This window comes from Anticarsia gemmatalis, chromosome 3, assembly GCF_050436995.1.
Source record: "Anticarsia gemmatalis isolate Benzon Research Colony breed Stoneville strain chromosome 3, ilAntGemm2 primary, whole genome shotgun sequence".
NCBI lineage: Eukaryota > Metazoa > Arthropoda > Insecta > Lepidoptera > Erebidae > Anticarsia > Anticarsia gemmatalis.
In genome coordinates, this window is record NC_134747.1 from 9036363 (window position 1) to 9304761 (window position 268399).

Below are 268399 nucleotides of genomic sequence, written 5' to 3' on the forward strand. Positions count from 1 at the left end.
TTTGAAGTTTAATCCTAATGGACTGCCTCCGTAGCGCAGTGGTTAAGGTCACCACGCCGCTACTATAGCGTCTGGAGGTCGTGGGTTCGATTCCCACACGGAACAATTATTATTTATGCGTTCAACAAATAATTGTTTCGGGTCTGGTTGTGCTTTGTGTTCGTTGTTTGTAGAAATAAAAAAATGTATAATGACACAAGGCCAATTCTTAGTGCAGAAGCTGTCTCTCACAAGAAAAGAAGAAAGAAGAAAAAAATCTGGATTAAGGGCTAAAAGCTGTCTTGCACTTTTTTGAATCTAGAAAAGCTATTGTCTACATATATTATATTTTTTAAAATACTCGTGACTTGTATGCCAAGCTTAATTAGTAGTTCAATGTACTCAAACTTTACCTTCAGTAGGTCCAACTGCATATCAACTTATATTCTATGCGTTTTTAAAGGTAGGTAGGTTAAGAATAAAAGTCAATATAAACACTTTCCCGTTTATTTAGAATATTCAATAATATTTATCACATGTCGGTAAGAGTTAGACAATAAGCACGCCAAGCATTCTTGTTTCTTACCACGAACATCGGTTAACGATCTACACTGCTAGACCAACACCAGTGGGAAACAATATTGAACAAAATAACTAAAGACAAAGTTTATTATTTTGCGTTAACATCTCAAGTAAATACACCCTCCTTTTGCTTTCGCGTAATCAGGACAAAATATGAACTAAAAAAGCTCGCTCCAATCAGCGGTAAACATATTCCCTGTAATTGATAAATTATAACGAAGATCGAAGACAATTTATATTTATTTCATAATCAGTGTTGCCTGGTCAAAATTTTGGAAACAGTCCCACTCTGTCTGATTTATATATATTTATGTCTGATATTAATTCGAAATATTTTAATAATTATCATTTTGTAACTGTATCACTATAATTAAATGACAAAGTATAGTGAGTCAATTAAACATTTTATTAGCGGTTTTTAAAAAGATTTTTTACCGCAGTTGCATACATTAGTCGTTGGTATAATTGCACCGGTGATAAAGGAGCTGGTATTCTCGGTGCTTCAACGAATTTTTCAATTATATTTTACGGTTATTTAACGTCCGCTTTTAACACACTTGTAATGAGTTATAAAATTGTCATAATGCCAGCTTTTAGCAGATTATCAGAATAACATTTGCCAACAGGATGAACACATTGTATAAATGTTGTTGAATGAATAAAAGCAGCTGTATTGAGGTCGTAAAATACTGAGCCTAGGCCTAGTTATTAAGTTCACTGTTTTTTCTACAGCTTTAAGTATTATACTAATGGCCGGGTTCATCACTTCAGAATAAGTATTGACTAACTTATCAGGAGGAATATTAGTATTTTTCATACATTTTATTAATGTTACTGTTATTGTACTTTGTGTTGACAGAAATAATATTGAAAACAGTACTAAAATGTTTAAAGATCGAGAGTGAGAACAGTTTCCATAGATTTTGACCATTCTCCTTTGACGTGCTTCAACATAGGTGATATAAAAATATTTTGCAATAGACATATAGATTACAAGTTGTATAGTGTTCAATAGCTTAACATACGGAATGAAAAATATCCTGTAATTGAGTGCGGCTGGCGCAAAAATCCAACATTTCATAATTGATAGAATAATATCTTCACATGTAAATGTACATTAACCTAGTGAATAATATCAAATAAACAAATGCGTAATTATGTTTTTAGTTACACCATATCGAATTTATAAAAGGAAGGTACATAGTTAACACATAAATGTCTTAGGGCTACACATAATCATACTATCATCTGCATGGGATCTCCACAATGATTAGCATATTTAAAGTTTAATACATCGATTGAAAATACTAGTTTCCGATGAGAATGGTAGCATGAGTGTGCCCGTATGCATGCAAAATATAGGCCTGGTCAGACATATTCGATATCTGCTACCGGTATCGCGACATGTAAGGAAAAACACCGACGGGTATTCCGTTGTTATTCATACTAACTGACTTACCAGTTATGAATACCGGTAAGGGTAGCAAATATCATATTTGTCTGAACTTGCCTTAACTTAGAAATAATCACAAAGTAATATAAAGCTAATAATAATGGTAACTAAATCTAGCACAGCGAAATCCTTGGGCACTGTACGCAATACAGATTCACACCTGGTTGAAAACTTTCTATAATATCAGAGTTAATACAGTGCTCAAGTATATAAAAAAGTAAGAAAAGATACTTAATAGAATAGGTACACAATACTAGGAATAAAACTCGAGATCTCAAGCAGTAAACAATCGAAAAGAGGAATCAAAAACCTATGCGATGAGCTAAATTACGACAAAACAACTTAGTTTATGAAACACGTTTAATTTAGAGGCCTATAATAATATATAATTATAAAAACTGATAACATTGGTGTCTCCCCAGTCAGTACCTATAGTAGTACCATCTTAGCACTGAGTATTTTACTTTTAATATCAAATTTTGGTAATAAATATCATAATTTCTTAAGTTTAATAGACGAGATAACGAAGGAGATCAATAAAAGTGTTTAATAAATCAATCAAAGAAATTAATATCATGGCGTCTGTACTTTGCCAGGGAACATTAATTTGGTTTTCTTTTGGAAAAAATAATAGCAGCCTAAAGTTTGGTTTTGTGCCCGGCAAATAACAATATAGACAGGTAATTTCGTTATTAGACGCACACTGACAGCATCTCGGGAGACAGTACTTTGGTTTTAATTTTTTCAGAACGAAATAAAGTCCGAGATACTTGCCTACGAGCCTTGTAAGTCTATTCTCTCTGTCACCATGCTGCTGACGGTAAAAGAACTGACGCTCGTTAACAAGTGAACGCAAAGGCACACAAACCCAATTTTGAAACACAAAAACATGTTACACGATTTAAGAAAGTCAAAAGTACCTACATTTGGTAAGTTCGAGCAATAGACGAAGGGCGATATAATTACTATGAACCATAATCAGGTTAACGTAGAGTAAGCAGAATACTCAGTACCATGACGGTCGGATTACATAACTAATTAACATTGTAATATGTACGAAGTATAATAATATGTATGTATGTATCACCGACCATTGCTTAGAGCTTAGCGAGATTAAATTATTTGGATAAGGCAAGAAAGAAGACGATCCTTTTATTTATTTACTGATTGCTGGAACTATGTTATATTGATAGATATTACACAACAATTTACCAGTCAACGAACTATATATTTAGTGGAATGCAAACGTGCATAAAGTACTACCTAACAAAATTACATTATATACACATAAACAGGTAACACGATGACTTATTTAAATCTTACTGTTTAATTATTTATACATCGAGACGTGAAAGTCATTCAAAGATTGTTTAAGTTATAAGAAAACGGTTCCGACACAATACTATGAGGTTACAACATCGCTTTTTAGAACATCTTTAATATTGGGACGTCGTTTTACTCTACACTGTGCAGTCATGAGTCGGTACCTCTTACCTAGGTATCGAGAATGATAGATACTCGGACCTTTACTGTAGCAATTACTCGTTTCAAACCACTCCAAGTTGTAAATAGGTTTAAAGATACCTACTGATTTCATATCCTAAGACCGTAGTCAAAGTTATACTGTACTTATCAAGGACGAGTGCGAATAGATACTTGAATAAGGAAATCGATCATAAGACCTAATTTTTTTTACGCGGAAGATATCCTCGAATGAATTTAACATTACAATAATCTGAAATATTAATTATGAACACATCCAAAATGTTTACATCCAAAATACATTTAATAAACCTGTTCCAAACACTATTTAAAATTCAACATCCAAAAATTTCAAAGTATCAATCTGATAAAGTACTTACTAATTAGTACTTATTTATTTAATATTTACAGTAGCACGATTCTCTACAGTCGGTACTACCGAGTATCGAGAGTTTGACATTTTAAATGTACTGCGAAAATAGTTCTTACGACGTCCATTAGAGGCGCTGATCCGATTTTCATGCAAAATTTCTCGATAGCTAGTCGGTTGTCGATACTGGTAGAGAATCGCGCTACAGAAAATCATCTGACAAGTGAGAAAGATTGAATTTGAATGAACATACGAAGTTGTTAGGTAGTAAATTACAAAGCTTGTGATGACATGATCACGGCTAATGCGCAATTTGCATTCCTTTAGTATTTAGTATGTAAACTACGTTGATTACGACAAGCGTCCGATAAGATCGCGCAGATCACCGATCGACGGCATGTGCACTCTACATGCCTACCTGTATAGTGTATATACTGTGAGTATACTAGTTTATAAAAACTGTCTATGCCTTCGATATGAAGCGATTATGTTCATTAAGTACCGATTCAATATTTGAATTACACATTTAATATCTTCGTATAGCCGTAGGAAAACTTTATTAGCAATCCACAGCCTTTAAAACGATGAAATAACTTACTTGTGTTATTCTACACGTTATCGTTTTAATGATATTTGATATAATATAGAAATACTGCATAATAAATAAATCTCTCGACTTATATATAGAACTTTGGAAAACATTTCTACAGGAACAAAAACTGAATAATACTGAACTTATTCTCAATTATAATTTAAATATAATCATAGTTGAATTGAAAATCTTTATAATTTCATGTTGACCATCCTCTTGTTATAAATTAATTTATGCCGATGGAAAACACACGTCCATGTCGTTTCTTCAAACTCACCTCGAAGGCATACACGCATATAATATATTTATCGATAGATAACAATGAGCACTATTATGAAAAAATATTTTTTCTAATCTGCGAATAATTGTAAAATATAATATTTAGGTGGGCTAATATGTATCTATTTAAAGCGGACATGTATAATCTGAATATACAGCGGATCCGATATACACATTTTGATATAAATAATGGGAAGTGTGACGGAGTTACTTCACTAATGAGAGAACCGTATATACAAATATAATGCAACAACACCTGTTGCGGAATACCATGCATTGTAAATAATGGGGCCGAGGCGACGACGACGACGTAGCGACGCGGCGATGTGGCTAATCGTATGCAAACTCTTTATCTCTCACTTTTCCGTTGAATATTCTATTTTACTTCAGCTTTCACTTTCTACGAATATGAGATGGTCAAAGTAAGGACGGATTATACCTCCCGGATATTATGAATTACGTTAATCTTAGTAGCCGAAGTAAATTGTACCAACAACAGTAAGAGCTCAATCTTTTTATTTAATTAGGAAATGTATGAATAAAATTGCATTAACGTTCAACAACTTGTTTCAAGTGTACCATACAATAGCTGCATTGATCAAATAATCGATATTTCCATACGCTGCCACTTCACTCGCCGGGAAGGTCGCGGCCCTGAACATTTAGACTAACACTGCCGTCACATAATGACATTACTGGGTATATGTTTAGGAATATCATTTCCAGTGCGAAGATAGATGTACAATTGTGAACTAATAACTAAAATATCATTTGTCGCCTCAGTATACAATTTAGTCACTGGAACATTACATATTTACTACACAAATTAGACTGCCTTTAACTTTAGATATTAAGTGCTATATGGCCATTCAATCATAGTATTCTATCGAGGCTACACAATTCGTGAGTCTCGAATATTACTAGAATCTTCTAAACAAGAATTAACACAATAAATACCATGATCGGCACACACGCATATTCGCAAAATAATTCGATACACACGACCTTTTTACATTTAAAAATTATATTTGAATTATAATGACACTCAATTAGTTGCACTTATAAAAAGTCACGTGCATATCGAATTGTTGTTTTGCACACTTTCATGTGAACATCAAAGCTTTAAAAGGCGACTCTGTACAGCTTGTCCTTGCTTGTTCCATCTATCTATCGCACTGTTCAATGTCTTAAAGTGACCACCATTGCATGTTACTAATAAGATAAATCGCAGTTTATAAATAAGCCTAATATTAAAATATTGTGTACTTATTTGTGCACTAAAGATGTGAGCCTCTTCATTCCCGTTTTGTTAGTAGTGCCTTTGGTTTTCTTAGTCTGCTCTTTCACGCCCCTGAAATATGAAAGACATAATCAAATAAATATGCGAGAATTATCACAGTTATCTTACTTATCGACAAAGAACAATAATGATAAAAGATCGTGTTAATCACAAATGAATGATGCAATTAATAATCGTGACAATACGAATACAATGCGTCTTAATCTCTATAATATAGTTGGGTATGGTTTAAGTAAGTGTATAACATACATAGTATATTTTAATGCACGATTACTCTAGTAGTGATTTATGATAAAGTAACGTAAGCTATCGAAAATAACAATAATAAAATTGTAATGAACATAATTTATAAAAAAATAATCAAAATGAAGTATACGATTATATCAATATACTATTACTATTATTATACTGATCATAGCTATTATAATTGTATTTTTATACCGGTATAATAAAATTAAATATGAAATTTTATTACGTTTCCTTCTAGATCAGTGTCCGATATTTCGTAATCTTCCTCCCACGGGTGACACAACTTCCAATTCGCTTTTCTATTGCAAAATAACATTAGGGCCACTTACGCACTAGCGATTAATCGTTGCCGCGGTAACAGTTTCATATGCAACCGTCTGAGAACCGTTTCTTAACCGCCATGGCAGTTGCAAACTAAACTGTAACCGCGCGGCCAGGCGCGGTTAACCACTAGTGCGTAAGGGAGCTAAACAAAAATGAATCAAATCTTTCTTACTTTGTTAAGGTATGGTTAGTGGGCAACCTAGTGACAAAGTTGTACAAGCCGCCACAAGGCTTTACGCGGCTTAACGATTGTCGTCTTAATTGACAACATCCGCGATTTACTACGTGCCCTCTGAAGCACGGAGACGCTTAGTTCATATACCACTTTGCGGCCACCCATCTATGTAATGACGCGCCAAAGGTTGCTTAACTCACAGATAATTTACCCAACGGTGAGCGCAATTGGCTATCGGCGCCTCAATAAACCAAATAAGTACAAAGTGTATAAAAACAAAACGGTCTAGTTTCAAGTCCCTGACATTTTGCTAAAACTGTTATAATATGTAAATTGTGATGTCATTGTCTGCGGTTATTTCGCATGACCATTATTTGTGTTTATAAAACTGAGTGAATGTAGAAGGGAAACTACGTGTTTTCGTAACTTCACAAAATGTGTGACGCATATTAAATAACGAACAAAGGATAGCATAATTATGGAAAAGTTTGGAGAATCAAAAACATACTTGTAACAAAACGCAGACTTAACAAGATGATTTCAATGCCAACATGTGCAATCTTAGATATTAACGTTAATTTTTAGAATAAAACACTTTTTAACGCCCAATACCTTATAGTATATATGGTTCAGTGTTTAAAAAGAAGAAATTTATACACAGATGCATAATTAAACATAAGAAAAACGCGCCCTCCCCACGTTCCTACTTCCTTAGCCAGTCATTAAAACACAAGGCTGTTATCTAACTACAGTCACAGATAAGTAACAACTCACAGATAGCGCGTAAGGTCTTCAATGTCAACCAGCATGGAGTCTTGTCCCATGTGGAGCTCGTCGCGCGCCATCAGCAGCTTCACCAACGTGTCGTTCAGAGACTCGATTTGAGAGTGCAACTCGTTCACTATCACCTGGAATCATAAAAAAATTATATATACTACAAACTCTTCAGCTTTATAATATATAAAGCTGAAGAGTTTGTTTGTTTGTTTGTCGCGCTAATCTCAGGAGCTACTGGTCCGATTTGAAAAATTCTTTCAGTGTTAGATAGCCCATTTATCGAGGAAGGCTATAGGCTATATATCATCACGCTACGACCGAGCAGAGTACCAGTAAGAAATGATACAAAAACGGGGAAATTTTTGACCCATTCTCTCTTATGTGACGCAAGCGAAGTTGCGCGGGTCAGCTAGTTGTAATATAAATCACAATTTGCCTTTCGAGGCCTTTGTTCAGCAGTGGGGTTCTCAAACAGGGTATGAAAAAGAAACCAGATTAAAATATAGCTAATTTTTTAATTTCTGAAGCACTGAGTAGTGTGAGAATCGATGTATTTTCTATTGTGTAAGAGGTTAAAAGCCGAAAACCTGGTTCTTGAAATGTGTATTTAAAAACGATTTTTAGGCAGACAACAGAAGTAATGACTCTGTGCCTAACTGGCGACTTTATTGTACGTAGACTTACGCATACAAAGTTTGGAATATTTTGTTTTCCTTACTGTTTGTAAAATGTAACGTAATTCATCTTTCGAAAGTCACAGTTTTATTGCTAAAATCTAATAATAAAGCCGCTGAAAACGCAAATCTTAAGACGTTTATTAGATTTCATTCTACGTCGTTTAACCTTGATTTATCTGTAAATAGTTTTTTTTTATAACCGTTGAGAATGCAGCATTTAATTAGCAGGTAGTTTATTACTAAAAAATCTTAATTATTTCGATATCTCTGACGCGAAACTGGAAGCTGTCTTATTTTAAAACTTGGTTTTGAAGTAAACGCTGTACATTGTCTGATAATTATTTCAAAACAACACTTTTTGTTAGACGTCGAAAACTAATCGAGGCGTTAAGAAAATGACTACCAGTTATTTTGTCTTTCGGTTGTTTTTGCCGTACATATTCATGGTTTCGTTCCGCACAACGTAAAATTCACCTTATAATTAAGAAGTTAAAGTCTATAATGCAGTAACTAGAGTAAACATTTTACGATTTCTTAGTGTCAATTAGTTTAAAGTAATTACGCAACAGCCGTAACAGCGGCGTATACATAAAATATGCAGAGAGAAAAAACTAACAAAAAACTCTTGCACAATAGTCATTGTGGTGGAATAAATTCATTGTATGAATGGTCTTTGTGCATGACTCAATTGAACGCAGAACTGATCTTGCATACAAGGTCACGAGGCGTGGTAAAAAGGAGCAATATTATACTGCATGTTTACTTATAAATATTCGAATTATACTGCGCCGCTGGACACGAAACCTTGGCCATTCCAGGTTTTTGTATTCTAGGACCTGATACGAATAAAAGAGAGCACGTTTCTTCAAATATATCACCTTAAATTCCAGATCCCCGGTGTGAAATACCAAATAAGTACGTGGTGAATTCAATATACGGTTGCACAGCACTTTTTACTGCGTTTTTGGCTTTAGCGCAGTTATTTGGTGCCAAGAAGTAAACAACTATCAATTCAAATGTCAGAGGTAAACAGACCGTATGAATCATTCCTGCAATAAGGCAATGCGCTCAAAATATTAGGTGTGGGAGCTAAGCCATTGTTATTGATCGCGGAATGTAATTTCATAACTTAGATGAACTCGGGTATTGCCACATTATCAAGTCAAGGCGACTTAAAAAAACTGTTTACTTCAATTCTTTACACTAATTATTGTACCTAAAATTTTACAGTTATGCGAGGAACGCATGTTTTCTACTGAACATAGATTCCTTAGAGTCTATTTGTTATACAAAATTTTTGAATCATGTGTCGTAACGAGTAATCTCTGGGTATTCCAGTCCAGTCGGATTTCACCGTCTCGGAGAATCCCGATTTTGCAATCAAGGCGGAATGGTACTAAAACATTATTTTTAATCCAGGTTCCGGTTAGTGTTAGATGTTAGGGTTACCAATATAACAGAGAGGCATCCACAGCCAATTTACACCTAATGCTATAACACCTATGTCTATATTAAAATCAGCCTCCTTTCGGCTATGCCACGCGACCTCTTTCTATATCATTGTCCGCAAGCCTATCTTTAATTGAATGAAGCTATTACTCGTATATGAAAGTGTCGTAACTGTTAGACTACTCTAACTGGTGCAATACTAAGGTGTAAGGTGATATGTACCTGCAACTGTGCAATGTTCATGTCGGTGAGCAGTTGACGCGACACGCGGCGGCGGTCGGGCGCGAGGGGCGCGTTGGCTTTCTCCATGCTGCGCTGCAGCATCTCCGTCACTGGCGACACCGCCCTACTGCGGCGCTCGCGCTAGTATACAAACGTAATGTTATTATCACACATACGTACATACTATGACAAAAGTCATTGGACATAATAATACTTAGTAAGAATTTTAATATACTGTATAAAAAATGAGTATAAAAAGTATAAAGGTTGATTAAGATTGCAATTCACTATCACAACAACACAACTATCGCTGATTTTTTAAATAAAATTCAGGGATCACATTAATAGAAGAGTTTTTATTTGTGCCATCACCTCTGTCGCCGACTGTACATTCTACTTCGCATTGTTTACAAAACTATGATTCGTAAACCATGCAAATTAAATCGGAATTACAAAAATGTAATTGCATTATAACATTGGTATCTAATCAGCGCAACTCAACACATCATGTTTTATACGCAAAAAGTAAAAAATGTAACCAGATTGATTTGATGCAATCCATACACATACGAGATAAAAAAAACATAAAGTGAAAACAGTAAATGGCCTGGCTGTAGAGAATTGAAAAAATAATCTATACTAATATTTAAAAGCTTAAGGGTTTGTTTGTTTGTTTGAACGCGCTAATTTCAGGAACTACTGGTGCGAATTGAAGAATTACTTTACTGTTGGATAGCTTATTAATTGAGGAAGGCTAGGCTTGTCATCACGCTACGACCAATAGGTGCAGAGTACCAGGGAAAAATGTTACAAAAACTGGGAAAATTATGAACTATTCTCTCTTATGTGAGGCAAGCGAAATTGCGCGGATCATATAATAGTCAATAAATACTATAAAAATAAACACTTAAGTTATCCGTGTTACTCACCTCCATTTGTATACGAGCCATTTCCTTAGCCTGTGCCAGTGCAATCCTGGCCTCAGTCTGTAAGGTGGCTTGTAGAACATAGAAGTCAGATTCCTTTATTTCAATGTGTCCCAAAGAATGTGACGATCTTGATTTTGTCGTCTTTAACGTTAACGAAGACGGACGCAGTTTTGCCCCTAAAAAGTATAGATAATAAACTACTGTTTACATCCTTTAAATGGTAGTTTCATACTTTTTTGTAATAATACTACCAAAAACTCTGACGTTAACAAAGAAGGATGCAATTTTGCAACAAAATGCATAGCTAATAAATAAATAAGTGGTTCACAAACTTTTCGTAATTGCTTCCTTCAATTTTTTTTTGCAATATTTCTAGACATTTTGACTTAAACATTTTGGAAACAGGTAACATAAGGAATTGAGGAAGATGGACCCTTTTTAAGAAACTAGATCCTCTATATTTTCCCCATTGTATTATAGTCAACAACATTTTTGGAAAATGCAATATGTTTGTACTATTATATCTTATGTAGCAAGGAAAATTCAGTTTAATTTTCAATACCATCTGTTCTGTTGCTTGCTTAATGTCAATACAAAAAATATATTGCACAAGGTCATGAAAAAAGTCAGACACTAAAAACTATTAGGAAGCCATTAATTATGTACTTAACAGGGTGTTATAAAAAGTACTTTGTTTCTTCAGTCAGTTTAGTTTTTACAAAACTTTTTAATGTTAGGTGTTTGTTTCAAAAGGAGAATACTATACATAAGTTGCACTAAATGTGTTACGAAAGTACACTTATTACTTCCTGAAATGTTCAATTAATAAAGGGCATTACAATAAATAATTAGTTAACCCATTACCCAACATAATGATACCAACACCACACACTACTATACATTAACGCGAAATACAAACAACAATGAATTTTGGAACCGCAAAAGAGAAACCCTTTAGTACCATTAATCAATTTCCCACACCAAATGACAGTAAACAATAGACAGGATGTACTTACCACTCTGTACGGTGCTTATTTTGTCATGTTTTGTGATGTTTACTGATAGAGGCCTCGTCTGATACGGGTGATTGTAGTTAGACTTGCTAAAAATGCTTGAACGTGATAAACTTTTTGCGTTATTGTAATTTTTTTCTAATTCTGATGCTTGAGATTCATTGTCAGAGGCTGTTTCGTTCATGAAACATATTTGTAGGTTCATCCCTGTACCGCACACCACAACACATTTAATATGAGAACATCACAAAATGGTTATGAGACACAGTACATTGATACAATCTGTATTAAGAAGCTCCTTTATTTAGTAAACAAAAATATCTTCTTTAGAGTAAAATACAGATTGTACCATTGTCATAAATGTAATGTACTTATATTAAATCCCAAAGCTTTACAAAAGAAAATGTACAACTCAACAGTTAGTCACATACCCAATAGCCCAAATTATATATATTTACACAAAATAGTAAGTCTTTAATCTATATACCTAGCTATAATGTATCTATCTCTACGATAGAATCGATTTATAATCCATATCAAAGGCTTTCAAACACATTTTAAATTCCTCATCACTTAGGAAAACCCAAGCTAAGAATAAAATACCTCAGAAATACATTGAAACAAAGTAGTAACCCATTAAGTAATAGCACTGATAGCTAATTAGTGTTGTATAAACATAACACAAATAGCTGTAATGATTGTTTACATGACTTAATCTATGTTAGCTATTTCATAACCATCCCACATAATATAGGTAATGAGCATCTACTAATACATACCACTTTGTAGTCTTGAATGTAGACTAGGTTTCTTTCCCGGTCTGTCTGTGTGCCCCATACTATAGTATTCTTCTGCGTCAGCACCCATTGCCAGACGTCTCCTGATTTCTTCCCTGTCATTGCGTTTCTGCAGATATAAACAAAGTTTTATATAATAACAGTTGTGTTATTTTACAGAACTAAATAATAAGATATTTAAAGTTCTACCTTCAAGGATTGATCCTTGAAGATTGAACTTACACATATCTTTTGTTTTGATGAAGTAAATAATTCACAGTCTTACGTTCTTGTCATACGGCTCGGTAACGCTAACAATTCGTGTGAATTTTTCTAAAATGTTAGGGTTATTATCAGCTAGATTTGGCCATGCAATTTCTGTCAAAGCGCATTCAGCTGAACCAATAGCTCGAGGACTTAAAACACTATCGTCACAATTCTCTGGAGCAATATTGATATTATTAACACTATCACTTTTAAGAAACTTCGCCTTGAGCAGATGCAAACTTCTTTTGAATCCAGATTTTTCTATTGTTACAACATCTGGGTTCACGCTATCGCGAATTTCGTCTGAAGGTTTGCTAAATTTCCTTCGAATATTCGTAACTATATTTTCAAACATATTTAAAACTAATCAGTCTTCTTTAATTTGGCAATAATATGGCACGGTTGGTTTTTTGTACAAAGTTAACTGTAAAACGTATGAAGTAAACAAAAAATATGGATGGATGTCCTGTCATTTTGACATTTAGGGCAAGGTCAAGATGTGTTCCATTTAATTCTTACCCTAAATATTATGCGTTCGTAGATAAATGAAAAAAAAACTTACGAGGCAACAAACGTTGTCCACAGATTCGTGGTTATCATATGTAATTGTGTATAAATCCAACAAAAAACGTGTATCCTTTTTATAATGTCTTTGTTCTGTATTGACAAAATATGGCATTGACGCCATCACTTCGGTAGATGATTGAATTTAAATGATTAAAACACTTGCAGCGTAAGCACTACCCGCACAACAAACGATTGAGCCGATATTTAGCACGACACTGGCAGCTTGCTGCGCCGCTGAATCACCTTAGAAAGCTGAACGTACTACCTATTGATAATTAACTGTTACACATGGCTGCGGCAGACGTGGATCAAACGTGAATGTGCGGTTACCGTTAACTTCACAGCGCGGAATTCAAATGAATGGTTATGTTCATCGGTTATAATAATGTACAGACCTACGTTGAGATTGTCTATCAAATAAATATTAATTGTATATTTATATCTATTGTCTGGCGCAAGGTACTCTATGACGCTGCCTGACGTTGGTGTTTGAGACTTTGGAGAATTGCTAATTGTTTTAACATTCGATAGTTTATCTGATAGAATATTGACAGATATTTCACAGGTTTACTGTCACTTTATCTATTAGATAGGTTATCTTACACTTATCCATAAAATGTGAAACTGTTCCCCTGAATGGCAAGTGTGAGGTAATCAATTCGTCGTTGAAGCAAAAAACGGGTAAATTATTAGTTACTGACTGTTACCATAACAATCGAACTATATGATACTATGATATCGATTATCGGAAGAATGGACGTCCATAAATAATATTAATATAGGTACTAACGTGTAGATCAATGGCCACATTAATCGTCCATATATCTACTACCTACTTTCGCTTATAATTGGCTTTTCTAATATAATTTAACTCGCATACTTAATTTTGTTAGTAAGTACTCGTCAAATTTAGTTGTTCGACCGTGGTATTTGATTTGTCTCGTATAGTAACGACAATAATTATAGTAGGTAGTTACTAACTTAGTATCAAAATGTATGCACTAACTAACTGGCTGCGGTAGAGGCTTTTTATCTTATACATTTCTTTGTAAACGGCCCCTTATACAGTTTGTGAAAATGCGTCAGATAACCAATCTGTAAGATAAAGTGACAGTAAACATGAAATCCGCTGCCAAATTTCATGTGACTTAGCTATCTAATATTGATCCAAAAGTGGTGAAACGGGGCCTTAATATTGTTTTTTTTAAAAAACGCTCTGTAATAATGGTGTTACATTCAACTTACCCGCCTCTCAGCTTCTTTTGCTGCTTTCAAATGATTTTCAATTGCATCCAAGTCTAATTTAGGTAGAGCTGTTTCTATGTTGTAAACATCGAAACTCCCTGAAAAATGCAAAAATATACATCACGTTAATTTGTATGCCATCAAAAACATTCTATAAAAACCTCAAGTCTCGCCGTAAAAAGTGGTGAGATCTATATAATACCAAGTCGATTAATCTATTTAGTCTCTACTTAAAGGACCTTCTGTCTTAAGTTATTACGTATGTTATTATCATGCCAATTTTTAAAAAAATACCTTTAAAACAAATAGACCGACCTGGCCATCGCATGATTTAATTATTAGTATGTATCACACTACACAACACTACGAGAAGTTAATGCTCCTGAAATGTTAATGGCGAATTTGTGTTTTCTTGCGATGACCAAGTCGATCTATTTGTTTTAAAGGTATTTTTTTTTAAATTGGCGTGATAATAACATACGTAATAACTTAAGACAGAAGGTCCTTTAAGTAGAGACTAAATAGATTAATCGACTTGGTATTATATAGATCTCACCACTTTTTACGGCGAGACTTGAGGTTTTTATAGAATGTTTTTGATGGCATCTCACTTCTTTTTGTAGAGCGAACATAAGTCCAATTTGTATGGAAAGACGTTTTTTTTTCATAATTCAACATATTTTCCTATGGGAATGTTGTTCAGTTTCATGGGCTACACACCCTTACCCACCCTATACCCCCTCCCGTTACGCCTCATATAGTAGGTACCTATTTACACCTATTTATTTTATTTTCTACAGTAATAATAATTCATTAACTGCAAATGTAACCTTGTAATCTTATACATTTATATGGGATTACAAAGTTATTGTTGCAGTTGGTGTATTTAGAAAACTGGACCGAAATTAGAAAATATTAAATTTTTCCCATGATTAAGACACTAAACCCTATTTGTATCCTAAATTTTAAGCTTCTAAGTCTGCTAGAAGTACCTTAGACTTTTGATGATCGGTGAGTCAGTGAGTCAGTGAATCAGTGAGTGACAAAATTCAAAATTTTAACAAGTTGTCATTCTTAAACTACTGGTTCAAATTGACTGAAATTTTAAATATACCGTGTTTATACAATTACTAATTAGTTGCTGAAAATCCAGGCTTCTTGTTTTATTCACAACGAAATTATAGGGGTGTCAAAAATAGCCCGAATTGCTTCGAGAAAAGGATGTTACGGCCGTGCCGCTTTTTTTTGCTCGACTTGCGGGGGCACTTCCGTGCCCCCAGATAACTCTAGAAACGTAACTCTATAAAGACAATCATTGATATATTATACAAGCAATTAAAATAACTACTTAGTAATCTTTTTGTGACTTTGTCGTCGAAATCTGAAGTTCGAATTGACTATTTGGATTACGCATCATTTGAGTATTGTACCAAGGCTCAGAGTTGTATGTTACTCAATAGTATGATGTGTAGAAAACGTGTCCTACTTTGCGTTTATAGAGATGGGTGAGAGTTGCTTAGATATAAAGGCAAAGCAACTAACAATCAAAATTAAGTTATGAACTGTAATACGTTTCAGAATGCTTTTAGATCGGTGGTAGGTACTTACTACCTACATTACCCTATATCAATACATATATAGGCTTTAATAAGAAGACTAGTAGCTCTCACACATACATACACCAATCTAATAAGCTCTAGTACGTAGGTAACTACCATTCACTCCTATTTACTCTAGTAATCAACAACAAAATTAAGAAGATCAAAATCTTTATTTTATTCAGTTTGATTTATAAGACACCATAAAAATACGGTGTCGAGGGAAACGTTTATCTAAACGACCATCATCTTATCTAAGAAACAAGTAAAAGTAAAAACAAATTAAGTAAAATAATTAACTTACCCAAATCCAAATCTTTTGCGTTATCATTTTTACGGACGGATGTTTTATTTTGAGCACTGCGGTAAGAGTTTTTACTTGGAGATATTTCTTTTTGTTTGTTTCTTGTTGTCTTGGAATCACTGAAGTATGAAAACATTTCTATTAAGTAATCGTAGATTACCTATGTATACAAGCAATTGGATAATTGCAATTTATAATACTATTATGTACCACGCCTCATTTGCGTATGAGTTCACTTACAACACATACTAACAAAATGAAGTGAACATAAGGAAGTTTGGATATCTTACGCGTTCAGTCCCTACATAATTTGCCTGCGTAATACAAAATGCGTCAAGTCTATTTTAAACATTATTACCTATCCGGCGTACCTATACGTATGCGTTAACGAATTTCTAGTTGTAAAGTAAATTATAATTATTTGAATAACCGTGTACCTAAGTGTGCCAAGTTAGATAATTAGGTATCCAAAAAACAAAGCAACTTACTTTTGAGGATTCGCGGAATAATTTTTACCACTAATATAATTATCATTACGTTTGCTGGTTTTAACAGCATCAGGCTTATCTTGACTGTGACTGTTACTTAAACTATAAACTTTAGAAGCATTTGCTATTTCATTTGAATTTCCATCTATTATAATCGAATCTCGTTTGCATTCCGCCCACAGCCTATCACGTTCTCGCATTTCGTCTAATTTTGGAATAATTTTTCGCAATTCAGTGCTCAGCTGTTTAATCGTGTTCTCGACATTGAGACTCAACTTTTCCGTGTCGTATTCATTAATATTTATCTCGTCCTTCCCGTCTGAAAGGAAAGCATCTGTTATCTTACCATCGGTGTTATTGTCTATTAGTAAAAACGTAGGCCTACTTAGACTCATTTCTGTTCGAGTATTTTTCTCATTTTCTTTATTTATTTTATTAATTTCTTGATCCACTTGCTGTTCTTCCGTCAGATTTTCTTTCAGTTCCTCGTTTTCATCAGCACCATCACTTTGCGTTTCCACTAATTTCTTAATAACATGATTCACAACGTCACTTATATTATTTATTGTATTCTCAATAGGTTTCGCGAACGTGTCTTTTATATCTTTGCGTAATTCTTCTAAATCGTCTTGAATATTGATATTGTAATTCAATAACTGTTTAATTTCGTCTTCAATTTCTTTATTAAAGTCACCAATGATATCCTTAGTGTGAAAGTTATTTTCTATATCGGCGTCTGTACAGTTGATGTCATAGTGGAACGAGTCTTCATTGTTATTATTATTTTTAGACACGGTTTTTATAAGATCCGGTATATCATTTTGTATTTGACTATCTACAATTTTTGTTTGAGAGTACGATTTGTTTCGCGGCGACAACAGTGATGATTTTATTAATTCCTTTTTTACCGTGTTATTGTTATTGATATTCTTATATTCAGTTCCATTCTGATTAGGTTCAGGTTCGTAAGCTAAATCTGTAATTTCTACATCCACGTCATCATCAGTCATTTCATTTTCTGAATGATAGAAATTTTCAATATTTGATGAATAATCCTGAAAACAGAAAACATACCAATATGCTTAATTTTAAACACTTACTGACACCGAGCCTGTAAATAAAAATAACCGGCTCGTTTCCTAACCCAGTACTGTTTTGTAACAAGTGGGGCTTCTTTTGTGTCACTGTAATGAGGAAAGTTTAAACACTTCCAAGGTTTCTTTTTGTAAGTGAAACTTTACCTGTAATGTGTGCGCTAAATGCTGGAAGCCGGGATAATTTGGATTTACAATTCCCCTCGGCACAGGATGAATGCCGTTTTCAGACATTTCATCTGTATCAGAATGCTCAAATGCTCTTTCCTCGTCGATAGGTGTCGTGTCGGCATATACATTAGTAGTACCTGAAATCAAGAGTTATTGTGTCTGAACGAGTTGTAGGTCCAGTTATTTTAACTGGGCAGCCGTTGGATAGAATAGAACTGACTGGTATAAACGAAACGAGGATTTAACCCTGTGCTAAAGAAAATCTGAGGATAATGGTAATAAATGTCTTAACCTAAGTGATAGGAAGGTATGTGAATCCGTGAACGTTGTAAATAATATATTTTACTGCCATTGGATACTAGAAACTTCGCTTACATAATCGTATAACACAAATAAACAAGGTGCATAATGAAACAGGAAAACTTGGGTAGCTCAAAACAACTGCTTAACGCAAACTGGCACTGATAAGACTTATACGTCAATTAATTATCCTTGAATAATATTTATGGTACGCTTATGAACCACGCGTACATGCGTGGTTAATTAACAGTGTATTAAAAATGTAGAGACAAATATGAAGTTACCTATAAAGTTCTCACACGAAGCATGGACAGTTTCAGTGGTTCCCTCCAGATTGTCTTTCTCAGGGTTATCGCACGATCGTACGGTATTTACGTTCCTAGAGTTGATCCGGTATTGTCTGTTGCATACCAGCTCTGTGCCCAATATTGACGGATCAGTCTCACCGACAATTTCTGTCCCCGTCGTGTAATTCTCCAACGTCCCGGAATTCCTTCTAGAGTTATAAATAGTGTTACAATTCGTCACTTGCGTGTAATCAGTTGTGTTATCAGCTATATTAGACTCCGTATTGTTAGAATTTAGCCAGCTCCTGTTATCAGGATTTCTGCGCGATATTACGTCCTGTCGGTTGTACACGGCGACGTTACCGTTCTCTGTTTTGATCCTCATGATTACCTGTGAAAAACAATGTTCATTATCTAACAGCTTTTTTATAGTTAAAAGAAAGGTCTTTATTCTGAGCCTCATGAATATTAATTTTATTTTACGGTAAATAAATTCACAAAATAATTATCGCTGTACAAAGTTAGCTACAAATAAACCATACATAACAACGTAAATACCCATTAGCGGTGGGACACGCATAATAAACTTTGTTCGCCTAACTACATTTACTTAGAAATAGGTTTACCATTTTCCTACAAAACACCTGAGGCAATGTACCTACATCTATTTGAAGCTTTCACGCGAAATAAAATATGATTGGCTGTTTTTTTTTTGTAAAACATATCACGGAGGGGTGTCTAGATAAAGCCTTTAAGGTTATATTATAATCATTGAATTTTATGTCCTAAATCCATATAAGGCGATATTGCGGATCAGTACCGGATATTGTAAGCGGGTGCCTTCTCGTCCTTCCGGCAAGGATGCGAGGGCGAGAGGGGGGGAGGCAGAGCACGGCGTGTCTCGAAGTTCGACCCCATCCCCGCACGCACCCACTTAATAAACCGACCGACCTCACCCGTATTTACTAAAGATAACATTACTAAAAAAGCCACAGAGCACACAGTTTTCTTACATTTCCCACGCGCTTTTAAATAACAAGAAAACAGTCGAGTCCTTTACGCAACCCGTCGAGGAAAAACTACATATAAAATTCATGGATATGCTAATTTTGCAATATTAAAGGAAGTAGGTATATCGAATAAGTATAGGGTTGCCCAATGATGTAGCTACAATATTATGTATATAGATAAAGGATACGATTCTTGACGCGATAAACAATAAAATCACTTTTATGTTCACTCATGCTTTATTAAATCAATAAGTCTTAGTCCTATTCAAACCCTCCTAGGTTTAAAATGCTAGTTTATCGAAGATAATCCTTACGAATGCTTTTTAATTTTGTGATGCTGTACGATTTGAGTAACTACTTTTTAATCGTGGATATATTTTTAAGATATAGCTAGATATGGTGTTAACTTACATTTACACACTTGGAAAGTATGTATCAATACATATATTCTTATTAATAGGACGTAAATAATTGATTAAGTACGATTTATTAATTGGCGGAGATTTAGTATAATTAGGGAAAAATTGTTTATTATTAAGTTTACCTATCTCACCTTTAATAAATACCTACTGAAATTTAAACCAATAAATGTACCTAAGCTTGAATAACTTATAATTCAGAGCTTTCATATTTACGCAGAACCTAATCCGATATCAAATAAATTATAATTTTAATATAACCGAACTTCATTGCAAATTTATTTAAATTTAATTTACGAAACCTTCAAAGTATGCATTAAATAAAATTTATCGAGACACTATCGTGCTGCTCATTGGTTCTGAAAGAAAACTTGGAATTTTAGTGCCTCTTTCAACGAACTCCATAGATAAGTAAGAGATTTAATTAAATTTAACTTCGCCACCAACTCGTGGTATCTAATGGCACTTACGAATTTCACAGAGAGATATAAACACGATCTTATTTTCCTTAACGGCCTCCTAATCTCGCCTTCCCATTCCATTCCGACTAAAAACAATGAAATCGAATGTTCAGATTAGTTTTACAAGGAACATATTACATTTAATGACAGACATAGACGATACAATGTGTGTTAACATAGTTTATTAATTCGTTACAATTACGTATATAGTTATAGCGTACATTACGATAGCATTGTTTGAATATAGTCGTGAAATTCAGTTGTAGCGACCATTCAATCATTTATCGACAATAGACTATAGTCGATTGACGACGAGGATTGTAAACTATTATAGAATATTGTGCCGAGTAGCTCAGACGTACAGGCGATGGCTGGATGCCAGGAAATTGATTTCCTGCGTACTACCGGAAACTAATCTCATTAAGGAGAAAACTTCAGGCCCTTCGAACTAATTGTTTACACTTCAAATTACGTGGATAAAAGACGAAATGAAGCGCATTTTTGTCGCTCGAACGGGAGTAGAATGGCTTTTGTGTTCCCTAACAATCTCGTTAAGATGCCTAAATAAAGCGATTCAGCTTTATAATTGTTAATTTCTGTGCTGTTACGATCTTTGTTTAGGATAATTCAGCGCAGACGGAGCCGCTTGTCCCGCATCTCCCGGTACAATGTATATTTACAATTAACTAAGTAGCCACATTCACTCATGTTATTAGGGTAAAGTGCCGCAACTGTGTTGTTTTAAATCTACTTAACCAGCGTCGAATGATAAATAAAATACAAGCTATTTTGATCTGATTATGTACACGCTACAATAACTTGGTCTTGCCATAAAGTTAGTAATACTTAGCTTATATAAGAGATTATAGTTAATTAAATACAAGTATTGCTTTGCACGAAAGCTTAATGTTTAATAATAAATTTTATCACAATTATTATAATCAAATTAATACCACAACAAAAGTGATTACAATTACAAATAATACCGACTGCCAAATCAGCGCTTATTATAGTAGGTACTGTTGCTGAAAATCTATCCATATTTACAATTAAATAGTTCGTTGTGCCTCGCTTTTGCTAACGGAATTCGTTTAACTAAAATCACAGCACCTTGAAGCTTTAACTGCTTTAGCAAGGAAGGTGAAAACTTCTGTTCACTCCACTGCCACAAACTTATACAAAAAGGGCCCAGACGTTAAGATAACGCTGACTGCTGAGAAGCAGGAAACTTTGTCAAGAATCATTTACATTTCTATACAAAGGTTGAGAGTTTACCTCCTAAGGTAAGGGACTCCTTGTTATGTCCAAGTTTCCTTAGAATAAATGACATACGCCTAAACGGAAACAAAAAGCAAAACACAAGGCCGACGTAAACCCAATGGGTCGAATCGCTTGCTATCTACAAAAATAATCTATTATTCAAACGACCTTTCTCACGAGCAGTCTTTAAATTGAAGGTAATTCATTTACCTAATCTGTAAAGCTATTAGACTAGAAAGTGTTTACTCATTTCGTTTCGTTATCAAATAGGCGGTTCGAGGTATTTAATGAAACATCAACATGATTTTATTAAAACACCGTGATTCAGCGCTTTTAATATCAAGCAATTTCGTGTTTACTTCAATTATTCAGGATTTTAAGAACATTCACACACAGAAAACGCTTATTTTACTATTTTTAACGCTAGAACAAGTAACGGGGATCACAGTTTCTAATGACACATAATTAGTCCTTTCACTACAGCCCACGACTGCATGACTACGCATTCGACACACAATAACAGAGTTTTTATAGACCCAACAACAAGCAGATAACAATCCATTGAAAAAGCCTTCTTCAATACTGAAATACCGTATGATTTTGTATGGAGCTGGAAGGGGAATGAAGGTATTTCATTTTGTTTATTATTGACGCGTAAACTGTGCGTTTAGACCCTAATACACTCTCGGGGATGCGAATACCTCAGAGCGTGAACATTATTTGGTGTTATTAGAATGTATGGGACGAGATAGTGACACATATGCGTTGTGGACTATCGATTCTCACGGTTTCGCCTCGCACTGGCGTGAGGAGGCAACGCCGCATCTAATATTTATAGCGCGGCGTTACAACGTGCGAGCGGTCGCAGTCCCGCTGCCTGAACCCGACCGTCATCAATTGCTGCGAGCATCAAGGACCAAAATAAATAAAATTACATAGCCATATTTTCGACTCCGGACTTCATACATCACGGAACGGGGCAAGTTTATTTCACAAAAGGTCCCTTTCGCCTATTCTAGACGAGTTACGCCTCGAATTCAAACTTCAAACCTAATAACGCTTATTGTAGCTATTATAGCCTTAAACTTAAGTCTCCATTCAGAATTCGGGAGTGAGCCAATTGCCACGAGAAACAGTCCCTCGAGGATGGTAACGAAAATTATTTTCTGCTCAATGGGCCATTTTAAAAAAATATTCAATATAAAAGTCCATGTCGAATGAAAGATAAATATGGGTGTAAAATGTCAGTTGCGGTTTTCCCAGAATAAATTGGCTCAAATGTTTGGGTTATAGGTAGGCAGTTAACCCTCGGGGATTGTTCATATCTAATGTGAAATCAAGGCGCCAAAATTTAATTACTTTTCACCTCTCCACATATTTTAAAATGTGGCAGGCCGAGGCTTAATGTATTTCAGTGTAACCGTTTGTGGAGGAAATATTGTTGGCTAAATGTAAACAGTCCCTGGTGATAATTTGTGACCGCACCCTAGCACCCAACAAGCTGTGGCCGTTTTAAACTATGTAAGTAATGTATTACATTCATAGAGCAGTTCAAATAGATTAAACTATTTGTTTCTAATTTTGTCACCATATCGTTGCATAAATAGCACTGGATTAAACAGCATTGGTGGATGGATTATGGTTGACTAAAGGGAAAAAGTTTCGGAATCAACTATAAGAAACAAAAAAATGTGGCATAAAGCAAGTGTGGCACATGGAAAGCTTTCATTGTATGTGAGTCTATTCTGCCGCCTGAATTCTGTATATTAAGTTAAGTAAGCTACGTTTTGTGTGAGTCGTATCGGCTGAACTCTGGTACGTGGCGTGACCCGGCGCGCCCTCAGCCTTCGCCCTACGCGCTAATGGGCCACGAAATGATGGATAGCACAAGTACCGCACGACACAATCGCGGTCTGACACCCAAGGGCCCTTATTTATGGACTGGACGGCTAAATAAATATTAATTATTATTTAAATTGAATGCGACACTACGTTTTCCGGAAGGGTTGTACAAAATATTACTGCGGAATCCTAAACGCTTATTAATATAAAAAGTGGTTCAGTGACGTCACCGACTGGCAACAGTTAAGTAAATTATATTATCCTACAGAGTTTAGGATTTTCAGAGAAAAAAGATTGCGGGGAAATGAAGATGATAATCAATCAAATTACTACCACTTTTTGCTATCGACAATAATTTGTTGTTTATAGATTTTCTAAACGGCATGTTCATTTTATCGTTGACAATGCCTAAACTTTCAGTTGGCCTGAAACGACCCTCGGGACGTAATCGAAGTTGACCGAAATTAGTTTAACATCTTCATTGGTATCAAGTATCAATTGATATTACCGTTCAACCAATATTGATAATGCCTTCTTTGGTCAATATTTCGTTGAAACGAATTCTTTGGTACAATAATTCTAACCAAAAAACCGAATTTAACGCAAAATCGTAAACATCATACGAAGCTACGTAATTTTTAGGATTTGACAAAAACTACTCGTGATTTTTTTTCCATAAAAGGAGGGAACAGGTTTTAAATACAAAAGATCATTAAAATCGGTTCACCCCGCAAAAATTTATGAGGCAACACATATTAAAAAAAATACAGACGCCTTGAGAACCTCCTCCTTTGAAGTCGGTTAAAAAGAAACATCGATACATTTTAAAGGTCAGTGACAGTTTATAGAGTTTTGTTTTCAGACTTGAAATCTAATGAAGCGTAGAGAAATCGTTACAGTTGAATGCGGATTGACACGATCTATCCATTAGGCATGTAAATGTTCGACAAACAGGTGCTATTGAACTGATTGTATGTGTACTTTGTGTGGGCTTATTTAGTTAAGACACATCTCGGATCACAAGTCATGGAAGTGTAAAGCCTAATCTATTAAGTACAAAATAGTATCTTTACTTTTCATCTTCCACGAAACCAGTAGCGCAATTCTTTACCACTATCAAAATCGAAAAAACAAAATGAAAATCAGATTAGCGCCTCTAGCGAAAGCCGTAGTAACTATTTTTGCTGTAAGTACATTTTAAGTGTCAAAAACTCGATATTTGAAAGTACCAACTGCGGAGAATTGCAGCCCAATATACAGATATCATAATGGATAACAAAGTTAAAACTTTTAACTTAAAAAATCTGATATTTTTCGCCATTCATCTGCAAAAGAAGTGACGTAAGTGGCGACAAGAAAGATTGATGCGAGGCGACGAAAGCTTAATCGGAAACTCTGCCAACATGTCATACGTTCACTCATGCTCCAGTTGTTGCTTTATGTCCTACAACATGTTATTATAAACTTTGAACGTGCGCTTCCAGGAATAATCGAACGGTAAAGCCATTAGCTCACTCTGTCAATAGAGTAGCTGAGCTAAATTGTCCGGTTTATTGACTATCTATAGTGTTCCCTTGTCGTAACTAGTGACTGTGTGTATACGAAGATATGACCTTTTGACAGCTTACACTATACGTGTGAGTTTCTAACTAAAGTACCTACCTAAAATCAAGAAATATTTTGTGTGAACTGTAGCTCAATTCTCTATTACTATCGACTACCGACAACCGGCTAGCTATCGAAATTTGACATTTAGAATGTACTGCCAAAACGTTTCCTAGGACACCCGTCAGAGCCGCTGATTAGATTTTCATACAAAATTTCTCGATGACAGTTCGGTTTTCGGTAGTCGATAGTAGTAGAGAATCGAGCTACTGAGTGTAGTCTTTATAAAATAGCAACACAAAATAACAAATTCTGTGATGATATTTGAAATGCAGAGAACCGCAAAACAAAGGAACTACTGAGATCTTAATAACATAACCCTCGTCAGCATTTGCAATTCCAGTCTTGTTTATTTCTAGGAAGATGATTAGTAATAAAGAATTCAACCTTGCTCGGCAATGAAAATAAGGGGCGGAACTTACAATGGAATAAAATATTTTCTTTTCAAAATTAGGTAGTATAAAAGAATTTATGAGTTGTTTCTTATCTAATCATGCTCAACTGAGGGAGACGGCTATGATTGTCATGATATTGTTGGGTGATGAGATTACAATCTTTCCCGCGTACACACAAAGAGAGCTTGAGGTAATTCCCTTAATAGGTACCGCTCGGGAATCAGTGATTGTGAGTATCTAAGTGAAATTAAAAATGTAGATATCGTAAAAAAGATTTCCTGTATATACTTGTACGTTCTTTAATGTGAAAGGCAGGAAAGTGTTCTTAAGCGTACTTACATGTCGTAGTTGAGAGTAGAAAAAGTAAAAGTAGCTTGATGTGGTTTTGCCTTGTACTTTCGGATGTTTTAAAAATATTCTAGAGTTAATTTAATGTTGTGCTTTACACAGATTAACGCAGATATGACATATAATTTAGGGATACTAAGTTATTCGTGCATAAAAACCCGCACTGATATATGCACCAGAGAATGTCAATACTGAATGTTAAGTAAATTAAAATTAAAAATAAATATTCTCTGGTGCATGAAAATAAAAACTACAGAATATCCTCTCCAGCCTTTGAAATTCCAAGTGTCTCATAACAATTTAATATGAGTGTGTGCTTAATTGAAAGTAACGACAAATAAAACTGGTACTGTGAAACGCTGAACCGAGCATTGCACAATGGTTAGGATAAAAGCATTTACAACTCATTGTTTCTCACTTCATCCACTGTACTAATAACAAAGTTACTACGTACCCGTTTTCACATAGAACTTGTTATTTATAAACTTTTTGAACGTTAAAAAAAACATTGTCGCGCAGTTTGGAAAAGCAAGCGTCGCTTCTGTAACGAAACACAATATTTGCACAATGTACGGTGTTGTTGGCGTGGAGTCAACCTCTGTCTACTCTGTAAAGCTTCAGAGCTGTCTAGGCTAAAATCACGGCTACCTACAATATTCAGTGTTTATCATAGCGAATTTATCTGTCTAGAAAGTTCATTAGATTCTTATTACGATAGGTTTAATTTAACATTCAGTAAGTAGCGACGAATAATTCGTTGTAAATAAGGTAACTCAGTTGTGATTAAGATTTACATTTTAAAAGCGTGTTTATAATGCTAGCAATATTTTTATGAACAGTAATGGTTTATTTTCCAAAAGTCAACTAAGTGTTAAAGGGTCATGTAGCATGAGAGTCACTTCATATTAAAATTTTCATCTAATTAGGATAAACAAAATCGTAAACTAATGTGTCTAAATATCAGTGCTTTATTTATTTAGCCTCTTAATGTCCTAAATACAGGGCAAAGACCTCTAATATTTTTACACATTTCGACCCCGTCTGCCAGAAACTACGCCATTTTTTAAAAATAAAAATCGTCCAACTGAGGCTACAGCTAAGTTTCACTATCATTTTAATCCTTGGTGTCACGCTGTTCTAAAAATAATCTGTAAGTTGTCGTGTAAAAGTGTCTACTAGTGTCTAGTGTCGCGACTCTGAGCCAGACGCTTTCAAAGCCCGTCTACGAGACGCCAAGCACAGTTGCGTCTCGCCATACTCTCTATATAATATACCTATGTGATAAATGCACAGACGATAATAGGTAGACTCAGTGACAGCATAAAATTTGTTGTCTGTTTTATTTTGTTCGGAAGATTTATAGGATCTTTCCTTGCCTTTAGGTTTGTATGTAGTTTTTTATGTACTCGTTCACCCTTTAACAACTTTTGATAAAAAAGGAATCGAAATGGGATAATAGACTATCTTTTTTTGTAAAGTCCACTTATTAGGGCATCGTCTGATATACAAAGGATAAGAATGATTGAATTTCAAATATAAAAGCTCTGATAAAACCGAATGAATTTTTCGAAAACATTGAATGTAACCTTGATTAAAAAAATAAATAAAAATGATAGCGTCGCCTCAGTTCATTTTAATACGTAATGGCAAATTAAATTAATTCTACGTACAACAAATAGGGGCTTGCACGTTGCGATATCAAAGATAATTACAAAAATAAAGCCTGTAAAGGCTCATCTCATTTTAAGTTAATTGTCTCATAAATTGTCGTAGTACGACACCGTGTATAGACTGTATAGTGCGAATAATCTACTGCGAACACGCCGCCATTATATGCCGTAACTACTGCCTTTACAGTTACAAACTATTATTATTTTAATTAACGTTTTTTTAAACTATCGACCTATTACATTTTGACGGTGGGCGTGCGTCTCCTTTTAGAATAAAGGAGGATTGAGGTTGATGGTTGCTACGCTGAATAAAATGTAGCCACTCTACGGCTCAGAAAACTTTTGATAATCTTGAGATATAACTATCCTATAAATATTTAAAAAGATGTTTAATAAATGTATGGGTAGTTTGCGTTCATGTTTCCATAGTTATTGTCCCTACTAACCCATATCCTAGATTTCGTTAGATTACTAGCAAAAGGGTTAATCTATGTAGAGATATATAATTGTGACTTAAACCCTACGCGGTAACACTCTACTCTACTCTACTTTTATTCCACACACATCGTACATATCTTTATGAACATACACTTCTAAATCTGACCTAAGAAATCAATAAACCCATTATCTAGTAACTATCTGCGTCACGACTGTTAAAGTTATGACGCACTTAGTTTAAGCCTCCCATTATAAAATAAGCCTGTATAAATTATATTGTGGCCACGTTTTAACTTGTAACTATAAGTTTGCTCTGAAACGTGAAAATGGAACACGAAAGCAAAAGAGCAATGGTTCGTAAGCTATGTGAATACACAAATAATAGCTCTCCGTGCTAGTGCCAAGAGGATTACATGTGACAGCATCTGCTGAAATTCCGTAGATAAGTGCAAATCTCTGTGAGGGTAAATCCACACATGTACAAACATTTGCATATTTATTTGATAATCGGAGCAGGTCAAAACGATAACTCGATAATAGTACAGCAAAAAAGACTTAGCATAAATTGACATAACCTTTTTAGGCACAAAAGAATATCAAAATCTTCCAAAGTTATTATATTTTCTTTTGGCACCGATGCTGGAAAACATTGTGTTAATATTCCGAAAGAAGAGAATTCATTTTTTCTACAAAAGAATTAACGATTCTTTTTAAAATTAACCGCGTTTGCTAATTAAATAAAAAATATAGTTTGCGGAACTACGATTTCATTATGTGCTTTCCAAGTTTCTCTATATGAACGTTAGTAGTAGTATTTTCCTTTTCAAAGTTCTTGGTAGTGACATTTTAAGTTATCTTCAAGGATGCATATTTTTTTATGTTATGTTACGAATAAATAAATATCAATTGTAATTAGAATGAATGTAATTGATATTTTTCTGAAGTATTACTCTGTTTTCGAGGGATAAAGCAAAGACATGAATATTTATTTTCAAAGAGCATGGCCTTCCCCGTGTAAAGTTTGAGTTATTATGAAATTGTTTTACAGAAAAGTTTTTTAACGTTCGCCCATTCTTGGCATTGGACTTGAAACTCGTGATTTTACCTAAACCTGGGACCACCAAGGCTGGCAATGTTGCCAATTGTAGCATATTTACACCGACCTTGTGTGCAAGCACTTATATAGCGTATACAAGCAAAAATATGTTTACAGTGCCACATATTTCATTGTACTTATGTATTGAAATATCAATTGTGTTTGTATTTCATCCACAATTAATACAGGTGTTTGTAAAAAAAGTTTGAAGCTACAAAATAGTTGTGAATATAAAATTTTCAATGATAAAAATGCTATCGTAAATGTGACATTGTATAGAGGTATATAGTTTTTTTTCATAGCTTTTCACTATACGTGATATAAAAGTCACTATGGTACGTTAAGGCCAGAAGTTAATTTATCATAGCGGCCAAATGGCGCTGGGTGTAAAAACGAGGAAATACAAACAAAAATATTTATGTTATTTGTTTCTTGTGAAACGAAACCAGTGACCGACTTCTGAGAACAAAAGCAACCACAGTCCTCTTTATTGTCGTTTCAGCCAAAAGCAAGCTTTTGTTCAAAAGACACATAAAACTATTCTTGAACAAAAGCTTAATCAACAACTTCGAAGTTTTACTAGTTTAATCTCGAAATTAGGTACCATATATTTACAACTATAATAGTAATAAATGGTATTCGCAGCCTTAAGGCGATCTGCCCCCTTGCTCTGGTAAAATATTGGTTAGTTCCGCGATGTAAAAATACATACATATCCGCCAACTTTATGAACGCAGTGAAATAAATCACTTTGTAAATCTTTATTTTAATAGAATAATCTCACATTTAATAAATACAGCCCGCGGAGGCGTCAGGACGCTGCATTACCAAGTGAAATTCAAATTGAAATTCCGCAACTGTAGATGACACATAGCTTTAGAACACTTCGTAAATAATTGCTACATAGTATATACCTACGTAAGCACAATACATTCGCGTATGTACGAATTGTGCTTTTCCGTGTCGTACAAAGCGAGAATAGGTTTCGTGCCAAAAAGGGAGATGCACAACACAGCTATCTATTGAAAACGATTTTGCTGACAGACAAATTGCTCTGTTTTACGTTATGGATTTTTATTGTAACAAAAAATGTGTTATGTCGATGTAACTTTAGTACATAAAAATGCTTTTAAGGTTTAATCCAAAACACAGACAATTTACTATCTATTCTCGTTTTTACGTTACGTATTTAAAAATATAGTTATCCTGAACTTTATACAACGGTTTATAATATATAAATACAGATTCGACCATTCAATAGTCGGAACACAACCGAGTAACAGACATACATACATACATAAATACATACAGGTCAAACACAAGCCCTCGGGATTCGCCGCAGTCAGGTATAAAGTCTGTGCATTGTATAAAAGGTATTAGCTACCCGCGCTGCCATAAAAATATCTATGAATACGCGACGAACAGTACGAAGTCTGAAAAAGTGTAATAACTGGGGTAACCTGAGATTACCGATTTTCCGTATATAGGGTTGTGAAGGTCAGACAAAAGTATCTTCGTGAGATTCCGAAAGTATGTGGGAAAATAGTTTCTATACGATTGGATATTCTTCTATCCGTGTGATTAAATATTTTTATATGTGCTAAGGTTTCTATTCTAGGTCGAAAAAATATCTTTAGTAAGAACAAATAAGATCAGCACTTTACTTTTGGTTACTTCCATACTAATATTATAAATGCGAAAGTAGCTCTGTCTGTCTGTCTGTCTGTCTGTCTGTCTGTCTGTCTGTCTGCTACTCAATCACGCCTAAACTACTGAACCAATTTGCATGAAATTTGGTATGGAGATATTTTAATGCCCGAGAAAGGACATAGGCTACTTTTTACCCCGGGAAAATGACACATTTCCCGGGAAAATTCGAAGTCGCGAGTAATCAATATTATAATGACAATTGAATTAACAAAATTCCGTTGTCATGGCAACTGTTTAAATGGCGGTTATGCCCTAGCGCTTCGTTATATTAAGAGATATAAATAATTTTGAGAATATTTTTCGCGAAAAAAAATCATATTTTATATCATCACGCTACGACCAATAGGAGCAGAGTAACAGTAAAAAGTGTTACAAAAACGTGGAAAATTCTGACCCGTTCTCTCTTATGTGACGCAAGCGAAGTTGCGCGGGTCAGCTAGTTCTTAATAAATGTAATAAGTGACCGAAGTCGTGACAGGAAATGTGTTATTTGTTCTTTGTATCCTTCTCAACGTCATTATTTATTATGGTATCCAAGTATTCTTTTTGCGGGGCAATAAAAATGTCTCATTCAGTATAATATAATAACACCAACATAAATTGCACGCTTAAATGTGATCTTGCAACGCAAATCATATTTGAAGCTACACGTTTGCTGCTAAATTAAAACGTGCCGCTGGGAATTATACATTTCTGATTAGTTTGCATTCTCAATACAGCTCTGAAAGTCATGTAATATGCATGTTTGCGATATAATTTACCGAATATCGATATTGGCAGTCTCTAGGGTAACTGCGAATTGATCTAGTATGCGAATTTATTTTGGAGACGCTTTTTACGTCCTCTTTTGAGTATAAAAATGGACGAGGGTTAACCAAATATAGCCTAACTTTGAAAATATATTTTAAATTTTGTTTAAAATGAATGATTTTGGTCACATGATGCACTCATGAATTATTTAGGTCTCAACACTTGACCTGTGTTCTAGAGATAAGTAAGACGCCTGCTGCGACAAATGTAGGCCGTCCACAATTTCCAACGAAATAAAAATGCAAATGTGTTTATCATTTTCTTTGTGTGAAGAAACATTTTGTTTTTCTTCTACAAACTAGTTGAAACAGTCGTTAGCTTCGTGGTAATGTATATTTGTGGATATTATGAACTTTTTATTTGTTTCATTTAAGCTTTGTGATGTCAAAACACTATAATGTACTCTGCAACATTCACAGAAGACTTGTAATTTAGGTTAAAGTTTGTATAATATAATTATAAATTAATTTCATTTTAATAATCAAGATCACTAAGAATATAAATACAATATTGAAATAGGTTTTGTAACAAAGGCAATATCTTGCAATTTTCATAAAAGTAATATTTTTAGAATCATCGAGCAGCAAGTAATTGACGTATAACAAGCAATATATTTTTTTCAATAACCGTGAATAAGCTTGACTCCATTTTTTATCGAACAAAGCTCTTAACACCATCACTCCAAACACGATAATAGGTGTTAAGCCTCAAGCTCTTGCCCTAGTTTAATACCTTCGAAGGCTTTATTGTGGCTTACGAACTCACACCTTGCGATTATTGGGACCTACTTTTCAACTCTCTTTACGTATACAAAGTATTACAAGTATGGAATTGTGGATATTAATCATTTCAGTATTCGTTTGAAACCAAAGTTTCTTCACCGCCTAAAACGCGAGTTCTAGCGATTCAATCGCGACGACCCCGCTAATATCATAACTGTAAGTCAAAAATAATATCAGTCTATACTGTAGTTGTGAAAACTTTTAGCTTCGAAGAATAGAAGCTCCATCGACTATCTAAGTTTGTTAAGACTTATAATTGGATACAAAGAGAATGTATTGTGAGGCTGAATTACTATCGATTTTGTGTTATAAGCCAACGCTGCAACAGCACAATGGTATTGTGTATGACATTGTCGACGTAGCAACGTTTCGACTCCGTGACCTTAAAGAAAGGCTTATTTATTTCAACAGACACAGAAAGCACGCTATTCTGAGGCTTTTTCTTTTGGTAAAAAATGTCATTTTAAATATAAACTGGCTAGTTTACCACAGATAGCTAACGATTAGGTTAACGAATGATAATGGCTGCTTTTCTATAGGTTCAAACTAAATAGGTTAGTGATATCTATAGGCCCTTTGAAAGAATTAAGAGCTAGTAAATTATTGGATATTATTGGTTTAAGTTTTGTGGATTGTCAAATCAATAACTGTAAAGTTTTAAAGCATATGAGCCTGTAACCACTTTGCTTATTCGTCATTAAAATGTAGCCGGAGCCGTCTACTTAATTCCACAGTAATGTATTTCTATGTAAAGTAGTTAGATCGTGACGTGACTCATTACTATTAATTCGGAGAAGTAAATCTAGTGACACAAATCATACAGCCAGGTATAATCATGTGTACTTAATTCGGAGAAGTAAATCTAGTGACACAAATCATACAGCCAGGTATAATCATGTGTACTAATGAAATATGTATGTGGCGCAACGAGGTCACATAGGTCTACTGTAAACAGCGGATTGGAACTGTAATAACGTTAGCTAAGTATATTAATTAAATCGATGGGGTATATAGAATTGATTGCTGTTACTGGTGTAGGTATTCATATTACATGGGAATTTACATGATTACACATTTACCTTGGACTGCTTTACATTTTAGCGCAGGTTATTCTGGCCATGACTGGGATTGATTGACAAAATTATTATACAAAAGTTTAACATTAGTTAGGCATAGTTATAACATATATTCCGAGAAAAATATGATACTCGTCTGATAAAATGTTACAGGGATCCCCCGGCCAAATGTTGACTAAGTATCAAGTACTTAATCTGTTTGGACTATCACAAACATATGACACTGAACAAAATACACAACGGTAAAGCAGATTATTCTCGAAGCTAAACTAACTAGTCAGTGGTGTTCTCTATCTGGAATCCAGTTACTTCGCAGAACACAGACGTAATGTAATCTGCCACATCAGCTTACACTAAAAGCTATCTTCAAGATTTCTAGGAAAACACTGATATTGTTTATAAAACAGTAAACACTACACTAAGCTTGTAAAAAGACACAAATGTCTAAACAATGTTCTAAAGTTAAGACGTAACATAAGCCTACGAAACCTTATCGCCATCTACACAGTTGGCACTTTGTTGGGTTTATTTTCGAATATACTTTACAAGCAGCAAAATATACGTAATGCAGTTATAAACCTTTCTTTGTTCGTCAAAAAGGAACACCTTGTACTTGGAACATAAAATAACTTTATGTGACGTCAATACTTCATGTAATCACGAAGCTAATACGAATAAGTATGTAAACAGCGCTCGGGTAAGGCTTTTATTTTTTCCAGTCAGGCTATACAATGTTCGCTTCTAACGAAAGAAATATCGAGTGGCGTAATGTAAATAACGTTTCTCTATTACATTTGGAGCCGATGCCATTAATCGTTTGGCACGACTAGCAGCAAACTGCTAACCGAGATCTATAAATTGTTCTAAAAGGAATAACAAACACTAGGACAATATTTACATAATACAAATAAATGGTTACACTTTTATGTGACTATTAAAATCGTCTGCGATGTCTGTGTTGGGAGTCTGATGGAAATCGCCGACGTCGCGGCGCGCCGGACGTCGCGTCGGCTTAAAACGATGCCATGTGAGTAATTATGAAGTATCCGAATGCATAATATTTTACTGTATGATATAAAGTTATGGAGGTAAACATAATGTTTGAAACATAATATTATACTTGTTCTATCACATTATAAATTCTAAGAAAAGACGGTTGACATTCTGGGGTGGATACACACGAGTGTGACCGATTCTTCTCGTTGACTGGTCACCTGGCCTACTGGTCTTAGTATAGGTATGTTGAGCGCATCATTCACGTAAATGTCATCAGATAATAGGTATATTTGGTGGTTGTATTTTTAACCAACATTTCTTCGTAAGAGAGTAAGTGAGGGGTCGAACTTTTTTCTTGTTATTAGACATTGTTCACTTCAATAAAATTGTCTTCGTACATAAATACAGTACAATTATAGCCAAGTGAAATAAATACTCGTTTCCTTTCACTAAATGGCCCCAATTCCATCGGCCCATAAATAATAAAAGCAATCAATACATCATCAATGAACCATGAATGTATTTAATGCAGTGTTAAGCAGCAACCTCAACCTTTCGTTTCCATTAAATCATGTCATATCGGGTTTAATATCAGCCGTTATTGTTGCGGGCCACGTCTCGATGTGCATTAAGTAAAGTTCACGCCAGCAATAAAGTGACCGACGGTAAATGAACCGTTCGCGCCGTAAATAGCGCTTACGACCGCCACTGGCCCTTTCCACACTACTCGCTGTTCCACCAATCGTTTTAGTACTTCACTACTAGAACTACTGTGTACTGCTGTTACGGGAATTGGGATATTGGTTATGTCTTTTCACTGCTCTACGGCTTGAAGGACATTCACCTAATCAAATCTTCATTCCTAATAACTTTCGAAGCTACTTGTGTCAAAGAAATATACTCGATTTGATTTTTAGAACGGCAAATATTTTCACAAATACCAGCGGAAAAAATATAACATACAAAACAAGAAAATCAAGATAGAGTTAACCTCGTTTTGAAAGCGCTTCAGTTTTCAGTTCATTTCACCAATTGCGCTAGTATTTCCACATAAAGCAAACGCCGCGTTTCAAAGCACGCCAGGAATAAAAATAGCCGAAAAGAAGTGCGCACGTCGGAAAATGCAGTCAGGTACAGACTGCGATTCATTCACAGTGATACCGCATTTTGACCCTTAAGCGCTAATCTGTTTTGACTACGTAAATAAACGATTAATATTTAATTAAGTACTTAAAGAAGACAATAGCGCGTGCCGATTTCTGTACAAGTTTGACAATTGTGCACTTGAAATAATAAACATTTTTTGTTTGGGAAAAACTAATACCCCATAGAAAAAACATACCTGAATAGGGCGCCATCCTGGCTATGTGTTTCAGCGCAGCCACTGAATAATAAATGCAGCGAACAAGGTTATCTTTTATTTGTCCGTACACTACAATCCAATGCAACGATACCACGCTGTCCTCAATACAGTACGTACTCATTCACTGCGCGTCTATATGAAGGCTTTACGTCACTTAGACTAACGAGGTTGTAGTATAAGAAACGGTATGAGGGTGGCGCGGGCGGACGTTTTTCTTCGACGTGCACCCCGCCCGCCTCTCGGTGCAAAATGATCGCGTGGCGAACTGAGGGCGGCCGTACGCACCCCCGCGCCGGCTGCCTCCGCGCCCGCCGGTTGCAGGCTCGGCCGGCTCGTGCATAGTAAATACTATGATTTCAGATAAAATGACCATTATTGTTTTTATTAGCAACTTCATGCCATATATATGGAGCATATGCTATCCAGAAAATACTGCAAAAATTCAAATTTTTTGATTGAAATATCCCTATTACTGGAAACTAAAGTCAGTCATACATACGTGATGTTTGTACCTATTTTGCGCCTTTTTGCCATTCATATTCTTTAAATATTCTAGAGCTTTCTGTAATTTTGTCTAGTTCTATAAATAAAACGTGGTCTATTTTAGTATTGCATTCGCGGCCTAGGTCACAGCGCGCAGGTCTTTGTAGAGCCCGCAAAGAATTTTAAGGAACTCTTTATCTAGTGTTCTTAAAAATACGTTTAATTACGGTTGGAAAAGATTTTATCGTTTTTCATAAAGTTATTCTCATTTTCTTGCGCTATTTGGTTTCAGCAACATACTTTGTTGATAAAGATATAAACTTAGTGACATAACAACGGAAACAAAACTTGTAAGAAATAGACAGGTACCAGTTTTTCGTATTGTTTTATTAAAAGTTCGCATCGTATTTTATTTACAATATGACCTTGCCGTTGGACGAAACGTTTAAAGGGCTTTATGGCTGTGTAAGTATATTCACTCATAGGAAATAACCATAGCAACCCTTAAAATGATCGTAAAATTGATTTGATGACGGTGTTTTCTACACAAAGTAGTAAAATTTTTATACGTTCCACAATGCGAACGGAATTCGTACCGGTCGTTACATTTGCGGTTCATTCATAGCAAGTGCTTACATAGATAAGAAGTGGTGGAAAAGCCCTCTGGCCTCCTTTGTGAACCCTATCGTACGACACGTACTTTTCATAGACGGCTTTCAAAGGAACGCATGAATGAAGTGACTATGAAAACAGCACAGATGGCGCTCTGTTCGATTTTCAGGTAGTTTGTTTTGAAACCGAAACTAGGTGGCCGACGGTAGCAAGGTTACGAGATGTCACACGCAACCCCCCAATAGATGGCGCTAGTCACAATCTGTTCCTATTTTAGTACAAAGCGCGGATTTGTAACTTCACCCGCCCTTCAACAGATGGCGTGAATACCAGCTGCAAAGCCTCATAATTGACTAGAGGGTGCAGTTTTCCCTTGTGCTTATTTACACCTCATAAATATGCAAATCTCACCTTTTAAATTACGTTAAATTTATGAAAATAGCATCAACATTGAGTACGGCAATCGATAACGACACTTTGTTACGTTGCTACTTAGGAAAGGTCCAATGTTTTTGAAAGTAATATTTATTTGTTTGTGTTCATCCATCATTTGACAATAAAATAAAAGATTTTTTCCATTGTACTTTTATCAATTCAGTAGTAAAGTAAGTATGAATGAAATTGTAAATCAGAAATAGAGCACTAGGTCAACATTGAATAATATTTACACATAAAGCAAAAATAGTTTATCTCATAAAAACATCGCTATAAAGCTGCAATCGTCCATGCTGTCAGGTTATAAAAACGAGAATCAATGGTTCCGTGGGGACATTTCGCGAGTTGTAACCGTTCGACACATTGCCACCGCGAACGTTGAGGTATGAAACGGTGTGTAAAATATGAGCAAGTAACTTATCAAAAATAAAATATGTAATTCTACACATCAGAGGAGCGATCTCCTTCTACTATTGACGACATTTACTGTCTATAAATAAATTGTTTGAAAATTGAATCAGCGCCTGTATGAAGCACTATATGAACTATTTTTGCAAGTACATTTTAATTCTTAAATCTCTCAGATATTCGAAAGTACCCATTGTAGAAATTCGGCCTATATACTGGACAAAGTAACTGTAGAAGTGGTAAGGTTTAGTGACTTCATAAAAAGTCACTGTATACAAGAAAACTACTCAGAATTATTCTTACGTCATAGGACTTTCACAAAGAAAAAAGGCACTGAATGATGACAATAAAAAACGTAGATACGGAGCAGACACTAAGAACACATCGTACGTGCTCTTCATATAATCAGCGTTTAACACGAAAAGTAATCGTGTTTTATAAGACAACAAGTTAAAACGTGTACCTAATTGAAACCAAGCAATCTCACGGGTTACCCTCATATTTAACATTAGAGAGTTTACACTGAAGCACGTTTACATAATAACAACGATCTCTACACAACTTTATTTGCAAGAATAAAGTGGCCTTTTCACAGTTTCATCCAGGGAATTTCTTTATTCCTAATACCATCTCCAAGGTTGACACTTTCAACGAGACAGTTATTACAGTTGGCAATTTTGCCGAGGAAACATTCCAGCTTTAAAACACAAACGATTTACATGCAAATGAATTGGACTTACGTGTGTGTCAATAGCCTCGTATAATGTTAAAACGTACAGGTTCAAGGAAATGCTTTGTGTACATGTTCGCTCTTACTGATAACTGTGTTTCATTGCAGTAGGGCAAGCTCTTGGCAATATCTTAAAGAGTTTGGTCACAACTTTAGTATTTGAGGAGAATAAATTGCCGTGAAGAAAACGTGCTAGTGATTTTAAACTCTCTATCTATATACTCTGAACACTGAGAATTTTCCTCATATGCTACCTAGAAAGAACTAGGTGTGTGTACAGCTGTGACAAAGTGTTCTGGAGAGGCCACGACCCCCGTCCTTGGGGAGAAAGTCTCGAGATAGAGGTGGTTGATTTCTATCTAGATAAACCCAATTCCAAAGCTTTCGAAATATTCCATCAGAAAATTCTACTTTATTCGCCCCAAACCGTTTACAATCCAAAACTTTTATCAAGAATTGTAAAATCACCATTGAAATGGATTTTCAAGTTTGCCGCAAACATACAAAAGTTTTGCATTAATAGGTTAGTACCCTCGATTCAATCTTGAATCGATTTTATTCAATTGTGGCCATCTGAATTGTAAAACGACATTCAAATAATCATCAACTGCCGTTAGTAAGGTTGAGTGGTCCCAGTTAATTGAGTTGAGTATGCCAGAGAAAAGGGCATTGGGAGCTGACTGTACATTTTATAACTACGAGTAAAATAAATTGAATCTGAAAGGCAATTGGGCAATTTGTCTACCCAAATCAAGTGCCTTATTGTAAACATTGATCAATTGTAACCAATAATAAGAAGTGATGCGACGATTAATATCCGTGTACCACTGTGACACAAACCGAGTATCCTTATTTGAGAAAGTGTTGGGAAAATCGAAGCTATTTAGAAACGTTATTGATGACATTATTAATTGTCTTAAAGAAAAATAATAATAAGATTTAAACTATTGTTGAACTAAAGGGTTGAAGAGGTCGTGCAGCAAGAATGTCACGAGGATTTTCAAGATTCCTCTTAAGTGTTTAGTTGTGACTGCAGCGACCAAACTCGTTGTAGTTCGCAAACAAGCAAACTATAACATCGCGTCTCAGAGGAAACTTTACAATTCGTAAATAAAGTGTGCTCTGCTATGGCTCTACTCTAGGACAATGTTGCCAGATGTTTGTTCCCGGTGACACTAAAAGTTCGTGTGTTGTTTCTACTCCAGGGAAAAATTAAACAAATAGAAAACCAACATAATACCTATTATACTTTTTAACGGGCGATAACAAAAGTCCATGACAAAACCTTGGAGTATAAAGTATACCAATATTTCAGTAGTGGCCAATTAAACTTCTTTTGTTTGTTCTTAGTTCAAAACTCAATACGAAAACAAAGTAAGCACGCCTGGCTTGTTTTGTAAAATAACATAGCAACAGTTATCACAGTATAAACAAGTCATAATAGTTATTATAGTCAAGTATAAATAAATAAGATGAAAGTTAATGAATAATTTATAAGGTGACTTGAGATTGCCGCCCCAGCACAATAAATGAACACTGTTTTCTTTTACTTCTAAGAAGTACTGAAGATTGAAGTATTGTGGATCTGAAAATCTACTGTGAACTTTCCTAAAATAGTGACCTAACTAAAAGAGGCCAGACAAGGGCCAGTTTACAAATCAATGCCCGCTCGATTTAATTTTATACAATATTTTGCTTCACCTTTGAGTCTCGTAGCTAACCGCCTACGGCGTAGACCGTGCTACAACGTAGGCGTCATATTTTATAATGATGTTAGTTTTCCACGTGGATATTGTTAGGTTGGATAATTATATTTCTTTGTTAACCTTCAGTAAGGTAAGTAAAATAATCTAAAGAATAAAAATTCCCAAACTAAGTATGTTCAATTTATTTATTCGATATCTTGAGCACCATTTTGGGAGTCAATATTACTCAATTTGTCAACGTCGATAAAATGTTAATCAATAAGACAAGGTAGAAACTAAAAATAGAATATTAGAGTAGCCGATAGTATTGCGAAAATAGATCAATATTCATCTACACCAAGAAGTGCTATAAAAAGAACATCTATTTTTAATACAATGCAGGAACGTGGAATGGTGGTCTCTTGGTGGTTTCAGCGTTAATAGAAGATATTTCTAGCCTCAAACATCTTGCCGTTACTAAATGAGGATATCCTTTTAGTTTAAGGACTAACTCATTAATTAGTTTGTTACTTACAAAGGATTAGTATCGAACAAAACGTTGAATCCTATTTACATTTCTGGAGTTTTGATGGGCAGAATTTTGCATGTGGTACATTAACAGCCTAGAGCATTATGTCAAGTACAATGATTGAGTTATAACCTAATAAATTGTCCCTATCAGTCTCAATAGACTAAGATATAAGATATAATATACTAGTTAGTGTACACAATTTCATAATTTTAATTCTCGTATAGCATCGCATAGCGTAGAATCTCGTAGTGTAGCAAACGAGAATAATACAATAAATTATTATATTATTTTGGTATATCCTTGATATAACGTAATACATTTTTGATCCATGACAATATGTATTATATCTTTAACTGCTCGTTTAGCGCAGTGGTTGAAGTAGTTACCTCTAGTAATAACCGTAGCGATGCATGTTCAAATCCCACTCGGAACAAATCTTTGTGTGATGAGCACGATTATTTGTGCCTGAGTCTGGTTGTAAATTTGTCTATATAAGTATGTATTTAAAAGTATATAAATATGTTTATCAGTTGTTTGGTTACCATAGTACAAGCTCTGCTTAGTTTGGAACCAAATACACGTGTGTGAATTGTCCAATGATATTTATGTATACAGTCCATTTATTTTACATTAATTAAAAACGTGAAATAACAAACCCTGGACATAGGATCACAATGATTGCGTTCGATGGTGCGCGTATAGTTATGTTGTGGCGCATAGGGGCGGAACACAGCAATAAAAGGCAATGCGGGCAACAACTTGTATTATAGTTAGTTTCTGCCCGCGGCTTTGTCCGTGATGAAAGATTTTTCACGAAGTAAATATCCTATGTGGTAGTCCAGGTTATAAAATATCTGTACATCAAATTTTATGAAAATATTTTCAATAAGATTTTGGTGATAGAGTAACAAGCATATATGCATACATACATTTACGAATAATGGTGTTTAAATGTTAAATATATCCTTTGTGTTTATCAAATTTTTAATTTCTGTTGTAACAAGTTATCTTCAAATCTGGTCATTAGTTTTTGCGTGAGAGAGGAATAATACATTAGGTTAATTTGCATGAAATAATTACTAATATACAATTTCCCCCACAAAACATATTAGTACGATAGATTGCAAACGAACAAATACATATTCCTATAACTACATATAAATACATACTGGCGCACTCATTATCTTTGTAGAGATTTAATTAATGAAGCCAGGCTGCAGTAGTTCACTGTACTAGTGCACTATTTAGATTATTTTGCAGCGTGTACCGCTGAACAGTATAAAGTATACTTTGTGTTGCTTATCTTCTGAATAGAAAAGTTCTTTCTCGATCTACTTTAGAACTGGGATTAACTTTTTATTTAAATAGGTTATTCAGGATGCTTGCATCGCAACTTTGTCAGTGTAATGTAAAAGTTATGTTGATTTTCCTCCTATTGCCCGGCTAAGAGCAATCGGCGTAGAGTTGATTTTAAAGTTTAGTTTAGTTGAAATAGTAAATCTAAAACATATTTATACTCTAGGTCGACAACCTAGTAGAGAGTCTTAGCGTGTAGAATTTATCTAGATTATAACACACGTTTCTGCTTCGAATTTTATTGTAACAACATGCTATGGTAGCACCTTAACCATTGTGATCATGGAAACAATATTATTAACAAAATCGCGACTTGCTGGTAAAAACACAAATTTTATGTATAATCAGGTCATACAGCTACGCTTTAGTGATTCTCGATAATCGTTCAAATGAACTAAAATCGAGTGTTAACAATAAAGTCCAATTAGTTTAATTAAACATTAAACAGAAGTAAACTTCGCATTGTTAGTAACAGACTGGCTCTCTGCCTACAGGCCTAGTCCCCGGGCAGTGCTTACAACTTGTACTATAACGAAACAAATTAATTTATCCACCATGTCAAACCTTCTAAGTGGTCCAGGAGTTTACAATACAAACATTTGACAGTTCGGTAGGTCACTCAGTGACTACTGCAGTTTCAATGTCCAAATTATAAAAAAAATGTCATTAATTTTTTCTCGGACTGTAGTAGTGTAGTATGAGTTATGACAGTGTATATGAAACAGAACAAATAAATAATTATTCTATTCTTTTCTAATTATGAAGCAATGCGCAAACTGGTGCATAATAGCTTATGCGGCTACTTCAAACAATTACCTGACAGAAGTCCACTACATTACATTACATAGGTACATATTATTATATACATACACATATTCTTTTCATATAGAATAATTGTTTACCGAAAAATCTTATCTCCTGTTTTATAAAGACCTCTGAAGTTGAGTTAAGAGTTATACCTACTCTTCAAAATGAAGGGACTATTAAAAAGAATATTATTAAATCAATTTTTTCCCATCATTTATTACAAAATATTATTTCAGAAACAGAACAATATTCTAGAAACAGTTTCTAGAATCCAACAATTACCTAGAATGTTCAATTTGAAATTCAATTAACCAACAAATTGTACAGAAGTCACGAATAAATTAAAGCATTAAAACAAATATTTGCTCTGAAATTACATTTGTAATTTGGCTAGTAACAAATTGGACTGCTCTAAAGCTAAAGATATTACAGCTGGTTCCTTTCGGCATATTTCAGTACACACCCTATCTCCCGTACGTGAAGGTATAATAATACTTCAACGTTTCCCCATAGGTACCTCTGAGTCTATTTGTCATCAACTTATAGCTCCCAAGATATAAGTAGGGCCTATCAACGTAAAAAATGTTCAAGCAATGCAAAATAATAACACAACAGAGATAATAAAGTTTACGAATAAAATGTTTTCAAAGGGAGCGTATAAAGCCGAGTTTTGTTTCTTATGTAATACTTGGGTTTCAGGGCGTACTTGAAGTCTAGAAACATGAATATTTGCGATTATTGTTTACTCACCACACAGAATACCGCAAGCCATTACTGGGTTTACATACAAAATACGATCAAAATACTTTCCTTCTTAATTTGTCGTGGGGTATACAAATCGTATTCTCATATTATTATGTTGCTATGTTGTTTGATATATAACACAGAGAAAAATTCAATATGAATAAACAATAAAATAGAAATAAAAACAACGCCGCCGACTCTAGGTTTAACCTAGAAACAAAACAGCAAAAAAGCGAATTACTGAAGGAAGCGAACATAAACATGAGTGTCGTGAGGCCACGATGTAAGTTCAAACAAACGCTATAACCATGAACAACGCTTAAATCTTTTATCACGACTGACAAACAGTACAAAGAGTATAGGTTCCTTTGCGAAAAATCGTGAGGAAACTCATGTGGTTAATAATAAATTCTGTGAGCGTCGCGGTATGAACGCGGCGATAGGAAGCGCCACTTGTCGACCGCCATGAAATAACGTGCTACAAGAATACACGGGTGCATTTACGCGACGCGAACTGTTACCTAATGAGGCTAATATTACAGCACATTCTGATGTTCAACTAAATATACATAACAACCTTTGCTCTCGGTTCCATTTACTCGGCTCTTCTTCTGAAAATCGTAGCTCATATTATTTTGCAAGGTTGTATCGAGTTAGATTATTTGGATATCGAAAGGTACATGTATAAGCCATCACCTCGGAGGAGGAGGAGGAGGAGCAGTAAAACTGTAAAAATAAAACAGCAGACTATTTGCCACATTCTTTGTAATAATAATGTAATATAACACTTACTTGTAACATTAATAAAACCACATTTAGAAAAGAATAAACCTTTATTTCTATCAATTCATAATTTCATTTTGTAAAAATAGCTCGTTCATTTTATTCTAATCCCGCTAAATTAATTACTCGCTGTCATCGATAACATTTAGCATTTTGAAGTCCAGTGGAAAATTGTCACGAAAGAGACACAGAGATCACGACAAAGACAAATAGGACAATGAACAGCTGCCATTAGCTATAATAGCCGTACTCAACCTACGCTCCGTCAAGCTTTTGTTAGTATCTTGATGGCATTATAAGCGATACTATGAACCGCATAAAAAGATAACTATATCAAAGGCTCATTACACTTCTTATGTCTTATCGTAATTTATAAAAAAAGATTATGTTGAAAAATGTTATGAGTAAGATTATGTTTAAATAATTACTGTACTGTGCCTGAAATAAACTCTCGCACAGGTGAAACGCGAAGGAAAACTGACAAAGACACCCCTAACTCTTCGGTTAATTGTTAGAGCCTAATATCATTCACACCGTACCTAATGAGTCTGGATAATCATATTTAACATGAGCCGTAAAGTAGCACGGTGTGCGATTCTCTATACTATTGACAACCTATCTATCGAAAAAATCCTGCTTAGCGCCTCTAGCGATCGCCGTAGAATTTTGTTTTTTGAGGCATGTTTTAAATGTCAAACTTCCGAAACTCGATGGTACCGATTCTGCAGAATCGCACTACAATATCTCACCGCAAGCCAATGAAAAAAATGTTTGATATTCCTCGTAAGTGGCAATAAACTTGCCACTTACCCCCTAATTTGTGGCAAGATAAGGTTTGCTCCCCCTCTATAAGGACCGGTGAAAAATATAAAATTAAAATTGCCGTATAATTATTGGGGTTAAAGTACGATTATATAAAGTGTTCGATTTCAGTGTTATTACCCGTCCACTAGTGAAGCCTTACGTAGCAACATATTGTATCAACATCGATTTTGTAATTTGAACTCTCCCCCTCTGAACTGAACGTAACGGGACGTGTGTTATACACTTTATTTTTACACCGAATGTTCAACATACCTGTGCCATACCTTCGTAGTACTTCCATAAATTCATAAGATAATATACTTTAAAGCTAGATTTATTTTACGTACACCTTTGACACCGATTCGTATATTTTTATAATATCGCCTTTTTCCCCAAAGGGGTGAGTCGAGGTGTATTTCTTTACAAACATTTCACCGTGCTTTTTCAGTTTCCATCCACTTTCCTTAACCAATCCATATTTTTATAAAACTCCAAGAACAACGCAAATTGACAGAAAATGGTCTGAGCCATGAAACATGCTGCAACTTTATGTAGAAAACTTGATATAAATTAGTTGTGTTTACTAGATTGGCCTAAAAAGGAGTTCTATTTAAGTATTATAAACAGTTCCTAAAGTAACAAATGAGAGGACTACGAAATAAAGCGTGTTGATAAATTCGTAGCACGTCTACGAAACCGTAGCCAGCCGTAGCCGTTGATTTTTGCAGGATGGTATTTTTAATTAGGGCTTAAGTCTTATGTTTATTTGTGTGATGATGACAATGAATCCCACGATCTTAACAATTAAAACTTCTTTATAGTCCAAAGAAATAAGGTCTAATTACCAGCATCTTACTTATTGTTTAATTCATTTAGACAAGTTTTTAAAAGAAATAAAGTTTTGTAACAATTTAAACACTGGAAAATGTTCAATGTCAAAGATTTTAAGGACTCGAACCTATTACCATTGTATAAAATACAATTATGTATAAAATAGGCTCATTTACCTTCTTTTAAACAAATAAATTGTCCTTTATTATTCAAAAGACTCAGTAAAGCGTGCCCAACACAAACGGCTTTGGGAGTTACAAAAGAGTTTCTCAAACCGACGAAATGAACGAAAGTGGAGGGAAACGCTACTTTATAATAATTTCTCGGTACATTTGAGATACTGAACGTATTCAGTGTTGTTGAAGAGCTCTCGAGTTAGCAGTAAACGGGGACAATTCTTCGGAAAACGTAAAGGCTTTTCTGCTAGTTTCGTTCGCTTTCTATAGTGTCCTACTGCTGAGTAAAGGCGTCCTCTTTATTCTCTTAAACTTCTGTCTGTATCTATACTAAGCGGCCTATTTCTATCAAGGCCCAACGAAAAGGGCTGGGTCGTCATGCCATCTGTGTTGTGGTTGCCCTCGATTTCGCTGTCCGTCTTTCGACGTTCAATCCGTCACTCGTTTTGCCCATCCATCGTTTTGAGTAAGGCCACAATTCACATCTGTACGAACTACGTAGACTTTCTTGTAACACTGTTTATTACAACAATTTTGCCCTTTGTTATCATTCTGTTCTGAAAAGGGATTACAAACGAAATTCGCCCTCAAGAATTATACTCCGGACAGCGGAATAATAAATTTACCAAAAATGAAACCGTATTCTTTACGAGTTTCTGATATTACGAACTGAATATCTGGAGAAAAAATCTTGTCGTGGGACCAACCGCTGCCCGAATATAGGACCTCGTTATCTTTTAAAAATATTGTTTTTTTTTTTACATTGAACAGACTATGTGGTCCGAGCGGTAGTGAATACGACTACCAATCAAACAGATCCCAGGTTTTGATGTCCGATTAAAAGTAATTAGTTTGGTTTTATTTATTCTCAATTTCAGCCCGGAGTTATGTAATGTTCGTTTTATGCAGCAATAGATAAGCCATCCTGAATAATGGAACAGAAATTTAAACGGTGAAAAATATCGTATTTAATATTTCTGGAAACAAATTCGGAGAATATGTGCGAAATGACGTCAATAAAATTATTAATTGAATAACATTTTAAATATTTTCTATGTTTAAATATACAATTAATAACTCAACTATGTGTAACGAATTGATCAAAGCAGCCATTCCCGCCGTGTTTAATGAACTACGTACAGCAATTAGCTTTATGTATATGTACTTGTAATGCTGTTAACACAACATCAATCCTATGTTATTTCACATGAGAATTAACAGAGAGCAATATTTGAATACTAAACATATATTTAAAGTTGTATTAAATATATATTAACTGCCTCTGTGGCGCGGTCGGTAGTATATGAGGCTGCCGTGCGAGAGGTCTCGGGTTCGAATCCTGGGTCGGGCCAAAAAGTCTTTTCTGAGATTTTCTGTTAAGAATTTCTTATAGATTGCCCGGAGTTGGGAAGTTGAGGTCGAAGACCTCCGTGCCTCGGAGAACACGTAAAGCCGTCGGTCCTGCGCCTGACCTCTCACTGGTCGTGTCGGTTATCCGTCCCACCAAACTATGAGAGTGATGGAATAGAGAGTGTACATGTGTATTGTGCACACACTTGGACACTACAAACAAAGTCCTGCACAGATGGCCAGTTTCAATGAAACTGACCGCCGTAGCCGTATCGGCTAGGAGGACATTATTATATAAGCACCTTTTGTTTGTCATTTCTTATATACATACACATATGTATATGTTATAGAGCCTGCTCCTGAACATACTTTCGGGTCATAGGAAATACAATTTATGTTCAACCGACACAAAGTACCACAGAATTCAAAACAAGTATTAATCGAATTAAATAGTTTATAACTGGAATCGGACCTACCACAGTCTTCTACTTAGTCTACGTCTTATAGATTACATTCTGAATCTATAACACGGAGACTTCTTATAATGTCAATGATACAGTAAAGCAAGGTTTTTTGAATGCTTATATTAGTAATTCTCTATAGTAGCCCAGAATTACAAATAGTCACCATTTACCGACTCGCTCTCTATTTCGTGAGTCCGAAAACGTACGTAATTAGCTAAATGTGGGTGCTAATATACCGCTATCTTACCATCTAACCTTTTCAGGAAAACCCAAAAAACATTATTTTTCCAAACCAAGAAACCTCTGATAACAAACAATCAGAATTATAATTAGGTTTAATTTTATACAGATTAATGAAAATTATATTTTTTCTATTTTTCGCTACTTATTAGTTCACATTAAACATTATGAAATATTATGAACACTTCAAGGGGTGTCCTTACAAGTAACCAGTTTGATAGACGCTAAGCCCTAACCCTCTTCATTCTATAAGGAGCCCGTTTCCCCATCAATATACAAGGTTTACAGCCTGTCTAAGACGATAGGCCCCTTTATAAGTCCTAACATAATATGTTTATTACTTTTTTACGGTCATATTAATACGTAAATACGAACAACGTTACAATTTTACTTCTACATAAGTCTGTTTAATTAATTAAAGGCTCCAAAAAGCTCACCTACTTTTATTTAATACCAAAATGTAAATAAATCGAGGCCTGTTTTCGTCGTTTCGGCTGGCTTTATAAGCAGTTGTTGTTTTTGTTAAAAAGTTTTCTTTGTTCTTCGGAATGATCTGTCATTTCCATATTTTTGCGACGATACGTCCTGTGTGAAAACAGTTTTGTTTTGTTTGTCTTGTGATACCGACTGAGTACACTGACTATCTAGTGAATGTGTAACCTTCCCAGAATGATATCATTTGTATGTCCGACCCATTCATAGCGCTGTAGAGGGACGTGCAGTGTGATTTGTATGAGGGTAGCTGAGCTTTGACCGTGCATATTTACCCTAACGTATTCCGTAAGTTTGAGACCTTACGGAATACGCTTTGCTGAAAGATTTACACTGTGTATTTCTGTGTAAAAACCAAAATGTGGTTCCACGCTCCAATGATAAAGATCTCAATCCGCCCAAATAGCGTTCGTAACATTGAGCCAGTTGAATCATAGTTTACGCTGGAAGAAAAGAAAGTATAAATCACAAAAGAAAAACAGATTCATTGTGTGTACAACTCATTCATCGTTATAAGGCTGTATTTGTCAATCGATAAGGACTCTTGGAGTAAATGACGTGGTCGGGGCAGACTGAGCGGCGCGCCGGCGACGCTACCTAGCCGCAAGACCGCAGGCCTAACGATGAGCTGTACGTATGTATTACACCACCCGAGAAAACGAGCGACATCGTAATCTACGGCAATGTCTGCAGATGTGATACCGATAACGATAATATTCTGGCATGCATTAACTAATATATTAGCTTTACACCGCCTGAAGCTATGTATTTAAACGTCGTTGGCAATAACTCTAATGTCCTCTGTAACCCGCTGATATAATTTTTATCTGTCGAAAATTATAACTATAAAAATAAAATTATAACTAAAATAAAGATATGGCAACATGATATTTAGAAACAAATAAGCTTGGTTAAAATATTATCTTTGAGAGCACGTTATTTCCGCAACGTTCGGTTTTAACTACAGCTTCGGACTAATTGAATAATATTTCATACGAAATTGTCGAAACAAGACATCTGTTTTGTCTTAAGAGTTACTGCCCTGTAGTATTCCAAACTTCGAAAATAAAGATGAAAGTTAGTATAATCACAGAGAATATTTCAATTTCTAACGATGATACTAAATTGCCAGCAAGGCACACTCGTGTTAGACATTCCCTAAATCCAGCCCTAAAATAATATTGATGAAAAACGTGTATTCCGTGTAATTTTATGGTAATATCTTACAATATACTGTTGTTTCTAAGTAAAATATTCGTGTAGGTAAATACCACATCGCGAGATTACTCACGGGGAAACATCTAACGTTATTGATGTTGATCCATTACGTGCGTGAAATTGAATCACAAGTTAGCGTGTCAAAATTTATGAAGATATATCTTTTTACTCGGGAGTACACGTTACAGCTATTCTTCTTTGTGAACCCTCGCACCTACGTAATCCTAACGAATCCCGACTCTGAAACATGTTATGTTCTCTACAGCGACACGACCCACTGAATTTTATCAGCTGCTAATCAAAATTCGAAACTTTCTTCAGAAAATTGTAGATATCATCAAAGATAATAAAATGTTATTTGAACATGAAACCGTGGGTTGACATTTGAGAAGTTTGTAAGATCCATCTAGCCGTCAGCGAAATCAGCAAAGGTAAGGGATCGTTTTCCTTAGGAGGCAGGTATTACCCAATCTGCCTTCAGGCTGAACGAAACGACCGTTCCGACAAGGTCGTGAGCGGGCTATAACTTTAAAATATGATCTATAAATGCGGGATTCTACAACCACGAAATCAGTACTAAAAGCTCGCTTAAGCCAACCATTACAAACAAAATAATATTAAATGCAGAACATTTATTTTATAGACCGCACTCGTTTCGTTTAATGTCAATATTTGTTAACGTTATGATACTTCAAAGGTACGTTATGTATGTTCAGTAAGTATGAGTTTGATTATTTGAAATATCATTTAAACAGGCATTACTTTGACCGATCACTCAGTTGTGTTATTATATCAAAGTGTATTGTAGTCGTTTCTTTGACCTAGTTATTGGCTGTAGATTTTTTTTCAATTATAGCTCAGAGCTGAAGTTGTCTCTAGATAATTGTGATAAGCTAGCTCTCATTGGATAAAATACCGTTATCGTTGAATCATAACTGCAAGATATCGTTGCCCTAATTTAATCTTCAATGGAATGATTAGGAAAATTACTGCTATTATTCGCTTGTAATATGATTAGCTTGAAAAAGACTTGTTCAAATGTGTATTTAACATTTACGTTATGATATTTATTAAGTTATACATGATTAAGTACATACTCTAATTTATCAATGGGTATTAAGACATTGAATTCCTTTTTTTTAAATAACTCTACGATGTTTTTTAATTCTTTATAATCAAAAACATGTAATATCAAATGATAATAAACCAAAAAACCGTAACTGCAATTAACGGAGAAATCAATGAAGCAAGATATATATACGTAAATATTTGTTTAAACCCCAAGATTATGTGAATAAAATTCTTCCCTATACCGTGCAGGATACAAGTTATTCAATACTAAACGTTTTATAAATATAAAAAGGCGCTATTTTTTCAAGACATAAAGGAACAGAACTTTTCCCTTTGTTACATTAGCATAACTTTTGTATTTTTCACGGTAAATAGGTACAAGTAGGTCTAGGAAACGGAACCTTACGTCACTAGCTCTTAGAGAATTCCTTAGAGGCTCGGCTCGTGGGGTTCTAAACATATTACCTGGGTATTTGACACTACTAGGTTTCTGAAACCAACCTCAGGGTAAAAACATTGTTTATGTTTCTTTCAAACTACACCGGACATGTCGTCACGATCTCAAAGGACATAAATAAGGTCATTACTGACGACTAGTTTACTTTTTGTGTTGTATAAAATAAAACGTGCTTTTTTAAATCGTAATTCGTGAGGTCTCTATTTAAAATAAAACCGAATTTATGTCTTTTCACATCAAAAACCTAACAATTATACGTGTATGTGTTTAAATAGTAATGCATAAATGACATTTCATCTACAAGCATTTATTAATAAAACATACATATATCACGTGTATAAGAATATATTTGTAGTATATATGGCTTGATATTTACACGTCATAACTACTATTAACACCGAAGTGGGTGTTAATGTCAGAGGTCTGTATATTCACCGCCCACGAGGTTCACTCCTAGCGTTCAGAAAGTTAGATATCGAAAAAGAAAACAAGAATAATATATTCTCTTTTACATGGAGGAACATTCGTTTCATGTAGAGCAGGTAGTATTTTAAAATAGATGGAGCGGAAGCGCACGTCACTGGCTTCCATTCATATTACGTAACAGAGGCTGAGGCAGTGTGACACTGTGACTATTGTGTGTCGCCCGCCGAGTGCGCAGTCACAGTCGCAACTGCCACTGTGGAAACTGACATCGCGACTAATTGGGCCAAGGTCCCATCTCCACTAACGGTAAACAAATAAAGCCTGTCTAGAGACTGTATAATGACTCGGTTTGAAACTTCGTATAACTTATTAAAGTTATTATTCTCGTAATTATGGGGTAACCTCCCCCTGGACGCTCATTCCGACAGGCCATGACGTAATAAAACGGCAGTTTGGACTTTATCACTTCGAAATTTGTATAATAACCAGATATGTAATTATAGAAATGAATTTCATAGTTTTATCGGTAAAAGTAAATGACCGTTGTGTATTCGATAGAAACTCGAATAGTTGTAAATGATAGCCAAATTAAATTGTACATACAATGCTGTTCGAACGTTAACAGAGACTAGCTATAAATCAAGATATAATTTTTTATTCAAGGAATGTAGTACAATGATTTTAATATCTACATCCTATTCATCGGTGGGCTTTTAAGGGCTGGTCGTCAACATCAAACTGGTTTACATCTACTTGTCCTAAGGACTGGTCATAAAAATATTTTGAGGGGGCACTGAATGTGGACAATACCTAAGCGTGTTGGCAAGAGCGCGTTTACTAGGCAATCACACTGGAGGCGTTTTCATAACAAACAATGGGCTCTTAGCGTCGGTCTCCAATACAGACGGGAGTGGATTGCTCTCCACAACGTCAAGTTTGGAAACAAATACTACGAATATAGAACGCTTATTGCGGCGAAATGAGATAAAATATCTAAATGAGTTTTCACCGCAAACCAGGAGCTTGCGGGCTGCAATTAAAATTATTGCTGGTCTAAACTATGACGTAGTTGAAAATGTATGTAGCTCTTTGCTATGTTTTTTAAATTAGATTTTTTATAAGTATCGTGTATCCGAGCTACGACCAGTCAAACCAGTCAAGATTTAAACTCATTAGTTGAAAATGTCATCTTGTTTTCAACTTAAACATTTCTTTTACAGTTTCTCCGATAAAAGGAGTTTCAGTTTCTATTAAACCTGTAAATATCATTAAGTTCGACTTTCTATGAATACACATGTCTAATAATAATCAATAAAATGTTGATATGTATACAAGTTGTTTACTCAAACAAAACCAAATAGCAGAAGTTGTGATGCAGTTCAATGCCACGAACAATATTAAATGTTCTCCATATCCACTTGAACAGGCAAAGTTTTCCTATATGCGCGTTATCTGCGAATTGAACTGAGAAAAGTTTCAATATAGCATTGGAAAATATATAAAATGAGGTAGAATATTGAGTTTTAGACAATGTAGAGCCAAAAAAATACCAATAAATAAAGAAAACTGACCATTATGTTCCTAAAATATTGTAATTTTTTAATAAAATAACAATATATGTTTGATATTTTTTTAAACTTGGCCTCGATGCTTAACATGGCTCTGATTTGACTGCTTAAACTTATTCAACAACGTTACCATTTTACCATTTGGAGTTAAGTTAAATGTCGCATTACTGAACTATCTGCTCTATGGAGAACATTAAACCCGGACTATCAAATTGTTGGATCCTCCAAAATACTAAATTAGGTACCCAGTGAGCGCCATCAAACTAAAACTCATTAGAGAAATACAGTGACCTAAAAACCTCTACCAAACAATCATTAGAAAAAATACAGATCTCTGAAAATACAAGTAATCAGTCGGTCCAGGTACGGTTGGGACCAATCCCGAACGCCAGTGATTAACTATGTAGGTCGACCAAAAATGTCTACATTAAACTTGTACGTATTTCCAACGAACAATTGCTTCCCGACAAATTTCCCTCTCGCAGACTGACGGGTACTTCACCTGTTAAGATACTGCAAACGATTTAATGTTAAGCCATTTTCTTTTACTCCCTCTTAACTTTTAACTCAGATAAAAACGTTGTAAAAGTTCATTGTCTGAGAGATATGAGGATTATGAGGGAAGAGAGGTAATTATTCTGGCTAAATACAGAAAAGTGGCGTATTACTGGATAGGCATAAAAAGTCTTGTAAAACTAGGGCATATCATTTCGTAAAATGAGAAAATAACTGACTTAAGACTGATTCGAAATATCATAAATAAATATCATTGGACAACTCATACACGGTCATTTGCAATTTCAAACTAAGCAGAGATTGTACTATGCTAACCAAATAACTGATAAACATAAATACATACTTATATAATTTGTGATAAAACTCATCATTACAAAAGATTTAGAGCCGTAAAAACCTTGGTATCTATTTACACTTGGCACCTACGCATGTATCGATAAATAAGTAATCTGAGTAATACCACCTTACTATTCCAGTAACCGCCTGTAATAGCATTTCCGAAAACACGTTTCGTCGTGTTGTTCTTGTCGCTTTATCGCGGAAAATCTCTAACTGCGGGATTTTCATTTGTGTAAAAACAGCTCGCTTGTTTTGTTATTATAAAACCGCGATTATTTTCACAGCGGACATAAAACTGCCCGTAGCTGTGAAGTAAACTACTATAATAGCATGGTGACGATTTCTGTACTCATTTAGTATCTACCTATTGTAATACCTACTTCACAGAGATATGAGAATTCGTGACGGTATAATCTGGTGACGTCATGGCCATATACTCAACTTTATTTATATCATAATTATGAAGGCTTAACAGGCTCACACATTCCGTAACGACAAACTTCAGTTAGGTCGAACAACTTAACGGACCAAGTTGCACTTCGAGCACGAAGAAAGTTGATTACGTAAGTTGGCACCCCTCCAGCTATTGTTCATATCACTTCAAGTAATACTTGTTCCCATCGATTATATGAAACATTATGTGAATTTAAACATACTCTATATGAATTACATTATAGTATATCTTATCTCTCATTGTTTTAGTATACTTTTACCGTTTTGAAACAGAATATTTAAATAAAAAACTTTGAATTCTCTGCGTAGCTTTTACACATTTCGTGGAAAACCAAAATTTTCCGTATTTACAGTCCCAAAATAACTTGACGTCATTTAATAATCATAACGAAAAATATGTTTACTCAGCGACTGTATTTGATGAATTATTTCTTACTAAGAAGTACAAGCAATGTTTTACTTTAACAAACATAATTTTGTGGTTCTGCGTCAATCATGTAAAATTTACATTTAGTTTGAAATAGAGAATTACTAAGCAAGTAACGAACTAACTATCCCTGTTATCTGTACAGAGTAATTATATTATTATTAGATTGCGACATCGTCGAGAAAATTACAGATATCCTTGACTATGTTCCCGGTGACATTTCAGGGTTAGTGGTGAACATAGTTGCGAGAATACTTAATGAATCTTTAGCTAACCTTGTAGCGAGAATAAACCTGTATATGAACCTGTATGAATTTATCTATTCCTGGAACATGAAACTGTTTATATTAGAAACGTTTAAACTAAATACTAAATCTTTAGATTCCTTGATATTCACTAGGTAGTAGTAGTTTTATTTTTAAAGGATAACTACCTACGTGTTAAAATATAACCTCTCACTTATTGATATTTTCCTATTTGAAATATTCGAATACGAAAAGTAGTAACACTGAATTTAAGAAGATTTTACATAATCTCTTTATTCCATTTTTCAGAATAAACTAACGAATGAATTAAATCAGCTTTCGACAAAAACACTAAAAGCAACAAGTTTTTATATTGCACTACTAGAGAGCGTTGATTACCAATATTGTTTGAATGAATACAGTTATTGGTTTCAATACATTTATTCATACACATATAATAGCTGTACATGTATTATAGTTCATATTCTCTGTTCGATTTTATCCTTAACCCCGATCCAGTGCTCATGCACTCGGACGGTGCAAGGACTCGCATGCAATATTATATAAATAGAAAAAGAATTATTTATTGATGGTAATGTACAGAAATTTATTACAATAAAACTTAACTATAAGTAACTTTTAAAAACTAAACTAAACTAGAAATAATTTAAAAAAAACAAAATATTTACATACTTACAATTATACAATATATTTACAATATAAAATATGGATACAAAAGGAGTGCGTCACGCGTCGTAGAATTTCTCCTCACCATCGTCGACTGGTAACGTACCCAGAATGCTGGCAGCATTGCCACGTTGGATGGCAATGCTAATTCTTTGACCAAAGTAAAGGCCAGCATTCTGGTCACGCGTAGCATCGACGAGACGCTTCGCAATCTCTCGGTAGAGACTACGAGCACTCGGGCCCCACGGTCCCAAGGTTTCAACCCCAAACGGCACAAATACGTAATTACCAATAATGTTACTATATTTGCGCCGCTTGAGGTTTTCTGCTGATGCGGCAGCAGCGCCCGCAACGCCCACCGTACCTGGAATATGGGAAGGCGCCAAGGTGTCGACACAGGTTGCATCCCAAACCAAGGGCCTGCCCATACTCCAAGGCAACAACGACATACCGTCCGGCCTCTTCCCATCGTCGCGCGCCAGCCCATTGGGTTCTAATAGAGCTGGAACACCCGCGGTGGCAAGAGACCGGCGAATTATGTCGTTTAGGTGGGCGTGACGCGGGAAACGACCCGCACTCTTATTACATGATAGACCATGGTGCCCGAGCTCGCCGACAGCTTCCCCGCAGTGACAACGATGCGGAGAAACACACGAGGCTCCTAAACGAAGACATGTGGCGATGCGGAACGTGGTATCATCGAGCATGGTACCTACGTTAAATGAAGGGAGAGCCTGAAGCCAAAGCCCCGATTCCCATTCTCCCACAGCCAGAAGGCGAGCACGCTCAGCAGAAGTGGAAGATGTTAATAAAATATTTTCCTTAATCAAACTGCTGAGCGGCGCGTCCCACTGTCTCTGAGAGAACAAGTTTCGAGGTAAATCCGTGTTTGGAGCGGCCATTTTCCAGGCGTTCATGGCATCGGTCTTACACGACACTTCAGAATTAACCAGTGTAGGAGCTAAAATTTTCCTGGTCAATTCTTCAATATTATTATATTAAACTTCGCAATAACAATTTCATTTGTATATTATTTCAGCGAAGGTACATAGACTAGCTTATATGATAGTAATAAATATAATCTTATTAAATCTAACGTTCCCTATATTTCCCTAAAGGTTTGGACTGAAGATTTGTACACCTACGTTTCGCTAATTACGTTTGCTTGCAAGTAGGAGGTAGTAAGAAGTAGTGCGTATATATAATGTTTATTCTAAGTATGTATATCACTTATTCTGGGATACATAATATTTTACGTAGGCACATGGGTATCAGCGCGACTTTATCAGAACTGTGTTGAACTAAAATACTGAAAACTACTAATAAAATAAAGAATATTATGAACAAAATTCTAAAAGTTTTCTACATTTAAAACGCCTTTGATGTCATAGTTTATCTTTTGACCAGCTTTATTTACTAGCTTGTTTTATCTGTATAGTGCTTTTTACGTGTAACATTTTGTAGTAAAAAAAAAAATATTTTACTAATATTCACATTTATTTATGTTAATTTAGTCTTTATCTTTGTAATTTTATGTGTCCAACTGTTTGAAATAGATTTTATGGACCTACAATCATATTTTTGTCAACTTGTTCTACTGCCACATAAATAAGAACTCGGCGTAGTGTTACTTCACTTTATTCTCAGTGAGGACTCTTAAGTTGATAGGCATGACCGACCGCACATTTGTCTGAAACCACAAGTGGTTTTCAATGGCTCCTTCAGGCGTAAGCAACTTGCGATATTGAAAAGCTCACGACCACTGGTGCGGAAAAGATGAGTGAGTTTCATGAATACCGCCTTAAACTTCAAACCAAAATCTTTGTGGCGTAAACAACGATGTAATAACATACCACCGTTGACGAAAGAAGCTATAACTTTGAAGGCCCGTTTCACGGATAACCTTTCTGATAGATAAAGTGACCGTTAATGTATTAAAACAATAGTCAAAATTTCACCTGATGTCCTCACCATAATTAAGTGGCGAAATCGGGGCATGGTACAAAATGGTTTCGTGTATATAATGGTATAAAACGTGTCGGTAATTTTCTTTCTTTCTTCAAATTTAACTTGACCTAATCTCAAATATCCAATAATTGGAATAGATCTATACGTTATTCGCTATAATATTTCATAAAAGTTCAGAAAATGTAATTTCGTGTTCCAGATTTTTATTAAACTTTTTCTGCGAAAACTAAAGTAACTGCTCTTTTAAATTGAATTATAGCCTGCTCTGAGAACGTTTCTTACCGTATAGTTTCTTATTTAATGTATCAGTAGCTTTTTTTTCTAAATAAATGCCTGAAAATAATATTAAAGATTAATAACAATTTACTCAACTACAAATCTGTTCAAAACAATCATTCAGAATTTAAAAAATAACCAAATACAATTTGATTACCAGTAACAATGTACTTAGTAAAACGACCTTTAGAAAGTTTCTCTCCATCATGAAATCCTTTCGACATTGTAGTAACGTATTTGAATTAGAAATTACATATTCCCGGCGTTCGTTCAAGTACCTAGTAGTTAACATCGCAACGCAAACTAATCTGAACATGACATCAAGGAAAACATGTTTAATTAAGTTGTTAACATACAACAAGCACTACAACCTTCGTTTTACCTAAGTTTAACAAGGAGGTGATATACACACACATATCTTACTTAGAACATGTAATGTAAAATAAACATAGTTATAATCAGCGCATTTCTATACTAATATTATAAAGCTGAAGAGTTTGTTTGTTTGTTTGTTTATTTGTTTGTTTGTTTGTTTGAACGCGCTTATCTCAGGAACTACTGGTCCGATTTGAAAAAGTTAGATAGCCCATTTATTGAGGCAGGTTATATGCTATATATCATCACGCTACGACCAATAGGAGCAGAGTACCAGTAAAAAATGTTACAAAAACAGGGAAAATTTTGACCCATTCGCTCTTATGTGACGCAAGCGAAGTTGCGCGGGTCAGCTATCATAAATATGTTGCAATTTAGTTATTTGCTATATGTTTTATTTCGGTTTTTTAATTGAATGAAACGAAATTATTTTACTAAATACTTATCGAGCCCTGAAACTAAAAAAATATTGCTATTGAAAACTTGTTTGGTTTGAAAACCTAACAAACACAGAATAGCGTACAAAGCTGTTTTAGAATTATATCTGTACAATATTTTAAATAAAGTGGGTAAATAACAAGGCACTTTTATCCCATCTGTTTCAATTTTCCGGACCAGACAATTGTACTTATGTACTTCGTACCTCATCATTGGCTATTCGTACGGGCGGAGAGAATATTTGCTCCGGCCCCAATAAACGAAAACTCGTATTGGAATTTTGAAGTACGCCAATGCGAAAAATATCCAGATATTGTTCCAAGCCTGACTCAGTTAGACAAATATTTTTGTTTGTGTAATAGTAGTTCACATAAAAAGGTTATAGTACAGACGATAAGGTGCGTCACCGTACCACATTTACATGAATTGTCTTTTGGAATCTTGCCCCTTCAGTGGATCGATGGCGTAGGGCGCGCGGCGGTCGCCCATTCATCATCCAACCCGAACCAAACACCTTTTATTCACATTAATTTGAAACATCACCCGAACCTTACCATAACTTTTTAGTTTTCACCATATACTTGATAGTCACAACTATGATATGATCTATAGAAAAAGCTATATGAAGGTGTCACGATTTATTGTAAGGGACTTCACGTAACTTTGTTTTCTTTGTAAGCAACGTGTAAAAATGGGGAAACTTTTCCTATAACTATCTACAAGGTCTTAGCTCTACGCAGGTGCCCAGAAAGGAATTTCTCAGTCCAGTAAGTTTCGCAATATCCATTTTACAGTAGAGATATGGGCACTTATGTAATTAAACATTCCTAGTTAGTACAGAGAGAAATTTAAACACGAACCTAATTAACAATGGACATTTTGAGGTCCCAAAAAGTTCTAAATATTAAAAAATAAGGTGTTGTTACATTCAGCGATATGTTTTAAAGTGTTACTCTATAGAGATCGCTTTCTGTATTCATTTAAATAAGTATAAATTTCTTTTAGACTGCTTGTTTAACTTTTTGTTCTGAGTTGGTACCCACTCAATTATGGTTAATACAGATTTAATTTAATATTCCTTGTTCAGTGTCGTTTTCAATAATTATTTCCAATAGAGATAGAGTACAAAAAGTAACAATATCGGGAAAATAGTTTTTTACCGTCGAAGCCAACCAATGTGTTTGACAAAATATAGATAATTTCCAAAGCCAAGGGGGCTCAAAGCAAGTCCATACAGATGAATGTCTACTAATCCTACCGTCCCCAATAACGATATTAGAGCCCAATGTGCGGGGGCAATTCTACCGGATAGGGTGCAAGGGGTGTTCTGTTTCCGAGCAATAGAGCCGTCCGATTTATCTAACAGGCTCTCATCCGACGCGTATATATAAAACTAAAGTTACGCATAAAATCCTAAGTACTTGTATTTTCACAGTTTCCCCGCAGCGCTATAAAGCCGCTACTATCGCAACTATAATAACTTAACTTAAGAGGTAATTACCCAACCTATTAAAGAGGTATATTACCGTTGAATCTGGAAATCAGCTTGAAAGAGAGTGGAGTGTAATAGCTACTAAGATTACTTACTACTCAGTGCACGTATAAAGTGCCAATAGAGGTAACGGATAACCGCGTTGTTCAGAGTCAACGATTTTGTTACGAACTTGCCTAAAATGGTGTGATTTTACTAAACAAGGCTTCTTGAAACATTCTCAGTGCCAGTGCCTACAAACAAATGTAATAATGTCACTTCGAGTTAGAATCACCCCTTAAGTGAAAAGGATTTGTAAGTATGTGTGTGTACGTGCAGTTGTTACGAGTATGTAAGTATGTGTGCGTTCGTCTTAGCCGTGGGTGTTAGGAGCGTGCAAAGTTGGCACTTAGGGACGTCAATTACTATCTCTTTCTTCTTTCTTATAATGCGGAAATGCACTCTCTCATCTTTCTAGTATGGTGACAAATAAAGAATAGTAATAGATTCTTTGAACAATACCTAGTTGAGCGCTGTATTGATTCATATAAACTTCAAAATCAAGACTTGGTTTGAAACACTAACAGAGTTCAACATTGATTCAGTTTTAAAATAGAAACACTTTGTAATATAAACAATGGGTAATATACGAAGTGCTTTTTATGGTTTCCCAAATTACTTCTCCCGGCTATGGTAGAAATATGAATATAAGTCGTTGCGTGACAGAACTGTATCAATAAAGTGGGGTGATATAGGCTGCGTGTGGACGAATACACAAAATATAACCAACTTTGTGGTATACCACTGTGCTCCTCTAATTTAGGAGTTCGAGAACGATCGGCTTTAATGGCCTTTACGATGTATAAAGCGCCAAAAGCGGAAATAGGAACATATCATTACGATTATTCACACGTTTGATCTAAATGCGCATATCGAAGGTTTTATGATTTTTTAGTTTAATATCTAAACTAATATTGTAAAGCTGAATAATTTGTATGTTTGTTTGTTTGAACGCGCTAATCTCAGGAATAGACCATTTATCGAGTAAGGCTTTAGGCTATATAACATCACGCTACGGCCATTAGGAGTGGAGTAGCAACGAAAAATGTTATAAAAACGGGAAAAAATTATGACCTGTTCTCTTTTATGTGACGCAAGCGAAGTTGCGCGGGTCGGCTAGTCTCTTATAAAACTTCTGATCGAGTGTTCAATTTCTATTCGTGAATAGAATGAGTTGCCGTAGTACGTGCACATTGATTTCAGTTAGTTCGTTATCACTAATGAGACACGTAGAGGCGCAAACAACGAAGGACAAGTTCGTTTATTAGTCCGTGAGATTTACCAAGGCCTTGTTGCGCTCCTGGTAGTACGACTGTTATACAAATAATCCTCTATACATATTTTACTTAAAACTTGTTTTAAAGATTTGTTTTTCTTTATAACTTTTTGAAAAACTACTTAGACGACAATAACTAATGTATTTAAAGAGTTAATCCCTGTGGGCTAAAGTTAATTTACTTGTTGTTTCTTAAACTCTTATACGTCTCATATAATTTAACTTGTACAAATTACTTATAATCTTACATTACTTTTATAAAATTATCTTCAACCAGTTGAGTACTACCTACACAAAATGTTATTCCCGAAAATATTCTGAAAGGATGGCAAAAAGAGGGTAGGGAATGAAAAGATCTCAATCATGTGAATGTATGAAGAATAATGCAGTAAGAAAGCTACGCACTTTTGTTAGATTGTAAATTATACGTACACGATGGAGATTCTTATGAGCTTTAACTTTGTATCTTTGCTTGGCCGGTAATAACAGCTAGACATGTAGGTAGCTAACAAGGATCATGGAAAGACGATATTATTGTTATTGAAAAATAAATGTAAGTCTGCACAAGAAATAATTAACAAGATTGATCTCAATCTACAAACTAAAACCAAGAATACCTCAATCTACAATAATAAAATGCCCTATAAAAATAAACAAAAACGGACTTTTCCAGATTGAGTACAAAATATAGACAGCGACTAAAGCGAATATATCAAATAGAAATTAAAGTTTAAAAGCGGTTTAAGCCAAAAATGTTGAAAATCGTCTGTCATGCTGACGAGAAAAGCTTAAACTTTTTAACTAGCCATATAGATGGCAAAGCGTTTCCACGCGGTGCTACTAATTGTGAATGCTGCGTTGTCCGGGACGACGAGGTCAAACCAAAGTGAAATACGGGTCGCCATCATTAATCTTATCTCTATACACTTATACAGATTTATAAAACTGCTTTTTACCACAAAAGGACGGTGTTGTTTCAAATTATTAAAGGCAAAGAAAATAAATACTTGCATTCAGTTTCACAACTCGGCGAAGTGTCAGACAATCTATTTGTTAGATAAAGGGACGGCAAGCAAATGTAAGAAAATGAATGTCAAAATTATATGTGACCTTTACTGCGTATAATAAATATTGCAGACATCAAAAGTATTGGAAATTTAAATGTAATCCTATATTATTGGATCACTCGAGGAGTTTAACAAGTTAAGTTAGTGTTAAGTTAATCTACTTAAACGGTTTATTCTAAGGTTTCTTGGATTGTAATTTAAATCTTAATCAAAGTAGCTATCGCACTACAATATCCTTAATAATAACCTTTCTAATCCTTGCAATAAAAAATGCACATGAGCACTGTGGACTAGGCTGTTAAAAGGTATTTTTGTACAATTTCACAGCAAAAAAATGAGGGTTAGTCTTTTACCTCTCGAAGTGTAGGTATTGGTTGTTCCCCCAGAATACATTGGTATAAATTATTATACTTAGTCTAAGTTATAAGTGGCGTACACGAGCAACTGCCAAAAGACTCCGCGAGGGTTGTTCCCCAAAGGCAAAATACCCGCAATAAAAAACAAGATAAACGGCTACAAATTGTAGCTACTTTCGTAAATACTTAAACATATACTTAAGTGCACCCGTAAGTTGTTTATCTTTTGTAGAGTCAATAATGGCCAATTAGATAGTCGATATATGGCCTTCGAGGCTTGATATAGGGTGACTAAGACCTCAAGGAAAGATATATTTATAACTACTGGCTACTCAGTAAATCTTTCTCCGCGCACGCTAGCAACAGCAGGAATTGGCAGCTTCCGCGAGTCTTTATGATTAAATATGATAGGCAACGACTTTTATGGCATAGTCTCCCAAAATTACTTCTCATACTAGTATTACATTCCTACATAATATAAAGTATGGAGTTCAACCATCATAGCATCACATAAACTCTATCTTACTAACTATAGCGACGATATAAAAAAGGTCATATGCGCCAAGTGTATGCATCTTCAGATAATGCGATATTAAATCTTGATTTAGTACGACGGTGGATCCATTGTAGCTCTCGAAGGGATGTCTGGGGATGGTACGCAGTTTATAGATTATTGGGAATCCCTAGAGGATTCATCCCCTTGAGTCAATCGTGGCTATCTCGAGAATAAAGCAGTAGGCTTCAAATCAAATCAAAGAAGTATATGTGCCCGTTATGAGCTAGTTATAGCTACAAATATAACATAAGATTATAATACTGCGTTTCTTATAAAGCGTTTCAAAATTTATATGATTGCTTTCTTATTATAAGTATGTTTAAAATGCTCCAAAAGGTATTTCTCAGTGCACCGATATAAAGTTAGATAAGCTCGCTCTGTCCCTGACTATAACATATCTGATCAAAGACTGTATTAAATTTTATTATTTCATTTCCCTTTATTTCAATAGTACCATACCTAAACTTTGTGAAACCAAGTCTGATATCAAATAGTGACGTAACCATAAACCAAAAACACTGAATGTTGCAATGTAGTATGAAGCCAAATAAAATCGTTAATGTACGTAGCTTTGCGTATTGCTATAAATAAACTTATATCCTGTAAAATTAATAAAAATGTATCAAGTATTCAAGTATTAAAATATAATAAAATCAGCCCGTTATTTCAGAGACCATTATTAATGTTCTTGTGTACTGTTTACTTCGTTACTGCATATTTACACGATATCAAATAAATAAGTTTGCTTAAGCAGTGCTATTCAAAACCAATAAACCATTGATATATTCTGCAAAAAGATCAGTCCTTTTCTCGTTTTCATAAAAGAGCGCGATTTACATTTGGTATTTTACGAGTGTGCCGACTTTGCCGAGGCCCTGGTTCCTACTTAACGCAAAAACGGCATTATAAAATCAAATTCCCAGCAATAATACCCTTAGTTATGCTTATGTCCTAGATTTATGCTAATATACCTAGGTCGTAACTTGCGCTCCTCTTACCTACATAGGGAGATTTAGATTTAAATTTATAATTGCGAGGGGGAGCGAAAGTAGCCGAATAAATTTTATTCCACTTCCAGATGCTTATCGTTTCCAACTTTTTAATGGTATAAGTTCAATACAAACAAAGTTTATGTGAGTAATTGATATTTATGTTTAGAATAGAGCACAACATTTCTTCACAAACACAAAGTTAAACTTTCAATTAACAGAAAAGCAAAAATTGTAAACCACATTTTTTGTATTATTTTTAAATAATGTAATAAATACAAATAAGAAAATGACTTACTTATTCAAGTAAAATCCGTTGTATGTACACAAGAATCACGTGAACGTTCACTTCGAGTTGTTATGCGAGTGGAAGGCCCGCGGAGCGTCGCAGGGCGGGCGGGCGCATTACGTAGCCAATGCGCCCCGACTGACGGTGACGTTGCCCGGCCGCCCCGCCCGCATACACCACTTCCTAGCCTGCCAACTACGTACCGACAACACGGACTATGGAACCAGACCAGCTTTTTAATAAAGCACATAAAACACATCGCCGATTTATGTGTTTATTGCTTATACGTGTTTGCACTCTATTTAATATCGTTACTCTTATTATGTGAGAAACTGTATGTACTGTACTTAAGCGGTTATTTGGCTAGCTCACTGAGATAAAATTAAGTAAAACTAAGTTAAGATATAACTTATAATGAAACCATGGATATATTTTTATCAGTTTGTGTCCAATACACAACTTGGCGTGACCGTTTGGAGCGACTGAAAACAACCCTTTTTTACGTCTCTGCCCAATTTCAAGGAAGCGGACGCCGGACGGGCAACAATTTAATTAAAGTGCGGTAACTGTCTAAGAAAATATAAATCAGGTAATAGAACCTCTTTTTTATTTTAAAACGATTTTAACTCAGAAACCATTCAAATGGTTTTCTCACTAATTCACCATCAAAAGCTATTTGGCCGGAAACTCGAATAAGCTCTCGATGTTGGATTAAAGTCTTCAGAGGTTAATACGATGATCGCGGCTTTATCTAGAGTTATTCTCGCGTTGGCTTACGAGATTATTGTGTGTGACAGTCGAGTTATAAAGCACATTTCATCAGATGCATATCTCAATTTAAGCACCTTTAGGCGCCAGAAGATTAATGATAATTAGATCTTTGTCGGGTTCATTACGCTCAGAATGAACGTTATAGCTAGATATAGATACGTGGAGCACCAGTCATTAACCATGTTTGAGGGAACTCGTAAAATGTATAGGTTTTATACATTTATTTTAGACTTGCATAGTTAAAATTAAATAAAAAATTAGCCATACCTACTTGCACTTGTCTTACCTATTATATAAATGAAGTAAACCTATACAAAATAATATACGATGGTAAGTATATTAGTAATATAATCATCAATGCAAGATGAGTAGTTGTTTTATTACTAAAGAAGCTTCTATATCTGAGGAATAACGTAAAATTTCTGCTTCGCATTTATGTATGTATTTAAAAAAAATTTAGAACTCTGGATATTACCTACCCACGCATTTCATTTGGCACCTACTTATATTATCTTTGTTTTATATGAATAAGAATACTTTTGAATAAATTAAAACATAACATTCATATACTTATGTAAGTACTAATGTCAATAAATTATGCATTATGTGATAATAATATGATGTTAGTAACTAGATATTATTTTTAAAGCAGTCACCATTAGGTATTATAAAAAAGCAATTTTTTTAAGGATGGATGTTTGTACCTATGTGTGTTTGGTACTCATACACTCAAAACGTAAACTCTGAACGGAATTTATTGAAATTGGGCACACAGATATTATAACTGACTAACTACTAATACAATGTTAGTAGTTAGTTATAATACAAATGTATTATCACGATAATAACGGACGACGTCGCGGGCTAAAACTAATCGAGTTGTTCATATTACCTGACCCACTATATTTCAAGGAATCAATCATACTGTGTTAGGCTCTTATGGGTGTAGGTAACTTCCTGCTAAATGAGGTTACTCCTACATACTTTCATTAAATGTAATAAGGCTGTGGTAATAGGAAGAAAGTAGATGTGTTCCGAGAATCTCAATTCTCACTAAACACTTATTATACGTTACGTTTAATGTCAAAGTTTTTTCATATTACGTGACTTTCTAGTTACTAATACACTGGTATCCTTTTACTGAGAAACTTTTTGAACGTAAGTACATAAGGATTTCATAGAACGTTGCTCTAAACATAGTTAGTTCCTACATTTACATAATTTGAATGGCTTTTTGACCCAATTTTAGTAAAATTACGGTAAAGTTTTGGTTTTCTATGGTAAAGTTATTTTCAAACCTTTTAAAAAGTTACATAGGACATTTTAACTTACCCTCAACAATGCAGCTAATACCTAGGAAGGCCTAAAACGACGACTTTAAATAAATTAACTAGCTACTTACTGGCGATCCCTTTTCGGTATCCCATCAACAATGAACTCTACATGAAGGTAGCTAGATCTCTTAGGCACTACACTACATCTGGAGAAACCTGATTAGGTTTTTTGTTAAAATAACTGAAAATTCTAAAGTTGATGTATAAAAAACGAGGCAGTGATATTGCCTAGTAAAAATCTAAACGGAGTCGTAGAATTTATAAATAATACGTAGGTGGTATTTGTTTTTTTCATTTGGGTGCGTATTGTGCATAATTATTACAAACTTGCATTTTTTATCTTATTATCCCAAGATTTAGTAAGAAGCACATAATTTTTTTATAAAGCTTTCTCTTTTAAAAACTCAAAGTGCTATTACCCGAGTACGCAGAAAATGCGCTTGCCTTTGCAATTTTTTTTTCGACCCCGAAGTAAAGCTGTTTTTTCTTTTAAAATTCAAGAAATAGTCAGTTAAAACTTAAAATTGCGGCCCATAAAATACTCTCGTTCATAAATATTTCCCCTAAAACGAAGGGGAAAAGTCCCGAACCGACAAAAAGTGATTGTGAACAGGAGGGCTGGAGGAAATGGAGGCACAGAACGTACAGCGCGGCTGTTCGTTAATTTCCTTTTACGTTTTCACGCACATGGTTTCACTAAGGGGTAACACAAACGACAGACAATACCGGGCGCACTTTTTGTTTGTGGCGACGAGTTAAAACGAGCAAAAAGAAATGTTTGTGAGTCTCCCAGACTACCTACAACGACACGCGTGTCTTTAGTGCGCCGTGGTCTAGACAGTTGCATGGACTAATCGTCTACGTTAGTCGTATGCCGTAAAATTAAAGGGGAGCCCCGGGAAAGTACCTACTTAATTCGATAAAGTATTAAACCACTTGAATTGTAGAACTTAACAGGTATGAATCGGTTAACTTAATTCCTATATTATTATCGCAGACTCATTGTATAAACATTCGAGTCAGACGTTGGGGAATCGAACCTTCGCATCGCACACCTACCGTCAGTAGATATCGTAAGTCATAACGTCAGAACACTCAAAACTATTAATTTTATGCCGTACGAATATCTAAGCACATCAAACAATAGTTGTACTTATGTAGTCTTACATTCGTATGACTGTAAGAACCTAACTTTATACTTTCTAATTTCCATTTCAATCCTATTTTCTAATGAAACATGAGCTTTACCGAATATGCAAATTACTTTACCCTTGGTACTAATACTGCCTTTAGCTTCATTCGAAGTCAGGGCATATTTTTACCTTTTTTCATGAAAATTCCTTCCAATTAATTAGACAGTGTGTTAATCTGTTGGAATTTAATTACGTCTTTCATTTGTAGCGTAACGAACTTTGCAAAAAACCGCTATAAGTACCTACCTACCTATTCTTTTTAATTCGCCGTTATATTAGTATAGATGTAAAATTTAACAACGCCTCGCAATTCAAAGGAACTATTTCAGTTTTTATGAAGCGCTTGTGTTGCCAAATGTGTTAACATTTACTAATAAGGAGATATATTAATGCCGACTCCGATGCCCTGGATTGATTGCCAGACAGAAAGATGTGGTTGGGTTATTGTCTATTAGACTATTGGCAACGTGCCCGGTTTGAAGTAATAGAATTTAAAAACAAATTAATCTTAAAATGTGGTGGTCTTGAATTGATAAATATTTATTTATAGTAAGTAGGTACCTGGGTCAAATACAGCTAGCTGAAAAATATGGTCACATACCATTATTCGAACCGTCATTCGGCGACTGACAGAGCGTTGGAAGGGTTGGCATCTATACCTACCGTTCAGATACATGCGACCCCAGTGACAATTTATGGTCACGTTACAATATTTCGTGTTTTAATAATGGTATGTGGCCATATTTTTCGGCTGGCCATATTTGACCCAGGTACTTATTAAGTAGCAGCATGAACATTTATAGGAAGGCTCGAGAATGATATCGTAGATCACTAAAACGCATAATATCGTGCATATATTTTAATGTTGGTTTGGAAGATAATAACTATGCCAAATTACACTCTTTTTTCTTCCATTAGAAGCCAGACAGTTAATAAAACCAATAATTCCAACTATAAAAAATATATTTCTTTTACTTAAGATTCAAAATCGTTTATTTACAAATTACAATTATTCACGTAGTTATCGATGCGACCACACACGTCGGCTGGTAATATCCGTCGGGGCCCATAGAATGCCGTTGCGATAGATGGATATCATTAAACTCCATTACTCCAAAGTCGAAATCGGCGAATTTCTTCAAAACTTGGCTTCCATCAAAAGTTTCTCGCGGCTGTCTGGAGTTCCTTGACGAGCCATCATCAGCATTTACGTTTGCTGAACGATTTCTATACTTAGAGTTGAGTAATGTGACGTGTAGTTTCACGTTGTTCCTGCCGTGTTCTCTCTCCATATAACCTGGAAGAAATGTTTGTCAAATAGATTAATTTAACGGAATTATTAGGGTTAAAAGGGTTGTTTAAAGACGCTCTTCGTCTTAGTTTTACTTAGATCATCGATAACTATAAACGGTGAAATATACAGTCTTAGTTGTCGATATGGTACCTACTGTTTTACTAATGACTTCTGTCATGAGCAATAAATTGGAATATACGCATTATTTGATTATATGAAAAGCATTTTCAGATAGGCAATTTATATTTATACGCATTCTAAAGAATGTTTTTGCGTGTATTCCTTTTTGCATGCGTGCCTCTTGTGCGCATGTAAAATCTTACAATTTCAGAATGTTTTCTAATCTGTTATTACCTGCCGCATAGAAATGATCGACTAAACCGTCCGCAACTTGTTGTATCAAGCCTTTAGCATCTCCCTCCTCTTCAACAGTGCCGTACAAAACGTTTATGTTGCTTGGATCATCGTTCATGTAGGAAAGACCTTTGAGCCTGATCTTTAATGGTAGATGACCACGCAATAATGGCCTGAAAATAAAACAGATTTTTATTAACATAATAAAATATTAGGTCGGGAAAAAGGTCTTTTAGCATTATAGGATGTATGAACTTGTAATAAAATCTTTTCTCTACACAAAAAAGCTCGATATTTGGGTACCTCACGAGCTCACTGAAAGAAACCTAATGAACCGTGTACTCATTTGTGATTCTTGAAGCCAAAGAGATTTTGTTACAAGTTCATACATACTATAATGCGAAAAGACTTTTTCCCCGACCTAATATAAACATAGGTACTTATTAATTACTTATATCAATCCAGTTAAACAAGCTACCACTCTCAAACCACTGGATAAGCTTGGTCAAGGCCATAACATTAATTTCAGTAAGGGCACTGCATATCTAGATTTTAGATAGAAGTAATAAAATTAACTAGTAACGAAACTATCGTAGTTATGTATCTCCATGTGAAGGTACAATATAGAAACTGGGCGATGTTAACTCAGTGGATAGAACGACCAAGCTGTGCTATGACAACATAAGTTTTGCATTGCAGCAATATAATAATACATTTTTTTTACTAAATAATTATTTACAAAAAACAATGCTTACTCAAGAACTTTATCCTTAGCTTCAGTGAGTAACTTAGAAGCAACTAATCTTTCTTCATTGTCCATCAAACACATGACTCCGAGTGTTAGATGTAGTTTAGAAGCCTTAATAAATAACGACTCCTCCAGACCTCGACTACTGGCACAATCGCGTAAAACACTGGCCTGTGAAAAATAAAAAATATTAATTGAATATATTATTGAGAAAAGGGCTTATGTCTCATGTTTTTGCAATTTGAGATGTGTCCTTATCGAAATTGCACTTGGTAGGTTATTAACACTGGCTTCAATTGTGCTACAAACAAATGACTTACTACAAAAGTAGTAGGTAGCACAGTATATTATTATGACTAAGGGCTAGTTTAAACAGATGTATGTAAATAACTGCCAAAATTCCACCTTATAAGCGTAGAATTAAAATATTAAAACCGAGACTAAGAATTAAACTGCCTCTGTGGCGCAGTGGTTTAGGTCGCCACGCCGCTACCATTGCAAGGAGAGGTTGTGGGTTCGATTCACACACGGAACAATTATTTGTGCAATCCACAATCATTGTTTCGGGTCTGGTTGTACTTTGTGTCCGTTGTTTGTATGTTTGTAAAACGCCCCGCGATACAAGAGCAATTCGTAATAGAATAAGAGGTGTTTTTGAAAAAAAAAAAGAAAAATTATTCTTGTTCCAACTTGTTTTAAAGCAATCTGATTACCTTAAACTCTTCAAATCTTTTCATAATATCTGGATGGTTCATTGGTATTGATAAGAAATGTGTTGACCTCATCTTCAGTCTAGAAGATATCACTATAATGTTGATTCTTCTTCTTGCTGCTTTCACAGCCTGAAATATAAATAAATAAGTGGAGCACATAAATCTTAACAAATTACAAAATTTATATTTAATAATATGTATTTCAAACATTCATTCGTTTTTAAACTAATTGCACGCTTTCATAAAAAAATAAAATAAATTTAACCCATTACTATCCCACTAATGAGCAAGTGTCTTATCCTAGATTGAGGCAGGGGGTAAAACAATTTACCCCTCTGGCCAAATTCAATGATTAGACCTACAAATATACTTTAATACAATTTTTGAATCCCATGTAACAATTAGAATGAACTTAACAATTTTATTGTTGTTCGAGTCAATTACAAACTTACAGCAGCTGTGGCTCCTAGTATAGTAATATCTCCTTCCTGGCCTTGTCTTGGAATTTTTATTTCTGTTCTTGTGTCCCTCTCTATTCTACTCTTGATTGAACCTTTTTTTCCTATTATTGATCCCAAGTAGTGCCTGTAAATCAAATAAATTTCATTAGACAATTGAAATGATTTCATAAGCACAATAATACATAAGACCTAACCCTGCTAAATTCCCTATGCGTTTTGTCATATTTCACAAAAAACTAATATTTAAAAGAAATTAGTTTAAAATAATATTAAATTGGCCTGTTTTCTGTAAAGTGCTAATAGAGTTACAATAATAATTATATTATGTTATTTATTACATAATTCAGTTTCATAATATTATGATACAAGTCATCCTAATGACCTACAAGTTATATAAACAATAACAGTCCTGACATTTAGATTGCTGCAGATTTACAAACAGTTAATCAAGCAGATTGATAGGTGAGGCTTCTTCAACCTTTTGATTATCACTCCAGCAGCAAATTTGTAGTAGATACTGACCAAATGTTTCGCCCTAAATGATAGATTTCCATCAATATACACACAAATCATTGCTATAAAACAAAAGGGCCACAAATGAAATTTTTAAAAACCCTTTTCCTTTAATAAAAAGGAATTTGGATTTTTTTATCTGTGGTCCTTTACATACATACAACATAATATCAAGCATTTTTCCCATAAGGGTAGGCAGATTTCAAATACATGTAAATTTGAATTTTATACATCTGATTTGGAGTTCAGGCTCTGCCTCTTCCACTAACAAATAAAATTGTTTTTTGTTTTTTTTTTTTGTTTTTTTCCATAGACTAATAATATCACCGACTTACTTGAATATACAGTACTTACTTAGAAACATGTAAACTTGTCTTGAATCTGGAATTATCAACCATGATTACTTCAAACTCATCATCCTCATCACCTTCATCCAGGTCGTACTTGTATCCAACATCTATAAGCGCATATTTAACATATAAACTGTCTTAACTTCAATTATATGTGGAGCAAAAGCGAGGATTAACTATGATTTTTAATTAAATTTATATAAAATACTCAGGTTACTCAGTGATGTGATGAAATAGTGATAGGTACTTGTTCCTCTGTTGCAAGTTATCAAGGGTACATACTTAAGGCAGCACCCCAAAGATCAATTTTGAGAGTTGCCTTAACTGTAATGAAATACCTTGTGATTCCACAATAATTCTGTATTCATAATTTGGCCAGTACAGAAGACGCGGGGCACAAAACCTCTCTCATTGTGTCAAAATGTGTTTTATATCTTTAAGTTTAGTCTTTACAAGTTTATGCCAATGATCAAGAATTGATTGTACACCTACCATTTTCATATAAGTCGTGTTCCTGCAGTGCAGTAACTTCTGTGGTCGGATCATTAACCCTGTAACATCTTCCTTCAATCCATATTACTTCGGGTTTTAATATATCTGCCATTCTTACAGACTTGCTCAATGTTTATTACAGTTCCGCTGCTATTTAGAAACTTTGATATAAATAAATAAATAAATTGACTCAGTTCATCCACGGTTTCACTACTTACATACTTTAACGAATATTATTTAATAAAAGTTAAAGAGTGTAAACAATAAGAGGTTTCTTGACTTTAGAGAAAAATAATAATATGTGATATGTCAAATTGTCAAATAGTGACAATTATTGTCACGGAACATTTTGACATCATGTGTCGCTCGCTTGTCAAAAGAACTAGGTACGACCGCTTAACCTCTCAAGCGCCCGGCCACCGTGTCACGGTTGAATGTGCTACCCCCGTCAAGCGCCCCGCCACCGTGGTACGGCAAAACGATCTTACATTAAAAAAACGTAGAAATTAAATGCTAAAACTATGTTTATCCCTTTCAAACATATTTGACATTGAAGCTGATGAAACGAGACGACGATCTAATGCACACACTTGAATAAGTGGTTGATATAGGCCAGAGAGCACCTTAAACAACATCTGACCCAACGACATGTTCCTTTATGACCAATATTGTAAATACTTTTTTTAACTAATTTTAAAGATTTGAGTATATTTTACAGTTGGATTTTAATGTCATTATTCATTAACTACACGATAAAACCTTCCGTCATATTATTTTTTATGCCTAAAAATATTTTTTAGACTTTCTTCAAACACATGCCTAAAGCACACAATATTCAGATTAAACCGACTATTGTACCACCACTATCAAATATTATTTGTGGTTTATTTTTTTAATATATAGCAAATTTTATGTAGATTTCAAATATATAAGGTATGACTAGGGTGTTAGTATCAAAATATGACGGAATCGGCGCTTAAACGCCAACCGCCAATTCAATTTCGCGCGCCATTTTTGGCCTGGACGCTTAACGGTATATTTGAATTTTGACGTTGGGCGCTCGAGAGGTTAATAACAGATATCAAAAATATAGCAGCTTATAAGCTATCAGATAAATGTCGGATTTAAAAAAGATGTCTGTCTGCATAGAGAGTAATGACAAATCTTTTCACAAAAATTAATGGTGCATGCATCAGGATCGACGGACGATCGTAGTCTTTTTATCCTAGGTCGGGTGGACTAATTTAGCGATTTTTACATATTTACTCAAACTTATATAATTGCATAAACCTAGGTACCACATTATTTTAAAGTGTAAGATTTAAAAAAGTTCTTAAAGATGATTGAATTCATTCAATTAAACAGTGGCAGAAGTCAAGTCGTACGCTGGTTTACTGGTTATGTTAGCCTTACGATAAGATGAGTACATAGTACTTATACACTAAGGTATACCTATATTATAACTCATCGCTTTCACTACAGAAAATATATATAGAAAATATTTTCATAGATGAAGACACCGTTATAAGATAAGAAAACTAAAATTAAATCGTTTATAATACCGACACCCGTAGTAAAATAATATAAGTAGGTATTTGTAAGTAATTGTAGGTCATAATTTCGTCATAAATACGCAGAACTAACATAATTATTATTATCATTTGTATTGTAGAGTGAATTAGTTTTATTACTCTCGCAGTACCTATAATAAATGCATGCTTGGTTATACGATAATCCCTGATAAAATAGAGATAATCAAAACATTTGCCTTTAACATGTAGTATTTTCTATATTACATGGTATTCAAAAGACTAGGTAGGTAGTAAGTAGGTCTTAATTCTCCAAAAGAAGGTAGAAGTCAGAAAATAATTGCATTCAAAGGTTTTTATTAAAAATGCTCATATGATCGGGAATACGTTAATTTAGAATTCAAGTAAAATATCCTAAGAAGATCAAGTGATATATTTATTTCATATTATTTTGGTTTGACTTCACTGTAGGTATAGACTGATTTTAAATCATATTTTAAGAATGGTTAAGCAGTGCTGAACAGTAGTTCGCGTTAGCCTTTTAGGCCGGTAGGTACCTAAAAATAAGCGGTAGGCCCTTAATCGCGAAAAGTTAAAGTAAACATAATAACTTTGCTATTTATTTTTTTAGTTTGATTTTACAAATAAACGAAAGTTTGTCAGTGGATACATATGGTTAAATAACAAGTCAATATACATAGATTGCTTATGAAATTTTCGCTACGCAATAGCTAATTTCAGTGCAAATTAAAACGCAAACACGGTAACTTTGTCCAATCATAGAGGCCATAGTGGCCTTTACCTATAGCTGTGTTATTAATAGGTTCATCAGATTTTTTCGTTCATACTGTACACCTACATAAGACCTAACATGAGTTCACCCGGTACACACTGACAATAGTTTCGTCACATACCTTTCACTGCATATTATATACTTAAAAACAACCTTACCTAATAAACAAAAATTAGTTAGGTAGTCACACTCTTGTAGGAGGATGGTTTATGTTATTAATTTAGTAAAATAAACTCGTACCTGTAGCCAAAAAGTAGAAATTAAAACGGACCATGTTTACATTATGGGTACTTTATCTACTTACGTAAATATTAAATTATCTGCGTATAACAACGCAGTCTTTTTTTGCATTTTCCTCGAGATTTGTTTACTAATTATGTATGTAAATGAGTTTCGGCTAGCAGTTCAATTTTTTTCTTGTTATTATCGATATGTGTTATGAAATTGACATTGAAGCAGGCATCAATATTTATTTAAACATAAGTGGCGACATCACGAGACAAGGCGAGCAAGTATTATAATATTCCGACGGAATCGTAGACCAGAAGACGTTACAAGGTAGAGCTGATAATGCCGTTTGATAAGCTTATCTTTTAACCCATTACACTGGTAGTATTTACATTTTTGTATACATGTAAGTAATATAGATAAATGGCATTGCAGCGTCAATACGTGTGAGTTAAGTGTTTTTATTGTGGAAACAAATTAATAGAATAATGCATAAACCGGTGCCAAGACATGTTAATACGTCTTATTACAATACAAACTATCAGTATGCAACAGTTAACAAAGAAGGTACGTATACTTTAACATCATTAAATTAGTAGTGTTTGCATCAGCATCTGTGTACATGTTTTCTTTACGAATTTATTACAAAGCCATTAAGATGACTAACTGTAAATAAGAACAATATAAAACTCATAAAATTTACGTACCTACCTATAAAGTTCTGTTAAGTTCTGATAAATTTTATGCCAGTTCTTAATTTACCTCTAACTTACTAACTGTACTTAGTATATTAAGAATCTTTTGAATAATATGATACTGTGCTTTTTAAATTTGAGTAGTATTTGTCGTCATACGATAAGGAGAAACAGCTAAATTATGTTTTATCGCAATTAAATTAGCTGTTATAAAAACTTTCCATGACTTGCATAGGTACCCTACTTACTTAGCAATACGTAAAATGCACTTACTCATCAGAAATTCAACCATTAAAAGATTATTTTTCGTTGCTGTATTACCTGAGGCAACTCACTTTATTCTATAAAATATTGTCTTAACATTGTGTAGGTAGCTATACTGCAGCACTTTTATTTTTAATTTATAACATCAGAACTTACTTCTTAGTGACTATAGTATAGGATTCTGGATTGTAATTCCAAATTTTATCAAAACTACGTAGGTACCAATTAAATGGTGACAATTTTATTGCAAGTCTACTCACATAAAGCAAATAGCTGTTCTAAGAACTCTGTAGAATGGCAATGTTTGCAACTATCAAAATATATATTTCCTTAGGCAATTTGTTGGAGAATTTATACTCATTTTTTTCGTAAACTTTCGATTTAATTTTAACCATGATTATAGGAAAGAAAATATTATGAAATCTGAAATGATTTGTTTAACAAAAAAAGTTGAGTAAAAAATGCAAAATTATGTTGAACCATACCATTATTAATGAGCAAAAACCAATAGGTATAATTTTGATACTTACCGCTGCGAATTATTTCTTCAAGACTTAAGTTAACACTGTATGTAGCCAAGTAAAGCAGATTATTTTATTATCACTGAAACAAATTATATTAAAAATAAGTTAAAAAAAATTGTTCCCTAGGAATATAATTCCAATAAAAAATACTAATTTGGAACTTTTTTATCGAAGTTCTTCTATTATTCATGTGAGCTTTTATATACCACGCCTTTATCGTAAATGTTTTCTTACGTCTTAAGATTCGGCAGATCGAACAGTTGGGATAGCTGTTGTAAGCAGATCTCCCAACACTAAACCACTTTGACAGGTTGTGTCACCCACCGTCAATAGAAATGGGTGTCACAAAAAGTCAGATTGATAATATTGATCTTTGATTATATCGTAAACATAAACACAGAATTATTTTAATGCTTATTAATATTGTGCGCGGCTTTCGACGTAAAGTTTTCTAATTAACGTGTGATACAATTTTTTTTCTGTGATAATTTTGCAATATTGCTGATGTGATCGAAAATCTGCATTCTTATGAGTGGGTTGTAACAAAAATAATGGTTTTAGCTCACTGGAATTTAACATATTGGGTGTAAAAGTGGACACCATGCATCTTCCTTAACGAATAATCGTTTAGTAATTCTATTAGGGTATCATTTAGGTAATATTTGATTATGTTTTTCGTATTGTGTTATGTTACCTGACATGATTAGAAAGTGAATCAGTTGCCAAACATTCTTGAACCATCATACCATTTACAATCATGTACTGCTTGTCAACTGCAGCAGTTTATCATAATTTGCCTATAAAAACTTAGTTATCATCGAGATATTAGAAATTCTTCTTACTGCTGTAAGATTACTCAATGCTAATTAGTATACTTTGTGATTAGTATTCTAATTTTAATAACTTGTTTTCCTTCTTTCAGATGGCAGTAAAATGCATGGATCTCGGAGAGTTATAACATTTTGCCTTTTAACAACAGTTCTGCCCACCATACTCATTGTGTTGCCATTATATCTGAGAAACATTAAATATGCAGACGTCATGTACAAAATATCGGATTCGGATGTTATTCAGATACATAAAGGACAATCATCTGTGTTTTGCCAAAAGCACTCACTAAAAATGAACTCAACATTCAGTGCATTCCAAATGAAGGGAACTCCAGAAATATCAGACAAAAGAAAACATATAAAATTAAAGAAGTCAATGACTCTACCAGATGACACCTTGGAATATTGGGGCTTCTATTTGTTAATAGGTGCTACTGTAGAATTAAAAGCTTGTTCAAGACATAAAGGTTCTAAGATTTTAGTTGTAAAAGGTGATAGAATATTAGATACATGTGGTATATTAGAGGGATATAAACATAAAAAGAAACTCCCACGTGTGGAGAATAATGGCCTACTAGTCACATTAGAAAAACCGAGAGAAACAAACAAAATTAATATTAGCAACATTATATCTGACATGGATGACAGTCAGGATAATTCAAGTGAATCTATAGAAGATACCAAAGATAATAACCATTCACTTGAAAACACAGACAGATCAAAAAGGGATATAAAAAATTTACCTCTTCATAATCCAAACACTATACTGGACACTGGTGTACATCATGGTGGGAATGCTATAAATAGCACCATGAAACCACAAGAACCTATTTCCAGTTTTGAGAACAGTTTACATGAATGTTATCATGACAAAATATTAATAAATCACTTATTTCCATACTCAATACAATGTAACAGTACAGATTACTTAGAAAAAACTACAATACTCAAAGTGATTCATGAAGTTCTTGATGATGGATATTATTATTACATATTTTATGGTGATCAGAGAGTCAATGATATTTATGCTATTTTTGATATTTATAAACCAACATTCCAGTATGTTAATAACTCTGAGTCAAAAGTGTGTTTTAATAAAACTGAGTGTGAATTCAATATAGATTTTTTTAGTGATGAACTGGTTATAGTAGAGAAGCCTACAAAAGAAGGATTGCAAAATGAAGAAAGTGATTCATCCATTCTGATATCAGTCTGTCATCCTAGAGTATCCATTTACATAATATTTCCTATTTCTGTTCTTTTGTTAATTCTTCTGTTTGCGTTTTTATGATATTTATTTAAGGTCTTATTCCATTTTATGATTGTTAACATGAACATTACCAGAAGTGTGATATTAATTTATTAAGGTTTTTAAAGTTTATTAAAGTTGAGATAGATATTATGTATATTTGATGTAATTGTGGAGTATATACTCAATGAGCAAATTATACTATTGTATGTTCAGCTACCTACTGTTTTATTATTTTTAAATGAAAATGTCAACAAGTTCCAGTAAACACATGCATAATGTATAAAAAAATAATGAGTAGATATAATGGGCACCACATACATAATATCTCCTTGATATTGCTAACAGGTATATCAACAAGTATGCCTGTTGTAGCTACACAAAATATTTGTTCATTGCATATTCACGTACGGCAGCACTGGTGTGACATTAAAAGTTTTCGAAGGTACAAACACACAAGCTTAACACTGCCATGACGCTTTATTAGGTACCGGTGGGAGCGGTGTTGGAGCAGAGTCGTGATAATGTGCTTTGACCTCCAGAGCTCTCAGAATGAAATCAATTAGGTACCAAGCCTTTGTATGTTTGAGTCAGTATCTACTAAGTCACGCCAACATACGGTACAGATTATTGTTACTGGTGTATTTTTTCATTTATTAACTGTTAAAAATGTTAGAATAACACCGTACGGCTTGCTTCACATTTAAAAGCGCCTAGTAGTAAACTTGTAGCAACGATACTTCTAACCTGTTTCGTTCAAATTCCTATTTTTGATTTTTATGTGACCAGTGACCCGCCCAGGAAAATCAATTATACATTAAAACCTGACGCGTGAGACAATACCAATTAGTAAAACTGGAAATCGTATGAGATCCGTTCAATAGGTTTGGAGTTTATCATGAACAAACATACAGACGAAGCGAGGCTACTTCATTTTATAATGTGATCACATTTCCTCTGTTCATGAGCAAGTCTACCTCTGCGACACCTTGATAGTATATATTGTACTGTCATATAAAAATCTCGGGGTTCGAATCCCGGATCGATAAAAAAAGTTATTCTTGGGAGATTTCTTGGCATAAAAAATGCCAATCAGTAAGGGCGCGTTCCCACTATGTCGTAACGATAAATTTATCGTTGGACGACTGTCGTCTCTAGCTGTTTCCATTGTAACGATTGCTTGTCGTCAAAAAATGTTATTGTTTATAATATATCCCTACGTCCTAGTCCCCACTGCTACGATAATCTGTCGTCACTACAAAAAATGTCGTAGACGACAGTAAGTCGTGTCGTTCTATATGTGAACACCTCCATTAAATATATAAGCCACGACACTTAAAACTACACGATTATCTGTCGTCACGACATAGTGGGAACGCGCCCTAACTGCCCGGAGTTGAGGTCGCAATGTCTGTTCTTAGTGCCTCAGTATTGATTTAAGCACGTACATTGATGATGCAATTGCAGATTAGTTACTTTCTGTTTTGAGACGTTCAATAAATTATTGATGTTGAACTGTTTTACTTAGTAATGAGTTCAAAGATTGGCAATCTTTGAACTCATTACTGCAATTTGCATGCTGTCGATAGGTACACAAAACATATTGATAGGTATTGGAGAATATTAGGATTTGTGAAAGTTTATAACAACTAACATAACTTCAGCAAATAAGTAGTACTGTTTAAGACAGGCAGACTATGCTTCAAGTAGGTACATCATTTTAATTTAGTCTAAACTCATGTGATAAAAATTTTCAAATGATATAATTTACGTGGTTGCACAATTATTTTTGTCGCTCCTTTCCAAGTTTTTTAAATGTACTGCATCGGAGGTACTTACAGTTACCATATTAAGTACGAGTAGTCATTATGGTGGACATTTAAACTACGATCTACCGGATAAAATACGTGTGGATTAAATTACGTAGGTCAGCAAGAATGTGGAAGACATTCCGTACAGATAAACCGTATGTAGGTACTATAAAAGAATTGATTTTCGATCTAGCTCCAGTCAAATTTAAAATCTGCAGTCTGCTCCCACGTGATCGACCTGCGCAGGTAAACTTCTGTGATAGACCATTGCGTGTGTGGCTGAGTCCAAACAATCTAACTGGCAAAAATGTCTGATTGTATAAGTCAATACTTTAGGGCGCATTCAAATCTAGACGACGATTTGAACGTTACTTCGTCGCTTCTTACTCCTCCAACTAAAGGCGCCCTTAGTAGAGTATCTAGCAGCAACCTAATTGATGCCAAAATAAAAAAGTGTATCGATGTATGATGAAATGATTAATCTACAGTTCCAGTAAGGCAAAGCCTTTCAGATTGATTGCTATTTTAACGCGTGAGGCGTAATAATATGGAGTATTGGTGGGTGCCGACAGTGTTGATGTTCAAAGTTAAGACACATTGAATTTGTCATGCATTTATATCTGAATATTGATCGTCACAAAGCGTACATAAGCTAAAATTAACATATCATATTATTATTAATCAAATCGTATTTGGAATTAATCCTTTAAAAGTACTTATATAAAAATATTATGTAAGCATAGGAACCTTAATTATCATTCTCGTCAAAAGTCGCTAATACTTCGAACAAAATTTATTCCAAAAATATAAATAATTCGAAATGAACATAAAAACCATGTAGAAAACAATCTTTTAAAAAGTAAAATGCAAAAGCAAATGTAAATGGGAATACAGGATACAATAAGGACCTGTCAAATTAAAGTAATGAACATATTGAGGAAATTTTGATTTATTATTTCCACATAGTTGTGTCCAAAGTGCGTTTCACAGGCTCAGGTAGTTTTTCTGTAAAACAAAATTTACACAATTCAATACAATGGTTCAGAGAAATTAAGGTTCCGATCGGGAATGGAGCGCTACAATTCCAAAATAATGTCAATAACAATACAGATGAGATATTTCATTATATTTATTAGGGTATTACAAAAACAGTTACCATATTATGTACAACTGGAAAAAAAGTTACAATATAATGGTTTCCTTCTAGAACTTTTGTGATTGAAATAGCCTCTCCAGTACCCGATGAGACCTCTGTGCAAGGGGCAGAGAGGCCTGCGCGGAACGGGGGCCATCCGGCCGAGCCGGCTTACTCCTAACTATGTATATTAAACTTATATTGATACGTCTATTATAGTATAATGTAACCATTAATTAAACTAAAACGATTATATCGGTCCGAACGAAATGAGTTCCAATGAAAAATTCGGCACAGTGGTTATTAGAAGGCGCCTCCTAATACACACACCTTATAAATATCGCAATAGAACGCAGGACACAAAGTATAAACCAGGAAAGCGTAGGCCCCTCAGATGAGGTTGGCCACATCGCTGGGCATTTCCGAGATACTTGTATGGTAGAATTCCTCAATATCCTTGAGTGCTCTCCTGTCTGCTTCGGTTACAAAGTTGATGGCGATACCCTTACGGCCGAAACGTCCACCCCTTCCAATTCTGAAAGTTGAAAGTGGTATTTCAGACACTATATTTACAATATAAGAGATAGTAAGTATAGTAATTAATGATCCAGGCTATCAGCCATTAAGTTAATACATTCATGTAAACAAGTCAGGATGCAAGACTGATACAGGATTGGACAAAATGTGTACAGACGTTTGTACATCTGTTTCAATAGATTTTAATAGTGTAAGACATAATTATGCAAGCAAGTCCATTCAAGTACACAAGTCCTAATAATTAATTTAATTTAATGCTAATTCCACAGAACAATATCAGTTCAATTTAAGGCATAATTTTATTATAGCTGATGTTTAAAACCATACACTTACCGGTGAATGTAATTTTCACGGTTAGTGGGCAGATCATAATTGATGACGCAAGAGACTTGCTGCACGTCAATACCGCGCGCCAGTAAATCGGTAGTGATCAGTACACGAGACGATCCCGTACGGAACTGCCTCATAATGACTTCACGCTCACGCTGGTCCATATCACCGTGCATAGCAGACACGGTGAAGTCACGCTCATGCATGGATTCGGTCAGCCAGTCCACCTAGAATTACAAATTGAATTATGAATATTAAAATCTTTCGACTTTGGATCCCCAATAAGTACCTAACCTAACAAATTCGATAGAAATTAATATGCTCCAACTTAAAAGCTATAGCAGTATACAAGTCAATTTATTTAGCTAATATTATTAAAGATAACATCTAGGTAGACATCTGATATAGAACCAAGACTATTCATTCAATGTACCCCTAACCACTGAAAGTTTTAAGATGCATGTTGACAATTTAGAAAACAAAAACTTAAATGCCTAGAATATTATCCATTTTCAAAGTAAACAAAACAGTAAATAATAATATATAATATTTACCTTGCGACGGGTGTTACAGAAGATGACAGCCTGGGCAATTGAGAGAGTGTCGTACAAATCACAGAGGGTCTCCAGTTTCCATTCTTCTAGTTCGATGGCAATGTAGAACTGTTTAATACCTTCCAAGGTGAGCTGTAAGAATTATAATAAATCATGGATATTAAACAAGGTTATAGCTATAGAATACATGATACTAACTTACAAATATCTACAAACAATAATAGCCAACGCAAATTGTATTAACAATTTATTGATCATAGGTATAAGTACTTTCTTTACTGACTAAACCAAATTTATGGAGTCAGTTTTATCACTACACTAGAATAAAAAAATCAAAACTTGTATAGAACATTATACTACACATGTGTAATTAGTGTTCGTTCACCAGCTTATGTGTACTTAATTTAACACATTCATGCCCAGTGGATTTTAGTGGCATCTAGTTGTTGCATTATGAAACGCACAGATGCATCAGGGGCAGCGAATGTGTTAAACATAATATGTTATATGAATATGATTACCTCCTCCTTCTGCACAAGGATCCTCACAGGTTCTCTCATGAAGCAGCGAGACACCTCAAGCACATCATCAGGCATAGTAGCAGACAGTAAAATAACTTGAACATCGGCAGACAACATCTTGAATACATCATGAATTTGATCTTTGAATCTGAAACATGATTAAATTAACATAAGAATTATAAATGCAGGGAATATTTTGTACACTCCAAGAAACTAGCTGATCAGACATATCAATACAACAATAGTTGCATCATCAGTTGACTCATAACAACCAAATTGTGAACTAATCATAAGTGAATGTGCACTAATAGTAGTAAATTGTTAGGTTACTCACCCTCTAGACAACATCTCATCAGCCTCATCAAGAACAAAGAGCTTGATGGTATTAGCGCGCAGTGCACGGCGGGTGATCATGTCGTATACGCGGCCAGGCGTGCCCACCACCACATGTACACCGCTCTCCAGTTGACGTACATCCTCACGCACATTGGTGCCACCAATGCAGGCATGGCATTTAGCATTCAAGTGATCACCAAGAGCTATCACCACCTAAAAATACCACACTGTTAGCTTCCAAACTTCAAGCGTTAATCACCAAACACAACACAAAAACACCACTGCGTCCGTACCTTCTGAATTTGTTGGGCCAACTCTCTGGTCGGGGCCAGAATAAGAGCTTGGCATTCACGAATACTAGTGTCAATTTGTTGAAGAATTGAGATTGAGAAAGTAGCGGTTTTGCCAGTTCCAGACTGAGCTTGAGCTATGACATCGCGCCCCTGAATGCACGGCATGATGGCGCGTTGCTGGATGGCCGATGGCTTTTCGAAACCATAGGCATAGATTCCTCTCAGCAATTCTTCTTTCAAATTCATGTCATCAAAGCTTTCCACGACTTGATGCCAGTTAGTATCCAGTGCTCCCTCCGGATCCGTAGGGTTTCCTTCATAACTTCCTTGGTCTTTTGCTGGCCCATTTTTGGAGTCCTCCGGCCAATCTTCTGATCTGCGAATCGATACAATCCAATTATTTAACTTAGCTACAGCTGTAGAATTTCATTACATGTGAAATTCTTACGAAACGTGTATGAACAGATTACAATGAATTAGCTTTAACTCAATTGTCGCACCGGGGAATCCTTTGAATAGGCGTATCAGGATCGAATACTTTTCAGCAAAAAAGTAAGGCATTGCGTCAACAGCAGTACATAAAAATCTATATGCTGTTCTTACCAAAATTATGATTATAAATGCTAGCTACAATGTAAAACACGTGCGTCAAATCGACTTGTAATAATCTGCTCCTACCAGCGCCATGTTGGCAATCGGCGACAGGGACATTGAAATTATCTCACAATTTATGGAAAATGATATGTTATAACTAAGCCATATTGAAATATGGTCTTTTTCATGTTTTGTGTATCATATGGACTAACAAATATAACGATTTTAAGGCGTAATAACACAACTTACCTTCTTTCAGATGAATAAGACATGTTCCAATCGCGGTAGCTGAACGGAAAAGAACTAGCAAAGCATAAGCAAGGTCAAGTTAAGTTAACAGAAGCTTTTTTTATAGGGTTTTTGAAACGGTTTATTTTCGGACACTATTTGTACAACGATAATTTTATTATATTTTTTTATGAATTATAACGTTAAAATCTGATCAATACACGAGCTCTAGTAACAGAAAGTGAATAATGTTATAATATTGGGAAATAAAAGAGCGGAAGTAGGTCTCGATAGTTTATGGAAAGCAGGACCTCTACAGACGAATTTCAATATTGTATCGATTTGTTAGTCTATTGCTAGAAATACGTTTCTATTTTTTTTTTGTGTTTAATAAATCGGTGTGATTGACAAAAATAATGCCTACTAAATATTAATATGAATAAAATTTAAGTAATAAGTAGAGGTACGGACAGTACACGATATGACGACACACGTCTTTCTTTGAGATTGGGCTAGCTAAATCTGGGTAACTTTGTACGAAAGCGTGACATTAACTTATTTTGTAGGTACCTACCTACCTATTTACCCACTATTACTGACATTTCATGTAGGTAGGTAATTTAAAACATTCCTGGTTGATCACTTAGTTACTAATGGCCTTCTTGCCATTTTAGTCAAATAAGTATGTATTTCACAAAAAATATTTATTACAATAATTTCCTCTGGAACTTTTATTTTTATCGCTATAAAATAATAACTTTGATATATACATTTATGAATTAAATAATTTATTGTAGGTATCATTAAAACAATATGCCAATAGAGTGAGGTTGCCAGAGGTAACTGATTGTTTATGACCTGACCAAAAACAATATTATAATTTGTTATGTTGGCAGTAGTGTTCTTCCGGTCGTGTCTATGACTACGCTGCCATTTTGGTGATTTTGGGACGGCAGTGCTTTTTGTTCGTGTGAAGCGCTTGCTCGTTGTGAAGAGTAAATTGTGTTTTAGTCAAGTGTAGTTTTATTTTTAGTCGAACTCAATCAAAATGAGCTGGCAAGATTATGTCGATAAACAGTTAATGGCATCCAGATGTGTTACAAAAGCTGCGATTGCCGGTCACGATGGGAATGTCTGGGCCAAGTCGGAAGGCTTCGAAGTAAGTTATATCCTCTTGTCAAGTTGTACCGCGATCAGTGATTTGCAAATTTTGCTTATGCTGTGATTAACTAGTGATAGACTTTGGTGGTGAAGTGCTGTTCATTGTAGGTCCAATGGATGACGAATTCTTTATCCGGCGAGTTTGACAAGATGGCGACATGTGGTGGGAGCCAGCGATTCGAATTAGTTTTCAATTTCGTTGTTACGAACAAATATTCTGATCAGAATCTTTGTATCTCAACAACGAATGAATCACTTTTAAGTTTTAAAAGTTCCATACAATCGTATTAGATGCTCTATCATGTTTGCCGGCCGGTATTTTTCTGAAGATTAGCTATACATGCATTTGTAATCAGAATGCCGATCGATTACATCTCCAGATTGCAAAATTATGTAGTATTTGTTTCAGCTTATAAATTACAGATGTTACATTGCCAAATGTTCAGGATATAATGCACAGAAACAAACCTACATACTGTCTTAGATTTTGATCGAAATACTATTAGTCTTGAATTATTCTAATTGGCCATTATTTCTTTACATAGTATTTGGATGCACGGTGAATATTTTCGCCAATCCTGCAACAGTTTTATGCACCAAAAATGTTAACTTACTTATTAGTTTTTAACACAAAACGTGTTTTAGTATTTCATGTAATACATTAATATCAAGTCAAAGTTGGAGTTAATAACATCAGGGAAAGAATTACAATTATTTGTAAAAACATTCATAAATTAATTAAATCAGTCATAAATGTGTAGGAAATACCGTTTTTATAATTACAATGTTGACGTAGACGTTAAAATTGTATGGACCAAAAGGTTGTCACGATTCCACTGTCTGTGAACTGAGTGTCATGGGTTCGATTACCGCTCGGCTCTGAAAAATCATTTTTCCGCTATTGAAAATATTAGTTACTGGATCTACTTATTTATGCATCCACCCATGATATGATGAGACTTCGCTACACTAGATCGATTCTTATTGCGAAAATTGTCTTCTAAACCTAAAACCTGTACAATGTGAACTAATTGATTAGGGCGTAATTTTATTAATGAGTAGGATCTTAAACTCGATCAGACTTGCTCTTATGATTTTGGCTTAATTTGAATTTCCTTAACAAGTTCCTCATATCTTATTCTAATAAGTTAACTTTTGATACAGATATCAAAAGATGAAGTCGCGAAGATAGTGGCTGGTTTCGACAATGAATCACTGTTAACAAGTGGCGGCCTGACGATAGCAGGCACGCGGTACATCTACCTCAGTGGCACAGACCGCATCATACGCGCAAAACTCGGCAAGGTCGGCGTGCACTGCATGAAGACACAACAAGGTATGTGAATTTAATATTGTCACCTAGAATTCTGATATCCATTGAGCTTAGTCTAACTTTTATAATTTTGGGCACTTTATGACAAAGAAGCTAAATTAAAATATGAGTGCATAATGTAAATAACGCAAACTCCAATAGGTATGTCGACGCAAATAGACACGTACGTCAATCATTTCCTAACGTTACACGTATGTATCCAAGTGTATGTCACGATACACATATTTTATATTTAATCACACATGATTTAATGGAATAATAAACGACACTATTAGCGAAAAGGCAATCAAACGCAAGACCGAGCTTTGAGTGCTATTTGATGAGAGGCATTGTAGATCTTTAAATTTGGCAAAAAGCCTTCTTATGATTTACGTCGCCGAATCAAAATGTAGGATAGCCTCAATTCTAATGAAGATTATGATAATATTATGGCGTACATATTGTTGCTGTATTAGCCTATGGTAGTCAACTATCTTAGTATTGAATTTCGCATTTGGTGACTAAGTACGTACCAATATAGGTACATTTATTAATTTATGTTTTTGTAAAGACACTAATAAGTGCAGTAGTGTTTGTTATATCTTGTGGTTGCATATTTTCCTGTTATGGGTTTATAAATTTTAGTTTATATGTAACTTTAACGTTATAATCACAAAATTAGCTGTTCAATATCAATCCATTTTAGTATAAGTAGTTAAAATGGTCAAATTCGAACCCGCGTCGTCGTGGTTGCAGGCTCAAACAACCATTTTCTTACTGATGCACTCTTAGTGCCATAGCTACGTTTAGCCTTTCTAGAAACTTCTGATCATTATGCATTTTAATGCGACCAAACTCTTAAGAAGGTGTAATTATCTTAAACGTTACTTCCACTAAATTCAAACGTTGTTGTTAAGGGTCAGATCCTATGAGGTCGTAACCCGTAAACCTCTGTTAACATTAAATCTGTTGGTATTATCATTGCTTCAGACGTTCTCTTATCTTACTGTACAGAAACACCTTGTTTCCTTTTTCGAAAGCGACATTATAAATGAAAATCATCGTCACTGATCAGGAGGACGCTTAAGCGTTTTCAGTGATGAAAATCTTCAGCATTTACGATTGCCGAGGCGGATAGCCTCACTGTGTTTCAGTGTCTTAATACTTCGTAACTTGTGCGATATCGCTTACGTATAAAATTTTCGTTAATAACAGGAAAGTATTGTACACACGTTTATTGATCTGGGGAAATAAAATTAAGAGATAGGCGTTAATTAATAAACGTGTGACGGTTAGTTCATTGTAGTGTTTTGTTTCAGCCGTCGTAATTTCTCTGTACGAAGAACCCATCCAACCCCAGCAAGCTGCATCCGTAGTGGAGAAGTTAGGAGACTATTTAATTACCTGTGGTTATTAGAGGTAAGTTTCACCTAAAAATCCGGCTAGTTTAGCTGCCAGAATAAGTATGGTTTTTTGAGTGTTAGCGTTCGATTGCCTCAACCAGTTGTTTTTGTTCTTTACAGATCGAAGCGCGCCGTGATCTAAGAGTACTATAAGATAATATTTTTTCCACAGGGAAATAAGTAACTGCATTTTGTATATTCTATAAAGTGATAAGGACCGTTCATTTGTTTTGATATTCGATAAATTATGGCGTCATCAGTGTGTGATGCGTTTAGAAACTGCGCAGATGCAATTACTTTGCGGATTTTGGATCCTTTTTATACGCTCACCGCTTCCATGAAGTAATTGTAAACTGCTATGGTTTAAAATGTATTTTAAAGTTTGCTTTTATTGACCAGTATAGTAAAGCGTCTTTAGCTTTGCAAGCAGGTCTCAAAGCATGATGTATAGAGATTTTTTTTAGGTTTCTTATCAAGCATTCTGGTACTTTATCTGGCGAAAAGCATCATCTAAATTATAAAACTACTTATTATCGAGATAGACTCGTAAAGCGTTACTAGCCATCTTAACGAAAATGCCCGCGTACAGATGCTTGAAGAGAAGTTATAATAACCACGTAATGAAATTACTGTAACAACATTATACAACTTATATATATATATTATTATAAATAGCATTTGTGTAAGGGCTTGTTACAAATTGAAAGACACTGTAACCCAAGTATTACGATTTTAATTGAAGATCTCTAGTCCCACTGGAACCATCGTGTGAGTAATATCCGACACATCAGTGCGTGGCGGCGGCCGAAGTCCGCGCCGCGACGCGCCGCGGTCGCGGGCTCGACATGGCCCGCTGTTACAGTTTTCTGCTATGCTTTCTTTTTAATTGTGCCGCATTTATAATCTTGTGTAGTAGGTAATAAAACATTTGCATTCTGTTCTATTCTATCTCTTAGCTGCGAAAATAGAAGCGCTCAATTACCCTGTATCCTCAAACAAGGCTTGCAGTAAACGAAGGGTGCATATTGTTTATATTTGATATTACTACTATAGCTTTGTACATTGTTTCTGATAAGCGATGGGAACTGTGTCTATCTAATAATAAAATGATTTGTATTATAATATTTTGTTTATTTTATATCTCTACCTTAACAAAGCCCACTTGAAAATCAAGGTAAAATTAAAAGTCTTGAAATATTGCTAATGAACATAATTTATTTTTCCTTTGACAAAATCTACAGTAATAAGAATTAAGTACACTAGGATTGGTATAAAATGTTAAACAGCAATTTTGGTTCTTTAAAGTTACAGCACACCAGGGTAGTTCTCTAAATTTATGTCGTAAATTATTAAAAAAGTCGAGATTACATGGTATATAGTATATACCTTTTTTTAAATTCTCTTGATGAACAATACAAATCGCCGTCGATTAGTCATTTCTAATTGCCAAGAGCATAAACAAAAAATAAACTTGTTTGTATTACTTGCTAATGTGGTTATCTACATTTCTACAATTCTATTTATATACCAAAAGTAAGTATTTAGTTGTATGAATAAAATACGCACTTAGATAAATAAATTATGCGTTGATAATAAGCATTAATAGACAAATTAATACACAATGTATATACTGCTATACATTTGATTTAAAAATATAATACTCGAATCCCATAAGCCAGCACACCTTATAATCTAAGCATTCCTTATTTCGTTTCTGCAACCCATCATCATGTAGGTCTGTTCTCATCTTTCGTATCATCTAATTTTCTTGTAGTAAGTTATTAACATCATGTAATTGAACAAGATGGGTGTGAACACTGCTAAAATATTTTTGAATATGTTCATACGAAAAGACAGTATTTTCTCATTAATATGTTTTTTTATGCTATGGCCTAATACGCTAAATTATTCTTGTTAAAAGTTACTTCATCGCATAATGCGTTAATACAGGTAAATCGAAAGATTTCCGAATTTTCATTTCAAGGGTGCTCTAAGGAGTAGTGGCGAGACTTTTTCCAGAGGCTTCTGAAGAATCCTTTGCGTTGCTTCTGACCTGGGTGATCCTCTCCTGTTAACAAAAAAGTAATCATTAAGTATTTATTTTAAAAAACTAAATATGTTATTATACACCAATTATATCCCAAGAACGGCTAAATTTAATTGATATTTTACTTGATTTTGACGCCGCCTAGAATAAAACAGATTAATTGCAAGGGTATAAAGATTGATTTTAAAAGGACTGCACAGAAAAAATCCATACAAATTGCTAATAATGAAACAGACTAGTTTTTGATTTATTTTATTAATGGAATTAATCAACCGTTTTTACTACCAACTAGTTACAAAAGATAACTATTGTTCTTTAATTTTAGCGCAGTTTTATCATCAAACATAACTATGTAGATAAATTAATAATATTTAGAACGCGCGTGGGAGCAGGATCGTAAAATTTAACATTTAGGGTCGTGCACCCTCTGCTGGGGGACGCGAATGTCAAGTGTACGAGCGGCCGGCTCCGTTGATGTCTCGGCAAGCCGGTCGATAAAGGGTCGCGCGCGGGCAAGAGCGCTCCCAAACCGATGCGCATTCCCCACCTCTAGCGAACGTACGTAGTACGTAATATGTACAGCCAGTAAACCACCCGTATTTTAATCTGTTGTAATAGGCACATAGTTGTAAATGAATCGCGAGTTAATAAAGCTATCCCCTATAGGTATGAAATGAATATTTTAAAATGTCATAATTACATATTATTATGAATACTACTTGCTATTGCACGCCACGTTTGCTTGTGGGATAAAAGTATTAATGAAGAAAAATGTACACGTAATATTGATTTACCGTTAGATGGACTGTAAACCGAGACGTTACGTTAGGCGAAAAACGTTAACTTTATTCTTTCACACTTGCGCAGGCGTGTTCAGCCAAACCTAATTAACTGCACTTTTTTACTTAGATGCTCTGGATAGACTTGAATTAATTTAGAGTTCAAGAGACCGTGAATTATTTCACTTGAAGCTCAATAATCTGCTAGATGTAAGTTATAGTAAAACGTCGAAGATACATAGAAGAAAAAAAATAAAGTATTACATCTCGAAATCTGTTAGGAACTGATATTTGTTACACGTTACAGCCGTTTGTAGGGCAAACTAAAATAAACCGGGATAAGTAGGCAGTTTCCAGCACGCGTCCCAAATGCCATGCACGCTGCCTAAAATAGTCGTGGGCTGTGGCACGTGAGATGCCGCACCCGACATTCGACTCCGCTGCCATGCCGTAACTATGAATTAAACCATTTGAGTTCATATATTTTTTATTGTAGTGGTCAATGGCAAAGCTGGTATTTTCATGACAAATAAAAAAATGTTACTAAAAAGCTGTTACTAATGCGGAATTATATTATAGATATTAAAGAACTAGAACCGAATCCGTACTCGAAGATGTAATTATATTGTTATCTGCTCTAAGGTTTAATTGAACTGTTAATTAATGTTCATTATTAAAAAAAACAACACGCTCGTAACCCATCTCAAAGGTGTCTGTCATCGAACCTATTTATAGTAGTAGTTCGTGCAGTGGAGGTCTATCTCAAGTTCATTGGCTAGACTCCCCGCAAAGATACGTCACTTGAAGTGGATTTTTGTTTATCTAATGATAACGACAATTTTTAAAGGTAATTTGCCGAGTTAAAACTTGATAAACTCAGGGCAATGGAAACGCATGATTTATCCAAACCGATGCTTGAGGACGCGGCTGATGCTGACAGAATATTAACGAAGAGGGAATCGATCCGTATTTTTTTTAAAGAGCTACTGCCGGATGTTCAAACTAGATGCGCCATCTAGATAGCTGCGGAAGTTACGATTATAGAAATGGTCCACGCAATCGTGTTCCGTGTTCGTCAGGATATATGATTTGTTTGTTTTATACGTAATGATGCATACACACGACGAATCTGTGAATAAGCTCAAATCGGTTTTTGCAAAATTTGATGGTTTTAAGTTTTGTACAATCAAGTTAAATAGAAAAAAAAATCGTGCCTGAAAAAAATCTGTATGGGTACTAAAACCTGTAATTTTTTGTTGAAATAAACTTTTGTAGACTAATAAAGATGAAGTGACAATTTAAACTAATCGGGTCACTAAGATCAGGCCGAAGAAGTGTGAAGGGCTGATACGAGGGTTGAACGGCGCGTGGTTTGCGGGGAAGTGCGCGGGGTCCTGGGGTCGTCGACACTTCGGTGAAGGGCAGCGAGGTCGGTGCGTTCGCTTTCGTAGGCGCGCGGCGGGCGGCGCGCGGCGGTGCGGCGGCGACGGCTGCGTATTGATCGCAGCTTCACAGCCTCCCGCACTTGGTCCGCGCTACATCTCTACTTGATTTCCTTAACGTTTATTGTTATGAGAATAAATTCGGAATATGATACCGAGAACACGCGGCAACACCTAAGCATTACAAAGGTAAAAAAAAAACGAAAAAATCCAGATTCTTAAAACCTGGAAAAGCACGTGGTGTTTCTATAAAATCTATCTTTAGCTACTCTTGAGTATTTTTTTAGGTTCTGAAAATGTTGTTTATATAAATTATGCCTATTTGATGTATTGATAAATTTTCTTTAGTAAAAAATATACCTAGAAATGAAACACTGCCTACCTAGGTGGGTACGAACTTGTTAAACATTTCAGTACAGTTCTTGTAAGAAAATTTCAGGCAGGTTGTTTAGATTGTAATGAAACAATTCACGGTCTCGTGAATTATGTATGTAATTAATTCCTTAATAAATTAAGAGGTAATTAGCTATATTTTAGTTAGGCACTGAAACGTTTTAAAATTTAGAAGATACCTACCTGTCTATTTCCAAAATATTGCTCGTCTAAATTGCAATTGGTTAGAAAAGCTAGCAAGATGGACGTATTGTTTCATTACGATAGCCCTAGAGATGTAATGTAAGTACATAATGTAAGTGAGCTACTTTGCCGCAGTGACCGCGGCTGCCGCGGCGCCGGCTTTTGTTTCTGCAACATGATCATGATCACTCATGCTGCGCTTGTGCTGTGCACACACATTACGTACTTATCCTACTTACTACCTTTTTATATCAAACAATATGATCACTATCATTTTAAAATAAAACAAAATAACCAATAATCCTTCCATATTATAATTATTATTATTATAATAACTGACTGGGATTTATTTATAAGTACTCAAGTGTGTTCGTGCAATTTCTTCCTTATTCCGATCATTGAACTTCTGATAAACGAGCTCTTGACCTTTTATCACTTCGCGTCCAATGTTTTATTAATTTGCTCTATTAATACAAAAATAAGTTTTATTGTGTTTTATTATGTGTATAATATTTTTATTATATCGCCGGTAGGTAACCGCGGTATGCACTAGTGGAGACGCTTTCGAACCATAAGCAATTTTAATGTAATAGCTCGAGTGCACTAATTAACCAACGAAAGGCGAACGTATCGTGGTAACAATATTTACCGTTTGTGCAAAATGCAAAACTAATTGGAGTTTTGCAAAGAGTGAGTGTATATTATCCAAGAAGATATTTAGCTAAACAAAACTTTACAATTACCAGGAAAAATATAGTTAAAATCAAAATCATGATGTTTATACATACTTTTAAGGTAGCATGCAGGTCAGTAGTATGGCAGAGTTATAATGAATGTGTAAAGTAGTGTAAACCTTATTATCTACACTTTCTCTGAGCAATAGAGTTGTCTGACGAGTGGGATACATCCGAGGTCGTGAGTTGACATACTTTGCCAAACTTAATAACTAACCTGTACTGTCTTGAAAGCTTATAATATTTATTTACTTACTAAAATATTTTTGTCTCTTTTGTATTAAAATAATCTGCTATTATTATCAGTATCAATATCAAATAGTAACACCTGCCTGATAATCTAAGAACACTTATGTACATTTTATTCTTCTTGTATTTGTTAGCTGTAAGCTGACAGACATACCTATTTAAATAGAGAGATTCTGGGGAAGCAATATTTGATAGTTATTTTTTTTATAATGGATTTCAATGTATTATTTAAAATTTACACTGACGATCTTAAAATATTTTATTGTTCATTCGAATATGTTACTGAATTTGTTTTTAAATTCGTACTAGAGTGCGATTAAGATATTCAACTATGACGTAAGCACATGAAAATGGTGTCAATAAAGCTCGAATATTAGCTATTAAAATATACGCGAACCATGGACAATATTCCAGTTACATCCCTCGTATTTAGTAACAATCGGGTTGTTATTGTTTATGACAATAATTTCAATCAATTTCCCCGCCAGAATGATTTTAGGATCTTTTTTCGTCTAATAGGTAGTAAAAGAATATAAAAAAAAAAATACGTGTTATGTTGAAAGTTCTGGGAGAGGTACATAATGGTCGTTGTAGTAAGTCACTTTCTTCCGTTTAACAATGGTAATCTGTGCCACAGAGCGGATCTGCGTTACCTAACCTCTATGCCATGGGGAAAAGTGTAAAGAATGAAGTAACAATTACTAGAATATTTAATTAGTTATGTTGCGCGCTGTGTTGCCTTGTTTCTATGATAATGATGATATTTTATTGTAACTGATGATTCACATACATTTAAACAAATAATATCATTTAGTAATTTGCGAAGATCAGATCAGACATTTTTGTAGCTTAGACATGATCTGTATGTCGTATTTTATCCAGAACCCAGATAATTAATTTACACGCCGAATGATTCAACGTATGAATATCGCGAAAAAAAACGCTCGCCAAATGTGTTCGCGACTTCGCGGTCAGCCGCCATTACAACATGAATTATTAATTGTAGACAAACGTTAGGCATGTATGTTCAGTGCGAGTTCATTAACCCCACTACCAACTATGACACCGACAGAAAGCCTGCGCGCGCTCTCCTAAATTAAGTTATGACGCTCGGAAATCAATTAGCATTTTTTCTAATTTTTTACGCTTCCGAATGAGTTCAAAACTCTAGAAAGCAGAGAGAAAACTGCGCAGTTGTTATAAGGTTATGTTAACATTATCAATTAACTGCTGTTGTAATCGATAGTTGTTTTCAATATAAAAAATGTCGAATAGCTGAAAATATTGCTCATTTATATTTTTCATCGATTCGATGACTAATTTATTTAGATAGGTAGATATTTGAATTTATTATATAATGAAATGTTTAATGTGTAAGTCAGTAGCTACATATTCATAGAATAAAAAAAAATGTTGTTCATTGATGAAATACTACTTGATTTCTAAGTCGCTTTGGCAAATAAGTATATGGTTGTACTTATGTGACGATGTACATAGGTACCTAAACTAAAAACTAGTTGACTACTTGTGACGAACCTAATATGAATGAAATCAAAAACTGCTGGAAAAACATTTAGAGAGTATCTCTACGTAGGTATTTTATATATCATGTTGTATTTAACACTGGAACCGATCCAAATTGTGAAAATGACGTGTATGTTTATCAGCAGCTGTGGCTACGAATAAACGTGTATGTGTGTGTGTTTGTTCGTTAATGGGTAAAAATACCTTCGCGTTCGCGTGTTTTAAATATATTGATAGAGCCAATTTTAGTTATTCGCTATTTACTTCAAAACACACAGGTTAGACATTCCGTAGAACATTCTATAGAGTGCGTACACCAAGTGCAATTTAAAATTATAAATATCACTGATAGACAACGAATATGACGGTCAGGAATAATTACGGTTACCTACAATGATAGATGCAAACAGCTAGGTAATGAACACAGAACTAACAACACAAGTGGTCAACAAAAGATATACATTATAGTGTTATCTAAGTGACTGATAATGAAAGCGCGTCAGAACAACAATTAACGAATACCCCGACACTTGGCTCACCCGAGTCACTTGTAATGGACGGGAAGATTCTAACCAATTAACTAATCGTTTATCCCCAGTTCAAAGATAGCTTTACTTTCTTGACGTCATACATACTACTTTCGATAAAAACTGTCACAAATGTTGAGGAACCGATAAATAATCAAGCTATCCTAAGCACCTTCTACTTTCCTATCGACATAACCATGTTCGCTTGTTTGTTTGTGTAGACATCATGTATTATTATTTTTGTCTTGTAAGCTTTTTTTCATATTTCATGACATCATCAAAAAAGTTATGGTAGAGTCAACGCTAATGTGGTAAAATCTGCGTCAAAAACAGCTTCTTCAACTAATAGTCTCATTCCATTGTTATAAATACCGTTTGCTACTATGCGTGACATAAACGTGTTTCAGAATACATGTCGCAATGTGCATTATCTTACAACATTATTGTATTTTGAAAACGTAATGGCTGTAGGCAGGCACGAAAGACGGATGTCCTTTTATCTCGCATTTTGTCCCATTGATATGTCACGTCTAATGACACTCTGACATTGTGTTTCAACGTTCTACTATCATATCAGCACTCGGCAGGGTGCTGGGATGCCTTTGTAACTGCGACAATAATTATTATAATATACTTACTTACCTATGTAAACGATACCGAGACTACGTTATGTTAGTCAGTACATGTACTATGCAATGTAAACTTATATCAAGTTCATTGTTTTGTCTCGCACCGAGGCGACGACGATTATATTATTATTATTGTCATAATTGATCGGACGAGCTGTTATTCCAACATAAATATAATCTAACTTGGTATTCATTAGGTATTAATATTATCACAGTATGACTCATTATAGTTTATGTTGTTTTAATGATAAATGTAAACTGCAGAATACATATATTATTTATTATTGTGTAGTTTCGGCGATATGGAACGAAAACTTATATGCGAATAAGATGGAGTCAAATATCTAGGAGTTTCCAATTTCCGCAAAAATGTTATAGGATGGGGTGTCCCGAGCCGTCGCCCCTGCAGAGCGGGGAAAGAGGCGCGGGCGGGGGTGACGGGGGTGACCGGGGTGAGGGCGGGTGTGCGGGCGCGGGGCACACAGGGGTGGCGGCTGCGGCTGCGCGGTCCGCGCCGCAGCCCCCGGGGACGCAGCATGTGCGCACCGTCTAACCCTCCCCGACCCTTTGCGACGCAAAACCCGGGGTGCTCCCTCCCTTCTCGATTGAAAGCTCGATTATTAAGCACTCATTCAAGCTTTAATACGCGATTATCACCATAGTAACTCGGTATGCACTGAATGCGATGCTGTGAATGGGATTATGCTCCATCGAGAATAACGTTATATTTCATATCATAAATAATATTGAAGATAATACTGACCATTTGCAGAACGTGCTGCTGGAGATGTGGCTTCCTTGCTTCGAGAATTTTCTTTCTCTTTCCCGTTGTTCCCTATAACAAAAATATAAGTATTTTGAGAATTCAAAAAAAACACATGGACCATTACAGTTTTCAAACTCAATCGATGTCCTATCTAAATTAGCTACAGTGTGGCATTAGTGCTTACAGCAAACATAACGCGGTACAAACAGAATTTTCCGCGGATAACCATCCTTTATCGGTTTGTTAGTAGACACCTACACTATGGTTTATAAAAGTTGTTAGAGCCCACATCGGCATTCTGTAATTAGAATAAAGTTTAAGTCCAGAAAATAAATGTGTTGTGCTTTTTGATGACTCTACCTAGAGTTTGTTTTCTTTTATTTTTTTAGGCAAATAATAGTTTTCATAAGCAATAACACATCATCGCTATATTATTCTCTATTTACGTACTTTACATTTACAATGAAGTTTCAAAAGAGTAATAACTGTAGCTAGACAAAGTGATGTAACAAAGTAAAACATATTAACATCGGTGTCAGGCTGATAAAGTGCATGATAGCGCTGAGTTCAGATCAACTTGCGGAATTTTATACCGACTTATCGTAATCGATAAATTATCAGTTATACGTGGGACTCTTACATACATATAAAATTCTTCGTACCAAGTGGGATTTCCTTGAAAATCAGCACACAAACTGATAGAGTAGGAGTACTAGGAATAACCGAATAATGAACACTTTATACCTTTGCCTATTGTGATCAACAAATGCAGGAAAATCGCTGTAGAGGTAAATGATGTTTATTGAATTTTTGTAAATTATTTTGTGTCTACATTATGTTTAGTATGTATTCGTGTGCTATCAAGTATCCTGTCAGCAATTTCCTCTAACTAGCAGCGTTCGATAACGTCGGTGTTGTGGTGCTGTGAGATTTGAATATAAGCCGGAAATATCTGGGCGTAGATAACAGAGTGAGGGAGTAGTGGCGGCGTGGTCGGTGCGCACCGCACGGCACCGGCGCGTCGCGGCGCGGCACATTCCCGGGAGGATCCTTTTTGCCTCCGTTGCCTGTCAGACCGGTTCTATTGCGATCGTTCACCCGAGCACACTCGCTCGCAAATTTACATTGCACGGCTTTCCTCTACAATGTTACGAACCGTAAATGAGAATAATTCGATAGTCGTGTTATTATCGATTCCGCTACGTCATCCTTATACGTGCGTACTATTCTAGAAATCAATAAGTTCTTAGAATACGCGACATGTAGAGGATGTGTAGAGGTAACTCTTTGGCTGTCTTCGCAGATACGTTTTATTATACTATAAAACTTGCAGACAAATAACGACAGTCACTTTAAGTAGGTAAACTTCTCTATCCACTATCCAGTTAATACATTTGATGTCTAGGCCTCCTTTATCAGAGCACTGAGTTTAAAAAAATAATTAGGATATCTTTTAAGAGCCCGTTTTAAGTTTCGTTACAGTCAGTTTCCTATTTAAACAGCACCCTGTACATATTCTATAGCATGACGCTATTGGAATATCCAAAGGGTATTATTTCAATGATACTTTCAACGGTAAATATAGGGGATCACAAAGGATTTGCGCACCCTAAAGAGGTATCTTTTGAACTTTTCAAAATGTTATTTGAGAAATATCAAACCCCTGTATTTTGAACTGTACCTACGTAGAAAATCTTGATTCATCACAATTAAATTATGTCGTAGAACATGTATAATATAATGCATGCCATATTGCGCAGTTGGTTCAATGGAAACATAATACAGAACTACAGACTAGTCACCAGCTAGACGAACGACTTTGTCCGCGCACTAAAATATTTATTTACCCACGTAACTGATGCGAGCCGCGCAACAGCTGCAAGAATAAGTTAATGTTTGTCTGACATGCACTTGGTAGGGCTTAAATCACATCGATATTACAATTTCTGGAGTAGGATAAGTAAACTACAAATGTCGTTAATGTTTTTGTATTTACCCAGTAACGATTAATGTTGAGGATAAAGATCAGTCCATTGCACTAAATCTAAGTAACGATTGTTTGAAGTGGAGGCGGGCGAAGCGACCTTGGCAGTGGCGTTGACTCGCGCGGCCTCAAATCGCAACCAACCGTCGCGCCATAGATTTAACACATGAGCCACACATAAGCATTATAGCTTAAAGCATCTGCACTCAATATGTCTTACTAATACTATCTATTAAATTAACTTCACTGACAAACAATCGTAAACTTCATATAGAAAAGTTCTTTACCTAATCCAACTAAAACATACAAATGCACTAAAACATGAGTTGTGCTGTTAGTTAATATGACCGCAATTAAAAGAATAATTACTCAAAGATAAGTCGATACACGGTTAGGTAAACGGTAAGTATAAAAAATAACATTCCATGAAACTTGTAGGTACTTTATATTATTGTAAATTCACCTGTGCAGGGCATAATATGAACTCAAGCTGTAATAAATTAACGTATTATCCTCAACAATAACAAGTGCAACGCTTTAATTAACAGTATCAATATACAGCGGTACAATTTTAGCATAGGCATTCGTATTTGTTATATTGTTATTTCCAATATTGCAAGTGATTTCCTTCCTTGCGGGGAATATTATATAAGGTTGAATACCGATGGAATATTGTGGTCATAGCAGAAACCGTTGCTGGGTTTATAAGGACTATAAATACCTAATATAGAGTTATTTAAATCGGAAAACCTAAAATTTTGCAATAGTGGATAAATTAACTTTTTCATGGCGAGGAGCGACCACAACTATATTATTATTCCGAGTAATCAAGTTTAAAACGAACAGGAAAAGCGTATTGTACGTACGAACATAGCACGAACACAGCCTGTACAATTTGTTAAAGATAACTTCATTACTAGAAACAAATAAACATAGTCGTTTAATTGCCGAAGAGGAAACATATAAATACATAGTTAATGTATTGTGGAACACAATCTACATTATGTATTATTTTTCCTTTAAATTGTAGATAATTTTAATTGAGGATACTTTGCATTTCAAATTTTGCTATTCAATTTAGGTTAGCGTATATCACTCGGTGACATACGGGTTTCGAAAGTATTGTTCAATTTTATCTATACGTGCTCGTTTTTATGTCGAAATAATTATAAAACAATAGTTATTTCTTGGGCCTTAAGAACACTTACTTTTACAAACTTAGACGATCCGGAACACCCGTTCAGGCTTATAACGCTAATTTATAACCGTAAGTTAAGTAATAAAATCCACTTGCAAGATCAATACAGTAGCGAGAACGTGCGTTTCAGTAACAGTAAAATTGCATAGGTAAGTGGCGACATGTGTGCACAGGTGTACCAACTAGGCATGTGGTATGTGGGTGATGGTCGGACACTCGCGAGGACCGACCGCCACGTCTGGAGACAAGTTTAAAAATAAAACAACTTATTTATTCGTTTCTCGCCATGAAAATAACAGATTTGTATCGTTACGGTTGTTATTTGTAATAAACTGGCTGTTTATCAAATAGTTATACTGCTATAAAGAGTTCTATATTGTTTCAGTTCTTAGCTGTATAATTATGTTTACCATAATGATTACTAATAAGAAATGATTGTAACATATCACAAAAGAGTAATCACATCGTAAGTCGAGCGTGGCGCCTTGCCATATTGGATTACCACGAGGTCGTGGTCGAGCGTATGATACGAAAGGATACCACTAAGGTTAAGCTTCGTAATGTCACGCACAATCGCTTTAAGCGGATTGCACAGAATGAACAAGCTCTCATGTCTACAATGATTCGAAATATCTCAATATTTACTGAAGCAAAAACGTGCAAATCGATTGATATTAATGTTGACGCAAGTGACTCATCATGTTGAAGGAAAGTTTTGTTGTTGTAGAGTAGTTACTGTCTTATCGATCGTTGTTTACTTCACAGAGTAAAATAATATTAAAACTAAAAACCTCATATTTCTTTTAAACTCCACCCGAAATCGTGTTGTTTTGGGACTAATTTAAACTTGGGTTTCGTTAATACCGGTCAGCATATCGAAGGTGAGTTAAAGTAATTAAGGGAAATATGCAATGTAATACATACGTTTTGTTTTACTTGAACATGCATATCACAAAACCTATTCTAAATTTTTCTCGAAATCCTTTTAACATCATGCACAATCTAATTTGTAATTGATTTTCTCTCGACTGTACAGTGCCATATGGCAGTGGCGGTTGTCGACGAAGTCATACCCATAAAAAGGTTTATGAAGCTTTTAGGTTACACGCCGGCAAAGGTCGTACATGATCAACTTATACACAGTGAATAACGTTATTCTTTTTAGGTACTGTTTAGAGACTGGGAACATGCCTCATCACAATATGTGTTTTTCAAGGAGGCTCAAACAGATATCTATTCATGTCTTAAAGATAAACATGTCGAGAATATGTGAGTAAATTACAAGCCCCGGCAATGCCACGTAGGCCCTTGTTGTTTTATTGAGTAGCTGAATACAAATTGTTAGATGTATAAACAATTCTGAAAACGTCTCCAGGCGAGACATGGATAATTATAAATAACCAATAGCACTACAGAACGTCTGCACTTGTGTATAAGCTCGTGTGTTGCGTGCCACGACGATGTTTATTAACGTTTTTAATAAAGATTTATTTGCTAACTACTGGCTTGGCGGTCGTTTAACTTTTGCTCAAATTAGATGTGGCAACATGAGTCGGGGAAAGGATGAGGAGATATTGATGATCGAGTATACGTGTCTATTAGCGGACGTTGCGTAATGAACGAGGGGTACATACACTCTAGCAAGCACGTGGGCCTCCAAGGTTAAGGTCAGGCGCGAAGCCGTCGGACAATTGAGATTCTACAGATACTTATTCCAAACACACACCATCGAGGTTGGCAAAGCTTACTCACTTACGAACGCCACACTTATATTTACCTGTGCCCTAAACTCACGAAATTGCTTTATCTCCAGTCCGTCAATTCAATGACTCTGCTACAGGCTTTTCAATAAACCCTATAATCATAATATTATCTCAAATTCAAATAAAGACTCGACAAACTATGAATGACAAATTTTAATATGAATGTCTTTTCGGCCGTTAAATAATTAATCTGAACGAAATTCTCGAGAGATTCTCTAACGAAATCTTTAAAAACCTGTATGTGTACCAGTTCTTAAATTGTTATTTTCTAATACCTTATAATGGTTAGGATTATATGAGATATTTGAAAGTTTAGTATCAAGTTTCTTAGTTCCGGAGATGGAAAATCTACTAATTGGTGTCAAACAAGTAATTGGATTATGTAGATGGTAGAGTGAGTTGATATATAATACATATTATATTAACTGAACGTCAAACTACAGCTACAAAGAAAACGAAGCTTTCTATTCTCATTTACTAAAAACAAATATTTCTTAAAACTTTTGTTGATTAAAAGTTCCCCTTTTCTAAACTCAAAACTCCTTCAGGCGAGACTTTCAGTTTTTTCAGTGAGTTACCGTAACGAAACGACTGTAACTAGGAGAATTTAATTATTTTTGTAATGCACTCGTTAATTAATTAATTAAGATAAAATTTTATGAACCAAATATAAAATTGGATTTAAAACATATTATTATAGTTGAATATAATTGGTATGATCTTGTGATTACAGAAGCTGTAGGTAGCTTTGTGAAGGAACTAACCAGAACTCAGTGGAAAGATTTTCTTTATGACTATGAATATTAAGAAGGCCTTACTACACACCGGATATATTATTCGTTGGAGACGGATGTGGCGTCATTTGCATTCGAGTCGCGGACATGTGACAATGCGGCATGCATTGTACAGAGCTCCCGAAACAATCTATACCGACAGAATACATTATTTAATGAAAACGCAAAGTATTACTGTGTAAAAATCTAAGAATGCGTTGAGAGATAGAACGTTTTTTGTGTGAATTTAGAAATTAAATTTCACGCAAACTTATGAGGTCTTAAACTCAACAATGGGTGTTTAATGGTTTCAAACGTTGTTGATGAATTGTGCCGTTACTTTAAAGCGCACGCACAACTCTAAATAGTAATAAAATGTTCGCTACTGTAAAGCTTTGTTATTGGGTGATTACCTATGACGTCAAGAGGCCTGTGAAACGACGTTAATGAAACAGAACTCAGATGTAACTGAACGATGGTCTAACAAGAACATGTGGTGGACATCCCACTATGATAAACAAATACGGATGCGAAATTATTGTTAAGTATTGTATTTGTAATTATTGCAACTCCATCAAGAGTAAACTATATAAGCCTCTGCTCACACACTTTCTGAGGTAAAAAGTAAAATATATTTCACTCCAGGTTATAAACTAGATATCTGTCAAATTTCATCGTAATCCATTTCGTAGTTATTGCGAAATCATCCCTAATTATATCCTCTCAAACTCTCGCATCTATATGAAGTCTAAAGATGATAGTACAATCTGTTTATATTATTGTATTTTTCTTGGTAGACGAATCTGGAAACTAATCTATTTATTAAAATTTTCCTTTCCTCTGTTATAAGTGTCATTCACCATGACTTCATAATTACGAAGAAATGTTTCTTATCGGTCGCCCACTAATGTAAGTATTGGACTTATGATATTGATTTGCATCGATAGTAAATATCCGCGAAGTACACTCATGATATAGTCGATTAAGATGTCAAATTCGTCGGTACCCTGTTATCGATGATAGGGCGCCCTATCAGATTGCGTTATCACGCTTATCAATATTGGATACGGGTACAAGATAGCAAACGCAAGTTGAAGGCGGTTGACTTTGTCACAATGCAACTGGTGATTGGTGAAATTTTATCATTACGTGTATTTAACGATAAGCGTGAGCAATTCGAGTGAGGGTTTAAAAAGTAAAATATGGGGTCAGATAAACGTTTGGCAAGATTTAGGATTACTAAAGGTTTTAAGAACAGTCAAGTTTTAATAATGTAGAAAATGTGTAAATGTGACAACACAACAAAATTGGACGACATCCAAAGTATTTCGAAAGCAAACACTTTTTACAGTTTTTGGTTCACAACGCTACACACAATTCATAATATAATACATACACCTACTTATGTGATGAGAGATATAATTGAATGAGCTAAAAATAGTTGGAAAATTGTCAACAAATATACGTAACATTCTAAAAGTTGGGAGGTAGGTATTTGATTTCTGAAACTACTTATGCGATTTCGGTTAGTGGTTTAACTCGGATATAATAAAAGTCAATGCTCACAGCCCACTAATTGCAAAAAAATGTGACAATGTATCGGAAGAGTTGATATTATTTTTAGAGTGAAGCATGCGAAGTTAGTGGTCAGGCTTTATGTAGGGCATAGTAGAGTGCGCGCGACACCGCGCACCCGGCCCGCTGTTACAGCTACGATCTTGGCCTCAAAGCCTGACCGGTTACCTTCTTTGGTACACCGACCGGTTTAACAGACTTCTTTGTAGGTAACAGTTTACTCTCTAACTCTAATATTTGCATTAATGTTCCTATTCGGACGCATAGCTCGCGCTATCAGTGTTCGCAGCGGATGTGAGAACAATTGCACCGATGATTCCTGACTTTCTGAGAAATAATTATTTATGAGCAGTAAGCAATAAATTATATTTGAGTCAGGCATTATCTACTTTCACGTCTGTATTAATCACGGAGCATGGGTGTATCGGCACGTTGGCACCGTGGTGGCGGTGGCGGGTGCGACGACGGCGAGTGAGGCGAGTGAGTCACTGTCCGGGGCTCGACACTCATGCAGGGTGATCGCGCGACGAACTCTGAATCACTGGTGACTGAGTGCACCGCGCCAGGCCTCGCCATACTATTATGCACATATTGATGTCGCAGGTAACAGAATCGCCATTGTATGCTATTCACTATTGTGCAGCCGAACTTTTTAGGTCCCCGTAAGCGATTGTTAACGCCTTATTGTTACATGGTTGGAATATGTCGGTTTATTTAGATTGGAATAATAACAGGATTCTAAGCCCACAGACCAGTTCCATTCAATTTGTTATGTTTATGTATAACGTATATACTTATACATATTCATGTGTTGAGTCATGCTAGCGTTGTGTCAATTATATGTTTTAATTGTCTAAGATGGTAGTGCCGGTAGAGCAACGTTGCTTCATTGTCTCTCGTGTTATGTTTCTCGATGCACACTGCACGGCGTGCACTAATATAATAACCTGACACGTGGGACACCAAACAACTAATTGTGCAATAACCTAGGCTATGTGTGAAACACTGCAAGTACGTAGTAATAGGTAATTAGATCGTCACTTTGATAACAGTAAAACCTGCATAGTCGTTATTTTTATAGGAGCGGCATGAATTGATAAGCCAGTCAGTTGTTATGTACTAAAATCCATAAGTTTAGATACCTACTAATTAAATTGCTTTTATTCACAGTCGAGTAGATAACTAAGTTATTGTGCTCTAACACGCAGATGTTCTATACTTAAGTGCGTAAAATATTGTAAAACACAGTTCAAATACGCACATCAATTGTACAGGTACACGAGGCACTTAGGCTAATTAATTGTTTGTATTAATTACGTTTTGACTTGATGATCACGAAGCGTGTGGAACAAGAATCCTTTAAGTATAGATAAAATAACGTGTTATATGTAATGAAAAACAAATATTTACGTTTCAGGTACGTAAATCTTAAGGTTTCTTGTTTTATTTCTTAATTTGTCGTTTGCCTCATAAAGTAAACAGCTATTTAGACACGTTAGTTGTTTGTGCCGCGCGGTGAATTAGTCACACACACAAAAATATTATCAGCCACATCGCTACTACTAACGCCATCTGTTGGCGTTTGGCCACAACTTATACGAAAAATAACGGTTACATAAATTAAATTTAACTACAATTTTGGTTTCAAAATAAGACTGATGTAAGCATTAAATTTATTGTGGTTTTAAGAAATTATTAATATGTTTTCATGTGTTTTTCTACATTAATAGGTAATTAATATTTCTAATGAAAAGGCATGATGTTTGATGATCAATCATTTATAATAAATAACCTTGAGCGTGACCTAGAGAGTGAAAATAGTTCCCAAATCCTTAAATATAATTATATCATGATTGATGATGATAACAAAATGTTTTATGAGAGGAGAGGACGTTTTAGATCAATGCAGATTTTAATTGTACATCTTGGAAATATATTTGGCAGATATCCAAATAGGTTTGATCTCAACGTTATGTAATTTTCTCTTTTATCGTTTTGCTGTAGTATCTAGATATAAGGTTAATGGCACCTTATTATAGTCGTTGTAAATGATGTCATGAATGGAATTCTTATGGCAGGCGTGGTCATGAAATTCTTTTGGGTCAGAAATGTTCGGGATTGTATAATAGAGCTGTTTAGATATTTTTTTTTCCACATTAAAATGTGTTTTACGGGTTTAATATCCAATCTCGGGATATTTCTTGACATTTTATTCCGAAGTAAAACAGCGTAAGTTGAACTGTAATTAATTAAAATATCAATTCATTCAGATTTCGTGAAGACTGGTCGGTAATGAGGTCGAGGTTCATAAACAATTTGAGTACTACGCACTCGGCAACAGTATAAGTATTGTAAGGTTACAAACAGTAGAGAAACTGGCTAAGGGTTTGAGCAGATACGTACTAAAGACCAAAAGTACGTGTTTTTTAATACAATATGACTAATATGCACTCATCGCTTGTTAAGTAATAATTAGAATACTTTAGCACCCTTTTCACCACATGTAAATAAGTATTAGTTAGGTAATAAGGTGGAATTTGAATAAGTTTTATTCATACTTTTCTTGTCATTTTATCTATCGGGGAGGTAACTTGAGTCTAGAAAGAGAGGAAGGAACCAGGCTTTGTGTCGTCACGATAAGCACATCAGCATGACAATTGTAGGTAAGTTAATAAAATAATACAACTCTCTTCCTTATTTTTTGTTTTCAATGTAATTTATCATGTAGATAAACTATTTGCGTATCGTTTAAGTTTCATTTCACCTTCAACTTCCGAGAAGACTACACGTCCTACTAAACAATTAGTCAGAACGCTGCGATGACTAATCACTTGGCAATTCTTTGAATTTCATTTATGTTTGATTAATCAGTGAGACTAAATATAGAGTTATGATGAAGCGTCATCAAATCATGATACATAAGACTATACGTTCCTTAGTATGATTAGTTCTATCCAAAGAAATTGGACTAATAACGGCTTGAATCCTTCTCCACTACCTTTAATGAATCAAACTTAAATGAAGTGCAGGAAAATGGATGCATGCGTAAGTGGCGTTCACAAAATTGAAATAACAATTTCCATAAAAAGTATTTTGTTTACTTATTGCACTCCATAAATGACATTTATGGCTATTACCAATACTTAGTTACATAGAAGTGGTTTGCCTTATTTATTAGTGAATCACTGAATTTAACCCGTTCAATTATTTTTTTTAATAACGAACATTTTATAAAAATAAAATCAAAACATCTAACCAATTAAACGCTTTACGATTTATATGTTTACAATATAGTGATGGGGGAAACACAGTCATCATACTCATTTAATTTGCTGTACGTATTTGCCTAATATTATTTAACAGGATATTTTCCGAGTTCCGTATTTAATTAGTAGTTGTTTATATATAAGTCCACTTTACTCACCGTTATCTCAAAGTTATTTGGTCTTCACAGGTATACACTATATGCCACTTAGTAGCTAATTAGTAATAGGTATCGTACAACTAATTATCACTGTGCAATTACGAAGTTTCGGTACTAACGTGTGCCTTCGTATCGAGCGTTTGACATTTGAAATTACGTGAAAAAAGTATTGCAAACGCTTCAGACACTGATCAATTACTGATAAAATCTAGATAGCTACTGTATCATCGATTGTGTTTTGAAATCGTCGCTCGGTTTTTCTTGTGTGAAAAGTTATAATTAGTCCTTCGAGCGCTTATTTTAATGATGCTAAAAGTGTAAGGCTTGCTACACGCATGTTTGGTTCGGCAATATTTATCGAACAACAAAATCAATTCGACTCACTTGTGCGGCTTGTACCGATCGGGTTCATCTACACATATTCGGTTTTGCTGCCCGGCTAGGCCGATTAGTGCCGAACCGAATCTGTGTTTAGCTAGTCTAATAAATACAAATCGAGTTCTATATCCTGAAAACTGTTACGTAAAAGCAATGTATACTGACCTTTTCTTATTAGTAAGCTGGTTACCCTGCGAAGCGCTTCTCTGGGGGATTTTTGGAAGAACTTGGGCGTCAAGTTAGGCGGCAACGTGAGGGGTTTGCGGGCACCAGTGCCTCCTTCCCATGGCACGGGATTCTCCACCGCTATCTTTGACGACGCTGTTAGTCTGTCCAAATGCTCCGTTGAAGCGGGCCTGTTAAGCATACAAGCATGATTAGGGGAAATTCTGTATTAATATACGTTAGGTACATTATTATATTTCCTTCACGTTATAACTGTATTAGAATATCCCTTGATTGTTATGTGTTATTTATTTGTTTAACAAGTAAGTAATGGTTTTCCGGAATATCCTATTTGAGCTGTAGTGCCTAATCAGCCTTATTTACCCGTTCCATGTTATTGTATGACAGAAGAATGACATGCTCAAACCTACTACGGTTGCTGGTACATAAGGGACATTGCATTCCCTTGAAAAAATGTTCTGTCTGTGTGTCTCTACATTTAGTCTGAGCTATTTTTATTAGGTCCTGATATACTCGTCCCATTGAAAAAACAATAGTGTATTTATGTTTAGAGTCGTATTTATAACACCTTAAGAATGAAGTGAATATTTTTCTTCTATTTAAGTATATTTACAACGATAATATGACTAACGCATTTTTGATCCAGATTTCACAACGGTTTACCTGTTTTATTGTGACTTGCATCTATATGTAGGTTAATTATACCTAATTACTCTATTTAGAATACCTTAATGTACATACCTAACTAAAAAAACTCCATTACCAGGCAGACATACTAAAATACCCATTGTCCTGTTTATTTATGGAATACATGGAATAATTTATCCTTAATGAGAATCAGCATATACCATTTACTTGATTCAGTTACGAATTTCCTTCCTTCGTACCTTCAGCGTCGAATGATTGGAAATCATATAACTACAGTAAATGTAATTAAATGTTTTTATGTGAATAATTGGTTTCATTAGGCAGATAATTTCTGTAAGAGGCACATTTTCTTGCATTAGTTTTGTGTGCTGAATCAGTCTTATCATTACGCAAGTGATAGACATTTCGTATATTTTGAAAATGAAACCAATCTTTTATAGATCTCTAAAAGCTTTATGATTTTTACCGACTATTTTTTGTCTTTGTACCACTAATACGAGTCTCCGAGCATGCAAGGGATTTGGCTGGAGGTAAAAAGCCGCATGTTTTAAAGACAGGAGGTATAGAGCAACTGCAGTGACTGGAGGTAATCTTCGGGAACTGAGTCTGAGGATAAACGATTACATTCCCGTCTGTGCAAAGCATTCCGCTTTCTTCATACTTACATTATTTTTATCCGTTTATCGCAGATTTATGACACCATACCTAACGAGTCAGGTAGAGGTTTACCAAAGTAGTTACTCACCGGTGTCTCTGCCGTGGATACCAGCCTCTGGGCGGTCCACCGAGTCGCAGCAGGTCAGCCCCAGTACATACTCCTGTGGCACCCATCACTGAACCACGTCCGTAGCCGCCCAGAGTCGCTGAACTCCCTGTTTTAAAAGCCAAACATTAATACATCGTTGCTATTGTTTTTAGTTAAGACATACACTTTAGAAGTAGTATTAACATATACTTATTTTATTTATTGAGTTTAGTTTCGTGTGTACTACAAATCCTAAGGTATATAACTAACGAGGCTTCTCAGTTTTTGATCGACAGTGACTTATAATTTCCATAGCTAAAAATAAGACCTTGTGTTTATCCACATACCAATGTAACATCTAGTTCGGTGTAATGGAGTTGTTAAGTAGAAGTTGAGGATTTTAAGAAATTTAATTAAACGATTACTTAATTTTGTTGAACCTTTTGCGGCAAAAGTAGGACAAATAGTATGTAGGTATAACATGTTCTTAGGTATTATTAAAAGTTAAAACATTAACTCTGTTTGCTTTATCCTTGGTTTCACACCACACACGCTACTTACGTCGTTAATAACGTCATTGATCGCAATCATAACATTGATACCATTATCTGTGATAAATAAAAATTGTGAGTGGCGTGCGCATCTTGAGCGGTTGAACTTAGGGTTGCCAACTTTTTTTACAAGAAATAAAGTATATTTAGGTCTGAGAAGGAAAGTAAACAGTATTTTAGAAAAATTAACAGTATTTTATTTTTTTATTGTTTTAAAGACATACTTTTTAGTGCTTCTCGCACAACTTATCAATTTAGAATCATTTTTAAAAGCTTCGTAGGCCTCACGACAATCAAAACTAAAATTAAAATAAATGAGGAGCTCATTTTTAATTAAATTTAATGATGATCTATTTCTGTCTTCCCGCCACTTTGCATTCATTACAGAAAAAACTCTTTCTGTAAATGCTGAGGTAGCGGGAACAGAAAGTAGATATGAGACAATTTTAGTAATATTTTTAAATTCTTCTGAAGTGTTTACTAATAAATGACTCCACTTTTGGCCAGTACTCATTTCGAGAAAATCTTTGTCTTCTAATAATTTTTCATAAATTACTTTGAACTTTGTTAATTCTGAATATAAATCATCCATAGCAATAGCTTTCCATCTTTTGTGCACTAAAAACAATACTACACAACAAAATCACGTAATCACTTTAATTAAACTTGAATATTTGACATTGACAGATTCGTTCTGAAACTCCATTATTGTGATTTGCGGCTGCGCTGCACTGAGCGCCCCCTGACTAAATTAAAAAAAAATATGTGTGAGCGTCTAACATTTAACACTGTGTAGTGTTAAGCATTTTGAAAACAGTATTTTGTATACTTTATTATTGTTCAACAGTAAAAAGTATAATTTAGTGAAAAACAGTATAATACTGTTTTTAACAGTATAGTTGGGAACCCTAGTTGAACTACAAACATCAAAATGTCGCATTTATAGTATTAGAAGGAAGTAAGATTATGAACCTGCCAATGTTATTCTTAATGTTAAGTCTCGAATTTTAAAGTCATCTAGGGTACTGTTAAAGCACCTAGTTATATTTGCAGTCTTTATTTAAACCACTAGGTACGTCAGAAAATTCTAGTTGGTTGCTATAAGCTCCCCGAAGAGTAATTTATAGTTGAATTGTCCAGTAAATTACGGAAAGAAGATAAAGGTGACCGGTACTAAGATCTTAAAAGTTCATGCCAAGTAAGTACAATCCCTGCTTCTAACCCACGAAAATTACTTCTTATTTAAGTAATAGTGAACGAGATGTTACGAGTGCCTTCCATCTTATTGACTGACTCTCAGACTGTACTTAGTCTACAATTGTTTCAGACATATATCGCATATTAATAATGAAAATATTATGTTGTAATAGATTCATGTCTATTATTAGTATTATTATATCACGAATCGGATACCTTTGCCACTTGCGCGTAAGTACTAGATAACCTATCAAATAGATAAATGGAAACACTTTAGTCAGATTAACTTCAATGCGGATTGATTTTAATATATCGTGATAGAGGTAAGGTGTCTCTGTGGAGCTAACATTTTTTTTCCAGCATTTTGACATTTTAATTAAAGTGCGAAAAAATACGTCAGTGAAATCTCAATTTACTAACTTTCACAGTTTACTGGTGATAAACAAACAGCTTATATAGTCTAAGTAATAGACTTTATATTTTATAGGGTTGCAGTTTTACCCTTTGGGTATAAACGCTTAAACACAACACATTTTTGGGTTCTAAAACAAGTGAACGAGGGCATAGCGTATCTGATACAAATAACACGAAATTTTTTATTGAAAACCCTGGTATTAAGCGACCATACAAACAACGCTGGTCACTATGTAAAATAATATCATTTAATTAAATATTTCCTCCGGGATTCATTTATAACAAAGGTTATTTACCTGTAACTAGAACGTTATGTACAATGACATCAGAGGAATATTATTATTTATTTATTCCTTTATTGTTGGTTTTTATGCTTCTATGTATTTATTTTTATTTTGTTACTAATCCGGATGATCTAAAATCAGAATACGCCGCTAAGCAATGAATTTCCAAATTATACCATAACAGTGAGTGTAATAAATAAATGTTTTAGCAATATACGAATGTAATCAGATTCGGGTAGACTAATGCAAAGACTGTAATACTGTAATGGGTAGGTAGGTACAAATGTACATCGTAGAAGTTGTCAAAACATCGTTTCAACTTGTGGTTATCATAAATATCCCTGGTGAAGGAAAAGGCGACAATAATGCAGGTCTGAACCGAAAAAAGAAGAATAAGTCGAATTAACACGAAAGGGTTATCAATGTTCAATAATTCATTTGTTTCCGAATAGACAATGATAATTTTAAGGACAAGGATTATAAGCATAACTTTGTCACATGAAAATGTACTAAGTAACTGTATTTTCATCTGTTATGTATTAATGATGAGCCCATAATCAAACGTGATTACCGTCAAGAAAAAGACAACCTGCTTGTGAATAGAGTATCACCCAAAAGTATGTAGGTACATATGTAGTAATATGGGTTTTCCTTAAATAGCAAATGCTAACCTATTGACTGTATCGAAGTCATGGTGTTATTCCTAGGTGGTCCAGTGGAATTCCTCGGTGGGGTGCGCGGCACGTCACAGCCGCGGGCGAACACTGGCGTCTCGGGTAAGCTCGCAGAGGTCTGCAGAGGGCCTCGACCGGCCGCCGCCGCCTCTCGGCTCTGACGCTGCAGGGTTCGACGACGGGCTCCACTTGCTCCAATGTCTTAAATGAAAAAAAATTACGTGATGAGCATTTAAAAAAAATGTATTTGTGTAAATAATTTCTCGTTTTTATTTTGCTAGCGACTGGTACAATTGTGAATCGACTTTAAATAAATATATTTAACCAAGCATTGAATTTAGAGTTGACTATGTATGAATTAAACTAAATTTTAATACAATAGTAAGTCTTCCAAGGAGCAATTAGATATTTATAATCGTCTATAATTTTCTGTCAAGCTCTTAACATGCCGTCGGTTTTCTTTTAAACTATATTGTTTTGCCTGTATTGTATTTTACCTGTAGGTAAAGTTCGTCTGTCTGTTGATCCACTCTTGAAGTTACTGCTACTTCGCCTGTTTTTGTTGTAGCTGGTCTCCATCGATCGCGTCTTAAGACTATTGGTAGTGTCGCGATGTGGCGGCACCGCCGGGGGTTCTGATGGCCTGCAGAGAGAAAATTATTATACAAAAGTTCTAATATTTCTAAAAATAAAAATATATCTAGTGTACTTTGGAAGTATTGGAAATATAAAGTACCTTCTTCTAGACTCCAGTGTTGGTGTCGGCAAAGTATCAGCTTTCTTCAGGTGTCTCTTCTCCGAAGGTTGCATGATTTCTGTGTACTCGTCCTCAACCTCTTGAACGGGTGAAGGAGGCAAAGGAGGGAACTTGGGTGATTCAGGGGTTTGTGGCAGAGGTCCCATTTCGTGGCCGAGAATTGGCGACGGGGGAAGTGGAGGGTGTCTGTATGAATGCTCTACTATCTGAACATTTAATGGGAAGTCTCCGCCGCTCGACACGGCCGAGTCTGATGAAGACGGCTGACGCATCAAACTAACCGGTACATCTTTGGCGCTGGTAGATTTATGCATACTGTTCGATCGCTTAGAACGGTCACGTCTGTCGATCGATCGTTGATTCTGTATTTCATTGTGACTCGATGATTTCTGAATATCGTGTCTCTTTTGCCTCTCTCTAGAACTATACCGGAAATTGTTTTCTAATATATCTTTAGATACGTCATCACAGTATTCATCCTTATGGATATTCCAGTCTTTAGGTATATATGGGGTAAAATGTTTTTGGTCCCGACCTTGACTTAATATAGCACTAATATTGTTTTCAATTTTGCGAAGAGGCGAGGTATCGCCGCTGGAACCTGGCTCGCCGCTCTCCTGGTCCTCTTCCTCCTCGACCGTGGTAATAAGTGCTTGGCGACTCGCGCTGTTGCTCTCACCGTCCGCTCCGAGGCTCGGCAATGAAACTACTCTTACGATGTTAGGAGGCACAGTGGTCAGTTCATTAACGGTTTCGTTGCATTCCGTCTGGGGTGTCTCCTCGACTTTGCCTTCTTTTATTAAAGACTGAAAATTATCAAAAGTTGACGAATACTTCTTAAAATCGGTAAATCTATTTTGTGGTGAGAGTTTGTTCTGAACTTTTGATGTATATGCGGTTTTGTCATTGTGCGATTTTCTACTCTTAGGGCTATGACCGAAGTACTCCTGGGCGATATATCTATCTTGACCGTTGTTGAGATCTAAACTAAGTCTAGATTTTGGCGACGTTATTTCTTTGCTCAATCTGGAATTTGGTGTGCAGAGATCTATACTATATCTAGAGTTGGGTGTGTTGAGCTCACGACTCAGTCGCGAGTTTAAGTCGACGCTGTAGCGGGATTGTGGTAAACTTAAGTCAGAGCTCGGTCTGGAGTTGTATGAACCCACTGATCCGGACCCACTGATTGATATGCTCGAGCCATCTATCGACTTGTCAGTATCCATACTTCTATTTAAACTGTGACTGTGAATTAGGTTGCTGGTGGGTGATTTACTGGCTGCGTTTTTGTTGAAACTTGGTAACTGTTTTCGATTTTTGCCTTTACGAATAACGTATGTACCGGAGGCGAGGTCTTGTACCCGGCGGCTATCGGCCTCCGCGTCAGAGGTGGGTGACGCGAGAGATTCGCAGTGCGTGATAGGCGGCGGAGGCGGCCAGTATTCATCCCCCCAGTCGTCGTCTACCCTTTGTGGTATGGAGCTTGTACTCGAATGTGATTGATCACCTGATTTTCTTCTTCGTCGACCGATAACCTGAAAAATACACAGTGAAATTAGAAAGACGTTGTAATAAATATTTCGATGGTATATATTTTCTGATGATAAGTAATTAAATTAAGCTTCGTGGCCAATTAGGGTTGCGTAACTTATCCAAAAAGAATACTTTGGCTGGTTTTGTCAGATGCAAAACGGTATTTCAATTAAATTAGAAGCGCTACTAAATGTACTTATGTCATGATGTCTGACCTTTGTGCTCCCTGGGGTAAGAAGTGGATCATCACCATCGAGTGACACTTCCCAAGCTATGGAATTGCGTTTCGAAGGTGTTGTAACTGCTGGCGGCGGCGGCGGGAACGACTCCTCCAGTGAATCGTCCGAAAAATGCTCTTCATCGTTACTTTTACTCGAACTTCGCCTCTTGCAACTGCCCACCACGTCCTCCGAAGATCCTCTACACACTTCTCTATGTCTCTCCATAGAACCGGCGAGAGTTCGCGGAGGTATTTTACCTTTGGGTGACAACATTTCGCCGTCGGACCTACTATCACGTTTCATACTATTTTTCTTTTCTGAACTCTTAGTATTCGAGGGTGATACTTTTTGTAAGTTATACGTAGGCGAATGTGATTGCTTATTGTATTGTATATTCGGTCCCGGATAAATGGTGACGGGGTGTTCATTGTACGGTTTGTCGGGGAATTCGGCCGAAAAACCCATAAAGGGGAACACCGGTGGATTTTCTATGCTCGGTGACTTTTTGAGGTTGGTGGGTGGTGCGTTGTGTCGTGGTGGCAGCCATGTGAGGGCTGAGTCAGGCTGCGGCGGGCGGGCTCCGTGTTGCAATGACGCGAATCTGTATGGAGGCACCGGCGGCTGCTGCAATTGGAAGCCGTTTCCTTCACTCTCTTTATCCCAACCGTAGGGACGCTGGTGCCTTGTCTTTGGCTGAAATTAAAATATGATTTAAGTTAACATTTCATCAATCTGGTGAAGTATTCCGCGATAATAGGTATTTAAAACATAATTACTATAAATATTTAATTTCAATCAAAATTTAAAGTTATGATTACGTATGTTGACATACATAAATAAATTCAGGTATGGTACGATTACAATCCATTTATATTCCAACGTCATGATAAATTGGTAACAAAAGATAAACTTTGTAAGTCAGCTGTTTAAATTCCCGCGGTAGTCGTAAAAGTATACAACACCCTTTCCCTTTAGTTGAAGGGTCAGTGTAGTATTTGTGGGGCAATGACCTGACATCCTTTCACGTTATCAAGTTAATTCCACCATGAGTAAAAGTGTTAATTATACCTATTTGCATTTTGATTGTATACAGTGATTTGCATAATTATAGGTGTCAATTAAAATGATTATAAATTGTCATGTAACTTTTTGTTGTATCCACCTCAATTTCGTATTGCCAACAGTTTGGGAAATTGTAGGTGATGTCGTTAGATTTTGGCTTTGGACTTCATTGAAAAGATGAATGACAACTGATATTTTAGTGACAGATCAATCTTTACTCCTATATGGGATGATTTGATGGAACCGTTCGCCTTAACACCTATAAGTAGATATATATTATACGCTTCTTTTTCCAGAATTTTTAATTTTACTATACCTTTGTTTGGGTTATAACGAAAATGAGAAAATTGAACAGAGATGTTTAGAGACGCGCTTAATATTTTTGGTATTAATTTTTAATTCTATATGTATCTAAGGTACTAACGAAAGTGGTCTGTGTAGCAGTCGTGATTCCATTAACACTGATGATGGAGTCCAGTCTCTCTTCAGCTTCCCGCTGCTCTACCGATGTCATTCGCTTCGCTGAATTAGCTGGCGATACCCTGTAATTTATATGAATAATTTATTTATCAATTCTTGTGTTAGTATCAAAATTGTTTAAGTCACCCGAAGGACTTTGATATTTAAATTAACGACCAACTTCGATCTGTCCTCAAAACCACAGATGCGCTCATGTCGAACACCACTGTGCAGCCACCCATCTATAGGATGGTCTGCGCTAAGGTTGCTTAACACACTAATGAGTGAGCCTGACTAGCTACGAGCTCTTTATGTAAATAATAACTTTAAATAATTAATTGCCTAAATATTTTAAAATTCAAGCGGATTAAATAATTTCTGTATGGATTTATATCTATGCATGAGTTATTTATACGAAATCAAATATCGCTAAAATTATAGATATAAATGTAGCTTGTCTTTAATTATATTATTAATCAGTGGATATTTTGGATATTGAAAACGATCGCTAGTCCATATCAAATAACTGCTTGGAAAAGTTTTTTGTTTCTATAATTATGTGGATTCGATTGCTTACTTCGGCAGCAGTGTAGAGATGATTCTCTCAGCCTCTTCGGGCGGCGGCGGCGAGTGCGGCGACGGCGGGTCCGGGGGCGAAGGCTCCTCGCGCTCCTCCGTCGGACGGAAACCCAACGCGAACTTCGCTCTGAAACATTTGAACATCAATTTGAGTAAAGTATAATGGTTGACTTTGATCCTCTTGAGAAAACTTACGCGTTTTATTATTTAAGAAACTTATTACCGTCCCACTGGTAGGGACTGTACTTTTTCATAAGCGAAATGCGTTTTTCTGCCAAACCGGATAAGAATGGGCTAGGAAACTGGCACACTTTAAGTGTTAAAACTGTGAGCCTGCAATTTTTTTCGAAGTTACCTAATTATTTTCTAGTACAGGTATAAATTCGAATAAAGACCTTAAACCTTAAGCTTCGAGCCCGTAATTCCCTGCGTGGGACGCCCAAAGCCGTACAACCTACTCGACTATCACTGCCTATATATTTTGTAAATGGTATTAATCAAGCATACGTCATCAAACGCGAACCTTCTTCATAAAGACGGCTCATTTAATGCCACTATATTGTGCTAGTGATTCTGTTTTCTGACCTCAAAAGCGATAACTTTCTAAAGGAAACGACGCACATTGTCCCAAACCTTTGTCACTTGATACTACCGAGTTCCGTCCTAATTACTACAAGACCTACCTAATGGTTTCGGGACGTGACATATACGCTTCTTAGAACAAGAATTTATTATAAACGTGTATCTACAGTCAGCTAGGAGAAAAATGGTTCTTCATCTAGACATGTCGCAAGAAACGCGATCATAAACCTTAGGCACAATGGAGAATGTTAACAAATTTGGATTATTAGCTCTCCATATTCTCTGTTAAAAATAAAAAATACTAGTGAAAGAATTACTTTGATACGTCAATTAGTTTCCGATTTATAAGTAAAACAAGTTGTAACCGCGCGAGTCGGTGTGACGTCATTGTACATTACGCTAAGTATTGCTCACATAGTCTTTTTTAGTAATATTTACTATTATTACACTTTAAATGTAATAAGCAGACGAAAAAACAACAAAATACTGCATAAGCTATTACATCTACGGCTGGAGACTTGATATTAAGCGGGACGCGGCCCGCGCGGCATGGTGTACTATGACGTCACGCTTTTAGCGGGACTCGATATTTTTTGAAACTTTGAATGCTTGTAAAATCCAAACTACTTGGTATTTTTGACTGAAACAAAAACTAGTTTGCATGTACATGTACAGGCTTTACTGAGTCAAATTTTCAAGCGATTTGGCATACCTAGTAACATTCTCCATACTGTTGAATGAGATTTGCAATCACTTTTTTAGGCTACATTTAATAGAGTCAGCTTTATTGACTGTTGCTGATAGTTTTTGTATTTGTTGCTCCTAGCTGTTTTGACTATACCTACATGATTCACATGTGATTTCAGGGGTAAGCAACACCGTTATTTTATGCTGTCCCATTATACAATGGACAAGGAATCCTAGTCCTGGATTTTTTGTTCCATATGCTTCTTGATCTGGTTATTAAAATTTTTCTTACCTCCTGCCGTTCATGCTCATGTATCCATCGTCTTCGGAGGTATGTCCGGCGAGAGGCGAGTCGTCGTCGGTGGCGGGCGTGGCGGGGGTCGCGGGGGTGGCCGGCGTGGGCGGCGCACGCGCCTCCAGAGATCGCGGCTCGCCCTCGTCGTACTCGCTCAGCACTTGGTCCAGCAGCTCCAACGACCGCTGCACGTCGTCGCACCCGCTGGAAACATCATTCAATGTTTTAAGGATATGATAAGGACTTTGTGTTTTGTTATATCTAGGCAACAAGATGGTGCTACTCTTAGTAAATGCTTCTTCGAGATGAGAACTACTATCCGATTAATTAAGATAAAGATTATTAATCTAGTAAATTAATTATAGTATTATGTCTGATCTCTATTTCTTAGATCCTTTTCGTAGAGTATCAAGAAAAACACAGTTGTTTAATGAGCAATCCGAAAACCACGTTATACAAACTTTTATTAAACTCAATTTTTCTTTATTAGGAAGTCTCTTGATGGGTGAATTGTAGGTTCTTCTATTTTTATCAGGGCCCATAAATAAATAAACACAGACAGCACTGCGATAAGAGTACGTCTACCACTCCATATTGATTTTTGAAATATAAATAAAAACATCTCTTTATAGGCGCGCCTCTAAACCTCGACGCTCCATAAAATCGAATTCAATAACTCCGAGTCACAGTAGCAGAGCGAGCCCAATTTGCAACCGTGCAATTTCCGTGATGGTTTTCTAGTTGGATTGTCATACTAAATAAGTCAGTATAACAAGTAGCGGCGAGCGAGGTCGCACCAGTCAATTCCCCGAGATAATGGTAAATTGAACTCATTTCCTTCACGAGCTACGGGCCCGTCTCTGGCCGCTTCCCTAACTATACCATTAGATCCGAATTACGAGTAGACGACCACGACATACTTACATCCTTATATCAATCAACTGTGACGTTACATAATTCTATTATGCTTATTCTATTACTAGACGAGACAACAAGAAGGAGCGCTGTCTCAATTTACTTATCTGACATTGGAATTTATTCTTTCGTCTGGAAAATATATGTTTGTTATCATGAAAAATAATATTCTATTTATTCTAGCAATGAAAATATTTTTGTTCTGAAAGGTATAATTCATCTTGACATTTACTTTAGGTGGGCGCTGTCATTTCATCCCTTACCTGCCTATCGGTCTATGCCTGTATTGTTCTAAAGGTCAAGGAAACGTGTAGTAATGCTCTGTCCAGGGACGTGCGTGTCGTAGCTAAATAGTTTTCTGCGTACGAATACACTACATAGGCAACTTTTATATACGAACTGTCAGCCTATTAACCAAATTTATATAATATCTTAAAGCTAGCATGTCTTCGGCGCTGCAAAGTGGTTCTAGTGGGAGGCACAAAGCAACCCTTTTGAAAGAAGAGCGCTCTTTCGCCATCTCTCGATAAGCCCTCGCCGAGTGCCGGGGGACGGCGTGCTCTTATATTTGCTCAATAAACTGCACTACACTGTTTAAAATGCAAGGATCGTCTTTGGAAAATTTCCAACACCATTAATCAGTTTTATATTTAGTGGAAACAAATAGAGAATGTGTGGTACAGAATAAAATATCGGTTACGCAATACAAAGATAACGTAGCCGATCTTGTACTTATTTACTAAATAAACATTCAGTGCAAAAGCTATTAGGTGAAGTGGGTAAAATGCTTGAGGTAGTTTTTGCAGAGTTCTTGTTATGAATTCTTGACACGGAAAATCCAATATTTCGTGGAGTCGCCGCTATCGCGATGGACCGGCTTGTCTCCTCCGGCGATCTCTGTCCCCGATCGAGAGGTTCATTAGTGTTCACCTCACTAATGATCTCCGCTGCACGGTCGACCGTAAGGACACCAACAATCAAGTAGAATTACATTTTTGAAACAATTCACTGGTTCAATTTAATTTACTTTGTGATCCGTTTTATAGGTGGTCACTGGGTAGGTTTCGTTTTTATTACGATCTAGTTTTGCTGAAAGCTACACCCGAATGAACTTTGTACAAAAAACGGTCTAGCATTGTATTCTATTGCACATTGCGCACAAATGTTCAAATACATAAAATATTTGAATCGACAAATTCTAAAATTGGAATTGATTGCCATCGAATGGCATAAAACAGTGAGATAGAGTAACAACAACCGATGTTTAAACTAAAACTAGCTCTTCAGTTTGAAACAAGTTTGGTATCGATATTGCAGACATTCGGTATGGGTTTAGAAGTATGTGTGTACGAACGTAAAGAGGTACATTTTCCAGGTAACACAATATCGGCTCCGTATTCGATGTGTGGAAGCCTACTTGCGAGTGCTCAGCAGACTTACGCCTTGGTGGTGTGCGTGTATGTATCGCGTATTGCATTGTATCGCCCAGGCTGCCACAAAGCAGAGCACTCAGCATGAGTGCCGCGCCGGGCGCGTGCCTGCCTTTGTTTTATTTCACCCACACTCCTGCGCTTTCAAAACTTTTAAGGGGAACTTCAAATTGCGTTTCTCCTTTTAACTGAAGCTGGTTTGCGCTGATTAGTTGGATGTAGGCGGTGTAGTTTGTAATTTATTTTGTTAGTGGTCACGATCTTTTGATATTTTGGGGCATTGCTTATGTGATGTTGTAGACCCAAGCTAAATAGAAAAATAGGAAGCTGAATGAGAGCTTAATTAACTATCTAGAAGATTGTGTGAGAGATATGGGTGTTTTAGTTTGTCAACGATAGGCCTACATCTTGATACCGTGAGGCAGGTACTATTTATGCGGAAATGAGTGCAGCGAGGCGGAAGTGCAAAGCAACCCCGTGGCGCACCCCCCGCGCCTATATCGCGGCACCCTCGGGCGTCGACCTCGCGTTCGTACGCCGTGCCTTGCCACACACAATAACAAGTCAATGGCGACGTCCTCTCGACAACCTGGTCCCGCTATGGAAAATCTCTCAAAGATCAATCAAACTTCAGTGTACGATACGCTATCGATGAATGACGCAATGAAATCCAGTGATCTAACTGCGTGCACGGTCCGCATGGAGCACAGTGGAATCTGGCAAAATGATTACCGGTCCATTCCTAGACTGGATATTTCGGTATAAGTATGTAGATTGTATACCGTGTTTACAATGGATATTTTTTAATATCGAAAGTATTGTTTTACGATATGCTTTATGTTATGTCCAATTAGTCTCAAAAAGTATATTCTGATAATAAAATCAAGATGCGGAATTCACGTAAACAATCAAATACATAAAAAGTTACAAAATAATCTAAGAAATTAGTTGTAGTTCGGTTCCTAACCCGATAAAATCCTTAAAGTGTTGTTTAAGACGGGGAAATTCGAATAGTTTAAACTTAAAACTTTTTCAACCCGGACATAATTGATCTAGTTAAAGTGCGCAGAACCTGGCCAATTAGTTGGTTAAAACTTTACTTGGTAAAGTTACCTGCGGGTAAACACGCAGAGCTTCTTAAAATAGAAGACTTGGGTCAAACACTAAAATATAATTAAGTCGGGAGAGGTAATCATGAACAATTTGGAATGGGCTTGCTAACTCATTTTATATTACATCACTGTCACGTCGTAGCGCTGTACCTAAAAAAATATTTCAACAATATCGTCTAACGAAATAGGTCGGTGTGTTATGATAGTGTAGGTGGCTGTAAAACCCTTTTTGTCCGCCAATTATTCGCCGGTGATAGCTTGTGTAAAATAAATCCATGGTATATCGTAAAACGGCATGTTACGTGACTAAAATACAAGCGATCGGCTCGTCTGCCGATTTTCCGGAAAGCGCTTTCACTAAAATGAAAACTGGTTGTCGTCTGTGAATAAGTGTCGGCATTGACGACGTCCGAAGAAATTTTATCGACACGTTTTTTTCCAAGGAAAAAAAATGTTTATCAAACCTTAAAGTAAAATGAGAAAAACCGCCATGATGCCGTTTGTTTTTAGGTTTATCTGCTTATGAAGTAGAAATAATGAAGACCAATAAAAACGAATGGACATCGGGCCGGAGCTTCGAGTGCGTCTCTACCATGCACAAACTACGGTTCCAATTTCGAGGCACTTGCGAATCGGAAAAGCTTTACCCGCCGATGTTTTTCTAAAATCAATCACAATTTTTCAGATTTCAACGTTTGACTTTCATTACGTATTTGGTATGCATTTCCACGACAAGAATGTGGTATCTTTTTACAAGTTTTATGTCAATTTCTATGTAATTCTGACATTCACATAAGTAATATGATATTCAAAGTTGTAGGTAAAATACAATCGATTCGAAAACAACAGTTTTAAATAAAAAAATAAATATCAAAGCCCTTAAAATACTTCTGTAGAAGTAGATTCGATAAACACTGTCAAAACGATTGCACAACGACTCCATCTCTGTAAAGACGTACCGACAGTAAATGATGCTATTAATAAATTCGCGAAGAACGTAACGCTATCTAAATATTATTGGACGGTTGACTTGTAGCGGAAAATCCTCGCCATCGTCGTTGTCGGAAGGAAGCTTTGAGGACATGCCAATAAGCGCGGCGAGCGCACCAACACCTCGCTCAAACAAGGCCCGGAAGCAATTCCACTTCTCCGCGCGTGCTATAAGGTTGACATTCCAAATAAGCTTTTACTATTATCGGCTGCACCGACTTAAAGCAATTTTGTGAGTCAATATTGAACTTTTCAACTCATGGGAACGATGTGCCCCGTGTACACTGGTTTACTCACTAAAACCACTTACGCATCTAAGTGTGGAGCTCTTTAAAGTAGTTTCTTGGATTTTAAATTATTTCACTTCGAATAGCTTATCAGATTTTTGTGATTGTGACTTGTGTGTGTGAATATAACTTCCCTAAATGTGTTACACATTCCATTAATTATTGTAGGTAGTGCAGTGTTAGATGGATCTCGTTTGGTGTCCAACTTTTCAGACATCACGTTTGAATAATTTAATTTCGAAACGTACGCTTCCAATTTGTAAACAGCCATACATGTAGTCCACGCGCTTGTATAACTTTCCGAGCGGTTAAAGTTCAATAGTTCACTAATAGACGCTAGTATGATACAGCAGATCTATCAAAGCAAGGGTGGATAATCGCGAGCGGCGTCGGATTGCGGTGTTAATTAAGCAATTAGGTCTCGTCAGACGCCGCAACGTACTCGCCGCGCTGCCACGGTCGCTCTCGTTAAGGTATTAAGACGACCAACAGCCTCCTGCCAGCTTATTATTAAGCTTAAAGGCCGGGGAGGATGAGTAAAAAGTTAATGAAACTACGCCATCCCTTACAAGTCCTGACAGCTTCATAGAAACGAGATATAAGTATCTTACGCAAAAGTAAGTTATAGTGCCATATTTTATTTGACCCAGTACGTATTTTTTCTAATTGAGGCTCATGAAGTAGGGACCTTTTAAATATGTGTACATGTTTTGTGTTGCCGTAAATCATTTCCAGTAATGTAGGTAATGTATCGAGCTTGTAGCAATCTGCGGCCCCGGTGACATTTCCACCCTAAATCACGCGTGAGCATTTCATCTAAACATCGTGTGGTACATATTACGCGGGGCTCTGGGGCGTGGGAATGTGGTACATAGCATTTTCATTTTAATTCGGGGTGGTCGAGTAATATTTCAGCGAAATAAACGTTCTCCTCGTTGTAATTTACGGTACGAGCGCGAAGATTAGTATTTATGGATTTTACTGCTGTAGCGTAATTAGTGGTTATCAAATTAGTGCAACGGAACCCGTTTTTACGGTAAACGTTGCAGCCTGAGGTTTCGGGAACCCTTTTAGGGGCTTTGCGCTGTAATTTCGTCAATTGCGTGTTGTGGGGAATTCCATGCTTCAATTTTGAGATGGCGTGCTCGATATTATGTAGCAGTAGTAGCAAACACGATGAAGAAGTAAACTGAACTTAATGATTAAATCAATATTCAAAATAAAGTTCATGAAGCCCTGTAGTTCTACTTGCAGTGTAAATGAATGCAGCAAATTCACTGTAGATAAAACGAACTGTTAAACTTAGTTTATTTCCTCATACTCATATTGGCATACCTGCTATAAGGCTCCCAGGTTTATTTTAAGTGAATCTTTTCAGTGACATATTTAATGCATAGTGGTGGTAGATAAAGCTCGAGAAGTGAGTTTAACGGAGTCTTCGCTCGCGTGTTCTGTGTGTAGCGCTGTGGTAACGGTTGTAAAAATGTGTCAAGTATGTGTTTAAACGCTCATAAAAGTAGGGCTGTGCTGCTCTGGTTTTATATTAAATTACTCGTACATTTGTATTCCACATGTAAAATTCTTTAATCTGTAACATGCTCGCTTGATGTTCTTTCGAGGAGCCAATTGTTGGGGCTCTCATATTGTTCTTATTAGCCTCAATTTTCTTATGATGCTTATGAATGTTTGAATTCAGTAGCTTTGTACGTACTAATGATACTACCAAATTAAATGTAAATATAAGTTCTACCGTCTTCTTAAGGAAAGAGTCACAATAGGAACTTTTTAATAAAGTAAGTAAGTTAAGTGGCGTGTCCATTTATGTTGTCTAGTTCTAAAATATCCGACAGTCTCTGGATTAAACATATTATTATGTACGCTTCCAAATCTACTTTTCGCCGCAGGCACTCTTGATAAAAGTTTCAACGAGTACAAACCGGGACTGCGGCCAAAGTAGTTTAACAACGATCATTTGGAATTAATGATAGCTATCGTACGAACCAAGTAACTGTACTGTTACGTTTAAAATGCTACTTACATATACTGCAACAATTTGAAAGATGAATACTCACCAGAAACCGGTCAAAGAAAACTGTATTTTAAACCCATTGGAACTTCTTTATTTACTACCATAGTTTAAAACTTTAACTATTTTCTGTTTAAAGTGATGCCAAGTTATACATCAGATATTGAAAACATTAGTCAAGTTAAGACAGTGGCAGTTAAGATTGTGTCTGGAGAGTTGCAGCGACTATCGATTTCTGGCCGCGGCCAGACGGACGACGCGCCAATGAAAAACTATGCTTTTTGTTAGCCCAACTCCCGTACAACTCGTTCGCATTTGTAAATTGACAAACTTTATGATACATACATATCTGTTATAGAGTTTGCAGCCGCTAACTATCTAGACTGAAATTTAAATAGGTATCTGATTTTATAATGTCGTGTAAACGAAACCTTTTTGCGTTCGTCGTTTTTTTATAGAGATTTTGCCGGATAAAGTTCTCACGTGGAAGTTTCTACAGAAGTCTTTAGTTACCTTCGAAGATATACGCGTGGGTAAGTATGCTACTGAGCTTTAATACTCAATGTAATACAGCTAAGAACGTCCCTTGCATTATTTGCTCATAATTCTATTTTGATATTGAACAGTTTAAATAAGGTTGTTGTCATTTTGCAAATTAAATTGCGCCAATGATTTGATCGAAATTAGCAAATGCATTTCGAAAATGTTATCGTATCTAAATTGCATTTAACTAAATAAGTTTCGAAAAGATTCGTACTTCTCTTCCTAAAGGAAGGAAAATAATCAATAAACAGTAATTTAACTTTACTTTATAAATCAGCATCGGTACCTACATAAGAGTTTATAATGTCCTTAAGACTTAAGTTGATTAGCATAGTAGCTCCAGAACGGATTTAATTTCTGCATTCGTGAAAGCCTCTCTCGTACACTCATTATCTTTTTGGTTGCCCGCCATAAGCCTATAAAACGGTTTACAAAAGCGTTGCAACATAATACGAGCTAAGAGAATGATGGTAATAATACCATCGAGGGTTCCACGCTTCATAAATACTTACACAAACCCTCGTAGATTCATAAAAAGGATGCGCAATTCTTACAATTTGAGAACTTTGCCAGTTACTGTTTATGTTTGCTCTTACGTATATTTTCCTTCAACTTTTTATATGAGATATAACAAAGGATCGTCTCAAATTGGTGTTTTTATAATGTTATTGAAGCATTTTGGAAAATGGACGTTATTTTAATTGAGTAAGTACATTTATATTACATTAAATTAACTTATTAACAATTAACATACGGTTAAATTTATTTTTAGTAATAGAGACGTAAAATTTGATAATTAGGGCTAACAGTTTCTGTAGATGGTTTGGCCATGAAATCAAAATTTGTTCGTTCCGAAGAAATACAATAATAGTAAATTTAAAATATTGCATAAAATTAGACACAATGTTTGTTGGAAAAGCTTTTAATACATACTTCAGAAAACTTAAACAATATAAAACGTACAATAATTTATAAACGAAATTACAGAGTTGGGTAGGTAGCTCACTTACTTTACGAATTAATTTTAAATTATGGACACATAAATTATAAACGGGAAATCTCTGCTTGAAGCACAGCTCTATTTATGGCAGAGCATCCTCTTCCCGAGCGTAAACAAACGAAATTGCGCAGGAAAGTAATTTTTACGAATTAATAAATTGTCGCCTCCCTCGGCGTTTGTAAAGACGAGGCACGGCGAGGGTGCCGCGGCGCGCTGCTGCCGTCACCGCGTCGCTGCGAGCACCAACATAAGCAAATGTCGCCGCCGCGACTCCACAATAAGCGGAGACGCGCCGGATGCTGCAGCATTAGCTACGTGATTTATACGTCTGGCGTCGCCACTAGCTGGATCGCGTTAATTCCACAAACAATACAGGGGTTCTACATACAATCAATGAACATTCTTTCCGACACACACATGAACAAAACATTATCCGTAACGCTATAAACATGCAAATTAAGTATAGGACAACGCATTGAACGAGATTACCGAAGGTATTTGAATATGAAAAGGTGACTACTGCAAGAGCGTCATAGAAGCGGCTTAACATAATGCATTTTGTAACACGTTGAATGGTCAAACTGTAATATAACGCCGAACTATTACCAACAGACAAAAAGATTAGTACGTTTGAATCTAAGTATCTCGCTATATAAGTTAAAATCCAATGACAAACCTACTTTTACTTAAGACTTTTACAAACATCAAATAATTAAAATCAGTTAAGCTACATTTTGAAGGGTTGAAAGAGATGTCATTTTAAAAATCAATATAATCACGGTCGTTTACCTAGCCAGTGCCACCCTAACAAATTGTTCCAACCCCATCAGTCGGCCGCGGTGCCACAGCGGTGCACTCGAGGCCGGCTCCACTCTTTAAAACTTGTGGGTAAAATTTGATCCCATACCCTTACGCTGCGGGGTACCCGGACTACCTATCTGCAGTTAATTATCTGCGTGCAGAGGGGACGAAAGGGGGAAGACATCGCAAAATGCCAATTTCTCCCCTAGTTACCATTCGGGCCCAAGATTCACGTCGAACCATCGGAACGATAAGCCTCTGTAATTAGTTTTAATTAAAACCATCAGAAGATAAATGGTTGATCGATATCGAAATGGTATTTTGGTACTAAAACCCATTTTCGTATTTTATCGCCTTGCGCGTTGAGTATAAAGCAAAAACATCAGATTAAAATTCACTGAATATTCAGACCGTTCCCGACTTTAGCAATAAACCCATTCGTTATAATGAATACATAATAATGTCAGTGTTGAAGTGGGCGAGAACATTAAAATCCGAGAAAAAGAGTTGAACCATTAATATGTTTTAAGTGGTGAAAGTAAGTGAAGAAGACAAGCCGTCAGCGAGGGCTGTATGACGTTAAGCACATCTGAAAGACGCCTACATTTGTCTCGGGAGTGTAATTACCAGCTCAAAACAGATAAATTAGATTAATCTCACTTGCCTTGATAGCCAGGTGCTAATGGAAAGTCGCGTTACGACCTCTAAAATATTAAAGATGACGTGCTTCACTAGCGGCTCGTAAAACGTTATACTTTGTTACATTGCACTTTGTCACTGCAATTTCGTAATCATAACAACTACGCAACAAAAGTAGTAGCTAATAGCCAGCTTAATGTTTAAGAAACATATCAGATTTTGATAAAGATAAATCGCTGTATTAAAAATTGACGATTGCAATTGCATATTTTGCGGTCCCCTAAACAGTGTTGACTGACAATTAAATGTAAGCAGTATATTCTGAATGGGGTTGTACGCGGCAGTGTGTGGTAGTAAAGAGGAGGTGAGCGTTCTGCCTCCCCAGTAATTAGCCATGAGCACAAAGTGACGCGGCGTCCGACATGTTTCCCGACGTTGTTTGCTAACATCACTTCACTCCCAACCATTCATAAAAAGCATTTAAGAATAGCTATTTTCACATAGTACATACATATCTATGCATGTAGAGTATATTCACAACAAAGGCTTAAGTGGCTATAAATAACATGCATTATATCCCTGAAACTCTACTAAGATTTGTATGTTACGCGATATTACTGCTATATTTTTTTCGTTTAGGATTGTTCTGTTTGCCACTTTGTATGAGATTTTCCCTTTATTTTAATTTGGAACCGAGACTTTGATATACAGTACGATATTTTATATTCATAAATTTCTATAAAACTTTACTCAGGCAGGTATGTATACGAAGTGAAAATAACAATGTGGCACAGAGTAACGCCTAGGCGAGAGGGTGCGGAAACTGCGTACAGCTTAGCTCGCCCGCTGTTTTACACGCAACATAAACAATGTGCTTACAAATCTCACAATATCATCTAGTCTGGAGGAATGCTGTGTACGAGAGCCGCTTCACTTGAGTGCCTGCTCGTTAGTGAGAGAGCTTAAATTACGCCACAACTGTATGGCGCACTTACATGCGTAACTTACTTAAAATACGTCAGACGCAACACTTAAAAATGTTTCACTTAAATATCAGCCGCCCTAACGATGTTTTGCGATAAGCAACCCGCCTGAGACAAGAAATATCGAAGTGTTCCAAGTTTTGTGTTATTATTATATCTTGCGAATTGTTTGTTCTCTAGAGTAAAGGAAACGTTATTATTTTTATTCTACACTTGAGCACAAAGGTTCTATTCTGATCAATAAGTCTCAAATAGTGAAGTGTTGAAAAAAGCACTAGGTACAACAAATGTTTTGGGTGAGTAGGTTTTTTTTTGTGAACCTAGTGTTCCAACTACAAGTAAATGTTTTGGGTGAGTAGGTTATTGGTTTTTTGAACACTAGTCCTGGGTGTATAATTACTTTGACTGGTACAAGTTTTTACCAACATGGTATAAGAGCATTTAAAGAGAAACAGCAGTATAATTATATATTAAAAGAGATATATTTATGTATACATAAGTAACATGTCTTGTCTATCCTTTAACTAAAAGTTTCTACAACATAATACATTTTCACAAACTATTCGCATACTGTGAGCCGTAATTTTCTCATAACAATATTATGTAAAAGTTTTCTCTCAAGTACTTGGCGTCTGTGCTCCTCCGGGAGCGTGCATCAGCGGGGGTGAGGGGGGGACGGGACGGAGGGCGCACCTTCACTTTCGTTCCTCCAGCTCTCCCCGACCTTCCCGACTGCACAACTTTCCCAATCCATTCTGTTAAGCCTTTCGTAAACTCAGTTATCATAATAATATAATAAGAATTTGTGGCTTATCGCAATGTTTATTGATGTTTCGTGACGATATTTCAACACCTTGTTACCAACTCAGTTTGTATAGACACCGAATGTAACCAAAATTGCATTATTTGTCCAATTTGCGGCAACACTGTTGTATTACAATTATAAACATTATTTTATAAAAAATACGAATTTATTTGTTTCAACAAACTGAATTATAACTCTAAAGACCCACTTAGAAACGTAATTAGTCAACTAAGAAGCAGCTGTATTGTCTAATTAAAAGGAAATATGAAATTAGCTTGGTCGGCAAAGAAAAACAATAATGAAAGGGAAAAAACGACAAGAGGAACTAGTTGGCGATACATTGAAGTGCGACAAAGTACATTACACTTTAGTCTTGCATGAGTGCTGTAAAGCGGTCGATAAGACGGGAAATGTAAAAAGTTCAACAAACCGCGATCCGGAAAAAACTAGCGAGTACGTGGTAAAGGAAATAGAAACTTAAGAATCGATTCTGTTGTGTTTATAAACAACCTGGAAGGTATACTTTATAATTATAAAGTAACTGTCTTACTAATCAACGTCGTATAAGCACTGTTTCAAACTACACGAGTAGGTACCTATGAGTGTTCAAGACAAAACACTGTATAACTAATCAGAGCTTACACGACGATTCTATTAGTATTTTTAAGAAACAATGTTCTTAACGATTTCATAACAGTCTGTAAATTGTGTACACACATACAAAAAGGCATAGTACATTGCCGTCTACTTTCACTAGTTGTGTTTCTTAATCAATACAAATAAGGGATATGATTGCAAATTAATGTAATGTCACATTACGCTTACAAAATCGTTAATTAATTTATATTTAACCCTTTGTATTGGTATCTATGTATGTGGGGCGTATTCATTTGCTGAATGGTTTTATCGAACAAGCTTTACAATAGGCTTATTCGGGATATTGTGTAATAACAGCTGGCCGGCGAAAGTCCGACATCATTCCATTATGGAAATTGACAGGTAGGGGATGGGTGCCTAGACTAGCCATGTTGTAGGGATGTGCTACTGTACGATATAGTTTAATAGATTTAGTCCGGTGCGCTGCCACTGGATATCCTATTAAAATAACTGTATAATTTATATCTACGGTCGTTTTAATAATTGTAATGTATCTCGTTTAGGATGTTTTAAAAACTCTAAAATGCAATGTGAATTGAATAAACCGTTTGCTTTCTTATTGACTTTACTGTACCTTGTTATCTTCAGTAAAGAGTTTAATGGTAAAGGCATCGCTAACGATACTTTTTCATAAAAAAATAAAGCCATAATTTCAATTCTAATGTTATCTGCAACAAACATATTCAAATTAATACAAATGATTGAACATCGGAGCGTTTGAATATAATATCTATTGCATGAAATGTTTTGTATAATCGTGAGGGTAATCGTAACGCATGATTAAATTGGCTTGCGGCTTCATCAGTGAATGGACGATATATCAAACACACTGAATTTTGATAAAGACTGAATATCCAGGTCGAATACAGCACAAATCACTTATGTATGAGTACATATTCATGGCTGCCGACTAAATAAAACGAGGGAACATACATAAAATCCTATTTCCCATGAGGGTAGGCAGAGACTAGTGAGCGTCACGTACTACGATCCCTTTACACTTCTTTTACTTCTTACACGTACATTCTACATCTTGTGATGTATGCTTGTCGTTTACCAACATTATGCAACTTTAGCGATCGTGAACTTTCAACACAATAGCACCGAGGTCGTCAAAATGTCAAATACGCGTTTTTGACATTTAGAGGTCTAATAAAAAATTATAAAAATTCTCGGTAACTATATCACAACAGATTTGCTTGTGATCTTTCCTCGTTTGTCCGATCTGTATGTCGTGGAAATAGCATTAAAATATATTAAAGTTTCTACTACTGCGTAGATAAATACGTGCTATTTTGGGGCAAGTATCTTATTTAACTATCAACTAGATTAATGTGATTGGATTTTACCCATCCCTTTGATAGGATCCCATATTTTAAATATGTATGTGAAACTATAACGGGGCATTAAATCTGAGCCATAACACTTTCTCTGATTAAAGGAAGTAGCCGGTAAATCATAGCTCACCCTAAAATATGCTCAGGGCGTGGTTAGAATTTATAACAAGTATAACTAATATGAATGTTTAGCTTTAAGACATTTCACATTTCAGTAAGAAATTATAGAAAACATCCCTGTATTTCCCTGAAGATGTTGAATAGAATTGTAGAGCGCTCTCATTTCCGCGAAGGTAATTTCCGTGTAAGGTGGCACAATACTTTATTTAGAAAATAAAATAAATACCAACATTCCATAATACTTTTTACGAATTACACTACTTACACTAGTATTCCATTCCTTGTATAAATAACGAGGTTAGTTAGAAGTGCTTAGAACTAAATTACACTGCTTAGTCTTGTAAAGAAGGCTTCACTGCTTCGGACAGCTGGGATACAGCCAATTGATAAATTTTATTAGAAACTAGTTTGTACAAAGTTTGCAATGTACAGTGTAAGCTAACCTCTTTACAAACAGGCAGCTGCTTGAAGACAGATAAGACTGACGAGACATGAAAAAGGAACTACAATGATAATATTCGTAAACATGTTACAAGGTTTACAATCGTAGATTGAATTCCATGCAAATAAAGTTTCTATTGAGAAAAAGAATTGAGAAAAGGAACAGCGTTGCATCAATAGAGGCGACGAGTCCTAAACAAATTGACCGACCGTTTGTCGCCGGCGAGTATTAACACTTGTATTGGCCTTTTTACTAAGAAAACTCAACTTTTCTTCTCGTATATGCTCCCAACTCGTAATCCGTTCTCGAACACAAACTAGAAAAAGACCAATGGTTGCAGCGCAAAAACTGCTTCCAACTTAGTACACTTACAAAACAAAAGTTAAGTCCATTTTATTTTAAAAGAATAACACCAGCTACCAAAGTTTAAAGAGTACCAATATTTGAACTCGGTGTTACTTGAGGATATTAAATTTTACTTTAAATGTTTACGTAAGACACGTAAAATTAGAGACACGTCTGTATTACAAATTACAAATGTACCGCGTCTCCAATCATAGACGTGTTACTTAATCTTTCATCTCGAATAACAGAATATTTTGATATTTCGTATATTTACCCTTATAAACGCTAACTCGAATTGCCATCAGACATCGGAAATCGGTTATACACGTATGTAATCGACGAAATCGAAAACGTTCGGAAACTGTGATTCCGGGCAATTACAGATTTTATGCTCCATTTTCTAGTGGAATACTCTCAGTCAATATCATTTAGCCATGTGATAATTGATTTTGTCAATCGTGTATGTACTTGGAAGAACTGCACGGCTAAAGTGAATCTCGTAAATGTTCGGACGCTCCCAATTCGTGCAGACCTTATTATTTCCAAGTACACCAGGGTCACTTTCTATTCTAACCCAATATTTTCATTATTAGTTTTCTACATTGCAGCTGTTATTTGACTTCAGAACCGAAAAAGGAAAATGGAAAAACGTGGTCTGTTTTTGTCAGGTCATTTGCTGCATTGCATTCCATTGTTATGTACATAATGAGAAAATATTATATTTATTTATATATTCTATTTTTTCCATTATGTTCCATTCGATTAAAATGATTTTTTTTTGTGTAGAGCTCCACAATAACATGTTTAATGAAAGTTTATTTACATGATATTGTTTACTTTCAATTTCATTACACCGAAATAATTTTACAAGCACTGTCTAATAAGCACGTTCAAGAACAAATATCACTTTCATAAAAGAGCACGTATGTCGTGTAGGTGTTCGATGTAGTGAGTTTGTTTGTTCACTAGTATGAGGTCTATATATCGCGTACAGTTCTACATATAGGTACATATATGTCCAGGCGAATAGCAGCGATCACGAACACAATACAGAGAGTCCTAAGCAAATTGTTGAAATGGGTCCTGTGCGCGTATTATTTACTTTTATCACAGTATTGCGAACATTGGACGCGGACACTTTTATGCCGCAGTGAAAGAGTTTGTAGCGTTTGTCTGCATTGGGGCCAATATTCGTCTACTATTTGAACATTCTATGTATAAAATCTTGAAGTATATAGCATAATAGTATGTAGTATATAAAATAATAGTTTGATCACACATAAAACAGTGTCTGTTAAAAAGTCATTAGTCGTTTATTGAGCAGCATGCCTTTTATGTTTAAATTATCGTCGTTTTAAGGCCAAAAGCGAGTCAAGTTAATCATCACGCCCACAATGTGATAATAATTACATAAGAATATCCTTGAATAACAGATTTATTTAAAGAAGTTTACCGTTTGATGAATATAGAGATGCTATTAAAAATAGAATAAATATGAAAGGTAAATTTGAAGTGAATACAATTTAATAGTGGAAGCAAGTTTATAGCATCTCTTATCTGTGTTGACGGTTGATTTATGCTCTAATGGTTAAGAGCCGATAAGTTGTGACAGACTGCTGACTAGTGGTATATATCTCAAACATTTTTGTCGGAACTTTTAATTAAATTCGTGTTTTTTTTGCGTAGCAAATATTGTTATAGTTAAATCACGAGCGTATCCTCCATTTCTAATCGAATTAAAATTTAGTCTGCCTCTTTAAGGAAGTATCTTGGCGTCGTTATTGAATATTCCGTGATGTTGTGTGGAGCTTGTTAATATGAATCGCTCTGTGTAGTGTGTATATATCTGTGTTCCATTGATTTATGGTAAGCAGTGCAGAAGAACGAGCGGCAGCTTAGACTCGGTAATTGCTTTCCGGGTGAGTCGACAGAATTTGCATCTCGCGGCGCGCGCGGCTCCATCGCTCCGAGATGACAGATATCCATCACTTTCATTGTATCGCTTTGTAAATACATACATAAATACATATCATACACAAGTTTGTATCGCTTAACGCATCCCTTGTGAATCTGCATTCATTTATGTAGCCTAACGTTTACTTAATATCTAGAATCTAATATATTGTAACAAACATTATTCGAGAACTAAAATGCTCTACGTACATGATGTGGTACGGTTTCGTGAACTTTGTATGCTTCGGTCATTTCAACGGTAGACTTCGTGAATCCTTTTGAAATTAATGTGTGACTAATTAAAGTGTGAATTATGCACTTGGTGCTGGCGATGCACTACGTGCTAGGATTACATTTGTTCTAGGGGTTCGTCTTAAACCGCGGTGCGAGTGGTGCGACCGCGCCGCCTCGTGGCTGATGTTAATAGCGGGCAAACACTGAAAATAATTATGCAGACACCCAGCCGGCGCGGTGGCTGAGAGCATCCAACTCGATGCAAACAAGATTATACTAAAACCGTAAGTCTTTGCTCACCGCGACGTCTAGCGACATTCGTGTCAAGTGATGCTCAAAATTAGAGGCCGTTCATAGTGTATGCGGATATGCCGCAGCGAGGGGATAAAACAAACGCATGATTTTCAGAGAGTCTCGTGAATTGTAGGGTCATCGTGTGGAGAGCCGGTAGCTTTGATCGGCTGCGGTAATGGGGATGGCGGACCACATTCGCGGAAACTTTTACGGGACACTGACCCACTTCTAAACGACAGTAAAAGTAATCTATAATGCGGCCTTCTTTTAAGAATTTTCTCCCTAACAACAACTCATAAAAAAGGAACAAATACCGAGGGTTCATTGTGATGTAAATAAAATAAACGTCGAATTGTAATAGCTATTTATTATGATAAGCAGTTGGTTTCTTTATCTACATAATATAATCGGGTTGTTGTGATATAGTCGTAGTTATGGTAACCATCGGCAGGCATTTATTTATATCAGATATTTGCACAACATTTTGGGGCATAGAAGGATAATACGTATTCTAAATAACGCTGTAACGTACCTAATTGTAATTCATTGGTTTGATGAAGTCGTTCATATTTTTTGTAAAATATTATTACATACATCACTTTTTTGAACACTTGAGTACCTTGTACAGTACAATACAATATGTTCACGGTTGGTTCCAACATGTATGAACAATGCAGATATTCGAGCGCCGCATTGACCCACAATTGGACGCCGAGCGAAGGTGAGACCTTGCAAGTCGAAGAGGCCAATCAATGTTATGAGCTATTTCCTTACCACATAAAAGTGAGATACTGATTTATAACCAGCCTCCTGCGACGTAAATAATACAAACTGCAATATTATTAAACTTAACACTCAGTACTTTACAAATAATGTTTATAGAGATAGCTGTATATTTGTTCAGTACAAAAAATCATTACCTATCTTCTTATTTAGTTCGTCGTTGAAATAGTGCTCTATCTAAGAGATACTCCGCAACGCTGTCGTGTCTGTAGGCAATTCACAAGGCATTGTGCTACAAGTATTATACCTTATAACGTTGTGTATAAATCAGTTTATTATATGTAATACTAATAACACATATAAAATAACACACCATAAAAGCTGTGAAAATACGCCGCTACGCTGTTTGCGGCGTTATACCTGAGTTGTAAGTAGTAACGTATTATTATAAGGCACGTGAAGGCGGAGGCCTTGTGCGTGACGGATCACCGGCGGAGATGAAATCAAATATCGCGTTCCCGCCGCGCCGCGCCGCGCCGGGACCGGCACCTAACAAACTGTGTTTATGTACAACACCCCACCAAAATACATCGTTTTGAACAATTTCATTTTTCATTAAAATTCCATATTCTCCGATGATTCAAATGCGAGTTCTGGTTTCAATCCTCTTTATGTTCCGAGCTTCTAATGCTCATTATATTCTAAAATAGATGCAGAGTAGGTTAACTAAACATTGCCAGTAATCCACTTCCTTTCATAAACACACATACAGCAACAGTTATTGAAATACACGAACTGCAAATTCAATTAGCTTGCTATAACAATATTGAATCTTTTAATTAATGTTACTCGAAATTGTCATCAAAAGGTATGCAGTGTACAAATAAAGTTCACCGGCGTGAGAAGTAAAGTTGCAGCTAACAATTTAAAGTTAGCCTAGGCGGATGAGTACGAACTGAGGTGAGAAAATGTGGGGAGACAGGAATCGTTAGTGGGGTGAAGGGTGGCGCACCGGACATCAGCTCTGCTAGCGTTTCCAGCATTGATAAAGTTGCAGCGAAACCAGAGGTAAGTAACTTAACCGACGCGACCGTCCAACTGCAGTTAGCCTCTAACATTGAATGCCTCGAAAATGTCGTGGACTGAATAACTGGACTGGAATTTCGGCTAAAGCTGTATTAGGAATTAAATTGTATTAGGGAATTACAATTAAGGATTGCGAAGTATTCGACGGAAGATCCACAGCGGCGGCGGCGGCTAGATATTTCAGTTAATAAAACATCGTCTCATCGTCTGCCGACCCGAGTATCGCAATGCTAAAATCCCTAATTAACGTGAACCACATCAAAGGAACGTGGGGAATATTCACCGGGGACCCGTCTGCGAACTTCGACTTGAGGCGACAAGACGGATAGCGCGCCGCTCTAAATAGCGTGCATCGCTAACCAACTTATATCTGCCATTGTTTGCCACTATACGATACCTACATGAACGAGTGCGTCAAGGACAGACTTTCATTGCTTTTTGTATTGTAAAGCTTTTTAAATGAAGAAAATAAAAACATTTTAATCATCCGGTTGACATAATAATGTAATTGTTCACCGCTGAACCTTTAGATTCAAACGCTACGAAGAATATGAATGACAGAGAAAAGGGCGCGTGTTTTTGTGAGCTGTTAATAATATCTACAGAAAATTATATTTTTCATGACCTGTTTCTTTGTAGCACCTGAATAATAACAACAACTTTATCAGAGGGTGAAAAGAGCCGGATGCCTTCAGAGACCGGCATTAAAAATATTAAAATAAGTAATTGCTCTATCAGGCCTGCACCTGACGCCCGCCCAGGCGTACCCTACCTCCCGCCCTTGCCGCCACGCCCTTAAGTACTTTGTGATAAGGGCAATCGTGCGAGCTCCTCTGTGTCATTTATGTATATTTATGCGGTTCTATTTATAGTGAGGGCAAAATAAACCCTTCACGACACGTGTCTCTGTGATTTGTATAAACAAACACACAGAGCTATTAGGTAAAACACAGATTAGAGGAAAGTAAAAGTGTACATCTAAGCGTTGGAGCGACGGATGTGTAGTATTAACTAAGAGCGTATATCATGTGTCAATTACGTTAAGTGCTAAATCATGTCTGGCAAAGAAAGTCATGTGAATGTAGGTCGGCAATTTCGAAGAATAAGCCCTTATAGGGACGATATAGAGTGCCAGCCATTAAGAAAACAAATGAATATTGTTCATATAATGATCATGAAACTCTTGTACCATCACTATAGCATAATATCTAAGAAAATAACAGCCACTATACACTTTTGTATTTAAAATGTAACTATTGAATACACCCATTACACAATCTTTTTAGTGTTCCGTACCAAATTTCCAAAACGGAACATCATTTCTTTTTTGGGGTAAAGGAAGCTCCTAATAGGTTTCGATAAGAATCGTTGCGGAATATTGATTTGTATTTAGTAGTGCGAACGTATCGGAGCCCCGCCGATATATATTGCGGAGGTCGGTGCCGCGGCGGCGGGAGAGATGTGTTGATAATGATGTGTTAATAGTAGTAGTTACATTAATACTCACTCGGCTCCATTTTTTCCTCCCCTGTGCAGCATGCCCGCGCGTGCCATCTCACGCCCAGGGCCTGCAAAAAACGTACCATCCATTAACGTCAAGTCGTTCACGAGCCTTTTCCGCATCTTTACGCTCACTAAATACAGTTTAGGGCTCGTCTTAATTTATTATTAGTCGGATGATACACCAAATTATGCCGGCCGTCCGTTCTCTCAACTTAATTTTTGTCTACATAAATAATGTATTTTCTTTCTCCCAGTCAACCGGTGAGATTGCGGGTTCTCCAGCCTGTTATATTTTGAATATTGTTTCAATATTTTGTTAAAACATTTTTTTTTCATTTTCTTTTTCTCATAGAAGGGGGATAAATGAGATTCAAGATAGGGTTGGCACATTAAACGTACTAGTAAGATGAATAATATCTTGGTTATCTAGGAATGTTATTGACGTCGTCACTAGCCTGTGTAATAGTTGTGCAATAGCTAGTCTAAGGATTGGTCCATATTATGTGGGTGTACTAAGTGTTCTTATTGTTGGTATCGCACGTTATGTAAAAAGCACATATTGCAAAACTCGATAGAACTACGTGTTAGCTCGAGGGACTTTAGCTTATAGCATTTGATACAGTTATAGTTTAACTGAAAAAGAGTTGTAAGAGTTGAAACTGTTCAATCAGGAACCTTAAAGTAATAACTTCTATAACTTTTGGTGAATTATGTGAATGAATAATATATTTTTATATCCACAAGTGATCAATCAATTGAACAATCTGGATAAAATGTATTACAAAATAAATCCAGATAAATACTTTGAATGCCAGTAAGGCCAACCTGACAACCGACGGGGGAATAAATGCAGTAATTTAGCAATTTAATCAACGATCTATTTGGGAAAGAACTTGATTGATGGGCAGTCGCAAATATTTCAGCGTCGGCGCGTGTTGCTAAGCTTCTAAATTGCGACATCAACGACGATAGGTAGACAATGAGCTGCCGTGGAAATTTATGAGACTCGAACAAGAAGAATATACTCGACCCAGCGACGTGAATGCCGGAAAATAGTTGAAGTTTCCTCAGACAAACTGTCAGCCATAATTATCTCGCGCTCATTGATCTCCTTCAGACTTGTCCTTGAGCCTGTTTCATGACTGTTGTTTTAACAATTCTCTGTGTATTCTTTGGCAAGGCATTTGTTTAGGATTCTGTTAGAATAAATTAAGAGCTTGGTTCATTTTCCATAATGTTATTAATGTAGTGGTTAACTAATTTATTACTTAGGGTAATGAAACTTCAAATTTAATTAAAATGTGTAATAAATTCCTATCAATTCTTTGTTATTTACCATTTTTATAACTTACTACAATGCCTATACATATACACCTCTATCCTTCTTTTCCACCTATAATCACACAATATAATAAAATGGCGTTTAATAAAAAGGCTTCATACCGACGACGTGGTAAAAGTTCATTTACCGATATGATTTTTTGTTTACAGGGAACTATTTTTATGTAAAGCAGGTATTAGTACATATTTGACATAACTTATTTAACAAGCCTATCGTATATCCTTGTCGTCGCCTTTGATGATCAGTGCTTATTTGTTGCCATCATGTTTTATAGTTGACGTAAGTATTGTTCCCAGGGTGTAATGTTTACATTCCTATTTTTGCAAGGGCAACATAAGAAATGAGTCGCAAACATAGTTTTCAATTACATTAACTGTGTCATGTTGCTAAATATATTCATTCATTCACAAAGTTAGCATGACTGCCTCGTGTTACGTACGAAGGGGCAGTAATATGAACTTTTAAGTGGATTACAAGCGATATTAGTCGTGAGCTTTCACTTTGGTATGTAATATGGCGTAAAACGCGAGTGATAATTCGGACGGACACGCGATGCGAACATTACAGCCGTTGCACTCGCCGATACACCCTGTATTGCGTATTGTTGAATCGTAAGACTGTGATTGAACATGTGTTTGTATGTTGGGATATGATGTAGAGTCTGCCGACAATCATAAATCTGTACTTACTTGTAGACATAAATCGTGTTCAAGCACATACAGGTTTACGATTTAGTTATTATATGTAAGTGTGTTAAGTAAGTAAATAGTATTCATAAACATTTGTAAGCTACCGACAGAAATTAGGACAAACTCGTACGATTGCTCTATATTCAGTGATGCCGAACACAAGAGTTACCACATAATATTAAACACACTACTCTATGTTTCATAAACAAAGTTACGCACAAGCGACTATATCTAACTATGTAGCTTTGTGCCTGTTCGTCGTGCCCGACGCCCGTTGTCGACAGTAAACACGACTTATTTGCAAAGTCTTCGCCTAACACGGAAATTGATTTCCAAATTGGTACTCTAACACAGGTAATATTTTTACATCATTTTCCACGAAATATCCGCAACTGTAACAACATTTTGATCGGAACACTGTCGTCAATTTACTCCGACAACTGTAAAATACGCAATGAAAATTGATTTTCGATAGTATTTATTATTAAATTTTCATCATAATAAAGTTTAAAACAAATATTATCGCGTGCCACATTCGCTACGGGATATTTTATGATACAGTTTATTACTGCGCTAGTTTCGGATAGTAATATAACTTCGAGTTTCGGCGATAACGAAACATGTATTCACAAAGCGTATTCTATTTCGTCGAGAGAATACATAAAGACTAGTGATATGAAACGAAAAAATAAAAGCGCTTATGCATAAAGCGTAAGTAAGTCGTAAAATGGTGATTTCGTTTGTGTATGCGGAATAAAATTGCAAAAATCCTATGCAAATGCGTCTACGGTGAGTGTCGTAGGCCTCGCTTGTCAGCTCTGATATCGCATCTCGTAAAGGTAGTGGCGATAAGCGTAGGTACCCTTAAACTTTGCCCATTTTATTACGACTTTATGTGGGTACGTACGCGTCGGGTTAGTAGATCGGCTTATTTAATTTCACACTCAATATCAGTTGTGTTATATTGCGTTACTGTAACCGAATCGCGTAGCAACTATGACACAGTAGTAACAAGCAGTTTTGTGAGAAAATATTGAATGACAACTTTACTTACCTAGACATTCGATCGGGGGGCTTGAAGTGCTGTCTTTTAGTCTGGATCATTCCAGTTACCTGGAAAATAACGAACCATTTATTAATCAATATTGAACGATGTTATATTCTTATCTAAGTAGTTAGTGTTGATATTCCGTTGACCTATTTTTGTGAGATAGCACAACGGAAATGTTAGGAAATCGTTTTTATACCGGGAATAAGTGATTTTACTCTGGAACATTGTTCGTTGCTTGTGTTAAAAAAGCCTTCGCTATATTCGGAGAACTTCCTACGCATATACTTTTCGCTTTAAGCTGGAGGTATTTTTTTCATTATTTGTGCCTTCAACCTGCGCCTGCTAAAGTGAAATTGGCCGTAAGATATTTTCATACTGCTCTTTCGACAGGAACAACATTTGCGGTACCAGCAAATACCTAGTCAGATTTATATACAATATTTGTTAGCGCTATGCTTATATTATCTACTCGCTTCATTTATTATTGAACATAATTTATTAGATTGTGTAGAGCACAGATTTGTGCCATCAACATATTTTGTGGTTAATTATATTATTACTATAAATACATGAAACCTAACACCGCGCGAGTCATGTGGTAAAATATCAGAATGTTCGGAGCCTCAATATTCAAGGCGTGGAGTGACAAATAAAATTAAACTGATATTGAGAACATGGTCTTAAGTGTGTGAGGATCATAATTAAATATTACTGACTAACTAATCTTTGTGTTTGTTTGTGACTGTGATGCTAACATTCATAGATTCTAGTATTTAACTATTACTCAGGATAAAATGTAGCTAAAATTTATCAAGGATTTCATAACCGCTTGTGAGGTGGAATAACTACAGCATATTTGAAGCTGTGCTCTGGAATTTATCTCTGAATTATAATAAAAGATATGAGAGAAAAACAAGCATCAAGTATGGTCTTAAATGTTAAAAATTAAAAAGTACTCCCACTCCAACAGTTTAAGTGTTTTTACATGAGTTCACATAAACTTTGTCTTAAGACTAAGTATAAGTAGCAGAAGAAGCCTTGACTTTTAACCAAAATGTTAGACGAGTATAAAATGTAGAGTGTTTTATACTCAAAGATAGTATCTAACAATAAAATAATATCTTAAGCTTTAATTTAAAAAACACAATATAAATCGTAAATAATAATGGATGTTAAAGTGAAGCCATCTACTAAAACGATTACATCGTAAATTCGTACTGAGTTCTCAATATTCGTTCAAATTCGTAGTTCATACATGTATGGATAGACCTGTCATCTGAGAAGCTCATAAAGTCTCAGATTTCTCGTAGCGTGCCTGCCGTCGAAATGAACGGCCCGTCTATTTGCCGTTAGGGTTATTTGTATGTAGATGGCCAAAGGATGCTCTATTAGAACGATATTGCGGACGAGTGCGCTCGACCTGAACTATGGCCCGCTAACACCGATCCAGATGACCCAAATGGCACTCCGCCCCGTTTGCGGATCACTAAACTAACTCTTCTAACTACACGAAATAAACTTAACGAGCTGCCAGTGTGCGCGCTGACACATATACCTTTATTGCTCTGTGGAGTCAAATAACAAGACATGTTTCTATCTGTATGCAAGTTTTTTCTTGATATTGTATTTAAACACCATCAATAAATATGTCAGTGACGCTTCAATGCCATATTTCTGTTATTATTTAAAAACAAAATGATCTCTTTTATTATGTTTCGGTCTAAAGGGATCAACAAACTCAATTGTACAATTAAGCCGTGTATCATGTGCCCTGTCCAGCGATCCCGTACCATAAAAATCCTATTTGTCGTCATCGTCAACCGCGGTTTTTCACGTCGCACCTGTGGCTGCAGTAAAATATTTTATTGGCCACAAAATACGCCGCGCAAAGTTTGGAACGTTCTGGTTTGTCAGACATAACATACAGTTCCGTGTACATCCTAGTTATAAAATGAATTTCCACATCGCTCAAAGTAGTTACGGAAATTTGTATAAAGCAATCAAAATTATCCATGCATTACTTATTAAAATTAAATGAAACGTTTACATATTTGGTTATTTGCACAAATATTTATTTAAAAACACTCTTACATAAATAGTAGGCATGAAAGCCAATTATTAAAATTAAATAAGCGCCGTAAATGTTGAGCATTAAAGTTGGAAAATTTAATTTCAGCTCTTTATAAAAGAGAAAATCTGGCGAGGCGTGGGAACCTCCATGAAGCGATATCTACATTAACGTAGCTGTGAAATTGGTAATTTCAGTCGACACGATTGTAGGTAGACTCGTTAATTGTTACGTATAGGCACGGGACTCAAACGAGAAATCCAATAAAGCTTGTGCAAAAAACGGTCACCTTTTCCGTTTTATTGTGAGACGTACATTCTGTTTCGATACAGAGTTATGAAGGAGAACGGAATGTAGATAATTTACAGCGGTAGTCGGAACAAAGGCATCCCCGGCACGCGACCTACATCCTGTAGCACAATTCGATATCAACTTACTCTAAAGTAACATCGCAACCACACAAGCGAGCAGATACGAAATTGATTATATTCCCTTAGCCATATGTAATAACTTTTTGAAATGCAACGACTACTGTAATTTCATATCGAGTACAATGAACCTATTTCTACTAATTGCTAAGGCAAGGCAAGGAGTCGAACATTAAGACAGACCTCTTCAGATATAGGTACATAGGTTATTAAAACAATTTTCAGTGCAATGTAAAGCACAAAGTTGCAGTAGATAGTGCGTGGTGACGTCACGTCATTGTATAGGCCGCAGTTTGCAGTGCACGACAGTATTAACCCGCGCCACATCCTACATTATATCCTGCTGTGCAGTGCCCCAGTTAGCCACCGACAATGGAGAGAGCTATTAGAACCGTCCATGTGTGTTAACCAGTTTAGTTCCTCTTGCTTGTTTTTAAACGTTGAATGGGCTGAAAAACAGAATGAAACCGGCAATCGCGCTCGCTTCAATAAAGCCATGTTCAGAAACTGACGTTTATGTAACCGCCCGCTGGGCTATTTTGTGGTGTCGGATAATATGTCGATACTGCATTGTAATTAACTTAATTAGTAGCCACACTGAAATAGCTTATTTAAAATACTTCGTCGGTTGAAAGTGCCTATTTCATTTGTTGTTGTCAGTGCTGTTGAGGTTTTTAAATATTCAAGGATATTGATTTCGACATGATTACGCCATGCAAAGGGGATAATGTTGATTGAAATAACCATTGTACTTTACTTTGTGTTTTAGTTTGCTTAATATGTGTCTTTGATTGAGAATAAGTACTATTAGGTCCTTAATATAAGCACATTTTAGCTGATACTGACATTGAACGTAAAATACTTTACAAAGGAATGCGTTAAATGTATTTGCACTTTTGGTCAAGATGTTTTTTACATTTCATCTCTGTTTTTGTAATTACAATATCCATTTGCCAATACCGTGAAGGCACACTTGTTTATTGATTGACGTGTTTAATAGGATTAGGTTGCTGCTCATTAAACGATTACTACAATGCATTAACACAGTTAAAAGTGATATTTCACAATGAAAATGTTACATTGTAGGTCGACGATGTGATTTATTAGACACGGTCTCGCTTGCATGCCTTTTAGATATTATTTATGACGCAGAAACCTCAGAGTGTTAAACTTAATTGTTTCAATTATGATTAAATAACTTTGTACAGTATAAGCAACAACAAAATACTCGGTCGACGAGTTTACTGGAATAGCACACGTTTAATCATCCGAACAAAAGAGACAAAGTTAATGACACCGAACCCTCAGTGCGCGAGTCAAACTCGCACTTAACCCGTTTTTTGTTTTAAAGGGAGGGGACGAAATATAACATTTTACACGCCACTTTTCCCTCGCATATTTATTACGGAGTCTGATGAATCGTTCATAACCACCCTTAAATTAATTTCAGTTGAAAAATCTGCATGTACAATTCCATACGTTTTTCCGTTTTCCCATTTTTAACAATGGCCTCAGACCGTTTGTTTCGTATCTCATTATCAAGGTGGTATTGTTGGTATCGTGTTAACTGCAAAGGACAAATTTTATTTTTAGTATATTTCTGGTTGTGGCGGTTGCATAAAGTGCATCGTTTATAAAATGTAACAATGAACAATATTCAGGAGGCTGGGGCTGGGAGCCTCTTATCGAGGCGGGCCCGCAGGCGCGCCGCTCGCCTCGCGCCCACAATCTGATTGCGCCTTGTGTCAACACTACTGAAATAACTGCCACCATTTTGCAAATCATCTCAAGACTCTTTAAGAAAAATTTAAACTAGCACAAAAATATAAAATGCTAAAGATATCTAGTCAATTGGCAACTTGAATAACAGTAATGTTTATATCATAAGGGTACTTCATGCTGCTTTTGATTAAAGGGAGATAAAATAAATGTTACATTGTGAACGTTTTTGCGACAGTGCTCGTAATGTTCCGGCAAGGATTGCTATATAACGTATGTGTGTCATTAGGAAAGATCTCACTAAAGTTTTATCGCAAATGTAAAATGTGGTTGCACCAAGTCGGCGAGTTTTATCTGATCGTGGACCGCCGTTACCGACTCAAAAACTTATTTGCCTTGGCTGAGGAACGAGTTTCTTATTCCTCTGACTTCCATTTCGATAAAGAGGAAATTTAATTTTCGTAAAGCGATAAAAACGTCCGAATAGTTTATCAACACTGCCACGTCTAAGAGAAAACTGGGTACAAAGTTAATATTACGCAGTTCTGTTGAATTTGACGAGATTACATTTCTTTTGAAAATAAGCCTACACTGTTCGGTCATAAAGTAGGTCATTTGTTTCAAAGAAGGCACGTAAAATGTGATAGTAAAAGTTTTTTATGGCTCGATTACTGAGTAGAGGCAGTGTGCGGCACGCTGCTCGGTTTCACTGTCGATAGTGCGTGCTGTTTACAATTTCAGCATTGAACTGCGTACTAACCTAATCAAACGTAATAGTACCTTTCATTGTTAATCGCATCACGGTTATTATTCAAATAGGTTATTTCTTTTACCCGTTACAAACGGACCTGCACTCGTATTCCATTCATTTTTGAATAGAGCTGCAGTTGTTTTTGTAGGAAGGATTTTTACTAAATCGCGCAACTAACTTTTGTACATCTCGTTAAAAAGTCCATTTTTGACGGGAGAGCAAAGTTGTTTCAGGAGCGAAGGTAAACAGTGGCATTGTGTCGCTCGAAAAGCAGACATCAAAAGGCGTGTATCAAAGACGAGTGTTGCCACATAGAGGGATGCGCGTCAGGGTGGCCCCCTTCAATATGTGAGGGTGCTGCCAGCTAGTTCGAATTTTACATGTAAACTACTCTACGGGAGACGGAATGGGAAAGCCTGTTTTTGTAACAAACATGCTTCCAAAATATATTATGTAGCTTTACTTGAAGCTCCACGCCGTTGCCTCCACAGATATTATCTGGAATGCAAAAGCAAATATCGCAGTTGCTTCGCCGTGCAAGAGGCATTCACATATAAGTTGCTGTTTATTTCTATCTGTCGTTGTTTATCTTATTTTTTAAATAATTAGTAGTGGTTCCATGTTGACAAAAATGTGACGAAATATGTTGACGTTACAATCACAATAAACATATTACATATTGATCCTCTTGACACCACACGCAACAAATTCTGGATAAAAGTGACAGGAACGAGGATAAGTTCTTGTTTTCAAAATAATGTTACCTACTAACAAACAAAAAGTCACTTGAGGTCTTCATGTAGACTGTAGAGGTATAGACGACTTACGGCAAAGTTCGTCTATTGGTTACCTTCAATATTGTTGTTCAGTTAGTAACGGGCAATCTCGGGCAGGGCACGTAGGGCTTTGGCATGTAAACACTCGGCAGCTCGTCAAGTCGTCACCCTACTCAACTAGTGATCGACTGGGCTCCTCGGTGCTTACGTTGATAGATCGAACGGTGTTCCAACTATTTAGCACTAGTTGAAAGCTTGTAATTTTTTCTAATTATTCACGCTTATTTCAGGCTTCCATACATAAAAATACATAATGTGTATCAAAATGAAACATTGTAAACAAGCCGTATGATGATCGGGAAATTAATCATGCTCCAGTTATTGCGTGGGCCCGATTTATACTTGATCGAATTTTCTTATTGTACTTTTTACTCGAGCCGATTAGACATACCTACGTAAAGGGATCGCAACTAAGGCAACTACGTGTCTGTAATAGTTTCGCTCGGCTACGGAACCTCAAAAACTTTCTTCTTTTATAGAAAGGAAAGTTTCTTGTTAGCATGATGAATGGTAATAAATTTTATGCGATTCATCGTATCAGCTGCAAATGCACTGGAGACGATGTCGAAGACAAAGAAAGGAAGTCCCCTAGCGACTTATCGCTGGAATGCTCAACTATAAGTTCTGCGGAACACAAGATGAAATGCGGAATGCTTGTAAGAAGTTTCGCGAACGCAAGTGATCGAGACCTTTTAAGAGAATTAACACGGGAGTCTTATTCGTATTAATGAAAGCGAGATACGGAGGAAGTAACCACATAAATTAACGCGAGTGAATATCTAAGTGATAGATAACATTTAGTGATTCGGCAGTAGGGAGAGCCCGACCCGAAGGTACGGAACGAGGTATATATCTCCGAAACGGTCCTCGTACAAAATAATAAAAGTCATTTAATTAAAGGCAAACTTTTCCCAGTGCGCATTATCTACGAGCGTGTAGGAATTATTGGACTTAAATAAGTCGTATTGAATAAATAAAAGGGCTTGAGAGCTCCATTGGGGAAAAAAATGTAGAAGTCGAGTAATTTACTGTGAATAATAAACGAAGAATTTCCCCTAACTTGGCGGAAGCGGATATGTCGAGTCGAGGGCCCCATTAGACTTATGGGAATATAAAATATATCAATTAAGGCTCTTCTGCGGATAGAATAGTGAAGGGTCTCGAGTTATACGAGCGAGGAAAATGTACGCATGTGTATTAGATGAAGCAGATAATGCTGGAGAAGTACGAGTTGACTATTCTTACACAACATGTGAAACGTTAACAAAAGCTTTCCGATACAGATCAAGTTTGTTTTCAAATCGCCAACGCAAAAGAAAGTCCGTTTCTCAGTGAAAGCGGTCGACAAATAAATCTTGTCTCAGGAAACAATGCATGCATTGTTCGTTGTAAATTGGTTCAAATAATTTACCTATAACACACTTTGAACTTTGCCACGGTAGAGATAAAATTCATAAAATTACTCACTCCATATACAGAACATTATCGTGAAAAACTTTCTTCGTGTTTCCCGAAACAATTTGTATTCATAGTCGTCCATTTATTTAATACCTTCCGTGTACGTAGAAGTACATTTATGTTTTGTGAAATTCGTTCCACATGACGTTATAAATTGGAATTCGGAGATCAAAATAAAATTTTCGAACAAAATAATGTGTGATGCCGTGTTTAAGAATGGGTTACTGTCTTAATAAATATAAATAAATAATATTACTGTTATTAAGACATATTTTCGCTGTAAGTTTCGTAAAACATTAAGAACGCAACTGAACAAATGTCGGTATTATCTAAATTGAAGATCTTTCAGAGAACACAATACGAAATAATGACATTAAACGAAAACGTAAACCACCAATGAATAAACCAACGAGCGAAGCGAATATTGAAAATAAATGATTAGAATTGTGTCTCAATACTCTCGATAGACGAAGTGTATAATATAATAGCAATCACAATAAGCTACAAAATGCATGGTAACAATGAACGAAAGACTAACAGCTCAGTAGGTACTGGTATTGTCAACATATTGATTGTACAATAAGCCGAGACTGCTGCCTGACCTAGATATAACACAAGCGACCCACTATGAAAGGGTGTTAATGCTATTAGACAGATCCAGGATGCAACATGTCTGTTGTGAATAAAGCCTGAATTCAGATGCACAACAAAGCAAATTGCAGTCTATATTCCAACGCGTATTTCACTCATTAGTGTGTTTCGTTTGTATTATGACTTCTGACAATGGAAACATGGATCCTTAACTTAAAGTTGGTAGGTATAATGATGTAATTACAATGCTTATCATAATTAGACTGAAGATAAAATGGTAATAAAAATAACGATATTTGATTCGACCCTTATATATTAAAGAAGATTTAGTATGTGTCTAAAGATAATGTCACTAGTTTAGGTAATCCTTTCACTAAGTGTGCAAAGCTCTTCGTGATCGAGTGGTGTTAGCACCGCACGTACAATATTATTACACACCACATACGAGTAAGTGTGAATAAGCGGTTACAGGTCGCTTACACCGTGAATAATAGCACCTTTACATACAGTACTTAAGCGAAACAACACTTAGTTATATAGTCGCTAAACAAACCTTTGCCGTTTGCTTTTGTAATTGGCATACACGGAAACGACTGCGTGATCAAATGTTACCGACGCAACTACTGTTTTCAAACTCGACTAAATGAAATTATCTCGTTATACGTACCGAAATTAGGTTTAACTTTATGATCATTTGAATATAACGGATAACGGGGTATTCTCCTCACGAAACTAAAACTGTGTTGGGTGATGCTCGTAAACTTTCTATGTGCATAAAATAAAACGTTTCGTATTAATGAAACTCATGGACAGCTAAACCTGAGCATAAACGATGCGCTACCCCGTCACTTTACGATAATTTTATTGGCAATACGAAACATGTGTTGCTAAATTGATGTTTCGAAATACGACTAGACAAGTTTGTTTTATTACTAAATACGAATATTTAAACATATTTTATTAATATGTAGTCAGATGTTTAGAAGCTCCTTTTGATAAAAATCTAAAAATATTTAAAGGACGTTTTTTATTCAGGTCTAATCACCAAACATGATTTGCCAGAGCATCGATCACGTTCATCGGATAAACAAATATAAAAGAAGACGGTTCCACATTCGACAGTTTCCTAGAACTATCTAATATTGATATACAAGGTCTTCATGAGACAGTTTCTTGCTAGTAACAAAATTTGGCGAATGTGCGAACAAAAACTATTGACATTATATACCTACAGTATATAGTGTTATGAACGTAGATATGTTTAATTAGCTCCACATAAAACGAAGGTTAAACATTTTATTAGTTTTAAGTTCCAAATAAATATGAAATATCTTTCCTTGAATATAGAGTTTATTTCATAAAGCATACCTGGAAATACTGGATGCGGATGTTTCTCTACAATTACAACGGAATGTAACCTGAAACAAAACAAAATTTAATTAAGCAAATTATTGACGAGCACAATTCATAGTAAGATATTTAATTTGTTTCGCAGTTTAATTTAAATCTTTCGCAATTTTACTGTTTAAATATCAACTCGGAAATAACAAATATTTTCATTTGGTTACAGATAAAAATCGTGACTACTCCTTACGTGTTAGCAAAAAACAAGCGGCGATTGAAACACTTCACCTCACTAATTAATTAATTGTGTTTTTTTAAAACCTTGCAGTTAAAAGCTGTAAGATAGATATTGTTACATTGTACCTATTGGTCTAACTGACAGTTCAATGACTCTATTATGACTGTTAGCTTTCAAGTCTATTATTATCAGTCAGCGTCCAAATTATTGATCGACTAGTCATTTTATCTGAATCGATCATTATCTACTGATATACTCGGTCGTGATCGTACCTTTTTGCTTTCATTCCGAGCTCTCTGGCCTATTAATTTTATATGACGAAGCCGAATAATATATGGACGCGAGGTAGGGGAACTAACATGACCCAAATAAAATAACGTTAATAATTTTCACGAATTGCTTTTCACGTGCATTTGTTTACGTGCCATATGTTTATTTTTATTTGTTTATATTTATGAATAACAATGAACACTTTTGATGAAAAACGTAAGTTTTTTCGTACACTGGAGCTGGATGGCTCGTTACGATAACATGAACTACAAATATAATTTAATAGTGTTTTTAAATTTCCTCCTTTATTTAGCGTGAGACTAAATTAAGTTGCAACTTAATTCAAACTCTTACAGGAATTCTCGGGTATATTTTATTTAGTTTAGCATTCGATAAAGAAAGAAAAATGTAGCAAGCCGTTGGAATTATTGACCTAATTTTGATAGCGCGTAAAAAAGTTAATCGTTTTTGTTCGGATCGGTGCCAACACCAACAGACATCAACATAAACAAACAAACACAACTTTCGTATTCGGGTGAAAAACTCGGCCAAAGGGTTCAGTGACAGCCTCATATTGAGTGTACAGGAACAAATTAGCATTTCACAGAGACGCTACAAAATGCCTCGGTGTTCAGCCGAGTTAATGAACGCGGAACATCGTCATTAAACGCCTCGGAGATGTAAACGCACCTTTACGTATACCTTAGCCTAAATTTAGCAATTAGGGGTGCAACTACACTCTCCTACCTCTTAGAGGCTCGTGTGCCTCCAACGGGGATCGATTAAATCAAGCACCTACAGAGTTACAGGTTTCGGGATTAATGTGGTGCAGCGCTTCTCGATCCGCAAACTTAATCGAAGAAGTTCATAGCTAATGAACACAGTATTAATTGGAATAAAGTTGCATTTGTTGTTGAAATGCCTTCCCAAAAAACTTTAGATACCACAGACGGAAAGTATATAATTTATTTCATAATAGTTTGATGAATAATTGGAATCTATTAAAAGCAACCTTCTGTTAGCGGCCTTCGGTGTGAATGGACGGAACCTATTACTAAACCTGTCGTGGTGGGACGTGCCATGATACGCAATTTGACTGCATAGTCTAAGTTTACCCGCACGCGCGCTCTGCGGCCTGAGCTACTTTATAAGTAAAACAAAATGAAAACGCCAAGTATAAAACAAGTTTAGAACGCAATTTCATAGTTTAACTCGGTATCAGTCAGCGAAGGAGCGTCTAACTCCTACTTCATAAAAACTAATGGCGACCCATTTAACGCCCTGTCTACGGATTGCTTTGAGCTTTTTGCTCAATTGTTATGAACATTTATAATTTATCCCATAACATAAATAATTTCAGTTTGTTTGTTATTTTGTAATTTGATCTTGATCTGGAGCCCGTTTGATCTTACTGAGGGGTGTCACAATGAAAACGAAATTAAACGATCCAAAAGCAACAAAATGAATAATGATCACGTCACACTTTCAGAACCCAAACCATACGATCTACAGGATTAAAACGTAGGCTAAAATCCTCTACACTTTACAGAACAATGTAAAACAATAAATTCACTATTACAGCATAAATAGCATGAAATGTGTCATAGGGAGATAAAAGTAAAACACACGAGACAATAGGTGTGTTTGTAAAATTATGATAAAAGCTGGGAGCGCGCTGAGGGGATACCTGAGTGTCGACAGCTTAGGATCCAAACAGACATGAGAAGCTTCGCGATGACAGCGCGCTATAAATACAATAAACAAACTTTCTTATTTGTGCGAAAACTACTCTAACCGACAAATAAATAAACATACTTACGACGCTGATGTTTACGTAAAATTGTACTACTGTATTCTGTCGCCGTGCCCCAGAATACTTCAATGACATTTTGTCATGCTCATTGATTTTCTTAGCACGGACTCTTTTATAAGCAAAGGAATGTCGTGTAAATTATCGTATGATATTTTATCCCAAATTTATTTGGATGATCTAATAGAAGTAGATACTTATGTACATATAAATAAAGTTCAGTGATAAAGCGGGTGGTATCAAAATGTTCTGACTCCGCGCCAGGACCGGCTTCCGGCTGGCGATGTGCCAACTTCCTACACCAAGTCTTACGCTAGAGTCTTCCACTAGTAAAAATCTCCATGAAGTAAATGTCGCGGTTTGATCGTAACAAACACAAACCACTATCAACATAATTATATTCTGCAACGAGAGGCCCAATACTAAACCTTACTATTATTACCCAAATATCTGATAAAAGGCTCACGTTACGATGCCTTCATCTGTATATTTAGGTTAATGTTTACATTGCCAACGATGTCTATGATGAGTAATTTTGAATTAGACATATTTCGTGTTGGCTTTGAAATCGTAAAGTTTGGTATACCATGAACTAGCTTTTATCATAAGTGCCGGGGGCTAGAGCGGAGAACGGAAAGGGGATCGGAGAAATATACATTGATATTTCCAGGGTCCTTTACCGGGTGTTGCGATCGCGGCTCGAGCCACTCGGGAGTTTCGAGCCTCTTCAAACCACCACCGAGAGGCAGATTGTAATCCTGCTTTGTCAGTATCCACCGCGGAGACAGGAAGTGGTCGAGTACCGTTCACAGAAAAACGGGTGGCACAATGCGCTGGTGGCAGCAATGATTTCCATTGCTTGCTTCCGAGTAAAGTGTCTTTCTTATTGTAATAGTTGTGCCAAATTATATTTGAAGTCCTAATAAAAATAAGTCAATCAAAAACACTTTTTAATTGGCCCTCGGCCGAGACTGAACCAACTCGCCAATTACTTCGTTTTTGCTATATTGAAAAATATTGGAAGCCGTTTCATACGGTACAGATATTATGTCGGTATCATGAAAAGCATTTTCCAATAATATTTCACGAACGTGTGACAGATATTTTACAGGAAAATTTATACGAAAAATATTTCAACCGACTCGAAAACATACATATATCATCTAACAAGTTTTGATCAGTGGCAATTTTTGTGGAGGCGTATTGATAAAATATGAACAACGCGACAAAAACACACAGTAGCCGAATATAGCTTTGTATTTGTCCACAAATAAGCAATACAAACAACGGTAGAGTTAATATTATTATAAAGCCTCGGCCACAAGTTAGAATAGAAACGAGATGAACGGACATGTCAGTTTTATTTGTCTCTGCGGTAATGGAGCGAAATAAGCTAAAGTGACGTTCGTAACAATCATATTATTTACTTAGCGAGTATTCATTTTACATGGGAAAATGTGCGAATGTTGCGTATGTATCTGCATTTTAGCGACAAATGATAACACTATAAACTCTTGAAATTTGTAAAGATTTACCTGGAATTGTGCAGGATTCATGAGAAATCTATACTAATATAATAAAGCTGAAGAGTTTGTTTGTTTGTTTGATTGTTTGTTTGTTTGTTTGTTTGTTTGAACGCGCTAATCTCAGGAACTACTGGTCCGATTCGAAAAATTCTTTCAGTGTTAGATAGCCTATTTATCAAGGAAGGCTATATAACATCACGCTACGGTCATTAGGAGCGGAGTTGCAACGAAAAATGTTAAAAAAACGGGGAAAATTTTGACCCATTCTCTTAGGTGACGCAAGCGAAGTTGCGCGGGTCAGCTAGTGAGCTTATAAGCGTGAACTTTAAAAAAAGTTCTTTCGTAGTGAAAACGAGCAAAAGGATTTTATACCATGGTTTTCAAGGTAACGAACAGAACTAGGAGTAATATGTGCTTCATTCGTGATTTCTCTATTAGTCTCCTAAAAATAATTGCTGAAATTCACTTAGTAATGTATTTGGATTTTACTTGCCATGCATGGTGGAACTTCATCAGTGTTTAAACTATTAACAGTTACTGTGACTCTATAGCCCATGATGCTCAGTCTGTAATTATATAACTTTCCCTCTCAAGGCTCTATGTATGAATAGTAAATAAACTACCATGTTTTAGATAACCACATCGTACCTTCACGACGACAAAATGTTATAACATATGTAGGTAGGTAATGCGCATGTAAATATGTAAAATATCACGTTAATATTCTAAAAGTAATTGCCAATTGTCAAAACTAACAATGTTATTTAATATTATCAAATTTTACGACTCGCTGTTTTACTTTCGAAAGCAATTTGAATTGCTTTATTTTACTTCGCCGATGCTATAGTCTGACAACTTAGTGGAGAGTCTTGGATGCAAAGTTCGCGGCTGGCAGAGGAATTCAAAATATAAAATTTCAGCATCAGTGACTCGCAGGCCTATGCAGTTGACGGTGGCTGATTCAATACAGCTATTTTATGTAGGAAATGTACACATTTATTAATTATACAATCTATGTCAAACGCCCATCCCAAGGCTTTCTATTAAGTTGTCAGACTACAGTGCAACGCTTCGCTCTATGGTCAAAAGTTTTTGATTTATTGCTTCTTCAAGTTCAAATGATTCTGTTGTTTATTTTTGCGGGTAATTGTTGATATTCAATCGAGCATTCTCATGCTACATGAAAGTACTACCTAACCTCATTTTTTAACTAATATTTTAATAACTTTCTAATCATCTGGCTTTGTTTAGTCATTCATCAATTATTTGCATTCCGGCGTTTTATTTTGTTAATAAAGTTCTAGTTTTATTGGCCTGTTTATATGGTTATTAAACGACAGTGTTCAATCACATAAAAATTATAATTATAAAATAGGTACTTTTCTAATCTTCTGTTGATACTTTTGAAGAAACTAAATATATGTAAAAGCAATTTAAATTAAACAGATGGGATAAAGTGTTTTTGTGATGTTTTTCGCTATTTATTCAGCGTTATCTAATTAACGAATTCATGGATATTGTGACGAGATCGTAGAATTAAGCGTACTTTCCAATAACTTTCCATAAAATCTTTACAGACAGCAGCATTCACCGATGTCGTAAGACTAAGTATTAATAGAATACTCATGAATTTGTATCCAATATATTAAGTCAGATTTGCATACATTTATCGGTCTTTGTTATGTCAATGACCGTTTTATTGCTCTAGTTTTTATGCATTTTAAGCGCCACCAGTGTTAATAAAAAAACGTAAAGTAACAACTTGAATTAAGTTATGGTACTATAATTTATAGTAAACTATTGCTAGGCTACTGTTATTTATACTGAAATATGGCCAGCCAAGGAACGTTTTTCCTAAATGATTTCAATGGAAGCACAATTCTGTACAGTCAGTACCATCGAGTATCGAGAGGTTGACATTTAAAATGTACTGCCAAAATAGTTCTTACGGGGCCCGGTAGAGGCGCTGATCAGATTTTCATACAAAATTTCTCGATGACAGGTCGGTTGCCGGTAGTCGACAGTAATAGAGAATTGAGCTACAGGTAATATAAAAATGTCACAGAAATAGTTTTTACAGCGTCGTGAAATTGTAAAGGAAATCCTGTATAGTTGTGCGATAATCTGTTAGCTTGTGATCGGTGACGTCAGTGGGCCGGACGCAGCTGTCGGCGCGAGCGCAGCCCTAGCCTGGGAAAGCGTCGCCCTCGCGCGCTCTCACTGCGACGACTCGCCGACTCGCCGTCTGCCGGGAACCACCGCGACATTCAACTCAACGTCAATTATTATGAACTTGACTCACTTTTTATTTGCAAACAGTTATGTGAATGTCAAAACAACAAGTTGCTCCATTGATAGCCGTCATAACAAATTATGTTCGCTGTTTAATTGTAAATGTGGTCGTATTTTTTTAATGCAAATAATATTTTAGATGCGGTGTGAAATCAACAACTCTGAAATAATTTACATTATGAAATTTAAAAATTAATATTTACTTTCTAACTTATGTTTGTATTTAAATTCATATCTCAAATGTAAAAACTTTAGTCATATTTATCAGTAATGAAAACAAGAAAATAGTCTCAGAGTATCTCACTATAACCTTTCTAGGAGTCAAGTCCTCGCAAAAATAATGTCAAAAGGAAAGCGTGTCACGCATAAGCGCCATGACTTTTTACAACGAAAGGGAACTGCACTTAATTTTCAGGATCAATTTAAGTAGTTACGGCAAAAATAACAGTAGATTGCAATTATAAGATTAGGTCCCAAGGTAACATCTTTACTGTACGTAATTTTAACTAGTCATATATACATATTTTTAATAAGGCTAGATGTTTTACAACACGGTATTGTTTAGCAATACTTACATATATGGGTAGAATTACAACATATTATAATGGATTTAAGTGGATTATTGTTGCTTAACGCTGGCAACCCACGTTTATGCGTATTCAGTCTTATTAGGGTATAAGGAAACAGCGGTTTACCTTTCTCTTTTCACGTCATCATACTGATAAAGTCGTGGACCCTGGGTTTTGCGTCAAAAGTAAGGTATTACAGGGTCAAACCAATTTAAATACACTCTTATTTATCGCCGACCGATCGTTATCGTTTAATCTTACTATTTTTTTTTGATAACTGTTTGAGTAAACAATAATAAACATCAAATACGGGTTGAATAAATTATGACTTAATACTTTCAGCAAACTTTCCGATTTTGTTTCTTCAAGGACAATAAGGCTGCTTTAAAGTAAATAAATGTAAAACACTGCAACGTTTAGCGAATGTAACACGAACATTTACATAAATAGTGGGCGGCTGGTGTTACGCTAAATATGTCTTAATTAAAGTATTTGCACTAACCAGATGGAACACAATGTTTAGGTAACAAGCATTCTATTCAGGTAGAAGAGATACTCTTTTTATATGTACTTTTTATAATAACTCCCGCACTAAGAATTGCTCTTGTGTCGCGGGGACTTTTACAAACATACAAACAACGGACACAAGGCACAACCAGACCCGAAACTACTATTTGTAAATCGCACAAATAATTATTCCTTGTGTTGTTTTAACTATACGCATTTTGCAAAATTCGCCAGAAGTTGTGTGTAAGTGGGCAATGATGCAGTTGGTGCCTGCAGTAGTCGGGCCTTGACTAACACCAACGATTTATTAGAACAGCCTTGAAACTTCGACTACACAGTTAAACCTGCGGCATGCTATAGACCGAAAACTAAGTAGAGAGCCTCGGCATGCACGACTTATCCACAATATGAATCATAATTCTATGTATTTCTAAAGTGTAGTCGCTGTGTTAAACAAACCACCGTCAGATGGATAAGCCCGCGGTTCACTTATGTACCAAATCCAGAATTTTGTACATCTCCAGCCATGAACCTTGCACACAAGGCTCTTTACTATGTCGTTGGTCTATACTTCTAACTTAAACAGTAAAATTTTATGATTAATGTACGTTAAGTAATTAATTTCTAGCCACGTTTAATATAAATAGCGTCCTTAGCGGATACAGAGCCATTTTCAGATGCATATTACATGAACTACATTAAAGTTGGCATGCTTAATGCTTATGTGATATTCGCTTAATGCCCTCGGGTAATTTGGTAACGTCTCATATTTGATATTGTTTGTATAACTGCTTACTTCTGTTACATAGAAACTTTATATATGTTGGAAAGTATCGTAAAGTTGCAAAATGAAACAAACGCTTTAAAAAAACAAGAAAGAAATTATTACTTATTATGAGTAACAAAGTTTATCTTTTATATTCCCAAATAAGGGTATAGTAATATAATCTTAGGTTAAAAATAAATTAATCCTGTACAAATTAACTAAATTGATTGCGTGACATGAATTGATGTGACACTACCCTTTTTGCCTCTGATCCGCCGATCATTGCCGATATATCTTTTAAATGCATTTAACTTTGTTTCCAAACGATAAATTTCGTGAATATAGAGAGGTTTTGCACAATTCCATCAATGTTCGTGACGGCGTAAAGGTGAGGGGTAGGAAATAGGACAAGGCATTGATAGCGATTGTTCCAGTTCACAGCATTCTACAATACACAATATTGTATTGAATTTTATTCGAGTATTTCAATATTCTAGCAGTTATTTAATTAAAAGCTTTAACCTTTTTTTTATAATTTAACTATACGCCGCATTTCATTACACTCCGAGTCGAGGCGCCCATAGCCCGTTGCGCTCACCGGTCGGGTAACGATCTGTGGGTTAAGCAACCCTTGGCGCGGTCATTCTATGGATGGGTGACCGCATAGTGGTATTTGAGCTGGGCGTCTCCGTGCTTCGGAGGGCACGTAAAAAGTCGGTCCCGGTCGTTGTCAATTAAGATAACAGTCGTTAAGCCATGTCAAAGGCCTTCGGGCGGCTTGAACAACTTTGATACTAGGTTGACCACTAACCATACGACAAACAACAACAAACAACATTATACTACGTTATTCTTAACCTCTCATCAAATGAAAATATAAATATAAATACTTATTTCACTACAATGCAGGGTCTACGCTACTATTATATGGAGCTTAACGCGATTTGAGTAGTCACGGCTTACGACTACGGCTTCGCAACCTAGCTGAAACGTTAACCAAAGCTAAGTAAATAATGCACGTTAATCTCCTTATACTGATAATTTCAGTAATTATCTGCATTTATTAATGTCTTTACTATCTACACCCTGATTTAATAAAGTTAGTAACTAAAGAGGTAAGCTAATGCCTAATAGTGATGATAGTGATTATAATGAATAATTATATCTACTACAATTATGTTATAGTATGTAAGCACAACCCGACTTACTATAAATATGTATCCTACCGTTCAGAAATGCCAATAACACCCTCACCGGTGATCGATAGCAAAGCTATCGCAAAAATGCAATAATATGATAGTATCGGATGCCCCGGAGACCGCATGTCTATCCGCGCCCGTATATGCCTGGATTTTACTAAGCCACTGTGAGCCGCTTTACGACCAACAAGAAGCTTGTGGATTTCAATTCTCTTTGTCAAGTGGACTGAGACGTCGGGAATGCGTTTACAGGCAAGAGCACTTTCGGCGACCGATATCCTCAACTACGCTCAAGTTTGTTGCAACTTTACCGACACAAAACTCAAGGGCTTTTACTTTGTTACACAAGTCTATTTTCTTAAAGAGCTGTTTGTAGATCTCATTTGATAAATTCAGTTTAAAGATGCTGACATTTTACATTTTAAGTTTCTGGCTCTTGTTTTATATCTATGTTTGCAAAGTTAGCTACTGTGTTCCGTTTGTAATTATTGGAGTTGGGTTTCGTGCTAATGAGGATGTCAGTGAGAACTAATACATGTTCGACGTAAGATCATCTCACGTGTGTACAGCTTCACAGGGTATTGTGCACATGAGTTCAACACACACGCTACGATAAATATCTCCACAGAACTGTATTGAAGCGTATCTTAGTGTGTTCCTGGTGTATGTTGGAACCTCGCTCCGTGCAACAGTAAGCGAAGGCGTGTGTAATGGCTCATTGTTTTTGCCGTAAGTGGCCTGAGATTACACAAATTGATGCCTGTATGTTTCAAGTGAAAGGAAGTGTTCTGTTCTAGATAATGGTCTCGCTTGTTTTGTTTTTAACAATGAATCGGTTTTTGATATGGGCTCATGGACTCATATGGGGAAGTTTCATCATTGGAGAGGCTATTGTGCCACGTCAATATCGTCAAATAGCCATTTGGATTTACCTATTTCGTACATGTTACAAATGGACTCGTGTAACAACTTGTGATGCTACGCTCTCATATAGTTACTTATGCTAAGAAAATCTCAGTGTGCCTACAATATCTTTTTATGATAAAAAATATTTTAAATATTTTGTAGCAGATGGTTTAGGTAGCTATGGACATTATGATCGTTCGATACATAAAGGTGACTTCACGTTAAGGTCATTCTCGGCCAAGCGAGAGGCTCTAATGAATTCAGTTAGCTTTACTACATGTAAAGGTTACATGACAAATACTTTGTTGACGATTACTTCATACTGACTTTTAAATAAATACGAGAACTCGCAAATCAATGTCAACAACTATGATTTCATCGTGTTTATATGACTATTGCTATATTTGAAATTCAAATAGTCTGTCAGGATCTACGATGATATTTCACGCATCATATGCAAGTGATCGCTTTTCAGTGGAAGGGGTGTCAATCTACTTTAGATGTAAGATGCGCCCTTGTGCTGCGAGGCGTGTCGCGAGCCTATCGTCTCGTTGTGGTCGCTTCAATCGAAAATCACACCTTAGCCACATTACCATCTGCACTCTTAAATCGGATTTGTCGACGGATCGGTCCGGAAGCGACGGCGGCACTTGGCGGGTAGTAGAGTAGTTGTAAAACAAGTCTAGCGCTTTTGTCGCGTCTAGACGGCGAGAGTCGGATCCCTATCGGCTGCCGTAAAATTATGTGACGTGGGCGGGCGATGTACCGTTCTGGGATATCCGGTCGAATTCGATCTTTATTCACTTATTTAATTTACTACAATCTTGCATCTTTGTTGTCGGACTCGTTTAAGCCTTCTATGTTGTTTTCAACTTTAAGACAAAGATAGCCTACCTTATTGTTTCAAACGGCGGTTAAAAATGTATTTTGATTAGATATACTTATTAGGTATTAGGAAGAATTAGGTATACTTTAGCGCTTTTTAAATCGAACTAATCGTATTCACAGCTAATTTGAATATAATAGTTACATTACGAAATACTAGAGTTCATTTGAACGACTCTCATGGTTACTGTACATTTATCGTCGGTGTTCCGAGTTGAGTACGATTGACGTAGTTAGTGGAGTGCGGAGTCCGGGCACGTCGGGCGGCGAGAGGCGCGGGGCGAACCTCGTGCAACCACTGCGTTTCACCACTGATCGGCCACATACTAGATTTTACTTCATTTTACCCGCATATTCTGAAAGCCTGAATAGACCGTAACACTGCCGATTTTTTTATATTTATTTTTCCTACTTTCTCTATTTGAAAAAATAGATCTAAAATCTCGGAAAAATGAAATTGATGCGAGACGACTTGAACGTGAGGAGATATTTTAATTTAGTCCATATTATGCTGAGACAACATAGGTCATAAAATAGTCTTTTAAAAGACGATTTTATAAACGGAATTTCTCCCGAAACCAATACTTCTAAGTCAAACGGTCTAGTCCACGTGTAGCGTCGCGTCGCCCTATGCGGTACCTACGTATTTGCATCACAGATGCGATGTGAAATAGATCGCTTCACCATTTCACAATAGTCTATCGAGATAGCCCATTCTAACTATATAAAGTAAATGTAACAAGCGGGCAACAAAGAAATCTAGATCAAACGGGCAGTACAGTCTTTACGAAACTCGTTAGCAATTTGTGAGGTGTTAGTAACTTTTCTCTGTGGTGAGAGTCGTGTTAAGTGGCGAAACTGTTGGCTTTACAATGGAACAAACGTTTGCTACTGGGACGCGGGGCGCGCGGCGGTGATGCGGCGTAAGCGCATATCTGTTTCGGGTCATCGCGCCGCAACCTTTCACTAGCGCCTGGTGATGGCTGCACACCTGCCGGGCCGCCTCACCTCTCCTAGCTGACAACTCGTTCGACTGACACCTCACGTGTTCACAATCTAGATCTTCACCTACCAACATATACACAACGACATCCACTCTCATTTCTACCAAATTAGACTCTATACTCTATGATGTCGACGTCTCTATTTTAAATAGGCTATGAATATGAAATTAAATAGGTCCAAAATAATCACGGAGTTTTTCGAAAAGGATATTCCTATCAATATTCGTATCACTTCTCACAAACATAATACCGATGCATGCCCGATGGCTGAAGGAACGATCCCCTACTACTATCGACTGTCGACAACCTGCTAGCTATTCAGAAATTTTGTACGAAAAGGTGATCGTTGCCCATCCACTGACCAACCTCGGCAAACGTATCTTATCATTAATTCCATAGTAGTCTTCCTAGATCGATATTTTACTTGATTTCTACTTTCATTTTATTGTTACGGCCCAAATCTGGTGTATCAAAATGATAGTCTTTCAAAACTTGAAATAGTTTCCGCTGCAGGAACCCCTGCTGTGAACAATTTAAAAAGTGTTTGTCGTGACCACTAAATCTATTTTTGATATCTAAACGTGTCCATAGTCGTGCCTTTAGGAATATCGATGTTTGAACAATAAAGTCATTCGATAAGTTTAGTATTACTTGTACTATCAGTCGCGCAACGCAAAACTAGCGAAGCGAAAGCTGATAAACCATGCGCATTTCACGGTAACTGCAATTTCATTAAATAGATGTAATTACTTCAGAAGAATTATTGTTTTTTGCCCTCAACATATGTCGACTTTCATACGATGTGATACCATGTGGAATACAAATATATGGTCATTCTTAGTATTCCTACAAATATTTGCTCTGGTAAGATAGTTTCACTAAATCAAAATGTAAAATATTGAAAATAAATTTCAACACAGTTCATTAATCTAATTTACTTAGGTTACTACAGAGCCACGGATTAATTCAGGTTGGTTTAAAAAATAAATCTTATGTCTACCACATTATAACGTTTGTCGTATATTCAGGAAATTACAATTAATATGAGTGCTTTTTAGGTAAAAATGTCAAAAATCTGCACGAAAAAGTTCGCACTGACCCAACAAAGCACAAGGGAGGAGCACTCCGCTCTGATGGTGTCAATGAAAGTGGAATAAGTGGTGAAATTTATAATGATGGGTTAAGTGACGAAGAATATGACAAACTCTCGGATGCTGGAGGCGATGATGACGATGACGACGATGATGACGATGATGACGAGGGGGGCGGCGGTGGCGGTGGAGGTGGTGATGATGACGACGACGACGATGATGACGAGGGTGGTGGGGGTGGTGATAACGATGATGATGATGATGATGATGATGACGGTGGTGGCGACGATGATGATAAAGAAAATGGTAAGTAATAAAAATACGCAAATGATTAACAAACTTAACAAAATATGCTTCTTATATAGTAGCGCGATTTTCTACAGTCTATTCTATCGACTAAAATGTTTGACAATTAAAATTACTTGAAGAAAATAGTTTGTGGGGTGTACTCTAGACGCGCTAATCAGTTTTTAATACAGTCAGAAGTAGATAGAGGTAGGAAGTCCTCCCCGCACTGATGCGTTGACATTAAACAGAGTAAATAAAATTGTTACGGTTCGTAGCATTCGTTGAAACTTATTAACTAAAGCGTTATTTTGTATTTAATTAAGTAGAGTGAAAGTAAAGTATCATCGCGTCAGTTTAAAAGCGACACTGCGAAAATGAATTCTCGTCATCATTTTAAACGGTTCATACTTTATCTGCGTTGGACGTTGCAAGTCAGTAACGTCCCTACTCTACTCTTATATTCTGCATACTTTTAATCGGTAAAAAATGATGTCAAATATATTTATTATACTTTGAGTTATATTACTATCGGTGTAAGTTGATTCTTCTTCTTATCGTATGGTTAGTGGTCAACCTAGAGTCAAAGTTGTTCAAGCCGCCCGAGAGGCCTTTGACATGGCTTAACGTCTGTTATCTTAATTGACAACAACCGGGACCGACTTTTTAGGTGCCCTCCGAAGCACGGAGACGCCCAGTTCAAATACCACTATGCGGCCACCCATCTATGGAATATTATTATTACAGGTGTAAAATGCCAGTCCGTCAGTCTACCAACCGTTTGACATTTAGACGATAGGATCTCGATACGATTCGAAATTTCGTGATTGTAAACTGCATATAATACCGGTCAAGTCTTGTTAATATTTTAAAATGTTTTTTTTTCAGATGGGAGCGGGTTCTCGGCTGGTAAACACTTAGTTTACAATACTTTGTAATCGCGTTTGAAAACATCAATTTAAAAAACTAAATCACAATGACTTTGGTTTAGCTCTATTCATTTGAAAGAAATTGTATAAAAAAATGTTTTATTTTCAGGTGATACTTTTACTCCTCTAGAACTAATACCACTCACAAAGAAATTTAAATCTAAACGTAAGTATGCACGTAACTTGCCATCGATTCTATAAATAAGGAAACTTTTGAATACCACTGGATGCACTGTCCCGCAGTAATGGAGGGTTCGATTCTCTGTAGCGCATTTTTTACACTCTGAATGATTAAGTTGCGATCGAAGATTTTAGGAATTTCTTGTAATAGTGGCTTTCTCCAGAACATGTGGACACAACACGGTAGTCGACGTCGCCACTCTCATTTTTAAATTCACACATATTATCAATCTAGAATTTTGTAATTTGGAATACTTGATAATGTGAGTGTATTATATTACAGTGCAGACGCCGATGGGACGCAAGTATACATTAATAATTTAATCATTATTTTTCATGACTCTCCCACTGATGCGTAGTGGCCTCCTTTCAGAATGAGAAAGGGCATAGGCATTGAGTCCACTACGGTGGTCCATGGTCAATACGCGTTGGGGTTTAAATATAATTTGCTTATTTAAAATATAATTGGTTAATATTTTTAATTTTATTCCAGAGGGTCAAGGAATTATCAGTAAAAGTAAATCGCTACAAGACATGGCGGATTCTATCTTTTCTGCATACTGTACGTATAAAAATAATATTATACTCAGTCATAAAAAAACAAACAAAGTCCTTTCTATTAGTCATTAAACACTATACAAATTAAAAAATAATCGCAAAATTTTTAAGATTAAAGAAATGAAGACTATAAGTGATAATTATTTCTAATACACACATTAATTCGAAAAGTCATTGCTTTGGGTTCGCACCTGCAACCACGAAATATATAAGTTCTGCACATATGCAACACCGTACAAGAGAAGTTTTAATTAATTTCATTTCTTTTCAGTTTTTACTACGAAAAGGATAGTAATCTTACGAGGTACTTACAAGGTTATCATTAATTTATGAAACTATTTTTGACTGCATTATTTATTGTTTTATTATTTGCTTGTAGACGAGGATATCCCAGGTTTGGACGCACTCCAAGCTTTGGCTTTAAACGGCGAAGGTATACAGTTAAAATACAAATAAATAATGTAGTATAGTGTTTAATACATATTTAATACCAAACTGATATTATTAACTCGACAGTAGCTGATCGCAGGTACCTAGTGAGGTTTATAATGAGGACACAGCCACGTGAAACAGGTGAAGAAGGTATGGTATTTATTTCATAAATATCGCTTATAGAGATAGTACTAATATTATTTATTCAAGATTTTTTTAACTGTTAATGTAATTTGTGGTATGACAGGTAAAGTTAGTAATTGGCTCCGATCACCTAGAAAATGCCGATATAAATGTAAGTAAAGAGAAGTTAGCTTTTTATACATTTCTATAGTGCAATTCTGTACAGTCGGTACTATCAAGTTTGACACATAAATCATACTGAAAAATAGAACTTTCAGTGCCCACTTGAGGCGCTGATCAGAGTTTTATACAAAATTTCTCAATAGCTAGACAGTTGTTGATAGTCGATTGTGGTAGATCGCGATACAGGTACACTTGTATAAACTTAAACAAAAGGTAAAATTATAAGATTTTAATTAGGTTGATTGTCTACATGAATTGTATGTAATCGCCAACATTTTTAACTTGCAGTGCTAAGGAAGAACGAAAGTAAAAGGCAACAGAAAAAGAGACTGAAAAGGGAGAAAATCAGGAGAAGACAAATAAGTAAATAATTAATTACCTATACTTTTGTTACTTTTACAACATTTAATTACTATGTTAATTAAATTCCAATTTTATAGTGCAAAAGATAAAAAAGAAAATGGCGAAGAATCGGCATTTAATTGTTAATTCTGGACTGAAAAATAAACATGGTGTTCAAGTAAGAAAAAAACCTAAAAACAGGAAGAGGGCCAGACGCTCACGTAAAAAAGACGCTAAACGAGAAAAGAATAAGAAAATGAGAAAGAACTTTTCAAGAAGAGGTAAATTAAACTACATTTTTGAAAATTAATTATCAATTCTTATCAAAATACAATTAAAATATTTTTGTGTCACATGTTTAATTGTACTTTTTTGGATGAAATGTAAAGTCAAATGTATTTATTAAACCGATAAATTATATTATAAACGTTATCAAAATGTTATAGAATGTTTGTTTACAGTTAGCATCGGTAATATGCATTCACTGTAACATTTTCACCTTTTGTATGATAATATAAATGCTTTTGATCAACAGACAATACGCAGTGGTTGTAAAATTACTTTCATATTAATTTACAGTCATAATTTAACTATTTTCATTAATAAACTAAAATTAAAACGCGGTAGTGTAAATATATTTTTGATGTCGCTTGTACAATGTACAGTGTTATGACAATTGACTTTTGCGATTTCCTGGGTTATATAAAGGCCCTAAAAAACAGTGTTAAAATTAAGGGCCTGTTTTAATTTCAGATGCAAACAAAACCAAGTGCACGTGGGAATATGAATGTAAAGATCCGCATGATATGGACACTTGTTTCTTAAATGCGCCATGTTTGAACGATACTAACAGGATCATTAAAGCATTTGAAGGTGAGTTGTGAATTATTGAAAAAATATATTAATTTATATACAACCAAAATCCTTAAGGTGCATTTTAACTGTAGGTATGTTCGCTAATATGCTGTTTTTGTACATTAGCTAGCATAAGCCATAGGCACCAAATGCGTTCTTAAGCGAACTATCATTGTACCGGTTTTTTTTATCCAAATCGGTTAAGCCGTTTCTATGTGATTCGTAGAAGAGTAAAAAAAAATTTACCAACATATTATTAAAATTTACGGCAGGGGGGTGACTGTCACGAATAAATATGATTATTCCACAAAATGCAAAATTCATTTAATTTACTTTACAGAATTTGTTCCAACTACTGATAAACCGGAACCTATGCCTCAAAATCTCCGAAGGATGTGTAAGATTAAACAATCTATTATAAACACCAATGCTTCATTAACTATTATATATAACGTAGCGATAATAAGTTTATTAAAAACACATGATATTCTAACAGCTGTACGTAAACAAAAGAATGTGTATTGGACTCTACAGAATATGTAAATTTTTTATTAATTTAGTAAGCCACGTATTACGTCATCTACAAAGGCCTTCGGGCGGCTTGAACAACTCTGCCACTAGGTTGACCACTAACCATATGATAAGAAAAATAACTAATTTATTCGTTACGTCCACAGTGGGAATTGACCCAATAGACGAAGATGTTGAGAGAATAAGTAAGTAGCATTTAATTATTTAACCTCTCTGAAATATTAATATTATTATGGTTACTACGTATATGTGAGCGGGTATTGTCGAAAAATATAATAATGCCTTCTTTTTGCATAAAGTACTAAGTTGGTACTTTTAAAGTAGCTTATCACTTAATGGTGATTATTATTATATCACGTCTGATTTTTTTCTAACAAACCCTAAGAAAGATACTCGGATGATGCTGGCAATAGTTAATCAGAGAGAGAAAACTTTTGCCCAGCAGTGTGACAATAAAAACTGAAGTGTTATTATTTGAACAACTAATTAATTATATTTTATCGTTTATCACAGTCAAAAACCACATGTTACTAGTTAAACCAGAAAACGTCGTCCAAGGTAACCTTTGTTTATATTTTCGTATGAAGCAATAGCATTATATTGTAAAAGTACTCGAAATTGTTTTTGTGATCTTATAGGAAAAAGTAGAAACATAGAAAATTTGGAAGAATACTTTAATAGTATTCTGCTTTATCAAGATCCATTGAGTGAGTATAAAATTATTTCTTTTTCTTTTAACACATTTTTAAAAACACAACTTATATTTGCTTTTATCCACGGTCAGCTGAATAAAAAGACAAGTTTTAATTTTCCGAGCAACTGTTCTACACAATACGCCAGTTTTCTTTCTTCTGTAAGCTTACGTCTTAATATGTATCATGAAAAACAAACTTCATCGATTCTTAATTTTTTAGAGTTTACAAAACCTTTGCGGCCCGTCACGGAATCAATTTCAGCGTCGGGTAGTGCGTCCGGTAGTGGTTCCGATGATGAAGGAAAAACAACATCTGTAGAAGGAAAGGACCCAAGTGATGAAGACAAAGCAAAGAGCTCGTCAGAGAAACAACATGGTGCCTACTACGATGAAAGTTCCAGAGAAGATGGTAAACAGGTATTTAATACTTAATCTTTTTTATTTGTTTTTCGGACGATTATACTATAGGTCGGGGAAAAAGTCTTTTCGCATTATAGTACCTATGTATGAACTTGTAATAAAATCTCTTTGGCTTCAAGAATCACAAATGAGTACACGGTTCATTAGGTTTCTTTCAGTGAGCTCGTGAGGTACCCAAATATCGAGCTTTTTGTGTAGAGAAAAGATTTTATACAATTCATACATACAATAATGCGAAAAGACTTTTTCCCCGACCTAACATATTGAAAAACTTTGTACAAAATAAATAAAAATAGCCAAGATTAGGATACCTATTTCATACATCATTAAAATAAAACCTCAAAAATATTTTCGACACACCAGCTTATTTAACACGATTCTCTAAATTATCTTAAAACAATCCTTATATTTGAAATTTTTTTCATTAAAGTATTTAAAATGTTTAATCAACCAAGGTTAATTTTTTGTACCTATATAACTTAATTTCCAAATGCCTTGACGTGCATTGATGTTCAATAGCATTTTGTCATTCATCTTTAGTCCTATTTTTGAACTATCTTTAGTCCTATTATGATTTACCGGACACATTACCAAACATTGGGTTGAAACGTACTTCTGAGAATTTTCATCTGATAAATCTCGAATCTTTGCCCGACTAAGTCGATCCCAAGACCTCATGATCCATAGTTGCTTACACTAGCATTTAGACCGCGGATAAATTTACATACTCCGTAATACGATTCTTTATACTCCTCTTTTTCTAACCAGAAGATGTGTAAACAGGTCAAATGAAAAGTTAAAACGTAAAAATCTTGATAAAGAAAATTAACACGTTGACTTACTACTCTGGCCAGTTGTAAAAATGTTACGACATAATAATATTTCAAATTAATCTAATGTAATATGCTTATTTAGTAGTGTACTTTATGATCGACTTCGCATTTTTTTAATAATATTGAAAACTGATATTATTTTTTTATTTAGGGCTCAGAGAAGCTCGCATTTAGACCATACGTCAGCCAGTTAAAGGAATTGGATTCAGAGGTTTGTAATGTTCTTATAATAATTTCAATTGTAACTTTTTTGCACTATAGCATGAACTCTTTTTAGCCCACTCGAAAATGATGAGCAATTTTTTTGTCATTATAAAGCGGGATAAAGGAACGTTTGATAAATGACTGTTTATTTATCAGAAGATTTAAAATAATCGTGCGAGAATATTAATTTAAAAATAGTATGAATATTCCAGTCCGGGCGAGAAGCATTTAAAAAAATTGCTGACTCGAAGATCAGAAGACAGGCAGCACCACGGAAAATAACGCCGCATATAGTCAAGTTAAAGGGCTAACATCACTAAATAAAACGATCTACTTCAGTAGGAACATAAATGTTTCAAAACTCGTTCGTATTTTCTTTCAATGACCTGTCAAGACCCAAAACTATTTCAAACTAAAATACTATTTCTTCAAAGGAACACTGAATAAATATTAAACAGGTAACAATATAAAATAGGTATAGTTTTTAGTTATATCTTTCGCAAATATCGTGGGTCTTCTAGGGGTAATATTTGTATGTGTAATAAATAATAAAAGGTGAAAGGTTACACGCGCCGGCCGACTCCCGGCCCATATACTTGGAGTTGTAGTATCGCTTTGAAGTCGGACAAGGCCACCACCCACAGGCTGCAGATGTCCCGGAAATGAATGACAACGATCGGAATCGCACCACACCATTCAATACCCATTAATGTTTAAAATACCCTTATTATAAAGAAGGTTGAATGCAAACAAGAGAACGAATAAATAGACCTTATTTTTACCAATGAAAATGCAGACAAAGCTCCATGTTTCAGTAATAGAAGTTAAATTGCTGACCTCTATATTATTCTTGTCAGGACATGCAATAATGCTAAAACCTGTTCTACATTTAAGTAAATTTGACCTGTACCAAATACGTGTTGTAAAGACAAATAACCGTATTCTGTCGATTTTCGTAAATAATGTTACCAAATTTATCAGAAACTCTATTCTTTTTACACATAACTCATAAAACTTTCCTTAGTGTAAATCCTGTTTGATTGAACAGAGCAACAGTGCATAAGCAAACACAAGCGTTTGATCTGAAGCCTAATAACTGGTAGCCGCGTCAATCCGGTTACCGAGGTAATGCTGTAATCGCGTCGAGTAATACCACTAGTTTGCATCTCATCAAACTAGAGATGATATGATACACTAACGTTTCACCAGTGATCGTCATTACACATCTACTATTACTTAATTACCTAGTAATTGTCCTGGATTTACTAGTTATCGTATTTGTGTAAATTACTGTATTTCTTTATTGAAAACTTCAAACACTTAAAGAATGTACTAGGCGGTCTTAATGCCTAAGGCGTTCTCTTAGTCTACCTAAGGGTTATCCAGAGACACAAAAAGAAGTTGGCTATAATCGCCAATAACCAGTAACTATTTTGGTATCAGTGCTCCTACAGTTACCTACAGTTAATTTAACTTTAAACATTTCTCACTTTTGTTACTTAGATTTTTCTGCTTGACAGGGTTTATATAGGACTACACTTTTTTCTCGACCCTAATTTCGGAATCAATATATTATATTTCACGCTGTATAGTTCGCTAAAAGCCAATAAAAGTTGCAAAATATTTGACACAAATTGAATTGGAGTTAAGAGTAACAATTAAGTGCAAGCGAATGATGCTGTCCTGAAACAAACGGAGCAACATGGTGGATTACAAATAAGCTAACAGTCGCAGACGTGTACGTTACGATACGTGAATATTTGGAAGGCTGACATTTCAATTTGACTTTGTAACGCTCGGTTAGCAACAGCTGTGAATCGTGAGCGAGTTTTGATAGGTCCAAGCATGCGAGTGACAGTACAAGCTGTACCAAATGTTAACTGCATACTGATAGTTTTTGACTGGAAGGATCGATAAGTAATAAAATTAAGTATTTCTATCAAATGGTTTAGTGTGACAAAATATTTAATTCCGTAGCTCGATTTTCTTTTACTATTGACTACCGGCAACCGCCTAGCTATCAAGAAAATTTACACGATAATCTGTTTAGCGCCTTTACAAGGCTCCGTAAGAACTATTTTGTCAATACCTACATTTTATATGTCAAACTCTCGATACTCGACAGTACCGACTGTAAATAATTGCGGTACAGATACTTTGTCTGGAAATTAAGACAGGCTGTCAATAGTAATTTGTGTTATCTTATATTAAATACCGTTGTTAACTAAACATTTTTCTGAAAAAATAGCTAAATAACTATTAAATAGTTCAACAAACCAGTAAATTCGTGGTCATTAAACGATTTTAATTTTGAAAGTGTTATTAATATGAAGGTATTTTTTACATTCATAGCTGTCCCATTGAATTTCACGGCTGATATGATGACCCAAAAATGCTTTATTAAAAATATAATCCATTTAACCCGTGGCATGCATACATACAAATCGTCAAACCATTGTGTAAACGGCACACTCGTTTAATTACTTATTCCCCCTGACCCCTTTTGTATTTTTTGTCAGTTCAGTGTACAGGCATACACACATTATATCACATGAAACAAGGTATGTTGCATTAGTCTAATAAAAAATATCTAAAATGTCATCGTCGCAAACCGTTACTCTTTAACCTTTAATTAAACTGCTAAGTTAAACTAGCTGCTGCTTCTCTGTCCCCTATTATAACAAGCATTTGATATAAAAAAAGAATTTTCTGATCGTATTTATTCCTAACATACCTATGGTCCAGTGAACTTGTAACTGGGCAATCAATATCTCGTAATCATTGATGAGGAATCAACGAAGCAACAGCCTCATCTATTACAAATCCATCTCAAGCTAAATCAATTTTATCGACATTTGAGATGACACGGGATATCATGTGATGACAGTTTCGACGTTGTATCTAAACATGTTGTCCTAGCTTCATATTTCAGAAATTGATTCTAATAGGTGTGCGGTGCGACAGGTGAGCACACCCAATTACATTTCGATCAGGGCAGCGCCGGCGGCGCGTGCGGTCGCCCTAACCGGATTATTGGCCAGCGGCGCGGTGCGGCGGCGGCGCGGTGGCAGGACGGCGCGGGCGCGGCGCCGGGGCCGACGACCTCGCATTATAATTCGATATAGATTCATCAACAACTTAACAACATTCACCTAGCTCCACGACTGAGATTAGAGACCTTTGACCGGTGAACTTTACGCAAGTTTGTTTTACTAATAAACCAGTTTGGAACATTCAGTTCTTACTAAGTGGCTGCTATTGTTTCCAGTCGAGTGTCTAGTTGGAATCTATTGATTACATTGTTTATTTGTAGTGCCAATTAGAAATAAGCAAATTACTAATTGATTCCATTAAATACCGTCCATAGACGACGACCCTTTTGGCAAAGCTGACTAAAAATAGTTTTAGGAATGTTCACAACATAGCTGCCTGTATGAGAAATCACTCGACAACTCCACCCGGACAACAAAGAAAAACGAGAAAAATGATGTTGTCTAGTGCCTAGTTTACAACAAGCAAAAAAATATTGCACCAGTATGCATCGAGGCGGAAACTGATAGAACGTAGACAAACATTGAAATGTGATACACTACTGTGCTTTTCATACAGAAATAGTAAAATGAAAAATAAACTAGAACACATATTGCGCTGACACGATTGGTTGAAAACACAGTAAAGCACAATGCGGTTAAATATTTTGATAGTGAATTGATGAATTTACGATGTTTATCTTTCATCTATGAGTTTGTATATAACAATGCGTTACATTGTTACATGACAGCGCACTTTCAATTAATAGGGTACCGTATCGATTGGTACCTAAGTAACTTCAAAGGATTCCGATGACCCAAATATGTCAGTATATCAAAAAGGTCGTAATCTGATTACGTCGTTGATTCCCGGCTCGTTTTCTTTTCGTATTCACGAAACGTCTATTCAACTTTAATTCTTTTAAGGCTTCCATCGCCTAATTATTTAACGGGAAGAGTTTTGTTTCATTAACAAATTATGTCATACTTTTGTATTGTAGTTTTTTTCGTAGTCTACTTTATTATGGGTAGGTAAGTATTTTAAAAATCTTTGTCCCAGTTTCAGTCCTACCCAGTATTGCTACTGTCCATATTATGTAAATAGGTAAGAGAATAAAAAACATAGTAAATAAGAAAATCTAAATATTAGTAAACAACCGAAAATAAACATGTGTATGACTTGAAGAGTTTATAGATATGCTTTAAAACGTAACATAATCCACAACCATACAAACTTGCTTATAAAAACTTTACAGCAAGAAAAGGAAAATCACAATCTGTATCTAAAAGATGCTTTCTTCGTATGCTGGATTCTTTGAAATGTCAAAACTTAATGCTATTTATAAATTATCATAATACTGCTTTACACTCATGTGGAACTAAGATCGCTCACAATTATTGCCATCGGGGCATTGCTGTCTGTCACACTATCTACAATGATAATAAGAGAAAAACAAACTGTTTGACGCAACTAATTACAGTGCGATACAAGTGCATTATTCTCTTCGCAATGTCTCATGCATCGACGATTACGAATTCTCACAGCAAAAAACAAGTTCGCTGTACTAATAAAAGAGTAATACGAAGTTAATTAAAAACTGAATCAGATAAAGCGCAAATTCTATTTAGCTGAACGTGGAGATTCCACTCGTCCATTATGAATAGCGATCTCACTATTTACTTAACCTGTTTCAGAGAAAGAGACAAAACCCGCACTCGTTTCACGTGGATTCTGCACCGACACGAGCACAAAGGAAATAAATGACTGTCACTGCGGAAATAGAATTGACCTATCCCATTGCACAATCTTTTATCTAACCTTTTTACGTAACAGACGCTTTCTTTGAAATTATTATTTGCACTTAACTCTGGGAAACGTGTTTCAATTACCTCCCTTGAAAGCATGTGAGGCAATTGCTTGGAAGTCCCATAAAGGGACACACCTTAGCGAAGTTACGCCACTTCTAAAATATTCAAATCTCGGGGGCGACTTTCCCCGTGCTCCAGTAAAATGCAAAACAAGGAAAGTTTCCCCCTAAATCAGCGGAGTCAGCAGAACGGCTCCCAGCGAGCGCGCGACAAGCACGCGGACAACAAACAAACTTTCATTTAGCTACAGCGGTCGCGTTACTCCAATTTCTGCTAAAAGATGCTTTATTTCAGTTAGATAAATAACTCAGCGTCATGCCATAGGCTTACTTATAATTAGTTTGTCGAAGGGGTTTGTCATTCAGTATTCATGATAAAGATATAATTAAATCACTAGTTGCCATGGAATGCTGGGATACGATTTTAAACTAGACATAAAGAAGAACTTATGTGTTACACTAAACATATTTTCACGAAAAACCGAAATTGAAATAGTCATTTCTTGTTTGATTAATGGAAACTCACATCAATAACAGAGCCCAAAACTAATGAGTGTGTAGTCTGAGTGCAGATGGAACACTGTTACGTAACGGGCTCCTGCTCACATTGTAATCTTGTTATTCACACACGTAGCATTTGTTATGAAACGGATGTTTGAACTAGTTACCGATACGAGTGCACGGATAGTTATCCATAGCCGGATATTTTCATTGAAATTTTTGTTTACGGACATTCACAGTGAATTGCGGACACAGAGAGGCAATAACAGAACGCTGAACAACTCCCAGTGAAAACGCCAAACATTGTTCACCTATTAACTTCGAGAAGTTTTTTCAATAAAATATAGTCCGTAACAGCGCTGCTGAGAATGCAAACAATGGAGGAAAACAAACGAGATGGGCAGCTATTATCTCACTATAACCCAGTTTTGCATGGTGAGCGGGATAAACGAAACGAGGCTAAATTGCTTACCAGTTGTTTTTTAAATGATCCCAAACTGTGAAAATACGCTGCTTCAGTTACTATCGCAAAAGTTTAAACAATTTTTCAGTGGAAATATGTATTCAATTTTCCTTTTCTCTCACAACTACTAACGTCTATTACAAAATTAGACTGTGCTTACCTTGAAAATCAACGTTTACAATCTGGATTGGAAACGTAGTGTATCTGAAACAAAAAAATACGTTATTAGCACATTTTTTATGTGATCGAGTGCAGGGTGTGAAAACTAAAAACAAATGCTCACGTGTAGCTTGGTTTTTTATAATATATGCAACTTAAGTATTTACACCTAACATCTATATAGTTTAGGAGTATATGTCACTCAACTGTTTATATTGTTCTAATGTATGTAATTATAATCTAATTATCCAACCTAACACACACATAGATGGGTTATAACACTATTGTTTATTAATTTGTATAGTAGTCTTTTGTTTTGCGTTGCGCAATAAAGAATGTAAGTACGGGTTGGGTCTCGGTGGTATATAATTAACATTGGCCTAGCAGGGCCGCAGGGGTAGCACATCCGCTGAGGATTGCGATCGGATCGCAGCACGCACTCTGGCCCCAACAGGCACTCGAGCCGCCTTCACTTTTTCACCTAGTCAAGTGATCTGAATAATAAAACTGTGTGCAATTCTTTAGCCTCTCGGCGGTGTCCTGAACAGAGCCATTGTGTCGCGTCCGTGTTCAAGAGCTTCGGGTGGCTTTAATTGTTTCATTATTACCCTTTCAACTTTTGCGTGCTCCACTTCCAAGTGTTACATTTTCGCTGACATTAAATTGTTTTAAGATTCTTCAATCAAGTTTTCTAAGTGTATTGTTTACTTCGTTTAATATTTAGATACACATCAACTTATCCCTCTCTACATCTTGCCTGTATACCTACGTATAAAGAGACCATTAATTTCAATTGTATAGCTATCCTACGTTTATTGAGCTGCCAAATAAATAAAAGTTCCTGCACATTAGCTCAGCCGCCATACGATAATAACCGACAAATATGACAAGGGAGCCTGTGAGTAACATCGGACCCATCAATATCTGTCATCAGTCACCGAGTAGAGTAGCCAAATAAAAATACACGCTCGGCCTCCATGACTTGATGCGAGGGTTCCTGTTTCGCTCTCATATTACATGAGATGACCTAATTCGATGGAAATATTTCCCGTATCATCGGGGAGTTGAACTCTATTGACCAATAATTATGTTATTCATATTCCAATTTTCGTACATCTCGGTACAGAATTAAGCAAACCAGATCATAGAAATTGTTTGCATAAAATATATTTAGGTGTGAACCAGATGAATAACAACTATGTCAAGGATGATAAGCAGAAAATTTCCTTTGAAAGCGCGGAATAAGTCAACTTTAATAGTGAAGCGAGGACGCTCGGTGTTCGGCGCGGCCGTGGGCACGGTACTCGTCAACCGTGCTCTCCGCCGCCGCCGGTGCCTTTGAATAAATGGACATCTCTTTAGCACAAGAATTTCCGAGAGACGGGTAGTTAGCGAAATTAATTGTCGTTAACTTTTATTATTTGCCATTCTCGAGAAACGAATAATGTTTTATCCGCTCTACAATTCATAAAAGTTTTAAAAATACATAAAATGTTGATTAGATTAAACTGGCATGCAGCCAGCGATAATCTGACAGCTGCATTGATGGGGCAGCAGTTGCACATGGCCATACAATCTGTTAGTTCACTTTTATGTATGTACAGTCTAATTACGAAAACATTTATGACTCAGAAATAGAGCCGTTATCTTGTACAGCTGTGATATAAGCTGATAAAAATAATATGAAAAGAAAGTCTTATAGTAGAGGTAAGGTCATTTTACATGTAAAATATGCTTTACAAATAAATAAAAGCAATAACGCAGATTCCAATTTTTGTCAATTGTCAACAAAACCATTAATAAAATTTCTACATGAACTTTCAGTCGTCTTAATCAAGAAAGTGTAGAGTCCACTGAAATTCGTAATTTAATTTCGCAGCAGTTTAATTTTGCAGCATTTCAAATTTTGATATTTTGGACGTGTCAGACAAACAGTCCCTTGAATGGACAAAGCATAATATAAACACGTACATGTTTAATTTAATAAAAGCCATTTTATGATATAATGTGTGTTACCAAAAATTAAAGCAGCGCGCACGTGTTGAGGTAAGGGTCGGTCAATGACCTCAAAATTCATGATAGGTACCGTTAATTACTTTCGCAAGGGAAGAATGTAGCACGCTACAGTAATTTACAAACAAATCGACATATCGATTAACTGCAATGTAATCTGATTGAGATTAAAATCAATACTACGAACTTGAAAGTATATTTTCATATGTTTCGTTAAAGCCTATGATTAAATATTTTTTAACAACCGTCTTTTTTAAGTTATTTATACTAGTTTATAAAATAGATGTGATGTGATTTGATGGTGTTGAATTGATTCCAATTATTGTAGATCTAGTTTCACGAAATGTGTCTGTTATATAAAAATTAGAGAGTCACCCTCGTTGGACTATTCTTTAGCGCAACTGTTAATAGTTAATTGAAAGGTTTAGATTCCTGAAATACTGTAGAATATTTCTATAGGTTAATTGTAGGTATAAGCTGGAGGTTGAAATTGCGTTCGGCAGGTGCTATTCAAAATGTATTTCTAGTCCAAAGTCGGTGCACGTCATCAACAAATCTTTAGTTAAGGTAGTTACAATACTTCGTGATTTAAGGAAACTGCAACTTTGTCAAAACTACAAACTTTCGATGATACAAGCAACTGAATTACTTTAATTCAAATTACGAAGACGCTTTCGAGAAGTCATTTGTTTTATGACAACAGAATTACGACATAAATGTAAAGGATTACAGCTTTGGGTGGTATTAGTACCTAAACATTCAATTGCACGTGTATGAATCAGATAAATGCATTATAAAATACATAGAATACTAATGTGGTTGCGTTGTAAACAAGAGGCATGTATTCATCGCCAGGCAGTCCGTCACGTGGCGCGAACGTGGCATCCACAGGTCCTGATTGTACTCATCATAAAAACTCGTCACGTCTACCCCTCACCCCTTCACCCCTCCCCCACCTCACCTGAAGAAAGCCTCCCCCGACAACGGGAAATTCAGAAACGCCTGGGGTGAGAGCGAAGCGTCTGGACAGATTTGTACCTAACCACAGGTATTACTGAAACGTATGGTTAGAAAGGTAATGTGATGGCTTAAACATATCATATTATTATATAGAAGTAAGTCTAAGTACCTTCTGTTGTTATACCCAAGTTTAAAAATGTTAACTCGTTAAAATGCTTTGCTGTTGAAAAGTTAAAATAATACTGAACAATGTCTATAAATCTTCATCTCGAAGCATAAATGTCATAAACGTGAAAGAAATATGAGCAATTTAAAAGAGAATCGATTGTAAATAACCATTTGTTTTTATGCATCTAGAGAGAACTACTTTTAAAACCTATTCCTGAGTCGTTTATTTAAAAATGCATCAACTTAAGCTCATCATATACATCGTGTTTCCGCTCGTGTAAAATACATAATCCGTACACATACATACTACCTACGTACAAGTAACGTTACGACGTTTTCGCACCTTCTGCGGCTTGAGTGGTATAACGCGGTTGACAAGCATACTAAATGCGAGCGTGGAGAAGGCCGAACAGACTTACACATGAACTAATACACCACTTAATATTAACACATTTACCACACCATGTAACATTAAAATAACAAATACAAACTACATACTTCTGTAATGATAACGATAACTGCCACCACTATGTTAATTCTAGTCTTTGAATACCAAATACTAGTTATGCGCGATCGTTCAGGCTTTTGTCTGAATACGACTCGTTCTTCAAGAATGTTAAAACCTTTTATGACCATAATGATGGCTCTATCTGAATAGCGACTGCTATTATATTTTGAAGCCAAAACCGCAAGTAGCAAGCTTACCTTGGTATTACGGAAAATAACCGTGGTTTCCGGTGAATCTTAAATATATTTGCAGAGATAAAACAGAATGGTACCGCAGCAGGTGGATGCCACATTGTTCCCCGTCCCGACCTCCAACCTTAAATGTATGACGCCAACAGAAGCAATGTATAGCCGGCAACTTTTCCTAACAACCGGGACACACAGCGTACGATTTATTGTTTTGATTTTCACGGATCTCTGTTTTTCAGCCTTTGAATACCTTTATGCTTTTTATAAGAAGTTCTGGTGATATAAAAAAATACACCTTGTTGATATCAATTTTGTACCTAATTGTCATTATTTTCATTTCCACAGTATAATGAGTGGTTGTGTCACCATCGATAAACATTACTGAGTTTAATCCCAGCTAATTGAATCCTATTCTCCATTCTCACGGTTAAGTACTGTTTACAATGCGCTTAAATCTCTTATAAACCGTAATGCCTTAAGCGTCAAACCAATTAGTGCCAAAATACACTGCAAGCCACGTTTGGCACAAACTGGCGGGTTAAGAGTTCATAGTAATGTCTATTGTTCGAGTGCAATGACCGCATGAATTAGCACATGTTACGACACTCGGTTTTTGTATGAAGGACAAACGCTGCATGTAATTTTGCTTTTTGAAATATTTGCTCATAATTAAAACTCTAGCTCTTATACAATTAGGTAATAATACTAATAACTGTGTCATGTAGGTCGCTTATTTTTATAAATTGTTCAAAGCATGTTTGTTAAAAATAAATCGTTTATAAGAAATTAGAATTATAACATTACTCTTCTTGATATTATTTAACCTAAAGTGACAGTGACAGTTGTATTTCTCTTATCGCAGCGGATTAAAAGTAATGTCAAAAATCCGCATTCTTATCTCGTTGCAGGTACTCTCACTGCCGTAATAACTAAGTTAGAAGTGGACTTTTAAATTTGGGCAGCTCCTGAGCCGAACATTAATGACCTACGCCGCCATTTTGAAGGGCTGTTTTAAGGAAAACCCCCCGGTCGCCCTCACTGGGGAAGTAATGCATTTTCCTTTATCATGGTGCGGACAGTTTGCGCACTTCTCGGCGAGGGGACCGGCTTTTACGATTATTGTGCTCACATCGTTACAACATGAGATCTGCAATAAAAAAACACTGGATTCGATCTCGCACACCGTAAATGGCAGCGGTGACGTCGCTCAGGCGATCTATTCAGAAACTATTACTGGCTATTTGATTTTAGTCACGAAATAAGTCCCTACGATAAGATAAACTCAATCCAAGATTGATCCTAAAAGAGTGCTTCTAATTTTTGCTGTGTAATGTTTGTCGAGTTAAAAAGTTGAATGAACTTTTGACTTATATTTCGGCACGTTTTAACCCAACGACTTTCTATAAAAGGATTAGGTTAAGTTACAATACCAACAGTGTTACGACACGCATCAACGCGCTGCATTTCAAAGCGGCGTGTTGCAAGCCTCAAGCGAGATCTAAAAATGTCAAAAACGTGTAGACATTTTGCCTTGGGAAGTGCTGCGTCTGGTTCGTACGTCGACGCAGGCGATGCATCGCACACCGGAACACTGTCGGCCACGTCGAGCGTGAAATAATGCACCACATGTTGAATAACATCGTTAATTAATAGCGCCCAGCGAAAGCGCAAGTGTTCACATGCTACTTGAACATAAAACTTGACTTATTAGACAATAAATAACGAACACAGATATTATAATGCAGTAGCATGAAATTACTGTTATTATGCATGTTACCGGGGGAAGTATGCACGCTTCCCTAACGACGGACCCACATGACGGTGACGGCAGATTCGTAACGGATAAACATCTCCGAGAATTAACAATGGACTTATAGATATATGATATTATGCAATATCCACCGCCATGAACATGTAAAACTATATATACTAACTATCAAATTTCTCACCTGAGTTCATCGACCTCTCAGAATTATTTGCCTTTAAAGATATAACTGTCGCGGTCGTGTCAACCGTGTCTAACAACAAACACAGAGTTATTATAGTCCACGCTTGTCCATGTTTAGAGCACATCGACGGCCGCCACGATAAATTTACACGTCAACGTTTCCTGGGAATATTTTTGTAAAGTGGAGTGTATATTTATATTAAGCTTTGTCGCCATTTGATCGTTTATTTATGACAACGTAACCATGTAAAATGGAATTCAAATGCAATCTTATTTGCATCACAAAGACGCAGTTTTGGGCTTCTTCGAGTGTTTTGGCGTTCCGGTTTTGTTGAGTGTTTTATTACGGTGTTGCCACATAAAGTCGTTTTGGTTTTTGTATCAAATACCATCTGTAAGTACGTATTTATATATTTTTTCTGTGGTTAAATATCTGCATCAAAGAAGATCTAATAAACTAAGACTAGTGCGCATACATGATTTCAATTCTGTCACCTAGACATTGCTAACAAAATAATCCCGACCCTGTCAAGACAGCAGTTGCTGCTGTTACTTTAAATTAAATTAATGAAAGTGTGATTTGTCGAAGCACAATATAGGGCAATCGTGCAGGAGAAAGTGCGGGCGCCCGCGCAGCCGTGAGAGAGCCTGGACGTGCAAACATTGCAACTCGGCCACTCACCTATTATCAGAAACTACATTATTCACGGTTCATATTTTAGGGAGCTTTACGTATATCACGCAGATAATACCATTGCTTTATTGTATGTTGATTTGTTAAGGAAGGTCGTAAACTCTATCGCTGAGTTTAACAATGATATTGTTATCTTATTGTAGATTATATATTAGCGAGTGTTTGCGACGTAACAGTCTGTGGTAATAAACACACATTACTTATTGTCGCCATAAATTACAAGCAGCCATCCCTGTGCGTTATACAATACCGTTGGTACGTACATAATATCATCTTTCTCTATTCAAATTGTAGATCAGAATTCATAGAGGCACATCAAAACACAACTTCAGCGCGTATCACAGCGAGGTCACGGAGTGGACGTGGCGCGTCGACTTCCTCTTCTAAGAGGATTTCACTAGAAAGCCTTCGATGACACCAGACACCGCCGCTAACACAACTTGAGGCTGTAAATCTCGTCCGAGTGGAAAGTAAACGCTTTCCAACACGCACTACTTCAGCACATGCCCAATAGAAGTCTTTGTGCTCTCCGATGGCCTCCGATTAATTGGATCGACTATCTACATACATACACTTTAAGCGCATCTTATCGTGCTTACTTTAACGATCGCTGTGTAAGAAGGCCGCTCATAACAACTGCTCATTCCTTGGCATGTTTGACAAGTCATGCTATGGATAGAGCAGAATATAAATAGAATAGTAGAAACATCCGCCGGAGGAGGCAATAAACAATCGAAGACCCTTCCTTGCAGCGCACAACGGTATAATTACAGACCAGTGTGATTTTTTTCTTTGTGTCTTTAACGATGAATGCAGCACTCACTACAATGTATCCCACCAGAGGAGAAGAGAAATAAAATGTTGAAGATATTTAACAATTGAACAATTAGTGACTCATTTACTCAGATGATATCTTTTTTACTGACGAGTTTTTTATGGTATGTAAATAAACAATTAGACATGCATATTTTAGTAACAAAAATAGAAACTAGCTAAAAATGGCGTCAGGAAAGTAAGTAAAAAGCTAGCGGATATATTTTAGCAAATAGCACTCTCATTATAAATAATGAAGCTAAATAGCTCCATTCTCACCTTTTGAAAGTTGATTTCAAACCACAGAACGAGATTACAACAACATTATTATTTTATCATTAAAAACTCTGCTACTCGCGGTATAATTTACTTGGTTCACTTCTATATTTAGTAACTTAGGTCTGTAATCATAATGCGATCTGTTAATAGCACTTATTAGCGTTAACTCGTCGATATAATGATTACCAATCAATACATACAAAACTGTCCCGTTACTGAGTGACTGAATTACTGATGGACAACGCACAACTGAAACTACTGAGCGTAGAAATTTGAAATTTGGTATGAGGATTCCTTAGGAAGTGTAAAGGACCACTAAGAAAGGATTTTTGGAAATTCCGTTCCGAAGGGAGTGAAGTTCCACGCGGGCTAAACCGCGTACGAAAAACTAGTCTAAATATATTAATTATTATTCATATAATTAGTTATATTAGGATAATTGAATAGCGAGCTACACATTTTATTGTTTAAAACAGATTTTACAAACCGAATGGGGAAGTCCCTTTAGTTTACCTGCTGTAGGCTATCATGTAAACAATAGGGTGACATCACGATTGTTTAACTCCAAGGTTAAATTATTTATAAACAAAGTATCATTTACGATACAACATACCTCCTATAAGTAACTAAAAATAACCGTATCATATTCCTATCTAGGTTATTATGGTAATACTAATACGATTTCGTAAGTTAGGCTAATTTGTACAAATGCAGCTTTAAATTGCCTGTTACAAATGGAGAACGATGTTTTCAATAACCAAGATTTCTATAAATGCAAACTCATGAAATGATCACTCTCTCTATAGTAATAGTACAGGAGTATAAAATAGAAGCTTTCTTTCGATTGAAATAATGTCTCTATTAAATATTTACGACATGATTACGTGTAACATAATTTATAGGTACTAAACGTTATTCTAAAGCGAAGTCTTAAAAATAATAATTCTGGTTTTATGGTGTTGTATAACATAATAATAATATAATAAGCACTCAGGTGGCTAATGGTTGCGAGCCTCCCCTGAACGAGTAGGATTAAGATATCATTCTGACCAAATGCGGGTTGGCAGATCCCGTGAATTCCCCTGCACCTTAGACTGTTTTTTGGATTCCCTATGGACCCGCAAAATCGGAGGTATTTTGTTTTATTAGAGACTAGCTCTTTCCCGAAACTCCGTCCGTGTATGTATGGCGTCTGTCTATGAGGCTTATATATTATTTCATGGGTAAAATCATAGGCAAAAGCTATTATTTATGTATTTAAGTGTTATTTTGGTACATAAGCAACAAAACTGCCTAGTTTCATCAATACACTAATACATTCATACCCCGATACTTTCGCATTTCGATAGGATTTGCTTCAAAACATAGACAGTTATAACAACAATAGTTATAGGTAACATCAAAATGTAACGTTACAAGTGATATTTATAGTTGCTATATGTAAATTATTATAATTTTATTAGACACGTACAAAGATTTTCATATTGCAGTGTGCCATTTACGTGGTCCGGGCATCGAACTGGTGCGCAAGCGACGATGCGGACGTGACCTCCGCCCGATATGCACAACGGGACCCTTTATTATTCAGCCCGTGAACCCTTGCCCTTATGTGTACGATATGCAATTGCGTTCTGTAAATCAAAAGAAATTAGCCAGCTACTTAGATTTACTTACTTTTTATTTTTTTGTTTGTTCACAATTGCTCTAAAAGTCTAAATAAATGTGTTAATACAGTAATATATTTTATTCAAATTAATTTGCGTCTCCTTCATTTTTATAGCTTCCCGTATAATTTGAAGTTCAAGTAAATAAATTATACATATAAAACTATTATTTTGCACCGCAGAATATATTTACATTTCAGCACATTCTACTTAGTTGAGAAGTTACTTTATTTATTTAATGGTTTTTGTCTATGAGCAAGCAGGTCACCAGTAGGGGAAAGCTACAAAAACTTATCCCAAATACAATTATTATAAAAACCAAATATTTCCACTGGGTAAAAACATGCAAATTCGTCAAACCGAATCGTTTTTGAGGACATCGAACTACTTTGTTAGGGCTTCGGTAATTATTTGTATAGCTATTGTATACGTTAGCTTATTCAAAATACACAATAACAATACACAACATCCTTTAAACCAAACTACTGTAAAATAAGTACATTCAAGGACTAAAAACTACCAATATTTCACATTATTTGCAAGACCGACATTGTCCAATGACTAAATAGCTGATATAACACTGCATAAAACACTATAACGATATCGACAACGGTTGTCAGGCGACGATTCGTTTCGGCTTGTGCAACGGCGCCAATCACACGAGTAAACGATCCGTGATCACTCAATAATAGTCTCAAATAATAACTAATAGCTCTAACAATCTAATGCATGCTGCAACACACTGGGAAAGTTGTGAACTCAGCTTTTAATAGACTTGAGGCAACGAGATTATAGTCATTACGTCACCGTCTTCGGACACACATGAGTTACCACGTATGTACAATCGCACTCACTTCGCAAATAGCACAATTAGGTAATAACACCTCTGTAGATAAAATGAGCAGTCCTGAAAACGAGTTTCACCTTGAATTATATTGTTCATAAAATCGGTGTGCAAGTTTATGACTGTCTGGATGTCATACTAATAAAAAATACGACTTGGAATTTATTAAAGTTAGCAGAGAAGAAAATGCTTAGCGACCGTGTTTTTAACAATATTTTAAGCTTACGAATAATAAACTCTACCTATCAGAAGATTCGAAAGACAGTTATAAATATATCTTTCTAAATTCATTACATATATTTTTACATTAAATGATTTAAAATGTAATTTTTTAAAGTTCAATAAGTCAATGTAAATATTAAAAAGTATTTCATATCAATTCCATACAGTCCAATCTATGAAAAATAATAAACATAATTGCCCTTGTTAACAAATTGATCATTACTTTTGACACAAACGTCAACAAATATCGTGCGATACCGTATGTGGTTGAGTCCCTTGTGGCCAAAACAAACCTTTCGCAATTATAGTCCAGAATGATAAATTACCGTAATCGCTGATCATAAATGATATATTAGTGAGTATTACTGTCCATGTACGTAGGAACTATTATATACATCTACATAAATATGTAGATTCAAACTCTGGAACATTACGTACTGCCAAACAAATTGCCTTTTAAAGCTGTTGAGATACTCGAAAAGGGATTATCCCTTGAGTGTGCTCTTAAATGTGATCCTTTAACCGATGAACGTCTGAATTTCCTAAAACCGCTTTATAATCAGAATAATATTTAGAAAAGAGGCGTCAGGTGGAAGAGTATCTTAAATTGTAAGAAAAATAAAGGACAGTTTATGCTATAGACATACCTAGCTACCTACATTTATTGTTATAATTTCCAGTAAATCAAAATAAAATCACGGCGTCAACGCGAACGCATTCCAATCTAGGTATACAATATGAATGAATAATTGTGCGAAGAAAAGGTTGACGTTATAATGATATGACGATCTATTCATAGTTAAGTCCACACGGAAATATATAATATAATGACAGGTAGGAGCATAAAAACTAAGAGGTGAGATCATATAACGTTTTTGCGAAGCAGAAATAAACGTGCAGAATTAACACCACTGATAAAGTGAGAGATAAAAGTATTTGTTACATCTAGAAAGAATTGAGCGCAGTCAATGACATAGTTTATGTATTTTGTTTTGATTCTACATCCTACAATAGTTGTATTTTGTTTCACAGTTTTGCGTAGTGAGATTGAGATTATTTTGCCATGCATTCTATTAAAAAATGTTACTTAGATCAAAATTGGAGCAAAGAAGAAAGTACTGCGGATGTTTTAATAAAAACTGATAATTCACATTAATGAATTAGTTGCGTCTCACTAGGGGCTCAGCAATTAGTACATGCATCTATGCTCAGTCAGCCAAGTCCCGATTTATCATCCACATATTAGGAATTCGCTTTAAAATACACAGACAGCCAAAAGTTTACGTCGACATTTCAGTGACTACTGTTACCGGTATTCGACCGGTAAAAGTTGAATTGCGAAAGTCAGACTGCAACTTCATTTAAAATTCACTATTTTAATTCAGTCGTACGAGGAAAGGATGTCTGTGCATTAGGAAATATTTATAAAGTTTATTGTATCACACCTAATAGGAAATCGTCAATATATTTCACGCGCAATTGATCTAAGGAAGTGATGACAACGCAATGACTTCTGAAGTTCTACTAATGACAGTTTTTAGTCTATTAATTTATTCCGATTTTCACACAACCGGTTCTACTTTAGACTGTTTTTAATGAACGTTAATTTTTGTTGCTGAAACACGCGACGAATTATTTATTTACACTTCTTCTTTTGTTTAATTACTTTGTAAATTAGGCGTAACAATAGAATTAGGCGCTATTTAGAATTCAAAAGTTAATAGAATATGACAAACTCATCAAAGTCATGCTCAAGATAATGCCAAAGATTCAGTGTCGTAAAATGTATCCCATAAAATAAGTAAGGTCACAGGAACTTTAGAGCCCACAGAAAGGGCCATAACAGCCCAACCATTTCCATGTTCATTTATTTAACAAATTAATTAACGGTTCGAAGAGGATATTGGCAATGTTATTAACTTGGCTTCATCGTCCCTCGATTGTATTATATGATCATCTGTAGAAATGGCGCATAGGATAATATAATGTACTTACTCAATGAAACCGTTCATAGGTATATAAAGCTATATAAAAAAACGTGTAAACTGAACACAATAAAGTTATAAAGGTATAACCAATGCTACATAACGCCAGAGCCGATTTACGTGAGCCGACTAAGAAAACATTAATGCTTATTGGCGTTGTAGATTTTAATATAGATAAAAATATTAACGTCGTTCAGTATGTATTAAAGAAAATGTGTAAAAGGAAATGAGGCGCGCGGCGCGGGTCGCGGCCAGGGGTTAATCATTGTTGCCAACGTGACGAGCTCCATCACCCCAGGGATCAGCGGCAATTTGTCAATCACCACGTGAATGCCCTTCACTAAAGCTTTCAATAAACGCGTACCCTACCAATATAATCAATATTCAATAAATTGTCCAACAGATTTTATTACCTACTCATTTACGAGGACGAACAAATTATATCGAACAATAGACAGACGTAGCTGATTTATGCGTCTTCGCGATACTTTGATCCCTCATATAAACTACTGGAAGCCAAGAAAAAGGTTTCAAGTAAACCGGATAATGTCAACATGAAGAGTATCGTAATTAATATTGTTACTGCAGTCGACTTTTGACGTAACATCCGTATTCCGTTTCCTGAATTGTAATCATCGTAAAACCGCAAAAACTGTACAAGCGAACATGTCATGAGAAGCGGCATTCTAGGCGGTAACAGTAATTTCATAATTTTTCCATAAATTACGGCGATTATGTTAAATGGCAATGTTATAAAACAATAAGTTATGCGAGGTACACGTCATTACGATTTCTACGCTTGATCGGATTACGATAGCCCGTCGACAGCATGATATCATAGTATCATACTACTAGCGAACCTTGCCACTCCTTATATGTACACGCTTTACAATATTGTAAGTTCATATTCAAGTTAAACAATATTGTAGTTCATTAAATCAGTCAACAAAAATTATTCATGATGCTAGTATAATGTGAGTATTTAATCCTTTTTAAATCTGAAGATAAATTATGTTTACTAACTGCTTGCGTGCAATTGTAAACATTATGACTACTATAGGACCTATTGCCTATTCAAATTCGTCTGGTTCCAATTTGTTCGATGAAGATATCGCATGTCGTCGAATCGATATTAATTAAAAGCGCTCAAACAATGCTGTCATTATTCGCTCCGGCAAAGCCGAGGACCGATTGTCTCTCAGTCCTCGCGCCAAAGGAGAGCGCTTGCCACCACCATTTCAGAGGCGCATATCTTATCTGTTCGTGGTTTTCATCTATTATTTGTCTGATATTTCTCACCCTCTGACGACTATAACTATAAATGACTCTACATTTTCGCAACAACAACGTTGTAACTGGGTACGTTTACCTATTGATTGAGTATTCATTTTCTTAAGTAAGTGGATGAAGATTTCATCAAACAATAATGACAGTCACGATAATAATCAGTAGCACGACACATGAATGCATGCACTCACTCGCTGTCCCGTTAGTTCAAAGACCCAAATAACAATCATCATTGCAAAGGAACGTGAAACTTTTTAATCTAATCGATTACACACACTCAATCGTAACGCGCTCCACGTAACACAACATAGAAAAACTTAATATGTGCAGTTTGCTTATTCTTTCTCGCGTGACAGTAATGGCGGAAAGTTGATTTGCTCGAAATGTTTCTCACGGTGCTCACGAGCGAGTCAAGACATTACTGCGCTAGACATAATCGCAGCCGACCCATGAGTTACTTGCTATTGCTGCAGTGAGATTAAGTGGTTATTACCACGCCCATGTTTACGGTATAATGCAGGTAACCATACAACGGGGAAAAAATAAACTAGGACTGCGAATAAGTAGTTGGATATGTTTATTGTATCATGCGGGCAGTATCAACGTATGGTGATCAGCTGTAATGGCATCAATTATATCTGTGCGAATTAGTTGTCACTTAGCAAGATTAGAGAGCTAATTAAGTCACGGTAAGGCTGCGACACCTACTCGCGCTGGAGACGTGACTCACTGAACATCTGGCGTGTTGTAAGAGACAACAAGTCAATACGAAACACAATCGAAAGCTAGCTCACGTCACTTAGTGGATCTATTGTTATTGACAAACGCACGTGGACCTGTCCAACACAAACGTAAAGGTCAATTAGGAAACCAACCAGCTTTGTACTTCTATACATATACTTATGAACTATTTACATATCTCTATTTTTACTTTACATACCTATATTATCTTACCGAATATGGTTTTGCAGCTGTTATCAATAATTTATTTAACTGTATTAAAAACATTTTCCTGCTTTGTTGGATTCAGGGAACTTTGTTCCATAAATAACATTTCGTTTAAAGAATAAAAAATATAGCTCTTTTAAATTTGAAAGAGCAATAACTTATGTAATAAATTTTGAACTTTATCCGTCGCAGTATTTGCCGCACTGAAATAATGAAACATGAAAATGCCAAGACCTTAATAGAATACAAATACCAGCGGCGTGTTCTATTTGTAACGATTGTTTTGATCCATAAATACTGCATTCATAGAGCCGCGATGGTGCGGCGAGAGCAAAGCGACTACGACTAACTAAAGCGAGCTTGTTCGTTGCGATTGGCAACGAGCGTGAAATGTGGGGCGACGCAGCTGAGCCGCTCACCAGATCGATACTTGATACGCACACCGCGCTCTGAATGTCGTCGTGACCGGATTCGATGATTTATCCATGAGAGGCCAATTTTCTAAAAATAAAGAAAACTGCAATCGCCACTCAGACTCTACAGCTCAAAACAAACGGTACTAACACTGGCTATACATATACATGTTGCTATAAACAGTGATGACGACGAAGCCGGTTTCCAACAACCATTCAAGTAGTAATAAATTATGCTTCGATGACTCACGTGTTGCCTCTGTACATCTACAATAAATTTATCTTGTAAATATTGAAAACCCAAATCAGCAGTAGTAGTCGAGTTATTTGTAGTAAACGTCACAATGAAAGTTAGAACTAAGATTTGTGCTAAAACCAGAAAGGATTTGTATCAATAGCAACCGAAATTGTCAATGGAAAAATGAAATAAGCTTGTATCATAACAAACCAAACAGATTTAGTAAACATCACATGAACCGTCTTACATAAAAGGTGGTAAAAAGAGATGTGACGTGATAATATAAACACGTAGAACATTTAAAATAATACCAAGTTCGAGGTCGGCTACTTTATCATTGTTAACAAGGCGCCCGGCTGTGACGTGATCTGGATTCCCTAGCCATTTTATGGTGCGCGTCGCCGGCACTGGCCCGTACTGCCTACAAACAACAACGCCGGGCCCAACATAACAAACCGTCCACCTGCACTTTCACTTGTTTGTTTTCATTGTATTTAATCATTTACTAAAAAGCGGTTATGGGAAATTCGTACATTAACTCAATTGAGGAAGTGTAATTTTGACCAGATACTATGTTTAAATCGCATGTCTAACAAGCATTTTCTCTCGAAAAATAACCAAGAGCTAACAAAAAAGAAAGAATATTTCGTAGTTCATCGCGTAATACCCGTGATTTGAAACAATCTTATTTTTTTGCAGAGAAATTTCGCCACAATCATCAGCAGTCACGCGAGTACACACAATTTTCTTACTTCAGATTGTTTAATTTAACCATTTTTATTAATGGCAAAGATTAAAACGTAATAGGTCCTGGCAATAAGAGGAAATGATTCAATTAGTTCAGGTCATCAAGTGGCATTTGATGACGGAACAGAGCGGTCACTTAGTAAGATTTGTCTGATGAGGCGTGACAGCCTGCGGCCATTATAATAAATAGTTGCACTGAGAAGCCGGCTCTAGTCCGTTATCCGTCACGCTTCGAACCACAATCCGAACGGCAATAAATCAGTTTCGGTTTTTACTTCGCGAGAAAATAATATCCGTTTCATATGTTACAAATATCTTCATATTGTACGTGTCATCATAACTATTTAGTTATCGTTCCATTTCGCCGATGTTATTGCTATTATGTAATTAATTGTTAGAAAGTCGATTAATTATCTGTCGTTTTTCTTACTAATTAATCATGGACGATACATGGTTCCAAATACCGAGAAGTCCTTGTAGAGACTACTCTACAATATAGATTAATTGATATGAATTAAATATCAGACATTGGATACCCTTTTGATTGCAACAGAAATACATATTATATTATAGGGTGGCATGATCTAGCTATAACCATTTACATTCCAAAATCCGTTTGCAACTAATTATACTCGTACTTAACAATTAATCTAAAATCAGCATTTAGATCCAAATTATGGGTCATGCAACATGCTGTAAAATACATGCTTAGTTTCAAAATATAAAGTTAAGGAAGCAGAAATGATACCGAGCGCATGTCGAACAAAGTCAGAGAAATATGCAAAATTGTAGGAGAAAGCATCATTAGTAAGGGCAGTTTATCTCATGATTCACTTGGTTTAATTATTTCATAGCCTGTTATATCAAGAATGTTGTATTGCTCTTATGAGCGATCTAAACATTCTCATATTATTCTATCAACATTGTTCATCTGATGCAGCAAAGAAGTTATGAATAATAAGTACGTATGATGCATGTGTTTTGTGGTTAATTTAGTTGAATTATGAAGGCGTGTGCCGACCTTGAGCGAGGCTCGCTTCGTTGCACCCGCCAGTTCCGGCCTGCCTCGTCTCGGTCCAAATATACTACCACTAACAGATATATTTATTCAACGTTACTCAAATAATTACATAACTTTTAAGCTCATAAAACATACGATAGATCTAAAGTATCCATTTAGCCTGTAATTGCATTATATAACGCGTACGGAAGCTCCACTCATGGACCATTAAATGATGTCGTTTACTTCATGGAGTTGAATTTACACTCATTAATCTCTCTCGTACTTTAAAGAAGTCTGAGTGACAGTTTAAACGAAAGTTGGAGATGTTACTTTGTATATTAAATGCTATATCATAAATTGGTGAAAAATCCTCTTCGGCAATCAATTACCCTTAACAGATAGGGGCACGTAAGAATGGTGCTGTCTGAGATTTTAGTGTTGTCGTGCTCATTATAATAAAAACAATTGTGTAAACATAGTAGTGTATCTAATATATAATATAAAATTATTCATGGGATGTACCGGAGCACACATTAATGAGACTAACCAGTATGACCTCGACCCCAGGGCCGGCGTCAAACCTGCGCTAAGAGAATGAAGTCGCGTGAAAACTAATTAAACTTTGACCTGCCTACTTTAGAATTATCTCCGACAAGCATCTTGATATTGAATAAACAGCTATTAATAACATTAAAGTCTTTGGGGGTTCAGATGAGTAGAAAACTTGCTAAGGTGAGGAAAAATGTATTTTTATGGAAGACTTACCAAAAGGGAGGCTGTGAACCATAAATAATGAGATAGATGTAAGCGACGGAGGGTCATCTTTTTATCTCGCTACTTTACGACGCCGAATGCGTCACAAACACCCGTTCAGAGGCACCGACGTTTAATATATTGAAAGTATTTCTAGTTAAAGTTATCGAACTTATTAATAGAAAAAAGTCTTTAAGAAAATCTCGTGACGACTACGCGTTTTTTCACGGATCATGCTATGAATAATAGATCGAGCAATGATCGCGCGCCGGGTAATATTATATCATTACACAATCGTTAGAACACGATGAATAGATAAAGAAACATTTAATTGTAAATTATTATGCGTAATCTAAGCATCAAATTGTCTTAAACGTACAATTTTCCTTGCCTGCGTGATTATAAATCAATCAAATGTCAATTATTTCTTTTAGTAGCATTTAAACGACTGAAAGTTTCTGTACTGTTCTTTAACTAGTGTTGAAGAAACGTGCACACGTACGACTCAGGCGTAGGGCATGGTTCCCAAGGGATTGGGAATGTGGGGCGTATGTGCTCTTTACATTCAACACGCATTAGCAGGAACTCACAACCAACGTGCCGGGGACGTCGACAGAAATTAATGTACAACTTAATTATGGCGGGTAATTCACAACCGACCTTTTAATACCGCGTGTCAAGCTATGCAGCTATTGTAAAGTGAATAGAACTGCGCATTATTTCTGTAATGATGGCGTCATTCGGACCCGAGTTGATGGCATCATGTACCTACTGACTCACGATTCAATTTACGTTCCGCATGACATCTAAGCGTATTACCATCTGTGTTTGTTTGTAAACACTACTATCTTTCAGTATGTTCCACGCCTCAGTTTTGTAATCTTATCTAACGATATTTTACCTAACTTCAAAGCTAAATAGATACATAATCTACAGAAATCAAGCACAACTACGATCGTGTATATCATCCATGAGGTGAGCAAAAATATCTTCCACGTTAGTAGAGACGCCAATCTAATTTTCTTCGTATGTGCCTGAAGCTCATGTAAATGCCGTACGAACTTTTAGAGGCGAACACGTAACGTTACAGTTAAGCCATGTAATTTATTTTAATTTCCCCGGAGACTAATGATATCCTTAAAAGCTATTTCGGTTCCTGGCACAGTATCGTATTTCTTGAGTAATTCCAACTTTTGAATCTATTTTTAAAAGTGTTAATTTGATTTCGCATTGATTTATTATAGAACTCGGAGAGAATATTAAGCATAATTTGTGAAATAATTTTGTTTGGAAGTGCTGCTATTGAGTCGGGGCGGGTGGAATTAATACTCACCTAACGAATTCTAATTTAAGGAATAAGATAAGTTTATTTGTAGTGAGAGTTCTAATAATTTAAAGGATCGTGTTCTTTCGAGCACTATCGTAGACCTTATGGCTCACCAAATGTATTATGTTTGAATGTGATAGGGGTGAAACTGTAGCCGTTTATCGGACACAGTTCTAGTCCGGAGCATAATAAATGCGAATCCTTAGCGGGAACATATCGACGCTACGGAGCTGGGCTTAGATGGTTCTTCGTTCTCAAGGAAATACCGGACGTGCCCAGTGATAAGGAAACAGTAACTTATTATATAATGCATTATGTAAATAATTACATATGTATTTCTATTTATGTAGTGTTAAACAAAAACTGCAAAGGAGTCGGTAAAAATATAAATAAGGATGTAATTTATTAATCTTCAAATAATGTGTCCGCCTAAATTCGTCGTTTATGATCACGAGACGTCGTGTGCCTATTATTCAACTTTTATTCCAAGTATTTTAAATATCTGAGCTTCAAAACTCGTCCATTGCTATTCATAAAAGGCACGAAGTGAAGATGGTTACAGTAATTCAAATAAGAAATTAATCAAAATCTGTCAAAATAAGGTACCACGTCTTTCACCTGGCAATAAAGAGATAAAGGAAATTCGGTTAGGCAAGTTCTATTCTAGTCTCCAACACCTACAATAGATTTTAATATATTTTTATTGTCAGAGTTCTGAGCTTTACGAAACGAAAAACCTTTATCTATAGAAAAGCTTTTTGCGAAAGATTCACAGTTCGTTTTATTAATACCATTGTTATCGAGTCTAAAGTATGAAGCGTAGTTTTAAATTGGTTATGATTTTCATGAATCATTCGTAGAGGCAATTTTGTAGAGTTACAATGGGTTACGCAGACAAGCGAAGTTAAACAGCTTATTCGTAAAAAAGAAATTGTTTTCTTTTCTTATAAGGCAGTAACAAGACCCGCGTAGACATCCAGTTTCCGAACCCTTAAAACAAGTTGAAACAAAGCAATATCCGTAGACTTCAGAACTACATCCGTCGTAACATATACCTAAACATTATATTAACCTTTTATTCGACAGACAGTCAATATGCGTATAGTAACTAGGCTCTACATTGTGTCAGATTTCAACCAAATCCATTCAGGCGTTCTGAGGTAGATATCCATTCACACGCATTAGTAATATGACAGCTATCTGTCTGTATTACAATACAGTCATGTCTACTTTAAATTGTATGATATTTCCTGCTTTGTTAGTGATCAACCTAGAGTTTAAGAGGTATCTTTTATTTACTTCAAATATTTCGATCGCGATGGCAACGTCCACCGTCTCCTGGCTCCGTCAAAATATGACGCTAATATCAATTAGTCTTTTTAAAAAAGAGTGCCGTGATCGTAATAAACATTAAGGACCTTTTCTTTGCTTGTTCACGTTTGTTCGCTTGTACACGTTTCTCGTGTACAAGCGAAACTAAAAAAAATCCTAGGCTATTTTATGAATTCTTCACGTATACAATCATAAATATGACGGTCGTAAACTTTGAAACCTGTTGAAGAGCTGCAATATACTGGAATAGGTAGTAAGCATAGTCGTATAATGGGGAAGGCAAAGGCGAGCCTGTCCGCCAGACGACCTCATCCCGTCGCTATTGTAACAGCGCCTGCCGCTCATCAAATATGTACTGCATCGCCTGAAAGAACGCACAGTGCACTCTATCTTTAAGCCTGTCTCTCACCATCAACACGCCTCACCTTATCATCACCGATAACTGATAGTTTTTGCGCAGACATCGCACTTATTAATAGCTAACGGCCCGTAACGGTTCTCAACTTTCATGCTTTCTCACATAATTTTGTAAAACCTGTTTTCATTGTGTAATTGCTGTTTCTGAACCGGTCAGGATCGTGCAAAAGGGGTTCATGGTAACAAAAACCTGTACGATCTGTCTCTACAACGTTTAGATGCAGAGATTTATCGAAGGTGAATAGGGTAGAGTCGCTTACGTACAATGCATAACCTGCTGTTGCGAGTTGTTCTAACATACAACAGATTACATCGGCGGTACTCTTTTCTTCTTTATTATATTGAGTCTCTTTTATAGCTGAATATATTAAATATCCAGCGCAGTAAATGTTATCGCGATACAACACCGCAAATCGATCTTTAGAAAGCTTTCATTATCTAATCAGATTCATTATCATAAATTTACAAATATTATGTGCTTAATATTTAGCATAATCATGTATAAATTATGCTGTCTGAAAGTTATGCAATTTATAGGTGATTATAGAAATCAGATTTATTCTAATTCTTGGCGATATAGATACAATACGGAGATATTTATTCGTAAAGCCTTGTCTGAACGTTTAAAGAATAAAACATAATAAATCCATAACATTTTTTCAAGGTTTGCTTCTTAAAAGATATTTAAATAGTATCTATAAATGTACGCAAAAGCCTTTTTGGTTTTACGAGCATTATCCATTTTCGTACTTACGAGCGCATTCATCCCACGCTTTAGAAATTTCGCTACCGTCTAAAAGGAAACCTTTCTTTAAGGTTCTAAAGTCATCCAAATTAAAACGCTTTCGAAATAATATTATTAGAAGCCACAAAATAAAAACTTTGTTTACTTCCTGATAGTTAACTAAACGTGATACTGCAGGAAGTTTACCCTTTTTTATTTAACTACAATACGCTACATTTCTACTCTACTTAATAAATCGCTACTGACTGCAGGAAGGAAAATAAAAGAGAAAAAAATATCATAAACAATAAACATACAAACGAAATCGTGTATCAAATAATAGGGTCTTTATCGAAAAAAGTTCACTTACCCATACTATTTTTTCATCCGGAAAATAGTTGGAGGATGATAAGATCAGATAGCGCACATCGAGCAGTCACCACAGTGCATATTCCCAAGGTAAACAAAGATTACGTAAACGCAATCCCACGCACGCACGTCACCCGATCGATTTTCAAACTTTCGAATACGCCCACTTACATTTTAAAGAATTACTTAGTAAGACCTGCTCCCACAGCTCAACACCACATCCACAACACAATCTAACCAAAGTCTTTTGTGCCCTTGAAATCGTACAGGTTATGTTATCGATAAAGCACAACACGCGCACTGACAGTTCGAGCAAACAATCACAGGTCAAGTTCGGAGCCGGTCTCTACAATTGTAAATGAAAGAGCCTGTCTTTTGGTTAAAGTTAATGAATGCTATTGATAACAGGTCGCGTGAATGGTGAATTGCACGGCTGCGACGTGTTTCGGAGGTCGGCGAAGCAGTCGTCGTATGGCGAGGTCGGCAGCGACGCTCGTCCCCCCGTGGTCAGGCGCCGACTGAGTGAGCCGCGAGGGCGCCGCGGACCGAGTGCCGAGGACGAAGCCCCGCGCTCCGCCGCCGACGCGCCGTGCCGTCGAGTGCGCGCGCCTATCCGCGCCACCATAACATCCCAAATTATTTATTTTGATACAACATCACTGACTAATAATAGTATTCTTTGCCCTTTTGTTTAGGTGTAATCAGAACAGCCGGAGATTCACATGTAACTTAAATATAACTTAACATGAACTTGATTAAAGAAGCTAATGCTAGTGACTGTAGCTAGAACACTGGAGTATAATCAACATTTAATTATGCGTTAATAAATTCGGTACAATAATATAGGAAGTACTAAGCTACTTTTGGCTTCACGATATGTTAACTTATTGTTAACACCTATACCTATTCGATACTTCTAATAAGAGATTAATGATATAATTTAGAAGCTAGTTTCAGCTATAAGTTCAAATGGACATCAGATCGTCTATATAATAATTATCATTCAACATAATAATATTAACTTATTGGGTTTCTACGAGGAAATAGTTATAATTGTGATATATCACAATGCCAAAACTGAATACCTGAAAAAGTTCTGATTTTATTGAATATAAATTAAACATTTCATTTGAAAAATGAAGTTTCACACTTTGATAAATTAAAAAAGACGCGCTTAATATCATATAATAGAAAATGCATAACACCACGACGCAATACTTTTTAAGCCACAAATATAAATTTTCCTTTGCCTATAAAAATCAGGATTGGCTCTGAAGCTTATCGACACCACGCACTCTTGCATAATAATAGATGATAAATAATATTTGTTAGGAATTTTCTTCGATACATGAGAGGGAGGAAAAGAGTCACTGGGTTCTGTCAGGCTCAGGGGCAGGTGATTGAGTCTTTATCGCCGCCGACGGGGCCCGAGGGTGCAGCCTGCGTCCATGTCACTCTTACTTCCCCATTCATTTATCATAAAGCCAGTTATCGAGAGTTTCCTCCAACACACTCTTTACAAGAAGCAATGGGGAAACAGTTAAGTAGCCATTTTATGCGATCCGATTACAATTATATTACAATGTATAAAAACATTAAATAAATAAATATCAGAAACAATAAAAATCCTTCACCATACATCTAGAACAATAGAACACTTAAAACAAAACTGCTCTACCTTCTGACTCTCATAAAATTTCACGTTGGTGTTTTGTGTTTGTTGTACCGAAGAATAATGTTCGTTGGTTAATGGCAGGTAAGGTAAGAGGGAGGCAGGTAGTCGAGCGAGGATGCTGTCTCACAGTCTCACAGGGTAGCCCACTAACCTGAGTGTTCCAAGAACCGGCCGCTCTCCGCCGACTGCGCGCCGGCGAGACTTTAACTTGATAAACGCACAAATAATAAGCGGCATCTGGCTTATAGGGCACCGTTGCATGCCCTATAAGCCAGATAGCCAACAGTACCACTTACCATACTCCACTTGCTTCTACACAAACGTATTAAACTTTACCATCAGGCTTTCATTACATATCAACGCACAAAAACTAACTCTACAATCTCAATAAACATACACATATTATTTAAATAAGATCAGAATGAACATACATTACGATAGATTTTTACAGTAAGCACTAAACAGGCAAGAATATCGTGAATCAAATTATTACATCGACTAGTAGTCTTGCGTCGTGCTTATAAACATACAGATTTTCACAAAGCTATAAATATCATCCGCGTGTCAGTTTTCAACAAAGTATATTTTCATAAAATATGAATTTCCCCTGCCCCTTTAGGGGCCATGCAATAGATCGCGAATAAAGGGGCCCAGACTCCCTCAATCATCTCATACCCAATATGTAGATACATTTAAAAATGTTGGTCTTTTCACAATCAACCATGCAAATTTAACATATTTAGAGATATACCAGGATTCATGTACTGGAAATACATACAGATCTGTTTGATAAATCAACACAAGAGACTTTACTGAGGTACAGAAATATGTGTAACTACTATCTACAATCTATGCGGCACTTTAATGTCCAAAATGTATTAAAGAATATATCCGTAATGGACTCATAAAATATATCGAGTTTATAGCAAATCAATAAGCAGTATAGTGAATTACAAACACAGCTAAAGCGCCAAAGCTAACGGTAGAGCTCATCTGCTGGTCATTTCCTGTTCAGACGCGGTTCAGACGCCGCGTATCCCTAAATATAGACCTAATATTGCAAATCGATAGCACGGAAACTATGTGGCTCCGTACGCTAGCAGGTTCTATCGTACGAAACGTCAGATAAATAGATTAAACGCTCATTCAACTATACTTATGTAATAATCTCATTCAACCCGTAGACGCAGCTCGTGTTTGTAAACATTGCAATGTAGATAAAACTCAGACTGTTTACATTCGCTCAACAGGAATAAGTTGTTCTAAACTGTTGTTGCATTGTGAGTGTGCGGCTCTTATTCATCTTAAACCTTTTCAGATGCAGGGTTTAATTCTCGCCAGACGAATGCAGCGGCGCGCCGCCGGCCGCCGCCCGCCGCGCTGGGAGACATAAAAACGTTCATTTGCATTGGTGCTCCCGCCGCGGAGCCGGTATTTATCCAGTGTTACAATACCGCATAATAAGAGAACCCCGTAAGCTTTGACGTCTGACGCAAACCCATTTAAAAATCCTTTAAATATATACGCGAGCACTCACGGGACTAACTAATTAGCTGATTATGTTAACTGACGTTACTAAAACCAATATAGACATGCAACGTTTTACACATGCGTATAAATTATGTCTAAATGTTTGATACCGGAGTCGGCAATTAAATGGACAGTAAATTGCTACCGACTGTAACTGGGACATGACACGCTCCTAATATTACGTTGTATGAACGTATCACACATGCAACATAACCAGATTACGAGATTAGTGTAGTAATACTTAACAATTTACAATACTTGTTACTACAGAGTGTTACTGTATGAACGTGATACTACATTGTTGCAGGATCAAAACAATAAAAAAATAAAAATAGCATGGGCTCAATCAACATCATAATTTACGTACTAGAGATTGGGTATGTGATAAATTACCCAGGCGTTACAGTGCCGTTATTTAAATTAGTAATGCTGTAAACACATTAAATAAAAACCTGAAACGCTACCTACAACAGTAAGCTGAAGTATTCGAGTAACGTAGCAAGTTTCGTCCAATGTCCGGCGGTTGCACTTTTCCGCATTCCACTGCGCCATAACCAAAACATTTTATTGTTGTTTCTGTAGCACATGTCCTGCGATCGCCGTTACTTACAGACATTAAGTGTCCGCTCCATGACTCCCCTTGCCCATGAGCCCAAGGTAACATAACAAACAGTAATAACAACTTATCTTCATCGCCTGTTTCATTTCCGTGTCCAACTTATCGCCACATTTCAGGGCACTATGTACCCTCCTTTGTTGTAATACATATGCCACCATAAACTTGCCCACGTTACTGCGATACACTCAAATATTAATCTTGTTCTTTATTTTGATAGGGACAGTTGTAAAATAACCAACAATTTATTGCAGCACTTCGGGAATATATTACGCATTTGTAGGTAATATAATGTTCTCCCAAGTGGTTGGTTTTCGTCCTACCAAAATGTACTGTTAATATAATACTGAAGCCCTAATGTTATTTGTCGCTTAAATAATAAGTATGTAGGAATAGCCTTGATTTAGGTCTAGAATTGCTCACAACATATACACATTAAGAACAATACTTCGTAATGCTATATGCTTACTTTCTTTATGACCAATTAATGTTGTAAACTGCAGTGCAGAAAAATGAAAATGCGTAAATTGTAGAATGGTGTTGAAGAATCCCGTGCTGAAGATGTAAGTCTATTAACTAGTATATAAGAAACGGCTTTATACCTTAGAACGTTACGTGACATCGTTGTCGGCGCTATCTCCCTTATCGCTGTAGTGGTTATAGTCGGGGAGATCGCCTCAAGTGCCGGTCGTGATTTAGTGGCCATTTTTCATGTGTTTCATTGCACGTGGCCCAACCTGAGCGCCTGCCGTGCTCTGCGCCGCTCCAAGCCCCGGCTCTCCACCGCAATCAATTGAACTACTGTTTTTATTGCGCACTCCAACATATACAAAACTATTGTTCTGTTTTTCTTTTATGTACACGTTTGATCTCGATAGCTATTGGATTTTTGCAGGTTTTTATTACGAAATAAACTGTATTTAAGTCTCAGCCCAAGCGATAAAACAATTTGTCAATTTTAGAGGCAGCCACCTGAAACAGTATGCTAGCTAAAGGTTAACCCGCGCCAGGTATGAGTAATTGAGTGCCTAATGACCACGAAATTCCTGCGTTTGTCACGTACCAACCCCTAAAATCTATTTTAAATACTTGGATAGTTAACGCGACAATCTTTAATGAAGTATTTTTCGATTATATTGTACATTTCGGGTAACAATGTTGTATTGTTGCACATGAGTGGTACCAATATTACGGAACAAGCCATTAGAAAACCAATGCAAACATATCTGTACTACAACATCCCGAAGATACTAACATATGAGAGGCCCACATCAAAGGCCCCCATAATATGTATTAATAAAAAACTAATGCTACGTTATTAGATTAGGAAGAAACAAACATGGTTTACACAGATCTACTTTTATCCTCGATGCCCGAATTTCTGAAAAGGGATCTGTTTGAATAATGTACAACTTTGAAAGGGAATTGTGGAAAATGCACAAGCGAAATTCATTTTAGCGCGGGAAATGAAAAAATTGCGTCTGTTTCTGGAACGGGCCGGGATGGGCTGGGCCGGGAAGGCTCCTTAATGGCGGACCTAAATGCCAATTATATCAATTAAATACGATTGCGGTGAGCGTGGGTCTTTTTGACGCTTTTTGTGAATTTATATATTTTTAATGTCCATACAGACGAGTATTTTGGTTGGGCCGGCTCAGACTGCGGCAGGACAAACCAAATACGTGGCTAATTTCTGAAAATTTACCTGAAATGGACAGTAAAAATAAATGTGTTTGTAATTTAGACAAAAATGGGTTTAGAATCGTTGTAATGTTTTTTTTGTATAAGGTTGGAGTTGTCATGCCTATTATTTTCGATGATACAACTCGAAATAGCAGCACAAAATCTAAATGACTTGGTCCTGTGTTGGCCTCAAATGCTAATTATTCACTTGCAGCATTTTATTTTAAAATTGTAAAGGCTTTTTTTCTAATATAGTTAAGGATAATTCTTAACAGGAAACATTAATGATAAAGCGACTGCAACTTCGGCACATAATATTATATCAAAATCGGCATACTTCTAAGCGTATCTTTCACAAACAAAAAAGCCAGTCAACACAAATTTTTGCCACCAAGAAAATTAGCTCTATACCAATAAATAATACATTAAAATATTATAACATTAAGTCGACTCGTGGATTTCAGCTTAACAGCTCTCTAACTTGGCTAATATAATAGATTTCAACAAAAAAACGAGAATTATTCTTTACAACGTATCTAAAAATTGTTGAGAGCCATAATTATTGCGTTTCCTTAATGGTTTCAATGAAAAGAACTTAAGTTGGCTAAATGGTGGCCGACATTGTGGAGGGTCGGCTAAAGTATTTAATTACGAAGAGATTCTCGACTAAGCCTCGTTTGTTTCGGTACAATCTTGGCCGTTTGCTGTTAGTAGATATGCCTTTTCCTTAGTACTCATTATTATTTATTAGCATACATAACTATGAAATCTTATTACGTAAGTTATTCCCGAAGTCCCGACCTTATCGCCGATATTAAATTGAATAGAAGTTATAGTAAATTCGTATGTATACAAACTGCAAACTGTGTACTTAAATGTATACTGATGCCTACAAATTGACTTTGAATCAAGTTTGATTTTAATACGCACTCGATTTATTTTCCAATCCTATCGGCCTCTAAATATTTTAGTTATAATAATGACATACGGCTTAACGAATCCTTGAGACTGGTTGAATATTCCGATATTCATATTTTCTCCCACAGCCGCTCAAGTATACAACGCCTACTCAAATATTATTATAACTACAAACAGTAATATAATATAGAGTGAATGATGTCGTGAGTTCAGAGGATAGCACTGGGCTGTGCTTAAGCGGCCGCAAACTGACGCTACACGCTGAAGCGAGCACAACTAAACTGATTTTCATCATTAAGGTGCTGCAATATACCAGTGCGATGCCGGCCGCACTCTCGCCGACCTAAATATACACACTTACAGGATTAACTTATCAGATTAAAGTGATTATGTAGTAACCTACTCGTTAATGTATTAAATCCCAAGGATATATTTTACTAGCTGTGAGAGATTTTTAAAATTGTATAAATTTAAACTAAATGATTAAATCTTTAGTAATAATCGTATCGTTAAAAATGGTTTTCCACAAGTTTTCACAATTACATGTACGAAAATGTATAGCAAGTCTCAATACTAGAGAAATTATGCAGTGTTCTAAAAGTTTAAGTGTACTTATTCATATACATTTATTAAAACAACATTAGAAAGATACATTTTTTTTAATACGCTAAAATTAAATAGTATACCCAAAAAATACGTCAAGAAGAACGAATACTTTTCAAAAAGATACAATGCTTATTCATTATGTTGAAGGCTACGAGACGCTACAACTAGTTATTTTGCTGAAAACATGGTAATCTCACGTCTTTATGTGTGCCCATTGTAAATAAATAAGAAGCGCGAACAAAGAGCGTCGGATAGCAAGTACTAGTTGCTTTGAACTGATGTCGGGGATCACACCAACGCTCGTTACGTGGTGAATGCCGCGTAATTGAGTCGTCCTTCATCCTCGCTCCTTCATGAAACTACACTCTTTTGCTGACCACCGTAAATAGAACGACGTATCTTTGAATCATTTTAAAAATAAAAAGACTCAGTAATGCTCGCCGTAAGTCTAAAAATTCCCAAGATCCTGGAGCACTATGTATTATTCAAGTGGAAATCTCGTTCCTTGTGTAAGAATGAAAAATGATGAACTTTGCTACACTGCTATAAATGAGCAAAAATGTAGTAATGCTACTTTTAGATATTTTTCTAACTAGACTGAAAATAATGGTTAATACACCAAGATTTATTTATGAAATGCTTTTAAAATGCAGCATTTAAAAATATTGCACGTAGACAACGTTCAGGTTTAAAAATAAAGCGAATAATTTCACATATTGCCGCGGCGCTCGGTGCTAAGCTGCGCTTACATACATGTCACTTCACAAAAGCAACTTGTCATAAGGTATTATGATTTATTACCTTTAAAAGCGCTAAGGTGTGGGCTTACGTATGAATAAGAGTAGGTACACTATGTAATTTAAGACGTCATCGCATAAGGTTGGTTTAAGGATAGTGAATAAAAATGAGAAGACGAGATTACACATGAAATTGCAAAAACATAACAATAGTCGCATATTCAGCAAGACGACGACGTAGCACATTTTGTGTAGCGTACGCCCGCCAGCCGTATAGTGTCCGAAAAGAAAAATGTGGGGCGGGGGACCCGGAATAGTGCGCGAGGTCGACGACCCCGCTGGGCGGGAGCCGTCCGTCTGCACAGCCTTCAGCGCCTTCAGCATTCTTACATTATTTAGCGCGATCTATGATAACTAACGGTACATTCTCGCTTTATTATCACTGTAAGGGACTAGGGAGTAGAAATCGCACAAGGAGGGTACGGAATGCGCTACACGAGGGTGTTCCCCGAACTACACGATATAACGCAACAAAACTTTATTTTTAAACTCCACGGAAATAATGGCACTTGTTCCAATATGAGTGGACCATAAATCGGTCCCAGGGGACTTCTTGCCGGCTGCTATCTTTTATTCAGATGGACAGGCGGCGTCGCGCGGCGCACCTATGACAAATGATGAGCGTCGGGGAGAATGAAAGGCAAGGAGTACGATGTTGTAATGGATAAACAGTGACAAATGTAACTTGTTTGTTTCCAAGAGAAAGTTTTTGCTTCGATAACAATAACGTAACGCATTATGCTATATTAGCGTAACTTATACGTACTTATTACAGCTGAATAGTTAGAAGCGAGCGGAACGAATGTCTGAGGAACATAATTAATTCACGTTAGTTAGTTAGTTTCAGTTAATTCAGGACTCTACCTCTAAGGATGTAGTCTAATTAATGGTACTTACTTGTGGCAGCGATGTATACCCATAGGTATATACACATATACCTAAGCTTATAGAACACGCTTGTATGTAATTTCAGGGTTCAGATGAATTTGTTATAAAAGTAAGGATTCGTCCAAAATCTAATTATACTGCTTTTAATCACTATACTACTATACACATCAGATAAACCTATTAAAAATAACATAGTATTATAACAGTTTATTTCAAATGTGGACGACTTAAAAATGTTATTTAATATCCAAGTCAAAACTCTGAAAGTGGATTAACTTTTTCGTTTCTGAAAACAATAACCCTCGTCAGCCGTTTACTACATAACAAGAAATTTAATTACTTTCAACTTACTCAAACACATACGTATGAAATATGTATAAAACAATGTCTGGCAGAAATTTGCGAGCTCTTAAAAGTATAATACAACCTACATAGTGTTTTCCTTGAAAATAATTTCATGAATGTCGTTGACCGTTGTGTAAGTATGTTACACTGTATATTATAGAACGTAAATTTGAGTTGTGATAACTTGAACTCATAAATGTGTACTTTACTAACGTAACTTACTCGTTTGTATGTGTAAGTTTTCCTTGTATGATAAAAGTATTGTGGGCAAATGGTCACGATAATGTCACTAAAGATAAGCAAACGAGTATTATTACACAATTTAAATAAATTACCCGGAATTTTGTCAATACAATTCAATAACTAAAACATCAATCTTTCATGAACATTATAAATCAAGAAATTAAACAACGTAATCTTTTTATAATCGATAAATAACAATAGTTTGTAAAATTACCTTCACCGACTCTAGGGGTAGATCAAACGATCCAAACAGTGTGACTATTACAGATAGATACGAGTATATTATAAATTGTAGGTTCTGTTTACTGCCCATGTACTGCATATTTTGTGATAAGAAATAGTTGTGGGAAGCAAGACGTGACAAAGATCGAGGAAGGTGTGTTCCGAGGTCCACCGGCCGTCCGTGTGGAAATGACGAATAAAGCAGAGAGATTTTGTTGAACGATGTCTTATTTACAACCACGTGTTTAGTGCCTTCTTTAAGTATTTAAAATGAACAGAAAACATTTCTGAACAATGCTTATATTCAGACTACAAATCAATGGTAACAATAAAATAGGGTTGAAAAGTTGATCCATTTTTTGTATCATTATCTTTTAGAGCTGTTTTTAACATCACAATCTTTCTAAGTATCTACGCAAGTTACCCTTTAGATAAGACCTCTTAGGAAGAGCCACATATTTGTAAATATTTATTCACATTTAGGCGCACCGAACCTTTTACCCTAAGCTTTTACCTTTACACAGATTAGCCTAAATAACAACAAAAGAACGTTGGAATTTTACAAGAATATTCTTCTGAAAGCCTATCGAGATTCGAGATTCACTAGTAATTGGTGCGGCGCAGTAAAGTGATTTTCCGAGACAAAAGGTATAGTTACTTAATTAACGGTCACCCAACTAGGGACTAGTAAACAATGTCTCCACTCTCCGATTCGATTAGTATACCATACCATTTTATCTAAATCGAAGTGGTTTTCTTTTAGCAAGGATGAAGATTACTACATAATTATTCCACAGCAAGCAACATATTAATTCTAAGCACGAACGCAAATTGATTTCGGTCTATAATCACCACAGGGGAGTAATTGTGTCAATTTTCTATATTTGTGTTGACAAAGAGGGTTCGCACACAAAGCCTTTAGCTTTCTTTCTTTCATTAAAAACATTGTGATTTTCAAGAAGAATACAATGAGCGGACGTTACAGATTATGCCGTCCGCATTTACATTTTAATTTTCAGGACCTTACACTTTTTTTGTCCTTATCGTATAATAAACAATACCTAATGTCACATCATTTTATATTTATGTATATAAATAATTATACAATGAAATACTAAATGGTCATTTGATTAAAACAACTCGCCCGTTCTTTCATTAAACGTTTGTGAAAAAATAAGAAAGGGAGAAATTTACCTGATGGCGTTCTAATATTTTGTCACAAAATATATCTTTAAAGTCGACTTTAGGAAGTACTTACAGGAACAATGCACGTCTTAAATAAGTCCCCTTCCTACTTTATGACACGTGATATAAAATATTATATTACTTTGACAAAAAATTGCGCGTTCTATGAAAACATTTTTTCCTTTCCGGAATTATATTGCTCCTGTGATCGTTATAATTTTCATTGAAAGTACCTACTTAATAAGGGTTTACGACAGAATATGTGTTTACGAGGCCTCGCTCAACAGAATAAGTTATTTTTCGCTGTCCTTAGAATTTTTCCAAAATAATTTCATTTTTCTTTACTCGGCAATTTTGAATTTTTAAACGTATTGCACCAATCTTCATTGTTATAACTAAAATCTTTGAATTCAAGCTCTAAATTGCGTATGATATTCTCTCCCTTCATTTGCATTTCATTTAAATGTAGCCGAAGATATAAAAAATGACTTAATATTCTAACTTCTTTGGCCAAGCGAATTAGCCACGTACCCCACGTCATTCTGCTACAATCCAATACACAGTCACTATTTTCAGTTTTATTTGACAGCTGTCAAGGTGCCCATATCGGGAATAGGGGAAACTATAAACTTTTATCGTTATCATGCAAACAACCCAACAATAACTAGATTGACGTGTGTACAATCAGTCGCCGACCCTCACATAACGCAGGGCATCTTTTTTAACGTAGGTACCTAATTTTTTCTTCATTATTTTCAATATTTTTTCTTAATATTGTTCTATGGAATGTTAATAATAAGTTTCCTTCCTATTTAGCCTATACTCGATTGTCTTCAAACACGCCTAAATAAAAAGCCGTTGACTTTCTCACAAATGAATTCTGAAAATTCTTTTGAAAAAAGTATAAGCAGATGAGAAAAATGCATAAAATGTTTTATAAACTGGCATATCACCTTCTTCGATCATAAGCACCCCACACGCAAGGTATACGCGAATCACGCTCGACTTTTTCTTATAAAATGTACATTTTTCACGAGAATACGCTCAGTCGTCGCCTTGTCTCGCTCGGTCGCTCCCCTCGCCCTCATACCAACGCTTTCCAATTACATACATCTAACAAGAAAATTTCAAATTAATTGCCTCGCATGTTTTTAACACTACGTCGATATAGTGTTTGAAGTTACATATTCGCTTATTTGATCTATACTTATTAATACTTTTATAAAAAGAACGCGGGAATTTTGCAAGATTGTGTAAATTATTTGATGTAACTTGATTAATCCTGCTAAAACAATCCGAAATCTGTATTTAGCCTAGTTATTCAAAGCTGCGGTAAAATCTAGATACATAATAATTCGGGGCTTTCGTTCCTGTAGACAGCTATAATCCCCTCTAGGATAATATCCCATCGGAAATCTTTTGATACGGGATACCTAAGTATTAGGTACAAATCCCCAAAGGATTCGTTACCTCAAAATACGTAGCGAGAAACATTATGTACGCAAATAAGACAATATTCTATTATCATAAACTGAGAAACTTAAACTAGCAAATAAAGATAACATCAAATACTAAATGCCTAAATCTTAGAAAGCAATAGCTTTGTTTGAAAACAAGTATGAATAGCTTGTAGTTTTTCTCCAGTTTTCTCTGAACTGAAACTCAACAAATACTCAGCATTTAACAGATTGTATTCAAGCGATATTGAATTACGTTACGTTCTACACAACACCAATAGAACATTTGAATGTGCTTGCCAAGTTATGACCCAGTTCTACTGGAGTTACCGTATAAACTTCCTTTTACATTTTTTTCTCCCTTTTCAGTTTTATACCAACTTTCAATACGAACATATTATGCACCTGAAAAATACCCACTTTTGAGTCAGTAAGCCATGTAGAAACATGCTTTTAAACAGTAGTCTTTTTTTAAAGTAAATATAGCATTTTTGTGCTTCAAAACAATGAAACAATGAGATATTATTATGAATAGAATTAAATTAAGCAATCTAACTTCCAAAAGTCTCTTAATTACACTGTTCGAAGTCAATTGACGGCTGACCTAAATCTGCATCTGAATGAGAGCCGGGCTCAAGTCTTCAGACAAGTTTAGTACAATCACAGCTTGATCTTAATAATTCCAATCTCGCAGTTTGAATGTAAACACTGCTGCACTATAAGGATTAGAGTGGTGATTTGACAAAGTTTCCGTATTTGGCACCATCACTGGATTTGACAATGCCCGCGCTACTACACTTTGATACGATCTTTAATGTTTATTTCTGTCTTCGTTTATAATGGGGCATTAAGTAAGTAAATTAACTGGGTGTCTTGAACTTTATTTATAAGTACTTACATATAATTTATTTAAAATCGGCATCTCATTTTAAATATTTGTTAATTTTAACAGTTCCTTAATAGCGTGACGTCAGACTCCTAATAAAATAAAATATTTAAGAAATGTCTGACTTCGCTTTCCGAGTCGTAGACATTCATGTAATAAGATGACTAACACGGCATTTGTAACAAAATTAAATGGTTTTGACACAGTTCTGTTTCGATACATTTCGTGCGACCTATTCGTCACGTTAAGATATTTACACAACTTGGAAAATATTTCCTCAAATAGTATATTCCGCAACCAATGAAAGTCCCTTCAAATGACACAATCTTGAATAGGCAATAATGCATTCCGATCCCTGATCTATCTCATCCGAGTCATAAAACTTTCCAAGAGGAGAGAAAGACTCGGCTTTAACCAACTTTTACTAAGAATAGGATCCGCGGCCTAGTTTCATTTCATCGTACGTTACTGAGTTTAGTTTTTGTGTTCCATTGTCCATCTCAAAAGAAAATCACAATAGGATCTCTGTTTTTTGCTCAGATACACGGGAAATTCAATTGTTGCTTTGGCTTACTTAAAGGTATCAATGAGATCTATTTTGTGACGTCTATTCTAGCTTATCATAATTATTGATTAATATTTTTAAAACATGTATGCTATTTAATAGCATTTATTTAAGAAAAAAATCGCGGCTGAAAATCGCTGACCGACAATAAATAACATATTTGAGATACTTGTTAATACTGCAACTACGAATAGAAAATCTAATGCAGTTCTATTTAGGTTACTGAGATCTTTTTAAAAATTCAATGCTTTCGACCACTGAGAAATCTCTCTCACATAAATTCATTTAAACAATAGTGGGAATTTCTACGCTCTTTTAATTCAATGAAAGAAATGCTTGGCTCATTCACGCCTTCGTCCATCTCGTTAACCCTATTACCGAGTGAGTCCTGTGTGAGCCGCTCACTCCATTCGAATACAGACCTTATTGCATACATTTTTTTTTCCATGACCAGTGACCTACATTAAAATTATGAACTGCAGTTCTTATGAAAGAAATATGAAGGCCTTTTTAAAGTTAGTAAAACCAAAATAAATTTATGGAGTGGTGGAGAACGAAAGATTGCTCGTTCAAGTAAGCTACTAAAGCTACCTAATTAATTGAAAAGTTAATATTAAGTCTATCACAGGTATACATTGAGAACTCAGGATCATTCCCTGAATTGATAAAGCAATTGACGATAATATAATATTACGATATGAGACTTTGTTATATTTTATTATAACTAAGTCTCACATAGTATTTAATTCTGTACATAAAAAGGTTCTAAGCATAACAATGAATCACAAGGTTTGAAGTGGATGACCCATCAATCGGTCCGTTAAAATCAGAAGCTCTTGAATGTGCGGGATCAGCTACATAATTGTACCTAATTATTGTGAAGAGGCAATTATCCTCAAGGCTATAGCGACGGCCTCGCTCCAATAGATACTACACAATCATATTTTGTATCCCCTATTGTTCCTTTGGGATTATCTGACAAATTACAATTGTTTGTTATTCGACGTATGTACCTAGTTACCGTGTAATATGCTTTACAAAACATGATAGACCCAAACAGATATAGCGATGTTTTACACCTTATTTTTATACTTTAAAATGTTTTCATTAATTTATCTTTTTAAACATAGACTGTGAGCAAGGAAGGCTTCTTTGTTTTGAGTTTTAAATAATCTATAAAATCGTTTTTAGTATAATTGAAATCATTTCTGTATTGGAGTAGGTAATGCTTTATTTTATAAGTGTACAAGATATTGAACACCATATAAAAAAAGTTAATGACTGAGGGTCTTCAACAATATTTCTTCCCCTCGCACCTACCTCCCTTTGAGTAATGAAAATGAAGATTTATAGGGGGAAGCGAAATTTTGACACCTGCCTTCAGTAAAGCAAAAAACGTCGATGAAAAATTATGTGCAATTTTGTAATTGTTTGAAAAGTTAAACGTTATTTATAATTCGGAATGTTTGGAGGGGTTTTTGGGTAACACTGACTGATATATTGTTATTTCTCATTACTCCATTTGCAAATACAAACAAACCGGTGAGTATTATGTAAATAGCGTGGTATTCATTCATTCATATCGTATGGTTAGTGGTCACCCTAGTGTCAAAGTTGTTCAAGCCGCCCGTAAGGCCTTTGACATGGCTTAACGACTGTTATCTTATTGACAACAACCGGGACCGACTTTTTACGTGCCCTCCGAAGCACGGAGACGCCCAGCTCTAATACCACTATGCGGTCACCCATCTATAGAATGACCGCGCCAACGCTTGCTTCACCCACAGATCTATGTCAGACCGGTGAGCGCAACTGGCTACGGGCGCCCTCGGTATAATAACGCATCACCAAAATGTATAAAGAGCAATTAGTTTTATAAAAACACTTGATATTCTCGATTCTTTATTTTTAGATATTATTATGTTAAGAGTCTTCATATTGTATTATTTTAATTCATCATTGTTTACACAATACTATGACATTCTCGGTTGCGCTGTTTGTTATACAGTTATTACACAAAATGCAGCTTGTAACATAATTTTAGCTGCGATATTATAAACTTTCTTGCGCAATTAAGGAAATAATTTTATAATTAGGACGCGAAGCCACAGACGCTTTAATTTATTCTTTACACCTTATATTCTTCACGAATTAGCCGCGAATACCAATTAAAAGTTTAATTTTCTTTGTTTAACTAATGGAATCGCGATTCCATAACAACAAAAATGCATAATAATACAAAGCGAAACGGGCCTTATGTACGGTGACACCGATATTTTCAAGTTACATCGACTAATAAATCGGTCGAAATTCGGGTAATCAACGCTGTACATAGGATAATTTTTTACGGCGTCGACCAGACCACAATAAATAGTAATATTTTATTATATATTTATTTCTTATAAAAATATGTGAATAGGTAGGTATAATTTGTCGATATAATACTGACGGGGACATATGAGAGAGCTAGACGGGGTGACATCTAATTCAGTTAACTTAGTCTGTTTGTTAGGAAACACGATCGATCACCAAGTCACGACTGCAGATACCGAAATCTCCCTCACTATTTCGAGTCCACGGCCATAATATAATATGTATAGCTATGAATTTGTTCTATTTAGGTAAAACAAAATACTACAGTTTATTTTGTTACAAATATTCACAAATAGTCCATTGAAATGTTACAATTTGAGGGCCGAATATTGCATTTCTTAGAGGACGCAATTTTATTTTTGGGACATGTAGGGGGGGTCAATAGAAGCTTAACTTGAAGTTTGTGGGGTCGCCACCCTTGTCCCCCGGCCGCCATCTTGGAAAAGGGGTGGAAACACTTTTTTCGCTTTATCTTGGAAACTATGCGTCTTATAATAAAATTGTAAAAGCATAATTTGTAGCAAATTATTTTGTCTACAAATATGTTGAATAACTTTTTGTCCTAAATTAACAATTAAAGAAGTTATAAGCAAAATAGTGATTTTTTTTTTACAAAAATTTTCTTTCCGAATCCGGTATATTTCGGAGCGCTGTTACTGAGTTTCTAATTAATGAAATAAAAAAAAATATAGGGCTAAATTTTCCTCGCAAAATTCTCTACAAGATTGGTCCGAGTTAATTTTTTTAAATATATTCATATCAGTTTAGCCTTTTTTCCAAACTATGTTGGAGTCGGCTTCCAGTTTCACCAGATGCAGCTGAATACCAGTGTTTTACTTGGAGTGACTGCCTGTCTGACCTCCACAACCCATTTACCTGGGATATAAAACGATACCCCTCGTTAAGACTGGTTGCCAGACTTTCAAGCTTCTGAGTACTGTTGACGACTGTCAAATATCTTCGAAAATGACAGCTGGGACCCACAATTTAACGTCCCTTCCGAAATAGGGAGGAACTCGATATGTGTAAGATGGTCACCCATCCACCAAACAACCTCGGCAAGCGTAGCTTAACCTCAGAGACCCATCCGCGCGGCTGTCGCTAAAAAAAGTTATAGAGCAATAAAGAAAATAACTATAAAAAAAATTGCACTTTTCGGCTTATAACTTCTTTAATTGTTAATTTAGGACAAAAAGTTATTCAACATATTTGTAGACAAAATAATTTGCTACAAATTATGCTTTTACAATTTTATTGTAAGACGCATAGTTTCCGAGATATAGCGAAAAAAGCGTTTCCACCCCCTTTTCCAAGATGGCGGCCGGGGGACAAGGGTGGCGACCCCACAAACTTCAAGTTAAGCTTCTATTGACCTCCCCTACATGTTCCAAAAATAAAATTGCGTCCTCTAATAAATGTAAATCTCATGTAACATTTCAATGGACTAAAAGCAGGTTTATTCTATGTACAAAATACTAGCAAAGAAAGCACAATTTCGAACCTTGTGTTGTACTGGCACATTGAAGGACATCGAAAGTGAGGTGTGTCCTTGGTGATAATTTACTGGCGATCCCCCAGGGATCATCCGGATAAACGCCGCCTATAAATCTCTAAGCATTTTTATTGTTTACTCAATAGCAAAATAATATTTTATTCGAAGCTAAATACCAACCATAATATATCGTTACCCTTCGCTCTGCCATTTACGACAGCTGCTATCTAGGATTAGCGGATATTAAGTCACTTTTCGGTTTTTGATAAATTGTGCTATTAGACTAGTTTTCTAAGTAAATAAAATCAATTTGATGCGAAACGAATAATCAGACGTACACTGAACTATGGATGTAATCTATCAGAATTAATTCCAATAAATTAATAAAACATGTTGTCGAAGGGTGATCAGTCATCGTTAGAGGACGCCGATCAGTAATGTCCGGAACTTTGCTCCAGATTAGATTGTCTTCCGCACTTGCCAACTAACAAGTAGTTTGCAGCAAACTGTCCGAACTCCCGTCGCAACTGAATGGATGCCCCGTGTATTAATATCCCGTTTTAATGGTAACACTCAACTCAGTCACTTCAAGTCCTCGTAGATACCTGAACAGGCCACTCTATTTATACACCGAACAAGAGTCATGAATCATTGAACCTTTCGATTATTGTTTTTACATATATTATGAGCTATGTGGCGGAACTGGTGCCTTCATAACGGCTGAAATCAATAAATAAAATAAGTATTCCGAAATAAACACGTTCATTTTCGTTCGAAAAAAACACGTATTTTTTATTTTACGCCAGCAACCGCCGTAGCGACGGCGGAATCATTGTTCGCGTGAAATTTTAATTGATACTAGGAACATTATTTATTGAACCAGGCTTGAAGTGCCTAACACGTTTATGGTAAACAACATATTATTTCAAATACCTCAAAATATTATAAGGTGCGATTTACGAGTGTTTCTTTTAATCGAAACACTATCAATCCCATTTAAAACTAACACTATAGTATGAAACAACAGAAAATCGATATCTCTGGTGCACGTCTCTAGCAATAAGCTACATTTTTAAATTGCTTCAAAGGATTACGGGATTATATCTTGAGTAGATTCATTGTACCGCCAATAGTAAATGTATGGCCCAAGAATATTACATCTCACGCTGGGAATATTGTACATCGAGATAAAGACAAAGCAGCACTCGTGTTAGGTACGTACACGTCGCACACCTACGCATCTAATTAATCAATCTACTAAGAACTGTACCTAATAATAGCAGTTTTCTCAGACATTCAAACTTCAAGGTTCCTTCGTCAGATAGTTCTAACAGATGTCTCATTATTTTAACGTCTAGTTGCATAAAATAAGATAGAGCAGCCTGAAAAATCCTTTTTGTTTGAAAACAATCTGTAACTATTTAAAATGATAATTATACAATTGTAACTGTGTGTTTGTATTTGATGCTAGATTTTTTTTTGTGAATTTCGGCGATGGTACATATTTGGAAAATTATTGCCGATGTGCATAAGTGAAAACAACGAACTATAAATTCAATTCAGAATCTGTCACCTTTGTATTTCTACATAATTATGCTGAATTAATACAGATTTTAAGGATACTGTACAAATATAATCAAAAGTACTAAAACATTTTATACTATGTTCCACAATCCAAATAAAACGTTTTATCAACAGTTATAAACGCGTTAATTACAGTTCATCTTGCAGTTTTATGAGGTGGGGAACTGACATAAAAACGTAAATATAACAAAATATTTTAATGACGTTATATTTTATGTCAGCTTAGGCTTTTATTTCATGAACCCTTGCTTTCGTTTCAGAGATAACAAGTCGTAGTCGACGACGTGCGCGCCATCGGGGCGCGCAAATATCCATCTCGGATGTAATTGGAAAGCTCGCTACAATAAAAGGCAGGGGGTGACGCGGGACGATTTGGCGGCATACAGATGTGCCTACATTCACGTGATGATGTCAAGAGCCCGCGATTCTTTTGTACAATTTGAGTTAATATAACTTGCACCTTTTTATTTATGCGTTTCATATTTACTGCTTCTAAAATTAATAAACTTCTAACTATTTGTCTTAATAAACTTCCGGCAATTACACAGCAACGATTAAAAGTTGCGTTTAAGCAAGAACATGCTATTTGCATTTTTTTAGTATCATATGGTATCATAAAATGGGAGAGTTGTTCCACCCATGGAGGAAAATAAGGGAATTTATAGTTTGCTGACAAAGTTGTCAGCAGATCCTACGCAGTGCGCGGTATGATAAAATGTTTTAATAGAAACAGATGAAATATTACATGAAATCCACTCCCGTCCCGCTGGATAATCGAAAGGTACGTAGGGCGGAAGAGAGGATCAGTCGCAGGTACGGCTATGGATGGAAAAAATGAACGCAACGTTTGATGAAAAACAGCTACGCATGTGATTCTCGCGTCACTGACTCCACGAATGCTCGTACATTTTCGTAGGTAGCGACTTTGCGGGCGGTTGCTCGTTGTAGTTTGTAAATTAAAACTCCTTTTTGAGATTGCAAATATTAAAACACTTGAAATTTATGCTACCAAACATGGTTAATTACGACCATTTGTTTTGACACGTAAACGTTCATAGGCTTTTTTTAAAATTCATCTACTAAATGAGTACCTAGGCTAAATTTTATAAAGATTGTATCGTAACTTTGGACACAAAATAAATGTATTGTAACATAAATTCCCCTGAAATTCGTCCGTACTCATCTGATGGGTGCACAGGCGGCTTAACTCGTGTTAACTAGGTTGCAAGCATGTAACAAAGCAACTAAATTTTAGACAATACAGGGGCAGGAAAGCAGCTTATCTTTCACAGGCAGGCAGAACTGGGACGACAAAGTCTTGCCATTTACGTCATAACTCTGACTTCGGTAACCTTCCCTTGAATAATTTCATAATAATATTTATATAAACAATAATTTTGCGATTCGGGTCGACGCGACTAGGTAAAATGTTTACTCTAGCCATTTACGTAGTCAATCAATTAGAGAGAGGTTATCAAACTGAGTAAGTATCTATTATGTAAGTCATTTTGTGGCGTATTCGCTTTCGTTTAATTCCTATCTAATTTGAGAACAAACGGAACCGTTATAATAAGCAATGTGTAATAGTCAATGTTTCCGTATCGTAACGATAAATCGATCGTAATATATGTAAATATCGAATTCGCATTTGATCTGGATCAACTCAGTCTCCATCGGCCGTAAACGTCATCTTCACAATGATAAATCGTTGCTCTGACCTGCTTACAAATGTAGCCAATATTCCTCCTTGTATTCCTCCTCCTATCTAATATGACAAAAAACACATTACAGAAATCCCCATTCGATATTACTCATATCACGATATAGCTAAGCTTTAACAAATATATTTTAGCATTCATCAATCAATAACCAATTCTGTCGAATTAAAAACGTTTTAAACCGTGTCCTCATTCATAACAATAGAATTATAATTCAATCAACAAATTTCAAAATGTCAACACTAATCCTTCTTGTTACAAACAAATTTGAAAATTACGAAACGTAAATGCTATTTTTCGTTCGAGCGGCTTTCGACTCGTCACTCGATTAGGGAAGTGTTCATTAAATTACGCGATTGCCGGCGTCCAGTTTGTCGAGCAGATTGCACTGACGATAGGAATTCCTACAAAATCAGCAAAAATCTACCAGCCAACGCTATTCGCCTTTTTGCTGAAGTTAATTGAAAATAAACGTTAAAAATAAGTATCGATAAAATGTTCTGCTTTGCTTTTGCAACTAATACAATAAAATACTGGCATCCTCGAACTACCTACTCGTATAAAACTACCAGCAAACGACAAAGAGGTTTCACGTGTCTTTTTACCGGCGAAATGAAATAGACTAAAATAATGAGTGATGTCAATATTGTCAATACAGAATTTATCTTTATCGTTATTATTATTTATCGTTGCTGACCTCGCGGCTTGGAGAGTTATTTTCTAAGAAAGCTTTCATCACGAACGTAAAATCAACAATAACACGTCTATCGGCGCAATATTTTTCTGTACTTATGAAAGGGCCTCAAGTTCACGTATCAGAAGGCTATGATATAAAATTGATATAATAATGTTCCATAAGTTTCTTGTCTAGGTCGCCTTGATCGTGTTGAAACTGGCAATGCTCCAAGTCGTCTTCGAAACCTTTGATTTATACCACTACTACTACTACTAGTAATACCGTTTTGATATATTGCTTTATAAATACTTTTTGTGTAGATAATACGTTTGATAGAGTTACAAAAAGTTATGTCAGTAATAAATCGTTCCAAAATGATGTTTAATTGCTGCCTTTAATATTTTTTTATAATACAGCGATAATAATTATTCGGAAATCTTAGTTGCCTCAGTGCATGAAATGTCCCATGCATAATCATCGATCGTTCACCATAAAATATCTTCATCAAGATGTTTTGAAGTAACGTACCTACGTTAATATTATTCACTAGTAAATACTAGTACCTACCTATATACTAGTACTTAACATATACTATAATATTATTAAGCAGGTATAGTAGGGATACGTCTTACTATGTGCCTAAATCTAATTAGAAATGGTCATAAGTAGAGTTCGTAAACCTAGTTCGCAAGTTGTAAGCAAATCCTGGTGTCGAATGGTAGGCCAATAACATTCCTGTCTCTTCGATTTTCATTAATTAGTTTGTATCCAACAAACAAATGTAAACAATACTCAGATTGAAACCTTAAGTAATGAGTATCACGAATCATTAATAAATATTGTCTAATGAAAAGTATCTAATCCAGACTAAAAGCTAAGTGCATTTTTCAATTATATTAAAACTCTTCAACGATTAGAGGTAAAGTACAAAGAGGTATTAAGGAAGAGCAAAAATAAACCATAATAAAATAAATCTTATGTATATATTCGATAACGACAACGACAAGGTTGCCGCAGCTATTTGCGACGCAGGATCCGTCTACGGTCGCACATTATCCCGCAATTCGATCCTCTGCTTAAAATATATGATGTTTCCAAGGGATTTCTGCTGAAAATCATGGGTTTGATCAAATTTTGATTATTAATCCTGGCACCTACCTATCTATGTATAGCTTTTACTCGTAAGAAAAATCGTTCTATATAAAAATAGAGTTTATTAATGATGTTAATGCGTTAACTTACCCATACTTAAGCTACGGCCTAAAATTCAAAGATATAATTATCTAAAAAGAAATACCAACCCCATGCATCGAATGTTGAAGATAACGTACCAATAGAAATCTACTACACTATCGTTCTATAATTTTCAGGTTTCAGGTAATATTCTTAATGCAATTAGAATAAAAAGAGACAATTATATTTCTACTTTAAATAACTTTCGTTACAACGTTTGCAAAAGCACGGTAAACAGTAAATACTCGATGGACGGACGCCAATATCCGCCTTAGTTTCGGCTCCAATCCATTTATCCAGTGAAAGTATCAACCCAAGATTGATGGGGTGGATATTCAGCAGCGACAAACCGAGTACTCGAATTGATTATACACATATGTACTTACATATAGCGCTACAATATTTGAAATGGAATTGTCCGGTCTACAGAAATAAAAATGTCATCATATCAATGTATGTATGCTTATTCGTTTGTATTGTTTTTACATCCAATCAAATCTAATTACTTTTTACTTAAAGTCGTTTAAAGGTTAAGTTCTTACATTATCTGGCTCTAGAATTAAATAATAAGGTAGGCAGAAAATTATTTCAGTGATAAGTAAAACACAATATTTTCTCTGAACTCAAAAGATTATCAATGTTTGTGTATTTCTTTACTGTGTATGTGTTCGTCGTTTCGTCCCCGTTCGTTTTATTTCCTGATGGCAGAAAGCCGTGGAATTTTGAAACGAAAGGAATCAGCTTACGTGACGCGAGCGCAAATGGGCACCGCAGTAGCGAAACGAGAATCAAATTTACAGGAAATCTCATGCCCCAATTAATATTGCGCTACTTTAGTACTGACTGAAACGTTGGAGCAAAAAATAGAGAGCAATTTATAATAAACAAATAATTATTTATAGCTGTACAACATTTTTATGTATGAGATTTTATAAATAAAACGTGACGAGATCATAACAACTATTAGATGTGCTTTAAGTTTGTGGTAGATACAAACTTAAAGCATGTTGACATTCAAAATTAAACTGGAAATGTTTAATATTATATTGCATGTTAGTAAACTTAGGCATTCGAGGTACTCTCTAAAATTGGTTGCAGCGTTAGACCTCCCTGGAGAACTGTAAATACCCATTACAAGTTTCAGAAACTGGTTAAGAGGCTATAGTTAGCCGATAACATAGCCGTTTGTTTCCAAACGTACAATGTAACACCAACATAATATATTATTATGTTGCTCTAAAGTTAATTATCTGAACAATCTACTTATTTGCTAGATTTATTTGCATTGGCTAGTTGTAACGGCTTACTGGCTATTTAATTATTATTAGCACAGATCAGTCAATATTGTGATTGTATTTCATCTTCGCATTGAATAGATCATATTGACCTTTCAATTGTGTAATTAACTATAATTATTCATAAGCTACATTCAAACTTAATTATTCCATTTGTATATTTACGTTACATACATAAACGTTATTCAACCACAAATACATATTATATCAAAATTGCAGTAATTGTTTACACTGTCGAATTGATAAGCCAAGCATAAATTAAGCTTTATTTGGTTGTGCAGGCTAATCATTCAAGAGAATCGTAAGGTTAATCTATTACCTTCTAAAGTTTAGTGAAGTGATAACAGGTAAGGTCGCAGGGTAGCTTCAAGCGGTGGTAGTAGACGGTTGTGTGAGAGAAGCGGGGGCTGACAATTAGTGCACTGCAAGCGTCCTCAGACGGCTCTCCGCCGACTTTCACAGAGTTGAAACTAAACGTGACAGAATCACTCTCAACAAACTCGACACTCTTAAAACGCGCCCGCTAGTTACAAATGCTGCAATTTTAATGTACCAACGACAAAAAATACGACGGCTAACGATAAAACTACAAAACTGCAAACTACATTGTTCCAAACAGCTTTTGTACTAACGATATTTTTGACTATCAATAGAATGTACGACTATTTTGTTCTGTTTTACTTAGGACGCGTTTATATAGCTAGTGTTATTTTCTACTTAGGTATAATTAGATTAGGGCTTGGTCGCGTTGCTAACTTGGCACAGGATATACCTACTGATTAAATTTCTAAAATTTTGTCCCTAATTATATCATCACCCAGGCAGGTACCTACTACACTTACCTTTAATATTCTACAAGCTTTGTTCCAACAATAGCTCTCGCCGTCTACAACCGCTCCGTTAATTTCTCCAACCTGACCTCAGGATACCTAAATAAAACTGAATACATCCCCAAAATCTATACCTAAAAAAAACAGATAATTAGAAAGCGAAATATAACAATCCCGTTCAAACACAAGGTCAAAAAATTCTAAAACAATGTTTATTGTTGGCTAAAAATTTTAATCAGTGTCTCGACATCGCATATTAAAAAAAAATGTCTATGATTTACACCACTAATTAATTATTACTCCTAATATCTATTACGCAACGACGAAAGTTTGATCAGTAAAAAATGTTACTAAATAAGGAAATATAATATTTTAATTAATTAATTATATAAAATAAATTCGAGTCCCAGACTCCGGCGATATTGCGTATAAACTTAATGTTCTATTATTACATACTTATAAGTTCCAACAGTTTGGGTATAAACCCGTTGTTCCAAAGTTAGCCAACCGATCAATAACAAAAGATTTGAGTGCTGTGCCACTTTCAAAATCAAAGGATATTTCGTCGTTATTCGGAACAGCTATTTCTGAATGGAATGAATATTTGATTTGGATACAACTCGGAAGCGGAAGCTCGGAAGTAAGAAGGCAGGATCTAAATCGAGCAAATCGGACGGAAACTACATCTGCTGCCTAATTGGACAGGAACGATGCTTAGTTCGTCCAAAATAAATCCCATTTTATAAACTTATATTTATCATGATTCATGAAGATGTTTGTTCCTAATGAAAATTTTAGATGCAGGTAACAGTGGCTTCAGGCACTAAGGATACTAGTAATTAATCTAAAGCTTCCAAATTTTCGAATTGGTACATTTTTCAATGAACACTGTGCTTGAGCTCATCACACCTACCTATTTATAAAATTTTAATGAATGCAATATGTAATACCAATATATTTTTTTAATAGTTTGGTACTTGGAGTAACATTTAACTGTAGCATTGAGCAAGTAAAGAGTTGTTACAAATTTTCCCACGACAGGTGAGCGAAGTCTTACTTAATTCTGTTATTCAGTCCTTGGAAACTTTGTTGTATGCAGGAAAAAACTTTTACTTAGCAATAGCGGCAATATTTACGTACTTGATGGATATGTGCGTTTAAAGGTATATGTGGATTGTGTAAAGACTTCATAAAACAAAGAAAAGGTTCAATATTTATAAATTCGAACGGAAAACAACGACTTACACTACATTGATCTTGAATTTTCCGTCTACTTTACGAGATAAGAATCATTTCAACATCTACGAATATCTGCACAGGTATTCGTGTATTCTTAAGCATGTTTCAGAAAGGATTGGAGATGCCATTTCACGCGCGGTCGCTCTCAATCATACCCATATCAAAACTTTCGTAAGATTGCAAAATAAGAAAAAATGAAATATTTGACAAAATTATTTATGTATCTATTATGAACTATTCTTCAAAATAAACAAACACTAGTACCTTTAATAACCCAAATTTGTATAATGTGAAATTAACTATGCGATTATTAGTGTGAATTTCTTTGTTCAAAATAACAGTTAAAAATTAATCTAGATTGGAAGAATTTAGTATTTAATATCAATTATTATAAAGCTTAATATATTTGATATTAAATCACTGTAATGCATCGTGTCTTCTACGAAAAAATAATCCATTTCGCTCGCAAAATTGCGGAGAATCAAATTTTGTGAAAAATCTCGTTACCCCGTCGTTTTGCTACATAATGTACATGTAGAGATAGAGATTTATACGCATATGATGTGGGAATGAAAGAGTAATTTTCTACCCTGCCTCACGTAACCGAATGTAATCTCATTACTATTTATGTAAATGTGATGCGTAATTTTACAAAGCGTGTGGCTTTGAGACGGTTATCACAATCACATGGAGACTTTACTTCAACACGGCGTTTACGATACGAGGGCAAGAAGTCGGATATTTAACCTAACCACCGCAGCAGATTACGTTGAAAATAATTTTTTTATCTTCAACGTAATCTGATTTTTGATATTTAATATCAAATATAAAGACTATAACAGTTGGTTGGTTGGCAACTTTTGTTGCAAATAGGGTTATTTATTATTATTTGAATTATATTTAAATACTTTGCAACTTTATTACAAGACAGGACGTGACAAAATTAATTCTAATAACTTGAGCTATGAAGGAAGAAGATGCTCGGTTCGTTGTAGACAGCGGGTTGCATTAGCAAGTGTCACCCTCGCCCCATAACAGACGTCGACAGCATTATACACACAAAGTAGCTGAGACGGTTGATATTACCTATTTTGAATCTAATCAGGGCTGAAGCTACGAAACGTAGAGTAACTGTCACACAAGTTACTACAGGATGTATTGATTGCGCTTATATAAAACAATGTATTTAAAACTATGTACAGATTGTTTGTTTTAGAACTGCTGCTTATTGAAAAAAACCTAAAAGTCTTATTTCATCAAATATCCAGATTACATACCATTCTTACACAAGCATTCGATAACTAAGCTAAATAAATAACGTTAATTTTGCAGCGCAGTAGGTATAATAGCAGTTAATTCATCGTTTAATCCATGTTTAATCTTAACATAATCCAGGACTAGTGCTGCGGAGGGTATTGTTTTGTTATTCATGGAAGACGAGATTAGAGACGTCCTTTCAGTTGTCGGTTAGCAAGAATACCGACATCTACACTTAGACATGAAATTGAATACTTTTAGTAACGGAATGGAATAGAAGACATGTGATGCGATAAAATACTTTAAACACATGACTTTTTTACTTTACATTAACATAGCTGAAGTTGAAGTCCGAGGCTATAGCTCTATGTACTTAGAACAATATGTAGATACTTGTATAATAATATTAATAACAAATACCCAATGTATAAAAAAAATAAACATACAAAGACCAACTCACATATTGAAAGTAAAGTAATAGTCGTACAAACTAGTTTCTCACACATCAATATTACGGTCATGAATATATGAACAATTTGAACGTGGCCCAGACTTTGGGTGTCAAACTGTTACTGTAGTTGCGCAACATAATCCTTCTTGCAATGGAATTAATCAGTGTATGTGACCTGTTTCGCAGGAACAGTCAACTAGGCTAACTACATCTACCGTCATCGCCCTACTGAACCTCTGGATATCGACACATCCAATCAACGTCCGATCAAATTATTCAATCTGTTGACTGAAAACAAATGCGGGCTGCATAACTTGGTATATGAAATCCAATTGACTGCTGACGTCCAAGTAATGTGAAGGCGCTGCGCACCACGTAGGTACCTGTTGGAATAATCGTCACTTATTATTTTTTTTTTATTAATCCTATTTATTCTTTTTTTATACGGTGTTTTTAGAATATTTTTAATGATTCCGTCAACGAGAAAGCCTACCTGCTTTATAAGACAAGATCCGAATTGATTGTGTCTGTGGTCTGAGTGGTTTAGTGTATGCGGATGCCGATCACAAGGTCACGGGTTCGATCCGGGACTGGCAAATTGCAGTTTGGCTTTTCTAAAGTGTTAGCATGTTTTTAGTAGAAACCCGGAGTTTGGTAACGTGTCCCGGGTTACGGCAAAATCTTGGGCCCCGTTGGGAAAAAGCCTTTTGCAACTTGCCATATAATATATCGACCCGAAGGCTTAAATAGGCTAAAGTTTAAACAACAACTATGATAGTTATGTTTTGTAATGTTTAGAGATGAGGGGATGGGTATTTATTTTTTTAATCGATAAGACTAAGACTAAGCGTTTTTCCAACGGCCTAGGTTTAAAGACAATAAATCAGCGGTAGTGGTACGAACCATTAATCTACCTACTACCACCATAGATACATGGTAGAAAATAAAGTCGCCGTTGTCCTCTGGTTAAAAATAAAAAATGCTCAAAGAAAAGAGTACCTATCTTATTTGTTACTTAACCCCGAAAATAAAAATAATATGCAATCAGTGAGATAGGCGAGAATTCTAAATATGCAGCCTTTTTTAAATTTGCAACTGGTTGTTATTTATTTATCTGTGTTCGTTTCCTTGATTTTGACAGTTCGCAGCTGGTGCTGTTGGATTGTTTCTGTTATGGATTTTTGAGACATAAAAACGTAGATAATACTTAAATAATAACAAGAAACAAATAAGGTTGTCTAAATTTAATATATTTTAAACCGTTTGTCTGATATTTTCTTCACTTGGCACGATGTATAAGGTAAATACGTTGTTTTCATACTTACTCTATACGCAGAAAAAGCTGATTGTATACAACATTTCGTGCAATCCATAGGAAATTATAAATAAATAAATGGGTGCGTGAGATTATGTATGGTTTAGGGGGCATATTTTACGTAAATTGTTTGATGAAATAACCATGTTGTCAATTTTCAACATGGCTCACTCCGGTCTCTTGGTGTGGTAGGTACTTTTATGTATAAACGTGATACATATGTACGTGACAGACGACACTCTAATCAACTTTAGTTGCAATGTAATAAGAAATTTGCAATTACTATGTTTCCTAACATGTTACATAAGACGTTTTATTGTCAGGACGAATAGGCGTAAGTGCCAGGCAAATTAATGTTTACATGTGTATATTTTCATCACAAAGAAGCATTCTAAAAAGCTTATCTTTTCAGATTGACTACACACAGTTTAATTCGATGATCACTTAATTAAACAGGTAAGTAATTGATAAATAACCTACCCTACACTTGTTTATATTTCTATCTTCATAATCACTGATTACTAAAAACTATAAATTAATCGCCCTCACATCCTGCAGTGCTTCTACTTCTAGGTCACTCTTTGATAAATGAGCATAGAAACCACCTTTAAATTTATGACAATAAAAATGCATAGTGAAAATTTACTGTTAACAATATAGCTTTGACTAAACATTATACCTGATCAGAATACTCATTGTCAGCCCCTTCAAGGGTCTGACAGGGGCAAGAAAAAACCCATTTATCCTAGCACTGAGGGTTTGTTTAATTCACTCAGATATTAAATTGACCTATACAGTTTATTACTTTAAAATATTTTTTTCTCATAAATATACTTAAGAAACATAAATACCTACTGTAAGATTGAAACTTCATCAGTACAATATTGTTGCCAAAATTGTGTTAACTTTGCCTTCACATAGCAGGTATTGTTCCTCGTATTTGTATTGTGATTGATGAGATTATTTTTCTAATATAAAACCTATTGATAAATCAACAAAAAGACAATATATCTAGATTCGGTGTCATTACAAACTTTTCATATTTATTTTATTTCATAAGTATTTAAGAACAGACACTTCCTAGTCTAAATGTTATTAAGTGTTTGTTAACTTTGCAATAAAATACAAATGTTTTATTTTAGGGCAATGGACCCAGTCATAGACAATGAATGGCTTGGATGCAAGAATGAACCAATTGACGACATGCAGAATGTGGGCAATATTGCTCGAAGCTGGCAGTGGAGGGAGAGGGGCATCAACCCTCCCAATTACCCAAGCAACAAGACTGTACTGGAAAACACTGCAGAGGACATACTTGTGCAGAAACCACTACAAATAAGAGTATGACTTATGTTCTTAAAGGATTATTGTAAAAACAAAGTCTAGTGCAGTACGATGATGTATAATATTTTCTGTTTTCAGAGCTGTGATCTACCTGGTTATCCAAGATCTACATTTTTAATGGTGTTTAGTCCTGATGGGTAAGATCTTGACTTGACTTGAATATTGTTAAAGAAACATACATTGTAATGATCGCAATTATTTAGTAGATACTAGTGAATCTAGCAGAGATGGTTTTAACTAAACTCAAGCATTTTTTAATTTATTTAGTAATCACTATTATGTTTAAACAAATTTACACAGTTTGACTAGATCTATATATTGAAACTTTCTTCCGTAATTACTCTTTGGTTTCTATTAGGACTTTGTTGTATAATAATTATGTAGTGACTCACATTTTCTTATTGTCTTCTGTTTGTATCACTTTAGGACTAAAGTGGCATCAACCCATGGAAACCACAATGTTTATGTTTCTGAGCTGGCTAGTGGCAAGCATGTGCGTATATTGAAAGGACACCCGCGCACACCGTGGTGCATCGCCTTCCACCCTTCACACCCACTGCTGATTGGATCAGGATGTCTCGGCGGTCAAGTTAGAGTGTGGGATATTGCCAGTGTGAGTGTCATATGTTTACAGTGGTAATTGATATTTCATTTTTAGTAGTATTCCTATTACAATACTAGAACTCGAAACAGAACAGCTACTCGGCCCAAACGCAGGACACAACTTTCTAACTGATTATATAAATCTCTGCACTATCACCCTACAATGTGTGATGTATCAATATGTACAATTTCATAAATTATTTGTGATTTAGGTGAAACCTATAATCTAAAATAGTGGGTATATTATAATGTATTAGACCATGCTAGGGGATTGTTATATCATGAGGTATAAAGTACTGAAAAATAAGTCAATACTCTTATCACCATGTCATGCCACTATGTTTACACATGCATGACCTTTTTGATCTTGTCAAGATCTCAACTGAGAATAACTATCCCAATCCCTAAATTGATATACATTTATTGCTAAACATAGAAAACCATTGTTTGAACAATAAAAGGACTCAGATGAATAACCTTGAATCAAATCCATATTAAACTAGAGCATATTTTTGTTAGAATATCACTGTTTTATGTAGTGTGTATGTTTATATTCTTTCATATATGGTTTGTATTTATATTGTAGGGTGGCAGCGAGGTGTGGAATGTTCGCCATGAAACTGTAATCGCATCGATAGCTTTCCACCCGCGCGAGCAACTGTTAGTGATAGCGACGTACAATGAACTTTATTTTTGGGATTGGAGCCAGCCCGCACCTTTCACCAAAGTCTCCACAAATAATGTTAATGAAAAAGTGAGGTATGAGACCTAAACAACTTACTGCATTCCAATCTGATTGAACTTACACACTTTTAGTTAGTTTACTCATATTTCATCAGCTTCTATTTTGACTTCTGTTCACTATATTTGTGTTGACCACTCTCTTTGGCCTTTAGCCAATTAAAGTTTATTTGCCTTTGTTCAGTGCACTTACAAACATAATATATTTTTCCCAAAAATATCTTATTGATGCACTATCCAATTTATTATAGCAATTTGTATAAGACTGGTAATATATACGTATGTTTTGCTTCAGGAATAACTCCATTTAATCAGAATGACAAAATTACAAGTATTTACACCTGATTACATGTTTATATATCATATTGAAGTACCTGATTATTTGATTGTTACTATAAATATTATGCATTCTTCTTAGTTTACGTATTTCAGATATGTGGCTTTCGATGCTCTGGGCTACAAACTAATAACGGGAATATCGCTATGGGCGTGTCCTGTGGGGCCCTCAAATAACTCCCTACTGCAACAGAATTCTACGATGGGGCCGCAAAGTAATCAGAACAACAACCCGCGACGAGATGACTCTGACGACAGTCCGGGAAGTAGTCGCCAGCAGGAGAGCCCTGGCTCTGGTTTTGCTCAAGACATGATTGTTAATTCTTATCAGAATTTAGTACAGAGATATGATAGTTTGGTGAGGAATTATCAGAGGCTATTCATGGTGCGTCATCGACTTACGAACACTCCACCGCCTCCAAGCACGGTAATATAATGCATATTGTATCATCAAATACTATTTCTAGAACAGTTCGTAATAAAATTATTATTATGCTTCAGATTGACCGTGGTACGGATCCTATGGAGACAGATGTAACAGCGACGGCGAGTACCTCAGGGTGGACACGTTCAGCGCGCACGTTCACACCCTCCACGCTAGACGAAGGTTGCTGCTTTTATACATTTGCCAAGTTTTTGTGATAACTTTACCGGTGGTAGCTATTGTGAATGGTCCAATTAATATTCTTTCAGCAGTATATAATAGGGTACGGGAATTTACGCGAACTCGCATTTTACCTTGAAATGCATAATGTGGCGACTACGGCGAGTGCAACCTGCGCCGTAACGTTAGGCATTTCAAGGTAAATGCGTGCTCACGTTAATTCCCGTACCCTATTATATTATTTAATCATGCAACGCGAAAGTTTAAAAGTTACGATTCTTTCAGCAAATCCGACTCCTAGCACGTCTTCAGCATCCAGTCGTCAAGACCCGGCTGATAATGGCGACGGTGAAAGTAGTAGCAGCCGTCTGCTGAACTTAGATGTTTTGTCTATTGATAGCAACCCTACAAGGTCTGTGAACCATACAACTTTTCTTTTTAATTTATCAATATTTTACTTTTTCTTTATTCTCTTTACCCACTTGCTATTTTATTTTCAGAACGAATACTTCTTCAAGTCTAGAGCGTTCACTTTTCGGATCACGCTCCTCGGCCTTCCAGCCACTGACGGGATCAGAACGTACATTTAGAACAGTCGATCAAAACGAACGCACAACAAGGCTACTACCGAATCCATTCTCGTCCTCTAATGTGTCTCATAGGCAGAACCGTGTGTCCTTCTCAGAGAACACTCCCGGAGCCAACAGTTCAGCGAACACTTCGCGCACCAGCATATTTACTTCATCCAGAGGATCATCCCTAGGACGAGATTTTTCACTTCGCCGCAGAAACTTTTCGCCATTACAACACAATAACGATCCTCTGCTATCTTCGGCCAACACCGACGTGCCGCTGTTACCGCGGCGCTCGTTCCGCACCCACATGTCTCCGGACAGCTTTCCGTCCACATCTACTTCCACGCAGCGACCCACGATGACCAACTCGTCTACACAGATGAGTCCCGTGACGGCGCCTGTCGACGCGCAAACTATTAACGAAAGTCTCGACTTGATCCGTGATATACTCCGAGATTCCGGTACGCGACTATTAAATTTGATTACAAATATGTCTCTGTCGACACTAGCCAGCGTGGAGCGCAGCATCCCTCGGCGTGGCGGTTCTCGCACTCACTCTGATGAGAGTGAAGGTGGCGGGCGGCTGCGCGGAGGTCGGCCCCGCGTTCGCCTTTTTAGTTCTTCTTGGCGCCGTGATTTCCTCTCCTCGAGTTCTGATTCAGACAGTGACCAATCCCCTGAAGTGAACATATTCAGAACGAGAAATACCACGTTCCGCGAAGAGGAAGCCAGAGATAACGATCGGGCCTCCGCTTCGACGTCTACCGAGAGACCTCCACATCCCACCGATAGGTTGGTGTTTGAATTAAACGAATGGGACAGAGAGGGTGAACCGCCGGTTCCAGGTACAATAAATGTCTCGCTGTCTAATGACAGGTTTCGAGTCCGAACACAAAGTGATACGACGACCGGCGATAATGCCACTTCGGCGCCCGCAGACGAAGATAGGACGACGGAGAGACCGACGCAAGAGACACCTGAGTTTAATCCCGATAGACCCTCTACTAGTAGAGATGATTTCTGGAACAGAGGTAGCGTAGTTCCTCCCGAAGAGGCGTACAGAAAAGTAAGGAGCGGTGTTAGTGCACTACAAAAGCACACAGTACAATTGACAAATTTGTGGCTGCGAGGAAATCGCACGACCATGAGGGAATTACGTGGTATGTGGGAAAACTTACGACGACGTATACTTACATTACACAGAGAAACTGGAAGGCAAGATGTGCCTAGTTATTATACTAGACCTTTGCTAGACAGATGTATGATGTTGACTGAGATGACTGAAGGCATCGCTCGAGCTGGAAGAAATTCAAGAACTAATCCAAGAAACGAAGAAAGTGATAGACAATCGACCGGACGTACCGCACCTGTAAACTCTAACAATTCGTACTCCAATGCCAGAGAGAGTGAACCCAATGCGACTACTGACAATGCAAGCGATAACAGACCGGCACAAGGTAGATCATCGCAAGTGAGATCTTCCCCGAATGTTCGATCGTCTCCTTCGTTCAGGAGAAGACTACAGGCGAGCTATCGCTGGCGACCAGAAGATGAGCTCCGGAGGCGATCTCGAAACCCCACAGCAAACCGTTTAGCACCTCGCTACACTAATAGATCCCGTAGAGATTTCGCTCGTGCTATCGAAATCAGTACCACCAGACATGAAATACGCATGCGAGCTATGCAGGTACTATCAGTTATGTTCAACATGATGATGATGTGTCTCGAAGAACGAGGTCTAAGTCAATTGATCATCACTATGTTAAGAACACTGAAAAGGGCTCTGGCTTTGACTTGCTTAATAGTAATGTCGAATAGAAATAATGGGCGAGCTGCTAATAATCCGCCTGCTGCGGCGCAACGTGTGGAATCCTTAGATGTTGTCCGTATTCAGAATGTTGACCATAACGTCGATGTAAATGTTGACGGCCCTGACGAACTTGTACCACCAAGTCATTCCCGAGAACCTCCTCACACACGAGAATCGATTCGTCTAAGAGAAAGACGCTCGCGATTACCAGTAGTTTCGTTCGAAGCTATTCCGCTGCCATATTACGACACGAAAGAAAAAACTGACAAAGCCGCAACGACTGTTACCAGCAATAACGAACAAGAGGCGCCAACGCCCTCAACTTCCGGCAGTGCCTCGACAAGATGGAGTAATCGTTTGGCGGTGCAAATTGCTGCAGCTAATAGAAACAATTCTGCAACGGCCAGGAATAGAAGGGATTTGTACTTAGAGAGTAGACGTCAAAAAGCTTTGCATAGAACAAATCCTACAGCTCATCCTCTCATTAGAAAGAGAGCCCTACCTCCAGTATCCAACTACAGGATACCGGCACTTCGGTGTTTGCCTACCAGAACTCACGTGCCGAAGTTACGCAGTCCAAGAGTCGAAGCGCAGAACAGTGAGCCCGTGGCCGGCCCGTCTAACGCTCCTCACAACGATAACGCAAACGGTCAAGACCCGCCCTCCAGCGAAGTTATGAACGAGTTCGAGCACCGGGTGAATTTCATTCGAATAGCTCACATGCAGGCCGTCAGATTGAGGAACGCGGCTCGAAACAGGTTCCGCCGCCTGCAAACGATCCGGTTGTACACTCCGTCTTCCGTCCGAGAAATGTTCACTCTCCACGCGAACAACGGGGACAGTCCACCGGATAATCGTTCGCCAGGGAGAGGCGGTCCCGAGGGCGGGCGACACCCGCTGGCGATGTTCCGGCCGCACATTCTGACCCCGCGGGCGGCCGAGGGCGGCGCCAGGGACGAGCCGGGCCAGTTCCACACCGTGCTCAACAACGTGGCCATGCCGCTCATGCAGATGCAGAACGAGGCGGTCCCCGGCACCGACGCCGCGGCCGCCCAGCAGCAGCGCCTGCCGAGGATACACGAGTATCTTCAGCCCATTATTCTCGCGCAGGTAAGCGATCGATTCGATCGAACCGTTATGTACTATTCACAATTATTTTTATCGCACCATTTAATCGTAGAACGCGATGGTCCTCGACGACGAGCTCGGCGTCGGGGACGGTGCCGGTGGCGGCGGCGGCGGGGGCGGAGGTAGCGGCGGGGGCGGCGGCGGTGGAGGAGGGGGCGGAGGCGGCGGCGTGGGGCTGCCGTCGGGCGCGCGGCGCATCGGCGGCATGGCGGGGCTGCTGGACGCCGGGATCATCTCCGAAGCGCTGCCGGCGCCCTCGCACCGCGTACAGGCCTGGGACTTCACTACCGGCAACGCGCCGGAAATATCTGACAGTACTGAAATCGTATTATCTATTGGGTTTTCCTTGCCGAATTCTTATAATTCGCGTCGTGGGATCGAATTTTGATGCTCTGTCTGTCGCTTATGATTTTGAACGATTTCAGGTACGAAAAATGTGGTAGTGCCTAAATGCAGGATTCACAACGACGCCAGTATCGACATCTCTAAAGATGGCAGACTCCTCGTGGCGTTATTACCGGTGCCTAGATTGAGAAACGCGAATCATTGGCTCGGTGAGATAATATGTTTATTATAATAAGCTTCAACCTGTGACTTTGACCGTTATCCTATCCCACTATGATACAATTATAGTGTACGAATCCAGAATTTAGTACGTTCCTCGTGATTAGTGTGAGAGTGATAATACTTAGTTATAAAACAGTAATATTGTTCGATCACGATATCCTAGTTTCTGGTTCTTAGATCATGAGGACGAACAAAAATGCATTTATTTAATTACGTATTGAGAATCTACAGCCCACAGAATTGTAGGTGTGTGCCTGTTAGTTCGGATTTATGAAGAAAGCGATAATATAGTGTTGATTCGATGACTGTGACATCCACAGGTGTATATTCGTTAGAGTGGGCGCGGCTGGGGCAATGCTTGCATACTGCAATATTAGAACAGAGTGCAGTGTCCGTGGCGTTGTCACCCACCGCCCGCCATCTTGCCGTTGGCCTCGGCTCACGTCGCTTCACCACAGCCCCACATGGAAGGAATAATGTTTTCGCCTTGCTTTATAAACTTCAAGGTAATATTAATGTTTGCCATAAAACATCTAAGGTCATAATTCCAAAGTGTAGGCACAGCTTGCGTTTTGTTGTTATCGTGAAGTTTTCAAAGTGCCATTGGTATTTTCTATACTACCCTGTAGTTTGGGAACGTGACCGACATATAGCAAAAATATATAGTAAAAAGCTTATAGGTAGAGAAGGACCTACTCCCTAGAACTGCCTAGATATACTTACTACAGAATATAGCCACTATATTCATGAGCCATACTTAGTACCATATTCATGAGCATCAGTGCAGATGTTGAAAAGAAAACAAATGCAAGTATTAAGATGTGTATGCTATTGTTACTGATCAGATAGTCTTGGCCCGAAAAAAAAACTCGAATAATGTTAGTGACGTGCTTTCAAAATTACATATAAATATGTCGAGTTGAGATCTTTACAGGAACATATGCTTACCCTCACGGGAATGACATTATTTAATGTTCACATTTGCTTTTCCAGAAAGTTCCAGTCGCACGGGACTCTCACCTATCAAAGAGTTGGAACAAAACTGGGAGCATGGTTTCACTAGCTTGAACTGCCTGCGCTGGGCCCCTCAACCTGGCCAGGGTCTTGTATATGCCAATAATACAGGACAACTCATTATTATGAGCTAAGTGGGCACATATTGGTTTGTAGTAAAACCATGGACGCTATATGTCACTGCCGCATCGACTGCCCTCTGTTTGTCATTGAAACTTGTTTTTCCGCAAGTGTGGCATGTTCTTGATAGATTCATGTTTATAACTACTGTAAACAATCTGTTCATGTCTATTTGTACTTCATTATATAATGAGTGTCAAGTTTTTACTATTTAACTATATCATAATACTATAATATTAAGAAGGACTAATCACCGATTGTCTGCTTAAAAGTCAATCCGATTTTAATATAATATATTATAGTTTGTAATATCCAATACCAATGTTCTATAAATTGTAATTGATCTCTTGAATTGATGGGTTGGAGCTGATTGTGGATGTATTCTATTAACGGAAACACTTTTTTATGGTTATAGTTCCCAATCAAGTTTAAACTTTTATTCATGTATTATCATTAAGAAAAAATATCAGATTGCATCATTGCCTAGTACATGTAATAATACATGAATGAAAGAGAAGTAGACATAAATGCCCATATTTATTCTTAGTCATAATCAGAATTTGAAAAATATTGATAGTAGGCTTAATATTATGTTCTTTGAGTTTCTTGTATACATTATACTTAAATTATTCGCTTGTATTCTCATGTGATAATACATTGCCTACCAAATAAATATATAAATTCGTTATTTCTTTAAATGATCCAGTGATATTTACACATTGTTCTAAATTATTTTGTTCGTTTGTTTATATTTTCATTCTTTTGCGAAGGCAATGTAACTTAAGTTCTTCCATATAATTACAATTTTGGCAACAGCAATATACCGCCATTATTTTTGGGTTCTTTCTTTTTTAAATGTATTTATTTAATTAAAAAATGTTGGTACTAAATTTTGTAATTTGGCTTGGGCGAGACAACTCTGATATTCAATTCGATGAACTAGATAGTAAAATAAGCATGTATGGAAATAACTGAATTAAAACAAGTGGGAAGATATTACATCTTTGTTTTCAGGCAATCTTGCAGATTAATGTCGTCCAAGCTTGTTGGCGCATTTATTATGACGCTGTTTTTCGTGTTATTTGCGAAGCTCACACAACTGGGAACTCGCGACGCAATATCTATAGTGCAAATAAACGTAGACGCCGTTCGTGCAGCAATGATCGTGTCTCCTCAAATACACTTAAGTATCGATAAACTCCGAGACATTCTTCGAGCCAGAAGTGCGCTTTCGCAAAACACTTAAAATAGCTTCTCCATAAACGTGCCTTTGACTGATTTTTTCCGCGTTTATATAGACTGATAATAGATTCAATCAGGGTACGATGGATAGTTATCTGGAAAGGTTATGTAAACGCTCGATCGGGGAGATAGATAATAAAATTATTTATGGTAAAATTCTAACGTGTAATTATTATCAAATATGTTACTAGAAAAGTTAGGGACAATTTTGATGCGTGTTAACCACGATTTCTCACAATACCTACTCGAAAGTACGTAACGAACTTAGACCACATATTATTTAGTTGACCGATTTTGTTTTGAAAAATGGATCAATACGAAACACTCGTTTCACCCGAAACAACATACAACTTTTGTACAGGATATTACATCCAATTTAATTTTAATCCAAAGTTTGAAAAGGCTGCGACAGTACCTTGACAGTAAATAATTATATTATTATTATCGCCAAAACAATGAATTGCCTAACAATTTAAATTACACACCATCACCATACTGATCTTTTTGATGTCGTGGTAAAAAATGGGCATTATAATATAAATCAGTGTCACTATAGCTGTTTAAAAGAGATCGCATCTAAAATACAATAAAAAATCTTAAAACTGTTATCACATTTGTTACCTTTAGGTAATCACAAAAAAATCTTGACAAAAACAAACAAAAAGTTTGTGTCAAGCTATAAGCCGACGAATTATTAGCAAAATGCCTACTATGCTATATTGATTATTGTCTTACATTATTACATTTGAAAATTACAATGAACTGTACCTACAGAAATCTGTGTTAAAGCCTCGTATGAAATTAATATAGCAATATTACAGAACTGTGGATTTTATACAAAGAAAAAATAATTTGGTTAGTACTATGATTCACATCCTAGTTCATGAAGTCCGCCGTAATAATTAATTTAACTGCGTAAATTATGTTAGACCCCTAACTATTTCGGTAATCATATTCCCTTTCAACTTAATGATATATAGTCAAGTCTTTAGATATTTTCTTACTATATATAATTCCATCATTTCTATACTATATAGAAGTAAGATATTTCGTCATTTATTTTACTATTTTCACAATAAAAGCTTTATCACTCTAGCGGTGGATTGGCCGAGACTTTCAGCTTGTTGTACATACGTCGTTGTATTAATCGACGTATTGCTATTATAATACCTGTTCATTTAAGGTTGACACTTACCGCGTCTTTACATGTAGAAGCTCTAAAATCATTTTATCCGCAATATATTTCAATAATAAATATGTAAAAAATATTCCTGCATTACATACTATATAATATTATTATGTATTTCTACATCATATTTCGTTTACGACCATATGATTGTTATTTATGAGTAAACAGTGTGTATGTTTATTTTATATTATTTACGTATTTACATTATTATCTTTAGCCTGAATAAATAAATCGAATTAATTAAAATTGTTTTGAAAGCGTACATCCCACAAAAGGGCTTTATTATTTTTAAATATAGTGCGGAATAAACAATAATTTTACTTGTGTAAATATTTTCCTTCAAATATTTGTGATAATCATAAGAGTAGTTAAAATAACTGTACAGTTTTATGAATAAGATTCTGTGACCTGTGTACAGATTCATCCTTGTGTCTAATAAAATCCTAATAGATGGGATGAGTGTTTTATTATATCACAACCTACTTACATAATACTGGCAAGTCGCGTGTCGCGTGGGGAAAGAAAATACAGAAAAAATAAATGAAAATGATATAAATATTGTATTTATTCTGTTTCTATAGAATGTAATTGCATTATGATGCTGACAAAATAATCAATCAATTAAACATTAAATATTATACAGCAATTTTGAAAACTTATAGGTACTATCTAAAAATATTAATTTAATAAAAAAATACCTGTGTAGATTTTGCAAATATGAATGTATTATAAAAACATTTGAGTAACTACTAAGCGTGTAACAAAATGTTTACGATATCAAAGTATTGTTTGTGTTGAAGGTACATAAAGATATTACTCTCTTGATGTAATAAAACCAATACTGATAAGAATCATATACATATACAATATAAAATATACTTTCCATCATGTTCAACAATTTATACTTCTGATATTGATTTAGAATACAAAAAATAAACATTACAAAACGCTCCAATTAAAAATCGTCATATATATACAAAGCTCCTTCAAATATCTCGTTTACCTGTTATTTAGTCATTTCCAAAGTAAATAATTGCTTAGGGAACTTGCAGACTAATGTGACAAAGTATATTGATAAATATTTCGATTGTGACTCCGAGGCTGTCACTAAACACGTCATAAAAACTAAAAATGGTTTTAACAACTTACAAAAGATATAAGTCAAACCATAAGTAACACTAATTCCTACAATTGTTTATTAAAAATGTTAATTTGCTCGTAGCACAAATATACTTTCCTGACTCATCACAGACCAAATGTAAAATCTATTTAGATTTCCAATATTTATTACTGAACCTTGTGTCTTTGCGGCGCCGCACAACACCCTCTGGTGACTTAGAAGCATTTAAATATAATAGCATCTATAACTAACTTCTTTTTGAGGAGGAAGTGGCGATTTAATGAAATGCAATAAATGTTAGTGTTCCGAGGGCTTGAGTTCTTTAATTTGCTTTATAAGATAAGCCTTCTCATCATTGAACTGCTCATCCTCGGAACGGTCTGTGTGGAACTTAGTGAGGAAGTCTACCAGTTTATCTTGATTCCTTAGCAAGATGTCCAATATTGGTTTTGGTTTATTTGGATTGGCTACAAATACCTGAAACACATGGTTTTGATGAATATAATTACATATTACTTTTAAGTTCCAACAAAACTTATACAAATACAATTCTTCATTTACCTTAAAAACATGGAAAGCTTCAAATTGTATATTACGTGACTTCTCTTTAAGCATATTCATCATAAGCTTAAGGTTATCAGGGTTGGTGATGTAACGTGTCATGATGGAGAAGTTGTGACGGTCCAGTAACAACTCTCCCAGCAGCTTCAAGCTCTGCCGTCGAGTCACATAGTTCTCAGAGTTGAGCAGCCGCTGATAGTGACTAAACACCTTATCATAGTTTGTTTCTAAAAACTCAGCACACAACATTTTATGTCGTGTTAGCAATTCCTGAAACAACAAATAATAGGTAAATAGAGTACAGTCACAATAATAACATTTATGATTTTTTCAACTCAATTTATATTTGTGTTGCATTCATTATCCTAGCATTATTTTGGTTAAAGCAATGCATAACACCATCATTGATAAATAATATGCATACAAACCTTAAAAGTAGAAAAGGCATCTGAGGCAATATCAAAAGTGGAAACTTCTACATAACGGAAGAAATTGTAAAAATCATCTGAATACAACATTATTTTAGCCAAAGCCTCATATCTAGCACATTCCCGGAGCATAGTGCCACAGTTAGATGCTATCTCCTGATGTTCATATCTGAAAACACACATAACAATATATACCCACTTCAATGTTTGTCAAAATAGTTATGATAGTCCAAGCTAAAAAAGCATATTATGACATTATATTAGGTACTAGGTAGGTATTTCACAATAAACCTTACAGGATATCAGGATGTTATGTTAACTGCCAACATTTACTTTGAGGTAAAGTAAAACCATTATATTAAAAGTATTGTTCTATGTACAGAATAAAGGAAAATATATTACCCAGACATCAAAGTAAAGAGTATCTCCGGCTTGGTGCATATGTACTCAACTGTGGGTGATCTGGTGCCAATCTGACGTCTGAGAACATTGTTAAATACCTGGGCAACATCTTTTTTGCCTTCAAAATCAATGCGGTTTAAATTCTGAAAAACATATAACAATAAATCAGTATGTATGTTAAGAAAGATATGGTTTAATACTCCACAAAAACGAATATGAAATACCTGAATAAGAAGCAGAAGCAAGTTGGTGTTATACAGCTCCTGAGCCAACTGTGCTACTATAATATCCGTTTGAGGTTCTGCGTCGGATGTTCCATAAAGCATGTTCTTTATCAAAACCTATTGACACAAAATCAACAATAAAATTTGACCACTTAATATCAATAGAAGTACTGACCTCTATTTATTTTCGTACACTAATATACGCACCAAATTTTTGCTCACATCTTCCTGAGCTTTTTCGGCTTTCTTATCACCCCTTTCTAAAGCAGTGACTGCATCTTTCAATGATCTCACAAGCTCCGCTGGGCTCTTTTGAGACTTACCAAAAAGAGGCATAGTATTTCGATAAATTAGACAGATGATCTAAGCAATACTGTCTACATAAGATTGTACCTGTAAATAACAGACAAGTGCGTATAAACTTAGCTCAAAATCTAGTGTTAGAAGCGTTTGTCTGGATAATCCACTAGAATGCAGGAGAAACGAAATTTGTCAAATTTATAAAACCATTGCCGACCTGGCTTGAATTCACTGAACTTTGTAACAATGTTGAGTTTATTATTGGTATTCTTAAATATACGATAAATCCACAAATAATACTGAAAAAACTCACTTTTAGATTAATTATTACAATTTTCCCTAGCAAGACAGACCACACGAAACGAACAGCTGTGATGTCAATAGAAGCTTGTATTGCCAGTGATAAAATATCCTTACTCAAACTGGCGTTTATATGTAGACAATAAGACAATCATACAATGTACTGATACCTAGGTATAGGTAGGTAGGTCGACTCCGTAAGCTGTTTAAACGTAAAAAAGAAACATTAAACTCTGCCTCATCCGCCTTATGCAAAAAATGCAAAACTATTTTCTATGCTACACTATATTTTACATTGATTCGCGCGTTGATATCATCGCTAAAAACAAGGAAATTGTTACGATCAATTAACGAAAACCTAGGTTCCTAACATACTCCTATTATTCAGCAAAAAATCTTCTTCATATAACACAAGATGCCCACAAAGGTCAGTATTATTATATAAAATACGGATACTATCATATTATATAAAAACAAACCCTAAAAGTAAGACAAAGTTCCTAAAAAGTCTAAGAGGATAAGGAATCAAAAGTAAACCAAATGTAATTTTATTTTATGGGCATTGGTGGTATTTATACGTGCATGTAATACAACGGATAATGAAAACAGTGTTGCCAAACTTGTCTCTTAGATCTTGTATTTTTATCCATACTAATATTATAAATGCGAAAGTAACTCTGTCTGTCTGTCTATCTGTCTGTCTGTCTGTCTGTCTGTCTGTCTGTCTGTCTGTCTGCTACATAATCACGCCTAAACTACTGAACCAATTTGCATGAAATTTGGTATGGAGATATTTTGATACTCGAGAAAGGACATAGGCTACTTTTTATCCCGGGAAAATGACGCATTTCCCGGGAAAATTCAGGTGGCTAACGAAGTCTCGAATAATCAATATTATAATGACATTGAATTAACAAAAATCCGTTGTCATGGCAACTGGTTTAATGACGGATATGCCTTAGCGCAACTTCGTTACATATATTAAGAGATATAAATAATTTTGAGAATTTTTTCGTGTAAAAAAAGCATATTTTGTATCATCGCGCTACGACCAATAGGAGCAGAGTAACAGTAAAAAGTGTTACAAAAACTTGGAAAACTCTGACCCATTCTCTCTTATGTGACGCAAGCGAAGTTGCGCGGGTCAGCTAGTTGTGAATAAATGGCAAAACATGTTCTGTGACATATAAATGTATTTATGTATGGCATATAATATGCCTACACGCCTCATAACTTTGTGTGTCTGAAAACGAGACGCTGCGCAGAGAAAGAAAAATAAATACAAAAGACGTTGATCTTACGGACGGGTGTCAGAATTAAAAAACGCAGGTCGCTGTCGTTACTTCGATTAATTCGGTTGCACGATTCGTCTCTCAAAGCGTAATAATTAAGCTGTCATTTTTAAGTAATCTTTTTCTGGCCAAATCTATGTTTGGCACATTTTGGTATCAACTAATGGGTAAAAGAGTTTGGATGCTGCCAACACTTGCTAAAACTAAAGCGATGGAGTGATGGAAGACTATTCTGAGTTGGTTGGTTGGCTGGCTGGTTGGTTGGATGGTAGCTTAATAATTTATACTCTGTGGGCTGTGCAGAATAACGTGTCACCTGTCAGTCAATATCTTGTGAATATTGTAGGTTAGAAATACTTCGCGAATAGATTTCCGAAATATTTTCTATAAGTCATGGCTGAAACTTCTGGTGAAAAATTATCTAAGAAGTGAGTATTGTGTCAAACATAATGTACACCTTGAGGAGCATATGTACCCTGTCTTCTATAAATAATAGTGTTTTGAGACGATGTGCGAATTTGTCTTCGGCGGTTAGCAAACGGTTGGTTGTATTTTTTATTATATCTATTATGTATAATACTTAAATGTTATGAATTATTTTCGTTGTAGCGAACTGAAACGCCGGCTGAAAGCTGAGCAAAAACTAAAGGAGAAAGCCGAAAAAGTAGCACAGCTTCCAACTCCTGTAGCAGCTGAGAAGAAACCATCTAAAGCTAACGAAGAAGAAATTAGCCCCAATGAGTATTACAAATTACGAACCGCTGCAGTTGCGGCGCTCAAAGAAGGCACTAAGGAAGACCACCCATACCCTCACAAATTCACAGTTTCTATTGCCCTAGAGGAATTCATCGAAAAGTACAATAACTTAAATAGTGGAGACGTTCTCGAAAATGTTACGGTATCGGTGGCAGGCAGAGTACACTCTATTAGAGAATCTGGAGCCAAACTCATATTTTATGACTTGAGAGGTGAAGGTGTCAAGCTACAGGTAATGTGTTTGAACAAATTTGTGTCATATTTATTTAGTTACAAACATTTTGCTTAGAAAAGACATGTAAGTAGTTTATTACAGCTACACAACATTAACTATATATTTTATTTAAGGTGATGGCAAATGCTAAAATGTATGAGTCTGAAGAAAAGTTTGCTGCTGATACTGACAAGCTAAGAAGAGGTGATGTGATTGGTTGTGTTGGACACCCGGGCAAGACCAAGAAGGGAGAGTTATCCATCATACCCAAAACTATCAAACTATTGTCACCCTGTCTTCATATGCTGCCCCACCTCCACTTTGGTCTTAAGGATAAAGAGACCAGGTTCAGGAAGAGATATTTAGATCTTATTTTAAATGATAGAGTAAGTTTAAAGAGTTCTTTATACCTTCATTCAATGAAATTTTTTCACAAGAGTGAAAGTCTACAAAATCCTTTCACTTTTCCACAGAAACTGTTTAATATCTTTTTATTGTTACTTATCATAAAATGTTTTAATCTACAGGTAAGACAAACCTTTTACACTAGAGCAAGAATAATATCCTATGTAAGAAGATTCTTGGATAATATGGGTTTCCTGGAGATTGAAACTCCCATGATGAACATGATACCTGGTGGAGCTACAGCCAAACCTTTCATCACCCACCACAATGATCTCAACATGGATCTGTACATGAGAATAGCACCAGAACTGTACCACAAGATGCTAGTTGTGGGAGGATTAGACCGTGTCTATGAGATCGGCAGACAGTTCAGAAATGAGGGCATTGATTTGACCCATAACCCAGAGTTTACTACTTGTGAGTTTTATATGGCTTATGCTGATTATAACGATCTCATTAGTATCACGGAGACAATGCTGTCTGGTATGGTGAAAAGTATTCATGGCACTTATAAGGTAAGACAAAATGCACTTATATTACACAACATTTAGTGATAATAAATAATTGTGAATGTGTTTTCATCATATGCATATTAAATCACTAGTAACCTTTGACCTTTTTTTGATTTAAAACAATGGTTTATCTACACTTGATAACCGTTAATGAGTAAAATAGTGTCTGTTATTCTTACTTAATTGGATTAGTTATGAATGAAAGGAAATCATTGTAACAACTTTCTGAACATAATGTCGCTTAGGTAACAATACCGCGCAAGTTAAATTTGACATGTTTCCAGGAGAGATAAAAAACTGATTATTATCTTTGAAATACTTCTGACATGTGTACTGAATACATAAATAGGTAGATATTAAGTTCGTTCAAGATTGGACAATTTCAAAAAAAATCTAACATCATTCGATGCGCGCTGACAAAATCTATCCAATGAAGTATAAAACGTTATATGACCAATTTTCGACTTACGCGGTATTGTTACCTAAGCGACGATAATGAAAGTATTATACTAAGATAATGTAATGAACATAAACTATACTATATTATTATTTTTAGGTGAAATACCAACCAGATGGTCTTGAAGGTGAAGAAGTAGAAATTGACTTTACACCTCCATTTGCAAGAGTTCCCATGATTGCTACTTTAGAAAAAACATTGAATGTCAAATTTCCACCAGCTGATAAATTGGATACCAATGAAGCTAATCAATTTTTGAGTCAGTTGTGTGAAAAACATGAGGTAAAGACCTCAAAGGCTATATTATATAATAAATTTTGTTAACTGTAGTTGTGATGTAAAACTGAATGTTAAATGTTTTCATAGGTTGAATGCCCACCACCCAGAACAACAGCTAGGCTTCTTGATAAATTGGTTGGAGAATTCCTTGAGGAGAAATGCATCAATCCTACCTTTATACTGGATCACCCACAAATTATGAGTCCCTTATCTAAGTATCACAGGGACATTCCAGGATTAACTGAAAGGTAAAAACACAATGCAATAACACAATATATACTTCACAGTCAGGAAATAACAACTATAGCTTTGTTGAATTTGGTTAATATTGTTGAAGTGTTTTGAAGTGATCTTTCTAAATACCAAGTAATGATAAGAAATTATGACTAAACTTCAATTAATTCAAGTATTCATAAGCTATATTATTATACTATCTATGATAGTTAAGTATTGTAATAATTGTTTTTTGTTGTATGTAGTACTAAAACATTTCAAATACTACAGGTTTGAACTTTTTGTAATGAAGAAAGAAATCTGCAATGCCTACACGGAGTTGAATGACCCAGCCACTCAAAGGGAGAGGTTTGAGCAACAAGCCAAAGATCGTGCGGCTGGTGATGATGAAGCACCACCCACTGATGAAGCTTTCTGCACTGCCCTCGAATATGGACTTCCACCTACTGCTGGCTGGGGACTGGGTGTAGATCGCCTTACTATGTTCCTCACTAACTCGAATAACATCAAGGTGATCTGTCATTCATTGTCAACTATTATTGTCTATGTCTCATTATAATAATTCTTGCAATCAATGAATATCCGTCTATTCATTGTTTCAGGAGGTCCTGCTGTTCCCTGCAATGAAGCCTGATGATCCCAACAAGCACAATGTAGAGGGTGAAAATGCATCAAATGAACCAGTACAGAATGGAGCATAATTTACATTTATTTTATAAATTGTTTGAAAGTTACAATATACTAACTCTCTTATTACAAATAAATTATTGCTTATGTTGTGATTATTATAAAGTATGTATTAAAAGATAACTAATAGAAGTGTGCAAGTTGACAATGTTTGTATTTACATGTTTTATTTGAAATTCTACTTAGCAATTACCAGTGCAAAGCCCCTACAACATATGTATTGATACATAGTATTATTACAACATAACAATTTATTATAATGCCACCTAAATGTTTGAATACAAACTGTGTATGAATCTAGTTGTTTTCTTCACCATGAACTTGAACTGTAGAATTGTAATGTTCACCTAATCTATACATGTGCCTATGATATGTTATATTTAGAGCTGGGCCTTCAAATTCTACTCCCTGTTCTATTGCTTCAGGTCCAGTAGCCTGTATAATGGTGATCGGACACTTCAAACAATTGGATAATGCTCTAATCTCCAGTTGACCACCCCATACTTTAGTATTTTCTATTTTGTCACAATATTCTTGAAATTCATCATCTGTTAACATTTCGAATGTGTCGGGATTACTCATGAATGGAATGAAATCATCTTTATTTAATCTGATATAGTCAGCAACACTTTTTCTTAAATTATCTACTGATATTTCTTGTTGCCTCCTTATTGCCATTTGGTGAGCGATAGCTTTATACAGACAGTCTCCATCTGAAGGGATTGTGAATATTCTTAAACCCTTTCCTTTCAGTCTAGCATTTATAGCTTGTTGCTCAATGTTCCTGGGACCATGTCGATTTTCTTGCTCTTGTTGTTTTATTTGATTTTCTCTTTCTTTGTCCTGTTGTGACTTCTTTTCTCTACGTTTCTGTGCCTTGGACACTTTTTGTTTAGTTGACTCCGTTTCATCAGTTACCGGTTGTTCGGTAACTTCTACCGGATCTTTCTGTATGGCTTGAATGGCTTCGATTTCTTGCTTATGCCGAATATCCATTTCGTTTTCTAACCTGGCTATTTCGGTGGTGAGCTCCTTTTTTTTTGTTTTGTCATTTTTCGCGGTCTTTTTCATGGCTTGTATCTGAGCTTGCAGTTCCTTTTTTTCTTTTCGATGTCTTGTTTCTAATACTGCTAAATCATCTGTATCGTTATCCATTTTAATTTAAAAACCCCAGTGGAACTAAATTGTTAACCAACGTTGCGGCTAGTGGCTACTCGGCAGTACTCAGCTACGTGACAGCTGTTATGACATTTGACTACTTACTTGACAGTTTGGCACTGATAATGTACTTTCGTTTAGTGCTGCCTCTACACATTCATCTAACAGTCCAACATCCAAATATTTGTTGTCCAACTCACGGTCGACAAAAATATTAGCCATTATTAGCCATCATCCAACATACACGAACTAACTCTTCTCTTAGCTAAGGTTGCACGAATATGTAGAGCTTGACAGACACAGCTGACCTTTTTATCTACCCTGTGGGAAAAATCTAATTTATAACGTTTGAAATATATTTTATATCGGCGCAATACTCCTGGCGGTGACAAATCACACTTATGAAGTATGAACAGATTTTTTGCATACTTGTATTGGAAAACGGCGCCTTTAGAATGCCTTTTTCCTGCTCGAGCTTCTGATTATCCAAGTGTATCATGCACCAACTACCTACATGTTCGTCCAATCGCTCCACACGCGGTAGTCCAACAAATCGCACAAAGTGTAATTAAGCAAAATATGCTTGAACAAAAATAGTAGGTGTGTAAGTATAGAATCATATGCATATAGACATTATAAGAGGAACAATATCTCTCATTATTTTTTTCTTTTTTTAATCCAATAAAAACAGCTAGCAAGTGTTTCGCAGTGCAGACTAGGCCTTATTTAGAAAATAAGACATTTGACAGAGAAGTGACGGCCACCAACAACCTAACAGAAACCGCCAAGTTATTTTCTTCATCGTTTTCGTTGATGTGGTAATAAAATAAGTCAATTTTTACTGTAAATTATTAATGTGATATATTTTTTTGTACCATCGTTAGGAAAGAATGAATCCTTGTTCAGTAGCCACCCCTCAGCAGGACACTGAAGGAGATGGAAGGTGGAATAGTATTGTAAGTTATCAATTAAAATATTAATTCCTATGTAACACGCATAGCTTAAGCCATAGCTCATATTTTAATATTCGGTTCCGTTTGTGTGAGATTTCGAGTATTATTGATCAAGTGTAACAAACAGATAAATTAACTAGAATTTATTAAAATTATAATTATTTGCATTAGAAATATAATTTCACTTGAACATCATGTTATAATGATAAATTGAAGTAATATATTTTTGTTTCAGCATAACAGATTTTTGTCTGATGCAAAAGGAAAAGATGGTGAAGTAATTTTTATAGGTGATTCTATTTTGCAAGCTTTGGAACACACTGAAGTTTGGAACCAATGGTTTGCTCCACTCCACTGCCTTAACTTTAGTATTCACAAGGATCAAACTCAGAATGTCTTGTGGCGTATCAAAAATGGAGAACTTGATCATGTTGACCCCAAAGTAAGTTATCAATGTGAAAGCAATAAACTTGTAGTTTTAACTCAATTGTTAATTGGCTATGAAACTGAAAATATATTATAATTTATTCAAAAACAAAAAAAAGGATAGAATACTCTAGCTTAATGTCAGATGTGGCTAATGTTGAATAGATAATTATTAATATTTAATGAGGGTTTAGGGTAACTGATAAAACTTTGTACAACATTACCTCTGCTCTCAAAACCCATATAATTTGAAAACATATTCAGCAAAATTTCATAGAGAATATTTAAAATTATTTATGTCATTGTTTTTTTACTGCAATAAAAGCAACCTTCCCCAGGAAATAATCTACTTGCACACCAAATATAGTAATATCTTAATTGGATCAGCTGTTTTCAGATCATTTGAAAACTCAATTAGTATTAGAATGTTTTTGGTATAGTGTTATCTTATTGACCATTTCCCTAATGTTTTCATATAAGTAGCCAATCAAATAGATAATCATGCTGAATAATATGTTTATTTTTTAATAGTTATTTGATTGTTCTGTTGTAGGTGATAGTTGTGCATGTTGGAACAAATAATGTTGAGTTTACTCCAGAGCAAGTTTGTGAAGGAATCCTAGAAATTATTAGAACAATCAGGGAGAAACACCCAAGTGCTTATATTGTATTGCCTGTGAGTATTCATGTCTTAACATACATAATATATGTTATACTTACATATATTGAAAATATTTATTATATTGTTATATGACATTTGCAGAGTCTGCTGCCTCGTGGTCAACATCCTAATGCTTTAAGAGAGAAAAATTCAAAAATAAACCAGCTGTTACGTGAAAAAGTAGCAAATATGAATAAAGTTGAAATGGTGACTATAGACAAGGGTTTTATACAAACCGATGGCACCATAAGTCATCATGATATGCATGATTACCTCATTCCTACTAATGCAGCTTGCAGAAAAGCATTTGAACCTATTTATGATCTCCTCCAACAAATTTTGTCAGAGGGTGAACCTGAAAAAGACCTAACTCCCTCTGAATAATAATCATACTATTTTAATCTATGGCAGCTTTTTTATTGTGCAGCAAGCTCATTGTGATGGAAACAGTAGTACTTATAATTAATTAGCTTTTTTATATTAAGCATAAGTGTCAGACATTATAAAATGTATTCAACATTCCAAATTAGCATTATCATGTTTTAATCGGCTGTGTTTATTTAATCACTACATTTGATGTATAATTTATAAATGCTTATTATGTATAAAAGCTTCCTTAACTTATAAGATTATGCATTTTTATTGTGCCCAGTTATTTTTAAACAGGGTTTAGTACTTATTTTGTATTTATTTTTCACACGTCCATGAAATGATTTAATGTGATTTGAAACAATGTCAAAAAGTATTATCTTTTCTATTGTTATTTTTAGGACCTCTTTTATGTAGTTTTGTTACAAAGCTTAGCAATATTGTTAATTTAATTTTAAATTATTCTTCTTAGAAGTACTCACATAAGAAAGTACATTAGTGTTGTATAAAACTTTGCACATCACAGTAATGGAATTGTCTGTAACCAAAGATCTTTGAACATTTCTTAACCAAAGTTATAACAGTATGATATATGAATTGCATTGAATAATATTACATGCAGTTCTATTTTTGATATCGAACTACATTTTAAAAATGAAATACAATATCATAATGAATAAGTGCATGTAGTAGTCAACACATAACTGTTACAAATGTATACCCAACTTGCACAAAATGTGCATAGTTTAACACATGAGGATAATCTTAAATATCACTGTAGATGTATTTAGTGACTATTTACTGGTAAGGTACTCAAGTTGCCAAACAAGTTTGCTTGAATCTCCAATTGTTACGTAATATTTATTTGCATGATGAAGCTTGAAAGTAAACAGTGCAATTATTTCTATAAAATCAAATGTTGTTTTAATTAAATACCCTTTGGAACCCTATTAATACTAAACTGTTATTAAATCAAACAATGTTTTTAACAAATAATTTATTGAACGAATACTAGATCTACATTTCTATTTAAGATTTATTTAGTTGGAAACTAAAATCTATTGAATATTCTATTATAATATAAACTGAAGGGTAACATTGGGTTACCCCGTTGTAATGACTTGTCAAACACATCAAAGTTACATTTCTGTAGTTTGGTTAGATATTGCTCTACTGCCACTGCTGGTAAAAATATCTGTTTCGCACTTTTTGGTACATCAATACTCTTTGCCTGAAAACAATAACATAAACTTTTAGCTGTTATAAGTATAGGTATTAGAGTTGGATAACATGCCCAGTATATGACAATATGCTCTCCCCCTATAGGACATTGTTAATGGCCATACATGGATACTTTTCATACACCTCTGCCCTACACCTTCAAGTCTAGCAGACATGATGAAATTATTATTATGTATGTATGTATTTATGATTATGGTGCACATACACATAAGGTAATGCTAGTAAATCCAGATCAGACATTTTAATTGGCCTTTATGTATTTATCTTTAAATGAGATATTCACCTTTTGTAAATGACTATTAGCTCTGCTTGCAACTTCAAAGGCAACATTCCTCATATTTTCACTATCTGTGCCTCTAAGGACATTTTCTTGACTTATTTGATATTTCATTAGTATATCCATTGGCAAGGAGACCATTTTATGTAAGCTGGATACATGGACAGATCTAAAACAGTAAATTTATTTATGAATTTAATTCATTCCTTAGGGTTAACTTCAAAATTCCAAAGTCTTCCTCATCATACAACTTTTTCTTTCAGATTGCTGTGATAAAATGTATTCAAATGCTCAGCTGATGATTGACTATCAATAAAGCATGCAAACAATATCACCCCAACCTCAATATATTTGCTATTCCTTGAGCTTTCCCCAGGTGGGATGCAACATGGTCTGCATGGACATTAGCAACACCTGCTACATTTAAAATTAGATGGTATATTGTAGACACAGAATCATCAGCATATTTCTCAATGTCTTCTAAGCTTCTGAAATGTTTAGTTTTTAATAAGTTGCTTCGCGATGTTATTAGTTTTTCTAGCTGCCTTTTTTGAAGACCATAACAGCAACAGACCTAAAATAACATAATTTTAAAGATAACTGTACTGTGATTAAATAAGGTACAGGTTCACAAAAAAAAATCTAAAAGCAACATATGCAAGTAGGGACCTACCTTAAATAATTCCTGTGCTATGGGATTTGCAGGGATTTTTTCTAAGGTTTGTTCACTTTTATACATAGTTTTGAGAGTGTCATTCCAAAATTGTAATCTGAATGCTGCTGTTTGTGAATCGGTGGTTTGATCTTGAATACGAGCAATTTCAACGTTGAAAGCTCTCACTACGAAAGCTGGTGAACGAAGAGACTTCGTCATAAGTAGAGTCGCCAAGAAGTTCTCATAATCATGCTGTCTATCTGTAAAATATATGCAGAGTACCAGAATATGCTTTACATTAATAAATCTGTATTAGAAATAAATACGTATTTTTAATTTACTTTACGATACTAGCGCAATAATCCAACGCTGTTTCGTTCGAGGTAGTTTCTCTAGTTAACGTCCTGGATATTACTGCAGCGCGTCTAGACGTTCTAAATAAATTTGAAAACATGATTGTGTTTGTTAGGTATGGAGTAATTGATTACTACAGACTATAAGATAACTGGAGATATAGGATAGGATTCTTCTAGCTAGATGCTAGATAGAAGAACCATGAAGCGTTTCATTGATTTGACTTGACAGTTGACAATGACACTGACATTTTGAGTGGTGTTGTCAACTGTTTAATTAATTATTCAGTTGGCACCGCGTATTTGTACCAAAAATCTATACGAATATTTAAGACCTGCAACTGCGTAAAGTGGATGCTCGCGCGCTCTTATACAACAGTGCTCCGCTACGGACACTCGCGCGGGCGAGTAACCGCGACCCGCGATCGTGCACCGGTGCCCGCCTCCGCGGTACTTGAACTAAAGAGGAACACTGGGTAATACCTGAATCCCCGCGACGGGCTGTATTTGCGGTCCCACAGAAACCATACACGTGCACCCGTACGGGCATTTGTTATTACAGTTTCGGGCCTTAGAACAAGCTGGGATAATGTACAAATATGCTCAGATATCTAGGCCTTAATCTCATTCGCTAACTGGAGCGGTATACCGCGATCTCAGTATTGAGTGTAACAAAAAAAAAAGCATTAGTAGAGTAACTGCTCATTTTATATCTTATTTTAATAAATCTTACATTTTTATGCGACAGCCTGAATATCATTATCATAAAAATTTTAAAAATAATATAAAAAATTATGAATATAATAGGCATATAATGAGTTACTTTTGCCAGAACATACCTAATAACAATAATAATAATTTGTGGTATGTACCTATGCTAGTTGCTGACTGGCAATTCAATAGATAGCTAGTTCCCACCTGCGACTTCGCGTGAAAGGTTTGCCTTAGTAAAAAGGTTAATTATCTAGGTTAAAAACTATCTGTATAACATTTAAACCATTTGTGTATCATAATTAAATCAGTTTCGTTAGTAGTTTATAAATGAGAGAGTAACAGACATACACACATACATCCCTCCTCACGAATTTTTGTATTTGTAATATGAGCAGGGGTAGGATAGAAAGGTACTCATTTCCAAAAACATGGCAGTGGTGGTGTAGTGTGAGCTGTTAAAAGTCCCGGCGCGGGCGCCCACGGAAGCTGAGCGTACCTACTCAACCGTGGACGGTAGCTCACCTACCTATAGATTAGGGAAAAACTTACACTGGTATCTTATAATCCTATGTAGACATTTGCGACTGCCGCGCAAGAGGTCTCTGGCTCGAATCCCGGGTCGGGCCAAAAAGTCTTAGGAGATTTTCTGTTTAAAAATTCTCGGAGATTGCCCGGAGTTAGAAAGTTGAGGTCCTTAGACCTCCGTGTCTCGGAGAGCACGAAAAGCCGTCGTTCCTGCGTCTGACCTCTCTCTGGTCGTGTCTGTTTAGCCCCACCGTTAAGGAACAGAGAGTGTACCTGTGTATTGCGCACACACTTGGCCACTATAAATAAAGTCCTGCACAGCTGGCTGGTCAATGAAACTGGCCGCCGTAGCCGAAATCGGCCAGGACGACGTCATAATCCTACCTCTTTTGTCGCGACTCAGATAGTCGGAGTCAGGTGTCGGCAGACAGGGCTGCAGGGATCGCTAGAAAATGTTGCTACGTCGCTGCTGTGGCGGACTGAAATCGGTCAAGGAGGCCCTGGGTGAAAAACTTTAATATGAGACTTCAGTCAAATAAACCGAAACAAATACCTACTCGGTATCAGAACAACAGTTAAACTAATGCATAGTTTCGTTACTGATTTTTTTTTGCTATAATTGCCTCTCGAGGGCACAGAATATCCAGAATCGCCAGAATCGCCTAGGGCGATTAAAAGGATTCAAATTATTAGGATTACTTAGGTATCTACTTATTATGCGTCATAACAAAGTAGTAGAAAATATAAATGTCAATTCATGATTTTAAAAATTAATGTATGATTGGGTTGATATGAATATTATATGAAACTAGTTTTGCCAGTGATTCCTATGCGACGTGCATTGATCTGGGTTTTAGAGTCGGTATCTATAATTTAGTAGGTACCGGAATTTCATCACGATCTGATCAATTAATTTGAGCTGCTGCCGATGCATGTAACCGACTTCCTCTGCGCGAAAGATTTCCCTGGGCAAAAGTGCTCAATAATGTTATTATTATGTTAATTCTGTTGTGTTGTAACGATTAACAGTCCACGGATAGATTGAATATATCTATGGATAAGTTTACCTGAATATTTTCTTAGAATATCTAAATAATTAGATTAGGTATTATTATTAGGTTTAGATTAATTCCTAAAAGTTAAACTGACTACTCTTTTAAAGAATGAATGGGCTGGTAATATTATTTTATACGTAGGTAAGGTCGGCTAACTATATGTTATATTATATTCTTCCGATATTGTGCAATTATCATGCAATTTTGGTAGAAAAAAATATTTAATGATCTTACTTCGAGGTAATATCTAAGTAATTATAGGTGTCTAAGTTCAGTCTATGCTTGGCGCGCGAATATAATTTAGCGGCACGTGCTCCCTGAGACACATTTTTTGATAATGACCTAATCTGCATTTCTAGTTTGTCTGCTCACATGGTACATAAGTGGCATGTAACGAAAAACGATCATTTTCATCGTTCTCTCGCTTCGAACGATGTCGCGTCATTTACCGAGTCGCCGAGAATGGGACGTTCGCGCCTCAAAGTTGTCTTTAACCACATATAATCCTATAAGGGAGGTCGTGGAAAATCTTAAAATCAAACCAAACCCCAGCAAAAAATACATCCCGCTTTCTGTAGGTGAGTGCGTTTGTTTATTTGGAGGATATCTATGTTTATTAATCTACATATCTGAATATTTATCTAAGATTGAAATCAGGATACATATGTTATTATACCTACCAACCGATAGGTACCTTTCAGCAGAATGTGATTCTTTCTATGTATTCGCATACAAGGAAATTATTGTATTAAGTAGTAATTTTCAGAAAAGCACAAAATATTGCAACGATTTAAATTTATTGAATTTTATCAAAAGATTTCTATAATACATTTTTAATTTATTGTTCTTAGAGGATCATCAAAGAGCTAGAGCTGAGCCTTCGCGGAGTTCAAATAATAGAACTTGAGTGGTTGTGCTTGTGGTCTAATTAACATGCAGCTATTGCAAGTAGCTACTGCATTATGCTTGAGGACCGCAAAAGTAAAAAAGCTTTAATTATTTTTATTTATAAAATTTTTAAATCTTGTGGCATAAATGAAGTCAATCCTATAATCAATATCTTATTGCCGGCATACATTATATTATTCGTCACCGTCACTGCAAAGAAAATTGCTTAGATACTTAGTCGGTTCCATGCATCTTTCATTCTCGTTTTTAAGTAAAACTAACACTCTAACGTTTAAATTTAATAATCATCTTAATTACGAATAGGTACGGTTAAGGGCCTTAAAGTGTAAATCATAACGAATTAGCGTTGCATTTAAAAAGTAAAGACAATCAAATTGAAGTCTGCTTACTTAATAAATAAAATAGCGAAGTCTCTAAATAAAAATTAGCTATTACTTATTATTAGCAGACTCACAGATTTACATAGCGATTGTCATTAAAAAAATATTAATTCGATGCCAATTAAAATGTAAATGTGACTTCACATCTATGAATATCGCAAATCCATTTATGTTTCAAGTTTCATAAATTAAAAAATTAAAAATTCTAAATGGGTCTTTGACCTGCGAGCCGTTTTTGGCGTCCAATTTGTTGTATGGCAGTCTAATGGCGTAGCGCCTAAGTCTATCCATTTGAGTAGAAGACAAACGCAGGTATCATTTGCTGCAAAGTTACAGAATTCCTTTAAAAAAAAAAATTAAAATCTTTATGGCAAAGTAGTTTCTTAAAATATCACTGCCCGATTGATTTTCTATAGAAATTCTTAGGATTTACCATAGATCAGGCTTTTGTAGTATAAGCAGATGTTTAGTTAACGAGACAATAGCCATTTTCAATATGTAATAAATAATAACTATGAGACCATTTGATCTAGCCTTTTGATTAAATAATAATAAGAACAACATGGACGCAATCTGCAAGAGGGTTGAATTCCCAAGAGGGGTTGACGTCGTGCAAGTGGCCAATTGTAAAAACATCAGCCAAACCCCCTTAACATCATTTTTCGGTAGAAAATTTGTGCCCACTCCACATAACGGGGGACAAGACAAAAAATCATGGACGCAACTAACATATTGCAGATTTTCTCGATTATTTTTCTAATTTATTTTTATTCGCAGGGGTGGATTTCTGAAATTAATCCCATGCTGAATCCACTGTTTAATAAGACGTTGATTTACGAATAAATAACTATCGGTTTATCCATTGAAGTATAAAAGTTGAACTGAATTACTATCGCGTTAATATTAAAGTGTATATAACTAAACATTTTAGTAAGTATTTATAACTATTAAAAGTAACACCCAGCCCTCATATTTTTTTATAAAAATCCAAGACTCCGGATTTTCCTCAAATAAAAAAAAACTGCATGAATTTTTGATCATTAAACTCGACTTTATCTTAAAACAAGTATTTTAATAAGGCTGTTAAAATCAAAGAAATAGCTACTTACTCTTTTGATTTGCATAAACTTGTTTTTTTACTCCAGACAAAATCAACAACTGTGTTGTCGCTTTATTCCGATTCTTAACTCGAGTATAAAGGTCACAAAATAATATGGTACAATTTACATTTATTTCCAGGCGATCCAACGGCTTTTGGGAACCTTAAACCATCCGAACATATAATTAACGTGATATGCGACACTGTAAAAAAAAGCGAGAGTAGAAATTATGGTCCCACCATTGGTCACGAGGAGGCTAGACGAGCGGTTGCAGAGTACAGTGCCCACCAGGGTCACGTCACAGCCGATGACGTCATACTCTGCAGTGGCTGCTCACATGCCATCGAAATTACCCTCGCCTCTATCGCGGATGCAGGACAAAATATACTCATCCCAAGACCTGGCTATTTGATACATAAGACTCTTGGTGAAGGACTTGGAATTGTTGTAAAATACTACAATTTGCTGGTAAGTATTTAAATTTATTCATATTTTTGTGGTTAAAAAGAGCAGAGCAGAAAGGTAAGATAATAGCAAAACGGAATGTACTTTAGTCAAGGTTTAATAGAGGGTCGATAATTAAATGAATGTATTGTAATTTACAGCCTGCCAGAAACTTTGAAGTGGATCTCAAGAGTCTTGAAAATCAGATAGATGAGAAGACAGCAGCGATCGTAGTAAACAATCCATCGAACCCGTGCGGTTCTGTTTACTCGAAGAAACATTTGAAAGAAATAATCGATATAGCGTACAAATATCGCGTGCCGATAATAGCAGACGAAATTTACGAACATTTCGTTTTCTCTGATCAAGAATTCACATCGATATCGTCTTTATCTAAAGATGTGCCGGTGTTAACATGCAGCGGCATCACGAAAAGATTTCTACTTCCTGGCTGGAGATTAGGCTGGGTGATCATCCACGACCGACACAATATTATTAGCAGAGAAGTTCGCAGGGGCATGTCAAACATGTCGACTAGAATATTGGGCCCAAATACGCTAGTTCAAAAGGCTTTGCCGAGAATACTGAAAGAAACACCACAATCGTTTTTTAAAGAAACAATGTGTTTTATTGAGGTAAAAAATAAAGTTTATACTTCAGGATTCATGATTCGTTTTAACGATCTTTCACTACTAACAAAAAAAAATACATATTGTAATTTCAGAGTCAAGCTAAGCTAGCATGTCGTGAATTGCATAAAGCTCCTGGACTGCATCCTATTATGCCGCAAGGATCCATGTATATGATGGTGGAAATTAAGATGTCTATGTTCCCGAAATTCGCAGATGAGTTACAGTTTGTGAAAATGTTATGCAACGAGCAATCTGTACTTTGCATACCGGGACAGGTGGGTCCATGATGACTTTTAGTTTTTTGCTATATTACATAAATAGACAGCATATATATAAACCGAGACAGAAAACAATATTATTCGTCCTTGACTTTTGGAGTCACAAGTTAGGAAATTGTAAATATATATATAAATTGTTTTGCATACCTATCTGGTCAGACCAGAGTGCGCAAAAATTTACCTTTTTTCGTTTGGAAAATTTTGATCCGCTTACTTACTCCTAATTTGGAAATAAGCAAGTAAAAGTCAAAGGTGAAAATAATACAAATGACCTAGCAATGACAATCAAGTTTTTGAATTATAGGTAGCAAGTTGACCCTCGTAAGATATACCATAGTTGTTTGTTCATTTTTCTTTTGTAATAACATAAGTTTATAGTCTTCATATATTTAAAAAGAAAAAACTGGCAAGGCCGGTAAACAATTTCTGGACACGCTTAAAGCATAGGTACTCTGCGTCCCACATCAACAGTTATTTTAACTCACCCCTTCCGCCTTACTAAAATTAACCAATTAAAGTTCAGGGTTCAAATAAATAGCACCAATGTAGATTGCATCTAGTCAAAGGTCAAGTCTGATTTTAAACTGATTATTCAGATTAAGCTAAACTCAGGTTTATCGATCAACGTAACGACTAGTTAATAATGAACCTGCACTGTTGCATAATAATATAAATAAATAATAAGGCTATGAATGTCAGTCAACTCAAGTTAAAATATAATACGATATTTATGTAGCTGCAACAAACGAGGCATTCTTTAATCACCAATTAATTTGAAAATTGTTCTGAATGAAGAAGTAATATTTATTTTTTTGATCTACTTATTTAAGTGGTTCTTCATTTGTCGACGTGATAAGGCAGCTTCAAATTAAGTAAACGTTTCACACACGCATTTGAGTAATTTTATAGCATCGCGATGATGTTTTTATATAAACCTGCATCTGTGGCCTGTTTAGTTGTGGTAGAAATGCAAGTGGTCACAGTGTCTCGGGTTTGATACCGGAGTCTTCTAAACTAGTATCAGGGTTTTCCAATTATTGTTGGAGTGTTTTCTTAATGTAATGTTTCCCGGAGCTTTGTAGCATGTATGTGGAGGCTCTCTGGAGAAAACAGAGAAACTTGGGTGTAGGTGTTTAGTGTTAAATAGAGATACAACACGCGCGAAATTATAAAATGAGTCACTATTGTTCGATTACTGACCCCTGCTGAGTCTCCTACCGGAATGAGGGAGGGCAAGGTAAATTTTGTGTTTCTTTTTCATCATAAAATAATCTTGTTTTTCAGTGCTTTAACTATCCAAACTTCATGCGGATTGTGCTAACAGTGCCTAAAGAAATACTGTTAGAAGCCTGTCAGAGAATGATTACGTTCTGCGAGGACCACATGGCTTCCAGCGACAGAATCTTGGACATCGAGAAGAATCCCATGTCCATCTACGAACAATCTAAACAGCGTAGATTTGAGAAAATAGCTTAAGAATCTAAAATTTAGAATAACTTGCGACATTATAACCACCATACATTTTTCATTTATTTTTAAGTAATATTGGGCTCAAGAGGGTATCCATGTTCTAAGAATTGCTATTATTACATTATATTTCTATTTTCTAAATTAATTTTAAGTTAACTTTTGTATTGGTTATAAAATCACGATCATTTCAAATAAACATAGTAATATTGTATGCTCTTTGTATTATGGCAGGCGTTCAAATAAATTGAAATATTAACATCTAATTAAGCACCTATGTGACAAGGTGGCAATCATAGAGTCGATAAATGGTCTTCTCTATAATGGCAATCCATTTAATAAAGGAATAACAATATTAAAGTACAATTAAATAATTCCCCAACCTAATAATATAATTTTGCAAATGCTTGCCAACTTTATTCACTTACCTTAACAGCTCATAAACGTATCCCAGTTTTTGTGCATGTGATCGCCAACATGTCATGTGTTGTGGTTTTCAAGGCGTAACCTCACTCTCATTCCCGAAGGACGGCAATGACAGATCAGCAATGGCGCATCGAGGAGTCATATGCACTTTCCCTAAGTATAACTCATAGCTACGAGTAGGTATATGTGATAGGTATGCTATGTGAATTCATTTTCCACCCTTTATGATGGATCTCTCACGTCCGAACCGATTCGCATCTGAGCTTTGGCCGGAATTCTGCAGAGCAAATAAGCACTCGCACACTGTAGAGACATACGAATTGGTGGAGGGGAAAATATTTCTGTGTGCTGATTTCATTACATTACGTTTTTATTAAATTCGTATGGTCCTGACTGTGGTATTTCAATCGTGACTATGGAAGAAGGTGCCAAGCAATTCAGCGAATATTTTTAATAAACCATACCTACTATAGATTTCGGTAGTAGGTACATCCTTTTTTGAGTAATTTCTAGTTGGTAGATACGTGGAGGAAGAATCGTGGAGTAGTTGTCTAGCTTAAACTTTTTTGAGAATTATGCCTACCTATATTTCTCAATAAAGGTTATGGTAATTGAAAATGAAGGTTGTTGCAAAAGCCTCTCAATGACTAAGACTTTGTTATTGTTTACAGTTTTTGCCTCTGTTTACATTCCAAGGATTGTATCGTAGTATTGACAACAACATGGTTGATTACGCGAGTTGTTATCTATAGGTATTTTGAATACCTTGTACTTTTCTGCAACGTAGAATATCCATCCGTTTTTATGTTTTGGGGGTAAACAGAGTAACATACTAAACCGTTAAAGGTTCTCCATGAATACAAAAATTGATCATACAATGGTAATTGTATGTTCTCGATTACGGCGTCGTTCGTATGATTTAAGTCTTTAGGGTGACACTTCACTAAAACTGTTCAATCAAGTTCAATATTGATCTATAATTTTTATAAGTTTACAAAAATTAATTTGTCCTGTATAACCAGACCTATGGCTGTGAATGAAGCAAGGGAAGTTTGTACCTAAGGATCGTGGGAAATGGCGTTCTTCCGTTTTTGCCTAACCTACCCCTATGGGAAAAGGGCGTTATTTTATAAATTATTTTAATAATAATCTAGGTACATGTCCATTATATAAAGGACGGACAAAACGTTACAAATTATTATTTATAAATAGTTTTTTTGCGGTTTGTCATGGCACCACGCGGATTAAGTTTTTTCCAGGAAGACTTGGTTTCTATATACATAGGGTAAACTTAAAGTGAGGGTAAACTCAGTTTAATTTCACAAGTATTTCTACAAATAGCTACTAACATACAATACGTAGGTAAGAACAGACATCATAATAAGATAACCTACAATGCCTATACATTCTATATCAAGGCAGTTTGCTATTGACCGTGGATATTATGGTCATCCTACAATCGAGCTTAGGACTATAGACACTAGTAGTACTAAGTATCTTTAGGTCTTTAAGTTGTTTACTTCATTCTAGGTACCTATGTGTGAGTTTGTTTATCGTGCTAGTAGATCGATAGTTGTAATGTTATTGACTGGTCACCACGTCACAGAATGATGACGGTAAACAACTTGTGGCGTAATGAGGTAACTAACCAAAACAACGCAATGTTTACGAGAAAATACTATTACTATTCAGGAAAAGCTTATACTTACAGCCATTTTATATTTATCTTTTTGTAACGGTTCATTTGAGTAGGAAAATCTAAATTGTCTAAGTTTGCAAATGAACTGAAAGCTTGCACTTTTAATTTTATTATATTTCTTTGAAAGTTACATAAATAAATATATGGTGGTAGTAGTGGTATAAATATTAGACACATCGGGTTAGTGAAACTCCTATGGGCCACCCAAATCGGAACAGTCTGGCACTTGAGGACGAAAGGACTTGGACTTGGACTATGGTCAAGTGCAAAATGGGGTTAATTATCCCGCCCTACCTACCTATAGAACTTCGACGTTCCATAAAAATCGGGGAGCAAGTATTGAAGATGAATGTGTTAAACATGATTCTTCACTACATCTCGGTCATAAGTGCCCCTAGGATTTTTTTATCTAGATCGATTTTACCTCCATAATGTACCTTTAGCGTACTTTTGTACTTTAACTGTACTTACTGTTGTTCATGAAGTAGACGTACTAAGTATTTGTATGTACGGAGTCATGTTCCGTGTTGGATATAGCTTACAAGCGTTACCGACATGACATTATTATCACATTTTATGAATTCACAATCTACATAATTTAAGATGGAACGCAAAATGCTATAAATAAATATTCGCGACACCAAGGTCACAAAATATAACGTGTACAAAATGAAACCGGTATGATTCTTGATTTATTCGAACCATGGACCATGTTTGTAAAATTGACAGGGTGTTCATTTACCCTTATTATTCCGTTGTACCCTCTGATAAGTACGAACACTTACTCTACAACTTAGGTGTTACCTCTGGAAAGAGTCACTGCCCTCCAAATAACACAGGGAAGTAAAAATGTCGTATTACGCCAACTTGTGCAATCAATAGATTTATGTAAATCTGAAAGACAAAATCAAAATTATTTGTGGATGGACCATAGAAAATAACAGGTCTTCGGTTTAATGAGGACTAATCACAAATTGCATAAATCCTTATAGACATACAACTTTAGAGTCCCCTGTTCCCCTGAAACATATAGGTAACTCTAATATTTATCACTGATGTATCCAAATAAAAATATAAGTATCTGGTCAAATACCTACCTTATCAGTAATCACAAAAAGTCCTCCAGTCAACGACATTTTATTGGTTCCAGTCCCATGGCTGGACTTTGACTTCTGCGCAGCAGTAAATATTTATAACGAAAATTTGGGTCTAAGGTCTACGCCTGTAAATTATGACTTAACTTTTCGAGGACATTTTTTTAATTTAAAGATCAATAAAAAAGAATGGAGATATTTAAACTTGTATTGTTATCATTTCACTTAAAGGATGTTATTGTTTACGGCATACAATACTCTTGACAAGAAACCTAAAGGTTAAGCAAACCAGTTTACAAATTCATCAGGTATCAGTAAACATGACATATATTTTATAAAGGTACTTGCAGGTATAAAGTAACTATAACTACGTCTAACAATTGTCATATATAATCGTACCAGTTTTATCATGCTTTCCATTGTTTTTTAGCTGTGATTCCAGTAGTAAAAACAGGATAAGCTCCAAAAAATAATCTGAAATGGACCCTAGATGAACCTCAAAATACTTCATCAGACTTAATAAGTCTCTATTACTATGTCCTTTTTTATTCTCCTATCATTTAGGTCTTATAACATGATAAGGATCTCGGCGTAGAAAATCAAATGAACTAATTCTAGTAATATCTTTTGGTCCTGATTTCGTGCTTGAGGTTCTGGAGTTCCCAATTTTTCTCTAGAGCACTGACCCTCTACTTCTCTATTCCCAAAGAATCTTAATCTGCACCGGAAAACATTTTTTTTCATACACATTTCGGCATTGCGTCAATGTGTATGCACTTTAATTATAATTTTAAGTACCTGAATGAGACGTAAATAAAGTTTTTCATTCATTGATAAAGTATCTGCAATTATTCAATTAAAACATTTGTGGTACAGTTTCGAGCCGCGCGTCATTATTCACTACGCATATATTTACTTCATTCATTTGTAAAAGTTCTTAGTTGTTTTGACTTGTCTAATGTTTATAGGTAAGTTTTCTGTTTACATATCCTGCATCATGTTTTATGCTGGTTATGCTCATGCAACTCCTGCGTGGCTATATTGCCTGCGTCAAGATGCATCTAAATTAAGACGTTTACATTAACAAGTTTGATAAGTACAAAGGGTTAAAGCTCCATTTCCTTAATAATATTATTCACTGTAATATAGGCGGGCATAGGCGAAGCAGAAGCATCAGATCCGCCTGCATCAAACTGGACTTCTTTTACGAAGCAGCCACTAGAACTCTGCATGCACCGGTATCTGTTTTTAAAGGTTATGGAAAGTTATTTATTTTATTTTTTGTTTTGCGCAGTGAAGCAACTTTGCCGAGGCCATGTTTTGGTTAGATGGCTCCATTTTGCATTTCGAGAACCTGCTGCGATTCGAAGAAGACGCATTTGGCCCTGGCTATCTCGCAAACATCTATAATGGTCTCTGCAGGTCAGTAAAATTTTCCACAGATACTTTAAGCTCAAACGAACATTCGAGTACCTTTCCATGATTCGAAGTTGCGAGAGAAACTCGTAGGGCTCGGCGT

At 35.7% G+C, this 268399-nt stretch overlaps 14 protein-coding genes across 22 annotated transcripts; 7 read left to right on the plus strand and 7 right to left on the minus strand.

The window, feature by feature from the left end:
- Window positions 1–470: 470 nt before the first annotated feature.
- On the minus strand, window positions 471–65879 carry Schip1 (Schwannomin interacting protein 1). 3 transcript variants are annotated; one of them, XM_076136313.1, is made up of 12 exons: window positions 65760–65879; window positions 18947–19340; window positions 18339–18499; window positions 17098–18152; window positions 16610–16728; window positions 14708–14805; window positions 12632–12758; window positions 11856–12059; window positions 10840–11015; window positions 9911–10051; window positions 7560–7693; window positions 471–6088 (listed from the first exon to the last, which is right to left on the minus strand). In XM_076136313.1, the coding sequence occupies exons 2-12, from the start codon at window positions 19332–19334 to the stop codon at window positions 6004–6006; spliced, it is 2688 nt and encodes an 895-aa protein (XP_075992428.1). In that variant the 5' UTR covers window positions 19335–19340; window positions 65760–65879; the 3' UTR covers window positions 471–6003. The 3 variants fall into 3 exon arrangements, with proteins under 3 accessions (XP_075992428.1, XP_075992427.1, XP_075992429.1); XM_076136312.1 differs by lacking the exon at window positions 65760–65879 and adding an exon at window positions 36270–36560; XM_076136314.1 differs by lacking the exons at window positions 11856–12059; window positions 65760–65879 and adding an exon at window positions 36270–36554.
- Window positions 65880–69993: 4114 nt separating this feature from the next.
- Window positions 69994–75045, minus strand: LOC142987507 (activating signal cointegrator 1 complex subunit 1). Its single transcript, XM_076136317.1, has 7 exons — window positions 73974–75045; window positions 73486–73588; window positions 72610–72742; window positions 72158–72286; window positions 71452–71615; window positions 70697–70869; window positions 69994–70345 (listed from the first exon to the last, which is right to left on the minus strand). The coding sequence occupies exons 1-7, from the start codon at window positions 74083–74085 to the stop codon at window positions 70062–70064; spliced, it is 1098 nt and encodes a 365-aa protein (XP_075992432.1). The 5' UTR covers window positions 74086–75045; the 3' UTR covers window positions 69994–70061.
- A 1702-nt stretch (window positions 75046–76747) lies between these two features.
- Window positions 76748–80304, plus strand: LOC142987505 (uncharacterized). Of its 2 annotated transcripts, none has more exons than XM_076136315.1 (2): window positions 76748–77090; window positions 78929–80304. In XM_076136315.1, exons 1-2 carry the CDS (start codon window positions 77012–77014, stop codon window positions 80125–80127), a joined length of 1278 nt encoding a protein of 425 aa, XP_075992430.1. In that variant the 5' UTR covers window positions 76748–77011; the 3' UTR covers window positions 80128–80304. The 2 variants fall into 2 exon arrangements, with proteins under 2 accessions (XP_075992430.1, XP_075992431.1); XM_076136316.1 differs by lacking the exon at window positions 76748–77090 and adding an exon at window positions 78299–78661.
- Window positions 80305–83361: 3057 nt separating this feature from the next.
- Window positions 83362–86606, minus strand: eIF4A (eukaryotic translation initiation factor 4A). Its single transcript, XM_076136323.1, has 7 exons — window positions 86446–86606; window positions 85603–85978; window positions 85308–85522; window positions 84974–85121; window positions 84453–84584; window positions 83902–84125; window positions 83362–83566 (listed from the first exon to the last, which is right to left on the minus strand). The coding sequence occupies exons 1-7, from the start codon at window positions 86466–86468 to the stop codon at window positions 83422–83424; spliced, it is 1263 nt and encodes a 420-aa protein (XP_075992438.1). The 5' UTR covers window positions 86469–86606; the 3' UTR covers window positions 83362–83421.
- Window positions 86607–87339: 733 nt separating this feature from the next.
- On the plus strand, window positions 87340–91422 carry chic (profilin chickadee). Its single transcript, XM_076136324.1, has 4 exons — window positions 87340–87583; window positions 88750–88921; window positions 90217–90316; window positions 90421–91422. Exons 1-3 carry the CDS (start codon window positions 87473–87475, stop codon window positions 90312–90314), a joined length of 381 nt encoding a protein of 126 aa, XP_075992439.1. The 5' UTR covers window positions 87340–87472; the 3' UTR covers window positions 90315–90316; window positions 90421–91422.
- A 73-nt stretch (window positions 91423–91495) lies between these two features.
- On the minus strand, window positions 91496–202098 carry LOC142987509 (uncharacterized). The gene is made up of 16 exons (XM_076136322.1): window positions 201542–202098; window positions 179698–179741; window positions 154069–154118; window positions 144853–144911; window positions 141772–141832; window positions 121540–121746; window positions 119977–120105; window positions 119365–119482; window positions 117873–118571; window positions 116104–117659; window positions 115865–116010; window positions 115365–115568; window positions 112248–112374; window positions 110834–111024; window positions 99571–99642; window positions 91496–92368 (listed from the first exon to the last, which is right to left on the minus strand). Exons 5-16 carry the CDS (start codon window positions 141816–141818, stop codon window positions 92280–92282), a joined length of 3585 nt encoding a protein of 1194 aa, XP_075992437.1. The 5' UTR covers window positions 141819–141832; window positions 144853–144911; window positions 154069–154118; window positions 179698–179741; window positions 201542–202098; the 3' UTR covers window positions 91496–92279.
- LOC142987508 (uncharacterized) lies at window positions 166743–174040 on the plus strand. Of its 3 annotated transcripts, none has more exons than XM_076136321.1 (21): window positions 166743–166880; window positions 166959–166986; window positions 167075–167413; window positions 168281–168301; window positions 168431–168487; window positions 168785–168802; window positions 168995–169063; window positions 169331–169363; window positions 169439–169492; window positions 169576–169641; window positions 169739–169786; window positions 170086–170160; window positions 170238–170420; window positions 170893–171012; window positions 171335–171391; window positions 171672–171710; window positions 172039–172083; window positions 172164–172232; window positions 172440–172636; window positions 173624–173683; window positions 173875–174040. In XM_076136321.1, the coding sequence occupies exons 1-21, from the start codon at window positions 166800–166802 to the stop codon at window positions 173956–173958; spliced, it is 1743 nt and encodes a 580-aa protein (XP_075992436.1). In that variant the 5' UTR covers window positions 166743–166799; the 3' UTR covers window positions 173959–174040. The 3 variants fall into 3 exon arrangements, with proteins under 3 accessions (XP_075992436.1, XP_075992433.1, XP_075992435.1); XM_076136318.1 differs by having other exon boundaries at window positions 173889–174040; XM_076136320.1 differs by having other exon boundaries at window positions 169579–169641; window positions 173889–174040.
- Window positions 202099–230450: 28352 nt separating the features above from the next.
- On the plus strand, window positions 230451–242346 carry LOC142987512 (uncharacterized). Its single transcript, XM_076136325.1, has 14 exons — window positions 230451–230604; window positions 231032–231075; window positions 231762–231960; window positions 232042–232100; window positions 232390–232576; window positions 233153–233325; window positions 233740–234070; window positions 234145–234250; window positions 234533–234659; window positions 234748–237742; window positions 237813–238074; window positions 238186–238314; window positions 238648–238833; window positions 239321–242346. The coding sequence occupies exons 3-14, from the start codon at window positions 231766–231768 to the stop codon at window positions 239473–239475; spliced, it is 4905 nt and encodes a 1634-aa protein (XP_075992440.1). The 5' UTR covers window positions 230451–230604; window positions 231032–231075; window positions 231762–231765; the 3' UTR covers window positions 239476–242346.
- A 95-nt stretch (window positions 242347–242441) lies between these two features.
- On the minus strand, window positions 242442–245355 carry Mo25 (calcium binding protein Mo25). Of its 2 annotated transcripts, none has more exons than XM_076136326.1 (7): window positions 245241–245355; window positions 244835–245020; window positions 244628–244744; window positions 244404–244546; window positions 244002–244170; window positions 243574–243843; window positions 242442–243489 (listed from the first exon to the last, which is right to left on the minus strand). In XM_076136326.1, exons 2-7 carry the CDS (start codon window positions 244961–244963, stop codon window positions 243310–243312), a joined length of 1008 nt encoding a protein of 335 aa, XP_075992441.1. In that variant the 5' UTR covers window positions 244964–245020; window positions 245241–245355; the 3' UTR covers window positions 242442–243309. The 2 variants fall into 2 exon arrangements, with proteins under 2 accessions (XP_075992441.1, XP_075992442.1); XM_076136327.1 differs by having other exon boundaries at window positions 245145–245292.
- Window positions 245356–246793: 1438 nt separating this feature from the next.
- LysRS (Lysyl-tRNA synthetase) lies at window positions 246794–250359 on the plus strand. 2 transcript variants are annotated; one of them, XM_076136329.1, is made up of 8 exons: window positions 246794–246947; window positions 247129–247507; window positions 247624–247875; window positions 248017–248409; window positions 248963–249145; window positions 249230–249390; window positions 249647–249887; window positions 249979–250359. In XM_076136329.1, the coding sequence occupies exons 1-8, from the start codon at window positions 246913–246915 to the stop codon at window positions 250075–250077; spliced, it is 1743 nt and encodes a 580-aa protein (XP_075992444.1). In that variant the 5' UTR covers window positions 246794–246912; the 3' UTR covers window positions 250078–250359. The 2 variants fall into 2 exon arrangements, with proteins under 2 accessions (XP_075992444.1, XP_075992443.1); XM_076136328.1 differs by having other exon boundaries at window positions 246919–247060.
- Window positions 250067–251326, minus strand: LOC142987516 (deubiquitinase OTUD6B). Its single transcript, XM_076136330.1, has one exon. The coding sequence runs from the start codon at window positions 251216–251218 to the stop codon at window positions 250361–250363; it is 858 nt and encodes a 285-aa protein (XP_075992445.1). The 5' UTR covers window positions 251219–251326; the 3' UTR covers window positions 250067–250360.
- Window positions 251327–251947: 621 nt separating this feature from the next.
- On the plus strand, window positions 251948–254529 carry Paf-AHalpha (Platelet-activating factor acetylhydrolase alpha). Its single transcript, XM_076136335.1, has 4 exons — window positions 251948–252177; window positions 252410–252616; window positions 253154–253276; window positions 253364–254529. Exons 1-4 carry the CDS (start codon window positions 252112–252114, stop codon window positions 253643–253645), a joined length of 678 nt encoding a protein of 225 aa, XP_075992450.1. The 5' UTR covers window positions 251948–252111; the 3' UTR covers window positions 253646–254529.
- An 89-nt stretch (window positions 254530–254618) lies between these two features.
- Window positions 254619–256581, minus strand: sicily (NADH dehydrogenase (ubiquinone) complex I, assembly factor 6 homolog sicily). 2 transcript variants are annotated; one of them, XM_076136333.1, is made up of 5 exons: window positions 256146–256581; window positions 255823–256060; window positions 255491–255723; window positions 255156–255318; window positions 254619–254861 (listed from the first exon to the last, which is right to left on the minus strand). In XM_076136333.1, exons 1-5 carry the CDS (start codon window positions 256256–256258, stop codon window positions 254682–254684), a joined length of 927 nt encoding a protein of 308 aa, XP_075992448.1. In that variant the 5' UTR covers window positions 256259–256581; the 3' UTR covers window positions 254619–254681. The 2 variants fall into 2 exon arrangements, with proteins under 2 accessions (XP_075992448.1, XP_075992449.1); XM_076136334.1 differs by having other exon boundaries at window positions 255823–256064.
- A 2271-nt stretch (window positions 256582–258852) lies between these two features.
- LOC142987517 (tyrosine aminotransferase-like) lies at window positions 258853–263873 on the plus strand. The gene is made up of 5 exons (XM_076136332.1): window positions 258853–259029; window positions 260980–261308; window positions 261446–261919; window positions 262009–262191; window positions 263479–263873. The coding sequence occupies exons 1-5, from the start codon at window positions 258885–258887 to the stop codon at window positions 263668–263670; spliced, it is 1323 nt and encodes a 440-aa protein (XP_075992447.1). The 5' UTR covers window positions 258853–258884; the 3' UTR covers window positions 263671–263873.
- The last annotated feature ends 4526 nt before the right edge of the window (window positions 263874–268399 follow it).

Bases quoted from the DNA above. Each gene is read 5' to 3' on its own strand.
- LOC142987505 (XM_076136315.1), top strand. From the start codon at position 77,012: ATGCATAAACCGGTGCCAAGACATGTTAATACGTCTTATTACAATACA. The intron at 77,091-78,928 runs GTACGTATACTT...TCCTTCTTTCAG, and splicing joins TGCAACAGTTAACAAAGAAG to ATGGCAGTAAAATGCATGGA.
- LOC142987516 (XM_076136330.1), bottom strand. From the start codon at position 251,218: ATGGATAACGATACAGATGATTTAGCAGTATTAGAAACAAGACATCGA.
- LysRS (XM_076136328.1), top strand. From the start codon at position 246,969: ATGTACACCTTGAGGAGCATATGTACCCTGTCTTCTATAAATAATAGT. The intron at 247,876-248,016 runs GTAAGTTTAAAG...TTTAATCTACAG, and splicing joins ATCTTATTTTAAATGATAGA to GTAAGACAAACCTTTTACAC. The intron at 249,888-249,978 runs GTGATCTGTCAT...TCATTGTTTCAG, and splicing joins CTAACTCGAATAACATCAAG to GAGGTCCTGCTGTTCCCTGC.
- sicily (XM_076136333.1), bottom strand. From the start codon at position 256,258: ATGTTTTCAAATTTATTTAGAACGTCTAGACGCGCTGCAGTAATATCC. The intron at 256,061-256,145 runs GTAAATTAAAAA...TTTTACAGATAG, and splicing joins TATTGCGCTAGTATCGTAAA to ACAGCATGATTATGAGAACT. The intron at 255,724-255,822 runs GTAGGTCCCTAC...ATGTTATTTTAG, and splicing joins TAGCACAGGAATTATTTAAG to GTCTGTTGCTGTTATGGTCT.
- Schip1 (XM_076136313.1), bottom strand. From the start codon at position 19,334: ATGAGGATCAAAACAGAGAACGGTAACGTCGCCGTGTACAACCGACAG. The intron at 18,500-18,946 runs GTAACTTCATAT...TCTTGATTTCAG, and splicing joins TTCGTGTGAGAACTTTATAG to GTACTACTAATGTATATGCC. The intron at 12,759-14,707 runs GTAAGTTGAATG...TTATATCTGCAG, and splicing joins CAAAAGAAGCTGAGAGGCGG to AAACGCAATGACAGGGAAGA.
- LOC142987517 (XM_076136332.1), top strand. From the start codon at position 258,885: ATGTCGCGTCATTTACCGAGTCGCCGAGAATGGGACGTTCGCGCCTCA. The intron at 261,920-262,008 runs GTAAAAAATAAA...TTGTAATTTCAG, and splicing joins AAACAATGTGTTTTATTGAG to AGTCAAGCTAAGCTAGCATG. The intron at 262,192-263,478 runs GTGGGTCCATGA...CTTGTTTTTCAG, and splicing joins TACTTTGCATACCGGGACAG to TGCTTTAACTATCCAAACTT.
- eIF4A (XM_076136323.1), bottom strand. From the start codon at position 86,468: ATGTCTTATTCATCTGAAAGAAG. The intron at 85,523-85,602 runs GTACGGACGCAG...TGGTATTTTTAG, and splicing joins TGGCCCAACAAATTCAGAAG to GTGGTGATAGCTCTTGGTGA. The intron at 85,122-85,307 runs GTGAGTAACCTA...ATCATGTTTCAG, and splicing joins GATGAGATGTTGTCTAGAGG to ATTCAAAGATCAAATTCATG.
- LOC142987512 (XM_076136325.1), top strand. From the start codon at position 231,766: ATGGACCCAGTCATAGACAATGAATGGCTTGGATGCAAGAATGAACCA. The intron at 233,326-233,739 runs GTATGAGACCTA...TACGTATTTCAG, and splicing joins AATGTTAATGAAAAAGTGAG to ATATGTGGCTTTCGATGCTC. The intron at 238,075-238,185 runs GTACTGAAATCG...GAACGATTTCAG, and splicing joins CGCGCCGGAAATATCTGACA to GTACGAAAAATGTGGTAGTG.
- LOC142987508 (XM_076136318.1), top strand. From the start codon at position 166,800: ATGTCGACTTTCATACGATGTGATACCATGTGGAATACAAATATATGG. The intron at 169,064-169,330 runs GTACGTATAAAA...ATTTCTTTTCAG, and splicing joins TTCTATCTTTTCTGCATACT to TTTTTACTACGAAAAGGATA. The intron at 172,233-172,439 runs GTGAGTATAAAA...TTAATTTTTTAG, and splicing joins GCTTTATCAAGATCCATTGA to AGTTTACAAAACCTTTGCGG.
- chic (XM_076136324.1), top strand. From the start codon at position 87,473: ATGAGCTGGCAAGATTATGTCGATAAACAGTTAATGGCATCCAGATGT. The intron at 87,584-88,749 runs GTAAGTTATATC...CTTTTGATACAG, and splicing joins CCAAGTCGGAAGGCTTCGAA to ATATCAAAAGATGAAGTCGC. The intron at 88,922-90,216 runs GTATGTGAATTT...GTTTTGTTTCAG, and splicing joins CTGCATGAAGACACAACAAG to CCGTCGTAATTTCTCTGTAC.
- LOC142987509 (XM_076136322.1), bottom strand. From the start codon at position 141,818: ATGGCACGCGCGGGCATGCTGCACAGGGGAGGAAAAAATGGAGCCGA. The intron at 121,747-141,771 runs GTGAGTATTAAT...TGATGTTTCCAG, and splicing joins GGAGGAAAAAATGGAGCCGA to CGGGTGCGACGACGTGCAGC. The intron at 120,106-121,539 runs GTAAGAAAAATT...CAAATGTTTCAG, and splicing joins ATGAGCATGAACGGCAGGAG to AGCGAAGTTCGCGTTGGGTT.
- Paf-AHalpha (XM_076136335.1), top strand. From the start codon at position 252,112: ATGAATCCTTGTTCAGTAGCCACCCCTCAGCAGGACACTGAAGGAGAT. The intron at 252,178-252,409 runs GTAAGTTATCAA...TTTTTGTTTCAG, and splicing joins ATGGAAGGTGGAATAGTATT to CATAACAGATTTTTGTCTGA. The intron at 253,277-253,363 runs GTGAGTATTCAT...TGACATTTGCAG, and splicing joins GTGCTTATATTGTATTGCCT to AGTCTGCTGCCTCGTGGTCA.
- Mo25 (XM_076136326.1), bottom strand. From the start codon at position 244,963: ATGCCTCTTTTTGGTAAGTCTCAAAAGAGCCCAGCGGAGCTTGTGAGA. The intron at 244,745-244,834 runs GTGCGTATATTA...TTGTGTCAATAG, and splicing joins AAGATGTGAGCAAAAATTTG to GTTTTGATAAAGAACATGCT. The intron at 243,844-244,001 runs GTTTGTATGCAT...TTGTTGTTTCAG, and splicing joins ATGCCTTTTCTACTTTTAAG to GAATTGCTAACACGACATAA.
- LOC142987507 (XM_076136317.1), bottom strand. From the start codon at position 74,085: ATGGCAGATATATTAAAACCCGAAGTAATATGGATTGAAGGAAGATGT. The intron at 73,589-73,973 runs GTAGGTGTACAA...ATGCGCTTATAG, and splicing joins ACACGACTTATATGAAAATG to ATGTTGGATACAAGTACGAC. The intron at 72,743-73,485 runs GTAAGTACTGTA...TTTGATTTACAG, and splicing joins ACAAGTTTACATGTTTCTAA to GCACTACTTGGGATCAATAA.